A 288,358-nucleotide genomic window follows, 5' to 3' on the forward strand; every position below is an offset into this window, starting at 1 on the left:
ACTGTTTGTTTCTCTGGAGGCATTCCTTGCTTTGATCAGTAAGTTATAAATAAAAAAACACAGCAATTGCATAAAAGAGTCTTTTTCTTGGGAAGGAATAATGTATCCTAAAAACTCGGCAAGCCCATATCTCTGCAACGTGGTATGGCTCCAGGTCAAGGGCAATCCTTCCTGCTATTTCCTGGAGTATAGATAGTGTGGTTGAATGATTTGTGAGATGTTTTGTCTTCTAGGAACAGCCTACATAGCAATTTTGTTTGGGTTTGGGTATTTTTTTTCCCCCGACATCTTGCTTCAGCATAATAATGACAGTTTCAGTGTTCAAAGTCAATTATTTATATGGGATAAATAAAATACTGCATTTGATCTGCCCAAGAACAGTAAAATAAATGACAACAGTCCATATTGTTAAAGTGTTTGGAACCATATAAGTTGGGAAGTAGAGACAACCTCTTTTCACTAGTGCCTAAAATATAACACAGATAGACAAGAAGCTGTCTCACATATCTTTGAATTATGCAGAAGTATATTTTTCCACCATTGACCATACTATCTTTCCTTTACTGGAGAGAGTCAATTTTATCTCATGGATTATAATCTTTTGCATCTAGCACACCTAATGTGAGTTAAGCAACTTGAAGAATGTAAAAATGTGCAAGTATTTTAGTTTGTTGGGCTGCTAGGATGCTTGCTTCCTCTCTGCACGTTGCAAGGATCTCTTGCACCCTTTTGGACTCAGGGAAATACTGAACCTGTACTCATTAGAGAAGAAGGTTTTTAAGGTGCTGAAGGGGAGAGATCAAGTTAAAATTAGATCTTGCTCACTGGATTGCAATTTGCATTGTTCTTGGTCATTTGAGAAATTGAAGGATTTCCTCTATATTTTGTAGAATGAAAAAACCACTAATTAAAGTGCATATAGGTATACTTTGGGTTGGCTTGCAGTAGGGCAGGGCTTACATAAGCAAAAAAGAAAATAAATTTGAAGGAGAAGAATAATTCACAGTTTACATATCAACAACCTTAGTCTCCTATGGCACCAAGTAGTACAAGTTCTACAGGATGTGATCCACTATGCAGAGTAGAAATACAATTTCATTTTTCAATATAGTCCCACCCCCCAATAACTACGTTTTCTGCAAATATCAAACCACACTGTCTGTATACAGGAAAGTGACAGAAAGAATTGCTCAGCCACACCACAGAGGACACTGTGCTTCTTCCTTCAGATGTGAGAATTCCTACTACATAAAATATATGTAACATCTGGAAAGTGCTATACAGTACTTTGATTCTATATACGAATTTTTTTGTCATGGATATCCTGAGAGGGAAATAATTCTTTCCATTTATTTCTTGCTTTTATTTCCAAATATGCACAGTAGGTGAGATAAATTTGTTAATACAGGGTTATTTCAACATCATTGCCATTAGGCTTTCCAGGTACAGTGAACCAATGGCACTTCTGTGTTTTTTTACCTTCAATTGAAGAAAATGAACAAAGCAGAAACAAATAAATTTTTATTAATGAGATACTGTCATATATCTTTCAGTGTAAAATACAGAATTTTCTTAACAATTTGGGATTAAATTACATTGCTGCTGCAGTTATTTCATAGGCATTGCCTTAGTCCTCCACTAGTTTTAGTTATAGCTCCATTGAGATAAATGGTTAGACCCTCTTCATTTCACAATACCTGAAGATTGGAAACAAGTTGTTTAAACATAATTAAATTCCTTCAACATATTCTGTCAGTAGTTAGCCTTTGAGAACCAACATAATCACGCACTTGAAAAGACAAGCACCTTGATTAAAGATGTAGATGATTGTTCTTGAATCGCCACTTGAGATATGTTAAAGAAAGATACCTACAACAGTTCTCAACTGTATGACTTTCTCATACAGAAATTTAAATTGCTGAGAAACAGATGACTAATTAGAATAGTAGGCTATTCAAATGAGAAAAAAATTACAATAAATGCCAAACTCCTATTCTTGAAAATAGTTTGGATTTTGATTATTCCATTATGCTCCAGAAATAGTAATTTTTCAGACTTTTAATTAAAGTCTGAATTCACATGCTTTGTTTAACTCCATCAAGCAGAATAGCATACAAATAGACTACGGTTCTCATAATCAGTGAGTTTAATTTGTTAACTTCTTCAAAATAAATGGGAAGTAGGAATTGCCAGCAGCAACTCTGTCAGGACACCCCATTTATAAAATTGTGTCAAACAATTTAGAGTGATTTTGTATTTTCTTTGTAGAGAAGGCAAATTTTTTACCTGTATGTTAAATTAAATGGGGCTTTCTCTTTCCAGAAATTTTCTGAATTAATTTCAAATTCCTAGTTCTGTCAGGAATCAAAAATCATGAAGTTATCTTCTGGGAAATTGTTTGAACTAACAAATTCATTCTGAAAGGAAATCCCAAACTTCTGTGGTCGGTTGACTGTGGCTGGACACCAGGTTCCCCCCAAAGCTGCTCTATCATTCCTCTCCTCAACTGGACAGTGGAGAGAATATATAACCAAAGACTCATGGGTCAAGCTAAAGACAGGAAGAGATCATTCACCAGTTACCATTAAGGGCAAAACAGATTTGAATTAGGGTAATTAATTTAATTTATTACCCCAAAATCAGAGTAGGGTAACGAGAGATAAAACCAAATCTCAAAAAAACACCTTACCCCAACCCCTCTCTTCTTCCTGGGCTTAACTTTACTCCCAAATTCTCTGCCTCCTCCTCCCCAGAGGAGCAGGGGGATGGGAAATGCAGGATGCAGTCGTTTCATCACATTATTTCTTCTGCTCCTTCCTCCTCAGTGGGACTACTCCTCAATTCCCTGCTCCAGCATGCGGTCCCTTCCACAGGATGCCATCCTTCAGGAACAGACTGCTTCAGCATGGATACCCCACAGGATCACAAGTCCTACCAGCAAACCTGCTCCAGCATGGGCTCCTCTCAAAACAGCTCCACAGGGACTGCCAGGAGCCTGCTTCAGTGTGAGGTTCCCCCATGGTCACAGCCTCCTTCAGGCATGCCGCTGCTCCAGCATAATATCCTCCATGGGCTGCATGTGGATATCTGCTCCTCTGTGGACCTCCATAGGCTGCAGGGGCACAGCTGCCTCACCATGGGCTGCGAGGGAATCTGCTCTGGTGTCTGGAGTACCTTCTCCCCTCCTCCTGCACTGACCTTGGTGTCTGCAGAGCTGTTTCTGTTTGTAACGTTTGATACTTTTTAAAAACAAGGAAGAAAAATAAGGGATGGGGAGGAAAGAGAATTGGTAGCTGCAACAGAATTCTCTTGTGAAGCAGAGGTCTAGAAACAGGCAGCTGAGCACATAAAGACTGGTTGACAAAACAATTTAGAAAAACAACTATTTCAGCAAAACAGTAGAAGAAAAGCTGACTGCGTGTATTAAGGTTAATGAAGAGAAGCAGAAAACAGAGAATGCTGCTAAACTTAAGTATATACCAGTGAAAGACCAGGTAGGAGAACAGATATTTCAAAGACACTAGCAGAAGCTGAAAGGACTCTGAACCTTATTAGTTGTCCTATCTTCTCCAAAATGCCAAAGAATTTTCTGATTAATTTATCATTTTATCTTACTTTTTCATCAAAAATGCTTTTGCTTCTCAGACAGAGCTAACTGTCCTGCTATAGTTACCCTTGTCAAAAGGACAATCATGCACCATTTTATTTCTCATAATATATATACAAAAAGGAAAACATTTACATCAGAAAACATATACAATACAGAACTCACCTGTCTTTTTATTTTAAGCATAACCAAAATGGGTATTATTTCATACAAATATTTCAGACTTGCATTTTCTTTATTTTTTTTTCCTTTGACAGGTGCTTTTTTGTACTTTTTTTTTTTTTAATTAAGATAAAATTATTTTTTCATCTCAAAGACCATATCTTTAGGCTACTGTTTTGGAATACAGATAGTGAAAGTCTTATGTTTCTCTCTTTACCTTATACATGAAAATATATCTATGAAAATTCTACATATATTTCTAGGAAAATTTGCATGTACATTTAAAGAAGAAAATGCAATCAAGTGAAGCTCATGGTTCCATTGGGAATGTTAAAAATATTTCTGTAAATCTTTTTTATTTAATCAATTATTGAGATAGTTATTAATTTATTTGTACCAATTGCGAAGTGTTGAGTAAATAGAATCATAGAATCATAGAATCGTAAGGGTTGGAAAGGACCTTAAGATCATCTAGTTCCAACCCCCCTGCCATGGGCAGGGACACCTTGCCCTAAACCACGTGGTTCAAGGCTCTGTCCAACCTGGCCTTGAACCAACCGCCAGGGATGGAGCATCCACAACCTCCCTGGGCAACCCATTCCAGTGCTTCACCACCCTCACTGTAAAGAACTTCTTCCTTATATCTAATCTAAACTTCCCCTGTTTAAGTTTGAACCCATTACCCCTTGTCCTACCACTACAGTCCCTAGGGAAGAGTCCCTCCCCAGCATCCTTGTAGACCCCCTTCAGATACTGGAAGGCTGCTGTGAGGTCTCCACGCAGCCTTGTCTTCTCCAGGCTGAACAGCCCCAACTCTCTCAGCCTGGCTTCATACGGGAGATGCTCCAGCCCTCTTATCATCCTCATGGCCCTCCTCTGGACTCACTCCAACAGCTCCATGTCCTTTTTATGTTGAGGACACCAGAACTGTACACAGTACTCCAAGTGAGGTCTCACGAGAGCAGAGTAGAGGGGCAGGATCACCTCCTTTGACCTGCTGGTCACGCTTCTTTTGATGCAGCCCAGGATACGGTTGGCTTTCTGGGCTGCAAGCGCACACTGCCAGCTCATGTTAAGCTTCTCGTCAACCAACGCCCCCAAGTCCTTTTCTGCAGGGCTGCTCTGAATCTCTTCTCTGCCCAGCCTGTAGCAGTGCCTGGGATTGCCCCGACCCAGGTGTAGGACCTTACACTTGGCTTGGTTAAACTTCATAAGGTTGGCATTGGCCCACCTCACAAGCGTGTCAAGGTCCCTCTGGATGGCATAAATGAAAAACATAAATGAAAAACATCTGTAATTTATACCATTATGAAATCCTTTGAGGTTTAGAGTTCTTAGCCAATAGCCTGGTCATCTAGCATATGGCACCAAATAAGCGAAAAATAAGTTAAATATTTGGGTACTGAAGGCAGTTTATAAGAAAGAAACATCCCTCATTTTACTTGCTATTTTGTTGCTATTTTCTTGTTGTTGTTTTTTTAGTTTTTCTTTGCTTTGGTTGAAGTAAGACTAATAAAATTAGAAGAAATTATTTTTCAATTTGGAATTTATTTTTTTTTTCAGGAATTAAATATTTTTCTTGAACTCTTTCTGGAAGGAATAAAATAATCTTTCATGTTTTCATGGATCAGTAATAAAAGCAAGAGCTTACTCTGACAACAGCTTAATGCAGCACGCTGGAGGAATAAACAGTACATGAATGCAGTGATTTAATTGCGCTTAATTTCAGTGAAATAATCAACTTTTGCCAATATCCCATTCTCTTCTAAGCAACACTCATGATACTCTTCCACTTTTTCTTTGGACAACTATTTCCTCAGTTTTTCAACAAAGTAGTTGCAGCAGGACATCTACCATCCATGGAGAAATTCAAAGTGATTCACCCAGCTGAATAGAAGCTATTATTTTATGCTTGATAATGACCTTGCTTAATTACAACTGAAAGCACAACCTGACTTCACAGAGCAAGCTAGTAAAAAAGCTAAGTATCAGCTGTCTACCACACCACCTGGTATCCTCAATCCTTCTAAGGCAGTTCTTTAATCTGGGGAATAGTAGAGGGTGTTTGCTGCTTTGGCTTTCTAACCTCCTCCTATACAGAAACAGCCAAGTGTGTCATTTCTTATAATACTGAATTTCCCTGTGGTACTTGGTGCAGCAAAACATCTAACACTGCTGTCCTGCCTTCAAGAGATGACAAGGACAAATTAACATGCCCTTCTAGTCAAGCTGAACTCGCATAGCTGTTGCCAAGGAAATGTCCCCTTGTCGTTAGAACCTTCACGCGCAGAGGAAGATGGGGCACACTCGCACTTCCCATCTAGTCCAAAGCCATAGAAAGCTGGTGGGGGAAATGGGAAGGCCAGCAGGCAAGATGGAGCTTTGTATATCCATTATGCTAAGCGTAAATAGCACCACCCTGTGTTCTCAGCCGTGCCATTTGTAAGACTCCTGTAAATCATTCCTATACACTCTTTTCTGTAGTAATTAAAACATTGCTATTTGCTGTGCTCCTGGGTTAATACAATTTGTTTTACTCACAGCCTAAGTCATTTGCCTCCCTGCAGCATGCTGCAATGTTATGTCTACCCAGCAGTGTTGGAGGAACTGGTAGAGTACATTTCAAGGTGTACATAAATCCAGTTCAGGTTATTTCAAATGAAATAATAAGGTAAATAGTATGTGTTTGACTCCCATAGGGAAAACTCATAGGAGGATAAAGAAGAGTTCAGCAAAATCAAATCTTTGCCTCAGATTCCTTCATTTGAAAAAAAAAAAAAAATGGGAGGAAGAAATACAAAGACAGAGGATAAAGAACTGCGAACTCTGGAAATGACATAAAGGACAGAGCCATGGCTACCATGGGAATACCAACCCCTGTTGGGGTGGTACCAATGTCATACCCTTCTCTCCAAGTTGACTGAAGCCACAAAGTCCAGTGAAAATCAGAGGAAATTTTTAAAGAAGGACCTATCTTAGAAATCAAATATTACAGAGCAAGCCACAAGCCATCTGGTCCAATTCATCTAGAGAAGGATAAGAACAGGGCAAGTATAAATAATTCTCCCAGCTTCTGCCAGTTTTCCGTTTAGAGGTTATCTGTTTAATAATAGGGAGATAACAGAACTTGCAAATATTCTGAATAGTTTACAGATCTTCCTGTGGCAATTAACTCCACATGTTGGTTTTGGACTTGGCTTTCACTGGTTTAATTTGATGGCAATTTGCTCTTTTAGTGGAAGAGGCAGCAAGCAGTTACTCCCTATCATCCTCCTTCATGCTACTCATGATTTCTGTGGAATTTCTAATGACCTCTTTCCAAAGCTGAAAAGTCCCAGCCTATTTAATCAGCCACTGTAAAGAAGCTGTAGTTTCATCATCTTTGTTGATCATGAATTTATACGGCTGCTTAGTAATCTTTTCTGTGTTGTCCTCCTTCCTTTCCTAAAAATTTATAACCAATTTTTTTGAATGCTGCCTAGCACTGAGGTATTTTCATGCAGTCGTTTGTCATAAGACTCCACACACTATGTGTTTGTCAGCATAGAGTTCATTATTTTGTATAAGAAAATAAGACTGTTTCTTCCCATATCTATACCTTTACATATATTTACACTGAATTCCATCTGCCTTTTTATTATCAAGTCATTCAGTCTGTTAAGGTCTTGTGAAATTTTTCACAGGTGTCTCTCAACATTAGTACCTTGAGAAAACTTGTTTAATCAGGTTTAATTTGGTTAAAATAACATAAGTTTTCATGGGAACTTTTAAGCAATGGAGTTTAGAGCTGAGTAGACACTGAAGACAATAAGGAAACCAAGAACCAAATACAAATGTGATCTGTTGTGGCCATAAGCCACAGAAACTAGTGCAAAAGAGTCTTGAGAACTGAGAAGATGCAGCTTGTCCCTTTTGTTTGATTTGCTCTGTGTTCCTAGAAACTGGACTCTTCAGTTAACAAAATATATAAACGGTGTTCTATATCCTGGGAATGACTTGTTATGGTATAGTTTGAGTATTGCACAAGAGCTTAGTGACTGAGTTGCAACAGACTCATGATTTGCCTCAGGAAGACCAAGAGCCTCAGACCTTCGGTTAGAAAGAAGCAAAAAAATATATCCATCTCTAGCCTGAGATCCATTCTGAGGAAAAAAATATTAATAATTTTCTCAAGACTATATGTATTCTAACCATTACTCAAATTCTCTCAGTTACTTCATCTGAGCTATTTTGTGGTAAAACACTGTCCCATGATAAAATATCCTAAGAATAGGATCCCATGATTACAAGTAGTGGAAGACATCTCTGGATTATTCAATATCATCTCTCATTTTTATTTTTCTACTTTCAATCTGTGGATAGTCTTTGTAACCTTGGTCAGTTGTGAGCAGGCTAAAGATAGATAGTTATAAAATAATTTACTTTATGATGAAGTAGTATATTCCCTGTTGTTTCTTTATGAGGAACAGGACATCTAAGGAAGTAATTAAGCAGTTGTTTATTGACATGAATTTTGCCACTTTGGAGAAATGTAAATAATGAGGTTTAATTCAGAAGAGGATTCACTAACAGTAATAGAGAAAGATTAAGTTACATGTCTAAATCAACAGGGCCCTGGAAGCTTTAAGAACAAAAGTTTCATTGTACTTCCATAGTCTGCATTTATTTAGTGAAAAGATTTCTGTGTGAAAGTGACATTGTCACTTCACTGCCTTGGAAAAATAATGGAAAACAACCATAACTAACATCACGAAAATATTTCTTCCCAGGCAACGAAGAGAGAATTACCTGTCACAAATGACTCACCATTTCCTGTATCTTTTCAAACAGTGCCTCTTTGTTATTGACTAATTGGAAGAACAATAGTGAACATACAAAATATTCTGAGAAAGATAATGAAAACACCACATTCTGATTGATCTATTAAAAACGTAGCAATTCATCATTTAGCATCATTAGTGGCTGATAACTGGGACTGTGTCTATAATACCCGTTTGATGTTTTATTGTGTTTCAGTCAACATAAAGCATAGGTTGACTGTAATTGCTGTCTGTGTTAAAATTTAGATAGTGCCTGTTGAAAATGGATAGTAATTTGATGATTATTCATATTTTTAAACATTCTGCATTAGACTAATTTATTATGCAAAATTAAATTAGAGTACATGGAACATATGGATTTTTTGCCTTTTTTAGATTTATTTGTGGTGGTGATGAATGGTAGATAATTCATAACACTGAAGTTTAATAATTAAAATTACTTTTATTATTCTGTTTACTAGTTTCTCCTTTCTATGGTCTCTTGTAATTTTGACACATGATTAGCAAAAAATTTTGCAAAGCAGCACCTTCTAATAGAACACAGCATGGATAACTTTCCATGCAGATTCAATTTCCATCTATATTCCACTAATCCCTTGATTGTTCCTGGGGAAAACAATGGGACCCCTGTTGTGTTCCTGATGCACTGAACATTAATAAAGATAATAACAAGATTCAGTATACCCAGAAACTCAGGATATGCATCTGCTCTTTGGCCTAACTGAAAAGGGCCACACAAGAAGCCTAGTTGATCATTTACCAAGCTTTGTCATGATTAAAAGAGCTTCATTTAGATCTACTTTCAGTGGAAATATGGTGTTGTGTTGGGTTATCCTTGCCTGGCTTCCAGATGGCTACCAAGTCACTCTCCCATTTGCCCTCCTTAGCAGAACAGGTGCAGAAAATAAGAATAAAAAAATCTCATGTGTTGAGTTAAGGAGAGGGAGATTGCTCACCAGTTATGGTAAGTCATCATGGGCAAAACAGTCTTGACTTGAGAAAGATCAATTTAATTTATTGTCAATTAGTAACAAAGTAAGATAGTGAGAAATAAAAACAAAACTAAAAATATTTGCCCCCTACCTCACCTTATTCCCAGCATCAACTTCACTCTTGAATGTTTTACCTCCTCCCCACCAAGTTGTGCAGGGGATGGGGGTTGTGATCAGTTCATAATGCTTAGTCTTTGCTGCTCCTTCCTCCTCACACTGTTCCCCTGCTCCAACATGGGTCTCTCCCATGGGCTGCAGTTCTTCAAGGACTGCTCCAGCATGGGTCCTCTTCGCAGAGTACAGACCCTCAGGAATGGACTGCTCCAGTGTGGGTCTCTCCATGGACAGTAACCGCCAGAAAGCTTGCTCCATCATGAGATCGCCAAGGGCTGCAGCTTTCTTCAGGACACATCCACTTGCTCCGGCATGGGATCCTCCATGGAGCGGATATCTGCTCCAGCGTGGCCCACTGTGGTCTGCAGGGGCACAGCCTGCCTCTGCATGGTCTGTACCACAGGCTGGAGGGGAAAATCTGCTCTGGCACCTGGAGCATGTCCTGCCCTCCTTCTGCACTGACCTGGGTGTCTGCAGGGCAGTTTCACTCACATGTTCTCACCCCTCTCTTTACTCTTTCTTAAATATAGAGTTTTTACCCTTTCTTAAATATATTATCATAGAGACACCACAGGTGTCACTGATTGGCTCAGCTTTGGGCAGCAGCAGGTTCCTTTTGGAACGGTCAGGAACTGACTCTGTTCACACGGGGGCAGATCTTGGTCTCTTCTCCCAGAGGCCATCCCTCCTGCAGCCCTCCTGCTTCCAAAATCTTGCCACCTGCCAATACAGACATTAACTAGCCAGCCATCCAGCCGTTAGATTTGTCACCTGGGAAGATATGAATACCTTTTCACAGGCTGCTCACTTAACAGTCACTGGGACCCGTCTGACTTCCTAGAAGATATAGCTTCATAAAAATCTGGGGCAATGATGTCAAGTTTTTTATGAATAATACACAACACTGGTATGAAAGCTCTCCCCAAATTCAGATGGTTTGGTACAGTTCAAGTTTGTTGTTATTGATAGTTGTCATCATAGAAAACAAGGACTTGCCTAGGCATCTCCCATCTGCTTTGGCTGCCAAGTCAAACCAGATTACAGGGATTTATCTACTCACGTGGGAATAGCTACAGGCAGAAGTCCACAGCAAGGTGCACACTCCTTGGTCTTGTTCTAAAATGAAATATCTGAACTCACCTGTTTCAGTGACTTTCATGGAGATGAGCATAGCCTTAAAATTAAAAATATACTTTCTGATGCTTCTGAACTGTGTTTTACGGAGTAGTAATTTCAGATTGCATTGACCTAAAAATGTGGAGCCTCTGTGGATCAGAGTTTCATTTATCTTAGGCTTCCTTTTTACTGTACAATCTACATAGGGAAATAGAAGGAGAAGGGATTTAAAGAACTTGTAAATTATATTTGTATATTTAAAGGTCTTCTACATTGCTAGACTGATAGAAAGAGACCTTAACGTAAACAAGATTCTGCTTTGCTGTATTTTTATCTTATATACAACCTAGCTACAGGGTAGGTTTTGAAAAGTTTTTGGGATGGCTTCTTTCTCTTCTTGCTGATGGTAGAACTCACACTGACATCAGTAAAAAATAGATTAGGCCAGTGCAGAAGAGTATTGAAAATGCCTTCTAAATGCTAAAATATGCTGGTTTACATTTAGTTACACAAATGAGTCCCTTAAAATTCTTAAGTCTAGAATACTAGCTTCCCTTAGGGGAAAAGGAAAAAAGACTATTACATGTTTTCTTTAGTCACAGGACAGCAGAACCATGGATCAAGTGAAGAATTAAAAAATAATCATTGAATTGTTAGGAAGTCAAAATTTTCATTGATGTCAGCAAGCTTTTCTGCTTGAGGATAAGATGGACATCTATAGCTTGATTCAAGACCACTTAAAATCATTAGGTATATTTCGGTAGTTGCAGCAGGTGTTAATGAGGCCAATTATGAATCTAAACTTTATATATCTGAGTCTTGACTCCTGGAATGACCATTTGCTTTCAGTATTTTGAGAGGTATGAAAGCTAAGTAATTTGGCTCCTGACTCTAAAATTCAGCTAAACTTTCCACGGCTGTCTTCTGCCGCCTGCCCACTCTGAATGTATAATTAGGAGTAGATTTAGTGTTTCTTTTGCAGTGCAGCACCATGGTCTCGTTTACTCCATAACCAGTCCCATGTTGTCAATAATTTAAAGCAGTTCAAAGAAAGATTGAAAGATTTAAGCACTACATTTTAAATACTGTTTACCCTTGTGGCCCTATGTTTCTCCATCCCTGAATCCTGTACTCACAGGGATGTCATTAGCCAGCATCTCTCCTGGCATCAGTATAGCAGTAAAGCTTTAATTCTGTTGTGGGTAACAGCACATGCCAGACACATCCCATAGATACATGATGCTATTTCATTGTCTTCACCAAAAAGACAGCACTCTAACATGAGCACTCTTTCTGATCTCTCCATAGTATAAAAGGAATAATATTCCTAAGGAAAAGCTCTATTGGCCAAGAGGCATTTCACTCTGAACATCTCACTTCAGTCATCTGAAACAATTAACTTGAAACATAAAATCTATTTTATTTTTCCATCTTAAAAAATGAGCAGTTTCCTCTTTTAAGTGTTGCAAGTGGTACAGACATAAAAAAGATTGATGTATTACAGATTTGCACGATTCTGCTAAAGATATCTTACATATATCTGCTTGTTAAATTAAAAGTAAATTGCTCAGTGTTGAAATGTAGGATTTTCTTTTACAGTAAAATTAAACCCAGATATCAAATATTTGTAGGGAGGATATTAGAAACACAAGTAGAAATTGAAATATGTACCATTCCCTATAAAGACAAATGTTTTACCAAAATGTGCTTTGCAAATATAAGCATTTTAAATAACTGAAAATAAAGTTGTCTTTTTCTCTTCTGGAAGATTTGGTATTGTTCTGACATATGGTAAAAATAAATGGAAAATTCCAACACAACAACACAATAAAAGCAAATTACAAATAACTTTATCTTTTCCAAAAAAAGATAAAATAATATACTTCTTTACTGTGACAAGTTTTTTGTGCATTGAGATGCTAAATCACAATGATTAAAAAAATTATTCAGGAAATTAAAAAAAATTGGTTTACTGACTCTTTATGTAGACAAGCAATGTGTGCCAGTGATTTAAAATATAAATGCAGATAGATATACTAATATTTTTGTTCTGTATGTAAGTGTCTTACATGGAGGAGGGTACTGAAAATCTAAAATTTAAATTATCTTGTTACATACCCTCAGGAAAACCTTCCCTAATTTAGAAAGTCCTATGTTGCCTTAATTTCGTCCCTGTGCAAAAAAACAGCATATGAAATGTGTACTTGGAGAAACATTGTTAATGTCAGCATTTTGGTTTTCTTACAAATAGCAGTTCAGTAACAGCAGTAATATCATCTAGAAGTTGGAAGGGTTTTTTGAACAACTTTTTGTAATATTGAATTTTCATGAAAACTCTGACATTAGTAAGTAAAAGAAAGGTGACTTTGCATGCTATTTCTTGCATAAACTAGAATATCTATTATCTTTAGTTGGCTTAGTTGTGGATTCACTGAGAGTGTACATTACATTAAGTTTTGTTCACAAGACTTGTTTCTTAATGCAACTCCTTCCCCCAAAATTCAGGTTTTTAGTATATTAAAATAACTCCAGTAGAAATAAGGAATTCCTGGTGCACTTTAAAACCAAAATGCCAAATTTAAAATCGTTATGATTAGCTCCACTAAAACACATGTGGTTTAAGTCTTCCAAATATACATTAAAAAGGGCAAATTTCACACTATTTAGAGGTCTACTGCAAGAAATTTCCTGGTGTTCTAGTTGAGTATGATGAAGCCAACTAGTGTTGAAGCAATGAATCTGTACTGAGGTGAGCTGAAACACATAGTACATACAGAAAATATTGAAGGTAATGGAAGATAAATTCTTTGTCCAAAAAAATGAGCGTACCTAATACTGGAATATATGGAAGCTTTGTATGAAAATATTACACCAGAATATAGTGATACATCTACCAGTGACGTGGTTCAGTAGCACACTGAGTGCATCATACGCTGTACCATGGAATGGCCACTCATTCTACATAATTTCTCAAAAAAGCAATCCAGTTTACCATGGAAAACCATGTCTTCATCTCTTCTTAAATAATTTTTTTACTGGTTCAAAAACGCAGAGACTAAAACCTTCTCTTAGGTAACAGCTGTGAACCGTGGTTGTTCAGCAATTGGCACAGTGTTGGCTGCTCACACAGATATTTCTGCCATCCGGGCTTACAGCTTGAAAAGAAGAAAAGCAAGAACGTTCTGCTCTGCCATTCAAATTCTAAAAAGCAAAACTACTTTCATCATCAGTTGATTTTTGTATGTCTCTTATGAAAATATGCACAGGTATTTATCACACTAATGAATATAACTACAACCATGCCTGAAATTTTTCAATAATAGTGTTTTTTTTTTTTTTTTTTTTTTTTTTGACAAAAAAATCTCGGTGCTTACAACTATACAGATTCAGCACTGACTTCTGTAGGTTTCTTTTTTTCTTTATGATATTAAATTATCAGATGCTTGTGCAGAATCTCCTGTGTACTTCAAATAGTAATAAGGAAAAAGCACCTTAAACAGCAGATCTGTGTTGGGAACTACATAGAATGCATACTTACGAATATAAGTTTATTGATATGTTAAAACACTGAAATTAAGAGAGTATGAACGCATTAGGAACTTGGTAAATAAGATACATAGCTATTACACACAGACAAGATTCTAAAAAAAAAAAAGCATTAATTTTATGATTTAGTGATAGGAAATAGAGCATAAAATATACCAATATTAATAAACAATAGAACATTTGGATGATTATGGGACTGGTAAAATTGAGATCTGAGAGATGGTTTGAGATACCTTTTCCACATTAGTTTTACCATAAGGTCACATGTACGAAACATGTTTTATATGTGAGAGATGAGTAACTTTCTGTTGAAATGCACAATGTTTTGTCATTGAATAGTCCCAGAACACGCATAAGGAGACGGAATGTTGTTTCCTCCTTCTGAAAAGAAGCACTAGGAAAAGAAAAAAGAGGCAAACAAAAACGTAAATTATGATAACTTAGTAGAGGAAAATGGGAATTATACGACAGCAGTTTTCAATTAGCATGCAACCAGAATTCTATTTCTGTTCACTCTATTCCTTTGGGCTTAATTTTAAAAGTCTTGGTTGTGAAACACATTTTAAGCACTATATTGAGATATGTTTTTTTCAGATATGCAGTACTGAAAAATTCCCAGAATTCACAGTATAACACTGGGAAATAAAAGCAAAGACAGATAATTACAAGAATTTTCTGAGAAAATAATGACACACTATACAAACATTTTAGCTCTGCAGTAGCCTGAAGATCGGCTGTAAAGTACAGTAGGTATTATTGTACATACAGCAGTATGAGACAGGCAGCCATTCATTAGATGTGTGGCATATTCAATCTTCACTCCAAAAAGGGTTGTTCTTTAGGTCCTACGTGTAGTTATTGTTAACTTTAAAATAGCTGAACTCTCATGTGAGATGGTATATCAGCATTAAACCAAGAAACTTCTCCCTGTTTTGTAGGACGAAGAAAATATTTCTTGCCGAGAAAAGTAGACTGTCTTGTTCAGGAGCAACAATCACTATTGAAGAGGTTATAAACATAGTGGAGGTTGTTATTTCCTGATGGCTGGGTGTCTCAAATGTATTCATAAAATGACATTTTTGCTATTGCCTAAATTATCTGGGAGGTTCTGTGATAAAGTATAACGTCAGATATTTAACAAAAGAATGTTAATGAGTGTCAAGAAATTATTTATGTTCACTGGTCTCACAAATCAAATGCAGTATTTCTCACATTGTTAAAGTGCCACGGTACCTCCAGAGCAAGTATTCTGTCACAACTGGACAATTCAGGCTGAGCATATTAGGAGTCTAGGTTCTCATTGAGCTAGACAATCAACAAAGTGTACATGACAAGTGAGATACAACCTAAAAAGAAAAAAAAGGACATACCTTAAAAGAATAAATATTAATTTCTTCTTTTATGTGAAACTTTGCTGATTCTGAACTGTAAATTAAGGCATCACTGCTCATTTAATTTTCAAAATCTGAGGGTTTTGTAGTTGTTGTTTCTTTCTTGATTGTAATATCTAACTGAAGAGTGATCATTCTTTAGAGACTGGTAGAGACAGGTTACCCTCAAAATGAGAAACATAAATTCCCAGTTTTTACTTGAGTTTACAGTTTTTGTACTCTCCTAAAGGTGGCAAACATATTAGCCAAGGCAGGATTGCCTTTGTTGTGCGAATAATAAAGATAATATAAGATCACACAGTTTCACAAGGCTTAAATAAAAATAAGGTAGTGACTGTGTTTATATTGAAAATATTACTACCTTTTTTTCTATTGTGGACCCAAGAAAACAAGAGGCATGAGGCCAGTCAGAGAGCAAATATCTAAGCAGGCATTCAGGGAGAAGACTAGACAGGTCTGTTACTATTTTTTACCCAAGGACAGTCTAATAGATAAGTACTACACTGCAGAAGTCGTCTTTCAAAATTCTGTGTATTTGCTTGTACTAGTATCTGCTAGTTTGGGGACCTAAGAAAAGCTGAAGGTGACTGTCACATAACTGTAGAGGTGACCTGATTCTCAGATACATAAGACTTTGGGCAGTCACATACTGATTTAGAGACTATTCAGAAGGTTGTGTTGTATGCATTAAGCAAATAATTGCTGGACAATAGTAGATATTTTCTTTGATATACTTCACCTCTAAAGCTTAGCAGGTATATTCATATCATCGACCCTCCCCAAATAAGAATAGAATAATGTCAGATGATAAAGTCTACTTCTGAAAACTCCAAAGGAGACTGGTAATATTTTGCACCTACTCATATACCTATCTGAAGTCAGGTGACAAGTGCAGTCACAGTATAACATCAGAACAGACCAAGAATTTCTCATACAAGCTAAAGGAGGTCAATAGCTTCTCTTTCTGGAATACAGTCACTGCTTGAAGTGACCAAGAAGCAGTATGGGCTATTAAAAGTAATCGTGCTAGCTTCTGCCTAACCTGCTTTCCTAAGGAAAAACAATCCTGCCTTGTTGAAGCCTTTGTCTGCCTATCACTTCTTTCTTAGTAACATTTGAGCCTAGTTCAAGAGAAATACAGGATGCAGAGACAGTAACGTCCTACTGGAAGCCAAAAAAGGATCTTGCCTGGGAATTGCATCCTTTGCTTGGTCCTCCAGGCACCAGGATGCTACATGTTTTCCTTGTTTCACACAGAGGGCAAGAAGAAGCAACCAGACACTAATCTGCTCACGCATGTTTGCTGGCCACTCGTATGTATTTCCAAACAAACCATGGTTGACTTTATATCAGTAGGATTTCTAAATTGTTGTAGAAAAAGAAAATAACTGGGAATATCGCAGCGAAGGTGCTTGAAGTAGATTTGCAGTTTTAAGGTTTGTTATGTCAGCTATAGATTAGATGATGACAGGATGAAACTAAGTGTATGCTGCCTTCATGCAGACAAAAAGCCAGAGTGTCTGTTCTGCTGTTTTAGAAGTATGTAACTATTTTCATGGTTGTGATAGATGCTAGGTATGCACACCCTTGCCTAAAGCATGATCACAAAATATTCATCAGTAGCAGCTTTGCACAATAATCTGCATGGCAATCTCAGCCTTGATTATGAAAGAGAAGGGTTCCTCTACCAATTATCCCTCTGCGAAGAATCCCTTGAAGGCCCAGTTCAGAAACAGTCCCAAAGGAAGGACGTGTCTATGTAATAGCCACATCACACTTCAGAGAGTGTGTGTACAGCTGTGGCTCACAGGGCAATCCTGTAGAGGTTCAAAAATATGCCAGACACATCTTCAGCTCTAGGGAGGCACAGAATCAGCAGAAGGGCTTGAAGTTACCTCTCTGCTATCTTCTGATGTGGCTGCAATTTTTTTGCTGTGCATACTACAAAATCTCTGCCTCTGTACTAAGATTTATCTGTTTATTTGCAAGCTGGAGTCAGGACCCTGATCTAAATAATTCAAATACAGTAGTGATACTCAAGGTTATTTAAAATGTTGGGTACTGACTTGTTTCTTTTAGAATTAGCACAAAAGCATCCTACAGGAGTACACAGGCAGGGTTAGAGTACCTTGCAAGGAAATATCATGTCCAGTGGCTCTCACCTTTGAACAAAATGAAGGGAAATCATGCTGTTCAGAGGCCCTCCTTTCCCATTCCCCCACAACAGAGAGAGTAATACCAGAAAGGACAGGAGAGACTGAGCCTAGCAAATAGACAGATGGGTATCAGGCTGACATAAGGCCTAGAATACGCAAGTATTGTTCAGGCAGTCCCAGAGGATTTATAATGACACATTTTTTTGACATTGAGGAAGTTACAGTGAGCTCAGTGACTTATTTTTAATCTTCATTGCATACATCCCTCTGCTCTGCCTATGTTGTATTTATATTGTAATTTGAACCAGATCATCCCTTTTGGTAAGAAAATGGGGGGAAAACCACACAAAACAAAAAAACCAAACCAAACCAAACCAAAAAACCCCCAACAAAACAAAAAACCCAAAAGAAACCCCAAAACCAACCCACACCAACCCAAACAACCAACCAAAAAAAAAACCAGCGATGAGAGGATTTTGCTCACACTGGATATGTAGCTTTGCGATACAAGTTTATGTGTGGATGTTGGTATGAGAAGAAGCAAATCAGGAAGGTCAAAATGATTACAACATGGCTGAGAGGCTGAATTTAAGTGTCTCCTACAGACTTGGTTTAAGACTTAATGTAAGTACTTTTCTGTAGAGGGACTTTTTACAAGGGCATAGAAGCATAGAATCATAGGGTTGGAATAGTTAGGGTTGGCATAGTTAGGGTTGCAAAGGACCTTAAGATCAGCTAGTTCCAACCCCCTGCCATGGGCAGGGACGCCTCACACTAGACCATGTCACCCAAGGCCGTGTCCAGCCTGGCCTTGAACACTGCCAGGGATGGAGCATTTACCACTTCTTTGGGCAACCTGTTCCAGTGCCTCACCACCCTCACAGTAAAGAACTTCCTTCCTTCCTTATATCTAACCTGAACTTCCCCTGTTTAAGTTCAAAACCATTACTCCGTGTCCTATAGCTACAGTCCCTGACAAAGAGTCCCTCTCGGGCATGCTTGCATGTAGTTATAGGAAAAGGGAGAATGGTTTTAATCTGAAAGAGAGTGGATTTAGATTAGACATTAGGAAGAAATTCTTTACTGTGAGGATGTTGAGGCACTGGAACTGGTTGCCCAGAGAAGCTGTGGCTGCCCCATCACTGGAAGTGTTCAGGGCCAGGTTGGATGGAGCTTTGAGCAACCTGGTCAAGTGGAAGGTGTCCCTGCCCATGGCAGGAGGGTTGTAACCAAATGACCTTTAAGGTCCCTTCCAACCCAAACCATTCTATAATTCTGTGATTCTAAGAAAATACATCAACTACTGAAGAAAAATGGAAGCTTATATAAACCATATGAACACCTGAGCAAGACAAATAACTTTTCTATGAGTTGAATTTTAATCAGGATAGATAAAGCTTTCAGAAGTTATTTTGGTCAAATAGTAAAAAACCCCAAAACCTTACAGTTTGTTATAAGTTTTAAGATTGACAAAAAAGTGTTCGGCGAAATCTAGACTGGAAAAATAGATCAAACTTGCAGCCCAAGAGACATGCAATATCCATAGGTTTCCAACCTGAAATGAATATTAAAAATATTAATGTAACTCTTCAGGGTCTGCTTCCAAGTCCAAAATCCTTTCATTAACAAAATATTTATGAGATGTTTCAAATATTTTTTCATTAAAATATTTCTTCATTTAACTCCAAGTGTATTTAAAACATATTTCTAGTCTGACATAAAAGGACCAATACTATTTTCTGTTGTGCTATATTAATTTCCCACCCTTGTCATTGTAGATTTGTCCCAATATCTTCAGAGACCCTAGTACTTTTTGTACAAAATAGGTAAAGAATATGTTTTTCTAAAACAACAAAAAGGGTATTTTTTATTTGCAATCTCATTTGTGCATATTTCTAAGATTTTGTGTGTATTAATATAGCAACATATGTATTGAACAAAACCCCTCTGTATAAAACCTATTTCATTTTTTATAGAAAGGTTTCTTAATTTGTATCTTAAATTACAGATATATAATCAACTAGGTTCTGATTGCATTAACAGAGATGTAAATCTAAAGCACCTCCACTGAAGTCAGTGGAAATAAACTAAGGTAATATTGGTTATTAGGCAAGCTGAGATTCAAGCTATTAATACTGCTTAAACTCTTGTGCCCTTCACATACATCAAGATAGCATGAGGCGTGTTCTGTTTCTTTCTCCTTCCTCTTCTCCTTTTTCTCACTGTGCAGAGGGCAGCAAAATCTGTATGTTCCTTTCAGATGTCATTCCATATTAAGGGCCGGGTCGTGGCATCAATTTTTAAACACAACTACACACTGAGATCAATGCAGAGTGCTACTTAAAACTTGACAGTAAGGTGTGACCCTATAACACCAAGAAACATCTCTTTATTTGACTAAAAGCCTGATTCTAGTCACAGCCTGATTCTACTAGCATTAAACACTGCATTTGTAGCATTCCACTGCTGATGTGCTGTGTCCTACTGTGTTTCCAAATGTGATCATTGCTTATACTGTTTCAGCCACCCAAACTTCATTCTAGTTCCCATTTTTCTTAAATAAACAACTGCAGCAACACAGATTTTAACATTGGGTAAAGAACTATTGAGTGTGTAGGGCCAGACCAATAAATGCATCATGCACACATGCATCCTTGTGCTGCATAAAGTTTTATTGGTCTCTGTAGGACCAACAAGGTAGAGGGTAACTTACATCCTGTCCTTTAATCAAAGCTACAGGTCCTTAGTATAAAAAGATTGATGTTCATCTTTACCCACTCAGTAAATATTGTAACTAGTGTCAATAGGGGTTTTCAGAATTTGGAGCATGAAGAAAATGCACAAGGTCTTTGCAGAACTGGTCACACCACATGTTTTCAAAGTTTCACCCTCTTCTTTGCAGCTGTTATACATCAGAGACACTGATAGCTTGTTAGCGTTAGTAGTCTCCCTCATATTCCAGTGTAAGTGGTTTCAGGTAAGGTGAATGTTAGAGAGGTAGCACATGAAAACCAGGTAGAATGTAAGAGCTAAAACTGGAGCTAGACTATAACAGATAAGCTAGCCAAATCAGACACGCCAGCAACTGTGTTCATTTTACAAATTCATTTTGGTTTTGGCAAGCTAGTCGAAAGCATTAATGTACCTAACATCCATTCCATTCCTCTGCTTCGTCTTCACATATTTCCACATACACATCATACTGTATACAGGTGAAAATGTTTTGATTCATTTCTCTGGTACAGGCATGTCATTGCCTTTCCATGAAAGAACAGATGAAAAGCATTTGCTCAGATACTGCTTTAGCATGGAGAGAAAGAGCAAGGGAATATACCTCAGGCATGCATTGAAAGCTTCTAACTCCATAGTTAGAAGTATCCTTACAAGTGTGACATTTTCAAAAAGGATTTTAAACTAGCTTTTCCAAGGGGCCTAAAGATTGCTGTAAGTGCAAGATGTGATTTTCAAAAGGGCAGAAACAGATGACATGTAACTTCCAAGTTGCTTCCAAAGTAAGGTTGAGTTATTAAATGCTCTCTAAAATGTGATTTAGGCTGTTAAATCAGGTAATAACTTTTGAAAAATTTACCTGTGATTAATGGAAGGATAAGGTTCTAATGAAAGAGGAGGTTTTATGACACCATTTCATGGCTTCCAACACTTTTTGACAGAAGAAGACTTGGTCAGGGAACTATAATTTTTAGGGAATTAATAATACTTTTTAAATCCTCTTCTAGCAAAATTTAGCTTTGGGACCTTGTTTCACCAAAGAATGAGTGAAATCCCCCAACTTTAGGAACTCCCTAGAATTAATGCGTGAAAATCATATCCTGCAAAACATGGGATTAGGAATTTGGGGACTGCATTTTTGTTTTAAATGTGGAGGCTTTTAAAATATCTTCACTTTGATGCAGAGGAAAATTTGACAATCGCTATAAGTGGGGCATGCATTCCATAAAAACTAAATTCCTCCTGTAGCTAACCTCCAAAACTGGTTTCCTATTACTTTTTAAAAATCTAAGTAATTTTTTTTTGGTAGAAAATAATTACTTCGATATCAGATCTAAAATCTTTCTGTTCCAAGAAGCACAAATTTGCTGTCAAAATCCCCTCCTCTTGTGATGACAGGATCACAGGAAAATATATCTGTTCCAGTGACTTTAAGCATCTTCCATTAAGTCAAGTAAAAACTGCGTCTCTGACCTATCACCTTTGACCTATGATGGTGATTCTTCACAGTAAATTTCTTATAATATGAAAATGGGTGGGGTTTTTTCAGTATATACAAGACAGTAAAAAATTATGACATGGATGATGGTATTTCTGAAGCCAGGTGGTTGAGGGCAAAAATATTTATTTTGTTGTCATAGACAAAGATCAAGTCTGCCCTGATTTTCCTGGATGCAAAATAAATGTTTTTACAAAGTACCACAAGTGCTGCTATCTTTAATGTGACATAAATTGAGGCATATACATAGAAATAGTTGGATCATTCATTCAGCCTCTGCTGTATATTTTGGATGTTCCATTTACAACCCTGAAAATGACAAACCTGCCAACTAAAATGATATAAATAACAGCGTAGTAGAAGCTTGAGGAAGACATTATGCCAGCTGGCTTTCTGTACAACAGAAAGTGTATCACCTTTACATTCTACTTGGTGGCAGAACTGAGGTTTATAAAATATAAAAGAGATTATATCTTCTCTACTGCCTGTGACACTACTAAATACTTCCATCAGTTACTTTTAATGCATTGTAAGTTACTTAAATTATATATCAAGGTCAGAGCTCCACGGTACCACCTAGTATACAACTCAATTGCATAGTTTGGCTTTTTAAAGATACAAATGCTGCAGGAGCCAGACACCCGTAATTTACTGTGACATGAAATTAGATGAGGTGCAATTTGACACCATGCAATTACAAACTTGTGATCCAGCACTGTGGCTTCTGAGGCCACACCATATGCAACAAGGGAACTGTCTGCAGAATTAAGCCTAAAGCAGATCATTTGCATAGTAAAGATACTTCAAAGGAAGACCAATACATTAGAATTGTAGAATCATAGAATCATAAAACCATAGAATAGTTAGGGTTGGAAAGGACCCTAAGATCATCTAGTTCCAACCCCACTGTCATGGGCAGGGACACCTTGCACTAAACCATGTCGTCCAAGGCTCTGTCCAACCTGGCCTTGAACACCACCAGGGATGGAGCATTTGCAACTTCCTTGGGCAACCCATTCCAGTGCCTCACCACCCTCACTGTAAAGAACTTCTTCCTTATATCTAATCTAAATTTCCCCCGTTTAAGTTTGAAGCCATTACCCACTGTCCTACCACTACAGTCCCTAAGGAAGAGTCCCTCTCCAGCATCCTTATAGGCCCCCTTCAGATACTGGAAGGCTGCTATGAGGTGTCCACACAACCTTCTCTTCTCCAGGCTGAACAGCCCCAACTCTCTCAGTCCGTCTTCACACGGGAGATGCTCCAGCCCTCTTATCATCCTCGTGGCCCTCCTCTGGACTTGCTCCAACGGCTCCATGTCCTTTTTATGTTGAGGACACCAGAACTGTACACAGTACTCCAAGTGAGGTCTCACAAGAGCAGAGTAGAGGTGCAGGATCACCTCCTTTGACCTGCTGGTCACGCTTCTTTTGATGCAGCCCAGGATACGGTTGGCTTTCTGGGCTTTGAGCGCACACTGCCGGCTCATGTGAAGTTTCTCATCAACCAACACCCCCAAGTCCTTCTCTGCAGGGCTGCTCTGAATCTCTTCTCTGCCCAGCCTGTAGCAGTGCCTGGGATTGCCCCGACCCAGGTGTAGGACCTTACACTTGGCTTGGTTAAACTTCATGACATTGGCATTGGCCCACCTCACAAACGTGTCAAGGTTCCTGTGGATGGCATCCCTTCCCTCCAGCATATCAACCGAACCACACAGCTTGGTGTCGTCAGCAAACTTGCTGAGGGTGCCCTCAATCCCACTGTTCATGTCGCCGACAAAGATGTTGAACAGGACCGGTCCCAACACCAATCCCTGAGGGACACCACTCGTTACTGGTTTACAACTGGACATTGAGCCGTTTACCACAACTCTGCATGTGGCCATCGAGCCAGTTCTTTACCCACTGAGTGGTCCATCTATCAAATTGATGTCTCTCCAATTTAGAGACAAGGATGTCGTGCGGGACAGTGTCGAACGCTTTGCACAAGTCCAGGTAGATGACGTCAACTGCTCTGCCCTGTCCATCAGTTCCGTAGCCCCATCATAGCAGGCTGCCAAATTGGTCAGGCAGGATTTCCCCTTAGTAAAACCATGTTGGCTATCACCAACCACGTCATTGTTTTTCATGTGCCTTAGCATGCTTAGAAGAATCTGCTCCAAGATTTTGCCAGGCACAGAGGTGAGGCTGACTGGTCTGTAGTTCCCCAGGTCTTCCACCTTCCTCTTCTTGAAAATGGGGGTTATATTACCCTTCTTCCAGTCATCAGGAACTTCACCTGACTGCCATGATTTTTCAAATATGATGGACAGTGGCTTAGCAACTTCATTCGCCAGCTCCTTCAGGACCCGCAGATGGATTTCAGTAGGTCCCATGGTCTTGTACATGTTCAGGTTCTTAAGATGGTCTGGAACCTGATCCTCTCCTATAGTGGGCCTAAGGTCTTCATTCTCATAGTCCCTGCATCTGCCTTCCAAGACTTGGGTGGTGTGGTCAGAGCATTTGCTAGTAAAGATGGAGGCAAAGAAGTCATTAAGAACCTCAGCCTTCTCCAAATCCAGGGTAGCCAGTTCTCCCGATAGCTTCCGGAGAGGGCCCACGTTGTCCCTAGTCTGTCTTTTATTTGCTACGTACCTAAAGAAGCCCTTCCTGTTATCTTTCACGTCCCTTGCCAGATTTAATTCTACTTGGGCCTTAGCTTTCCTAACCTGGTCTCTAGCTTCCCCCACAACTTTCCTGTATATCATAGAATATCTCAAGTTGGAAAAGACCCATAAGGATCATCGAGTCCAACTCCCTGCTCCTCACAGTACTACCTAACACTAAACTGTATGGCTAAGAACACCATGCAGGTGATCCTTGAACTCTGACATGTGTAGTGCCATGACAACGAAGGATCACAGGCTCTACATTCTTTCATTGTATTGTTACTTGTGATATTGAATGTCATCCATCTATTTGTAAATGTATTCATCTATGATGTTGTCAGTGAAAGTGTGTGATTTCAGCTGAATTCTGTTTTGCCCATAATTCCATATTAAATTTTCCTTTATTCCCCTAGCATCAGAACTGATATACACTGACAGCTACAGTCAAAAGTTCGTCAGTGTAAACATACAAATGCTGAGGGGAAAAGAAACAGTGGGGACTTTCTTGTACAGTTTCAATGGCAAACGCTACAGAAAAGCCCGACACCGGGAGCATCAATAGTAACAAGCAGTCAAAAGGTGGCTGAACCAGTGTAGGGCAATGTAGATATTGAGCCTGTGTTTTAGTAGAAAAGATTAAATGTATCCTATTAGCAGGCTTTTTAACAGTCAGAGTTATGCTGAATAAATACTGAAAGCCAAATTTTTTGTAAAATTGTAGTCTTGTGAATGCACATCATCAGGGTAGATATTTGGATCACTCTGTGGCTGCTTGGTTTATCTGGGATCTTCACTAACATTGTTTCAGTTAGAGGCAATGTTTTAACATTGCTGATGATGGTAATAAGTGGGTCAGCAGACATGAAAAACATTAAATGGTTGATAGAATTCTAGTTTTTGGTAGAAGCAGATAACTTTAATTACTCTTTCTTGTTCTTGCTTACAACAGGGATAGCATAGCACAGAAAACAAACCTTCCCATGCTGAGAAGAGCAGGTATTTTGAAAGCTGACATTTCTTTCTTTTATAAAAAGCACAGCCTTGAATTCCTGCCTGGTTAAAGTGGTGACAAAAGATTCCACTTTTCTGGAAAGAAAAATAGGGCACTGATGTTCTTGGTTCTCTCTGAACTTCGTGAAGAAAAATCTTACAAAGATGCTACCAGAGCTCTTTTTTCTTATCATTGTTTTTTTCTAGGATGTGAATTAAATAATTATCTCAGCTTCTGGCTCATATAATAATGTCACCTGCCACGTTTATTCTCTGTGGCTGTACTGTGTTTGGAGAACATCTGAAATATGCACAGCAGCTGCAGAAACTTGCTAAGCTAAGAAATTATATCTGTACTTTTAAACTTGCTGCTGCTGTACTTAAAATTATTCAAGTGCTGGCACAGACAAAAGAAAACTGTTTTCAGAAAGATTGTCTTATGTGTGAATCAGACTTGATGGGAGCAAGTCTTCTGAAAATGCCTTTAGCTATCAACACTATCACATAATCCATCTTTAGAGCTAATGAGAAACTAATGTTACCAAGATAAACAGCATTTTTAGTCTGGCTGCATCATAGTCTGCATTTGAGGGAATGTATGTGGTGGCTATCATGAACACCACTGCAAGCAATGGGTGAAAGAATCTCAATTCAGTAGAAATACTTTTAATGTCTAAAAATGTAGCATTAGTGTGTGCCTTTGAGAAGTCAGAAACTTCATAGGCTTCAGAAGAGCACTTACACACACACACACAAAACCCCTTTGAAATTACAGAGTCTACTCCTATAAGTAATTACTCAAAGGTGGGATCATATCATTGCCCTTTGGGACCAGCTTTCATGAAAAGGCTACTGAGCATTTCAATAACATTAACATGTACAGTGTATGAAAAGCCTTGAATATGAGCTTACTTCAATTGCCTGGAGGTTTTTAGACATACACATGCTGCATAGCTAGACATTCCCCTCTCCTTGCTACTTCTTATCTTTTACTCTTTTTTCCTGCCATATGCCACTAATGTGATCAGAGGCCATTAGGGCAACTCACTCCCAGGCTCAGATATTGGAAAGTATAGTAAATGATCAAAGCTCAGGGTCAGTGTGAGCACCTGGTTTGCTTTGATCACCATCATTAGTTATGACAAGCAGGAATCCCTCTTGTCATCTCAGAAAAGTGTTCACGCTGGTGGTGTATTTATTTTGATCTCACACCGAGTATAAAAGTAGACTTGTGATTAAAACCTGCAGCATTCTGCTGGAAAGCAAAACTACCTCAAAGTGATGGGGATGGAGTGCGTGTACCTTAAAAATGAAAAATATAGTATGATGCTTTTAGCCCACAATGTCCTTGTCAAAAAAACCTATCCAGAACAAATATGTGTAGCTGTCTGCAAGAAGGATAAAATGCAAGAGCTTTAAACAGAAAGAAAATAGACAGCTCACAGTCTGTTTTTCAATCCTCTTGCCCTGTTAGCTTATAGTTCTTTTTGTGGTTAGAAACATCTTCTCATATTCTTTTATATCTCCTTTTCGTAATTGTAAAAATAAAGTAACACTCCGTTACAGACTGATTTTTCAAATGATTAATTTCTCCTGAGGTTTCACCTGTGATACATTGGCTTAGTCCCTGCAGACTAAGTATTTCATTTTCTTCCAAACATACTTTGAATTTCTGGTTATCCTTTGTGCTTTCCAAGTGAGTGCCTACATTAGTTTAGATTCCAAGCTTTTTTGTTTTAATGTAGCCTTCTATCAATTATTTCCATACGTTAATTATTACCATATGAGAAAAGTGGAAATCATTGAGCAGTTTTATTTTTTCTGCCTTCTATTTTTAATTTACTCTTTCTTGTTCTCTCAGAAGGGATGGGGAAGAAGTGCCTTATAGTTTTTGACATTTCACTTGCCCATTTGAATTTTTCTTCTTTGATTATAATATATTTTCTTCTCTTTAAAGTTTTATGTTCCAAATTCAACTATATGCAATTGCATGAAAATAAACAGTGTGGAAATCAGGAATAGTAGATAATAAAAGGAAAAATCACAACAAGCCTAAGTGGTAAATTATCCGTAAACAATAAAAACCCCAGACTGTTCCAGTCTAGTGATTTTCTATCAGTTGTCTGATATTCTGTGGAATACTTACATGATTTTAGAAACCCACTAAATAGAAGTTCTGAATTACACTTTACAAGAATCTTCCTCCCTATCCCTCTCTCCCTCCTCCCTTCTCTCTTTGCCTTTACACATACACACACATATATATGTATATGAATTTGCAGTAGCAGAAAAACACTAGCCTCCAGATTTAAACATTTACAAAATTGCTACTCTTGGTATTTAGGCATATTGTCTTTGTATTCCAGACTACAGTTTCAAATTGTTTAGATGGGGACTGTTTGCCAATACGTTATTTTCATTAAGAGTTTATCACACCTAAGTAAAATGTTTAATGGCTGTTCCCGCTGAAAATAGACTTAAATGCCCACAGAACTCTTGACCAGCTCCAAAAATGTTCGAAATTTACACTCCTAAGCATTCTCTTGTTATCTCCACATTATATTACACAAAACCATCTTGGTGTGAGTTAGCAATGGAAGGCCAGTCCAAACAGTCTGCTCAACCCTCTTTCACACAGTCCATTTGCTCTTTGGAGTTCTGTTCTGCTAGGACTGTGTTGAAAAAAATAATGTTTCCTCTTTGTATTCTTTTTCCATACAATAATTAAAAAGAGATTTGAGTTTCTTCCCCTGATAACCAGTTATACTTTTCTCTTTGTTCTTCCTATTGTGCTTTACAACCTTCTCCCTTCTAGCTAACTCATTCCCCTAAATCCTTCAAAAAACATGTTGTCCAATTTTGAAACTCGGCAGTTCTGCTTTTGTTTATCCATTGGCTCCTGAAAAAAAAAAAAAAAAAAAAAAGATGGAGAAGTACCTGAGTCAGCAAAAAAACACAAAAGAACCTTACTTTCCACCCAGGAATAGCTTACATATAAACTTAGGTAACACACATTTGTTATAACAATGGAGTGTTATGTTAAATATATCAAAGTTTATATATTTTGTATTTGTAAGAGATAATTTGAATAAGGCTATTTATTTCTGATTTAGCTCTTCATGTGTTGCAGCATGAATCATGGCAGAAAGTACCAGGCAGTAAATATATTTGAATTTAGGACCATTTATAATAACTTAGAGGTTAGTGGCTTTTATAGATTATCTTGAGCAGTAAGAGGGCTAGAGATACTTATTTCTGAATAAATTCCAGCTTTCTTTTATGTAATAGGTACCACTTTCATCTAGAATATATGACCCGTTTTAGTTCCTTGGAAATTTTTTTCCCGTCATAGTGTTTAAACTTTTCTTGGGTGTTATTTGATAGTTTTTATTTCTATAAGAAATAAAATGTAGACACTGAACAAACACATGGTAAGACCACCCTAGGTGAACACAGCCTAAACGGAAAAGACATTTTAAATATCAATGGGGAAATAAACGTGACTTTCTCACAGCCACCCCACAATGCAGAAGTAGAGCTGAAACCAGAATCTGGCTCAGATGCCCCCTACATCATTGCATTTACTGCTCAATCCCACCATCCACCTGAGCGAGCTGTGCTGTAGGCATTGCCAAAGTTGGTCATGTATTTGGGAACATTGTAGGTGGTCTGAATTTGTTAAAAGAGCTTTCCCAATGCCTATCTAGATTCTTAATAGGCATGCAGACTATAAACTGGTGCTTCTTGCATTTTACCAAACTGCTCTGAAAAAAACCTGCAGATAAAATGCCTGTTTTTTACAAACTGATCTGCTGCCACTTGAAGCTATACTTCTTATTTTCATTCTGTGTTTTGAGAGATCTCATTTAGTTGCAACAACAGGAGCCTAATGCCACAGACATATGGATGTTTAGGGCAGCATGTTATTGACAAATTCTCTAGACTGATGATTTATTATGTACATCAATGGACAACACTTTTTCTGTCTATGAAGCCTGTTTTCTCAAATCTGCTCATCTGGGAGAGACATGCTGTGCACAAATGGATACATGGTTTGTTTTAACCAACTGAGCCTTCGACATAGCCGTGTGTTTCATTCTGATTTATGTCTGGTTTAGCCCCTTTAGTCTGTTCTTTGACCTACAGGAATGCCATTCCAAACCGAATTGCACTTAAATACATAAGTGGTCCTCAAGGAGAAGGGGAATACTAGGAAGAAGAACTATTCCTTAAACAGGATGCTTGTTGAAAGACTGAGAATGTCACTTGAAAATGACATGTTGAGCCCTGCCAGTGGCGTTTTTAACGCAGATGAACAATGGCGACTTCAGAGGGGATGAATGTGTAAAAATGCACAGCAGGTGGCTCACCTGAACTTGTTTTCAAACTTGGTCACAAAGTTTACAAAAACTGTATACTGCTGGCATGCTGAATAGTGTTTTCCAAGAAGACTGGTATTTATAATCATCCCCAAAATTTCTGGTTCACCAGGTGCTATATGTCTTGAACTCCCAGAAAACAAAATACGCTGTCTTTGCCTGGAAAAATCAACTAATATTGTGATAGCAGCTCAAACAGATGTACTATACAGGTGCTCTAGCTAAAAGTGAAGTGCTTCATTCACTTTTTATAACGTATTTATTTTTGGAACTAGCAGTTTTCTTTGTTTTCTTCCACAGCTATTGTTTTCTATGTTTCAATGGAAAATAGTGAGATTCTAGAGGGACACAAATGAGATACAGATAGTCCTCAGGGATGCTTCTTGTGAAGTCATCTGAAATCATATGCTGGCAAGTACAAGACATACCACATAAGAAAAAGTGAAGTTACCCTTACTGCAAGAATGATTTGATATATTGAATGTACTACCTTGACAGCTGTCATTATGAATAATTAAATAATATAATATAATTACAGATTTCTCAGGTTGCACTGCACAACACTGCTTACAGTACAATCTTTTAGGTAAGTCCATAGCATAGTCTTGGCTGGATTTCTTATGTATGGTATTGCCCAATCTGATCTCCATGTGATTCCTCATGTGCAAAACAGGGTTTGTTGCTTTTTTTTTTTCAGTTTTTATTTTGTACACATTTGCACATCTGAAGATAAGAACTTTCATTTCAGCCAGAATCTATTTATTTTGGAACTGGGACATGAGACAAATTCACTAGTGCATTGCAAAGATTCCAGCCTCCCATAGGATTCATGCAACCAAGACAGTGAAAATGAGAGAATGTTGTTGCATATAAAAGAATTCCATATATTTCTTCCCAGAAATATATGTGTAAGTACAGGAGATAGTAAGGTCACATCATACCTTGTATCTGCAAATCAGAAATGTGATTAAAATCTTAATATTCAGGATTTTTTTATTCTGATTACAATTCTAGTAATTTCAAAAAATAGGGATTTTTTTAATATTTATTTTTACAGAGCACCTTTAGTTGCAAAGCTGTTACTTTTAGATTTTTGTAGATTTTTTTTCATTGTTAATATGTTTTCTGCTTTGTCTGTAACATTAGTAATCTATAGAATGAAAACAAGTGACTCATCAAAATACAAAATATTCAGTTCAAAGTGCTTTAGCACCAAAACTGTCAGTATTTAAAAAACTTTCAGCTATCTCCATTCTTGTTTCTGCAATAATAGGTGATGTGAAAAGTAAAATTTCTACTGGCAGTTCAAATCTCTCACCTTGCAACTGAAATAGTTGTTCACTCAGTTGGATAAAGGAGGCTTGAATTTAGTTGTAAATCCAATCATCAATGTCCAATCTGTGATTTATCAAAGGCACTCTCTTATGGTGGGATTTCTGCTACATAACTTTGGAAAGTAGGATATCCAAGACTATCATCAGTTCTGCATATCTATATTAGTCTTTACATTGGGATTCACCATGCTCTAAAACTGGTGAAATGAATTAAACTTCAGTGGATCCTTTCACCGTAAATTGACAGTATGCAGAACCAATTGCTTGGTCTAGTTGATTGACTTTTAGATTGCTCAAAATAAACGAAATGTGCCCGGCTTTAAAAGCCATCTCTGAGACTCTGCAAGGGAATAGGATAAAGATCTGATTACAGGACCAGGACCCAGAGATTACCATGACAATATCATTCTGCTATTTTTGTGACAACTATTGTATGAAAATTATGAAGTGACAGAAATAGAGGTCATTCTGTCAGCATCTTAAAATGTGAAAGCTGAAGGCCCTACTTGTTCTTTTTAGCTGTCATTTTAGGACTGGCTCACTTTACAGTGCGTTTCTCTTTTTATGAGAAGGTGTCAGCTACAAAAGGTGGTCTTAGATAGATACCAGTGCTTGTACTTTAGAGGACATTGGAGACATGCATACATATGCACACACATATATATGTGTATATGTGTATGCTTATATATGAAATTGACATACAGATGGAAGATATGAGTTACAACATAGTATAAAGTTTGCACCTGTATTTCAATATATAGTTTTCCATAATGAGTTTATAACTTCTGATGGAGTTCATGGTTTGAGTTAAACCCTCAATTTCCACAAAGGCAGGAGACAAGAAACACACAATAACTGAATACTGAATGAGTTAGGGGTGTTGTTACCCAGCAATTAAATGTATGTTCAATATCTTGCTCAAATCTATCATGCCTTCCACATATAAAAACAAAGAACTATTTCACAAAATCATTTTCCAATTTTTAATTTGGTTATATCTGCACAACTCCAAGATAAAGGTTTTATCACATATTAGAAGTCTGGATTCAAACTGAGATACACTTTAAAACACTTAATGATAAATACTATATTGATTGTCTTTTTTTTTTTTTTTTTAGAGAGTGAGCTTACTGTTTTTCACTAATTTTCTCACAATTTCACAGTAAATTAATTTTAATCTTAGTAAATTCAAATAATTCTGAGCAGTTTTATAAAAAAAAATTTTCATTTGTTTTAACATTCTGACCCTATTTGATATTTCATCCTTCCAGATTTTGCCTGAAAAATTGGGATGACTGAAAAATTAACCCTGTGAAAGTTGATCAGTGCTTTCTAGTTGGTTCTGTATTAATAGAATGTTCTGCTTCTTAAGAAAATATTTATAAAGACACAGTGATTTGCATGCATTGATATATCGTATATTTTTTTGAGAGGCATGGCTAATGTGTATCATTTTTGTATTTAAAGGCATAAAATTTTGAAAAGGACTAATTATATCCTGCATTATCTCTTGATGAGATAGTATCAACAATCTATTTTAAGTGACAAGCAATTTGTAGAAGAAGCTTTGCCACTTCTAAACGTCAGTTAAAAATAAAATCAATGTCGTTTAGGTTATGGATTTCAGGAAGACATGAAGATTGGTGCTAAAAAGCACTGAAAGAATAACTATGCATTTGAAGCTATGCAAAAACAATGTTCAGGTACAGTGAGCTCTAGTAAAACCTCAGTAAATGTGACTTCAAAATGGCACTCCAGCACATCATTTTTGAGGCAGTGGACAGACAATAGCAGACCCTGCCGATCCATGGAGTACTGGATATTGAATTTTTAACGATCCTCACTGTATTATTCTGTTCTGATTATCCACTCAGCAGCTGTAATATTGGTAGAGACCTTGATATCTCTGCACATTCCTGTTCTCCTACTCAATACTTCCTATGTTAGAAATCTTCTGTCCCAGAGTAATTTGTCTAACATTAGATCAACTATTTTCACTTATCAACTAAATCAGCAGTCAAACCTTTCCAACAACAAATACATTTTTATGTATCTTAATGTTTGTCTATTTATCTCAGACTAAAAAAATACTTTGGAAATTGTGTGGTTTTATTAGTAATAAAAGTATCAGCACTCCATGCTTATATCTTGGACATCTTGCATCATTTAAAATGGTTGTAGATGCTAATATTCGGACAACTGAATTGATCTCTCAATTTTCTTAGAAAAACTTAACTTTTAGAAATAAATTATAATATACAAAAGTTTTAACAAATTAATTCTGAATCTTCTAATGCTTTTGCTAACTTGTTCTTATTTATCTCTGATTACAATGAATGTAGTAGGTATATGATCCATAATATTCCTAAAGCACCATAAAACTATGAGTGAAGCATCCATTTTTGTAATAGAGGCACATGTGTACTTTCAGGTTGAATAATTAATTCATAGAATCATAGAATGGTTTGGGTTGGAAGGGACCTTAAAGATCATCCAGTTCCAACCCCCTTGCCATGGGCAGGGACACCTTCCACTAGACCAGGATGCTCAAAGTCTGATGAGGTTTCCCTTCTTGCCTTCAATCATGCAGCAATTTTATCTAGACAAGCAAGGTCTTTAATTTAGCACATTTAGCAACTGTTATGATACAGACCCACCTTAGACTTTCTTCAGGATAAGAGAACAAGCGTAGCAAAGACAAAAAAAAAAAGAATCCTCAGACACTCACTTTCAAGTATCCATTAAGTATAAGGTATGTCAGAAAACACAGTGATCGATAATGTAATTAGAACCTGAAGAGTAACACTACCTAATTCAGTGGAATTAGTATTTTTGTCCCACATTTATGAAAACTTAAAATATCCTCTGTTCTGAACCTTAAAATATGATGATAAATAATAGAGTACCCATTGATAAAGTTGAGCAACTTCACTCACTTCAGGTAAGGTAATGCAGGTATATATCTGCAAACAGATATATAAATCTGTATAGGTTTTGGCTTCATAAGTTTCTATTGCTGAAACAACATTCAAACTAAAATTATAAGCAATAACCCTAGTAAAGACGAATATGAATTTACTATTTAATCTGTTAATTTAACTTGTATTTCCAATATAGACTCTTTTTGTCTGTATTATTCACTGGTGCTCATTTAAGATTACTCTCTAAAATACCAGGAAGGATGAACTATTTGTAAAGGTGACTGTCTTGGTTCACTAACTAGAGATAGAAGGGCGTCTACATGATGAACTTGAACTAGACATGTAACTTCTATAAAACTAATGGTAGAGACAAGATACCTCCCATAAATAATTAGGCCATCAGACTTTTTTTCCCATTGGTACTTAAAACATTATGAAAAATTGTAAGTATAATTAATTTTTCTCATAATAAAAGGTTATATATCTATGTAGTATATATTTTAATGTGATATCACAATATTCTATTTATTTTGCTCCTTAACACTTACAGTAGGAAATACTATCATCACTATTTTAAGATAGGGGATAACAGAATTTTATGCATAAATAGTAAGTACAGGTACTCAGCTGCTGTTTAGGGCAAGTTTTTGATCATATGAACGTACCCATACAAAACTATGGGCCAAATCTTTATGCCTATGCTATTTAAGAGTCACAGATATTTAGAAACAATCAATTTTCTTAGTTGTTAAGTGGATTCAGGCACCTATACTCCCATATCCAACTTCTTGGTACTTTAGGTACTTACTGTATTTTGAGAAAGTTACACAAATCTTCCTTGTGACTCAGATTGATAGGAATTACTTGAATTCAGAAAAAAAAAAAAATAAAATTGCTGAATGGCATTAGCCAAGTTCAAAATGAAGGAAAAATTTCAAAAATTACTAAATAAGAGATTTCATTTGTAACAGGTTCAGAAAGGACCAAAATTTTATTCACATGATTGATGAGAAGAAAGCAATGTCACATCTAATACGCAGCAACTATAATGCTTCTCAGTGTTTTACCAAGGCAAAGGGTGAAAAACAATGGCACAAAAGCCAGCTGGAGGTCAGTCATTAGTGGTATATCACAGGGCTCAATATTAGGACCAATTCTGTTTCATGTCTTCATTAATGATTTGAATAAGTGACAAAGCGTACCCTCAGAAAGTCTGAAGGTGTTACAAATGGATAGTAGTTGCTGATAGACCAGAGGCTTGTGCTGCCATTCAGGGAGACCTGGGCACGCTGGAGAAATGGACTGAAAATTGTCTCATGGAGCTCAATAAGTGGAAATGCAAAGTCCTGCCCCTGGGTAGGGATAACCCAATGCAGAAGGGGAAAACATCTTGGAAAGCAGCTTAGCAGAAAGGACCTTGGGGTTCTGGCAACCTCAAGTGGAAAATGAGACAGAAATGCAGCCTTACAGCAAAGAAGGCCTACTAAGCCTCACAGCAAAGCAAGCATCCTAGATTACATTAGGAAAAACATTGCCAGCAGATCAAAAAGGTGATCTTTCCTCTCTACTCATCACTTGTGGGACACATCTGGAGTGCAGGGTCCAGTTCTGAGCTTCCCACTTATAAGAGAGACAGGGACATAATGGAAAGAGTCTAGCAAAGGGCCACAAAGACGTTTAAGGGATTAGACCATCTTCATATGTGGAAAGGCTATGAGAACAGGGATAGTTCATCATGAAAAAGAAAAGGCTCAGGAGGCTCTGGTCAATATGCATGAGGTCCTGATAGGACCAAATGATGGTGTCCACTGGCAGGACAAATGGTGATGCATTCAAATTAAAACCCATTGAATTCTATCTGTACATAAAAAAACATTTTTTTCCTGTGAAGGTGATCAAACACTGGAAAAGGTTTCCCACAGAGGCTGTAGAGGCAACCTACTGCAGGTGACCCTGCTTGAGTAGCAGGGTTAGACTAAATGACCTCAAGACGGCCCTTCCCACCTTAACCATGCTGAGAAATAAGGCTTTCTAGCTTCTTGAAAAAAATTCTGCTATGGCACAAACATGCCATTAGCCAGGACTGTTTTATAATCTGAAAAGTCATTGACTTCCATATTTGGATCTTTAAAAATGTATTTTGATCATTCCTTTAATATCAATTATTATAGGATTTCTAAATATGATTTTCAAATCTGAAATATAAAAGACATCCATAACAAATGATAAAATTAAAAACAAGTCCATAAGGTATTTAAAAGACCAAATACAGATAATTCTTAACACTGAAATAAAACCAAGTGGGATATAGAAAAGTCCTTTTTTGGAAATCTTTTTTTTTTCACCCTCTCAATGCCAAAATTCAGTTTTGTTTCATGATGGTAGATTTCCAAAGCATACTTTTTTGAGTTACTTTCCTGTCTTTGATTCCAAATATAGAATTATTTTCCCGATGGTGGGGTGAAGGAAATAAAACTAAAAAATATATTTAAAAGGTTATTCCATGGTGTGTCAGTTTTCCAGAAGAACTGATAAGTTTGAAAGGTTTATAGAACATCTAAGTTGTATAGTTATGGAATTGAATTGTATTAATAAGATTTATAGCAGTCAGCTTTTTTCTATAACGCTCAAAGTATTCTTCCTCATTTTTCTATCCTAGAAAAAACTAGAAACAGAAAAGAAGATCCTGATTCTTCTGAGACGAGAGAAAAAAACATCCTAAGGGGGTAGGATTTCCCCTAGAGGTTATCGCTTTCAGTTTGATTAGCTCTTTAGCCACTCCATGAATTTTTCTTAGAAGTGAGATGCTTTCAGAGCACTTTCACCCTAGCATAGATCCACTGAAACTCAGGAAGTTATATGACGAATATGCTTGGTATATTCTCTGAGAAATAAGGAGAAATTTCTGTAGCATTTAAAAATAATAAACAAAATCTGTAAGGTCAGTAGGAGATTAGGACACCTGAACTATAAAGAAACCCTGGCAAAAAAGGGTTTGCCTGACAACACAGAAAATATTCTGCATTGAAACTGCACTGAAGATATGCAAGGGGGGGAGAGGGCGTATGTAAGTTGATTTTGCTTTCCTTATGGGTGAAGCACTTTGACTGTTTTTTAAAAAACACTAATTTGTATAAAAGTATTCCTGTCACATCATGTTAGATTTGAAATGCGACATATGTGTGCGTACATATACACACCTGCCTATTTGGCTCTCATTTAGTATATCAGAATTCTAATTGAAATTCAGTATAAATTCTTTGTAACAATCTTCTTTACTGTTTCTACATGCTGTGGTGCACTTGCTCAAAAATACTCAAAAAGGCTTAATGTGATGTTTCACACTTAATATAGAAAAATTAATTCATTCCTTCTCAAAGATCTCTCAGAAACTGGGCAGGAAGAGTGGATGGAACAGTGCTTATAATGGTCTGTCTTCTGGGATATTTGTTACAGGTATTTTCTTATGAATATTATTTATATTTTAACTAAATATATTTTACATAAAAATATGTTTTATATACTTACATAGAAAATTTTAGATAATTATATTAAATATATATTTTATAACAAAATAGGTATTTATAAATAGGTATTGGTTTTCTAAAGTCTCCTTAGAGCATTAACTGAAGGAACTTTTGAAGTTATGCATTCTGAAATTAAGACATTGAATTTGCCTTCATAATAATGAAGAGATTAAATTTTTCTCTTTCATGATCCAGGGAAACAACTTGAACAATTTTAAAGGCAGTGTAGGGTTGTTCTTTAACAATTTTTTGATATATTTTTAAGTTGATGTATTTTAGCAACTGGGAAAATGAATATACAATTAAGAAAAATCATATTTTTGTCATTATGATTATCTTTAAAGACAGCAACAAAGCAACTGTGTTTCTATCTAACCTTTTAAAATTATAAAAAGACAAAGGGTCTTGGTTTATGTACTGAGAAGCATAAAAAGTAGAGATTTGATCATACGGGTTGATGTATAATACTGCAGGGGTTTTTTTTAAAGCTTGGATGCTTTTCTCTTCTGTTTCTTCTGTTGTTTCATTTGTATATTTGGTGGTTTCACAGCAATGGTGAGGATTATTAATAATCTGGGAAAATGTTTGAAGGCATGAAACATACTCCTATCACTGTTCACAAGTCAGTATCGTTCTATTTCAGTTTCTTCCAACTGTAAACTGAAGGTAATTATAAGGGCCCTTAATAACAATATAGAAACTTCGGATGATGAACAGTCTACCATGCTTTTAAGAACACTGTTCCAAAGATTTATTACACTTGAGAACAGTTGTCACCTTATTTACAGTCTAAATTTCTTTGTTTCCTCTTCCAGGATTAGGACTAGTCTTTGCCTTCTACTCATTTACATTTATGAATTGTCTTCTCAGTATTTTCTTTCTGGCCACAAAGTTACTTTTAAACCTTGTCTTTTATAAAATCACTAGCCTGAGATAAAGTGAAAATAAACCAAAACATAACAACATATTTAATTGCAGTAACAGTTTCCTAAACCTAAATCTTGGCAAAAGGTAATAAAACACTGAAATTAATAAAAATATTTAAAAAATGCTTGATACAGAGTCACCGAGTATCATTCATGCATAAGATACATTGATTTCATGCTGTCACGTTTTATTAAAAGAAAAAAGTCCACCCAATTTTAGCATGTAATGCTTGTATCTTCTGCATGTCACCTTCCCCCTCAAACTACTAAAAAATGTAATATGAAGTGCCTGATTTATCCTTTCCCCTTTCCCAAGAAAACATAAAGTCATGCAATTAGAATGCAATTGGCCTAAGGTGAGGGTCTTGCAAACAGGTCTGACTTATGTCTTCAAGACTCCACAGGCAGAGAACACTTAGCAAAATGATGGCTGGAAGATGTTATGGGCTTTAATGAGAGACAGGTTTTCAGGAAATTTACCATGTAATTACCTAAGCAGGAGGCAATACCATGCATATCAAATATGAAAATTATGATCTTAGAAGAGGTAGAAGGTGCTTACATAGAAGAAAACAAGAGATAGGTAGATCTAAAATTATCAGATAAATTTCATGTACTGTCACAGCTGTTTTTTAAAATATACACGAAACACAGGTATAACACATTACACAACAGGGCAGATCAAAACACTTTGTAAAGCAGCATAACTCTGCTTAATTGCATTTTATTTTGGAGTTGTGATTGCAAGTAAAGGAATGTTGACCTCAAACTTGGCAGGTTACTGCTAATACTGTTGCACGTTTTTTGACCATATTTGAAGCAAATTGGGTAAGGGCTCTGGAGGCATTCACAAGTATTCAGAAAGTTTTAAACACTTCTTTGGCACTTCACAAGGAAAAAGATAAAGAAATCATACTTAAATTGCTCTGTGCCTCTAGTTGACAACTAGGGTAAAGGGGAAAAGTGTAGATCGTTCTCTGCTTTTAAAGTGTAAGATTTAAAATGGAATGTCTCATTACCTCTAAAATACATTACATAGGGCATTCAAGGACTCAGAAGTCTAAACCGTCTGAACAGTCTAAACTGTTAATAATATTATATAACCACTTTACCATCAAACAATTACTCCTGTTTACAGAGGGCTTGCTTTATAAATTTGGTTGGGTGAACAGAGAGGTGAGAACAGAGTTAGAAACATAAAGAATGGATCCTATAGCTGGTATTTGTAAACAAATACCCTGTAAATTGACCAAAAAAAAAAAAAAAAGCAGGCATGAGAAGTCTAGTACTAGCTTTTCTAGGATTATGCTGTAATTGGGACAGAAATGAAAACCATTTTTTATTTTGCACTGTGAGTTTCAAACCAAAATACCATCACTTGCTCCAATTTAACTCTTCTGTATTCATTAATGTTTTTTTTATCTATACTGTACTGTGCTGAAAGCATTTGCCAAGGGAAAGGAGACTTTACAAGCTAATCAGATGAGTCATTTAGACATTTAAGCTATTAAAATGATGAAGAATGTTTCTATGAATTATCTAAATCTGTTGAATATGTAAATAGCTGAAAACTGAGAGAATGCATTTCCCACTGTGATTTCTGGTCTACTGAATTGCACTTACTTAGAAAAACCACAGGACATGAGAGTAGAAACTTCCTTTTTTAAAACTTTAGAGAGCAAAAATGAGAGAGATTGAAAGTTTATTTCCCTCAAATTCTTTATTAACTGCTCCTTGGGCCATGATCCTGCAAGCACTAGAATTTTCTGACAGCAAGCCCAGACTACACTTTTATACTTCCTTGTTTCACAGAAAACTAAAGCTAGGTTATACTGGAGACAAACTATTACTCTCAACTAATAGGAGTACATAGAAAATGCTGTTAGTATTGAATTTCTTTCTGTTTCCCACTTTAAGTTTCTTTTCTCCTATTTCCTTACATGAATAGTGGAAATCAAATTTAACTACTCATATTAAAGTTCCTTTTTTATCTTGACTTTTTATCTTGACTTTCTCCCCTTAGTCCTGTTTTCTGTATTAATTGCTAAGGAAAAAAGAACTTAATAGAAACCCTGCTTCAGATCATTCTCCCCAGGTTAAAGAACCACATATAATGAAAACAAGGTAAATAAGAAAGTGATACAGGCAAAAGATCCAGTTCTCATTTCCAGTGAATGAAAAAGTATGGGTGTCTGAACTGCGGAAACCTCTATGGTTAATGAACACGTCTCACAATTTGTCAGAAATTTATAAGTAGCAGCAAAATAATTTTCCAGTGTGGTGTAACTAGATTACACCTACTTTGTTTAACTGAATACTTGAAGAGTAAGTGCTATTGAATAAATGCTGAATATCAGATTATTTTGATTTTTTGAAGGAAAGGAAGAAGACAGATTTGTTATCCTCTAGTACATTAAAATCTCTTATTTTGAATTAGTGTTATTCGATGAGGTTTCAGAGTCTTTTCTTCAGTCAGAGTATCTTGTCTAGATATCAACATGCACGTTAAAAAAGAGAAAGCAAATAAAAGTTAGACATAGTAATTGACCAAAAAGTTTAAGAAAGGTGTAAAGACTAATATCACAAGGCAGATGAAGTAGTAACTCTACTCATGAAGCCACTGTCAAAAGACAATGCTGGTTTTGAACTTAGAAACCTGATTTGAGATAAAGGGAAAAAGTGTGACTGGAGAAAAACTTCATTCTGTCCCTGCATTTGCAACATTTGGTGCTCATAACCAGGAATGCCTATTAAACAAAAACAAACAAAAAAAAAAAGTTCAAATAAATGCCACAAATATCACACAACTTCAGCTCAGCAGTGTGTGGCCTTTGAAGAAACAGCAGGATTAACCATATTCTTTATCCTTCTCAAACCATAACAAATTTTAGCAGGGGATTTAGAGATTCCCTTTGTGCAAAAATATCTTGAATACAGAGAAGTCTACAGTCACTGGCAACTCATTAAGGGATGTAAATGCTCTGGAAGGAAATGTAATCTATATAAAAAATAAAACAAATTGGTGCCCACCCTTTTGCCCTGAGGGCAAGAACCAGCACATGGTGTGCGTCCTCAGCATGACACACTCTCAAATAAACTCTAAGGCCTCTTAATTCTAGGTTTCTCATCTGAATACCCCACACATTGTCATAAGTGGAGACGCAGGTCAACATTAGCTTTCAAAAGTATTTTAAATTACATATGATCACTAAGCCATTGATTTTGTAGTGACAAAATAAATTCATTGGGGAACATGAGCTGGGTAGTAACTAATATTAATATTTTGAATCAAATAAATGAGTTTACAGATAGAATCTTTTGTTCTGTGTTTTTATCTGCAATTTCCCTAAAAACAACAGGAGCTCATTAAAAAGTGGATGATTAGCATCTTCTATTACAGTAAGTGTGTGCATATTACCTTACACAGACCATGTACTAGTTGTATATTAACACATACAATCATAATGAAAAATGCAGATTTAGAGTATGCATCTTTTTTGCAGAACAGAAAATGAGACTATTTTTCCTTTCACAAGTTCACCCTTGCAAAATGCTTGTTTGTTTCATTAGGGTATAGCTTCAAGGGAAGAAAGCTGGAAAAAGAATCCTCCAAATGCTTTTTGTAACTTAATTCTCAGGATTAGGTGTTCATAGAGTAGGATTTGAAGATTTGCTCTTGGTTAAGCCCACAACATTCTCATCTAAATCTCTTCTGCTGCCATCATTAATTTCAAGGGAAATCAAGAGGGACTAATCTCAAGGACTTAAAAAAAAAATCCAAATCCTGACATCAGTATTCGACTTTTATTCAAGTTCCTGTTTGCCTGACTTTTGCTGCCTTGATAAATATCCTGGCAAGTTTCTGCCTTTGGAGGCAGAAAGAGTGTTTCATTTAGCTTTTGCTGAAGACCTTGAATTTGACACCTGAAGGCAGGTTGCAGGCAGTTTAATCAACATTTGAACTATTTCAGGGCAGAAAAGAGTTAGTTTCATCTAAAACATTTATTTAGTATTAAAAAAAATCAAAAAAAACCCAACCTCTCTTCAGGATATGACTATTAAAGCAATGGATCATGAAACAGAGGTACCTTAACCAAATAAAAAGCTATTTGCAAAAAAATCCAGCAAGACCCCTTACAAAAAGCTTCTTTGAGGCTTAACTCAAACCTGGAACTACTTGCCAGAAGAAAACCCATCCTAACACCAAACGAAATAAATGGATCTTTCTTTAGCCTTCACCTCTTGTGGGAGTTTCGCTTGGTCCCTGGTTTGAAAGCTCATGTTCTAAGTCTCTCTCGTATACCAAAGCAGTATGATCTGTATGCCACAGCTTGTTTCCCTAATTGCTTTGTCAGTAGCCTCCTGACATTTTCACTCATGTTCTACCTTAGGACATGCAGTTGTCTCTTTCACTGGCCCCATACAACTGCAAGTGCACACTTTGCATGAGGGAGAAAACTTTTCTTCTAAACTTGTGTAGTAATTTACTCTAACATTTTGAGCAGTCCTTTGACCCTATGACACACACTACTTGCCTTTCGTACACAATGGCTTCTTACCTGCTGGAGCTCATCCAATGTGCCGTGACTTTCACAGATGTAAGGGTAAATCTTTCAAACTGTTAACATTAACACCTGCAGCAACACTTATCTATCTCAGAATCCTTTGGAATGCTAATTAGGGTGTCACCATTTTGATTTCAGATGTTAAATTAGAAACAATTAATTAGACTTTTCAGTCAAATAAAGGTGTATCTATTTTTTGATATAATTTCAGTTTATCAATAATCCAGGTCAATAACAAATATTATTTCTTGACAGATTTTGTCCAATCTGATCCACAATATAATTTAGTGATGCTAATTTTGAGGATTCTGAGCATTTTAACCTGGAGGGAGGGCAAATGACTTTACTTGCTTAAGCTCCAATAAATACATAGAAAATACAGAATATATAGAATAAGACACAAAGCTTTTGCTTTGTATTGGCACTTTAGCAAAGACTTTTAAGTTCATCACCTTAACATGATGCTACAATCTATGCAGGGGTTTAGGTATTTCCAGGGCAAGAGTATATCTAAGCTCTCAGTGAACCTATGGGGAAATTCGTCTTGCTCCGCTGAAAAATCTCCACTGCAGAGTAAGCTTAGTGCAATTTAGGGCTCAGACATGCATGTTCCAGCAATGTGCCTCAAGTTAAACATTGTAAAATAGAAACAATGCAATGTGTATATCTTTGGAAAAAGAAGATCCATTACTGAACACGAAATATTAGCATTTGAAAACCTTATAAAGGACTCCATTTTTAAGCATGTCTCAGATTTTATTTTTCAAGATAAATTAAATAATTTAAAAAAACCCAAAACCTGAAGGGTAATGCAGTGGACTGAAGAGAAAATAGCAATTATCATGTGACTTCTCACCACACATAACTGTTCTGGAGAAAAGAATAAGCAGTTCGTTAAAGAAATATTCTTTCCTACATCAGTCAGCAAGATTTACTCCACATTTAGCATAAGATTTTAGGTGTGTTATATCATCAGAGAACAACCTTTTAATCAATTGAATATTCGATTATGATCTCTCAAGCCTTAACTGCAGGTGAACTGCTGGAGCTGAAGCAGGGTCTGAGGTTTAGCATGTATGTCAAAATCAATCCCAGAGATTCTGAAATTCTCTTTTCTGCCATTTATATGTTGTGTGAATGGGGATGCGTTGCCTTAATTTTCTCTATCTCAATTCCCCCCCCACACACTGCATGATAAATGCAAGGACCACTGGGTGGACGTATTCAATATCATTATAATGTCCACTCATTTGCATTTGACAGGTTTTTACCATGCAGCATTATGAGTGCTAAATAGTGTACTCCTAACTGGATCCAGGTGGGAATGAGGTGAGAAGAAAAAATTGGAAAGTTTTATTCCAAAGTTTTTTTCCTTCTAAATTTCATCTTTAACTCAATAGTAAAAGGAAAACTTGCAACTTTCATAGCTACAAAGAAAGTTAGAATTTTTCCTTTTTGAAACTGGACTATATCTATTTCTGGTTTAAAAAGAAGAAAGAAAAAAAATGTTAACTCTTCTAATAAGCTCTATAGAAAAGATGGCAGTAATTGTGTATGAATTTAATTTTCCTTGAAGTGCTACTTCGACACCTCTCTCTGCCAGATGGATGTTCACCACCTCTTCCTCATAAATTTAGTTAATTAATATGTTTACATTATTCTTGATTTTTAAGCATACCTGAGCCTGTGTGTCCCAGTATTGTTAGACAAAATACAATAAAAAGGAAGGGGGGGTGGGGATGAGGAGGAGTGGACACAAGGGATAACTGCTGTTCTATAAACTTAACACCTGTGCAAAGTTTGTCGTTTCTGTTTCAAGCCTGAAGCAAGGCTGGTGCAGTCTTTTGTTCTATACGTCAGTTGTTCTAAAGAAAAGATAGCTACCTATCCCTACAAATTTCTTCTCTTCTAAACAGTGGGCAGATGGGAAAGAAAGTGAAAGTCATGTTAGTGCTCAATGCTGTAAGAGAATAAATCCTAATTAAAACTACCCTGAACCTGTGAACACTTAAATCACTTAAACATGTGTGGAGTTTCATTGATGTCGATGGTATTATTCCTCTGCTGTATTTAAGCACGTGCTTAAAGGATTTCCTTGGTTGGGGCCTATGAGCAGAAGCTGACCTTGTATTTTTTTTTTAAAGTGTGCATAGACATATGCAAGAAGTGTGTAATATAAACCAGAGCACATAATACAGGCTTGCAATGGTACGGAAAAACACAGTTGCATCAACTGTCTTTTTGATATATCTTTCAATTGTCTCAATTAATTTTTTGAGAATAGCAACATTTTAAGGGAATTTACTTCTCACTATATTGAAAATTCTATAGCTGGAAGTTTAATACACGTCAATCTTTTGCAAAAATTATCAAGACTAAGATATATTTAACTTAGACACTTTAAATTGTCCTCTTAATCGCTAGTGTTTCTGAAAGATTCAATCATGTTTCTTTGGTGCCATTTAATAAAATTAAACAAATCAATCAGTAGCTTTCTCTTTCTTTTTTATATTAACTTTTTGAAACAAAGACTGCTTGTGTCTGCTCTATTGTGTCCAGGGAAAATGGTGAGAGTGTATATATCTTTCAGAATACATAACCTAACATCATAAACGGCCTATCTAGAAAGTGCAGAACAACCTTTCTGGGCACAGTCTGGAAATTAAATGTTCCCCACATGAATGGGAGTATAGCTGTTGTGAATCACTAAAACATATACATACTGATGATATTTTGGTTCACATGCACATTATATGGCCCCTTGCTAAAGGCGTAACTGAGCTTTGCGGTTGCCAAGCAAGAAACAGGGCAAAAGAAGTTGAAAAAGGTAGCTTCATTTTTGAGATGGAAGGAAAGAAGTGAATATTTTCCACATCTCCTTCTATAGAACAGAAACTGAGCTACATTTTTTGGGGTTGATTTTTTTTTTGTTAGCAAGCTTTTCTTTTCACTACAGAGCTTTTCAGTGTTTTACTTTACAGCTAAACTCTCTGAGACCTGACGTGGGATTTAGTAAGCTTTAGATAACATAATCTCCATCTAATGGGAATTTCTGAAGCCAGTCACTAAGTGTATGAATTATTGTAAGAGAAGAAAATCAAATTTTATATCAAAGAACTAACTTTAGAAGTTCAAGCAGCGGACGATATTCATTTTCCATTGACAGAATTGTTTAATAAGAATCTATCAGCAGCACAGGAAACACTAGGTACTGTGGCAATAAGTGAATCATGATGGCTTATTTCCTTTTAATTCTATGATCCCAGCTGGAACAAGGTGTGATTGGAGAATGGTTTAATTGTTCATAGACATCTGTCTTTGGGTTCAATTGAAAAATAATATCCTGGGCATAAAATGACCTACAGAATTTTTGACGTTTTTATATCTTTCACAATCAAGCCATTGTCAGAAAGTCAGGTAGTGGAGCTCCAAAAAACTTATGGATACATTTAAAGTAGAAAAGAATAAAACCCTGGTAATATATCAATATACACAGCTGGAAAGCAGATGTTCAATTGAGTGCACTCAGTTCTTAGAGAAAGCTATTAAAACTGTTACTTATCCAAATGAGAATTTTCTATAATTTATTGTTCTTGCATTTCTGATTTCCCCCTTTTCCTTCATTTTAAGCAGACTATAGGACTTTTTTTTTTTAATACATATATTGTTGGGGTCAATTACCCTAAAAGTCTGACTTGGTGCAGTACACTACATGATTGCTAAAGAATGCCTAAGGCTACTGTCAATCAAATTAGCTAGTGACTTATGAGTTGTTTACTGTGTTGTGAAATGAAGTGATAAATGTGTGTCAACCAGTAAAATGTGACATTTAGTATTGGATATACCCACTGAAATGGGTTTTGCGTCAGCTTTATTCATTTTTTACCAGACTGGCACATATTTTTAACTGAGATCTGATTGTCAAAGGAGACATATAATATTAAGTTTTATAAGGTATTGGTAATCAGGCAGCTCAAGCCTTGAAAGGTCTTGTGTGGTCCAGTAACTAAAGTGGCATGGCACCGAGCAGTCACGTTTTTCACCTGCTTGAAAAACAGGGACAAAATCAATACTTTTTTTTCTCTTGAGTGTTCTCCTCAATATAATTTAAATAATATTATTAAACAATATTAAGATTATTAATAATAATATAACAATAATAAATGATATTACATTATTAACAATATTATTAAATAATATTCAAAATAATTTTGAGGGAGAACCTCTGTTTCAAATCATTCATGAAATGATGATCTAGAACAAGGAAAGGATTGGGGTTGTTTTACCGCTTTCGAGTGTTGGTTTGTTGGTTTGTTGGTTTGTTTTTTTGTTTTTTAATGAAGTTTGAAATTAACATCAGCATGGGATATCATCATTTGATGTAATATCTTAAGAATAAGCTTGCATTGCATGATTTCCTAGACGATGACTTACTAAAGCACTCCTCTGAGGTCACACTAAATTGAAACTCGAGCCTTCTGGAGCTGTGAAAGCTTAATTAGTAGTTTCTAAAAGAAAATCAGAACACTGGAAGTCCAAACCAAATAAAAGCATTTATATTTCCTCCAGAGGGAGATGACTTGCCATTCCCACCAAATGTTTTATTAAAAATTAGATTTAAATGCTGTAAAATTCCTCTTCCCATGACACAGAAGAGAGATCACAGACACAGAAGACCTCTTGGCCTGCTCATAATATCTAATCACTTCTGTAAAAAGTATGTTAAAAATGCAAAGAGGGATAAGCTACTGATAACTTTTGTCTTTTCTAAGTATTTAACTTCTTGCTATAGTTCCAGAGAAAACTTTTCCCAAAGACAATAATACTTTGAAATGCCTGGCTTCAGAGTTTTATTGTCCATGATGAATGACCATGGTTTACTTCTGCAATATTATTTTCACTTTAGAAATAGTTATTATGATAGAGACCCTTTTACACACATTTACTATTTGAAAAACAAAAATAAATCCACCAAATCCTTAAAAATTTTAAATATTAAGGCAGTATCAAATAAGGTGTCTTGATTTATAAACACAACTCCTAGGCAACTATCACACTGTACTAAGTATGTAAATAGAAGAATGGAAATCAATAGCATTCTTGGGCCCAAATCAACTCTTACATTTATCATTGCTCATTGGATACTTGGTCATCAAATTCAACAGGAGTGTTAAATTAGCCCTTTTCTATTACATCGAAGGTATTGTAATTTTATACTGGAGGCAGTACTGTACTATATACAAGCTTTTTCTTTGTGAAGAAGCTGAGCAGTATATTCAAATCCTACCTGTCTTTCAGGAAAAGTATTTTTGTCCAACTTTTTGAAGACTGATTGTTAGGTTGACATAACATACGTTCAAATTAATATCTTCTTAAAAAGGATTAATTCCATTATTAAATGGCTATAATGTTATATGGTAAGATTTTTTATTTTTTTCTTATCTAATGGAAAACAGATGTGCAAGTAAGAGGTAGATGAGATATCTGGGGAGTTGATTCAGGTTTCATTTTCTGTTGCTCATCCATATTTAATGCCAATTCTTTCCATAGTCCAATATCATTGTTTTAAAATCAGCAATGATGTTTTTAGAAGGACATTTGTAGTGACTGCCAGAACTGTGACACCAATCCATTTAATTTTATATTTTGTTTTTTCTTAGATCTTATTCAGTGCAGAGCAACTTGATAAAAGATTTCTTGTTTTAAATGCATGTGCACTAGCTGAGTTTGCAAATACCTTGCATTTATGAAAGTAAAACCAAGCAAGCTTAGAGATGGATTGAAATCATCAACACATAATTTTCCCCATTGATTTGTACATGTCTTAATTTAATTTTTCAGTCCTACCCTTTTGCAAGTTATATGACATCTGGTCCTCATGGGATAATGCCTGAGTAAGGAATTCTCTTGGGAATCCAGCTGAGTCCTTAAGAGCAGACTCCCCAGCTCTTAATTTTTGGGACCCTCAGGATGGTGCAGATGAGAGCACGCAAGTCTTCTGGTACTCCTAACATAATCACTAAGCTGACACAGAAGTGTAAGAGCAACTATGTCGTCTTTTCCAAGGTTTTCCTTTGTTTGCACCTCAAGGGAAATCTTGAATGGGCAACCACAGCCAGGTTCCAGTTTCTTTTCAGACCTGTCCAACAATTCAAAGAAGCTAAACACAGCAGGAGGAATCTGTTCCAATACATTTAGCTTTCCTGAGTGGAAACAATAAAAATAAATAATCGTCATCATGGAATGTAATGTACCGAAATGATATAGTCACACTAAGAAGAAAATTTTGAATATCTTTTACAACTCTTGCTTTAAAAAATATTGTTTAACTCCCTCTGTTCTTTTTGAAGATATACTGTGTACATATCTGTATGTGTTAGGGACAGCATTTTCAATCTTTTCCAGGTGGATCTAGGCATGCATGCTTTCTCAGGCCTCTAATAATCTGTAATCTTTCCTTTTCCCAATGCCAAAGCTTAGTTTTTCTAGGCCACTTAACCTGGAAAAATAAAATCCTCTGCTGGGCTGCCTGTGCTGGGCCAAAGCATTATACTTACAATATAGTTCTGTATTTTTTCATTCCTGCACCTTGTAAAAGATGTGAAAAACATGTTTACATCACTGTCTTTACATCATTTCACAAATGCTGTTTTGACTTATTTCATTTCCCCTTCAGGCTTGTAAGTCTGAAAATCTCCTTCAACTTATCCATCATTCTTTCTATTCTCGTCTACTTTTGCTTTTAGGTACAGTGTGGGTCTTTCTGCCAAATGAGTATGCAGTGTGTTGTCAGATGTCTGGCCAAAGAAGTTGCTCATTGACCCAGATTTAAAAGCAATGGCAATGCAGCATCTCAGAGGCGTGGTTGTCATGCCCGTAAATGGAAGAAAACCTAAAGCATTGATTTCAGTTTTTCAGGACCTTTTCCTAGGAGGAAGGTTTGAGGGCTTCCTTCTTACAGCAAACTCTGCTATTTTCTGTGTATGAACTAAAAAGAGATTAGGAAGTTGCATAGTAAATAATCACAGAATCAGACAATGCAAGTATGTCCGTGCATTGCAAGTGTTTGGAGACAGACACAATACTGCACTCAGAGGATTTAATCCCATGGGAAAAGTTTAACTCCATCAATCACATCTTGATCAAGCAGAAAATCAGAGACCTGGCCAAGGAGTGCAATGGCTCTAAATGTAGAATCTATTTAAAATAAAGGAAAGCTAAGAAAGGAGGGGCTGGTAGCACTCCTGTCTTTCCCTTGCTGGGAAAAACAGTCAGCATATGGCCAGCACACGGCCAGCACAAACAGCTCCACCTGGCACAAGGAAGTATGCCTTGGTCACACAATTTAGAGAAAGACACTGAAATCAATAGTTGAACTTCTGTTGCTTGCAACAGGGCAGAATTTTTCCTAGCATGTTTGAAACTAGAGAACACAAGTGACTCCCTGCAGCAACAGTATGTGAGCTGGTAGGGCTGACAACAAAAGCAGCAGAGTAACATTCCCTTCATGAGGGACACAACAGAGCATCCATTTTTCCAGTTTCATCACCACTCATATGGCTGAGCTGTACTGCTGTACTTTGTATTTTGACGTATTTTGGCACAGTTTAAAAAATATGCATAAGTTAAACATCCAGACATGCTAAGGCCAGGCTTTAGCAGCTCAGCTCACTGCTTGATTTTCAGCGTGTTCTTCACACCAACTGCAGACAGCGAAGTGGAGATCCAGCACTCTGGGGAACATTTGTTGTGACGTTACCTTGCTGTTGTATCTGCACTCTCAAAAAACATTTCGGTTAGCAGTTTTCAAATGTAATCAGATACTATTCTTCCTTTGGGTTTTCAGTGTGAATTTTCTTATCTCTTGAAAAAATCACTTTCTGTCGAGTGTCCATGCAAACTTCAGGCACAGCCTTTTCTCTTCTTTAGCCATGACTCCTGTGGAGATCTTGCATTGATAACTCATACCTTCTGTGATACAAAATTGTAAAAAATGTTTAACTGCTCCCTACACCTGGGCTCAGGAACATGTGTTATTTCCAAGTCACTTCTGTTTTACTCATAATTTGCTGACAATATCTGCCCACTTGCATAACAATTTATACTGAAATCCTGATGCCAATGGCATACTTCCCCTCACTCTGCTACAGTGCATCTTACACTTAGCTGGTTAGGGTCTGCTGTAGATAGCAATGCTCTCATCTGACCACTCTCCTCCAGATAAACTGGAGGGAGGAGTATTACTGCTCCAGTAATTGACCTTAGCAGATCCCTCTGGAATACTTCTACTAAATTAGTCTACCTTATTGCACTAGATCTCACTTGCTCCTCTACAAACATGTTCTGCTGCTTGTTCTTTTTTACTCTTTTTATGTTTTGCCAATGTTATATTCATAATAAGTCACTTTCAAACATACAATCACACATGTATTCATATATTTTTGGAATGTGAGATAACAAGAACCAAAATATCATCAAGAAAGCATTATTCGCCTACTCATTTTCACAGTAAATATAAACACAAATGTAAGCCTAACCTTTTCATGATAAGTTTCATAGAATCATAGAATAATATAATGCTTTGGGTTGGAAGAGACCTTAAAAATCATCTAGTTCCAACCCACCAGCCATGAGTAGGGACACATTCCACTAGACCAGGTTGCTCCAAACCCCATCCAACCTGGCCTTGAACACTTCCAGGGATGGGGCAGCCACAACTTCTCTGGGCAACCTGTTCCACTGCCTCACCACTTTTACAGTAAAGATTTTTTTTCTAATATTAAATCTAAATCTACCCTCTGTTATTTTAAAGCCATGACTCCTTGTCCTGCCACTACATACACTTGTAAAAAGTCCCTCTCCACAATTCTTGTAGGCTCTGTTTAGATACTGGAAGGCTGTTATAAAGTCTCCCTTGAGCTTTCTCTTCTCCAGGCTGAACAACCCCCCGTTCTCTCAGCCTGTCTTCATAGGAGGGGTGCTCCAGCCCTTTAATTATCTTCATGGCCCTCCTCTTGACTTGCTCCAACAGGACAATGTTCTTCTTATGTTGGGGGGCCCAGAGATGAATGCAGTACTGCAGGTGCAGTCTCCCTTAACCTGCTGGCCATGCTCCTTTTGGTGCAGCCCAGCATATATTTGGCTTTCTGGGCTGCAAGTGTACGCTTACAGGTCATGTTGAGCTTCTTCTCAATAAACACCCCCAAGTGCTTCCTCTCAGGGCTGCTTTCAATACATTCTCTGCCCAGCCTGTAGTTGTGCTTGGGATTGCCCCAGCCCAGGTGCAGGACCTTGCACTTCGCCTTGACCTTCATGAGGTTTGCACCAGCCCAGCTCTCTCCTAGTGTGGTAACCAGTTAAGGTGAACAAAAATCTATGTAAGTGTTTGCAAATAAAGGGGAGTAGTGGAAAGGAAAATGAGATATGTAGCTGTGATGTAGCCTATGCATGGTAATGTTTGTGTAAATGACGGCCATATGGCACTTTATTGTTCCTCCTTTATGGCAGACAGGTTGCAGGGATATGAGGAGAAGGAGAGTAAGAGACAGCAAAAGCATACACAGAAATTTCCTGGTGAACTGCAATAAATTTAACAAAAGCTAAAAATAAAGGCCATGACTAGAATGTTTAACCTGCTGTTTACAACCATAGTTACCATGTTTGCAGATGCAATTATAAAGAGTACATGGAAGGAAAAAAAAAGAGCCACCTAAATATGTACATTTTTCTAGACACCGTGAAGAGGATGTTCTCTCTGAATATGTTAAGTAGCAAGCAAACAAAATGATACAAATATGAAAAAAATTGTGAATGTTTAATATATTCTCTGAAACTGTTGTAATGATGATGATGTAAATTTTTTCCTATTTAAGCAAAATTGTTTGTAAACTACTGGAACTGTTAGTTAGGTATATACACTAAACTATGTGTTAATTAGTATATTCTCTTCTTTAGTGTACTAGCTAATTTGGGTTTTTTTTCCTATATTAGCACTTACAAATGAGCTAGTGAAATGTTTCTGTCTGTTCTGAAAAGTGAGTCCCCTGCTGTGGCTAATAGTTTGTGTTCAAATTCGTCTTCACCCAGAAGTCAGGCACCAAGTTGAAGGAAGCCATCAAGCTTTCATTTATACCCACTGGAGAGAAATTTCTACCTGCTAACAGTTTAGGGTACAATTTCTCTGATCAAACATACATTTCTGAAGACGAAATGAGTTGCGTGCTAAATTTATGCAAGAGCATTGGTTAGATTCCTATTGACTACATAGAAAGGCTGTATCACCTATCTCTAATTTAGATACCTCTACTGTAAATAGATAACATTAAGTGAGATTTAGCTAACTAATTTCCAGATGGATAAAGTTAGATAAAATCAATTACATCTGGTGTATTATCCAGGTAGATGGATGAAACTGGTAAAAAAGCATCAAATTTTCCCATCTTAATCAATTATCTATGTTCAAATTTCTGAGCTCTTATTTCTGCTGCTTTTCTGGAAGGTATACAAACAAAATACTACAGTCATCCAAAATCAACACTATGTGCCTTGTATTCTTTCCAGAAACATTTCCACAGAACAAGTGTTAATGCCATCTCCAGCTGCATGAGACCATCCACAAAATTATTATTTTTTTATTTTCAGTGAATCATTTAATGAAATAAGACTTTTGAAATGACCTGTACATATTTGTGTTTTGGGGTTTTTTTCCTGCTAGAAACATAATCAACAGTGAAAAGTTTCTTGCTGTGAAGTCTAAACAATAATGTTTTCTTCATGAAGAAAGTACACAATAAGCAGTTCGCCCTCAAAATGTTTAAGATAAAATAAACCATAAATTGTTAACTAATATGATAGAGATTTTTCTATTGACCCATATTACTTTCCTTTCAAAGATCATTACCCAATACAGCAGTCTTTTTAACTAAAGCATTAGTAGTGATTTGTTTGCTAAATGAGTTTAGAGATCTACTTAGACATAATTTAAATACTATTTAAAACTCCATTAGGTATGTTTATTGCCAAAATTTAAATAGTATTCTCTTAGTTCTTCTTCACTGCTTTGAAAAAACAATAAATGAACAAATGTCTGGCAAAGCTAATTAACCCTCTACTTGTCAGTCTTCTAAGGTAAAAGTTTAACACCAGCATGATCCTTTGACCACTGACATTATACACTAATAAGTCTCTACTGAAATGGCCACAAAAAAAGAGTTAAGAGAAATAAGTAGAATGGATCATTCTGTGTTTTGTTGATGTTTGCAGACCCAAAAAGCATCAAGAAATCACAGGAATTTTTAAGACATCTGTCACACCTAAAGAAGTGCTGAAATTTCTCAGGCAAAATATCATCATCAAAAGGAAGATAAAGATTTTATATCATACTTAGCCTTATCAAATAATAGGAGTTTCAGAACTTTTTATAGTAAAGTGTTGTTTCAGACAAATATTTGAATCAATTGTTTTACAACACAGTTCACAGCTCAGGATGACAGGACATATAAGAACTGTTCAAAACTTTGTAGGAAGCCAGAGAAATCTTGGTTTGTTTGCGGAATAAAAATAGGTTTGGGTTTGGTGGTTTGTTGTTTGTTTTATTTTGTTTTGTTTTTGATTTCGGTTTTGGGTTTTTTTTTAAAAACTCCTGTTTTTTTGACTTCCATCAGCACCAAAATAGGAGATTGGGAAACTGAAAACAAAGAAACAAACCCCTTAAAACCTAAACAAAATCAGTCTATCCTCTCTACTTGCATTAAACTTGATACACTAGTCAGAAATGATCCAAGCTTTGGGGTTTCAATCCCCTTCAGATCAGGCTTATAATTCATGACAATTTACATGTTGAAGTACAAGGAAAGATGCAAATAAGATGGGCTGCTAAATGCATGAATAAACCCCATGTAAAAAGTAAAATAAGTGGCAGTGTGAAATCATTTTGCACATGCACAGTCTTCCAATAAAATATCATTGCTCACAATAGCCTGCTAGAAAATTACCATATAAAGTGATCTTTCCAGGAAAAAGTCTTGAAGTGTTTTTCCTGCTTTTCAAATAGCTCATTATTTGTCAAACTTACTGGTTTTTTATATATTACAATAATAGAATTATTCTTTAATATAAGCACTGATAAATATGTTATTGTATGTCCTATATTTGCTGTCAAGATAAGCTGATTTACTGAACATTCAAGAACTGAATATTTATTTTGTTTACTATTAAATATTTCTTCAAGAAAACGGTTTATACATGATTCAGGTAGAGATATGTTTGCCATAGGAAAGAATTACTTTAAAAGACATTTTTCCTTTGACAATTTTAATAACCAGCTTCTGTTTCCAAAACACTATTTTTCTGTCTAGAATAAAAGTAAAAGTATATTTCTAAGTGTTAAAAGTTTATTTCTGGAAAGCACTAAGAAATAAGGAGTTCTGTTAATTAGATCTGAAATTCTCCTAACTCTCTGTCTAAAATGAGGAAAAATGTAGTTTCTAGAAAAATCTATATTCCCCATGAGGTTTGAAATTCTGGTTCACTCAGCTATAAAATCAGTCAAAAGTAGGAAAAGGTGGATATTTTCCCTCTAAAATAATTTGATTATTTCAAGTGCAGTCATGTTATCTGAATAAATGAAAATGTTTACAGAAAGATTCTGTGGCTCTGAGTAATTTCTACCTCCCTTTCACTCTTTCTCTATATATATATATGTACACATATGTATGTAGCTAAGGTACTGTGAGGCAAAAACAACTTTTGATTTTCAGGAAATATCAATTTTTATTTTTTTTTTTCTCCATTATCAGTGGTTGTTATAAATTAGAACTATTTAAGGTCTATATTATATGTTATGAAGTGTATATTCTGCATATGTGCGTATGTGATTAGATTCTACATACAGAACATACTCTGAAACTAGGGACAGTTGAAGAATGAGGTGAGAAACTGCTAACCAAGGCCTATAAAATCAGATCATTTGCACAATAGCTCCTGCTAGTGCATAAAGAAAGATAAGATTCCTCTCCCTTCTACCCTGTTTGCATACTTTGTCATTAACTGCAATTTCAACAGACTTGACCTTCTCCTTGCTTATATAAGGAATTCCACAGAAAAAAGTTACCAAATTAAAATACACTTTTGGTCAAAAGATAACAGATAACATGCATATCTATAAATGTCTAGCACATATGACTACTTGAAGAATTTTACAAATAAATGTCTGCACATGGAGAGGATAGTGGTGGCTGAATTAATCACTGGGAAATGCTCCTGCTCCATGTACCTTTTTTTACCTGGACAGTTACAGCTGCAGCACGAAGCTCACCTTCTGTCTGGGTCAGCTCCAGAATCTCCTCACCCCAGCACAAAACATAAATCAGATATTGAATTGAGCAGACCTTTTGGACTCTATTCTGGCCATTTATAGTTACACAAGGCTGAATTATACCATGTGCCCTTTATGTGGCCCATGGGATGATTTCTCTGCCAAAAATTCTACCTTTCAGACCAATAAAACGTATGGCAGTATAGCAGCCTGGAGTGAATAGGCGGCTTTCATTATTATTTTATTTTATTAAACAGTATATCGCAGCATACCGAGGTATTTATTTTTTTACCCAAGGATACACAGTCTACTTGAGTTAAAATGTTTGTCTAGAGATATTATATATAGACTAATATATACTAATGTGATTTCATATATTTTCTTAGAAATCAGAAGCTCAAGGTCAGCAGCCGCAATATGAGAGACAGCATACACATGTTCTTGAAGGAATATAGTCAAGATGTATATGTATACTGAAAAATAACTGAAAATGTTACTGAAAATGACTCAACATAAGTGAAAAAACCTCCAATTTCTCAGATACAGACATTTGCAACTCCCTGTAAAACTAGTTAAAAATTCCTAACCTATGAGAAAAAAAGTAGAAGCAGGATATTGTTCTTAGTTGACTTCTTGCCACAAAATTTTAAAGATAACATTTGTGTAATATTGTGATGTGCTGAGGTATTATGTTAATACAGGCCAGATGGATTGAATTAATTGATGGATAAATAGATAGGACATGTTTGACCAAGTAATATTAATACACTCTCAACTTAAAATAAGAAATCAAAGAATGTGAGATTAAAACCAGATCCAAGAGAAGCTGATGAAAAGGGGAGGTTGGAACTGGATGATCTTAAGGTCCTTTACAACCCTAACAATTCTATGATTCTATGATTCTACGAACTTTAAGGAGGTTAAGTCTACCAGACACCTATTAAGCACATTGTGTTACATATGAAATATCATGTCTGTATTATATTAAGAGATAGAAAAACTGCTTGGCATTTTTGACAATAGAAATAATATTAGGGCACTCTTAAATGATAGCATACTAGATTGTGGTATTGCTGTAATCCCCAAATGTTAACCATTAACTTCAACAGGAGCTAAAATGAGTCCATAATAAATCTCTGTCACCTGGAGAAGGCTTAAAAAAAGCAAATTAGAATTATCTAGAATTATGAGAATTTTATTATATTTGTCTGGATCTGTTACCGTTATATAACCAAAGCAACAAATCCCTTGCACACTGTTGATTATTAAGCTATCAGGAAAATGTTATCAGGAGAGTTTGATTCAGTTTGCCGGTTTTTGGGGGGATTGGTTTTTTTTCCCCAACAAGATGAATATTATATAATTCAAAACACATAGCTTTTCATTAATTAATGTACTTAATGGTCCCTTTGTCTTCCTGCCTGCCTGCCTGCCTGCCTGCCTGTTTTCATCAGAGGGAACCTCCTGTGCCCATTTGTGCCCGTTGCCTCTTGCCCTGTCACTGGGCACCTCTAAAAAGAGGCTGGCCCTCTCATCTTTGCCCCCTCCCTTCAGGTATTTCTGTACATTGGTAAGATCCTCCCGAGCTTTCTCTTCTCCAGGCTGAATAGTCCCAGCTCTCTTATCCTTTCCTCACAGGAGAGATGCTCCAGTCCCTTAATCATCATAGCTGCCTTTAGCTGGTCTCCCTCCAGTATGTCCATGTCTCTTTTATACTGGGGAGCCCAGAAATGGACACACTGCTCCAACTATGGCTATACCAGTGCTGAGTAGGTACTATTGCTGAGCAGCACTATTGCTGACCACTGATTATGCAGACTCAAGGCTTTCTGGTTTTCTCTGCCCCCTCAACAAATCTGCTGGGAGAGAAGCTGGGAGGGGAAAGAGCCAGGACAGCTGATCCAAATTGCCCAACGCGCTACTCCATATCTTATGGCATCATGCCCAGCAACAAAAACTGAGATAAGAGTGGGGGATGTCTTCTAAATTAGCAGTTGCTAGAGAATGACTGGGCATTGATCTGCTTGTAGAAGATGGCGATTGTTGCTGCATCACTTCTTTTTTTTTTAATCTGCTTCAGTTATTAAACTGTCTTTATCTCAACCCACACACTTTCTCACTTTTGCTCTTCATTTTCTCTCACCTGTGTCATCAGGGATGGGAAGTAAGCCAGCGGCTGTGTGGGTGCTTAGCTGTTGACCAGGGTCAACCCACTTCAAATGCCTAAGAACAGAACAGGAAGAAAAGTCTCATATTTTCAAAATAGATCATGTCAGTATTAGACATTGAGTAATCTGCTTTATCGTGACTTCATTGTACAACCCATATGAAAGTGATAATTTTAATACGTGTGCAGTCTTGCATCTGATCTATGGATGTGCAGAATATTTGAAGATCTGTGAAACCGGTCACTTAAATACCTAAGGAAGTATCTCTTGTGTGTTATACTCTTTCAGTGAGTTCTTCATCCTGCATTGGCAGGAGCCTTTAGTGCTACAGTGCCATGTCTAGAATGGCAATTAATATTAATTTTTTATTACTGTAATTAGTGCTTTCTTTTGGGGCAACAACTTAAAAATGAATAGTTTGCCAGGCAAGAGTTAAATTAGTCTTGTATTCCGTCCTTCCTGTTTAAATTAGACCAAAATTAGTCAAGTGGGACACTTCAGAAAGGGATACTAAAGGGCCTCTAATGTTTATTGCTCCCATTGAAATGAACTGAATTAAAGCATCCTAATGTTTATTGATCCCTCTGAAATGAACACAATTAAAAGAGACAGCACACCTGATGGTATTATCATGCCTTGTCAGTACATTACCTAATGCTAAAGGGACTCAGTTCGAACAGAGGCACACATTTCCTACTGAAATTAATAAGAAAATTCTTTTACTCGACTTTCCTAAATCCAGACAAACAATTTAACCATATTCCATACAAATGCATGCTTTTCTGTTTCAGAATCTTACACACATTCTGTTATATTATTGTTCCTAATGAGAACGAATTAAAACCCAGCAGGGACATGACCCAGAATCTTTTGCTTCCTCTTAACTGTCAGTTTGACTTTCTGTAACACTGTGATCAACTGCGCCCTCAGTGGGAGTTGACACTGCCTCAACTTTCTGCAAATGCAGGTAAAATGGAATGTGAACTGCCTGAAATTCAATGCTGATGTAACCTGGTTCTGCACCATTACACACAATTGGTATCTTCAGTTATGTATAGCTGCAATTTCATTTCTTTAATAGCATGGACTTTGATAAGAATTGCATTGTGTGCCTTATTTTTTTGCTGGTTTGGGTGGGATTTTCTTTTTTTTCTCTGCTCTCTTTTGGTATCACAGCTAACTTCTTGCACAATGCAAACTTAATTCCTGAAAGAAATCCTGTCATTGATCTTTAATAGTAGGTTAATGGACTGTGAAATCTCAAATTTTCAAGACTGATTTTGTTACAAGAAGTGTTCCCTATGTCTTTTTTTTGTGTGGACAGTAAAGATCTCTTCCTTTAAAAGACCGTAATACTCAGCACGAGAGGAATTCTATCACTAATCATATCTAACAATGAGATTTTCTTAATTTTCTTCTGATATCAATGACATTTTGGAAGAACTGCTGCCTCAGGTAGAATTTGCTATTCCTCTGTGAATCAATAAAACTTTCTGCAATAGACTAGAGGATGTGCCTGCTGTGAACTTACAAATATTAGATGAAAGGATTCATATATTACACATCATCCATAAGTTGACAGTATAAGCTACTGTTACCTGCTTCATGATTTCTTTCATTATTTGACATATTTGCTCTTTTTTTGCCATTCTTGTCAGGACTTTTCATTGAGCATCTTCCATATGTATGATACATATGTGTCTGTGTATATACACATACACACACACATACACATATATACACACATATACATACGTGTATATATATACATGTGCATACATATAAATGCACATAATACCTATGTAAACATATGTATAAAGACTGTAAGAAAGAGAATAAGAAAGACTGCAAATAAGGAAGACCATTCCCCTAATTTTAAAGACATTCAGACCATAGCCATTTACAACAGTGTGATACTGAACACAAAGAACTTCAGTAGCATTTTACTTTGTAGATCCTCAGTATGATTCCTGTTGGAAATATTAAGACAACATTTTACAAAAACTGCACAGAAATAGTTGCGCAGCTGATTTATATCTACATGTGCAATTGTCAGCCTTGGGAAATAGATTGCTTGCTTTTTTTTCTGAAACTTGGCAAAGTAACATCATTCTCTTTCTAGTGTTACTTTTTCCTGATGTAATATTGAGCAGTCTATTCAAATTAGAGTAATTTCTAAACATGAATACTATGTATGTCACCATAGCTTTCCAAAACACGTTTCACTCAGATTAATTTTTTTTTCTTTTACGTAATATCTCTGTACCAAATATGTGTGAAAGACATCAAATAAAACATGACCACATTTGAAAACAAAGCTCAAATTTTCAGAATTTAAATAATAAAAATAATGTTTATCAACCGGCCCACTATGGCTGCCTGCACCATAACCAGAAAGTCACTATCAGGGAAAGAATGAAAGTGTTCTTTAAAGAAAGAATCCCTTTTAAAGGTATTGGACTATTAAATCCCACCAGTGCGTTCTCAGAACCTTCTCAACACAGGCAGTGTTACTGGGCAGCAAGTGCAAAAGGCAAGGCTCTTGCTGTTTCCTACCCAGCTCACTCTTTTGTTCATTCAGAGCATGTCCCTACTTTCATGTCCCCATATTCTAAATGGCCTGCAGTGTTTAACTGGGAATGCTATTTGCCTCAAATTCTCAAGTAGGTATTTAGTCCAGTTCAAAGTCTGACCGTATGTGTCCAGATTCAAGATTGAAGCCATGCAGTCAGCTACAGTGTCACTTTCAGTTGTTACGCTTTAGGGGATAGATATGCTATGTTAACACCAGCCAGAGAGGATAAGATCAGAATGAATAAGACCAAATAAATTCAGGATCTTTTGCCCTTGCTTTCTCATTTTGAATCTTTAAGTTACATCCAGGTCTTCTGGTCTTCAGGCTCTGTTCTGCAGCCTCAAGGTCAGAAAAAAAATTTGAAGGGGTTCTGACCTGAGCAGCTGTCTGCAAGAGGAAAGTTTTATATCAAATGCCAAATAATTATGAAGCTGTGAGTTTTACTGTGAGAATAGCCAGCTTGTCTTTGAATTATAAGTAGTTTTTACTTTCTTACTCCATGTGAGTAAGTTTCAAGCAACTGTTTCCAGCTTTCCTCATCAGACACATTTTTTTGTAAAGGGGTGATACATGAATGGAAATTACTTAGCAAAAAAATTAAAGAACAAATATTCATCATCCTTTGGAGAAAAATAAACCTCCGTTCTATTTCAATTTTAAATACATCCACCACTTTCTGAAGTGCTAATTAGACATACTTATCATATTTTATTTTGCAAAACTGTTTACTAGTAATAGCATTGGATATGTATTAGTATCCTTATTAAGCACTCACATTACAAGAAACATTAAGTTATCATAAAACTTGGAAGACTTGCCATTCTTTAATATACTTGAATTCCTGAGACAACATTATTCATCTGATGCATTTTGTAAACATTACAGCTTTGCCACGTTACACATCAGAGATGAGAAAGACCCTGCAGGCTTGCTTAGGACTCATGAGCTTACTGCCATTCGCCTTCATTAGGTATGGGATAAAAAAAAAAAAAAGACTCCCCAAATTGTCAATATTTATACATTTATATTTAGATATTCTGACATTTCCTGTATGAGTGAGATCGATTCAAGAGAGACGAATGAAAGTGTTGACATTTTTCTGCTGAAAAGTTTTCTGCTGGCATTAATTAAGATTCCTTAAAGTCATGAACTTTGAGAGCATTAAATACTTAATTTGATATTTTCACTAAAGAGTTATTAGAGAAGACAAGTATGAAGACTGCCTTTTCTTTAATTTTTGACATCCATCACTAGGAGTAGGATGTCCTAAGAAAAAAACCTGTCTTCTTTAGTAACATCTTTTTTTTCAGCAAATGTTCTCATAGTCCTTCAGATGTAGTAGGTTTCTAAGTATGAATCTCCCTGCAGGCCTTTAAATATTCTTCCCTAAATATTCAGGAGTACAATTGTCTTCTGGAAATCCTGTTCATAGTGTTTACCCAATCTAATTTTAGGAATCTAATTTAATAGGTGATTCAGAGTTAAGACTAGCTCAGGTATACTGAATCCCTTCTAAACACATCTTTAATGATTAAAGGTTTACGAGCATATATAAAATAAGCATATATAATAAGCAGGCTTAGCCATCTGTGCAGAACACATCCATACTCCCCAGTATGATGCAGATTATATTACTGTGCAGGTGTCAAAGAGATGTCAACCCAGATGCTGGACACTGGTATTCTTATGTGACAGAGCCCAAGTGAAGCGGCTATAGCATGAGTATTGAATAAATACATGCTTGTGGAAAGTTACTAGAAAGGACTGACCTTTGTTATCAGCAGTATTCACTGCTATTTTGCATAATTTATTCTTAAAGATATAATGTGAATATGTTAGAGAGTACCTAGAAAGATAAAGAGTTCTGAGGATTGAAACTCAAGTAGGGAAATATGACTGTTTCGTATTTAACAGCATTTTAGAAGCTTAAGCTGATGCCAAAATCTTCTAATTAGCATGTTGTTAATTGGATAAAGATATAGGAAAAAAACCCCTAAATGTAGTGATAAAAGGAGTTAGGATAAGACAGAAATAAATATGCAGTTTTGGTTAACTAGAGATGGGGGTTAAGGAAATGCAATCTATGATAGCAAAAGGACTGCAAAAAACAGCGCAAATGAGAGAATGATGGAAGAATTTAAAATTGGTCTATAAAAGTGATAGAAGAACATGAGATGTATCAATACAACAGAGAACTAGTGTTCTGACTAATCTGCGAATGTGTCTAAATAAGCAAAGGCATGGAGAGTTGAGATGCTATCTTGCAAAGCCAGATACAGGAGTAAAAACAGGGACACCAAAAATAAACTGAAACATCTAGACTTTTTGGAGATTCATCAACAAAGATCAAAAAAGCTGGTGAACACCTGAAGTGTCTGACAATAAGTCTGACAGCAAGGAGCTAACATTTTTTGAAAAGGTTGTTAGGTGGAACAAACCAGAAGGAGGCACTTGGAAAGATTTGTGCAACCAGGAAAGGAGAAAAATGTGGAAAGAAAAGAGAGTGCAGACTGGTAGGGAATAATGCATGAAGGAGGAAGGAACTATGACTCTGAGAGATGGATAAGGTATACATGTGTAAGGAGGAGTGTATTTTCCTACTTTCGAGTTGGGGGCACGGCATATTCATGATTAATATGAACTGAGAACCCGGTCACCAACAAAAACATGCAATGGCAGGTTGTGTAGAATGTGTTATTAACTAAATAAATGATTCCAGAGAGACATGAAGAAACATAGGTATGAATGGAGAAACAGAATGAAAAGTGGCAGTGGGAATTCAAGAAACCTAGGTATGAATGGAGAAATAGAACGAAAAGTGGGAGTGGGAATTGAAGAAATGGGACAATTAATAGGGAAAGATGCAGGTAGTGAGGTGGAGATGCAGAAAACATTAGTTTTATGGGAAGTATGACAAGAATACAAAGGTCCTAGGATAATGTTGAGTTTAGACATAAATGGTGAGAAAGAGAGACAAAGAGAAAAAAAGGTATTTGTCTGCTGAACAGAGGGAGAAGGCGAGGGGGAAAGAGAAATTAAAACGTAAATGTGTATGTGGGTTTTCTGAATTCATGGACAATGGAGAGGCAGACAGAAGCTAATCAGTTTAATAAGGATTGAGTTACATGTCTAATCCAAATGAGCCATGAATCCACTAACTTTATGGAGAAATGTGTCCACAAAGTCCTCAATTGAAGCAGGTCATGCATAGTCAGTGTATTATCTACACATTTCCATTAGTAGAGATTGATCTTCTACAATGTGCTGATGGTGTAGATCATGGATGTCCTGACCAAGGAACCATTGCCAGACAAGTCACATGCGTGACAGACTGTATAAATGAAATATAACAGAAAAACAGAAATCACAGTGCTTCTTGCCTTTCCTGGTTTGGTGGTAATTGTAAGAATCAGTGAAAAATTCCACAGACAACTAAGGACGTTCAGAGAAACATTCAGTCGTATTTATTTAGCGAGCTGTGTTTTCTCTTGTTTTATCCCTGAAATCAGTCAGCTGGACTGCATGAATAGTAGAGAAACACTGGAGGAGTGATTTTATTAATCTAGTCCTCAACGGATCAGAAAAACCACCAGATTACGAGGATTTATTTAGTCAGTGCAAAAGAAGTCACAATCACTATTTTGATAAAGCATCTACACAGCATGAAGTGTCAGCTTATGCATTAAAAAAAATGGGATTGCTGACTTTACTATATATTCTACTCTGCTACAAAGTTCCATGTTTTTCACACCCGTTAAGATATATTGCATTGAACTCTGAGCATTTTGATGGCCTGTGACTATTGCATTAGTTTTCTATTTCTTACGAACCTTTGTCTCTTAATAATCTTATGGAAATTCAGGAGACATATAAATAACCAATAAATTGTAAGCTATTTTTACTCAAGTTGCATACTTGTAACCATAGTTTTCCACCAAAGAAATTATGGGACTTTTTTTTGAAGTCTTCGTGGGAAAACTAATTTAAATTGGCCCAGTCCTGCAGGACTTTATCACAATACATCCTTAGACATAGATCAGGAATCAGCTTCAAACTCCTCCCCTGTCCAGTCTGCGTCTCTTCCTGTGGAGCCTGGTGTACAGAAAATAGAATGAGGGTGGGGCGATCAGTGCGTATCTTTTCTCATTCTAAGGACATATGCGGGTACAGAGGCCCAGGGCTTGGAAATTAATGTAGTTCTGGGAATATACACGCTATCTGTTCAGCCACATTCTCCTCCCACAGCTGAAGCACCATCAGAGGAAATAACCTACTGCAAAGGAATTTGCAACCAGATCTTAATAACAGAAGACCTACTGCTTCTGCCTCAGGCCTGCTCCCAAATTTAAGATGTTCTATATTTAGGAAATCTCCAACAAAGCTGGGTTCCAGTAACACACTGGGTGTCTTTGTAAACATTCTACACTTATTTAATCCTTTGTGGAAGGCAAAGTCCATGGCTCAGTTCAACTCAAGCAATAACATTTTATTGGTGTGGCAAAATCTGCCAAAGTATAAATGAAAGAGCCAAGATCCTCAGGGGTTCTGCACAAGGTAAAAAAGACCTATCCCTGGTGTTGCTGCTCCTTTCTGTAAGTCCTAGAAGGGCAGAAGTTTTTTATCCCAGTTTAGTGGCTTTCATTTGGAAATTACTTCCTCAGGAGGATGTGACATCACATTCTTCTAAGCTACCAAATCCCAAATACAGTTCAGTGGTTCCTTCTATGCATTTACCCAAGAAACCCTTAATTTTAATTTGTCTTTTATTAAAGAAATGTTCGAGGATCTTAATTATATAAAGCTTTTCCTCATGTTATGATACCTATAGATTATTTATTCGTTCAACTGACAAGCAAGGACCATTAAGGAATTAAAAAATGTTGTTTGTCTTGGGTTTTTTACTAGAGCAATGAGGCTAGAACTTGGACCATGTATTCTAAAAAATGAACTAAATTTCTTCCCCAGCATTGTGAATCTCAGACTGTCAAAAAAGCTATAATTACTAATTATGAGATATGTAAACATACCTCAGCTATTTTTGCTTGCCATTTGTGTTTTAATCTTTTGTGTCAGAGTATTCGTGTATTTTGGCACGACTAAAAAGTAGAAGAAAAGTAGAAAAGGTTAGTCATATGCAGTAACTGCAGTAGTTACTGCTATTAGAAATGCCCTCACCATACCTACCAAAATTATTCATCTAAAGAGGGTCATAGTAGTAGGGGACTCTACTTTGAAAGGCACAGAGGCGCTCATCTGCCGGCCTGATCCAGTCTCGAGGGAGGTGTGTTGCCTGCCGGGGGCTCGGATCAGGGATGTTGCTGAGAGGCTGCCTGCTCTAGTAAGTCCTGCTGACTATTACCCCCTTCTAGTCATCCATGTGGGTGCTAGAGATATAGACAGCAGTTGCCTGGAGGACATTAAGAAGGACTACAGAGCCCTGGGAGAGGTGGTTAAGGGCTCTGGAGCTCAGATAGTTTTTTCATCGATTCTCCAGGGCAAAGGGGAGGACCTTAAAAAAGCTAGGCGTGTCTGGCAGGTTAATAAATGGTTAGAAAGCTGGTGCCATAGTCAGGGGTTTGGCTATTTAGAACATGGGGCTCCATTTGGGAGGCCAGATCTACTGGAGGCTGGTGGAGCTGGTCTGACAAAGAAGGGGAAGAGCTGTTTTGGTAGGAGGCTTGCCAGGCTGGTCAGGAAAGCTTTAAACTAGATGTGTTGGGGGAGGGGAGCATTGATCCATCCCAACATTCCTGGTCAGTTGCCAGCACCTGTAATAAGTGCTTGGAGAGATGTAGAGATGTTCCAGCTGTCCCAGCCATTGAGTCGGCTTCATTTGGAGCTCGGCTAAGGTGCCTCTATACAAACGCCCGTAGTATGGGGAACAAGCAAGAGGAATTAGAGATGTGTGCAAGGTTACGGGAATATGATGTCATTGGTATCACAGAAACATGGTGGGATGGCTCCTATGACTGGAATGTCGGAATGGAAGGTTACAGGCTGTTTAGAAAAGACAGGCCAGGCAGACGGGGAGGGGGCGTTGCTATCTATGTCAGTGATAGGCTAGAGAGTATGGAACTCTGTCTGGGGATGGGTGATGAGGTAACAGAGTGTTTGTGGGTCAGGATCAAAGGGAAAACAGCAACGGGGGACATTACGGTGGGGATCTGTTACAGGCCGCCTGATCAAGAGGACTCTGTGGATGAAGCGCTCTACAGACAGATAGGAGCAGCCTCACGCTCACAGGCCCTTGTCCTCATGGGGGACTTCAACCATCCTGACATCTGTTGGAGGGACGGTACGGCCCGGCACAAGCAATCCAGGAGGTTCCTTAATTGTGTGGAAGACAACTTCCTCTTTCAAGCAGTAGAGGAGCCGACGAGGAGAGGTGCCATGCTGGACCTTGTGCTCACCAACAGGGAGGGACTGGTTGGAAATGTAACGCTCCAGGGCAGCCTTGGCTCTAGTGATCACGAGATGGTTGAGTTTGAGATCCTCAGGATAGTGAGAAGAGCATGCAGCAAGCTCACTGCCCTGGACTTCAAGAAAGCAGACTTTGACCTCTTCAGGAACCTCCTTAGTAAGGTTTCATGGGATACAGTCCTAGAGGGCAGGGGGGCCCAAGACTGCTGGCTGATATTCAAGGATCACCTGCTACGTGCTCAAGAGTGTTGCATCCCGACTAGAAGAAAGTGCAGCAGGAGGGCCAGGAGACCTCCATGGATGGACAAGGAGCTGCTGAGGAAACTTAGAGGGAAAAAAGAAGCTTATAGAAGGTGGAAGCAAGGACAGGCGGCCTGGGAAGAATACAGGAGCATTGCCCGAGAAGCTAGGGACCAGGTTAGGAAAGCTAAGGCCCAGCTAGAATTAAGTTTGGCAAGGGATGTAAAAGATAACAGGAAAGGATTCTATAGATACGTCGCAAATAAAAGACAGACTAGGGACAATGTAGGCCCTCTCCAGAAGCTATCAGGAGAACTGGCTACCATGGATTTGGAGAAGGCTGAGGTTCTTAATGACTTCTTTGCCTCAGTCTTCACCAGCAAATGCTCTGACCACACAACCCAAGTCTTGGAAAGAAAATGCAGGGACTGTGAGAACGAAGACCTTAGGCCCACTGTAGGAGAGGATCAGGTTCGAGACCATCTTAAGAACCTGAACGTGCACAAGTCCATGGGACCTGATGAAATCCATCCACGGGTCCTGAAGGAGCTGGCGAATGAAGTTGCTAAGCCACTGTCCATCATATTCGAAAAATCCTGGCAGTCAGGTGAAGTTCCCGATGACTGGAAGAAGGGAAATATAACCCCCATTTTCAAGAAGGGGAAGGTGGAAGACCCGGGGAACTACAGATCAGTCAGCCTCACCTCTGTGCCTGGCAAAATCTTGGAACAGTTTCTCCTGGAAAACATGCTAAGGCACATGAAAAACAACGAGGTGGTTGGTGATAGCCAACATGGCTTCACTAAGGGGAAATCCTGCCTGACCAATTTGGTGGCCTTCTATGATGGAGCCACGGAACTGATGGACAGCGGCAGAGCAGTCGGTGTCATCTACCTGGACTTGTGCAAAGCATTCGACACTGTCCCACATGACATCCTTGTCTCTAAATTGGAGAGACATCAATTTGATAGATGGACGACTCGGTGGATAAAAAACTGGCTCGATGGCCGCACGCAAAGAGTTGTGGTAAATGGCTCGATGTCCAGTTGGAAACCTGTAACGAGTGGTGTCCCTCAGGGATCGGTGTTGGGACCGGTCCTGTTCAACATCTTTGTCGGTGACATGGACAGTGGGATTGAGTGCGCCCTCAGCAAGTTTGCCGATGACACCAAGCTGTGTGGTTCGGTTGATACGCTGGAGGGAAGGGATGCCATCCAGAGGGACCTTGACACGCTTGTGAGGTGGGCCGATGCCAACCTTATGAAGTTTAACCAAGCCAAGTGTAAGGTCCTACACCTGGGTCGGGGCAACCCCAGGCACTGCTACAGGCTGGGCAGAGAAGAGATTCAGAGCAGCCCTGCAGAAAAGGACTTGGGGGTGTTGGTTGACGAAAAGCTTAACATGAGCCGGCAGTGTGCACTTGCAGCCCAGAAAGCCAACCGTATCCTGGGCTGCATCAAAAGAAGCGTGACCAGCAGGTCGAAGGAGGTGATCCTGCCCCTCTAGTCTGCTCTTGTGAGACCCCACTTGGAGTACTACGTACAGTTCTGGTGTCCTCAACATAAAAAGGACATGGAGCTGTTGGAGCGAGTCCAGAGGAGGGCCACGAGGATGATAAGAGGGCTGGAGCAACTCCCATATGAAGACAGGCTGAGGAAGTTGGGGCTGTTCAGCCTGGAGAAGAGAAGGCTGCGTGGTGACCTCATAGCAGCCTTCCAGTATCTGAAGGGGGTCTACAAGGATGCTGGGGAGGGACTCTTCCTTAGGGACTGTAGTGGTAGGACAAGGGGTAATGGGTTCAAACTTAAACTGAGGAAGTTTAGATTAGATATAAGGAAGAAGTTCTTTACAGTGAGGGTGGTGAAGCACTGGAATGGGTTGCCCAGGGAGGTTGTGGATGCTTCATCCCTGGCAGTGTTCAAGGCCAGGTTGGACAGAGCCTTGAGCCACATGGTTTAGGGCAAGGTGTCCCTGCCCATGGCAGGGGGGTTGGAACTAGATGATCTTAAGGTCCTTTCCAACCCTTACGATTCTATGATTCTATGATTCTATGAAAGACAAAATGCATGTATGAATGTGGAAAATTTTCTATAAAATGGAAAAATTAATTCTAGATCTCTCCATCTTTTCTTGTAGGTCACCTTTTTGAGACTGTTGGTCATTTTCAGTCTCTGGATCTTCTTCTAATGAGTCTTCTGTGGTGAGGTAGCAGTAGTGGTTTTCTATTATACCTTAGTTACTGGGCTGCTCTTATCTCAACCCATGGGAGTTACATTCTTTCGATTCTCCTCCCCATCCCTCTGGGAGCAGGGAGAGAAAGAAGGGGGGGAGTGAGTGTGAGGCTGCGTGGTTCTGAGTTACCGGCTGGGCTCAAACCACAACAGTTCTTTGTGGCGCCCAACGTGGGGCACGAAGGGTTGAGATAATGACAGATCTGACCAGAGTGTGTTTAATCATATTTGTGATAAACATTCATAGTTACTACTCATCACAATGGTGATTATTTGGCTCTCAGACTTGTTGTGCTTGATCTCAGAGTTTCAGCATGGTGTACCTTACTTACAGCCACTATTTGCTGGTTTAGTGCTTATTGGCTGGGGGGCCTGGGCTAAGGTTCTTGTTTCACTGTACTTCATGGTAATGACTTGTAATACAATAGACTCATTGATCATGAAACTGGTCCGGTTTGTGCTTCCAGTGTGGCCACCACCTCTATACTTTGGGAGGTATATAATGAAATATTTTAGCAATTGCATATCTTTTTTTTTCTCCTTGGGGGGTCAACCTATGAAGGAGGCATTCCCTTACACCCCCCGTTCCTCCACCAGCCTATTTGCAACAGCAGTTGAGAGTTCTGAAGGTTTTGGACGGCCTTTGAATACCCTTGAGACCTGCCTGCTGATTGTGCTGGGGATCAGCATGTTGGCAAACATACGGAGTGTGTTTTACCCATGGCCATCCCGCCCTGGGAACACCCTATTTCGTCTGATCTCAAAATCTGATCGGGTTCAAATCTGGTCTAGGGTTAGACGACGATATAGGAGGACCACAAAGAGATTTTCCCTGAGGCTGGACAGTCATGAGTGGCAGGATGTGTGGGATAGTATGGGCAAGTATCTAGGCCAGTGGGCCCCTCCAGTGCTTTGGAACTTCACCACTGAACAAGTGCAACATCCGGAGAAACTAGTGAAACGCTTAAATGAGGTGTGCTGTCATCCTGGTTATACCAGAGAGGGAGAAATCATAGCAACGTGCTGGGGCTTGGCCTATGCCTACAGAGCCCTGCTCAACACTATCCAGCACCTTCAAAGGGAAAAAAATGTCTCTGGACCTGATGGCAAAGCAACAGACAACGCAGCTACTCCAACTACAAGCACAGCAGCTACTCAAACCCTGACCGCAACAGACAACACAGCTAGTCCAAGTACAGCAGCTACATCAACCCCAGTGACAAGTACAACAGCTACTCAAACCCTGACAGCAACAGACAATGCAGCTGTTGGTGTTACTCAACTCCCAAGCACAACAGCTGCACCAACCCTGACAACAGACAGTGCAGCCACTCCAACCCTAATGGCAGACGCTGCAGCCACTCCAATCCTAGTGGCAGACACTGCAGCCACTCCAACCACAGTGACAAACACTGCAGCTAAAACAAATGGCCAGTTTGTGACAATATCTGTTGCCCCTGTAAGCAAAAGCAAACGAGAGGCACAAAGAGCAACCCGTGAAGTGAAGAAAGATGAAGACCCAATGCCATTACTACACGGAACATGATCTGAACAAGAGTTACTGCTACATGGATCAGAGGAAGAGGAAGAAGAAGAAGAAGTGACTTCTCGACCCTGGACCTCAACAGAGCTGCGGAATATGCGAAAAGATTTCACCCATCTTCCAGGGGAGCACATTGTCACCTGGTTGCTCCGATGCTGGGACAATGGGACCGACGGTCATGAACTAGAAGGTAGGGAAGCCAAGCAGCTGGGATTGCTTTCTAGGGAAGGAGGAATTGTCAAAGCGATTGCAAGAGAGAAGCGAGCCCTCAGCCTTTGGAGGCGGCTCCTAGCAGCTGTAAAGGAAAGGTTTCCCTACAAAGACGATATTATGAGTTGCTCAACCACGATAGAGAAAGGCATCCAGTCCCTGAGGGAATCAGCCATTCTAGAGATGATCTATCATAGGCCGGATTCCAGGAACACATTCGTAGATCCAGATGAAGTCGAATGTACACGACCCATGTGGCGGAAACTTACATGGAGTGCACCATCATCATATGCCCACACATTGGCATCAATGACCTGGAATGACAGAGTATCACCAACAGTGGATTACCTGATTCGTCAACTCCGAGAGTTCGAAGACAATCTCACCCCTTCCATCATTTCAGCTGTGGAAAAACTGTCCCAGGAGTTCAAACAATTGAGAGACGATTTATCCGATTTATCCAGCTCACCACGTGTACCAACCCATGTCTCGACTTTTTACAGAAGACGCCCTACTGCTCAAGAAAGAAAATATAGGAGGTACATGCCACGGGCCACCCTATGGTTTTACCTGCGGGATCACGGAGAAGACATGAGAAAGTGGGATGGAAAACCTACCTCAGTTCTGGAGCAACGGGTGCGTGAACTGAAGAGGAGAACAATGGTCAAGGATGATCCTCCCATGAAAGCTACTGTTCCAGTCTCTGGTGAGCAGTTTCACAGATGGAGTGGGAGAGCTGATTTTACTCCATCTCCTGTGATAAGGAATACTAATCCCTTTCTACAAGATGAAGAGGACAATCTTGTGATTACTATTAGAGGGGCCCTGCCTCCAGCCAGGTGGAGGAGAGGGATAATTGGGTTTACTGGACTGTGTGGATCAGATGGCCTGGCACATCAGTCCCACAGAAGTATAAGGCTCTAGTAGATACCAGTGCACAGTGTACCCTGATGCCATCAAGGTAACAAGGGGTGGAACCCATTTATATTTCTGGAGTGACAGGAGGATCCCAAGCGTTAACTATGCTGGAAGCTGAAATCAGCCTGACTGGGAGGAAGTGGCAAAAGCATCCCATTGTGACTGGTCCAGGGGCTCCATGCATCCTTGGCATAGACTATCTCAGGAGAGGGTACTTCAAAGACCCAAAAGGGTATAGATGGGCTTTTGGTATCGCTGCCTTGGAAACAGAGGAATTTAAGCAGCTGTCCACCTTACCCGGTCTCTCAGAGGATCCTTCTGTTGTGGGGTTGCTGAAGGTCGAAGAACAACAAGTGCCAATTGCGACCACAACAGTGCACCGGCGGCAATATCGCACCAACTGAGACTCCTTGATTCCCATCCATAAGCTGATCCGTAGACTGGAGAGCCAAGGAGTGATCAGCAGGACCTGCTCACCCTTTAATAGCCCCATATGGCCAGTGCAAAAGTCTAATGAAGAGTGAAGACTGTCGTGGCCTGAATGAAGTCACACCACCATTGAGTGCTGCCATACTGGACATGCTGGAACTTCAATATGAACTGGAGTCAAAGGCAGCCAAGTGGTATGCCACTATTGATATTGCCAATGCGTTTTTCTCAATCCCTTTGGCAGCAGAGTGCAGGCCACAGTTTGCTTTCATTTGGAGGGGCATCCAGTACACTTGGAACTGACTGCCCCACGGGGGGAAACACAGCCCTACCATCTGTCATGGATTGATCCAGACTGCACTGGAACAGGGGCAAGCTCCAGAACACCTGCAATACATTGATGACATCATCATGTGGGGTGATCAGCAGAGGAAGTTTTTGAGAAAGGGAGGAAGATAATCCAAATCCTGCTGAAGGCTGGTTTTGCCATAAAACAGAGTAAGGTCAAGGGACCTGCAGATTGGAGATTCAATTTTTAGGAATAAAATGGCAAGGTGGACGTCGCCAGATCGCCACAGATGTGATCAACAAGATAACAGCAATGTCTCCACTAACTAACAAGAAAGAAACACAAGCTTTCTTGGGTGTTGTGGGGTTCTGGGGAATGCACATCCCAAATTACAGTTCGATTGTAAGCCCTCTCTATCATGTGACCCAGAAGAAGAATGATTTCAAATGAGGTCCTGAGCAACAACAAGCCTTTGAACAAATTAAATGAGAAATAGTTCATGCAGTAGCCCTTGGACCAGTCTGGGCCGGGCCACATGTGAAAAATGTGCTCTATACTGCAGCTGGGGAGAATGGTCCTACCCGGAGCCTCTGGCAGAAAGCTCCAGAGGAGACTCAAGGTCGACCCCTCGGCTTTTGGAGTCGGGGATATAAAGAATCTGAGGCCAGCTATACTCCCACTGAAAAAGAGATACTGGTAGCCTATGAAGGGGTTCGAGCTGCCTCAGAAGTGATTGGAACTGAAGCGCAGCTCCCCTTGGCACCCCGGTTGCCTGTGCTGGGCTGGATGTTCAAAGGCAGGGTCTCCTCTACACATCATGCAACTGATGCTACATGGAGTAAGTGGGCCGCACTAATTACACAATGAGCTCGAACAGGAAATCCCAGTCGTCCAGGAATTCTAGAAGTCATCATGGACTGGCCAGAGGGGAAAGATTTTGGGATGTCACCAGAAGAGGAGGTGATGCGTGCTGAAGAGGCCCCACCATATAATGAACTGTCAGAGAGTGAAAAGCAATATGCCTTGTTTACTGATGGGTCCTGCAGTATTGTGGGAAAGCATCGGAAATGGAAGGCAGCTGTGTGGAGTCCCCTGCGACAAGTTGCAGAAACTGCTGAGGGAGAGGGTGAATCGAGTCAGTTTGCAGAGGCGAAAGCCATCCAGCTGGCCTTGGACATTGCTGAATGAGAAAAATGGCCAGTACTTTTTCTCTATACTGACTCATGGATGGTGGCAAATGCCCCGTGGGGGTGGTTGCAGCAATGGAAGCAGAGCAACCAGCAATGCAGAAGTAAACCCATCTGGGCTGCTGCATTGTGGCAAGATATCGCTGCTCGGGTGCAGAACCTGGTGGTGAAGGTACGCCACGTAGATGCTCATGTACCCAAGAGTCGGGCCACTGAGGAACACCAGAACAACCAGCAAGTGGATAAAGCTGCTAAGATTGAAGTGGCTCAGATGGACTTAGATTGGCAACATAAGAGTGAATTGTTTTTAGCCCGGTGGGCCCATGACACCTCAGGCCATCAAGGCAGAGATGCAACATATAGATGGGCTCGTGATTGAGGGGTGGACTTAATGGACACTATTGCCCAGGTTATTCACGAATGTGAAACGTGCTGCAATTAAGCAAGCCAAGAGGTTAAAGCCTCTCTGGTATGGAGGACGATGGCTGAAGTACAAATATGGGGAGGCCTGGCAGATTGACTATATTACACTCCCACCGACCCGCCAAGGCAAGTGCTATGTGCTTACCATGGTGGAAGCAACCACCGGCTGGCTGGAAACATACGCTGTGTCCTATGCCACTGCCCAGAACACTATCCTGGGCCTTGAGAAACAAGTCTTGTGGCGATACAGCACCCCAGAGAGAATTGAGTCAGACAATGGGACTCATTTCTGGAACAACCTCATAGACACTTGGGCCAAAGAGCATGGCATTGAGTGGGTATATCACATCCCCTACCACGCACCAGCCTCTGGGAAAATCAAATGGTACAATGGGCTGTTAAAAACTACACTGAGAGCAATGGGTGGTGGGACTTTCAAACACTGGGATACACATTTACCAAAAGCCACCTGGTTGGTCAACAGTAGGGGATCTGCCAACAGGGCTGGCCCAGCCCGATTAGAACTTTTACGTACTGTAGAGGGGGATAAAGCTCCTGTGGTGCACATAAAGAATTTGTTGGGGAAGACAGTCTGGGTTATTCCTGCTTCAGGTAAAGGCAAACCCACTCGTGGGGTTGCTTTTGCTCAGGGACCTGGATATACTTGGTGGGTAATGCGGGAAGATGGGGAAGTCCGATGTGTACCTCAAGGGGATTTGATTTTGGGGGAAAACAGCCAATGACCTCAATTGTACGCTGTTGCCTGCTCTAGAACACTTTTATAGCCCACCAGCTAGATATCTTCAGGTCTTCAGCAACTGACCCTGACTTCTCTCCGATCATCACCCCAACAAAGAATGAATTTTGAGGAAACCAGACGAGCTCAGCAGTGACCAGACGAGTTCGGCTGTGTCATCAGCAGGCAACAACCCAACACTACACACTGTCCCTCCTGCTCTGAAAGACTGTTACAAGAGGTGGAGCCTGACATCATGGACTGGATGAATTCAGCAATTTTATAGGGATTGGTCCATGGACTAAGGAATTATATCTTTCTCTTTGTGTGTGGGTGTATGTATATGTGTATATATGGGATAGGGGCAATGGTGTGTTGAGAGATGTGGGTTCTGAGCATGACATAAGTGGTATGGAATAAGGGGTGGATACTGTCCTGGGTTCAGCAGCCATTTTTCTCCTTCTTAGTAGCTGGTGCAGTGCTGTGTTGTTTTTTTTTTTACTTTCCGCCTGGGAACAGCGCTGATAACACTGATGTTTTTAGTTGTTGCTAAGTAATGTTTACTCCAACCAAGGACTTTCTCAGTCTCATGCTCTGGCAGGGAGGAGGGGAAGCCAGGAGGAAGAAGAGACAGAACACCTGACCCAAACTAGCCAAAGGGGTATTCTATACCACAGCACATCATGCCCAGTATATAAACCAGGCGGAGTTACCTGGAAGGCCCAGATCACTGCTCGGGTCAGGCTGGGTATCGGTCAGCAGATCGTGAGCAATTGTATCCTCTCCCCTTGTTATTTCCATTATCGTTATTATCGTTGGTGGTAGCAGTAGTGGTTTTCTATTATACCTTAGTTACTGGACTGCTCTTCTCTCAACCCATGGGAGTCACATTCTTTCGATTCTCCTCCCCATCCCTCTGGGAGCAGGGGGAGGAAGAAGGAGGGGAGTGAGCGAGCGGCTGTGTGGTTCTGCGTTACCGGCTGGTCTCAAACCACGACAAGCTCTTAGTACAGGTTTCTACTCTGTTTTCTGCTTCTATTATTTAATCCATGTTTTCACAGTCAGCTTGTAAAATGTTTTCCAAAGCAGTGTCAAAAGCCTTTCTGAAGTCAAAATTATGTATTACAGTTTTTCTTCTGTCTATAAGGCCTGTTACTCTTTCCTGCAAGGAAAGCAGAGAGGCTCGACATGACTTATTCTTGAAAAATTGATTTTGAAAATTACTTGCAATGTTTTCATCTACGCTTTTCTTATTATTATTATTATTTTTCCCTGTTTTGTGAAGATTTAAAATTAAGCTGCCTAGGTCTTTCCTTTTCTCTATTTTTAAGGTAAGACTATAACTCTCCTTTTTCTTCCAGAATTCACCCATTGCCCATGAACTCTCTGAGTGATTCACTGATATTAAGAAACACAAAAATTTGATACTTTTTCGCTTGTTTTGAGAACTACATTTTTTTCTCTCTCTCTCTTTGGTGTCGACACCTGACAATCAAGTTCTGGCTTTAGCAGTGTAAGTGAAAATCAGGGGATACATCTAAACCACACCTCACTACATCAGAGTTAATCCCAGTTCCACTGGACAGGAAGAGTGTCAAAGCTAGGATATGTATTTTTAAAAGTACTCATGTGTAGTTTACAGAGAAACACTGTAGGTAGTTAAGGTCTGGCGGCCGGAAGATATCGCGATGTACGGAAAGAGAGAGCCCCTCCCCGGATACTCTCACAAGCCCCATAGCATGGAGAGGGGAATTGTGGGGCGAGGCTCAGCAATACCATAAAAGGTAAAAATTGTTCACCTGCCTTCTGATTGGGTCAGCATAGGTACTTCCGTGTGGCCGAAAGGCATATAATGCCTGCTGTTGTTTAATAAAACGCTATTTGGTCATCCTCCCTATTGGTGTCTGTGATCTTCTAGCCCTAAGCCAGGGGTTGGCTTAGTTCTGCAAGTCTTGGCTGCAGCAACGCAGCAACAAGTGGTGATCCCGACGTGATTCGTTCGGAGGGCAGAGGTGTAGCTCGCGAGCATGGATGTAACGATTAAGGTACTGAAAACGTTGGCAAAGGATTTTAAGATTTGTATCAAATCTGGCAGCATTAAGGCGTGCCTGGAATCTTTGATTCACAGTGGGGTGCTTGGTCACCCTGCTCAGATATTTAATTTAAAAAATTGGCCACAACTTAAGCAGACACTGATTGAGCAGGCACTGGCGGGAAAGCCAGACGCCCTCATCACTCTGGGAAAGTTATTGGCCTTATTGCAATTGGCTCAGCAAGATCGGGAGGCATGGGGCGCGGCGCAGTTATACTTACGGGGAGCCGCGCTTGAAACTGCGCCTCACACTACAACAACGGCAGTGCAGACTGGCTAGCCTGGTGGGGAGGATGGGGTGGAGGACAAGTCTATGGAGGAGCAGCCTGAGACGCAGGCATTTCTTGTTACTGAGCCTGAAGAGGAGCCCCCTGCGACCGGTGCGCAGGGAGGGGCCGCGCGGACGGAGCCCCCCGCGCCACCAGCATATCCGTGGGGGGAGTTAGAGGATGTTGTGGCCCATCTTAACGAGGAATGTCTTAAAGAGGACGCTGCAGTCAGGGGCGGCAAGTCTGTAGCCCGTCTTAACAAGGAGTGTCTTAAAGGGGACGCCGCAGTTAGGGGCGGCAAGTCTGGGCCGGGTGAATCAAAAAATCAGAATGTGGACCCCCTAGATGCGCTCCCAGGCATGGTACTGAGGCATCTAGACGACGATGAATTGTTAGACATGGGATTGAGACGTGTGGGTGGCGGTGACGTAGGACCCTTTGGGGCGCGGAAGAAGGAGCGCAGTACCCCAAAGGAACAAACGGCGTGGCGGGAATGGCGGGGAGGTGGGCGTGAAATGTGTTCTGACTCTGAGTCAGAAAATTAGGAAGCTACGACGAGTGGCGCTGGACCCCCTCAGGGCTCGGGTGCCGGGGAAAAGAAGCATAAAACACCGGGGGACCTTGTGGAGGAACCTGCCCCGGGGGAACTTATGGAGGAACTTAACAAAACAATGAATATGCTAAAGGCACAGACAAAGATACAGAGACGCACCTTGGAGCGGCTGGGCGAAACCCCGCCCCCTGTGGCGCAGCCAAATTGGAACTTGATTGCGAAAGACTGTGTGCTAAGTGGCGTAACCTTAGAAGCTGTACCTGCGGCCGCACCTCCATAGGCGTTCCCTGTTCAGGTTGGGCCACAAGGAGGAGCTATGTGGACGCCCCTAGACGCTAAGTTGGTTCAGGCCCTTCACAAGGCAAAAAAAGAGGAAGGTTTGTCGAGCGAAACCACACCTATGCTGCTCGACTCCGCCCACGTCCAGCCACTAGCCCCTGCCGACGCTAGGCAGCTGGCAAGGGCAGTGCTAGCTGGCCCGCTATTCCTTCTCTGGAAGGAGGTGTGGTATCTCGACCTGCAAGCCCGCATACAAGCTGCAACGACAGATCCCACTCTAATATTTTAAATCAAGCCCTGTTAGCTTTAAATCACTATGTTAGAGGATACGAACAGTACGCGCCAATGGAAAAACAGTATCTAAAACAACAAGTAGCTACCTTTCCCCAGGTGCGTGTTAAATTTCCAGGGGAACTACAGTGGGAATCCGGGTGGAGGCTGCGTACAATTGGAAGAGGGTATGCAGCGGTAGAAAAGGAGGGATTACTGAGATGGGTGCCTAGCAGATGTATTAGGGCGGAATTAAAGGAGGCAGATAACTGATAATCATGCAATCAGAATAAAACTAATGAAAATTGTGAGTTCTTGTCCGCAGGACTGGATTGTCGGACGCCCTCGCAACCCGTACGTCTCAGTGACGAATGAAGATGACAAGTAAGAGGATCAGACCTGATGCTTCTACAGCAAGGGGGAGTGTGCGCTGCACTAGAGGAAGAGTGTTGTGTATATGCAAACCACACCGGAATAGTAAGAGACACTATGGCTAAATTGAGGAAAGGTTTGGAAAAACGAAAGAGGGAACGAGAGGCACAGCAAGGTTGGTTTACGTCATGGTTTAACCATTCACCATGGCTGACCACCCTGATGTCTACCTAATGGGACCAATCACAATGATTGTAATAGCAGTGATTTTTGGACCCTGTCAAGCTCGTTTCATTTGTTAAAAGTCGACTAGAGAGTGTTAGCATTATGTTAATAGCACATTAGCGATTGCTCTAAGACTGTTTCCGTTTGAAATTCCTTTTAGCTATCCCTAGTTATACACCACTACTCTCAGTTGTCCCCCAGTTATCCTGTTTAGCGTGCCTTATATTTTCTATCTAAACTTATGATGTATATTTCTAGATTTTTGTAAAAAATAGAGTAGAAACAGCACACATTTGCTAGGTTTGCACCAAGTTTTATGATATGTATTTTTAGGATTGTTTTATCTTAATCACCTTATTTGTGCATGGGGAGGGGGAAATGTAGGTAGTTAAGGTCTGGCGGCCGGAAGATATCGCGATGTACGGAAAGAGAGAGCCCCTCCCCAGATACTCTCACAAGCCCCATAGCATGGAGAGGGGAATTGTGGGGCGAGGCTCGGCAATACCATAAAAGGTAAAAATTGTTCACCTGCCTTCTGATTGGGTCAGCATAGGTACTTCCGTGTGGCCGAAAGGCATATAATGCCTGCTGTTGTTTAATAAAACGCTATTTGGTCATCCTCCATATTGGTGTCTGTGATCTTCTAGCCCTAAGCCAGGGGTTGGCTTAGTTCTGCAAGTCTTGGCTGCAGCAACGCAGCAACAAAACACCTTAATGCTCCAGAAATTAAAAAAAACCCAACAAATCCCCAAAACCAAAAACCTAGAACTAGTAAAATTGTGCTTTATTAATGGCACTGGTAACATTTCTATCAAGACTATAAAAACCTTCTTGTTCTGTATTCTCAGCTTACAGGTTTGCTAAAAGTCAGCTGTTTAAGATGAAATTTGGACATATTTTCAAACTTTAAAAATTGTTTTTTTCATTTTGCCCAAACCAGTCTTAGTAGTTCCAGCCTATGGAATTACAATTTAGTTAGCCATGTAAAACATTCTAGCAAATTTTTCTGATGATAGCACACTCAAACTTGAAATTTAGGCAGGGATATTTTTAGGGTCATGGATATGCCTTTTGCCATCTACCTGAAAATGTCTATTTACAAATTGATATCTTAGAATTCTCATATGCTCAGTAAAGATTTAACTGATTTTTGGTTTTCTACTGACCTTTTTCAAAGATTTCCTATTCATTGAAACATGCATACCACTTTAAGGACCAATCTGCGAATCCCTTTAGGTGACTATCCATGTTCTATTGCACGCCCTGTAAGTGCTGGCCTGACTTTTTAGTACCAAAGACATACTGGGAAAGCTTCTTCTTATCCTAAGCTTCAAAAAGAAATCAAGGTTTTTTTTGCAGTTTTGTTGAAAATTTGAATTGGGGCTGAGTACTGAAGCAGTTTTTGTTTAGCAATCCATTTCAAGTCCTATACCTTTTCTATAGATATGTGTCTATACATTGGTTCCTTACCCTCTCTTCTGTTTAGTTATACCTAAAAAAAGAATTTTGTACGTGATCCTTTTTCATAACATCATATTTTCAAAAGTGGTTCATCTACCATACTGTAGGCATCTTCTTTAGATGATGGAAAGTTGTGAAAAGAACCATACCCAATAGAAATTATCTTTTTTATTGTGTCTCTTCAGTGACTATAAAAGAAGTCAAGGAAGTTTAGCTTATATTAAAAACCTATAGTCCAGATATACGTAACTAGGTGTCTCATTCCCTGAGGGGCTAATTAGGGAAAAAATATATTAAAAATATGAAAGTAATATTTTAATCTTATAGACAAAGGCATACAGAATTAAGATAGTCAAAATATTTATTTGGTTTATTTAGGATAAATTGACATTTTGCTTGGCAGTGGTGGGCCTTAGTCACATGAAAAAAAGCTCTCTGTACATGTCAGAGAGAACAATTATCAAACAGCTTTAGCACTGAGACCATTTTTTTTCTGAATGTGCCACAGGTTGGAGGGGTTTGGGGGGTTTTGTTATATTTCTAATAATGCCATCATATTTATCATTAAAATTTTGAAGGTATGGTAAGTATAAGCAATGCTTTAAAGAAGCACTAATGGTTGTGAATTCTCTGCCAGCACTCCAGAATGCTCTAGATCTATCACATTGCATGCAGCCAAAGGTGTTACTGATAAAACATAGTCAGGACCCAAATGAATAAATGAATAATTGCTATTGCAGAATAAAAGTAGTTTCTGACTCTGCAGACATTGGCTTTGATAAATACAGCTGCCTTTCAATGTGTGGCCTGCTTAAATAGAGATCTTGCTACAGGTCTTATTATAGCACATGGGATATATTTGATTAGTTACTAAAATAATTCAAGATGCGCTAGTTTTCTTTTATTTAGAGGTGTAGGCTGGGAGCTCTTTTTTTTTTTCCCACAATGACCTCCTGATTTCAAATGGCTATTTGACGTACATTGTTCATTAACATTTCATATATTCATTGATAAGGAAGATAAATAGCTCCTTGGGTTAGTAATTGCCTATGGAGTTCAATGCCTTCAGATTAAAGAGTCCAGTACAGTACTGATTGAGCAGATTAGAAGCTCTTTTAAGGATTTTAGATTAGAAGGGATCCCTAAATGATATGAACCTAAGGTTAGCTCTACAAAGGGGTTTCGTGCTAGTCTTTGCAATGTAAGCCTCTGGCTTTCTGGCACTCAAGGTGGCATCCAGGCTTTGCACTAGATGCTTTTGTTACTTGGGTTATGCCTGAAGAAAGTTTGGTGCATTATACCGGGAATCATAAGAGGCAGCAAATTGAGGCACTCATTACTTGCTCCTGAAAGGTAGTTAGTATAAAAGGCGGAAAAGGAGTGCCTGCATTACACAGAGCAAAGGAGAACCTTCCTTTTCTGACCCTGTTGGCCATAGTCCAAAACCTTCCCCAGTGGAGTTTCTTCCTCACTTCTTTTAAACCTGGAGAAGCAGGGCGTGGCTGTTTCTTTGTTCAATTGACAATTGACTGAACAGCATCAACAAACAGCCTGAACCTGGAAGACCCGAGTTCGCTGTCTCCCTCTGTCTACAATTTTTCAAATCTGCTTCCTCCATCTTCCTGGAAAGTGTTCTAGGCACCAGACCATAACTCTCAGTTTATGAAAGCATTACATTCTGTACACCGTGTATCCTCCTGGTAAAGAGCAGAAAGCACTGCAGAAGCAGCTTCCTAGGCCACAGGAGAGGTTAGCGCACAGCCACTGAGACAGCTGGATCCTAGATGAACTTTGGCTACCTACCAGAGTAGGTGACACAGCCATCAAATTTTGCAAAAACAGTAAATATTTGGGTCTTATGGGAGAAGGTTGCAAGAAGATCAGCTACCTAATAGTTCTCCCATCAACAAAAGAGAGTGCTGTCTCATTTAGCAAAGATAGCCAACTCTTGTCTGCTGTGCTGTTTATATGTCTGTTTTCCTCTTTTTCACTCCTTTCAACGTCTTACTATTTCATTAAGCCAGTTGATTCATCATTTGAGAGCAGAGAAATACAGCTCACTGAGCACCCAGACAGTTTAATTTAATTTTCTCAGGTTTTTAGATGGGGGCTCAATTTGATGTGACCCCTTGAAATTGAACCCAGGCCTTGCTGTTGCTAATCAAATCCTGGCAGACTGTTACATCAGCAAGAAGAGTTTTAAATTGTAGCAGCATCAGTTTGTAGAAAAGTTTATTTTCTTAGAGCTGATGCGATAATGAACCTTCTCTTTATCCATTTCAGCAGACACAAAATTTGATCTTGGATATAAACAGCTTTGTAGTGAGAAACAAAAAATGAGTCTACTTTTTCATTTATTTATAACAAGGTAATTTCAGTACAAGAAAGATAAAAGATGGAACATCTGACTTTCGGATGTTAGGGTTTTGCCTGCACTTTCTAATTTTTGTTTGGTTTAATATGTTTATTTAGTGCTAGTTTGCACTTGAAAAATTACATATTTATTTTCTCTTACTTAGGTACTCTTCTCTGTTTCTGTGTGGAAAAGCCTTTGTCTTCATTTTAATCATTTGGATAGGAAGGTTATGAGTTATCCCTTATGACTTTTTCTCAGCATTCTACTGCATTCATCAAGGTGTGCATAATTTTGATTGCAATAAATGTAATGTAAATACTTTGTAGGAAGGTAGGGTTCAGATCTGGTTAGTTGGGCAGAACTTGTGCTACACAATTAAAAGAGCTGAACAATCAGGGAACAAATCTTTCTTTCAAATACATATATTTAACCCATGGGATTGATATTTCACCAAGTCACAAGCACTATATGTACGATGGATGATAATTCAATATATATGATTTTCTTTAAAATATTTGGTATTGATTTTAATGATATAAAATATGTATCTTTGTGAAGTGAGTTGATATAATAATCATTAGCATTCAAGTAAAAGTCTGGGAAAGTAAAAATTTTGCACTGCCTTCCCAAATTGTTTTCTGTTCTTCCACATTTTCTCAAATGGCAAAATGTACTTTAAAGGTTTCATTTTTCTCTGAACTATGAATCTGCTGCCCAAGGCAAGAACAAATAGATATGTGGTCAAATCCAGTATAGCAAGTCTTATTTTCTTTGATAATGGCAACTTTGATCTGCCCAAGAAACCTATTCTGGGAAATGTTCCCTGTGATTCTCACTGAAGCTTAAATTGATTAAACCAAAAACAGAAACAGAAAAATGTTTCTCATTGATTTACTATTTACAGTCCTGAGAATTACAGTATCAGACATTGTTCAAAGGTGACTAGATACAGCATAAACTCAGTGGAGAAAATATGCTACAACCAGGATTTAATATAAATTTCAGTTAGGCTCAAGCCAGCAGCTCTCTGAACAGAACTCAAGAACTTGTTCTGTAAAAAAATTCAATGTTTCTTTAGAAGATGACTCCATATCAATGATGATCCAATATCAATAGCAAAATTAATGACAAAACTTAATATCACCAGGGTTTTTCTACCTCAGAGCTCAATTTCTGTTTCCAGAGATTTCCACTGGGAAATCTTGCTGTTTCTGTTATTTTATTTTGTTTGTTTTTTAAATATGTTTCATTGAAAATATAAAACAAAGACAATTTTATGTTAAAATGTATTAAAGAATGTATTCTAACACCACATACACGAGGAAAAAGAACAGCCAGGACAACGTCAACTGCTTTGGCAGTTCTTTTTTATTTTAAGCTCTCTGTCACTACTCTTAATTATTAGTTGTATTACTACTCTATGAACAATGTGCTGTATTCATATATTTGTTCCACTTAAAACAATTTCTGATACTGTATTAACTTCAAATTAAATGCAAGTAATACTAATATCTTTAAGTAATAACAAAATATGGTTACTTCAATAAATTAACATCTGTTATCAAAATCTTCGGGTTATTAACACTTTAGTAATGGAAAAAGAGAACACGTTGGTCTCCAAGCATGTTTGGAAGGGGACATTCATTAATATTACTATACTTAAAAATAAAATTAGTGAGAGACAGGAAAGCCTTAATGACCTCCAAATGGGTCTATGCGTAAGGCATAAGGTAAGATGGAAAGGGCAAAGAACGATGTGGAACACGAACTTCCAGCTTCTGTAGCAACTGTTTCCCTTTGAACCTGTTTTCATTATGAAGAAATTTGAGATTTTGACATTTGGCCCACTATTTCAATATTCTTATTTTGCAAATCATGTATCAAATGAAGGTCTAGGTGGTTTTAATTCATAAAGAAACTTTTTTCAAGGCAAAAAAAAGAGTATAGAATAAAATACTCTGTTAAAAAAAAAAAATGTTTTAGTGTAATGTTTTATAAAATGACAATTAGGGGAAAAAGTCTGAAAAAAAATTCACCTTTACTTTTCATACAATATTATCTTTTCTGATGACCAAAAGCCATCTTCATTACATCCATTAACACCAAAGACATTCTGCACGTCTTTCAGAACTACACATCTTAAGTCTGTGGCAGAGAAAGAACAGAATTTTCACTTCTAGGAAAAAAAAATGTCATGAATAACTATGTTTGCATTGTTTGTACATCAAACATTAGAAAAGAGAGTAAATTCTGAAATTTAGGAAATGAGATGAGCTGCCCAGTGATCTGCTGTGGATTGCCCCCTGTATTTGCTTAATATATTATGGTTTGATACCAATTTACGTGCTGCAACTACATCTCTTATATGGCTTTCTGATTAAGAAGAAAAACTAAAACGAGGTCTAGACTGCATATGCAGCTCAGGTTGAGCCAAATGTAGCTACAAGACTGTTTCCACAATCAATGTCCCCAGATGAGGCTACTACTTTCCTTGCCCCAGTTCTAAAAAGCCTCTATGGAGTCCAAGTGTGATCAGATTGCTGGGATGAATCAGACTGTGGGTCTTGGTATTCTTCAGGTGGATTACTGGATACATGTGACTGGTTTAGACTCTTAATTGCCTGTGCAAGATCTCTGTTGTGCCTTAATAGACTTAGGCTAATATCTGAGTTTCCCACAGTGGAACTAAGAGGCACATTCAAAAAAACAGGTGCCAGCCCACTGGGAGGTGGCCAATAGTGGACATTGTCACACACACACATGCACATGTACACATACATGACTGTGACTGATATTTCCCAGCTGAAACTGACAGCTTGTTGTGCGAGCATTTCTCTCCGACACCATATTCCTGGTGGTGTCTGTGTTCAATTTCCTGCCAGCAAAGCAGAAGGTGAGAGACATTCACATCGTCCGGCTCCAGTGCTCACTGTAGTCTGATGGTGTCCTGCTGTTTGCAGACTCCTATGCTTTTCCTCGCTTCCAGTTCAATGGTTAGCAACCTAGTTTATGACATCTCTTGTCTGAGAACAGACCTTTAGACTGGTGTGGATCATCCAACGAGCCTCGCACCAAACCTCATCAAAAGAGATGGTAACTTTCTTTCTCCAGTGACAAGAGCTCACAGTGGCTAGGGTTCCAGCTGAACACATCTCAGCTATTTGCCTTAGGTTCTATAAATCCAGGCCTGCCACAAACTTTTAACTTAACTTGTGCTGAGTATTCATAGAATTTTTTAGAAGAACAAAAAAGAGAGATTACTGCTACAGACAATTGCGTATCTCCTCTCTGCTACCACAGTTGTAGAACCTCATGTCTATTATGCAAATGAGTTCTGACAACAGGGTATCTGTTACCATTTTGTGCTCCAGTAAGAAAAATTGTCTCTAATATTATCCACAACCACTCCACGTTCATTGCATGCATAGAACATTACACGTTTATTCATTCATTTTTTTGTGTAACAGCTAGAAATTCTGCTCACCTGGAAAATACATTAAAGCCATTCTCTGACATCATAGAGAGATACGTAGTTTGTGCAACCTTATTTTTCAATCAATGAGAATTAAGAGTAGAACATTCATCCTGCTTAAAATACATAAAGATTGTGAACACTCTGTTTCTAGGCTGATGGTGCACTTTAATACCCATGCAACATACATTCAACAAAGTTCTAGATCTAAGATAAAATTATCTAGATTATAATGTTGAGAAAGGACTCTTAGGGCTATAAAGGAATGGAATAATAATTTAACTTGCACTTGAAGAATGACTTCCAATGTTCAGAATTCCTCTATTTCTGTACAAAATACAGTACACCATTTTCAGCTAATAGAGTAGCCCAGTGTGGTAGAGGGATAGATACACTAAAAGATGGCGAGCATAGATGATCAGTAATTTGATACTGATTCTTTTCCAACCCCAAATCTGTTATGAAGTTTACTGTTTCTAAGCATCTCTACTTGCTAGAAAAGAAATCAGTGTTTTCAGGTTTGTTTTACTTTTGTGTTTTATATAAAATGATTTTAAAAATAACATTAGAATATTGGGCTGATCTTTGCACTAAAAATATATTCCACAACTTGTTGTGAAAAAGGACTTAAATAATTCTTTAATTGCATCTGAAGAATTTTTATTTTTTTTTAAACTTCTAAGATGATCTCTTAAAAGATACTACAAATTAACTATTTTGTCTTTCACACATTCTGAAGTGAGGTAGTTTACCTGGTATAAAAAAAGTTTAGAAAGGAACAAGAAACTCCATTTGCATTGCCAGTAAACACACAGTATGTTTTCTGGTTCCTTTAGGAGATTAACAAGACTGTTTCAGAAGACGACAAGATTCACCAAACCAACCAGCCACCTTTTCACAGTATCCAGATGCTTTCTGACACTACTCAACAGTAAATGCTTAGGAAAGAATATACGAACATTCCAAGGATCATAGTGAACTTTCTACAGAATATTCTGTCAGCCTCCAGCAAATTCATTACTCAGGAATTTCCTCAGGAAGAGGGGAGATGTTCCTCATGTCATAAAAACATAATTTAATTTTCTGAGGATATTGTTTTTGGACACATAAAAGGTTTTGGCATCCACGTACCCTATGTCAAGAAATTTTAAAGTTGAACTGCATGGTGTGTGAAGAATTAGGTATCACATTTTGTTTATTATACACCTGGTAACCCTACTTTATTTGCAAGGTCATTTATCACTGCAAACATCTCTAGTACATCATTCTTTGATAACTAGTTCTAGTTCCCTAGAATGAGTGGTCCTCATCTATTTGATCATTCCTTGTAAGGAAACCACTTCGTGCATTTGATTTCTTTGGTCACCTTCCATTGATCTCTTTTCATTTCTACCATATTCCTCAGCAATGGGGGTTTAGAACTGTAAAGCATTCAGGATATGGAAGAACTATGGTTTTATGCAATTAGACAGAGATATTTTATGCTTTATTCATTATTTCTTTTCCAGTAGTTCCTAACATTTTATTAGCTTTATTAGTGCTGCTGAACACTGAGCTAGCATTTTTATAGAACAGTCTAGTTCTTAAGCTCATAGGGTATGCAGAATTTAAAGACTTTTTATTCCCATGCTTATCAACTTAAACCTGTCTACACTGAATTTTATTTGCCATTTTCTGCTTACCTGCTTACCCTCTACTTCTACTATGCTAATGCCAAAGATGCTTCTTTGTTGAGTCTACTTAATTGCCTCAGTTGTGCAAGAAAGACATGCAGTTGCTAAGGAGAATGGTAACCTAAAAGGAAGACTGATATAAAATGAAAAGTCGGCATCTCAGAAACATGTCTGATTTTATTAAATAAGTATAGACATTATATTCATATATCTGACCTGTTGTTTATCTTACTACTCATCTAGTTTCCAGTTTTTATTTCTTTTAAATATCCACAGATATCACAAGTACAAAACAAAGACATAAAAATGATGTTTCATGTATCAAACAAATATAAAACTGAGAAAGAGGTGCTTGCTCTTCATACCACTACCAGTCTTGGACATTTATCCTACAGTTTCACAGATTTACTAAGAAGTTGCATCTGGCTTAATTTTTCCTCTGTGTGACATCTCATTTCTATGGCTCAGAGCTTATGTGTAGAGATTATCAAATGTCAAATGCAAATGCAAAATGCAACCACTCTGTACAAAATAGTCTCTTACTGATATTGAACTGACTATTCCCTTTAAATGTTAATGAAACTGTTGTAATTACTGAAATACCAAAACAGCCTAAGAGCTGGAGATCACAGCTGTAGCCCATTACTCATAAATTTCTTGCACAGGCACTATCTTGGCAGAAAGAGTTGTACAAGAACTTGTTTATCATGCTTCCTTTTTAAGTAATGGATGGAGACCCTGTGTCCAAAGAGCACAGAGAGAAAACTGAGGGACTTTCTTGTTCTACTAGAGAGGTATAAACACTACCCTCAACCAGAATCCCTATCTCCCCTCTCCCCCACTAACCCCACCTTTTTTTCCTGAGACATGAAATCCGAATTACACCATGACAACTACTGAATATACAATAAAAGAAAATAAGCCTCTCTAAATTTTTTTTTTAAATAAAGACATTCTTATTACATTTTAATCTAAAATTTATAATACTTGCTTTTCCCTTTCCTTCACCCCTCCTCCCCCTTTTTTTTTTTTTTTAGCAGGAAAGCTGACTATGTTCAAAAGCAAGACAGGCAGGATGGGAGGAAAATGAGTTAAATACTAGAGGGGGAGGAGGGTACTGTTGCATTTTTTGTGTGATTTTTTTTTAAGGCAGCCCGTGGCACAGATGCAGTGAAAAGGAAAATAGAGTACTTGAGTGGAGTAAGTAACCTCAAGACAAAAAATGTCTAAGGGCTGTGCAAGCATAACTAGGCAGTAAAGAACCAGTGATATCTATACTAAAGAAGGCTGGTGACACCTTGATTCTTTGATCTGTGAACTGTGTGACAGGCTTGCAAACGGATAGTTTATTATCTGGGAGGTGAATAGCAAAGTCCTACAGCGTTTCACAGGGTTAATATGTATAAAACAGCCATTTAGATGTGCGCCAGGAATAGAGCGTGGGAGGAGTTTGCTTCAGCATGCAAGGAAGTTGTACTTGCGTCTGTATCTATATGTATGTCTATGTGTATGTGCTTGTGTGGAGCACTACACGGTACCCAGCTGGTCACAACAGCTGCAACCGGGAAGATCCGTACCGAAGCTGACCATGGAATTGCCAAATCCTCTTAATTCACCTTCTGATGACATTGAAGGTGGCCCAAGCCGATCGGGACCTTGATCTTATTTTCGCGGAGGATCGCTATCGTTACACTCCATTTAAATTCAGGAATAAGCATCTCATGATGCCATGCTCCACTGCATCGGAACTGTATGAACAAGGCAGTCTTGCAGCGAAAGGGAGAGACAGAGAGAGAGAGAGACTTCCCAGGCTGAGAAGAAAAAGAGACACTATCTGGTTTTGTTGTCTGTGGGTTGATTTTTATTTTTAAGAAATCTGCAGCTCGAAGGTATTGGAATAATATTTTTGTAAGCCTTGTCGCAGTGGCAATAAATTTATTTATATCAACAGCAGAGCCAGATAATTCTGCTGTTGTTCTTACAGGGATCTGTTGTTTCATGCATCACATAGGGAATTCCAAAGAGCACCAATCTTCGTGTTACCTGACATTATATGAGCTTAGTCAGCCAAGGCAAATAACCCATCTTTGAAAAGAGCTTACATCTCACCTAAGCTTATTAAAGTGGGCAGTCTTCCCTCAGGTGCAGACACTTGATTTCTTTTATTTCAGTCATATTTGAAAGTATGTTTAGCATGCAATGTACTATTGATGTGTTTTCTGGTTGGTTTTTTTTTAAGAGGTGTCTTTTTATTGCACACAAGTAAATGTGAAACTGCAAAATAGTAATTATTGAGATAGGAAAGAGCTTTGAAAGCATGCTGGTATGAGATGAGTACAGACAGACTACCTGGATTTTTCCATTACTCCACATTCATGTAACTGTGGAAGAGTCAATAGCCAGTCACGGTAATATTTGGAAATAAAAGTGACAAAAATCTTGCTCAGATAAATTAACATTAGCATGATAAAGCATTAGGGACTTGTTTTTTTCCAGATTATATTCTTGAAGCAAAAAAGAAAGAGTTAATTGAAGTGAACAGTTACAACTGTCTACAAAGATATTTTGTAAAAAAAAAATACATCTAAAATGGAAATCCAGGGAAAAAAGATAATATACCTTAGCTGCATGAAAATAAAACTTTGAAATACTAAACTTACATTACTGAAAATAATTCAGTGATTAAAAATCTGAAATGAGAAAAAAAGTAGAATGACAACTTTGCTTGCCTGAAATAGTAATTGGGTAATAAGATATATTTTACTGCAAATCAATTTCCTCTTTCCACTTCAGAAGTACAATATAGCTCTGACAAAGTAGCATCTTTACGGTCCTATGGATTGACATCACAAAGCTGTAGTCTTCTTTGAAATCTATGGAGCTGTGATAAATCTTCATGGCTCTGTATTCTAAAAGAAGAAAGGATTGAAGAAAGGATTAAAGAAAGATTTTCAGGAGCGGATATTACTACACTATCTGGAGATGAAAGGATTGCATTATGGTGGTCTAGCGGTTATCAGTTTTTCTTGGGATTAATAATTAAATAGAATTTATAGCAACGGGAAAATAGTGTTACAGTATAAAGATTTAAACAATAGGAAACTGTTTAAACCATTGGGCTTAAAGATGGAATTATTGTTTATGAATATTTACGGTATGTATAGAAAATCTTCCCTTAAGATGTGTTTTCTTAATTGTATCCCATGTCACCAAGGGAGATAACCATAGAAACACAACCATCCTAAATAGAACTACCTTTGTTTCTTGATAAATATGTGAAATGGGTTATAAAAAACAGCAACTGTCATTCACAGATGCTGATCATGGCTTCTCTGGCTGAGTTGCCATTCTTTAAGAAGAGGGTCTATGATTAGTACTGCTTTCCTCATAGCTATAGGAGTCTTCAAGTGGATTCTCACCTAGCAAATTTTGGAATAAGTGGTCTCTGGGAACAACAGAAAAAAATCAGAAATAACTAGGGACTGAGTTTTCTTGATGCAAACCAGTATGTTTCAGGTTACATGGACTGGTGGATGAAAATCTGTCTTGTTTCTGTGAGAAAATTGGGCAGGTCTGGGTTCTCACTCGCTTGTTCTCTAGTTTTTCAAGTTAACTGACAAATATTTTGTACATGCAGGCTTTTGGGATCATTCTACAAGGGGACAGATACTACATGACTTCTGTGGATGTGAATGTTGACCCCCATCATATCATCTGGCAAGGAGTTCTGCTACTCATTTGATTTCCAAGGTCCAGCTCAGCAATATATGAGGTCCTTATGTATTCTTGGACCCCTAGGCTTAACACAATATTTTGTCTCAAGGTCTGAAGGTAAAAATTCAGAATGAGGAAATAGGTTCATCATCACTATAAATATTTAAAATCTAGCCTTTCTTCATATTCTACTCCTGCTTAGCTTTGTAAAAGGCTGTATTTAATGTGTTTCAGCAGCAAAATTTTATGAAATGTTTTGATGAAACTAAGGCAAGAGTTTTTAATATTGTTTCATTTTCCTCTTTTTTTTTTTTTTTTTGTTTCATTTTTGGTTTTGTTTTTGGTTTGGGTTTTTGGTTTCTGGGGTTTTTTTTTTTTCAAAATTCGTAATTCAGTCTAATTCTTCTAATTTTGCACAAAGAGCGGATGTCAGGAGCTATCATCCTCCGTATTATCAGTGCATCAGATGATACTAAAATGTGAAGCAGAAACAAGAAGTTTTTCACGGTAGCCCCAAATCTTTTGCATAGCAGAATACATTGGCTCCATTACCAAGGGATACTTTATATCTTCAGAAGTAGGCTAAAGTTAATCCATGTTGAAGTATGACAGGGATCAATAAAGCTGCATCAAAGTTGTATGCCAAATTCCTTTTGGAATAAAGCCATTCCTTTCAATAAAGTCACTGAAAGTTAACATGAATTTTTATGAGGTACTATTGCTCCCATAAAAAATAAACTAACAAATATGAAGCAGAATTTAATTACCACATGTAGATATGTATGGAGGTATAACAATTACAATACATTGATTATAATATGTTTAAATAACAGTCTATTATTAATGTTCCATATAAAGAAAAGTGAAAATTACAGTACACGGCGCTAAGAAGGCAGTTGTCAAAGATTCAACTAACAGTTTTAAGGTATTTTAAATAGCTGTATAAACTTGATGTCTTTCAGATTTAGGCTTGCAAATAGAGGGTCATATAACAAAGCATTCTCTCACATAAGGCTATTGCTTCACTGTTGTTTTTCTTCCTAAGCTGGTCACATCAGCCTCAGAAAAATAGGTTTACAGGGAGTTCAAAGGATTCCAAGTAAGCATGAAGAAAATATCTCAAGAGACTTCTGTGTCAGGCCATGGAAATGAACAGATATCCCTTGATCTAAAAGTAAAGCCAAAACCATCCGAATACACTTAGTATTAACACTCTGGTTCTTTATTATGCTTGTGAAATAACCACACATAGGACAAAGTTGAGATTTTTACCCAGATAGTCAATTGGTTCAAGTCCACATCTTTATTTCAGCTGAAGAAACCTATTATTAGCTCAAACAGCAACTTTCCCAGTTGAAAACACATGTAACATTTTAGCAAGCTAGATTTATGTCAGGTAGGTCATGAACTTTTATTGTATTCCTGTGGTAAATAACATAAACAAGCGGGAAAGCTGTTGACCACTTGTAGTGAACTGGCTCCTGTATTTCAGTTTGAAGACAGTTTAAATGAAGCAAGCGGAGAAAAGCTTGCATAAAGCTGTAGAAGCTACAACAAATTGATTTTTTCCACTGCTTTTGCTACCTCATGGAATTTCCACAATGTGAGCCAAACATAGTTCCAGTTGAGATTTTTCTTTCTATTTTAAGAAGAAACTATACACTTACCACAAAATATCTTGCACATATCCAAAGTCTAAAGAATTAACTGGGTAAACACTTCACTAAAGAAACAAAATAAATATTTTTCTGCTTATATTTGTTGTTCATTTGCAGTAGCATTTTGCCATTTTCCAACTCACTGAGTAGGCATCGCATATCGAGTTCTCTTGAACAGAGTGCACTTCTCAAAGGGTTATCTGTTTCATACCTGAAAGTATTACACAAAGGCTTATAATTAAGGGCATGATTTGTGAAGCTAGGCCAGCAAAAAGCTTTTAAATCCCTGGCAACTGCAATCCTATGCGTCATACTTTACGCAGTGGTGTGACCAATGTTTCCAATCTAGCTTTCCTCCTTGGACTTTTTTTGGAGCATTTAGAGCTATCTCAGATGTCTAGATCTTGCTTTGCCACGTGCAGTACAGTCATATTCTCGGGACATACCCATATTGCAATCAGGAGTGTGACACCTATATGCATAAGCACAGCTGTGCTAGCTTTTCTCTAGTTGGCTCAAATACCAAGAGACATGTTGCAGCATTTCAGAAGTTACTGTATTTGCTCTGAGCCGGTGCGTATTTATATGACTGGTTCACCTTTTTTTAACTACTACTACTATTTGGCTTGAAATGGCTGAATGTATGTGGATTTTGAATATATACCATATAGCTGGACTTGCACCCTTAGGATGGTTTAATCTGAGCTAAATAATCACTTGCTATATGCACCTTCACCTGTCAGTTCATCCCATTCTGAAATATAGGAGACAAAGAGCGAAACACTATCTGCAAGGTTTTTTCTCCTCCAGTGACCGTAAGGTGAAGATGATTAGCACAGATAATTAGCCTGGACTAACTGTCTTACTTTCAGTTGGAAAAAGTTAGGTAAGGTGGATTTCATCCTGAATGATTAGTTTATTTCTTTGCTGAGCTGAATATTGAAGATGATAAGGCTATTTAGAAAAAATCTGATTTCTACTGGACAGGTGGAGATAGTCTTGCTTTCATCACCAGTGTCCCCAGCTGCTCACCGCCTCAAGAGGAGCCACAACTTCAGTTCATGAATCCAACACAGAAAAAAAAAACAAAACAAAACAAAATAAAATAACAACAACAACAAAAATTTTGTTTCCATCTGTATCAGTTCCTTCCTCTGGTCATACACTTACTTGTGCTTCTAGAATAAAAAAAGATTGAGCAACTTTAGAAGGACATGAAGAAAAGGGGAATTGCTTCTGTTTACAACTGCACAGATGTATGCTAGAACAAAGGGACTGTAAAACCATGCTCTCAAAAATACTGGCATTCCCTCTTGGCCGGTTTAAGTGTTCTAACAGCGAGTTTGCTGTTTGCTGTGAATCCCAGCTGAGCAGCCTGGCTCTCCTCCATTTAATACCGAGGAAACATTAGGGCATGAAGTCAGGTTTGTGAAGTCCAAGTCTAGAGAAGGCGCTTGGCTTTCAGGCACTGCTGCACAGAGCATCACAATTCCACTGCACCTTTCCTGAACCTGAGCCCTGTAGCAACCACGCCTTTCCTCCTGAGTTGTTGCTGATGTAGGATTGGATCCAGCCTTGGCACAGTTGTGCTGCTAAACTTCACAAACAAGGATTCAAAATCATCACTGCTCCTAGTTTTACATTGTTCAAATCAAGATCCAGATGCTGATTTCCTCTTGGCAGCAAAATCCCTGGAAGACCCTTCTGGACCCCAAAGTAGTTCCTCCAAGCTCTCCCACAGCTGCATATGAACATTCCCCACCAGTCTCCCACCTCTCCATGTTAGCTCTTTGGACTGCAGTTTCACTTTTTAAGAAGGGGCAGTTAGGCACCCACACAGAAAGGCTCCCCGAGTGCAAAAAGGCATCAAGGCTGTATAAAGAAATGCATTTGTCCTACCATTCACCACCACCCCCAAGCACACACACACACAATACCCCCAAAAAAGAACAAAAATTTGATGGTACAGGAAATGCTGTTGTAGAATTTTATTTTCTTTTTTCTTTTAATTTTCTTTCCTCCACCCCTTCTCCACTGAGAAAGTGTTTCTGGAATTCAGGGGGCAGGGGCATATGTTCTCTACTCTTTCTTTGGAATGACATTATGTTACGAAAAAAATGCGAATTCTGGAATTTTATTCATGTGAGATTTTATTTAACACATTCCCATCTGCTAATTTTTTATTATGAAAAATATTACTTTGTCTTAGTAAGTCAGGTATGACCCCCCGCCCATAACAATTATTTTTAACTATTTACAGAAGCTGTGTTAAAAAAGTAATTTGTAATTAGAGTAGTGAAATAGTTAAACAGACTAAGCATATATTGAATAACTGAACAGACACATTTAATCTGGAATGATTTACAGGGAGACCCACATTTATTTTTTTCTTCCAACGCAATGTTCCACACTCTTAATCTTTGTACTTGCATACGTCAAAATAATAGAAATTAGTCTTTAAAATGCATAGAACAGCATAAAAATCCACATTCCTTCTCTGAATATTCTTAGATATGCTTGTGTCTTATATGTGTGCATGTTTATGCATGTGATTATGTCTACCTGTGCCAATGAATATAAATGTTTCTGATGGTGGAAGTTTGCAAGGAACGTGATTCATACATGTGAAATGTTGATTATGTGTATGTTTGTTAGCATCCATTTGTATGAGCCACAACGCATGAATCAAAGCACTTTAATCTACAAAGATATTCCACACTGCACAGCTTGGTTGCCATAGCATTTATCACACAAAGTCTAGCCCCAGCTCATTGCTGAATTAAAGAATACATCTCCAGGCAGCTAGATATACAGCACAAATTCTATAATATATTCTCTGGCAGAGAAGCTATGTCAATATAGCAGCCATTCCCACCCCACAAAACATGGATTTTTTTTTTTTTTTTTTTTTAAAGTATTCAGTCATGTCTGGATGCAGAGAGAAGCAGATCTTCTGCCTCTTATGTATACGCATTTCTGAGTTTTTGGCTCCTTTTTGCTTAATTTAGAGCTTAACTGAAATTGCTTTTTCTGTTGCTCCCTCATCTTCCTAGTAGCTATATAATGGGAGTAATCTTTATCATTCTGTTACATAATGTGTGTTCTCTTCAAGTCAGAATCCACACTGAAATTTTATTGGGCCATCAAATGTTAAAGGTCAGCCAGCTCTCCTATGACACTTCTATCATCAGGAAAACCTGCTAAGTGGGATTACCGCCCTGGTTGTAGGCAGTCTAGGTTCAAGTTGTTGTTATACCTCAGATTCCTTGCATGGCCTTTGGCCTAGCCATTAATAGTATCTGAACATCAGTGCACGGTACTCATCTTCTGTAATAAAGGGCAGAGATGTACCACACAACACCACTGGAAAGAAGAGTGTTAAAAACTGCCCTTCCCTAGAATTGAGGCCTCATGTCTTAAAAGGCCTTATGTCTACATAAGAAAATGAAGCACAATCCAAAAGCAGTCAGGAATGGTGCTAACACAATCTCTAGGTCTTCATGCACATTTTAAGAGAAAACTGTAAACACCATGAAGGTTTGGACTGGAATTCAATTCTGAAAAAGCTTGAGCCATGTTCTGTGTCATGCAAGAAACCTGGTAATAAACTTCAGCAAAGAATGGCTAATATCCAGACCCAAGTGAAGGGTAGACATGCTATAGGTCTGAACTACTGGCACTGATCAAGTCAGAAACATCTGGTGTTTCAAGCAGGAAGTGGTTCTTGGGCTGCAGAAGTGCTTCTGGCTTTCACCTCCTAAATTCTGCCACTCTGCCACGTCAGGCATCTGAATCATTTTTCAGACAGCTGTAGTTTTTAATACTTGTGTCTGACAGTACCAACTGAAATATGGCAAAATATCTGTATTGGTGCTTTGTACCACATTATGACACAGATGACATAATTTAGTTTTAAATGGGGAGTTTATCTTAAAAGTGGTTTCTCAGTATGAGATGAATAACCCACCTGCTGGAAGATTTGGTTGGGAAGAAGAAGCAACCACAAAAAAAGTATGCAAATAACATTGCAAAAGAATGCTCCTTGGACATATAAAGGTTTATTACACAGATTAAAGGATTGTTATTGTCTAGCAGCAACACATGTGCTTTGCCAGAGGTTTAGAAAACTTTTTTTGCCTGATAGCATGGAATAGGATTTATGAGAGGGGAGCAGCATCTCCTGATTATACCAGATGGAACAGCAACAGACATCAGTTTAGAACATTAATTCTGACAGGCACAGTGGCTGAGTGATACTTGGAGCTGTTGCACTGAACTAGGTTGTGTTCCCAGAGGAAACCTCATGTGACCTCAGTTAATATATTCCAAAAAAATGCAAGAAATTTTGCTTTCTTCTCTTCTGTAACAGAGTAACAGTTTTGAAGTGGACAAGAGGTAAGACAGACACTCATTTAGACCTTATAGTCTACTTGCTCAGTATGTTCTCCTATAAGCTATTTGGTATCATGAGGAAAATTGTGCTCAATCTCCTATTAGTACCAGTAAACTGATACTGAAGAAGAAGAGGTCAAATTCACGTGTGCTGCAAAATGTGTCACTTGGGAATATTGAGAGGCAGGAATATCAATCATTTCTGCATACTCTCTACCTTTTATAACATATTTGGACAGGGAGTATGGACAAAAAGAACAACTCAGGAGTCTGATTTCTAGGTTATGGAAGTATCTAGTAAATCAACAGGGGTGATGGAAGTCAGGAAAAGAGCAGCAAATAAAGGAACAGCAATACTATTGATGACTTCTTATTTAATTTATATTTTAAGATTTTGTCTACATTAAAAGTTTATTCTTACTACCCATAATTTCATCAAAATTACCTCCAATTCTAAATAAATTGTGCTCTTAAAGTGTGAAACTGTTGATCTATCTGTATAATTTGCTAAGAAATTTGTCTGCCTTCTTTGAAAAGACACTCATTTGTCAAAACTTAATTCTCTATTGCTTTTATTTACCCTAGCTGTTGTCTGTAAAACCAGACCATACTGATTTATATGAGAGCCAGCTAACAGTGATATACCCCATCAACTTTAAATTAAAAAGGAGCACAGTATGAAAGAAATTCAGTTAATTGCATCAGATCATACCATTGGGCCAAGCAGTTCAGGTTCAGACATTGCTCTGCACACAGAAGGGAAGAAATGAAAATGCTAGATAAGTGAAAAAAACAGGACAGAAATAAGATTTAAAATAATGTTGATGGCACAGCCATTTAATAAAGTTTAGATTAATTTGTATTCCTCCTTGTGTTTCATTATAAACGTTCCTTCTTTTAACTTCGTGTCATTTAAACGGCAGCACTCCAGTAGTCCAAAGACAGCACCTTAAAATAGTCATGCAAATGTGGTGACAGGAACAAAGCAGCAGATCTGAAATTTTTAGTGCCAATCATTTGCATTCCAGCAGCGCAGTGCCTAAAACTTTGTAAACATTTGTTTAGAAACATTTGCATGTGATAAACATAAACAATAAAACCAAAATTGTTCTTTAAATAAGCCCACTTGCTGAACTGTTTAAAAACCAGTGGGGAAAAAATTGTGGTAGTTTAAAATAAGAAATTTTTAGAAGAGTCAATTTATCAAAGCTTCTGAAAGAATAAAAGAAAAAAAATCTGCATTCACACTGCACTCAGATAAAAGTCTTAGTTAAGTCTTTTGCTCCTCCTTTCAAATCACAAGGAAATTAGAACTAAAGTTTTATTCTCACATACAAAGCTAAAATCAAGAGCATCTAAGAATTGGTCAATTAGTTTTACTAGGAAAGAGTGTAAACTGTACTGATATGCATGCTAGTTTTGTTTTGATTTTTGCATATTTTTTGAATTTTACAAAAAGATAGAAAAAATCATTTTCTCCAATAAATCTTCATTCTAACTAGTTACATAAAACAAACAAGAAGAGCATCTCTTTGATGCATTGCTGATGATGAGTAGCCTCTAAATTTCCCTTTCAAAACCTCATAAAGGTTGTGTGGAATAAAATGTCTTTTGTTTGTACTACCATAGGTGAATCCCAAGCTCATTTTGCTAGCCCATAAAAGTTAATCTGTAGCATTTGTAGGATTACTGAAGCTTTTAATCTCCCAATGTTTAAAAAAAAAACCCAGAAATTCAGATTTATGTAAGCTCAATGTCCTGCAAACACGCTTCCCATTTTATAATCAGCCTTAATCAGACCAAAAAGTTTTGATGTCTGTTTTCTAAACACATCTGTATTATTCTTATTTTTGTCTTGAAATAGTGAGTGTTTCTCATACCACAACCAGGCAAACAAGCTTATTCTGGCCTGGAGTCTTTAATGGTAACATGCCTTTGTTAAATTGAGTTAAATTAAATAATAATTGCTTCTTAATTTAAAAGATTTAAAAGCAATAAAAAACCACATACTGTGAGACGTATTCCTTTCTTGCATTTTACAGTGAAATTTTTCTGAAGTCTCCTTTACATATATATTGAGTTTGGGTGTGGGGATTATACTGGTACGGTTTGTCTCTCAGGCTATAATCAAAACTTTCATTGCTTCTATACAAATCTATTGGTGAGGAAATAAACAACGAAAGTTTTAGCTACATGAGGAGCTAATGACTCAAGGCTTAGTAGACAGGTGACAGATTTTCAAAAAAATCAACATACACAATGATATTTTTTGTCTGTAGGAGATATGGGCAGCAGGAATTAGTAATTTATATGTCATCTATCAACACAGCAGTTGAGTCCGTCAAAAGGAATGAGCAAGTATAATATTAGATGCCCACTAGTGTGAGTTATAGGGAACCTACCTTAGATGGTGTAGGGTCTAGTATGAGGTAAGGATGAATAGAAGAACTATCAAACAGAGCAGTTTTACTTATTTATCTCAGGGAAAATGTCAAAAGTTAAATCAATAAATAATATTTATTTTTATATATATAATATTATATATATAAAATTACCTAATTTTAGTGTGCTAAATACTAATTTTACGTATGCTAAAAATCTTAAGACAGTGTTTCCAATTGAGGGCCTAAGCTATGTATCCCTTGATACAGAAGGAAGAGTTTGAGATGCAGTAATATGTTTCCATTCATGACACAGGAATATAATTATTTTCCTTGGACGGCAGGGGTTAAGAATGAGGGAGTTCAAAAAGTATGTCAGGGTTAGTACATGTAGGGGAGAATGGATTTTGAGTTTTGATCATGTATATTGTATGCAGCAAAGGCATTTTTATGATATTTCTGCATAACTTTTGCAATAATTTTGCACTCACTGTATATTTCTGAAGTAAAAATTAAATGGTTAAAAATCTCTACAATTTTTTTAATTTAGCGCATTTTTTATAATAGATTTTTATGTGCATACAGTAATAATAAATTATTCTTTTTTGTTTTAAAATAAAAAGTTGAGCTAAACCTTGGAAATATTGTCTTCTTTTTGTCCTTTTTTTTTTCCACTGGAGAAAATATAAGGACCTATATTCACTTTCAAAATCTATAACAAAAATGTTATAACAGACATTTAGCACAACCACTCTGAAGGCCATCTTCCTGACATAAATAGTTCATATGCAGATTTTCTTTTATTTTTACAAACTATGTGACTAAAATAATTTGCAGTGATCCAAACCAGCACCCGAGTTTCTCCCATCTCATAACACGCCAATAATTTTTTTTCGATGTTTTGATTTACTAAGACATAGTAGCTGATTCAAATGATTCTAACAAAGGTAGTAGACTGTAAAACAAAAGTATGTTATAGAGCTTTTCATCATACACAAAAAGCTATTTTATTGACTTTATTAAACTTTTGCTTACAGTCAAGTGTTTTTTCTTAAAATACAATTTATACTAAAACAAAACCTGAAATATCCTGTTATTCTTCAGAGGACGATCTTCCATTGAGCCTCTATTCTTGGCCTAGCACGAGTGAAATAAGGTTCTTCTAGAGTTTCACCTCTACGTGGAAAGCCCTGCAATCCTTACAGAGGCATATGGTTGCAGTTACCTTAAAGGTCTCGTTATTGCCCATGATTATGAGGCAGCACCTCTACTGTCTCTTTCTTCTGTACTTTAGTTTACTATTTTGGTTTTAGTACATCATGCTCTTTCTTCCCCTCTCCGCCTTCCACCTGGCCACCCACCCTCTCGATGTGTCCCTTTGACTTTTGATTTAAGACAGTTTAATCAAAGCAGATTATGCAATTTATTTAATTCTTGGTATTGGTTAGTTCTGCAACACAAGACCCTCTTTTCATCTGTTTAGAGGCCTAAACCAACTGTTACTTGATCTGCTGAAATCTGTTCAGCCATGTTAAAAGGGGAAGAAACACTCTCTCAACCTACAACAGACAGAGATTTCTAAAAGCTATTCAACACACAGCTTCTTCTCAAAACAGCACTGTAAGAAAGCAGAAGCTGGAGAGCATTTGCATCTCCTCAGTATGTCAGCAGGGGCTTTATCAGATCAGGCAAGTGGTTGTAGAGACTGCCTCTTGATTGAATTATTTATTTAGTGCTCTGGTTTCCCAAAAACTCACCAGCCAATTTAAAGTTCTGTCCTAACTCTAAGAACACAGAATGCAAGGAATGTGTTATATCAAGGCTTGTATATGGTCTGCCTGTTCAAGAGGAAGAAGCCTTCCAGTAAAGTAAGGAATCAAAGCAATTTACTAAGACATCTATAGTCAAACTGAAATTTATATTGATAACCCCTTCATAAGTGCAAGTCTGTATTCACTCTGATACCAGTTCTCAACTGACCTTATCTACAACATTTTATATCCTAGTCTTGCATAGCTTTACGTTTATTGCTATGACAGTGAAAAAACCTGTGCCATTTTCCAGGAGACAATTAGTATTTACTACAGCAATTAATTCATCACTTCTTTCCTAACCTTCAGCAACTCCTGGCACCAATTAAATAACCTGTGAAACCAAAATTTGCATCATAGTTAGGGTAAAAGATAAGGATGGGTTCATTTAAAAAAAATGGAAGAGAAAAATATGCAAACACTCTCCACCAGCACTGTTGAGTACGTGTACTTCCGGTTACACAAGAAGAAAAAAACAACCCTGCCACAGAAATCTGCTATCTACACATCCAACCATGGAAGAAGCCACAAGCAAATCTGATCCTTATTGCAACACCTTGACACCTGTCATTGATTTTCCTGCACTGAGAGTGCTTAATTGGTTTGTTTGCTGTATTGAAAATAACGTTTTTTAGGCTCTTCAAAAGAATACAACAATCTTTACCTGACTGCTATCTCTCCACAGCTATAGCAGATTGAGAATCTGAGGAGGGATGTGTTGCAGTCATCTATAGATCTTTGGTATCATACAGCTAAGGTCTTGGCTTCTTACCTTCTGATGAACCTTGCCACTTTTCATTTATCCTTATTAGCAGTGGACCCCGGCAACTCTATGAATGATGAGTAAAAATTAACTTCAACAAATTCCAGAGCAACAAATATTCATGAGTGGTTTTTCCATTTCAAATTCGATGTTGGAAAGGGAGCAAGATGTGCTTAGATATGATCTCTTTCCTGATAAGGATTTCAAATTAATGCTTTTTCTACATGCTCCCATCAAAGATTCTGGCCTGAAATGTTTTGTGAGTGCAGCAATGAGTCTGTATTTCCACTTGGGTAATTATTTGATTGATACATGCTCTTCTCACATGCAGAAGAATATTTCTTCTTCCTTTGGACATTAGACCAGAAATGTTTCCTATTTATCCTCACGATCCCGAGGCTTTTGAGAATGTTGAAATGAAATTCAGCAAATATCGTGACAGCAGTATGACCAAGATTCTTGATGCTTAGACTTGATGAAGCTGTCTTCCTGGTGGATTTCGCTCGCCTACAACTTCAGAACAATGGCTAGGTGGCTTCCATGGAGAAAAACTGCTTTGAAGATGTTTGTACTATTCATTTAAAAAAACCAAAAAAACTCCAAACAACCAAAAAAGCCCATCCTCCCCAAAACCTTCAGTGATAGGAGTTTACAAGTGTTTGAGTACCTTGTACTACCCATTACCTCTGCAAACACCAGCACCATCAGTTTCTAACCATGGTAATCAGTGGTAGTGAGTCTAGATTACATGTGGTTGTGATTTGTGTCACTTTCTGATGCAAGCTGTCTGGAATTCTTTTCCCTATTGTGATGAAATTTCTAAAAGTGATTCTCATAGTTTTCCACCATTCAGACAACATGTATTTCCTGAGGAAATAATTTTCACTTTAGCAGTGCTACTGTTGGCCCACACAAACCTTCTTTTGCTAAGATATCATTGTTCTTAATGGCTGTTAGATGAGCCTAAAAATCAACAGAAACCATCCAATTTTTTTAAAATCATCTACTATTACCCTGAATTTCTTCTGCATCAACCTTTTATGTTGATCAGTTTCTGAATCCTCTCTTTGAACATTCTGGTCCTCAAGCCCGAACATAGTTCTGACCTAACCATGTTCTTTTACTCAAGATGGCAGAAGTAAACAGAAAAGTGTTCTGACCCTGTAATTTGAACCACTAGAGAACACATAACTTCTGGTATGTACCTGTTGTTAATGGTACCACATATGTCCATTCTTGTGAACAGCAATGTGATTATACTTCCACTACTGCAGTAGCATTCTAATACATCTGCACAAGTTTTCCTTTATAAATCAGAAATCCATTGATGAGTTAGAAGTCCTTTTTTCTCCAAAAGTTTAGACTAAATCTTTATAAAGCAGTCACAATTCAATAAATGGTCTAGACACAAGTTACATTACCACTCCTGGTTTGTAATTTACCTGATATAATGATACCTAGTTCAGAGGTGAGCATCATGGAACAATGGTTTCAGTTTTGGAAAACATCCTGAACATATTTAATGGCAAATATTTTGTGTAGTTTTTATATATTTTTATTACAACTGTCCTATTGTAGAGATACAGCTGAAGGGAAACTACGCCTAATGAACACTTTTTTGCACTGGGAATTGAGACTACTTCAAACCTATGGAACTTCAAAATTTATAGACTTTTTCTTTTCTCATTTTGCCATAACTACGTATCATTACTTGGTCCAAATATTTAAATAACTGCAAATCTTCTGACTTTTTTTCTTTCCAGACTGTGAATACAGCTATAGATTGATAGACTGGTTCTCAGGCTTGATGTCTGATCCAAAACCATTAACTCCAATGGCCTTAGGATCAGACCCTTAGAGATCTTGGTTGCAATATCCACTTTCCAGTAATATGTGCCGCATAATTACATGCAGTCTTAAAACTGATTCCTGCAATCTCTGCTCATTATTCATTTCCAATTTAATATGTTTCCATGCATGGCTACATTTTGTCACTTACTTTTTATCTTGTTTTCTATCTAGCGCCTTGTCTTATCTGTGACTCTTTACCTCGTTAGTAATCTCTGATGTGTAATCTTGCCAAATGCTTCTTGAAAATCCAAGTGTAATATATCTGAAAAATCTCACTTATTTGTGATGTCAGTGTTATCTTCAAAGAATTCTAACAGGTTATTTAGGCATGACCCTCCTTGACTGAAGTTATTCTGGCCAGCTTCAATGAACTATACTTTAGCAGGTATTCTCCTACTGACCTTTATGAATACTTTTTCCCTAAAGCTCATGTTAAACTACATGGCGTACACTTTTTTGGTTTATCTCTTAAGACCCTTTTTTCTAATAATGGACTTATATTTGTTGCTTCTCAGTCGTCAGAAATCTCTTCCATAACTAGTGAACTTCAAAAGCATACCATTTCAAGAGTCACCAACACCATACTTTGTTTTTCATGAAATATATTTATATGTGAAAGACATCCAAATCTGTGGATAGCTTTGGTTCCTCTTGACTGTGTTACTAAAGAAAAATTTATAAAAACACTATGTTAGTAACTACACAAACGTAAGCATACAATAAACATTTGCAACTTCTATAAATCATCAAGGAAGGTTTGGGAGGAGAGGGAAAGGACATCCAAATCACAACTTGCAGCTGTCATAGATGAGTAACAGGTTTGGGGATTCTCCTATACATGGCAATTAGTTCTAACCAGCTATAATGCTCCCATATATTAAAAAATTAAAAATCATTGTCTCTACCTGCTTTAGCTCCTCCTTGAATAAATAATCTTTTCTTAAACAGCTCCTTGTCCTTTTAATGTATAAACCTCAAAATCTATAACTGTGTACATATTCTGGCATTTCTTTATCTCCATAATGTTCACCGACACTATTTTAAGAGTTTGGAATATTTTATATTTTAACTAGGTTGGTTGCAGAGGATAGTTAGAAATTCCATTCTCATTTAAAATTCTTTTCCCTATAAAAGGAAATTTAGCCAGGATAAAAATTGGCACAAGATATTTTCACTTGGCTCATGGAATATTTTTGAGTTTACATTTTTATAATATACTGGAAGTTATTGTCTAGCCTTATTTCAGTGAACATTTGAGCATAGCCCCAGCAGCAGGAAGCAAAAAAGTCACAGGAAAAAAGAAATTACATTTTTCCAGGTCAGCCTACCACTGGACTGTTGCAACAGGAATTTGTCTTTCTGCTTTTTTAATCATAAATTCCATTCTGGAGTTTGCAAACTTCTGCCTTGTAAAATGTTACCTCAAAAAGAGTATGCAACCTTTCTTCCTATGTTTTCTCCAAAACATAGAATCATAGAATGGTTAGGGTTGGAAAGGACCTTAATATCATCTAGTTCCAATCCCACTGTCATGGGCAGGGACACCTCACACTAGGTTGCTCTAGGCCCCGTCCAACCTGGCCTTGCACACTGCCAGGGATGGAACATTCACAGCTTCCTTAGGCAACCTGTTCCAGTGCCTCATCACTTTCGCAATAAAGAACTTCCTTATATCTAACCTGAACTTCCCTTGTTTCAGTTTAAACCCATTACCCCTTGTCCTGTCACTACTGTCCCTAATGAAGAGTCCCTCTCCAGCATGCTTGTAGGCTCCCTTCAGATATTGGAAGGCTGTTATGAGGTCTCTGTGCAGCCTTCTCTTCTCCAGGCTAAATGGCCCCAATTTTCTCAGTCTGTCTTTGTATGGGAGGTGCTCCAGCCCCCTTATCATCCTTGTGGCCCTCCTCTGGACTTGCTCCAACACCTTTGTGTCCTTCTTATGTTGGGGACACCAGAACTGAGTGCACCCTAGGTGGGAGTTCATGAGAGCAAGGGTAGAGGATCACCTCCTTTGACCTGCTGGTCACACTTCTTTTGGTGCAGCCTAGTATACGGTTGGCTGGGCTGGAGCACACAATGCCAGGTCAGGTTCTGTTTCTCATTGACCAACACCCCCAATTAAATGGTCTGAGAAACAGAAAATGTTTCTGTGGTTGAATAAAAAAGTTCATTCCTTAAAGCCAGAGTGGGAGAAATCAGCAGTTTTATTGACATTTCCATCTTCAAGTAAACTTTAAATAAATGGTATCATCAAAAGATGATCAAATTCTATAAAGCTGATGAGGAAACTGGATGCGGCAGAGCTAACTGGCTAGTGAAACCTGTGACCTAGCAGTGTCTGAGTAGATAAAGATATTCCACCAGCTTCAAACCTGAACCTGCTGCAGTAAGATGAGAAAGCAATAAGGAGTATTGGATCTGATAGCTAGTTTCACTAGATGTGTTTTGAGTAAGAGAAGCATTGGTAAAATCCAATCCAACAGCCGTTAAAGTCAAAGACAGTAAGGATTTGGGAAAGCCATGGATATACGAAATACGAAACTAGGGGGCAGGGCTGCGAAAAGGAGCAAAAGTCAAACAAAAAAACCTAACAACTATAAAAAGGTAGTATAAAGTTTCCCGCACAGAGGACCTCTTGGATGACAGGATTCTCCAAAATTAGACTCGAAAAGGCAACGGAATCCTTATGACTCAACTGTGAGGAAATGCATATGGTAATACACTGACAGCGTGGGTAAAAGGCAAATTGTCAACAGACTATCATACACAAAAGGAGGAGAAGGCCTTGATTAGTAAGATATAAATCTTTCTCTCCAAGAAACAGGAAAAAGGAACCAAGAGACTGGGAAGTCTACTTGCACATAGGCTAGGTATGTCTCTGAACAGTGCTCAGCTGGGCACTCAGAATGGGGCACTTTACACGTCTTGACCATTACCCATTTGCTCACATTCTGCCCATGAAAATTGCAGGTACTGAAATGCACACACAGGAAGGAAAATGCAATGGAATTGCCTTATTATGGTCACAGATAAGAGCTAGAACATAGTGCAATTGTAGTGCCACAAAGGTTTGATTTGAGTTTTTAAAAACAAACAGCATAGTGTCCAAAACAGACAAACCCATTCAAACTCATGTGGTTATCGCCTCAGATCAGTATTATCATGCAGTGGAAGCCAGGGTCCCTGAGGGAAGAACATGTAGTAACTGTTGGCAACTGTTGACTATTTAACAGAAACCCTTGTCTGGAAATAATCAACTGTAGAAGAGAGAGCAGAGAAGCCTGGCTGGTGACAAGTAGTTTTAAAAGTTAATGGTTGCCTGGAATTATTAGTGAGGAAAGATAATTTGACTACCTGTCCTCTTAGCAAGAGATCCTGCTAAGACCATGTGAAGTAGATACTCGTGTTTCAGTAAACAATTTTTGACAGTCAGAGTATTTCAGTTCAACACCTTGCTTTTCTTGCATTACTTTAAAGGTATAGTAGTCATTTGATTAATTACAGACATATGTGTCTCTCTTTGCCACTGATGGCTGTATTTTGTATGCTCTGACATCAAGCTTTTAATGTATAAATAAGTAGACTTTAAATGTCATTTGCACCATCTGTAATGTCACTGTGTATCTTTTCTCCGTTTTCTTAGAGTGCAATAATTCAGTGTTTGAAATTACAGAGATTCAGGTTAACGCTACAGGTAGTGCAAGGTTTGAGAGATATTTTACTCCTATTCTTTTTTCTGCTCCGTACATCTTGCAGCCTTTACTATTTAAATAGTGATCTGTTCCCACGCAAACAAGTGGGAAGTTGTTATAAAGATGATGCTATTTTAACATTTATGTAAATCTCCAGTGATACTCTATGGAAAAAATGAAATAAAAAAAAAATAAATCCATTTCCTCAGTGTTTCTCCCTATTTGCAAGGTTGCTACAGTATGTTTCATTGCCAACTGAATTCTTGAGTTTCTATATGACAGATTTGGATATTCTCAGCTATTTAATTTTTGAGTAGACCCAGTTATCAAGCTATTTTTCATGACAAGTTAGTGAAATAAACAACACATTAAACAGAACAGGAGAAAATAAAAGCAGACAGTTCATCGTCTCTCTCACAAAGAAAATATATCTGCAAAATCATCCTGTTACCTGTGCAAATGTATGCCACCATCATCACCATCACCTGGGTATTCAACCCATTTCAGCCTTAAGTCCTTTTAAATGTTTCTGGCCAAGTCATATTTCATGGCAATAATATATTTTTCAAATGCTAGTACTTTAAGCAGTTACACCACTTATTCCATAACAAATTGTTTCTTGGAAAATGCTATTTACAAGCTGAGTTTCTTTGCTCTGGGCTGACTGCCACCTCATTTTGGCTTGCTTCATAGGGCTCTGAATTTAGATATGGCTATAAATTGGTATGAACCTCCTGTAAGAGTCTCCTACAGCTCTTCACCCAGAAATATAATCTATTTGCCCTCTTCAGCTTCTGAGAAACAACACACCACTCAAATACTCATAGAATGCATCCTTCATTCAACAGAGATAATTAGTTTCAGTTATTTAAACTGAACGACTATTTCCCTTCAAAGAGGATATTATATTTGCTTAATTGCATTTAAGTGCTAAACATTGTAAAGGATAATGTTTCTTGAGAACGGCTTTTTTTGAGGTCTTTGCTAGTAGAAGACTAGCTGCCTTTTACAAGGGTCAATAGAAAACTACAGATAGTTTGAGTAACGTATGAAAATTCACAGATCACTGAGCACATTTTTTTCCCAAGTGACTCACAGTGAATCTTTGCCGTGCGATTCATACCCTTATCACATGCGCTAAGTAAGCATGAAAGGTAATCTGTTGACTCTGTTACGTTAAGAAACAAGATTGAGCTGAGCTGAGAAAGATACTGGTCTGCAGATTTCTGCAAAAGACCTGCTGAGACATCAACCCCACTAGCCTTTTTGTGTGTGTGTTTCCCTGTCTTAATTAAAGAGTTCTTTCCACTAGTTTGTTCCAGTAAGACATTCACAGTACAGATGCTGTGGTTTCATTCCAGTCAGAATAGAGACACGCTACACAACTTTGACTTTAATTTTTGTCTAAACAAACAGGCAAACAAACAGTAGATGAAACTAATGGAGAGCTTAATTATATCTATCCATCAAACCCTAAATTTGCTTCTTTTCAGAATAGCAGGCACTGTCTTTAAATCTAAAAGGACTGATGGTAAGGTATCAAGTTTAAAATTCTTCCACTGTCATAGGCTGTTTTACTAATTACCCAGATTCCAATGCAATCATACAACCGTAATCATTCACCTCACGCCTGGAAACATAAGTCTTGTTCTTTTGATGAATATTTATAAGACAGTGTAAAGCAGTCTACTTTCTTTTCCCTTCAGGCAAGACAATTTGGAGTTCATTAATATGTATTACCAAGGACTTTTATAAAGGCACTTCAAAGGAAATTCATCAGGCATTCCTTTTGTCTTGATTTCTGTTAGACTGATACTTCCTTTTGACAAGTATCAATAAATTATCCTCTGACGGCTAGAAACTCGATGTCTTATTCAGAAACTTCCTCACACGGCAAAGTCTGGTCCTTAAGTTTCCGACGAAATTTTTAGCATCTAGCTTCTAATTTAAGGACAAAGGAGGACAGAGGAAGCAAATGAAGGACAAAATAATCAATATTTATACAGTGGTTCTATGACATATTTTACTTTCACAGAAGACAGGAATTTGCCAGTTAAGAATTTCCATGACCTACATTCCTTGTAACTTTTTCCACTTGACTTTTGACCATATTTGGAATTCCTTAAAAGAAAAATTGAGACTCTTAGTCCCCAGTGCTCAGGATGAACAATAAGCAAATTAAAACCAGATTAATGTAGATACATAATGCCGAATGACAGAATGTCTCTGTCTCAGTTGGTTATTACTTTTCTCTTTTGGATGATGGCACAAGGGCTCATGTTTCTGGGAAAGGAAAGTGGGATCTCACAGTGAAAAAAAAAAAAAAAAAAAAAAAAGAAAGCTTCTCTGATTAATATCCAATAAAAAAAACTTTAATGCTGCATGTTGTTTTCTTTTCCCATTTAAAAGTAAATATCACCTTTTTGATTATTTCTTTGATAATTTTGATAAATATGTGTACATAGGCAAACTATCATGGAACACACAGAATAATTTATGAACAAGTATGTGCTGATAAAGTAAGTACCACCCTGTGCAGTAATGGGAAAAATAATGGCAAAAAAAATCATAGTTCACCACTTTCCTTTTTACTATTTTAAATAAAAAATTGAATTATTATAAGAACACTTTATGGATGTGTGCATGTGAATTGCAATTTTAGCTTTAAAAGGAAGGCAGGCATTTCCACAAGTAAAAGTGAACTCTTCAGTCATGTTGCACCATGAGTCCACATACCGCGATCCAGCTGGCCTCAGCTCTTTGGCAGCAGGAGCAGCAGCCTGAAGGGTTGGCCTTTCAGTCTTTAGTAAAGCACACATATCTAGTGCCCACTTCTGCCATGCCTGGAGCTATGTTTGTATCAGTAATGAAATCATTTTGAAACATAATTTCTTGTCAGAACACAATCCACAACTGAGGGTATAATTTGTGTGCACTGAGGGGAGGTGAAGGGTGATGGTCTTTGTTCTCCTTCTAAAACACATATACTGTGATGTGCATTTCAAAAGGTTGTGTCTTTCTGAAAATTTCTAAAGAAACCAGGGGAAAATTAATTCCCCTTTATGGCTGTTGACCATAAAGATGCAGTAAAATTAACCTGAGTACTGACAAAGATTAATATATCATTTAGACATAATTTATCAGGATCAAGGTGCAAACTGCACAAGGGAGTTTTTGAACTCTCCCCCCAAAACAGACCTAAAAAAACAGCCAACTTCCCTTGGCAATACAAAAAGGCACAAACAGAAGACCTGAGGAAGGAAGTGCAGAGACCAGCAAGTATATGGAGATGTCCTGAAAATGAACTGACAGACTTTTCACCACTGGATTTAATTTGTGCTTAAAACTTTCCCTTTAGCTTCTGAGGGTACAGAGAGACCTTGTAAATCCACAGTAGGTAATAAGAACCTTAAATAACTGAATATGAACAAAAAAACCCATGGACCCTATTTGCTGTCATGAGTAATATATGAGGTACAACTAACTTCCATGTATCTAGAAAGTAAAGTAACTTGATAGAAGAAGGTAACAGAAACTCTGATGGCTGATACTTGTCAATTACATAGTACTTAAACTGAAAAAAGTAACATGCCATGGCAGATGAACAAGGTTTACTATCCCACATTGGCGGGCTGCTGTGCCTTGATCTCAGCTAAATTGGCTTGTTTACTAATGGAAATAGGGGTAAATCAATTTTTTTCAGTCTTTCTCTGGAAAAAAAAAAAAAAAAGGCCCCTGATTTTCCTCGTAAATACATTCTTTGTGCCACATGAAGTGCTTAACGTTTAGATTTGAAAAGCTGGTTACTGTGGACATCTAATTAGAATAACTCACTGTCTAAATTATTGTGCTTACTGTGTTACTCTAAATAAATATTTAGTACGCTACCTCAGGTGTACCTGACTTAGGATTTTGATATTTATTTCCTAATTACAGCAGAGCAGTTGTAATACTGAAGCTTATGCCACGGCCACTAGAATTTCTAAAGAGAAGTTCAACATGCATTTTAAAATATTCATGCAAGGTTAAACTGTTAAGACTTGTGAAAATTCAGGATGAAAACAGGTAACTATCACCTCATGCTACTTCTAAGTAAATGCATGCTAATAGATGGATGAAACTTCCCCAGGGTTTAGCTTATGACAGGCAACATTTCTTTTAAGCCTTGATTAGAAAAAAATACCAAACCAAGCAATATAAGTGGGGGGAATGACATATGACAGTCAGCCTCCTAGGATATTATCTTCCTGAACTTCTGATGCTCCTGGCATCATGTCTTCAACTCAATACAAAGTCAGCAGCAAGAAATAACATCCTTCAACGACCCTTGGATGAAAAAACATATTAAGTCCTATGTCTTGGAGCTCTCTTTCTCATGCAGTTCTCTGTCTTGCCTTCTCTTTCTTTAGCATCATGGTTTTTGCAATCAATTTGACATACTCAGCTTCAAACATCAGTGCAGAAGTTTTCTGCCTCCTCCTGGTTTGTTGTCTATTAGGCAGGACATGCTTCAGCGCTTGAATCCAGGAGCTGTACCACTTCAGCCTGAGCAACATTTTAAACCTAGCTTGGCATTTACTTAATCAAATATTCATTTAGTTAATGAAATATTTTGGGGTTGTGAAGGCAATGGGCACAAACTGGAACACAGGTTCCTTTTGAATTTCAGACAAAAAAGGAAAAAAAAAAAGAAAAAGGAAAAAAAATCACACAAAAACTCCAAAACTTTAAGGGTAGTGTAGCACTGGTAATGGTTGCCCAAAGAAGTTGTAGAGTCTCCATCCTTAGAGATACTAAAATGGTCTAGGCATAGTCCTGGGCAACTGGGCATACGTGACCCTGCTGGAGCAGGGGGTTGGACCAGGTGATCTTCAGAGATCCCTGCCAACCTCAGCCAGTCTGTGAGTCTGTGAAGGAAAATACATAAGAGAACAAAGAAACAAAGGCAGCTTTAGAATTAAAGTTTTTCTGTGCTATCACTAAATGTTAGTGAACCTGACATGAAAGGCATTTTGTCAAATGAGCAGTCAAGATCAAGAAGCATTAATCTTTACTATGTATGGTCCTACAGAGCAATTTTGTAAATAATTTTTTACATTTTTGTGTATGTAAAAATACAGTGAAGTATTCATGTGAAAAAGGAATCGGCCTGCTCAACACAAATAAGTTATGTGAGACCTCAAGAGGAGAAGAGTTGAAAACCATTCTATGGAGTATTAGATGCTTTTATTTCTCTAGGATCTACAGATCTCAAGGAATGAACTCCAAAACTATATTCCACCATGCACTGTTTCATTGAATTTATTTTTTATATTATGGTTATTTCATAGAATTACCCAATAGGTCATTAAGCAATGGTCATTATCTGTTTGTTTCTTCCTCTTTCAATTGAGTTTTAGGTGTTTAGATTGCTTTTCATTTTTTTAATTCCTTCCTCCCCTCCAATTCACATAGACATGTGTCTAGGATATAATATCAGAAGAATAATGGTCAAAAAAACATTCCTTGCATTTGCAACAAATGATGAAATCTGCAATGGCCTCTTGGTTATTTAGGGACCTCATTCTATTATATGAAGCCAGCATATAGAAAAGTTTTGTTTGCCAAAGGGCTGCCCTCTTTGCCCTAGTTGCTGCATCAATAAAGCAGATTTGTACATTATGACCTTTCTTTTTGTGTTCCAGTTGGAGCGGTAGATATTTTAAATCCTGAACTGCAAAGTGGGTTAGGGAGCTGAATAAAGAGCAAAGATATATCTGTCATCTCTCATGCTGCTGAAGAGAGAAGCTGTAGTATTCTTTACTAGTGGCTGCCCAGCTCAGAGGTAGTCAAGGGAAGAATAAATAATGAGCTCATCTTCTGTGTCTGTTCGAATGGGACAGAGTGTCCCAAAGAACCAGAGAGGTGAGCTGTTGTTAGTAGCAGCTACTGCTGCAGATCTGGTATTTGGACTCAATTCTTCACAGTAAATCTAAGCTTATGGTCTGGTATAAGATAATACAGAAAGTAGCATGTGAATAAACATTAAAAATAGAATAATATGCAATTTAATATGTACAAGTAACCAAAAGTATGTGTTATTGTAATTATAGGAGGTCAAATAGGAAGATGGATCTAAGACAGTAAGATTCAGAAAACAGAAAGAAGCCAAGTTTGCCATAAGTAAGACATTAGAAATCCAGATTAACTGCAAATAAGCCTTTCGATTTCTAATGACACTCCACATGGTCCTTCATGGTGTTATTATGTTACCATGCTTGGGATTGTCATAATCATACTTGTGTATTTGTATGAAGTGCATCTGGGTTATGTGCTATCTACCAACTGCATGCAAATGCATCCCACAGCAAATATTTAACTCTACAGCAGTTTATGTTAAACATAATGATCATCTAACTACCTCCAACAAGGCAAATATCTAGAGATCCCGAGGTACCTTTAACATTAGTAGAAGGCTTGTTGACTCTCAAGAGTAAGAATCTACAGTTCAATGAATGCATCAACACACAGATCCACAATATCAGTGAATCATATCGTTATTAGCTGCAGAAGACAGAATGTATAATACTGCTATGTAAACTCTGTCTTAGTTCTGAAAACTGCAGAAGAGCTGAAGAAATCCTTGCTCCCTTCATGTCCATGGTCTAGTTACACTTTGTACTTAAGCAAAAAAGCACTTTATTTCTTGATGTATCAAATACCTTCCTACACCTTTTTTAAAAATGGCTGGAAAAAAAATATCCAGTAAAGCATTCTAACTTTTCATATATAGATTAGCAAGTTTCAAAGTACAGCAAGACAGAGGTTGAATGGTTTGTGACCAATGTGAACTTATAGGTGGAAAGCAATACCACTATTGACTGTCAAGCCCTTGTTTTTTGACTCTGACATTTTGCGGAAAAAAGAGACATGGGAGAAAGCAACCTTCTCTTGTGGAAGAAAAAGCAAGTGGTCATGGGATGTATACTCTGATTCTGACCTGCAGATCAAAGATATCATGAAGCCTATTTTAATATTTGCATTTAGGACTTCTTGCTTTTTTGACTAGACTTACTTGTAGACTCTAGATATGTGTTTCCTAGCAGATTAGCCATAATCCAAATTTTTTAGGGACCCTCAAAAGCAACTTCTTAGAATTTTCTTTTCCTAGTCTTTCACCTTGCCTTCTGCATATACGCAATATTTGTGCTCATCTTGGATACTTTTGGGCCTGCTAGGTTCTCCTCTGCAGAGCTGGAATAGCGTAAAATTTATCTACTTCTCCACACTTTTATCCTTTGGACCTCTAATAATTAACAGCACGGTATAAAACAAGTGGACCCATGTATACACCTGAAACTAAGAGTAAAGCAAAGTTACTGTTACCCTAAATTGTATGTATGTTCTTTTATTCCTGGGGGGAGTGGGTTAGTTTTTTGGGGTTTTTTTTTGTTAACTTTTCTTCATTATAGATATATCAGGTAGACACTAGGACTGCTGAGCTACCTTGAAAATACACTTAAGCTTTCCGAAAAGGAAAATTACTATGTGATATACCTGGTGTATTAATCATATGCTAGTCCAATGATTGATTACACTGTGGAGTGGGAATTGCTTTCAACCCTCTCCCCCTTGAGATTCTGCCACAAACTTATCATTAGAGCACCTGCATCCTCACACCGGCATTCAATGATACCATCATTGGTTTTAATCTTCCTGTAATTTTGGGAATGTGCTGTATGCTCTCCAAGGTGCAAGAAGGACATGTTGTACTCATTAACCTTTCGGCAAGGAGTGTTTGTTGCATCCAGCAGTCTGAGAGTCCCAGTCAACTACTGGATAGGATCAAGCAACAAAACGCACATGTTTTGTACAGCATATGCTATCAACCAACAACTTGAAAGTCATCTTCCACACAGAGTGAACTTAGAGCAAATAAATTAAAGCTCATGTAGTAAATAAATCATCACGATAATGTCTTCTTGTGTTTGCTAAAGGAATATGGGAAGCCAGTAGAGTAAAATATGAGGATTTTAAGGGCTGTCTCAGTGACAAACTGTATGAAGTAGACAGATACAAGGAAAATATCTTGTAGTGGTGAATTTTTCATTAGAAGTCAATAGACACTGTAAAGCTGTCAAATGTTAACTAGCTTACCTTCTGCTCTTTGCAAAAAGGTTAATGGATACAGCACATTTGCCCGTGTGACACCAAAAAACAAAGCATGACAAATGGTATGCTCTTGTATTTGTTTTGCACTCTTTTTTAATTTTTTTTTTAGGCCTACTATATGTAAAAGTGGCTAGAGTATGCAAAGATATTAGGGCTGCTTGAAAAGCCTTACCAAAGTACAAAATATGACATATAGCCATTATGAGGGCCTAGGAGACAAGTTGTGGCCCAACAAGGCCCAAGATTAGTTGTGGATGTAGTGCTGAACGCTCCTGCTCACTGTCCATTCAGCCTTTCTGAACTTGTGCAGATCATGCTGTTTCTCTTTCACCTTGTCTATTTACACTGGGGGCTTGCAGCTCAGAGACTGTCTGTAGCAGTTTTTTGCACAAGTAGCACAATGAAGCTTTGATTTTTGTTGAGGCTTCTAAGCTCCACTATAATGCAAATCATTATTAGTAATTATATCAGTGTTGTGAGAAAAGTATGCATGCATGTTTAGCATATATCATTTCAGTGTAGGTGGGGAGAGAAAATGAAAGACTTCAGCAGCCATCCTTTTCCTTAATTACATCAATTCTGTTTACTATGTTAATCCTTTACCAAGGTGTTAGGCTCAAATTCTGCTGTCACACACTTACTCTGGGAACACTTTTTTTGAAATCCTACCAGACTGTTCAGTACAAGCTTTGTCAGGCATGAGTAGAACTAAGTTTTTAACACATGGCTTTCAATTTTTTTTCTTCACTCTTTACCACTACTGTAAATCCATGAATGCCACTGGACCTATGACTTCTAAGTGACTAATTTTAAGGACTGGATATTAGCTGGTATCTTTTACCAGCTGAGTGATCTCATTCAAGAAGAGGATGAATTGTTCTACAACACATACCAAACATGCAAGCAACAAGATTGTAATCAAAGAAAAAACACCAGTGTCCAAGGAAACCAGACTAGCAAACATGTGGCTACTATAAAACTCCAACAGATTTTATGAAAAATCACTGACGATTGGTGGATGAGGTCACTCTACCATTTGAGCATCTATCACTTGCCCAAAACATGCAGAAGTACTATTTAATTACAGAACTTATATCTCACCTGTTGTCTATTTGGCAAGTGATGCACTCCAGTCAAACTAAAATCTTTGTATTTTTTATAGGAATATCTTGAGAACAAAATTAATGACCTGTATCTTCAGAAGATCAGAGTAGATCAGGTGTTTTATGGCCTGAAACTCTATCAGATTGTTAACAAGGTCACTCATCTTTTGCACCTTTTAATTTTGTGATTTAAGGAACTAGATGATCTTAAGGTTCTTTCCAACCCTAACTATTCTATGATTCTATAAGATGTATATGAACAATGCTTCCAACTGGAAAACCATCAGGTCAGACTCTCAAGTCATCAACAGAAGAATTCACACAAAAAAGTAAGAGTCATAGCCATGCAAAATATGGTTTGGATTGTTTTTTCTCTCTTTTCACAGCACAAGAACCTTCATCAGGCACTATGTGGCTGTTTGCTCAAACTGTAGAAATCTTTACAATCAATCAGGCTCGATTTTACAAAAGGACGTCCTGAGGTTATACAAACTTCAAAAAATTCTTACAGACAGTATTCTATGTTCCATTAATTTAGCTGCAAGTTTTCATAACAGTTTTTAATGGAAACCAGAAACTGCTTGTTAGAAAGGTTTAGAAATTGTGGTTAATGGAAACCTGTATTTGATGAAATATTTGGAAGTGCTGCTTTGTGTCCTTTTCAGCAAAATGAATTTACTAACCCACTAACAGTTTCAATCTTGACTGAGGAGGAACCCAACATTTTATATGTCTAACTCATGAAATACACTGTAGGGTTTAAAGAAAAGCAATACTAAAAGAAACTAAATGCTTTGAAGAGTCTAAATGCAGCTATGAATCCACCTGCATCTGGGAAGGATTTTGATGAGCTTTGGCAATGCAATTGTATGTTGGAATTTCTTGTTTTCTTAATTCAAGAAATAGGAATTTCTAAGAGTCTGCTATTATACTGAATCCATTCCGTGAATAATCCACTGATTATAGGTAGAAATCATCAAACAATACCAGCTGAGAGCATTGGAGATAAGCCGTAGGACCATATACTATTAATTGAATTTTCTGTTATTGTTTACCTTAAGAAGAAAATGAGGAGATTCCTCTGCTGGCAAGAGATAAAGCTGAAAGTGGAAACCCAAGAACTGCAGAGACAGAGAAATTGTGATGGAAAACCTGAAAGTGTTGCACTGCTTGGCTATCCCTGGCGAAAACAGGATTGAATTACTAGTACAGGAATGACCATTGCAACGGATTTATGCAATACTAGCATGGAAATGAATTCCAGAGAATCTCTAAAATCTATCCATTTCAGACTGTCATTGATACTTTCCATGTTAAGAAAATGTACTGCAACAAGCAACTTTCAACAAGCCTATGTATGACAATATGCTAAACTTCAAAGTCCTGAACCAGCATGGAGCCCAGCCACCTGGAGCTTCACGGCACACCCTGGGACAACTGCAACAGTAATTTAATTTTTAATTTCCTAAGACAACAGAAATGGAGAGCTCAAACAACTGCCATAAAAGGTACATACAAAATAGAGGTTACAGATACTTGTTTGTTCGTCTTTACCTAGCAGCTTTAGACAGGCTTAAGCAGTGTTTCTCATTTGCTAAAAGTAGCCAGTACAAGCATTTTAGATCACTTAGTATCTCTTAAGCTTTGTCTGCACCCAAAGCTTGCTAACATATCGCCAGAACCTACTTACAAATTTACATTTGTTAAGAAGTGTGCACACCATGTTAGATTATAGTGTGAAAGAAATTATTCTACAGTGTAGTTATACATCCTGGGATAAGAAATGAAGGGCAGTGCAGCTTTTAGAGCAAAGACACCTGCCACCTTCTCCTACTCTCCAAATTAAAGAAGTTTCTGTATATATCTATAGTTTTAAACACTTTAAAATTCACAAATACTGAAACTTTTTGGCATTTCTAGGACTATTCTTCCTTCTTGGTTCAGCCTTCTTCCTTTTGAGTGTCTTTTCCTTGTGTCTCCCCACTGCAGTCCTGTTTTCTGAGAAATGCAGTCATATTTGCCTCTCTTTCCACCCTACATCTTTCCTACCTTAAACTGGCCACTTTGATAATTACCCAAGCTATACAGTAAACAAGGAATCATAGAACCATAGAATCACAGAATGGTTTGGGTTAGAAGGGACATTAAAGATCATCTAGTTTCATGCCCCCTGCCACAAGCAGGGATACCTTCCACTAGACCAGGTTACTCAAAGCCCCATCTAACCTGGCCTTGAACACTTCCAGGCATGGGGCATCCACAGCTTCCTTGGGCAGCCTGTTCCAGTGTCTCACCACCCTCACAGTAAAAATTTTCTTCCTAGTATCTAATCTAAATCTACTGTCTTACAACTAAATTAAAAAAAAAAAAAAAAAAAGTAGAAAATTATCTCTTTGTGTATCCATACTTCAGGGCCTATTGTGTTTGCAGTGAGACTAAAGACAACAGTAAGCTGACTTCTCATTCTTCTCATATGATGTAGTTTCTGTGCATTAGATGCTTGCATGCTCTTGAACACTTCTCATTATAAGGGCAGCAAATAAAAGATCAGTAGAAAGGAATTTTTGCAGAAATAGGCGTTATCCCAGGAGCTAGTTTGAGGCTTAGAGGAAAATAGGGATAAAATATAAAGGCTGTGACCTTCATTCTTCTTCTCCTTACAACAATCTTCAATTAAATCCTTTTGGCTAAAAAGGTAACAATATCAACAACAAAAAAAAAAAAGGAAAGTGATTATTTTCAAGGCAACCCATAGAACAGGTCTCAGAGTTAAATATAGAATAACAGCTTTTCTTCAAAAGTAAAATTTATCTTGTCTGATTTATTCTCAAAAACTTTCATAATGTACCAGCTCATGAAACCAGTTCATTAAGCAGTAAAAGCATAATAGAAACAGTGTGACCTGAAGAATAGGACCACAAAGAGATGTAACATATAGCTAATAGCTATCCTTGTCTGTAGTTTGCTTTTTTCCTGTGTTTTCTAACAAACATCAAATACTGTTTCTGAAATGAATAGTTGAGTGCTTAAACTGAAGTAAATGTTTCATTAGGACAAAAACAAGAACATGGAGAAAACATGGGAATCTGCATAGAAAACAATATAGGATGTGTCTCTGTTTCAAATAATAGAGATTTCCTTGCGTCTAATTTACCTAAGTAAAATTCTGCAGTTGGGGATATTTTATTACCTTTTCTTTTCCCCCTCCGCCCTTCTAAAGCAAGACACAATCTGAAAATTACACAGGAGAGACTTCATGTGAATACACTCATCCTGAGCAATGTACAAAGGCAAGACAAGCTGCAAACCTGCCTTATGGTAGAACATAATTTGATGGGCATGGACACAGTATAAAACTTTTTCTCTTTTACTGTTTTACTCCACAAGCTTAAAACTGTTCATCCTTTGAGCAAATTAGGTAAGGCTATTGGGATATTTGAGCATCATTCAAACCTATATCACTGTTCTGCATGTCTGCCCACTGAGATTTTCACTAGTGCAATTTTGGCCTTATTTAGAAAAGCAATATTGACTTGAAATTGAGTAATAGCTTTTTACTGCTTTTATTGGTTTGTTTGGTTTGTTGGTTTTTTGGTGGCTTTTTTTTTCTGTTTGATTGGTTGGGGTTTTTTTGCTTAAATCAGGAACAAAAGCTTCCTGGTTTTGTGCAATTGGTGGATATAATTGCATTTGTTCTGGTTTTTTGTTTGTTTGGATTTTTTTTTTTTTTACTGTGAAAAAGAAACCTGTGTTTCCTTTTGAAGTTAATATTTCTAAATTGAAGTGTAAATAATTTGAACTATTTTAATTTTCATCTCATTAAAATACGGAAAACACATTGCTAAGGATGAAAAAATCTCATTATTTTATCAGATTGATAAAACAGCTAATTGTGATTGCCTTTAAAACATAAAAAAAAGTTTTCTTGCTCCTCTTCAAATCACCCCTGTTTTCACAAGTACTATCTGTCCCCACCTAACATCATCATCTATGTATTTATTATAGTAATAAGTGATAAAAAATATAATTTTAAATTGTTAACCGAAGATTTTGCTTCTCTGCTTCCAAAAGGATTGTAGCCTTATAATCTCCATTTTAAATGGAATTTCTGACAGTCACCATTTGCATGCCACCTTCTATAAGCCTGCATTCCTACTTTTCCAGCATTGTCCAGAGACCACAAAATATAAAAATTATAAGTTAGAATGAGGAAATGAAGTTCTGCTGAAGCTATCCTTCGTACATGGGAAATGGTGTTCCTCAAAGTTTTACATAATGAAAAAATATGGCCTGGTTTTCATGGAGACCATATCTCTGCTTAATTTCAAATCCCCGCTCTGGAGTGTGGTGTCTTAAATAGAAGTCTCCAGATTTTTTCATGTGGAGAAACAAACACCTCTTTCTCCTTCCCCTCTCACATCCCAGGAAACATCTGGCCCAAATTTTTGTTGAAATGTTCTGAAGAATGCTCACCTTGATGTACAGCTCACCAGAAAAACCACTACTGTAGTTCTTAAAGTTCATTGAAGTAACAGGTTATTAAAAACAGAACAGTCTAGAAAAGTACAAATCCCACAATGAGGAGAGCAACCTTTGTTAACAGTCTTTGATAATGGCATATTATCTGTATTTGAATCTCTTGAAAAAAATCAGAAGAGTATTCTTCATTAAGAAAATTTTGGTACTTAGAAGAAAAGGAAGATTGGTACCACAAGAAATGTTTTACTACATGTGCTAAAGTTGATTTCAGTCAATTTAATGTGTTTAAGACTTGTTCTGTAACTAATGACACTCATGACACCAACTCCCTTTGATGATCTCTGTCCTTGATGTTACGGTATCATGGCCTTTCTCATCTGAAGAAGTAGACAAGAAACTGCAGAGCATGGAAGAGTCTTTTGTCTTAATTATGAATGAACACTCTACTAGACTATTTCAAGCCATTTCAAGTAAATCTTTCCTTTATTCTTGCCCATGTCTCTTCTCTCTTTTTAATTTCATATTTTTTATTTCTCATTAGTGCCTGAAAACTTTGCTATCAGTATGAATAATTTCAGATAAGCTCTTTTCTTTTGACTGGTTAATATATTCATTTCTAACTTGATTGTAGATCTAACTACAGTAGTCCCTTTAGAACCAAAAAAACCAAAAAAAAAAACCCCAAAAAATACCAGCTTTGTCTGCCTAATTCAACATACCAAGCTGAAAACATTTGGTTCAGTTATTATAATAACTAATTTATTAAAAAAACCCAAATGTACTCAGATAAAACATATCCATTTTCCAGCATGTAGACATTGATGTTTCATTGAAATGGAAACTCTTGTGTTCTACAGCCTGATGACATTGTTAACAGGTATTGTATAATGTTATTGAAAAGAATAGTGTTGTTTATATAAGCAGAATCACTGTGTGCAAAATAGTCTCATATCTATGTGTGCTTGCTGATGCAGTATGAGCCTACTTACTGCAGACTACAGTATTAGATCCACAGCTATCAGCATTCAGCTGCCAATTTGATTTAAAAAATATAGCCTGAAAATAGCTTCGTTTCACATATATTACTTTCTGACTTCTGCTGCGATTGCTCAGCCAGAGTCCAGCTGTGGAAATGTTAAAACTATTCATCAGGCATGAATATTCATCAGAGTGGCATTCTTATTTTCCTACACATCACTGGGATGCCAGACACAACCATTAGGTGAGAGGTGTGAATAACCCCTCTAACTCTCTAAAAAGGTAAAATCCCCCATGCATACCCTCAGGTACATCAGGAAGCTCGGTGAATTATGCCTGTGCAGCTGAAAGGCAATACCTTCTGGATTCTCCTAATGCAGCTGTGTTCAATGTGAAATTTGTCCTACCAGTGGAACGGTCTGAAAGAAAATGGCAATCCCAAATAATTACAGAATCACTATTCAAGCTTCCCAGCTCCTGAGCATAGTTTAAAATGACGAAGGCTTTTTAAAAGGAATTATTTATACTTGCTTCTGTAGACTCAACTCTTTAGGGACTACATGACAAATTAAAACATGCTGGTTTTAAATAGATGTTGAGACTGATGAGTAATCAGAGGATCTGGAGCTTCAAAAAAAGCCAATAAAACACAAAGACTTGTAAAACTGAAGCTAAAACGGTGAAACAGCTTTGCTATAAATGTTCATTGACTTCAGCAGGAATGGGATTTGGATCCAATCACAAAGAAAGGCATATTATCTCAAAAACTAATTCTGTAACCCTTACTAATTTCATGCCACATGTCCTGTTGAGTTCAAAAGATGACATAGGGTGAAAACTGTGTATCTTGCATTCTGAATAAAAAAAATGCAGGGTGAGGCTTACTGCTTCCAGCAGTGCAGTTCCTGGCACTGCATCACGCATGATGTTCCTCAAGGCTGACTCCTGGTACCAGATCCACAGTTGGCATAAGCCAGTACAACTGTACCGATTTTGGTGGAGCTACAGTCTTTGACATCAGCTAAAGATAAGGTCCATTAACTTCCTATTGTCTCTAGAGCATCTGCCAACAGCTTTCCCCTGATACATAGTCATATGGTAATGGGGTTAATAAAGAAGTCATTAGACTACAACTGAAATATTTCAAAGTTTGTCTAGCACTTTTCAACACAAAATCCATTCTGTGGCAGAAGTGCTGCGCACAGCCTATATGCCATTGATGTCCTAAGCATTTCTTCTACACATGTTTTGCCTAAGACTTTTCTTTAGGACAAAATTCAACTCCTATTGAATATTTGTCTGAGGAGAAACATAAAAAACCAAGCAAGCATACAACCAAATCAGACCTAAAGCATTTTCCTTTTGTTACCTGGAATGAATGAAACAAAAAGTACTGCTTTAACAACTATGGGTTTAATGTAATTCTTTATCACTCATATTTTTTTTTGTTCAGATACATGAATCTGCTATCGGAGGGAAAAGATATGTGCCCGGTTCCATAAGCATGAGTTTGCAGATTTCACCAAGTTGGGCAGGAGTGTTGATCTGCTTGAGGGTAAGAAGTCTTTACAGAGGGATCTGAATAGGCTGGATCAATTGGTCTGAGGCCAATTGTGTGAGGTTCAACAAGGCAAAATGCTGGATCCTGCACTTGGGTTACAACAACTTCATGTAACACTGCAAGTTTGGGGAATAGTGACTGGAAAGCTGCCTGGAAAAAAAAAGACCTGGAAGTATTGGTTGAACATGAGCCAACAGTGTGCCCAGGTGGCCAAGAAGGCCAAGGGCATCCTGGCTTGTGTCAGAAATAATGTGGCCAGCAGGACTAGGGAAGTGATTGCCCTGCTGTACTCATTCCTGGTGATGCCGCACCTTGAATACTGTGTTCAGTTTTGGGCCCCTCTCTGCAAGAAAGATATTGAGGTGCTGGAGCATGTCCAAAGAAGGGCAGTGGGTGAAGGACCTAAAGCACAAGTCTTGTGAAGAGCAGCTGAGGGAACTGAGGTTGATCAGCCTGGAGAAAAGGAGGCTGAGAGGAGACCTTACTGCTCTCTACAACTACCTGAAAAAATGATGGAGCAAGGTGAGTGTTGGTTTCCCAAGTAACAAGCAATAAGGCAAGAGGAAGTGATCTCAATGTGCCAGGGGAGGTTTAGATTGGATCTTTGGAAAAATTCCTTTACTGAAAGGGTTGGCAAGCATTGAAACAGGCTGCCCAGGGAAGTGGTCAAGTCACCATCCCTGGAGGTTTTAAATGATGTGTAGATGTGGCACTTAGGGACATGGTTTAGTGGTGGACTTGGCAGTGTTAGGTTAATGGTTGAACTCAATGATCTTAAAGGTTTTTTCCAACCTAAATGATTCTATGATTCTGTGATGATATGATTATATGAAAAGGGTTTAAAAGTAAAATACCAAAAACAGGCTTACTGTTTTTCAAAAGAATACCAAATAGAGTCCTAAAATCACCAAGCTTTTCTTGGTCTTTCCTTAACAGGATAGCTTTGTTTGTTCTGTAACTCCTCAGCTACCCTTACAGACATTTATTTTTTGGCATTATTGTACTTTTCCAAAATATCTCAGAAAGCTCAATGCCACTTTAAAGAGTTCACAGTATTATCTTAAATAATTAATGTATCCTGCTTAAAATATGAGTCTTACCCATCCTGAAATGATCAGGGTAAAACACCTACATGTATAAACAAGAAATATTTACTTTCTGCATGTTTGTCAATGGTTTTCTTTTTGTGTTTGTTTTTTTGTTTGGGGTTTGTGTTTTTGGTTTGGTTTGGGGTTTTTTTTCCCCCTAAGATTGTTATTCCTTACTCATTAATCTGTTTTCCATTTCCATGGACCAGGAACTGGTAACCAGAGCTACGAGAATGATTGTTTCTTGAATTATTATTTTATTCTAGTCAGTATAGCAAACAAAAGAAGAGAAAAAAAATAGATCATTCTGTTCCTTATTTTTCTTTCCTCACTTAAAAGGATCAAAAAACCACACCTCCCAATTAACACAAAAAACTTCACTTGGGCATCTATTAAAAAAAAGAAAAAATCAAGGAGCATCTGACTACTTAAGTGTTGTGACATAATTTTTCACGATCACTCCCAATGAAGCTGTATCAATTTTTATAAATTATTAAACTGACATGGGAATCCAGAAGTTCATTTCTGAATTAAATTTGCTAACTATTCATTGTCTGTCTTTCCTTTCATGACTGTTTAAATATCTAGAGTTAAGCAGATGCCACACCAACAATGGTTTGGGGAGAACCCTGTTTCAGCACATCCAGAGAGTCACATCTGGCATTGACCTGCATTTCTCTTCATGGAAATGATGTGTTTCAGATGTCAGGAGGTTACAAGATGAAGAGACAAAGGGTACCACTGGCTTTTAGCTTGAGCTTCCAACACCTAGCTACTGCACAATGAAGAAATAATTAAGCCCTGATTTATGTCAGCTGTTTTGGACATATATATCCATGATATATATGCATATACATGTGATATGTATACACATGTGCATGTATGTAAACATAAATATACATGATCAAGTCTAGTGGGATGAATTTCAGGTCACATGGCCTGAATCCCATCTGCATATCCTCAGGGTAATCATTGGCAGGGCTATGAATGTGTGAGAAGAAGGCGCCGTTCAGGAAGATGGAGAGGACAGTCAACTGTATATTTAAGAGATGTCACCTAGACAGGACCTGCTTATATTCAGTTTATATTCCTCCCAATAAATCTACACCAGTCTGGAAGAAAAAAGAAAATGGTGTGGGCTTCAACTTGAATCTGTCACATAACAGTTTTTTAAATGCCAGAGTATAGTGATTTCAAAAACATTTTTCTGTCACTTCCTCTTGTTCTACCATGTACCAAGTGCCTGGCAATAAAATTGTATGTTAGTGATCCTCTAGTTTGCTAGGACATGTGGTGAAATTGAAACCCATGTACTCAGATGCTCTCAAGAAAGGAAAGGACACAAGCCTGGCTGACCATGTTTCTAACCTGTGAGCTACGGGCTAAGCTACATGCAGTAATATTGGTTTCTTGCGAACTGAGCCCTAACTCAATTTGATTCAAACAGATGAACAGTCTGGAGAGGACTGAAACTGTATCTGGCTAATCTGGATAAGAAGCTATCAAATAATTGTATATATCAAACAAGCTAAAAACTGTACACTAAAATAATAGCACTGTAGTTTAGGGAGCACCAGTAAGATTTTTGAAAACATAGAAGGCCCATTTCCAGAAGAATTTTACATACAGACAATCATTAATTCTACTGAAAGCCAAAGGGACTCAGGCTGGATTGACTTCAGTGGGAGTTAGTCACTTTGAAAATCTCATTAGGGTACCTGTCCACATCTTTACACTCCCAACATAAATGCTTTTAACATTTGGCTGCTAAGTCCCTTTTCAAAATGAAGGCTTAGTCTCTGAAACTACATAGACTTAGATTGTTAAAGATATTTATTATCTTCCAGTGATTTCAGTGGAAATGAGGTACCTAGATACCTTTCAAAATGCTAACTACTATCGAAGCTAAACTTAAAAGCATGGTTAGGTAACAAAAAGGATTTGTAACATCTGAGATTATATAACATGTTCCCCTGACCATCATTTTTCCCACTTTGCAATAAAAGCGGTATTCTGTTCTAAATTAAGCCATTCTTCCCTTTGTTTGTGTACCAAACACACATACTGTGCTAATGCAGGAAGGACAAAAAGAAATTTTCTAACTGGAAGAAATGCATGGTGACTCAGAGTAGTAGGCTTTGCCATCTCATCTGACATGTCTAATGGCTCAGAAGCACGCTGCAAATCCAAAATGCAGTGACTATAATGGCTCGGAATCAGCATGCAGTGCCACTGCATGACACACTGAGCAGCTCAGAGCAATAGGCTGTGCTATCACATTCCAGGGGTTCACACACATATAGACATTTCTCTCAATTTTTCTTTACTGTGGGAGGGAAAAAAAAAAAAAGAAGAATGGATCAGGGTTCAATGTCAACTTTCAAACAGAATTCCAGGTCATGGTACACATTTTGCATGTGACCTGATCACTCAAGGGCTGCACTAATTTGTGGAGAATTTGAGATTGCTTGTTTATGCTGATTTGGGGAAGATTTATTTTTAATGTAGGATTTCTGCAAAATGCTTCGTGGTTGCCTCAGTTTCTTTTGGAAAATAATAACTAGATTGAATGAAGCACTTTAGAAGGTATTTCATTTCTTGGCTTTTAAAATCAATATTTTTTACACTGTCATGAATATTTTTGTAGAAGCCTTGGCAGCTATTTTTGTTCGTTACAATTGTGGCTACAGGTGAAGATGGAGTACCTTTCTCTCATTATTAAGAGCTTAGTAGCCCTGAGCTAAAGGCTGCAATTCTTCATGTCACCGCTGTGGTGGCAAATAAGATTTTCCATTTAGTTTCTAGTAACCTCATTTGTCAAAGAGACTGTATTTCAAGTTTATATAGATTTAAAGCAAACAAAACTGGACAGTTAAATGTTTCTTTTGTCATAAATTGAATTAATCCATTAGCAAAGAATGTAACTAACAGAACATTAACATTACTGATATGCTGTCTTATTTCAGACTTTGTGTAAAGGTTTTGTGAAGTTAATATAAAAGCTAAATCATCTTTTTACTAATGACAGTTTCAGCATGCTGTGAGAACACTCTCATGCACTGACATGAGTTTCATCCAAAATTATGGTTATATTTTTCTCCATGGAATTTTTCCCCTTTCTTTACATTTTATGTTTCTAAGTGTGTGTGTGTGCATGTACCCAACAATCAGAAGAGTGGATCATATGAAATCTGGCACAGATGCTTAAAACACTTTAACAGAAGAGTTCTTTTAAAAACAGACATCTGTTCTCAAGGTTTTCTTGTGGGTTTTTTGCGGATTGTTTTGTTGGTTTTTTTCCCTCCTTCATTTCCCTTTTTTTTTCCCAGTAGTAGTTGAGATAGAAAAGGTCATGTTAACAGATAAGAAATTCTAACAACTCCCTCTCAATCTTCATATGATATGCCTTCTTTGCTCAGTGACTAACTCTTTCTTCAATGGATAGTACACACTAAGGGGCTCTGACTGAAGCTTCTAATCAATTCAAGTGTAGAAATCTGACTGAGGCACTTTCGTACACACTATCTTCGCCAATGCCATTTTCCGTCTGCTTTAGATTGTCCCGACTGAAACCCTAAACTGCTGATTTTAGCTGCAGGTTGGTGATTTGATGGAATTTAAAATTCAGTGAAAGCATGAAATTTCAAATTACTCACAAAATGAAATTAACATGGCCTGCGTATCATCCAGTGTACTGCGCTTTCTTTCCCCCTTCTCTCACATCCATTTCTCCTCCTTTGGGATTCTTGAGAAGCATTGGAAAACTTGGGGTAGGACAGTACTTTCCATATCACAGTGCAAACACTTTGGGTTCCCCAGAGTCTACTGTGGATTTGGCATGCTAGAAAAGGACATGATACTATACAGTGACTTTATTCTATTATGCTCTTGTTGAGTGCAAACAGTGAAAAAGGCCCAAAATTTATAGTGGTGTTTACACTTCTGAATAAAACTGTATCAAGTCCCATCATGGAAAAGGCTACAGTAAGAACCATTTCTTATGTCATATCAGAGTGGGGAAGTCCATGACCTTTGATGTTCTTTTTGAACACTTTCTGGTGGTGCTTTGTAGAAAAGTTTTCATCAACTTCAAATTTATTCCTCCTTTTCCTGATCATACTGCTTTCAGTCTTTCAATATGCTTATTGATTCAAATTCAGGAAAAAAAAAGAAATTTAATGACACCTTTTAGTTTGTGTATATCTTGTTAATTCCTCATTATCTTGATGACAGAAAAAAAAAAAAACTCTGAGATGTTTGCATTTTATGTTTTACATTAGTTCTGCACATTTATTCAAAAAATATTTATTAAGTGTCCTATGATAGACTGATTATTTTTGTACTTTCATTTTTGTTTCTTCTCAAGAACTGAAACATTAATGACTAAGCTTGAAAATCCACTCTGTCACTTACTAAGCATTCACAAAATTATTAGATTTCTGTAATAGAATGATATTTGATTTTGCTCATTATTATTAAAAATAATATTTTCTTGGCAACAGTAGTCCAAAAAATGAGTCATAGATGAAGAAAGTATTTTGTTTTCAGGGTTTGAATTCTGATTCGAAAAATGTATCTAACTTTCTATCATTTCTATAAGGCTGTTTGACCTGAGAGGGTTAACATTTCTTTTCCCAATGCATAACAAATAAAATAAAAAGAAGAAATCAAATTTTTCACATCCCTTTAGCAATCCATTTTTAAAATATTTTTTAAACCTGAACAAGTTCCCTAGATATTTTCTGGTAGCAAAACTTGCTGGTATTCTATAATATCAGTAAAATATTGCCTTTTTCCACTACTCCATTTCTAACTTTCTATCAGATTATTTACAAACTCAAATACTTTAAAGCCAAGAATAATCTCTGAAGGGCATCAAAAATCTTACCTAAACTCATTTTGTTATTACAAAAATGTATGGAGAAATGTGTTCCAATCAAAACAAAATAAAGTGAACATTGATTTATCAATAGATGTTTTTTATTTATACATATTACAGTTATTATTTTGATTTGGTTACTAAGGTTACATTCTTATAAAGATATTCACAGTGGCCATCTGTACTTCATGTGAAATTCCACAGATTTAATCAGTTTTGTGTGTGCTGAAGAACCATTATTATTATTTTTATCGATAGTAGAAATAGATGGACTGTGACTTTGAAAGTACCTTTTTATAGACAAAAAGAATATGTGCACAATTTCCATAACTTTTAACCAGAGAAGGAATTAATCTGGTCATATTCATACTCCTTTTCTTTTCATGACTTAAAAATCTCTCTGAGAATCAAAGGTTTCAGGCTTGTTCTCTGCTAGCTAACTGAATACCAGATTTTCCCCAGTGCTCACTGGGCACATCTTCCTTTCCTGAGCCCCGTGATGCCCAAGTATAGAGGAGAGTATGCAGCTGGTAGGGAAGCAGACCTTCCCACCTTCCAGGGCTTTGCACAGCAGAGTGCTAAGACCTGGTACCTCTCACACCACCCACAAAAGCTTCATTCACTGTGGATAAGGAAAGCATTGTCTTCCCTACTGAACATGGATAAAATCATAAATTTCAAAGAGGAAGAAAACTTACAGTAGATAAGATAATCAAATACATTCCTAAGCTTGTATTTAAGCAGTAAGAATATTCTCTACCAGCTTAGTTTCTTGGTTATCTTTTACTTCTCTTCAGATTAAAAACTTGACTCTCCACTTATTAAGATACAATTTCATTGTGAAAGAGGCTGGCTCCACATTTGTCAATGCTACCAACTCTTGTCTGCAAACATTAGCCTGCTGCTCCATCAGATTTGCTGGCACAAGCATTTGTACAGCCACACCATAAAAATCATATTTCATTGGCAGACAAATAAGATATTCTCTGACAGAAATGCAGATCTTGCCCGCTAACAAGTAAGGAGAGGAATCCTTATATAACGCATAATTTTTTAATTCAACAAAATCCTTCAGCACAGTCATATGCTTATAAATATTACTGTTCTTAGGGGAAAAAAAAAAGTATTGGCCAAGTATTGTCCCATCTATTTCAGTTGACATGACACACACACCTGAAATTAGATGAGTGTTGAAGTTTACTAAATTATGTTTCATTTTCTGAATTTTCCTCATGATGCAACATCAACATGAAAGATGTATTTTGAGTAGAGAATTTAACTGTGGCTCTGAGTATTCCACTCAATCTGATCCAGAATACTAAACCACCAATAGCTACAACTCTTTTGAACATTTAGCTGTTCACAAAAGACAGAGGAAAATTTTACTGTTATAGTAGTTTTTAAAATCATTTTGTCACCACAAAATTCTGCATATTCTAATAGTCTATTTTTTGTGAGCTGTGTTAGAGTTGCAACAGCTCTGGAAGTTTTCTTGATGAATTCTCAGTGGTCGGTTCCATTAAGCAAAGATTGGTTTGCTTGACTGGAATAAAACCAACATTGGGTTCAATGTGTTTTATACATATTCTTGGTTGGAAATATATTATTATTATAATGTGTCATTTGTACTATTTTGAAAGAGTACATCAGTTATCTAGTCTGCGTACTGAACAATTCAAAGAAGTGTTCTCTATTAAACATTTAATCTATTCAAAATTGTAAGGTCCCAATATGTATCAGTTAAATGCATACATTTATGGAAGCCCACTTTTATTAAACCAAATTAAATATTGAATCAAATTTAATAATTAAACTAAATTACTTAGTGGATCAATTCAGCACATAACTTCAATTTATGTCACTATACTCAAATAACAGGAATAAATATTGAATGGGTTAAAAGTAACCATAATTATCTGCTGCTAGAAATATTTCTTCTAAACTCAAGGATTAAGAGGTCTGTGCCTGTGAATATGAACACACACATACCTCATTCTTCTTTTGGTCTTCTTAAACTAGGGAAGAGAAAGTGTCTGCCACTACATAGGCAAAAAAAGACATTAAGAACAAAATGCGATGTACATACACTCAGGTTTTAGAAACTTATTCATGAATTATCTAAATTTAGTAACAAAGGACTGGTGAGGAGTGTCCTTTTTCAAGACTCTCTTCCATTTCTTATTTCCAACCTGAGCTGTAGACCATTTTACATTAACCAAAACATTATTGATTATAGTAATCTATTACTATTGATGATATATATCTGTTATTTCTTTGGATTTGGTTAAAGGCAGCACAGAAAATCTTGCATATTTACTATCAATCACAGATGTTAGCAGCCCGTGTGCACCTGGACTTCATTCAGCAAAAATGCACTGTGATGTGCCGCAAGCCAAAAAAGTAGTCATCAGAACTGAGCACCCGAAAGCCTATGACTACTTTCATATAAAACTATTTCTCCATCTTCTGTATGTAATAGGTCTTTCTAGGCCATTTCAAATTGCAGTTCAGCAAGAAATTGACCTTTTATTATTTACAAGCAGTGACAATTATGTGCATATAACAAGTATAAGAACCAGTTGCTTCACAGAAATACAGGATCAGTCAAAAACAGAAGTGGACAGCCACACAGATCACCAGTACTTGGACTTTAATAGATAAAGGCAAACCGACTTGTTATAAATCATCATTTAGACGACAATGCAAAATACCTTACTCTAAGTAAAACCGACGAAAATTGCAAGGAATAAACAGCATCACGGGGAAGAAAGATTGAGCTAAAATTGAACTATCTGAGCAACAGGAACATGTAAGAAAATTAATATTGTTATCATTCCTCTGCAGCAAAAAGATAGAAGAGAAGAGAATAAAGGAAAGAACTTTCTTGCTTCAATCAGCAACTGCTGATCCAAAGTAATATATGGAAATCAATGTGGAAAGAAAAGATTGGGTTTGGCATCACTAAGTTTAATGACCAAACAGCACAGAATTCTCCAAAGGTAGGAAGCTCTTACAAGTATATTCATGATCCATATTCTTCTAAGTTCTATGCACAGGGAAGTTCTATGTGTACTATATTTCCTGAAGCTGATATTTTGCAGCTTTTCTGCAGCAAGAAAAATCAAAGAAGAAAGTCCTGGAGAGAAGACCTGTAGCCTAGCAATTGATCATATTTCTTTAAAATAAGCTGCTTGGTCTATATTAGTAGTGAGAAAAGAAAGAAGACAATCATCAATTTGACAACTGTGACATTCCCTGACATTTTCAGTCTGGTTTATTTTTGGAATCCCAAAAGACAATTTTATTAATTGGGAGTGCATGTTCGGAAAAAAATTCCAGAAAACAAATTGTTTCAGTTATTAATTATAGTTTATATTAATTTAAAGGTTTTCTGACTAGTCTTTCTTGTACTCTCTGATCATTTTAGTTTCATTAGACAGATTATAAATTTCTTAATTTAATCAAGAAAGGAGGAAATGCTTCCTTAGTCTTGGAACTATCGGCATCTCAACTGCACACTGGAGCGATATAGGACCCTTTGACTCACAGTCCATCAAAAGAAAAATGGAGCAAGCAGCTGACTTTTGAATCTCTTTAAGGGATTTTCAGTCGGTGAAAAAGGGTCCAAGGAATAAAACAGCATACCCTGGAAAACAAAACAGCAACTGTGCACAGCAACATTTTAAAAAGTATGTAATAAAATTTTTTTCAACTTCGTAATTTTCTGAATGTAACGAATCAGAAGCACACATCTGCAGGCTTCAGCAAATATTTGCTTTTAATATCTGAAGTCCATAAGTGAAACCAAATCAGCAGAATTCTGTGATGTGCCATCCTCAGTGCATCTTCATCTCTCTTTCCTCTTAAGCTGTACAAACCAGGAGGAAGAGACAACCGACATTATTTTTTTTTTTTGTAAATAAAGTTACAGTACAGTAATAGCTGTACTGATATTTCTCACTTTAGATTTTGAAAACAAACCAACTTTCTCTACATATTTTCTTAGTGATACAACAGGACAAGAAAAAACTCAATTTTTTAACTGCGTACTGTTTTTATTCATACTTTCAGACTCTGACAATATAAACCACTTGTTCACCTAAGTCACGGTCCAGAGAGATTTTTAACAATTTTTGGATGGTGTGAGTGCCTCCATCTCCCATAACTCTGAGCTCTTGAAGAGTTCAAGCTGAAGGAGGAGTTCTTTTTCTGCATATAACTTGCAAGTATACAACAAGCTTCACACTTGCACTTTAAAATAAATTTTTAAACACTGTGTAGAAGCAGCAGAATTTTGAGTCTTCAAGTTTGAAAATTAGAACAAGCCCAAATGCTGGAAAGAGCCATAAGATAACAGTGGTAGCCCTTAAAATACCAGTTCCTCACATTCTTTCTCTTTGCATTCTGACACAGCAACACACAGCTTTCAAAATGTACAAAATTTGACATGCTGCTACATCATGTCAGTTTTGCTCAGAGGTAACATCATGCTAGGGCTCTGAATCCTTTCAATCCCTTCCCTGCCTTGGGAACTTCTCCTCCTGCTCCAGAGTCTAAGATGGCATAGAAAGAATGTTATCAAAGGATTCAAGCATCTCATCTTGCATAGCTTGATCTCAGTAGTTTACTCAGGAATGTAAGTAACTCCTTTTTCTTCCTCCATATGGGGTGTGCATTACAATCAAGTCCCTGTAGAATTGAGAGAACAGCATGTGCTGCTCAAATCAGAGGAATCAAAATGGTTAAAATAGCAGAATCAGAACTCTAAAGGGTATATCTGCATTTTATGTACATATTGTTTTAAAGTGAGTGAATGTAGATAAATGTGTGCAGTCCTTTAGTGGAATGGATGAGAGTTGAAAATGAAAATACAGTAACACGAAATTGTATTTCAATATATTGTTTTCACAGTAATAGGGAAATAAAAATGTGAAAATATTAAAATTACCAAAAACCAACTCCCCTTCCAAACCCCTGAATTTCCCAGTATTGCTTAACTTTGGAAGATTTGTCTTAGTCCCACAAGAAGCTGGGATGTAAAAATATGTGTTAGTGGGATCCTGCAGACCTACACTAGCTGCTGAACTCACAATACTACACCGTTGTGAGTGCAGGTGCTAAACTTCTTTAGAACAAGTCCTTTTTATTTCCTCTGTGTCTTTCTTTCCTCTTTCCACTAAAGCCAGCACTTTCTCACTTCTCTTGTCTAGATGACTGTACAGCTTGGGTGTTCAAGCCAAATAGGAAACTACAGCATGTAATTTTGAAAAAGCAATTGGCAGGATGATTATCAAAGGTTATCTGGGAAATGAAACATAAAGAAATAGATTTCTGCCAACTTCTAAGCTTGTTTGCAGGTGCACAGAGACATGAATAGCTCCCTCATGCAAACCTCAGCGCTGTTCTGAGCCACTGCCGATTCCTTTTATCTACCTCTGAGATTTCTTGAGTGTGTGAGATGCCTAAGAAGAGGCTGGCTGGAAAAAAGGTAGTAAGAACAGCTCCATCTTTTATCTTTGCATCTGCCACATTGCTGAGAAGTATACTCCACTTAGCTGAAGAGAGATGAACTAATCTACCAATATATTCTTTTTATCTTTTGAGTGGCTATGAGTACATGACTCACATTCGACTATTTTAATGCCGACAACAATTCGATACTAGCAACCTTTACTCAGGCTGGTATTCATTTGTCTACTTCTCCAGGTTTAAGCCAAGTCTAGAAGTCAGATTTAGAGCCTGATTAAGACACCTACCTATAGATTAAGACAACTGCTAGTTGTAGTGCAAAATATCTTAGCTCACAATATAGTCAGTGGAGATAAAGTCAGTGCAGAAAGTAGAGATAAAAGAACAATTCAGCACACCCTAAAGTGAAATCAAATACTTCCTTTATGATGGTACTTAGCTGTCTAAACATAAGTTTCTAGTGTCACTTTAGATGCGTTCAGTTCCCCCAACCTACACAGATCCCAGCTTACAACTGCAGTTTTTTGAGTGTGAGCCTTTGCATTACAAGGGACATTCACTGGCCCTTGGGTCACAACAACCAGCCTGTGCAGACATATTGTGTAACACTGTGTACCTGAAATGCTACTAGACATTTGTGTTTAGACAGTTCATGTCAGTCAGCCTAATCACTCCTTAAGTTTAATACATAGGAGGCGCTAAAACTCCTTAGGTTATAATAGGAAAATTTTAGACCTATGACCATAATGGTATTCAGTATTGATTGAGAAGCCCTAGAGCATCTAAAACACATGTAAAAGTCTGGAGGTGTGACAAAGACTTGTGGAAGATCTTCTCTTTTCAAGCCAGGTAGAAAATCCCAAACATCTAGAAGGCAGTAGATGCCTATGTGCAGACAACCAAATCAAGCTCTCACTCACGTGCACATCTGCATGCTGACTCCTCAGTTCAGATGCCTTAGACTGCCATCCATTGGCTGCTTCATTGAATAAAAAGACTTTCAGGTTGAAAATCACATTATTTAACCTTCAAAGTTTAGTCCATGTCTTATGTCACAGCCTATGTCCTAAAGTCTGCATAAGTCTAAGTAGTAGTTTGCCATTTATAATCCAAATGTCTCTCCATTACAAAGAAATTCTGTTGATCTGATTTCATTACCATTCATTCTTAGTAGACAAAATTAGTTCCTTTGGCAGGGTCCCAAAAAAGAGGCACTTCTCATTACATGCTTCCTGCCTCAACTAAAGAGTACTGCTTAGTTTGTTGATTACCTTTGCAGTCTTACTGTGAGATCACAATGTAATCTCAGTCAAGTGAAGAAAGGGGTTTTGAAAAATTATCACTGTCCCCATAAACAGCTGTTGCTTGTTCATCATCCTGAAAACATTACATCTTTCACAGGCTTGCCAGACAGGTCTTCCCTAAACATTGTAAAATGATCAACTTAAGAAATTGAAACTTATTAAATTATAGTTTTCCTGTGATTATCTTCCTTTTCATTTTGAGCCTGTGATAGGAAGAAGGAAATGCATCTTTCAGAGTTCAAATTTGTATTTGTGCTGCTGCATATCGAAAGATAGGATATTTTGGTACTTATAATTTCAAAAGTTTAAACTTGATGTTCCAACCAAGTGAGAGAAATTTTTGCAGTATGAGAAGCCCACAAACTGGGGTATCATGCTTGTTACCCACAGAGGCACCATCATAAGATTTGGCTTCACTAAACTTTGACTTGTGTGGAAAACCAAATTAAATTATGACATTAAACACATATATTTGCAACCTTCATGGTTTAGTTCATTAACACATGATTCGAAGGGTTATTTCATAAAACTAGCCAAATTACAGAGGAGAAAGTAATTCAAGTGTTTCTCAGAAAGGCTGAGAGAAGTTTGTGTTTGGAAAAAGACAATAAGTTTGTGAAATACATCTAAGGGACAGACACCCCAAGCAGCTCTTGGGAAGTACCTCTAAAGGCAATCTACTTCTACGCTATTTGGGGTTTGTTGTTTTGCACGGTTTTTTGTTGTGGGGTTTTTTTTCTTTTTTTTGTATGAAGGGAAGGTGTTTTTGTTTGGTTTTTTGGTTTGGCTTTTGTTTGTTTTGTTGGGGGTTTTTTGGTTTTGTTGTTTATTTTTTTTCTCCCCCACAAAAAACAGCTGTTGGGAAAGGGAGTCTGTGAATAGGGAACAGATAGGAGTGATGTTTTGAGATGTCTGTGTTTGTTTCTAACCAACACAGATGATCTTATGCTCAAATGGATGTGGAGATTCCTGTCTCCCTGGGAGATGTGCTGTCACGGCTGAGGGTCACAGAGTTCATGCTGCTATGCCCTGCTGCTAGCAAGGCCATACAGCAGCTCTGGGGATTCAAAAGCTACTCTGTGGCAACAACACCCACAACACCTTCCCTCTGATGCTTTCTCCAGAATTAACATGGAGCAGAAAACACCTCAGATAATCTGGTCCAATTTAAAGATACTTCCAAGGATCAAAAAGGCTCCCAGGTTCTCCTGTTCAGTCCAGATAATCATTTCTTGTGTTGCCATAATTTTCATTTTCCTGTTCTCCCAGAGAAATAATCAGATACTCTCACTGGAAACAGGTGTCAGCCATCTACTGATTTAATTTCACAAAATCGGTTGCTGTTCTCTCTTCCTCTGCTGAGCTGCTGTACATAGAGATGAAAAAACCAAGAGTTAAATCTACAGTTCTCAGTCTGGAGGATGGGGCTGTACCCTGGTGCCCTCTCAAGGAAATTGTCTGAGAACAAGTAATCCTAGAAAATAAAGACACTGTCATCCAACTTCCATGCAACTCACAGCAAGGTCCCCAGGTTGCTACTGGAGTGATGAGGCCAGGTATAAGGGTCAAGCTTAGTCTCACCTTTAAACCAGTACACTTATACATCTTAATCATACATCAGATTAAGCCTCTGACAAATGGAGTAGCTTTTTAAAAAAAAAAAAAAAAAAAAAAGCTCAGTTTTTGTGTCTTTATTAACTACATTTAAAGCAATACTTCATACTATACAATATTATTTAAACCATTTGTCCTGGAAGCTGAAAAGGTGGATTACTTTCCCTCCCAGGTTCAGAAGCTTAGATGCACAGCTCTTTGTCATGAAAAATTGAAATGCGCTTCACAGAGAATGACCTGGAAATTTCTTTTTTAGTTTAGGGTGAAATACTCAAATTTCATCATACAGAATCTTCAATTACAGAAAGGAATAAAATGGCTATTCACATAGAGGATAATAGAGAGCACTGTATGTTCTGTGGGTAACAAAGACTTTCTCATGCATCTCCATTTGTAAGCGTTACTTCATTAACACCTTTGTCCCCAAGACATTCATCTTGTTTAACTTTAGCCTCCTAAATATTGTCTACTATGTGTAGTCAATCAGAGGGTCTGGCATTTCCAAAGTATGATTAATCTGCTTAATGATTCTGCAGGTGGCGTTTTCTCCCTTTTGACTACATAGTTCAACACCTAGCTTGGGCTGGCCTTGGAGGGATGGGATTCAGTGGTTTTAAAAAAAAAAAAAAAAAAAGCATGTAGTGCCTGTCACTTACAACTCCTGAAGTATTGCAGAAATTTGCAACACAGATGAAAAATATTATACAGGATGTAGGAGAGATTGCAGACAGGGGGAAGATCAGGCAGGATACTCCACCTGACACTAGATGCCCAGCTGGGTGACTTAGACCAATTTCTAATTTCAAGACAGCTAAAGACAGGTGAGTCAAAATCCACTCTAAAGATCTAAATCAGCTTTCCAACACTGTACCAACAGTAAGCTAACTTTACTCAATTACAGCAGAATCAGCAAGGCAACAGGACTAAAAAACTGTGCTGTCTTTCAAGAACAGTGTTTAATGGAGATTTACTTTAAAACCGAAAGTTTAAAGATGTCTTACATTTATAGCTTCCCACATGGGTTTTGTAGCCTGACTTTCACTTCAATGCTTCCAGTTCATGGAGGAAACAGGCAGGACTGTACTCTTAACTTACCACGCAATATGTGCTTTCCAAATCTAATATCACAAGCACTGCAAACAACTGTGCAGAAATTCAGGTTAGTGAGACCCATTGACATTCTGGTTCTGGCTTACGTAATGGTGTTTCTAACGTTTCCAGATGTATGCTTTGTATGAGGAGTAGCGTTCATTCTGTGGTGACATTGTTTAGTTATCTAAAGCAAAAATCAATTTATTTCATTTCCTAATAATGACCATTGCACTAGAAGAGCTTTTGCCACGCAAGATCTGCTACTGAACCTCAACTGGCAGTTTAGAGATAACTAAAAGCAGCCAGAAATAATTCCACAGGTCTCAAATGTGATGCTGAATATGGAACTGCTTTCCTTCAATGTGATCATTTCAGCCTCTTATCCATGCTACTATTCATACTCTGACGTTTAGCCATGTGCTTTACTTTTCCTTTTACTAGGGAACTGATGAATCCATCTATGTGTTGTTGGATTTGTTAGCCATGAAGTCTAAGCAGTAAACTTCATTGCTTACCCACTAAAAATTCAAATAATAATATGTACATTTAAAAAAAAAACAAAAAATAAACTAAGGCATATTTATTCCAGATATCGTTTAAAAGCCTAATCAATAAAACTGCAATACATAGTGTATCTATAGTTTGCAATGTAGGAGGAAAAGTGCACCCAAGATAGGTAGCATAATAGAAGTACAAACAATCAACATGTAAAACCTATAAAAAACTAAGTGAAATAGTAGTGTGATGCTAAGTAACAGCTAACAGTAAACCAAAAAATGGTCACAGTAATAGAAATCACATTTCTAAAGGTCGAAGTTTTCTTTGAGACTAATTCATAGCCCTATTCTTCAGTCTTTTCTCATCTAAGAACTCATGAACTCCAGTTGGGAATACACCTTAATCAAGACTAAACAATACTGTCCTAATATTTGAGAATTATCACAGACAAATCCTATGGACATAATTGGTCTTCACAAGGCAAGAGGATAGGCATTCAAGTCCTTATCAGAACTGATTTTCTACAGTTTTATGAATTCAGCTATTAAAAAGACTAGGCTTTGCCAATTAACTGGAAATACAGTGGTTTCCAATATTCTGATATAAATCTACTGTTAGGCAGGACTTTTTCTAAGGGAGAGTCTAGAGTCTGCGCACATTCATTTCCCAATAGATAGCAGGTTTGCACAATGGATATGATGAGCTGTGGCAACAAAGATATCTTCAGTCTTACATAAAGCTAGAAACTGGGAATGTGTCACACTTTTGTCATGTATGCATTTCAGACATCCTCATCACATTTACATGAACTAGAATTGAGATACTAAAGACAAGGTTTTCTTTAGCTTTTTTCTTTATTCTAAGCTTCTTCAGTTTAAGTTGCCTCTTACAGATAGTAAATTTTGAATATATTTTTAAGAAGGAAGCTAACAAAATATGCAATTATATACCCCAAATTGACTTGTGACGGCAAATTTAAAGAATGTGAATCTTCTGGTAGTACGTTTGCCTGAATAATTTATCTAGTATTCCAGTATTCACTTTCAACAATAGAGATCACCAGTGAGACATTAAAGATTATTATGCGGACTATTTTGCCACGAGATGCTTCTGCAACAAAGCAAATTTAAGAGGAATAAGTCTGGTTCAGAATCCAACTCAAGCACTTTAGAAATGTGCCCTCTGGCAAGCATCATCAAGCCTCAGGTGTTGCAGGCCCCCAAATGTATCTGAATACGCTTCGTAAACATATTGTTAGAATGTTCAGTATCCTTGTGAATTTACAACTAATTAAGTCTTCGTGACAATTGTACAAAGGCTTATGTAATTAAACAAGAGAGAACTGCAGGAAACACCTTCAGTTCTTTTCTTTAGTTGTCTCAAAAATACCCATAATAGTTCTTACAATTGAATCAGGTTTCTGAACAGACATATGGTCATAACAGAGAAGTCATTCTAGTCAGTAAAGCCCTAAGCTAAGACCAAAATCATTTGATCATTTGTAAATCATTGTCACTTGAATGTTTTCTCAATATGGCTTAATTATAATTCAACACAATGTTAAGCTTCTGGGAAAAGACCTCCATTAAAAGGTACTTCCTGAGAAAAGCGGGAAACTGAGAGCTCTCAGCTAGCATTGCCCTTCATTATTCATGTATAATTCTTCTGCACCACTGAACATCTGCTAATAAATTTGATTCAGATTTTCATGATGGCTTTTGCCCTCATCATTCAATCTCTGCATGAGCTTTGTATCTGATGAGATCTGATGTTATTTACTTATTGCTGAGAATTCTTATCCTATTAAGAATTTAGCCCATAAAGCCATCAGGTGTATTAAAGATGTTTATAAAGAACACCCCTCCCCCAGTTTAAAAATAAAATAATCATCTTGATTTAGAAGAGAATTTCTGTAGATTCTCTGGAAGCTAACTGACAGATGGTCACCTTGGCAGTTTGCTGCAGTAGTGCAACCAAATATTTATTAAGTTTTTGATGCAGAAGGTGATCGAGAGCATCAGAAGCTATTACTTCTAACTCTGAGTTTTGTCAATCTTCTTTTCCTTTGTACCTCCACATTTATAGATAAGCTTAAATCCAGATCAAATATGAAAGTTTCTTTGAACAACTAAAGATCGGTCATACTGATTTGGAGTATGACTTTGTTCTATGTGATATACTTATTTTCCATGTGGTTAGACCATGGAACTGAGGGTTCAGGTTTCCTAAGTCCATTTTGAGATCTTCTGCTGAGTCACTGTCTGGCTTTTCAGAATTCACTAAGATCAAGCTTATCAGAAATACTTACCAATGGTTCTATTTAAGCCAAGCATTTATTTGTGCCAAGCTTGAAACATCCATAATGAGTGAATCCTCCTAATATTCCCAGCTTTAACCTCCATATGTATCTCTTCTTTATATGCAACTACCTTAATGCTATAAGACTAACTTATGTTGTACAGTTATATGCCATAACTTTGATTCCCTCAGAAATGCTTAGTAGAAAGGTTTGAGTATAAAATCAGACTTCCAGGATTATACACAATAAAAGAGTCTATTACTAAACCAGAAGTAGTGAACTAACAGCAAATGTTAAGTTTGTCTGCAAATATTAATGGTGCAGAGCATCTGCAGACATTAGGAAAAGGCATGCAGTGGCAAATGAGTTCTGCTTGTCTGAAAGTGCATCAGGAATGGTCAGGCAGGGGTACTATTGGGCTAGCTGAAGTGGTCATACAGCAATCAGCAACTCACCAAGCAGGGAAATTCCCAACCAAGAAGAGAGAGGAAGTTTTCTTTCCCTTTGCAGCTTCTCTTCCCTTTCCCCAAGGGAAACAATTGTGCAAGAATTGCAGACAGACCTTTACTTTCATCCTGAACAATTTACTTTATGGATCCTGTAGCTTTCATTGTAAAACTTCATCCAAAAACCTGAATATATTACATAAAATAATCATGTAACATTGTTGCAGCTGCAGTACTTACTTTTGTCATGAAGCAGGAAATGTTCATTATTGACCTGTACCACTGTCACAAATTTTATTATCTGAAGTAGTGCTGAAAAGGTAATGCATGAATTGCAGTATGATTTAGCATATTTCAGGGTTTATTACATTTCTCTATTTTCATTTTCAATTGCTCAGGCTTTCTTTTGAAAAGCTCGTTTATTCTCTTTTCAGATTACTTTGCAAAACTTATACTTTTGAAACACACACAAAAAAAGTAAATCATATTGGTAATGAGTCTATCCCCTACTGTCCCTGAAGCAGGCCATTCAGCCATTCTGTCCAGTATAAGTCTCTACATGTGCATTTTTTTCCCTAGCAGCATATTGCAATAGTTATTATATTATATCCTCCCTTGCAATTACATTGCTACAGCAATATTAAGCTCATTTGATTGGATGGCTTGAACCTTCAGTGTTCTAGTCTTCAAGATTACTACTAGGAGAAAAGTTCTGCGATCATTTGAGATTTTTCACCACTGCTGATTTTCCATTTAATTCTATATTTGAGATCAAAGCACATTTTACTTCCGAGTAACTAGCCAGATGAGAAATTAGGATAGGAGTGTAGGCTCATTTATTTCTGCATCTATTTGTTCTTCGTAGTGTCCACAGCAGCCCCACTGATCCTGGAGTCAGCTTTTATATGCAGACTGTAAGCACTAGAAGACCTTTTGTATATTGCGAGCATTGTTGCAGATACAGCATAAGATGTCTGGACATAGTCTTTTCATGAGCTTTCTTCATATGTTACTTAAACTATTTCACTTTCTATACCATACTGTGCCTTTCTGGTGCATGAATACTTCATACTGGTTTGATATCCTGTAAATTAAGCATCAAGTTAGTTAACCACTTCACATTCAATGTTGGCTTCATCAGTTTTTACAATTAGAGGATGTCTACAGAGCTTACCCATCCAAATTTTTTTTTTTCCCAATATCTGGGGCAATTCACAAGGTTTCATAGTTGGACTTCATCAAATGAAACTGCATCTAGAAGGACAGATCTCTCTACTGGACTTGATTTCCTACTGCCTTACTCTTACAGGCAATTACATTTATGCAAAGCACAAGCATTACTAAATCAGAATGTTAGTCTTCTATACCCAGTTTGAACCTGGGTACATTTTTATCTATGCAAAGTAATGAGTATTCAGATTCTTTCTTCTTTCCTTGGTACAGTTAAAAAAAATAGGGTGAGAAGACTGATTTTCATAACAGTGGCTTTATAACATCTTTAAACTCAGCAACGCACTCAGCAAAATTAAATTCTGCTTCATCATGTCAAAACAGAGGAAAATCTTTCCATATGAAAGATTTTTTACGTATTTAGCATCAGAAAGTTTTCCTCCAAGATTGAGAGGATGATGTTTACAGCCAATTTCTGTCCATCTTGCACTCTTTCAGTGACACAGGGCATTGAATTGCTGGAAACTGTGTTATAATTTGTTCTAGCTAGTGCAAAGAATTACACATTTTCTAGAATGACCCTTTTCTCAAATACAGACAGTGTTGTATTTAAATTAGTCAGAAAGTGATAATGGAGGACTTCTGAGGGAAGAGTCCTTTTTTATTTACACATCTGGCATTCTGGAAATCGGTTACTTGTAACTACAAACAATTATAATAAAAATGCAATTTAGGAAAGTTACTAGCAGTAATGATAATGAAGCAGTGATATAGACTGTCTGGGGACATTGTGGATTCTCCACTACTAGAGGTCTGTAAGACTAGGTTAGACAAACATCTGTCTAGAATATCATCACACAGCCGCATCTTTAGCTGAGAAGGAAAATCATAACGCAGTGCCTTTGGTTAAGGTCACAGCCTGCCCCAACACAATGGTCCTAAGCCAGTGGTCCAAAAATAGAGATTGTAGTTCCACTGTACAAAATGGGACCAGCTGCTTGGACTCTTACTCTACAGGTTGCTGACTATTATCTCCATATGCAACTATTTTTCTGACACGTAGAATGGTTAAGCAACACCACTAGCACCATGGGTATGCATTTTATCTAGTGCGAAGCTTTTTTTTGCAACATACTATAGTCCTTGACCTGCACAGGTATATGTGGAGGCACATTACTGCCACTCTGATGTAAGGGAACACTTCTCTGCCCCATCTTTAGAAGCACAGCCCAGCTTGTTGCCCTGGTAGTCAGACTGAATACCGCTTACAGGTTTTAGTACTAAAAGTCATCACTTCTATAAAATATGCAAAACCAGATTTATAACAGCAATATTCCAGCAAAGTATTCATATGAATAATTAAACTGAAACTACAGTTGCCAGAAACGCTAGCAAAGTATGTGTTGTTCACAATTACCTATGTCTTTTCTGCTCACCTCTTGAGGTGCTCTCTGTAAGCTTTTTAATCACTAATTAAATCGTCTTGGTCAAATGCCTGTAATTGAAACTCATTACATCAGACCAAGAATCTTAATTCTCATCAGCCAGTGAATCACAGTACCACTGAAATTTCAGTGAAACCATTGCAGCAGTAAAAAAGATGTGAGAGCAGAATTTAGCTCTGTCCTAAACTACTGATTCATTTACTGTGTATAAACTTTAAGACATCTCTTATTTATAGATACAGACATGCAAAATATCCTCTTTCTGTTTATTTGGGCGGAAATTGGGATTATGTTGTTATTTGCTCATTCAAATATGATCTGTGTTTGCATTCAACAAATAACACAAGCAAGATCATTTAGAACTTTTTCTGACCAGTGCTTTGCAAGCATTTTCTCTAATCTTATCTGATACCTTTTATTTGAGAAAGGTCACTGAAAGAACATCACGTTAGTTGCATGCTTCTGTTAAAAAAAAAATAAATAAAAAAAAAAGTAAGACTATGCAAAACAAAGGAAAAACAACATCAAAAGACAAACACAGAAGCAAACCCAGTAAATACATTTGAGTGGCCAGACAGAACAAAGGCACATGAATATCTACAATAAAAAGTTGTAACCATCAGGTGACCTGTAGATGATCTAATTTGAAAAAATTAAATAAAGGTGGTTTGAGAGGGGGGTAGAATAAATGAAAGATGGAAGGAAAAAAAGAAGGAGGTGTTCTAACTACTACAGGATTATTCATGACAAAATATTTTTACATCACCTTTAATCTCAATAATTTTTAAGTTTTATAGTTAAAATGGCTTGTGGACTTAGTGGAAGGAACACCACTGAAGAGGATGTAAAACACCTGCTGAAATCTATTTCTGTATCATTCATGCTTAAAAAAAAAAACAAAACAAAAAAAACAACAACAAAAGACAAGCAAACAAACCTCAACACCTTTACTTTTAAGTGTTTGTTACAAATTATGGTATAGAACAGGAAAAAAAAAATCTCAGAGGAATCAGTGGGGGGTCATCCCATTGCCTGTGCTGTCCACAGGCAATGGATTGACCCTCTAAGCTTGAAGCCACTGGAAGGTCTCTCTTTGTGTTTACTCATCAGCAAAGTTACATCCTTCAAATCCTCAAAGTTAATGCCAACAGTGATCTCTGCTGTGCTGTCACCTGTACAGGCCAGTAGCTCTTCCTGGAGGGAGAAGAAAGAACTGCTTAGATTTGATTAAAGACAAGATGCAAAGGAATTGGTATGAGCAACTTCGAGATACACAAGCCTTTATCTGCCTTTGTAAACTACAGGACATTTGAATGGCCTTTGGTAGTTGAATAGTGAGCCGGAAAACAGACATACCGATTTTCTTTTTGTGCAGATGACTAAGAAAAGGCTTTTCCCATCAAAACAGAAGCACACGAAAAGATGTAGTTTGTATGTCATCTATATATACAATTTTTCCTCCCATCTTCAGTGTTGTATGAAAAGGGAAATGTGACCATTCTGTGAGCACAGTGTAAACAGCCAACATGATTTCTCTCAGTTATAAAAACATCTTTTCATTAAAACGACTAAGGCCAAGAGTCTAGGAAGCTAAACCCCACTGAAATCCAAGGTACAGTTCTCATCGAGAAACTGGAAGAAAAGAATAACATGAAACAAATTTTCTGACCTAAAATAAGCCTTGAATGACAGAAAACAAGGAAGCTTCCTTAACCATCTTACTGTGTTTACTCTTTGTAATTGGTCTCCCTGGAACCATGTCAGGTTATTGCTATAAATGGTAATTGTACATAGGGATAGGTAGAACAAATACTTTAGCTATGTTTAAAAGAAAAATCAGTGAACTTTTCAAATTCAAAACTTTTTCTTTCATTTAATTCCATTTCTAAGATTATAACGTTATACTAAAACCCCTCTTTTTTTATTAGTAAGACTCCAACAGTAAACATACTTTGTTGATCTGAGTAAAGCAAGACTTGAGGTCCCAAGGCAGGAAAAGATTTCCCACTGTTCGGTTTTTTTTTATTATGACATCATTATCTCCATTAAGGACAGGGTCTTCGTCCTTGAGCAGGCCATGGAAGGGTTAAGGAAGTGGCAGTATTTCTACATTGTGCACACATTGTAGCCTCTCGCAGGTTTGACACCCTTTCATGACCTAGGACATATTGTACAGCAGATATCCAGCAAAAGGGCAGACATATATCCCCAGAGAGAAATATACCCTTGGTCATTTTGCTAAGCTGGTTGTTGACAGCAGCAACAGAGACCCAGAAGAAAAATGGTCACATCAAATGATCATTTCCAGAAACATTTCAGAGTGCAGTGATGACTAGTTCTCTGCCTGGATTCTGCCTGGTTGCATATACAAGGTCAGGTAGTCACCGTAAGTTCTGCTAGCAAATGTTGTGCAATAACTCAGGCAGATTACAGAAGCACAGAGAAACAGAAGCTTTCAGAGAGCGCAACAAAATCATTAACAAATTTTCCTGAAGATAGAAGAAAATATTTCATTATTATCTTGTGTTTACTCACTTCTACCCTGCTTTTATATATATTTCTTTTGCTTGAAAGAAATAATCTCTTCAATTGCTTTTCTCAAATGTCAATAGAATTTGTAGATTTTTCAACCACTAAAAGCTATTATTTTTATTAGTCTTCTGCTATTATCTATATTCTACTTAGGATGCCAGTTCTGAGAAGCCTTGACAGGCAAGACAGAGAACAACTTCACCATCTATAAACTGCATTTAATTATTTGTCTTTACACAATATTGTAAGCTTCAGTAAAGCACCAGATTTTGCTGTTGCCTAGTTTGCTGACTATCACAGTGGTTCAGCTGTTCTTCTATCACGTGGTCCAAAGTATAGTGGCCATAAACCAACATTAAAAACAGGACAAGTGACACCATTTTTAGTATTTCTCCTCTGCCTTATCCCAGCAAGATTGACCTGTTGCAATGCAATGTAAAGTTTCCTTCCAGTCATCTTGTTCTTATTATTGATGAATAGCTTCTTACTATACAAGTGACCCATTGAAATCCAGTGTGAAAAAATTAGTCATGCACATGCACATGCATATTTATTAGTCTTGATAACACTATATAAAGTCCTTTGTTTATCTTTAGGTGATAAGGACTGAATTTTCAGAAGCTGACTGATATCACACTGAAACTTCCACAACATGAAGTGCTGTCCCTAAACCCCTTGCATATGGAAAGTGTGTGGTTTAGGGCAAAATATATATCTGAAATATTTTAGATTACTTGCTTAGGATGAAATGAACTGCACCTCAGGAGCATCTCCTTTTCATTGGCTGGAAGAGAAACCTAAGGAGACTAACTCAAGTGCTAGCCTTTGCTGTCTAGAGGAGGTCATGTGGATCCCACCACCGACTTCTGAAGTGGCAGGTGCATAGTCTAAAATAAAGTCTCAACCCAACATCCATATCTTTTACATAAGTCAGAGTGAAATGATTTGCTTTCTGGAGATGCTAAGCTCTTTTTATTGATTTTCAACTCACATAACTTCAGCCTTCTAAACAAAAAATCATCTAGTATATAGAATTTTCTAAGCTACTTTATAGTCTCAAAATAGGGACACACAAAGAAGATTCAGAACATCCTAAACATCTCAGTAGTCCAGAGGTAAGTCAATTTCTACAGGTGACACTCTCTCTTCCTTAATCAGCCTTGGACAAGTAGCCAAAATGAGTATGCCAAAACTAGGTACAAAATTTTAGATGCCTGAAGCTAGATCAGTGATCTAGGTGTACAGGTTCCACACAAATTAAACTACTCCTAATTTACTTAAGTACTTTCATAAACTCTTTTAAGAGGAACCTACTGCTTAGACCACTTCTTCCGTGGCCCATTACTCAGGCTGATTATTAACCATTTGAGCGAATTGTATTCCAATTTTACACCACTTTCAGATTTGATCAAGGCTCCTAGCATTTCCTTGGCCTTATAGAATAAATCGGAAGAATGTCATACTTTTTAGATTGAAGGTTCTATAGACTAAGAATGTGCATGTATGTGTATATAGGCATATGCACTTAAGCACTGCTAAGAGTCTTTTGTGTCAGAACTCATGGAGCCGTGACGTTACACTGATCATCATAGTAATGGTGACATCAAATATTTGTTCACACTATATCCTTCCCATGAAAAGGAGACAGCACATGCAACTTGGCATGTTCTCAGCGCAACAATTAGTCCACTCAAGGGTGTTATTAGAAACATGAAAACAATCATCCATCATCCTAAGTGGTACATGTTTACCATTAGCTCTAAGTAGCTGTGCCTGGGAGTAGAGGTTAGACAGTTTCCCCTTTTGATTTCTGTTATCATACTGTCATGCTGCTTCTTCTGATCAGACAGTGCATAGTTATTTTCTTTTGTCAGTTTACTCCCTTTTTAATTTCAAGCTTTAATTTACCAGTCCACCCATATTTCTTCAAAAATCTCTCATAAGCTGCTTCAAAAGCTTCTTTTCACAGAAAGGCAGTTCTTTCCTATTCTGTTCTTTCTGCATCTATTAATAATAAATCTATGTTCTAAACATGTAGTCCATGACTGATGAACTCTTTCCCACTCTGCATTGTTTAAGCATATTATACTGATATTACTTATGTATCTATGGAACTTTTTAATTTTGCTTAATTTACCTGTCTGGGGTTCTATATATGTGTTCAAGCCTGACCCGAAAGCAGAACTGTTATTGATATGTCATGGGTTCAGCTATAGCAGTCATTTTTCTCCTTCTTAGTAGCTGGTGCAGTGCTGTGTTTTTGACTTTCAGGCTGATAACACCGATGTTTTTAGTTGTTGTTAAGTAATGTGTACTCCGACCAAGGACTTTCTCAGTCTCATGCTTTGCCAGGGAGGAGGGGAAGCCAGGAGGAAGCAGAGTCAGGACATCTAACCCAAACTGGCCAAAGAGGTATTCCATACCATGGCACGTCATGCCTAGTATACAAACCAGGGGGAGTTACCTGGAAGGCCTAGATCACTGCTCGGGTTGGGCTGGTTATTGGTCGATGAGTGATGAGCAATTGTATCCTCTCCCCTCGTTATTTCCCTAATCATTATTATTATTAGTGGTGGTAGTAGTGGTTTGTGTTATACCTTAGTTACTGGACTGCTCTTATCTCAACCCGTGCAAGTTACATTCTTCCAATTCTCCTCCCCGTCCCTCCGGGAGCGGGGAGAGGAGGAAGAGGGGGAGTGAGTGAGCGACTGTGCGATTCCGAGTTACCGGCTGGGCTTAAACCACAGCATGGCATCATTACATTTCAGAACACTTCGACCAAAAACATGCAGTAGTGCATATGCATGCTAGGTACTATCTGCGTCAACAAATGGCATGGCCCAGTATGTTATGTACTAGTCTAATGGGATAGTTGGTGACAAAGATCCAACATCCATGTTTCATGGCATGGCAGAGAGATTACTTCAGACTAGCTTTCATATGGCTAGTATGGGGTTATGTCCATTTGTGTCTGCAGTGTATTAACTTGATCCATAACTCCATTACATCTTGCAGTTTAGCTTCAGATGAAAGAAAACCAGTTCATGCACTCTAAAATCACTCTACAATAAACGAAGTTGACTGGAGAACATCCTAATCTTAAATGTCAGCAGCAAACACATGCCTGCAGTGTCAGAAGATCCTTCTTATTTTAGCATTTTTGTTCATTTTAGTAGTGGAAGAGAAAGCTTTCTAAAGGCTACTGCATGTGCTACTTCAGAACCACAGAAACGCCTGCAAAGGCACTAGCAAGATGTTTCAAAATTCAAAATAATTTTTCATGTTACATGGCCAGAGAAGTTGTTGCAAAAAACAGAGGGATTCCTGTAATGGGCAATTGAAGATTTTTTCAAAATTCAGCCTGCAACAAAATCATCTTTCTATCCATTTGAATCTTATTACATCTCATGCATTTAAGTATCTGGAAGGGGAACACTAAAAATCAAGATGGTATCAGATTACTATTAGGAATCAGCAGTGGTCCTAATGGTCAAGAAGAGTATCAGAGAACCGAGGAATGGATATTTTACTTTTTCAGGGTTTGTACCTACATGAATTAACCTGTATATTTTATAAGATTTCAGGCCCTTAGTCAGCAACAATTTGCTTATACATTCTACTCTACACTTCAAATATTCCCACAAGACTACTTCAGATGATTCACAGCTATTAAATATAAATATATCAGAATATATTTTCTCCCTTCATTTTCTAGTATGCTTTCTTCAAGTTAGCTCAACAGATTATTTCTTGGAAAATATACCATAATCAAAACAGAGGAAAATCTCTTAATAAAGGGTTCCTAATATAGCTAACATCCAGCATTCAACACAAAGCAAATAGGTAACTAGCAACACTAAGAAGTAGACAGCAATCATAAGCCGTATGCAGAAAGTATGGGGACTTCAAGCAGTATAAAGAAAGAGAATAAGATACAACACCTGATAATTTTCACCACTAACAGAATTTCCACCACTGACAGAACAGTGAACTGGTAATTAAATAGGGTAATAAGAACCATTGCGATATTTTTGAATTTTATGATTAAAAAAATCCAAGTGTAAATAATAAGATGGGACTAATTTCAGAGAGCTTCTGTTTTAATTCTGTATACTGCAACATCAGAGTGAATACTTAACACTCTTTCCTGAAAAAAAAAGCTAAACATCAACCTTGTACTTCTTTCTATTTGTCTTCCCATTGTATGGGGGTTATAATCTGCACTGCTATAAAAGTGGATGATTCACAATAATCCTGCGACAAGTTTCATCAGAACAACCATCAGTAATCATGTTTTGTGAATAATGCAGCCACAGATTGATTTGATGCGAATTCACATGTACATTTCCACATGCTTGATCAAAAAGAATCAATGCTTTGATTCTTTGTAATATAGAATATCTTCATTTTCTACAAACTAACCCTATTCAGGACAATACTATTCAATGCACACACACCCCCCATCAATAGCATCAAAACATTTTACATCAGTACAAGGCTCAAAAATCCTCTTATGCCACAAAGCTATGACATTTGAAGTCTTACAAGGAATAACCATTTATTACAGCATCTGAGAGCGACCTTGCCACACATACTGACTGTTTTCATCAGGTCAGGGCATGGTGGTTTCTGTATAACCACCATGCTCTGGTTTATGTGTGTTTATGTGTGTGCATGCAATGTACACTTATGCATATATACCTTATGTATATGTATAGTTAAATTGTAGCTTGAGATTAGTACTGCACAACAGTCACTGAGAACAGAGCAAAAAATCATGTAACAGTTAAGAAACAAGTGTTACAGAGATCTTCATATGTGGAATCGCTGGCTATTGTTTCAGCCTCTTTTACGATATATATTGACAAGACAAAGTCCTTGAGGTTAAAAATATACCAAGAAGGAAGTCAAACCATGCTGGCTACAGCTCAGTTACCAGGAAATTCTCCCTAGGAGGAGAGTCTTACTCCTCAAACGTCTGAACAATGGGTTTAAGCAGTCAGATAAGACCAAATGGCAACAATGCTTGAAAATAACATAAGAAAACAATTAAGTGGTCCTTCAATGTCACAAAATTGTTCTTCGTTTGGAATCATAGCATTGTGGTGAGGTCCTAGCTCAGAATGACATCTGTAAGCCCAAGGTGTTTGAATCTGACGTCTGCAATAGTTAAGTATTTTCCAGATTCACAGACAAGAAACCAGCTATACCAACGTTTAGCTATCAATGGTTGCTGCTTAACACACATATCACTAGGCATGTGTGTCCTTAGGTACCTTCACTTCAATGAACAGAGGTTTAAAGAACCAACTTAACATTGTACTGCATGTATTGAGTCATTTTGTAGTCTATGAGGATTTATAGAGCAGGTAACATTCCTTTAGCCAAAATTCCTCATCTGATAGCCATGCTTAACCCAAATATAACTCACCTCCCAATAAATATTTTAATAATACATATCTAAAAGTTGAATGCTGCAATACTGAACACTGTAATACGTAAGATCTCGTACAGCATCTCTTGCTGAAGACCTACCTGGTGTCTATACCTTAAATACCTTTCAGCTAACCCAGCAGATTCCAGGAAAAAAAATTGAAAACATCCTATCCAGTTGTCCTTTTTTACTATGGCGGCAAAAGCCTTTGGAGTCTGCAATGAAAAGAAATACTTCTAGACATGGCAAGGGTTAACCTTGATTCCAAAGATGAGATCAGAATATTGGCTAACAAGGCTTAATAGATTAGGTAAATTCCAAATTGTCTGAGCTATAGTTAGGGATAGGAAAGAGAAAGGCTGATGATTCAGAATAAAGTAGAAGAATACTTAGGGATTTGGGCATAATGGTTAAATATAGCAAAGGCTGACAACACTTTACTGGGTTTTTTGTTATTTTGAATCTGATTCAGCTAGACAGAGTCAACCCTACCAAATTCAGGCAGGGTTTAGAGTTCAGGCTAGGAAAAGTCACTAAAATAAGACTAGTAATGAAGTACATGGCTTTTGACTTTGCTAATGTGAGAAACTATGGACTAGGATATTGTTTATTAAGATTTATGTTAAGCTCAATGTAAAGGTTAGGCAACAAAGATGTGAAATCGCTTATGCAAACAGAAACCCAGACACTGCTTGAGTAAGATGAGATAACCACAATCGCGAGATAATCGCCAGACTTCCAGGAACCGACAGAAACAGGACAAACAACCCCAGATAAGGACATGTGAATGAGGGGTCAACTATGGGATAAAGGAGAAAGACTTCTTATTTCGGCCTCAACGACCACCAGGAGGTAGAAAACGATCCCCTAACAACAACTGAAGCATGCGCAGAGTACCTCCACTACTTCATGAACACGGAAGTAAAGATGTATAAAAAGGGACTGTTTGAACTGCTCAGCACGGCAGTGGCGGAGCGCAGACTCCCCTGTCGTCCAGCGCTGTTTTTGCTCATATTCTACTTGCTATAATTAATAAAATTTTAATTGGATTATGATCCGTTGTGGTCACAATTTATGACAATTTCTGGTGCCGTGACTCGGATAAGGAACGGTGGGCTTTGGTCCTCCGGGGAGGCGCCCCGCGACATTTCGCGGCCCCGCGACCAACAGCTCACTCCAACCTTACCGACGAACCTAAATTCTAGGATATTGAGCAAAAAAGGACCGGTAAAATCCCATAAAATTCTGTGCACGGAAGTCCGGACGAAGACGCAGGACGCGTAAGTATACTGCGAAGTTGTTCGCGGGTTCGCCGTTCGGGCGGGATTGGGTATCCTGGATTATAACGAACGAGAGGTTCGATATACTGAACCAAGCGAGTGTGGACCCTTTAGTACTGCGTTTCCCACCTCCCGCGAGGGACTGGGCCAGGAATAAGGGGAGCGAGTGAGTGTGTGTTTGTGGATAATCCAGAAGATGGGGGCGAAGGGCAGCAAGCCTTCGACTCCCATGGGGAGGGTACACACTGTACCTAAGAATACCCCTCTGGCATATATCTTAGACAATTGGAGATATTCCCCTGGAACCCTAGGGAAAGATAAGCAAAAAATGATAGAATATTGTACTAAGATATGGGGAGGGAAGAAGATTTCTAAAAATGTCTTTTGGCCAGTCTATGGGTCAGAAGAAGATTGGGTAAGACAGCAATTAAACCTCTGGGTTAATAATAAAAAACCCCTTAACCCGGAGGAGAGTCAATATGCGGAAGTGTGGCTAGAAAGACCGAGAGCTAGACTTTATCCGCTGAATGAAATAAAAACTAAACAAAAGAAAAAGAAGGAAGAGTTAGACGAAACCCTTCTAACCCCCCCTCCTTACATTCCTCCTTCTGCTCCCGCAGAAGTCCCCAGAGCGCCCACTCCCCCACCAGAGTCGGAACAAGGGTCTCCCCCTCTTCCTAGACGCGTAACTAGAAGTCAAAAAGGGGCAGCTCAGATGTACCCCCTAAGGGAAATACCCATGGGGGGACCTCAACCTGTGATCGGATATATTTCCGTACCCCTAAACTCGGCTGACCTACGAGATTTTAAAAGAACCGAAATGGGAAACTTAATTGAGACCCCACTGGAAAGTAATCAGTACTCCAGGTGACACCAAGATAACCCTGAAAAGATAACGTAATGATAAAGACTTTATTTGATTATTTTGCCGCATTACCTTTCGGTATAAAGTGTGTATTGCTGTTTATATTTGCTATAATTATTTCTCTTTTTTTCTATTATATATGGAAGCGTACAAAGTGTGTTGAAGGAAATTGCTAAACTTATGCAACCTCACAATATTAAATATAGAAGATATGTTGATGTAAATAATATATGCACTCTAGATATACGAATTAGGTGGGTGTAATGATTTGAACTGCAATTGTTATCCATTTGCTTGTTTTAGGTGTAAGGTATGCCAGGATAAATGGTAGACACATTGTGAATGTGGATACCCTCCAATAGGAGTTTGCACACAGTGTTGGAAAATCCAAAGAACTCTCACTGAGTGGAAATTAAAACAATTAGAGTCTAAACAAGAAATTATTCGGGAATCCCATGAGTGGTGGGAAATTTTTGCCAAAGGAATAAACCCTCAATATTATTGCTACCACTCCAACGAACCAGTCCCCTTTGTTGCTGAAATTTTGGTTATAAAATGCAGAAGGGAAGTACTGACCGTGTCTTACTTTGCCCCATTAGTTAAAGCTGCAAAGTGGGAAGCCTATATAAACAGGCAGAAAGCCCGAAACAACTGTTCTCCTGAAGAATTCCCTTGCTGCCGAGAAGATGGTACACCCCGTGGCTCGAAGCAACCGAGTCGACGGGCGAGGCAGAGGAGGAGCAAACTGTGGAGAAAAGAACCAGAACGATGGGACACAAAAGCAGCAATGGCCGAACTTCCCCAGGACTGGTAAAAATATACTTAAATTGGCAAAATTAACAGACACCCTTTTTTCTGGTATACCGTTAGTTTTGTTATTGATAATAACCCAAGCAAATGGAAACCCTCATAAACCTATGAACTAGACAATAACAAACATAAAATACACTTTATTAAAGAATGGTTTGACATAGCTAAACTGCTTATTTTAACTACGAGGTCTGGGGCAAAATGTAAGAGTGTATCTATTAATGAAGATGAAGATTGCTGTGAATACATTATGCCACATGAGAACTATGCCTTTTGTAATTGTGAGGTATTACCTTGTGAGTGTTATGATAAATATTGGGATTGTGGAAAAAGGTTTGTTCGCAGTGCCGAAAATGAAAGTAACGTCTAATAAACAATAATAGGATAAAAAGAAAAAGGGGGGATTGTGAGAAACTATGGACTAGGATATTGTTTATTAAGATTTATGTTAAGCTCAATGTAAAGGTTAGGCAACAAAGATGTGAAATCGCTTATGCAAACAGAAACCCAGACACTGCTTGAGTAAGATAAGATAACCACAATCGCGAGATAACCGCCAGACTTCCAGGAACCGACAGAAACAGGACAAACAACCCCAGATAAGGACATGTGAATGAGGGGTCAACTATGGGATAAAGGAGAAAGACTTCTTATTTCGGCCTCAACGACCACCAGGAGGTAGAAAACGATCCCCTAACAACAACTGAAGCATGCGCAGAGTACCTCCACTACTTCATGAACACGGAAGTAAAGATGTATAAAAAGGGACTGTTTGAACTGCTCAGCACGGCAGTGGCGGAGCGCAGACTCCCCTGTCGTCCAGCGCTGTTTTTGCTCATATTCTACTTGCTATAATTAATAAAATTTTAATTGGATTATGATCCGTTGTGGTCACAATTTATGACACTAACTACACTGAAGAGGCACTAGCTAGAAGGACTTCCAGTAGTTAAATTTAATGTCGCCATACTAAGAAAGCAATTTAGAGATAGAGGACCTACCAGGGGTGTAGTTTAAGTTTAAAACTAGGCTTATCATAAAATCATTTAGATTGGAAAAAGCCTTTAAGATCATCGAGTCCAACCATGAAGCTCACTGCCAAATCCACCACTAAACCATGTCCCTAAGCGCCGCAGAAAAGCTCTGTCTGTCTGGGTCCTATGATTATAGCTGGTTTACCATTAGGTTAGCCCCTGGCCAGTGCAGAGGAAAAAAAAAAAAAACCCAGAAAAACTGTTAGAGACTGATGAGATCGTCTGATGGCATTGCTCAGTTAAATACAAGACTCAGCATGACACTGGTCCAGGTTTTGAGCTCCGCATTTCAGAGGTTTTGGATGAGATGTAGTTCCTAAAGTGGGGTAGGCACCAGAAGACCTAATGAGCTACTTGTAAGTTGCCCCCTCCCGCTCGGCAGACCCTAGGGAAGGTGATCTTCTATCATACTCTGTGCGGTTCACAGGAGAAACCACAGCACCTCCAGAGGTTGAGCAGTGAAACAACAGCTAATTTTATTGTAAACTTCACTGAAACTGTGTCAGGAGGAACAAAAGTCTCAACAAACTCTAATTCTTATATAAGACCCTAAGTGGAAGAAGAAAAGGAGAAAGGAAAGAAAACAAAAATAGACTCCCCACCCTACGGATCCAGCGACACCTTCTCCATCAACGAGTTGAAACTCTTTCAGTTGTAGTCCCTTTCACTTGAAATCCTTATAGAGCGTGAACCCGCTAAGGTCCAGGGCGGAGCAGCACACATCACACAGGTGAAAGACGTTTGCCTTTTTATAGGGTCAGGCTCTCTAGGAACATTTCCACAGGCGGAAACTCATTCTCAGGGGATCTAGTGAGTCCCAGACCCAGTTCACGTTGTGCCCTGGCAGGCGCCGCAGTGTCCGTCGGTGTCTCCTGGCAGTTTGTTGCCTGGGCAATTGATCTTTGCAGCCTCAGGGCAGACAACACAGGAAAAATATGCCCCACCTTCGTGAGCATCATCCTTGCTCTGCCCCCGGCCACTTACCCAAGCGAGAACAAACTGTGAGTTCCTTCTATCTATCTTTTGAGTTGTTTTGAGACAAACACAAAAAGGGTTTCTTGACCATCGCATAAGTCTAGGTTAAGTGGGACATGATGAGCCAGGGTTAGTGTGACCAATAGCAACAGAGTGACAGCCTCTGCTTTGAGAACTGAGGTTAGCAGCAGTTTGGGTAGCGTGTTTAAAGCCAGCTAGGGAGTGACTTGATCAAGACTATCACATTGTAAATACTGTAGAAAATTTGTACCGAAGTATCATAACCTGCTAAGGATAAAATTTTATGATTGCAAGTCCTATGGAGAGGTTTCTATCAGTATTAGTAATAATTTAGATAAGAGCTTGGAGATTTCAGAAATTAGAAATGGAATATTAAAAATGCATGAAATTAATTATTTCCTGTTCTTGTCATAGGGATTGTTAAAAAGATGAGGTTTAAATCTAACTTTTATTTTCTTATTATTGTCTGGTTTTCTGTGTAGTTTCCCATTTTGGCTAGGCATGGACCAAAGACCTATCAAAGTATAATTCTTCCCCTCACACACACAATAATAAACAAATAATAATTAAAAAAAAAAAAAAAACCACCCCAAAAAAACCAAAACCACAACAACAACAACAACAAAAAAAAAAAAAAGAAACACACCTCGTAAACCATCACATCCTAAAAGAAAAGAGAATAAGCAGGTCAGAAAACAAATCAGTTGCAGAGCTGTGAACAGAAGTAATTTTCAAGACTCCCAATTCAGCATCATGGCCTTTGCTTTCTGCTGATCTTTTAACAGTCCTAGAAGCAAAGAAAGAAAAATTACGGATTTGCAGCTGTCTAGGATGTCCAAAGATAGCATATGGGTGGTTACCTTAAGAACAAGTCCACACCTCCCCACAGACATAATCTGAGCAAAGGCCACTGACTAATGCTTGGTACTCTGAGCATCAGACAAGAAAGGCATCCTATGGGAAAAAATAGCATGTGATCACTTTAATTACAGTGATAGGAAATTAATGGATCTTAATTAAAGTTACAAAGGCAACCAGATTTCCTTAACGTTGAAGAGTTTGCTTTTGCAAACTTAGTAGTACTTTTTTGCCAGAAGATTTTCTGAGGATGTATTCTAGGACAATATCTTTTTCTTCAAGTGTTTTACATTTAAAATTGCAATTTGGAAAAACAGTATCTCTCTGAGCATCAGTTCATAAACGCTTTTTGTGTTATCTCAGTTAAAACAAGTGTCTATTTGATTATTATTCTGCTCTTATGTTCTCATCTAGCTTCCATAGTAAAGCATAATCAACTGTATGTTTCATGAATTTAAGATCTGTTATCCATGTGCATAACAGGTCAGTGTATACCAACTGAGAAAGTGGAAGAAGAGGGAGAAGAGTAAAATGGAGAAAATTACTGACGTAATATCAGTCAAGTTATTTGATTTTACTTTTCTTCCATCTTCAGTGTGCTCGAGAGACTGTGGATGAAATAATGTGTGGTCTCCACTTGCTTTTCATCCTTCTTCCCAGAGTAGCTTTTAATGACAGTAACAAGAGGAATGAATCGTAATCAGAAAGCTGCAAGTTCAAGAAATATCCCTCAGGTGCAAGTTTGCCTCTTCAGTTTCAGCAGTGTTCAAATAAGCTCTATGTATATTTGCAACCAACGCTGTTTTCCTGTCTTCAAACTAAATCCGAAATCCACAGAAAACAGGGAAGCATGAGGGAGAGGGAATGAGCAGAATATACACACAGGATTCTTTGGAAGGATATAGGCATTCATTCTGACCTTCTTGGTAGCGTATCTGAGGAACTACCATTTCAACGGAACAATCTTCAGCAGGCTTTTACATCCAAAAGCTTTATCATTCTTCACGAAATAGTTTTATTTAGTTCAAAAACTTTGTTCACTAAATAATACCATGATTACTACATACTTAAATAAGCTAACCTATCTAAACCAAATTCTCTGCTATTCCAGGTCAGGTGAATCGGTCGTAACTGATTTTTCCATTCATTCACTGAGCAGTTCTAGGGACTTACTTCAGAAATGCAGCCTTAATCCCTACTTTTTGTCTACAGACTAGCTAACCTGGATATTTCCCTTGAAACCAGTGGAATATTTAAAGTGGATATGGTGGATGTATTCAGCTGTAGAATTAAACTGTTTGGGGCATGCTTAAACATGTCTCATCTCATCTAAGACATTCTACAATATTCAAAACACATATGTGCACCTGGTGGGTTTGCACAGGAATTAGCGGTCATTTGTGCTCTTCAAATATAGCAGCTGCAAAAGCAGGTGACATAATCTAGGTGGGGATGTGTGAGCAACTGAATCGTTAGCAGGAGCTTCTATATGAATCATTATATTCATATGGAATATAGAAGGATGCATTTAGAATACACCTGCAAAGAAAATTATAATTAATTACTATAATAAGCATCAAAGTTATATTTTTTTTCTTCCAATTGTGTAAGAATAGAAGCTTTTAAATTTTATTTTAAAAAATGTGACCCTTGAGAGTTCTTAGTCCATTTGTTAAGGTACTGGCATAAATAATAGCAAGTCGGCATTCCACCTTTTCTGATTTAGAATGAAACTGTTTCCCCTAAATTACTCCAAATAAGATAAAGTAAGGATCTAAAGCTGGATCTCTGATGCCTTAGTTGTCTTTGTCTTTGACTTCCTCTGAAAATGACATGGATCCAGCTATATCTTCATAAAATATATCAGCTTTGGTAAAACAGAATTTTGACTGATACATGACTTTTGTGCTTAGTTTTTAATATACCAAAACTTTCCATATCTGATCAAAGAAATGCTCAAGAAGTTAATAGAAATTTCACAATATTTCTTAAAGCTTTAAGAGTTATAGAAGCTATTTCTTCCAAATGCATGTAATTGTGGCTATATCAATTAGTTAAAATTAAACAAGATTTAAAATATAAGAGTTAGAATGTATTCAGATTTCTATCATTATCCCTGGACCTTCCAAGACTCTTTCTAACTCTATCATTGTGCTTTGGCTTGTTCTGTTTTAAATTGAATACAAATAGCAACATACTTTCAACTTGAGTTTGGAGTTGCTTGCCTTGAGATAATTCATATCACAAACTTAACATTATATAAATACAGGTTTTGATATTATTTGTTGCTATCAATTTAAATATGTAAAATATATTCAATAAAATTTTTACTGAAAGGTTAATAAACATTTAAATCAAGCGTTATTTAAATATAGATTTTTTTTCTATGAATGTAATTAAACTTTGACCATTTAAAAGGGACTTCCGGGAAAAAAGAGATTACAGATCTTCACATTGTGACTAAGCAGAAAGAATTTGAATCCATCGATTTCTTTCCTTTATAAACAATTTAGAAGCTTTAGTTTGATCATATCTGTTAAAATATAATTGCATTAAGCACCTAGATGAACAAATTAAAGTAATTTAATTTTGTGGTTTAAACTGTGATTCAATTGAAATCAGAAGGAAAATTCTGAGGAAAACATTTCTGTCAGCCATATCATAGGAGACGCACTGATGAGAAAAAGTGAAAGAAGTACAAAAATTCTGCTTTCTTCCAGGTAAAATACATACATAAATAAAACTAAGGGTGCAAGGAAGAGCTAGGTCCTTTCTTTAACAGCACAGGTCTCATTTGAAAAGCTGTTGCCTCAAGATAGAATACTCCCTGCAAAAAGAAATAAAGGCTGCATATGGATGAAGAACTCCAAGGGATGGAGGGAAACTAGTTGCCATGCGTAGTATTTTTGCTGTTCTTTTCACTTGAACTGCACAAAATCAGTGAGTTATCATTACAAAGCAGAGTTTTACTCTTGTGCTGTGATAAAATGGTGCAGAGATGCTTTGACAGGGTGCTAAGATATTCCCTGCTGAGTTCTTCTTCTGTCAAGGTTGATACTACCTTCCTATAATTCTGCACTAGAAAGACTTCTTAAACAGACTAGGGACAACACCTCAGTGACATGCCAGAAGATTTTCTGAGGTCATGAATCATTTCAGAAAATATCTCCAAAATAGCATTTAATCAGACATAAATTAGGAATAGTTAGGGCTGAATTTCAATCTGAGGTCTCCCCATACTCCTCAGTGTCATTTTCTCTGAATCATAATCACAGTGTAGCACTTCAGGATTGCCCAGCCATCAGATAATTCTGTCAAAGTGCAGAACCATGAGCCTTCACAATTAGTCCAAGCTCACTCCACCAACTGCCAGCTACAAACATGCTGCACATGATCCTGTCACTAAAAGCTCAGCCTAACACTATTGTTTGTACCAGCCCTCCCCTCCCCCCCCCAGCCTGGCATCCTGTGATAAAATACCCCTTCTATTGCCCACTGAAAAAAAAAAAAAAAACCCAGACTCCATAATCACAAAATCATAGAATACCAGTTTGGAAGGGGATGTCAAGGGTCACCTGGTGCAACCTTTCTTGGTGAAAACACCAAGTCTTGACAAGTCTTGGTCTAGACAAGATGTCCCAGCACCCTATTCAGCTGAATCTTACGAGTGTTCAGTGTTGCGGAATCCACTGCTTCCCTGGGAAGATTATTCCAATGACTGTTCTCATTGTGAAAAATTCTCCTCCTGTGTCCAACTGGAATCTCCCGGGCAGTAACTTGTGCCCATTACTCCTCATCATTTCCATGTGACTCCTTGTAAAAAGGGAGTCTCCATCTTCTTTGAGCCACCCTTTAAATATGGAACATTGTAATAAGGTCTCCCCTTGAGCCTTCTTTTCTCTAGGCTGAACAAACCCAGTTTTCTCAGCCATTTCTTATATAGCAGAGAGGCTTCCCACTCCTTTGAGTAGCTTCGTGGTCCTTCTCTGGACCCTCTCCAGCCTATCCACACCTTTTTCTTGTAGCAGGGACCAAAACTGAACACAGTATTCCAGGTATGGCCTGACCAGAGCTCAGTAGAGTGGGATAATGACATCTTTATCTCTGCTGGTGATGCCCTTGCTGATGCAACCAGCAACCTGTTGGCTTTTTTTGCCACAGTAGCACACTGTTAACTCAGATTGAGATTGTTGTCCATCAAGCTCCCTTTCCACAGAGCTGTTCCCCAGCCAAGTAGATCCCAGCCTGTGCTGCATACTTGGATTATGTTTTTCCAGGTGCAAGTCCTCACATTTGTCCTTGTTGAACTTCATAAGGTTCTTGTTAGCCCACGCTTCCAGCCTAACCAGGTCTTCCTGCAGGGTGGCTTTCCCTTCCAAAGTGTCCACTTCCCTACTCAGTTTGGTATCGTCAGCAAACTTGGTCAGGATACATGTGCTCCCCTCATCCAGATCACTTACGAAGACACTGAACAACACTGGGCCCAAAAATGATCCCTGGGGGCCCCCAGTGGTGACAGGTCATCTGTTTGAAAAGGAGCTATTTATCACCATCAGGGTGCTAAATGGCAGTGTGCAGCCCGTCAGCCAGTTCCCCACCCACCCACCGCAGAGAGCACTTGTCTATACTGTAGTGTATCAGTTTCTCCAGGAGGAGGCTGTGGGAAACCATACCGAAGCCCTTGGGGAAATCCAGATAGACAATGTCCACTGCTGGCCTCACATCAACTGAGCAGATTACTTAGAAGACTATCAGGACAGTCAAGCTTGATTAGCCCTTGGTGAATCTGTGCTGGCTTTTCTGTGCTTGATTTGACTTGTAATAGCCCCCAGGAGGATTTGTTCCATAACTTTCCTAGGGACTGAGGTAAGACTGATGGGCCTGTAATTTACTGGATCCTCCTTTGAGGACTTCTCATAGGCAGGGGTGACATTAGCCTTCTCCAGTCTTCTGGGATTCCCCCAGTCTCCACAACTTCTCAAAGATTATGGCCTCACAACAAAGTCAGTCAGTTCTCTTAACACCTTCAGGTGGATATTGCCAGGACCCATTGACTCGTAGGGGTCAAGCTCCTGTAACAGTTCATATACCAACTCTTCCTTCACTGATCATGGGTCTGCATTTGCATCAACCTGGATTTTTGTTCCCAAGGCCTGGGGCTCAACAGTGCTGGTAAAAACAGAAGTGAAGTGTTGAGAATCTGCTTTTCCAGTATTGTTGGTGAATAGTTCACCTGTTCTGTTTAACAGAGGGCCAATATTTTCCTTCTGTTCCTGCTTGTTGTTTACATACCTGAAGAACCCTTTCTTGTAGTTTTCGACATCTCCGTCCATGTTCAATTGAGGCTGAGCTTTTGCTTTTCCAACTGCATTTCTGCACATCCTGGTAGTGCCCCTGTAGTTCTCTGTAGCTGTTCATCTGCTTTTCCATCTCTCTACTCTTTTAGTTTCGAGCAGACTAAGAAGTTCACAGCCAAGCCCAGTAGGTCTCTTTCTCCACCTACTTTCTTTATCTTTAAAGAGAAAAACTGGTTTTGTGCTTTCAGGAGAGCATTCTTGAAAATCTCCCACCACTTGCCAGCTTCTTTATCCTTCACGGAAGTTTCCCATTGAATCCCTCCTAAATGAGCTCTGAGTGAGCTGAAGATTGCTCTTCTAAAATCTAAAACCTTTGTCTTAGTACAAACCTTTAGCATGCTCAGCCAGATCCCAAACTCCACAATATTGTGATTGCTGTATCCAGGGCTATCAATAACCGAGATATTACAAAGCAGATTTTCTTGGCTTGTGAGTAACAAGTCCAGCAGAGCATGATTCCTGGTTGGCACATCTAACATTTGTATGAGGAAGCAATCCTCTATACATTCCAGGAACTTGATGAATGACATGTGAGCTGCTGCATTGTTCTTCCAACAAATATCTGGGTACTTGAAGTCACTCACAAGAACTAGGTTCTGCTGACCTGATGCTTGCTCAAGTGATCCAAATACTGCTTTGTTGGCCTTATCATTTTGTTTTGGAGGTCAGTAGTAGATGCCTAGTGTAAGATCCCCCTTGGAAATGACCCTTCTGATCTTGACCCAGGGGCATTCAATAGGGCTTTACAATCTGCATAGTTGATTTCTAGACATTCAAGGTTCTTCTTAACACAGAGCATGAATCCTCCTCTTCTCTGCCTGTCTATATGAAAAAACCTATAGCCATTCACTGTGGTGTCAAGTCATGTGATTTGTCCCACTGTGTTTCTGTTGATTCTATGATCATAACTTTCTGACTGGGCATGGGGCTCCAGTTCCTTCTGTTTGCTCCCCAGGCTGTATGCATTTGTATACATATACTTGAAGATGATATGCCTGTTTGTGCCTACTTCTGCTTTGATAAGACTGACAAATACTGGCCTCTACTCTTGTACAGGGTGGATAATGCCAAATGGAGCTCAACAGGCTTGAGAGTAAGAAAGATATCAGTCTAACTGGAAGCCAGAGTCTTCAAGTATAAGACTATGCCCACACAGCTTTGAGTTTGATTCCTTTGAGTTGCATAAAAGCAGATAGGAACATTTTTATAAGAATAAGCCAGTATTATTATTCTCTGACATATAATTATGCTTCTTTGGAAATAAAAAAATTATAGAGTTTTAATGAGGCATTCAAAAATTAAAGTGCAATTTAGAAAAGCAACCAGGAGCAAAAACACTGAAGGAAAAACAAGGAGAAGGAATGAAAAATGGTACTTTAGTGTGAAACAAAACTAAAAGGGAGCAAAAAAATATAAAAGAACTATACTCATTAGAAGGTTAGCAACTCTCAAAATAAAAGCTAGATACAGAAACAGGCAGAAAATTCAGGAATAGGTAGTCTTTCAGGCAGGTAAGTTTGTGTAGTGTATAGTATGTATAAAAACTATTGATAGATTTAGGGAGCTGACCAGCTAGGACACCATTTTATCATCCTGATAGAAATACTGCTTCTGGCTAACACGATATGGTGATAAGCACTCTGGATTATAAAGAAAGAAAGAGATAAAGAAAGATTAGCTCAGAATTTCAAGAAATTCTGAATATGCTTCTATTTAAAATGGGGAGTAAAGCTGTTCAGATTTCATCTTACAGCATTTTACAAAACTCTTGCCTTTCTCCAGTAGCTATTTTCTATATGGTCATCTATCTTTTTGATATTTTTTCTTATTCTTGGTAGGTAGGTCAAACATTTTAAACACAAGAAGCAAAATGTATAAACATAAAATAGTAGTAACACTAACCTATAACATAGAAATAAAGTTATTTCATAATTAAGAAGACACTATCCTTAGCCATGACAGATAAAATAGCTTCTGTGGATGCAAAAATGCACTTATACCTGTTTTAGGGAAAGCACATTATCAGAAAAACAGAGCAGATGTAAAGAAAATAAGATTTTTGTGTAAAAAGATCTCTCTGTACTGCTGTGTTTTTAACCAGCAAGTAAGATATATGTAATAAGGCAAAGCACTTTGATCTGTTCAGATTATAGTTCCTCTTGCCAGAGACAGTTTCTATCATAAGTGACATCTTTAGAGAGTTCTGATGTGATTTAACCTCCATATAGAGTTTGCTTTTTCCCATCTGTAAAAAAACACATTAAAAATAAAACAAACCAAAACACATCAGTTCTGCAGCTGCACACTAAATAACAGGCTAAATGGCTTTAATTTAGGTGACAAATTGGTATAATAATGTAACGTCACCCTCAGAGACTGTCTTAACGAACAACTGACCCGTTGAAAAAGAGAAGTTACAATACCTTTTTTTTCTTTGGAAATCTCTCAAAACTTGCCTTGAACTTTATTCCTTTTTCTTCTTTGCTGTTAACATCTCAGTAGAGTAACAATAAGCCCAAAATCACATCTCTGACTGCTAACAGAGCTTTGACATTATTTACGTCAGTGCAAAAAAAAAGTCTCAACATACGAATCTGCGGTTGTTTCTGAACCTCAAATGTTTTGTAATGTGGTGAAGGCAATTAGAAGCAAATGGTTTCTGGTGCTCCTCATTCTGCCAACTACTACCTGAATATGCATTTTACCCCTGACACTCATTTTAATTGCAATTAAAAAAAAAAATAAAAATCAGTGAATGATACATATGTGAATTAGAAAAGAATGCAATGGGATTAGATGAAGCTGGCTTAACCCAGAACACCTTCCCAAGAGGACTCGGCCGACTACCTCTTTTGTAACATCTTTAACAGGTTGTTCTTGCTTTTGGCTGCAGCGGCCAAGGCATAATGAGAATAAAGAATATCCTATAAAAATGGAAGCAAGATCCCATCTGAATTACAAGCTACTATGTCAAATGCTAATATTAGGGGCTACTACTTTTCTTTTAGAGGAGTGAAATTTAAGAATTAACTGTGAATAAAGGCATGCATATTACTTTCTAAATTGGATGTGATTTAATTACATTCTATCCAATTTTCAATTGTCTGTCATTAGTTTTAGGTAAAAGGCTTTGAATTTCTATTCTTACATGGCAGCTCTTTGTCACCTAAATGATTATGATTTCAAGTAAGTATGGATGAGCACAAAAAGAGGAAAAGTGAAAAATAATTTGCCCAGCACCTCAGTACCCTCTGACATACCTATGGAGAAATTATCTTTGGAGATGAACACTGATGATACCAGTATTCATTTTGAAAGGAATGCTGACCATTGATGTATCTCAATGCTTTGTCATGTCATTCCTTTCTAGACAGTGTTTTTAAGATGTGGTTATGAGAAGAATCAGGCCATGAAGGAGAAGTTACTCCACCAGTGTTGATAGAACAGGACAGCCAGGAAACGTTCAGTCCCAGTATGAGTGCTTCTGTCAATCCCACTAATGCACAGGGTGTCTGACGTGCCTGCAGGTTCATGACTTGCAAGAAACAGTTCTTAGGCAGGCAATTTATGGAGATCTGCCTCATTTAGTATCTATACCTCTTGCAAAGAACTACATGCCGTGATTGATAGTCTGATTAATTTTGGGCATCACACTGCCTTTTTATTTTGTATTTGTAAATGGGTGATGTGATGTGGCCCATGAAATTAAGCAGAGCTTGCAAGAATAAATCCCAGTGTATCCTCTTCTGTTATAAAATCTACTCACATAAACCAATAAAGGCTGATCCTCCACTTTTTTTCTTCCCTACTTGGCTGTACTAGGCAAAAGTTGAACCGAGGTTGGTAAAGGAGAAATTATGTTACCACAAAGTCTTAGCTAGTTTTTTAAAAGGCAAATTTATAAGAAGTAAATACATGTTGCTTGCAGACTTCTGAAGCCTTACTTGAGCACAATGTGTGTTACAGATTTTTGTTTTGGTTGGATCATTTTTCGTCTTCACTTATGACTTTGAACTAGAAAGAGAAATCTTCTAAGTAAATAGTAAGAAAAAAATGCTTAAGGCAAATTTTTTTATTGGCAATTTTTTTTTTCTTAAGTCTTTGTTAGGTGTCTTCCTTGTGAATAGTGTATACAAGTCTGCTTTCGGGATATAATGTCTTTACTTTGGCTAAATCACTAGTTTTAAAGGAAAAAAACCCAAGGATTATTTTACCTTTAATGTTGGCATTGGGAAAAAAATTAATAGGCGGATAGAGATTACTATTTTTAATATGTTTTCCCTTTGGTGTCAATTATTTCAAATCCAGGTTTCAGCTATTTCTATAAAAGTGTGGTAGTCATTTAGACCATGAATACCCTTAAAGAGATCAAAGACTACCAGAAGATTGATACATGCTGCAAAAATACATTCTTTTGCTTTCACTTACTCTTCACAGACTCTTAAAGCAAAAGTCAGCAGAGCACACTCCTGACATAAAAAATGATCACTTTTGTCTCTTTAACCCTTTGGATTTTAGATTAGAGCAAACCTTACCACAGCAAGGTAAGATAAACTGCCTACAGGTAAGAAGTCTGAGAACATAAGTATCAATCCTATTTTTAGACAAGAAATGTAAACCTAATATTATACTGAAATGATATTTGGGTCACCAGTGGAGATAAAAGAGGTTGTTTAAGCTCTGGGCTCTGCTGAGATCTGATATTTGGTCCCGAGCCTTCAGAAAACCTAAGTCCTTAGAGATTTGTTTTTTTATGACAAAAATCTCTCCTGTTTTAGTGCAGAATAAGCACAGCAATGGTCAGAACTCCAGCAAGTTAGCATTGTCATCATTAGCACTGATAGTTTTCAAGCTCATACATTTTAGTGGTGATGCTTCTCTGTTTCTGAAGTCTATTAATTGTGTGTTTGAATGCTTAAAAATTTGTAGTCATAAAGACCTGATTGACTTTTGTACAGATCAGCTGCATGTGGGCTGCATGCATCTGATGCTGCATGTAAATAAAAGTTGTCTCTGTATCAAGGACTTTATGACTCAGTTCAAAGGTAAAACAGTGTTTGGTACATAATATGCCAAATACATTTATAGGATACAGAAATTTTTCTGAGAGAGAAGCAGAAGAGAAAGCTAGCTGGCAAGAAATGTGCTCATAGAGGATTAAACAGCTGAGAAAAGGTTGCTTGTTAGAGGAGGAAGGAGAACAAATCTAGTAAGTCTCAAGATGTACTGCATAGGGAAAAGAAGCCACTAACTGCTGCAAACGTATGAACATGCAGATCTTAGAGAGAACTTTGGATTCTTGTAAATCCTATTTTCTGAGGAAATTTTAAATATGGGTTATAAACAGCAAAAATTGCTGGCAAAAATATTTCATTTAGTAGCTAAAAATATATTTCACAGGTCAGTGGTAGGTTTAAGGTTTTCTTTTTATTTGAACATATCACTGCGACTGTCAGATGAAACAGCTGACATTTAATCTTACCCCATAACTGCACATTACTTCCAATACAGTATATTACATTTCCATCCTTCATAAACATTTTTAATACATGTAATTTTTACTGCAGTTACTGAAAGAGTCAAGAATCTGTGTTGTGAGAACATCCTTCCCTTCTGGCATACTGGACCATCTGCTATATATTGCTGCACTCAGCGTTGCAAAATCCTCTTAACTCAGCATTTCTAGCAGTCTGCTCATCTACAGAATTGCTGTTCCACAAGAAATCCCAGCATTTTAAAACATTATCTGATTGAGGAGAGGAAAATTAACTATGAATTTTCCCAGGATCTCCAGGTATTCAAGGAAAAAGGAGAAATAGCCTTCTCATGCTCCTTAATAATGCGAATACACCTGCAGACTCCGAGGTGACCTTTCTAAAGGATCATCCTTAAGATGATGGTTGTGTTTCAGAATTAGCATTTGTTTTGAAAAGCCCTCGCTTAAGAGGTTTGAGGTAAAAAACAGACGTGTCAGCAAGTTTGTTCTCAGACTGAGACCTGATTTTCTAATTCTAGATGAAGGAAAGCAAGTGTGCATCCGAACACAGCTGGTTGACTGGGAAACTTAGATGAGCTAAGAGAGGATCAGATTTTATTTAATCACTTTAGGCCACCACAGCACCAAGCAGAACCTTAATCATATACACCACAAAACAGTGCTCAGTCCCCAGGGTGTCTCACTCTGCCAAGTGATACATCTTTATGTACTACTTTGCTTGACATATCTGAATTTGTCTTTTCACCAACTTTGCCTAATCTCACTAGAACTTCTTTAAAAAAACTCATTTAGAAAGTTTAGTTGTTTATGAAGAAAGGTATAGGGGAAAAAAAAAATAACCAACCAAAACCCAGGTAGCTTTTTGCTGCATATAGCTTGCAAATTCAAAGTAAGTAATTTTATAAGAGTACATGAGAAAGTCCTACTCTCTCAGCATGCCTCTATTCAGAACAATGGCTTCCTACAGGATCTGCCATCTGGAAAGCAAAAAGATGAAGATAATGTAAGAAAGATAGGACAAGAGGAAATGACCTCAAGCTGTGCAAGGGAAGGTTTGGACTGGGTATTAGGGAAAAAAATCTTTACCAAAAGGGCAGTCAGGCACTGGAACAGGCTTCCCAGGGAAGTGGTGGAGTCACCGTCCCTGGAAGTGTTCCAAAACCATATAGATGAGGCCTTCAGTGACATGGTTTAGAGGTGAACTTGGCAGTCCTGAGGTAATGGTTGGGCTTGATGATCTTAAAGGTCTTTTCCAACCTAGTTGATTCTATGATTCTATGCAAGATCTCAGTCCACTACACTAGAAGATGCTGGAGATTAGATTTGTTTTTAACAGTTTCATTCATCTGGGAACGAATATCTAAACAAAGGCACTATCTGGGCTTGCTCTATAATCTATAATCTAATTTGGTGAGATGTGTGCAGTCTTATACTGAGTAGATTTTCTGCATGCAACAAAAAATCTATAAGGAAGACCGTGACTGCTAAGGCATACTTGTCTCTTCACTCTTCTGAAAATAATGAAGCTCAGCACCACTTCTGAAAAGAATAGCAGCTTATACTATCAGTTTATATACTGTCCAAACCCCAAGATATGATTCTCCAGTGTGTGAAGATTCTCCAGTGAGAATCTAATGATTCTCACACAAATCTAATGGACATGTATTTGTAAATGCATCTGACTTTTCTTTTTAAATTGCTTCCTGGGTTGTCCATGTACATAATTAACCATAAAAATATATCCTGGGGAAAATAAATTAGTAATAAAGCCAGCTGAACATAAACATATTTACATAATATAAAGACATTCACTGCTAACTCCAACAGGTATCTAGGAATCTTATGAAAGCTAAGGAGAACTCTTTACAGTTTCTACCTAGAGTCACAATGGAGAGAAAATTCAGCTATCCAGATGGCTGAGGGTAATGACTTTCTGAAGAATCACATCACTCTGGTTTTTGCTAATCACTGTGTCATTGGGCACAATTCATTTCATAATCAGGCTGAACATCTTCTTTATGATGTCATAAGCATTAAGGTCTTTCCCCTTCCACTAGGGAACTGAAGCAAGTGCTTCTACATTGCTTTCACCATGCTTTTGAAACACTCATTAAATTAGAGAAGAGGACATTCAATACCCTGGAGGAAATAATGTGCCTTGAAGCACTGACTCATTAAGTAATCTTTATGTATAAATGTCATTAGTTTCCATATCTTCCAGATGTTCCCCATAGCCAACAGAGCAAGTAAAGTTATCAATTTCCTAACATCACTCAGAAACATTAATTCACCCTTTTTCCCCACTATGCACATACAATCATAATATATGTATAGTTTCATGATGGTTGAATTCAAAGGCTTAGAGCTGCTGTTTTCACCAACTAACTAGGTGTTAGTTTCACCAACTAAATAGGTGTTTTCAATAATTACACAGTTTATGGCAGGAGTAAAGAACAAGTGACGAACTAGCATACTACTATCTCCACCTTCCACATTTCCTGTGACTGGCTAAACTAGCTTCAGATAAGCACTTTGGTGTCTAGTAAACTCCATTTAAACTCCTATTTAAAAATAAAATCCATCAAATGTGGAAACTTTGAGGTATATTTACCACTTGGCCACTTGGTTTTTCAGGTGTAAGAAAGATGGATTATTTCCTTTTATCATGTACTTTTAGGCTCCAAATTAAATGGGTCGCAGACCAAGTCCTTCTGTAGATATATAATCCCAGTAAAATGTTTTCTGTTGCTGTGTTTTTAGCACAGATGTCTACTTGTCAGTCTCAGTCCCCATTGCTATGTTATCAGAGCTACCCCATTTCAAATGGTTCATCATCTTTGCCATTGTAAGGGTTGATAGTGCATAACTGCTAGGGTAGTACACGTATTGGGCCTGGCTCTGGTGGAGTTAACTTTCTTCACAGCAGCCTATATGGTGCTAATTATTGGGTTTGTGGCTTAAACATCGTTGATTATGTGGCTAAAACAGTGTTTTGGTTACCACAGAACAGTGCTTGCACTGCAATCAAGACTTTTTCGTACTCTGTGCGCCAGAGAGTCGACAAAGGTTGGACGTGAAGCTGAGAGTGGGCACAACTTGGACAGCTGCTTTGAACTAGCCAAAGGGATATTCCTTACTAAATAACATTATGCATAGTGATAAAAATGGGAAATGAGAGGAGAGGGGAGAGGGTGGGAAGGGTGGAGGAGATTCTTTTGCAAGTTAGTAGTTGCCTGAAGGCTGTATGGGTATCAGTCTGTTTGTGGGAGGTAGTGAATAATTGCCTTTACATCGTGTGTTTTTTTGTGGGTTTGTTTTGTTTGTTTATTTGTTTGGTTTTTGTTTGGTTTTTTTTGTGTGTGTGTGTGCAGCTTTTTTCTTTCTTTCTTTCACTTATTAAATTGTATTTCTCTTTATCCATAAGTTTTATTGATTTTGTTCTTCCTATTCTCTCCCCCATCCCTCTGTGAGGAGGGGGAGAGAGTGAGTAGCTGCGTGGGTGCTTAGCAGTTCTAGCTAGTGTTCACCCACCACAACAGGTCATTCAAAGTTAGCATGATACAGCTGTTCATAGAGCTTTCCATGATCTAAAGCAAAAAAGCATCATGTTGGGTGTGGCTTGCTATATAACACCAAAGTGTCAAAGTCTGCAAGGTACCCACTATTCGATCTGACCAAGTTCTGGTGCCTTCCTGGCTGTGCCAAAATTCTTCCAAGCTGAAAGCTGTTGTCCAACAAGAACTAAAATAAAGTTGACTTCCAGTGCCGAAGATTTATGTATAGGTAATTCAAGGGAGTATTTTTGCCAAATACAGACACTTGCTCTTTTAAGAACCTGCAAAGAAGGTGCCGAATGCCTTCCTCATCCAAATCAGTGGGAAACATCTGAAATCTTGCTTTTGTAGCACTGCAGTCATTCAGATCCTGCTTCTGTTCTTATCTGAAACCTTTTTGCTGTCACCTTGTGAAAAGACTCTCACTAGAGGGTCAGAGGCTGGCAGCTTTACAGAGGATTCAGTAGTGACAGGATTAGGCCATGAGTAATTTCTACAGGATATGGGTCAAGCCTTGGATAAAGACTAAGAAATGGGTCTGTGTTTGTTCTATAAATCTAGCATCCTGCAACTCAGACTTCTTACTGCCATGGACATACTACTGATTCATGTTTTCTTCCCAGTTAGCTAAAAGTCTTCTGCATCACATGTTAGTATGGACATTCAAATACATTAATACAGATAAGAAAACTGTAGGTGCAAGCAGCTACATTATCAGGTACCTATCAACTTCTGAGCACTCTGAGATAAGGTGTTTCATTATATATAGATATGTTCATATTTTATCCTTGTACTGGATGTTCAAAGACATTTTCTCTATTTAAATCTGCACTTGAAAAATAAACTGAAAATGGTGAGTTGGAAAGATTACTACCATAACCTGTTTTACCTCAGCCAGATGTACAGACTCAGGTAAATTACTTGCCTCCTTAGATTTGTCAGTGTGCCTGACAGCTTGCTCATATATCCAGTTATGATTATGCATTGATTTTAATGATGAATAAACTATATAAATGTTAAGATAAGCATAGAAAACTTACTGTTTCAACATTCTTCCTTATAATAGATTGCATATACATATCATACTTGCTGGAGCTGAAATTCTAATGGATAGGACAGGTTAATAATGCAAAACATGAGTCTAAACAATAAGACTTTTCTCTAAGTACTGAAGAAGATGAGATCCTGAAAAACAGCACACAACAGAATGCAGAGGAAGTATTTGTATGAATCTTTGTTGTTAGAGCTTATGTAACTTTCCCCATTTCTAAAAGTGAACATGTCTGTTTCTTAATATCTACGGAGAATGCAGCTACCAAACCCAAGCCTCAGCATAGCTACTAGGACTAGCTTCTGACCACAAAAGAACACACATAAAGAAAGGAAAATGATCGATTGGGTGGAATACCTTAAATAAAACATATGGGTGTATTAGCTAGTGACCATTTTCTTTCCTTAAAATTACCGAAATTTACAGCCAAATTTTTGCATGTGTGTGTAGTAAAATAAACTAAACACAAGAAATTTACATTTTCCCAACTCTATAGGTCTTCCTCAGTGCTGTCATGTCACTCTTATTCCTATTCTCTAATATGCTTAAGCAGAAGTTATCACTTACAAGTAAGTTTGATCAAACTGAAGTTCATGAGCTTCCAGCTGACTCTTACATAGTTGGGAAATCTCAATTGAAGCACTGGTTTTGTTGCAGCAACATGATAAAAAAAGACAAAACTATCAAATTAATCTTCACTGCTGACCTTTGACTTGTCTAACTGATTTAAAATACCTATTTAGTATTCGTAATAGAACTGCCAGTCTGGAAGAATTTGCTCTAGTACAGATCTAAGTTATAGTTTGGTATTGATGACAGCCGTGTTCCCCACATTGCTGGTCTAGCAGCTTGTGGCAGTGCATACTATTGCAGTAGGCAGGCATATCTATTTTATATATTATTCATTCTTTCTGTGAATCGAGACCATGAACCTCATCTCTTGTTTTCCAAAATACAGGGCACTTCTAAAAAGCTTGTTTAGCAAGTAATATTAGCACTTTCTGTTTGCCAGTCCCTGGAAGGAAACATTCTCCAGTCACATGTACCCACAAAGCCAATGCTAAAAAAATGTTAAGAGATCACTTCAGGTACCATATTTTGTCAGCCCTTGGCATTTATAATAAGGCTGTCAACAAAGGTGCTATGGTGGTGCTGAGATTTTTTCCTTTTAACAAGCTGAAATGAACCCAAGAGCTTATTTCATGTAGTCATCAAACCACCTTGAGGTGCCAATAAAACCTGTCTTCTGAGCAGACAATATACCATGCCTGACAGAGGGATGAAAGTTTCCTATAGTGCTTTTTCAAACTGCAGGGACCACGTAGTGCTTCAATTGACTCTAAAAAAAAACCCAAATAAATCTAATAATCTCAGATTTATTCTTGCTGCCACTAAAAAGAATAACAATGGGAGAATGGCCATCTTACACATCTTCACTATTTAATTACTATTTTTTTTCTCTAGATGTAGCAACAGCAAACTTTGCTTCCAAATCAGAAACTTAGAAAGAAACAGCAGCCCCAAAAATTCATTCTTGAAATTCCCCAGGTTAAACTATCTGATACCTAAAGCTGTTTGAAATTGTTTGCCAGAGATGAGAGCTGGGGCGGTGTTGATGATCGCTGCCTTTGAAAGCTTTTCAAGATAACAGTCAAGTTCAACTTTTTCAAAGTCTGTCTGTGAACTTTGGGTATAATCTCTTTAAAGCTCCAGCTAAGCTCACCAAGGCTTGCTGGGTTTTCCTTCCCACAATATTTTTTTTCTTACATTTGAAAAGCTTCAACAGCCTGTCAAGGAGCCTGTGAAGAGCCCTTTTCTCTCCTCTGTCAGAGAAGAGAGCCAGAGAGCTCCATAAACAATTAAAAAAAAGCAGCTTGAAAAATGTTTTGAACATTTTCCCACTGCAAGCTTCAGCTGTGCCATCTTGGCAGATTTTGCTCAATTTTGCCAGGCTTAGGTCCTAATGGGCTGACCCATGAGGGCATGAGTATTCCACTTAAACAAGGAAATTCAAACCTAGATCAGTGTTTTGAATCATCTCTTGCATCTAAGTCCAATACTATGATTTTAAATCACTTTCACATTTTAGGTGATTACCTCACAGCAGGCTGCAGTAAGAAACAGATCTATGTCTTCTCTGTAGCGATATGATTTTAAAGAATACTTCTAGCCAGAAAAAAAGTCTAGTTCTATGTGGATAGTGGCAAATAACCTGCTCCTATTGGGATGCTGGTGTGTTATTCCAAACAGTCCTGCAGACGGTGCTTGAGCCGCAGCATAGATGTCCCAAGAGAGACAAAACTGTGAAGTCTAATTTGAATGTACTTGGACACCACTAGTATTATTTCTCTTGTATGAACTATGGATAAAGATATCAATTCAATTTTAAAAGTGCTAAGGTTCTTACTAACGACAGAAGAGTTTTGGGAGAAAGGTCTTACAGCTCATGTGAACTGCTATGTAAGCAGCTGGCAAGGCAAATTTGGAAATTTGCCTTTTCTGTGCTTTTGTCCCAGCTATTAATACCAGTAAAAGTCTGATTTTTTCCTAAGTTGAATTAAAGTTTGGAAACTGAAAGATAGGCAATATGTAAATGACACAGGTGAATTCAAGATACATTTTTATATCTAACTGGAATAGATTAAACAGGTCAAGTGGGAAAAGCTTTTGGTATAGAATGAAGTAGAATTTTTGTATGTGCTTGCAATATGGTTACTGCAGTGGGTCTTTAAAAGTCATTTTCAGTTATATTTGTCAGGATCCTTGACCAAATGATGAAAAACATATGAATGCATTTGGACTTTCTCAGCTACAGTCCAGGTTTTACTCTGTACAGCCGAATTGCCGAAAGCATGTCATGAATTCTATATAGAAAGCAGATTTTCAGTCATGAAAACATGACTGAAATGTTTAAGGTGTTTCAATGATGAAACACTCAGATTTTTTTCTAGATAACATGGATCATAAAACTGTATTAAAACATTTAATTTGTGTTTTAGTAAAAGATTTTTCATCCATATCATAATGATGCACATTCCTTACAGTTGTTTTTTCATATTAACCTTATCTATTTTTCAAAGTGTAATGAGAGTTCATGATATTCATCAGTGTTCTAGAGGAACAACAAATGTCTTTAAAAAAATCTTATATATACTTCAAAAAGGATAATTCAATAAAACTAGCCCTGCTTTCCTAAGATCTTCAGAAAGGTCAGAGCTGAGGCTTATAAATAGAAAATTTTATTTTTCCTAAACAATATACTTACAGGGTACTATCAAGAAAATTGTTAAGATTCAGCAGGGAATTTGAAGGATATACCCAGTCAGAATTAAAAAAGGAAGATATTTCTGATAATTTAATCCACAGTGGACTAACATTTTGACTTTTTTTCTGTTTTTCTGTTCAACCATTGTCTGTTCATTAAGGCCAAGACCTGAAATAGATATTGAGGCAAAATGCTAGTTCATTGCTGCACTGAGAGGTAGTTCACTGATTTATGGATATAAGTTGTGAAATTTGACTTTTCAACATGAGAGGAAGACAGCACATATCTATTTTCTTCTGAGGCCCTGTGTGCAATCAAAAGGAATTGTAATTATAGTCATTCCAGTAGAATTATAGTAACAAACCACTACGCTAGAGACATAGCTCAGCTTGGAAGCATAGTTCACACACACAAGAATATTATTTGCTGATACAACTGGATCTATTCAAATGTTTTTTACCAATAGGACTATATCACCAAGTGCTAACAGGAAAAAACATACTAGGGGACATATATTGGAAAATCTCTGTTATGGACCAAGCCTGATGTGAGACATTATATTTTAGGCCTTGCTACAAGTGTAAAAATTTTTTAGTGAGGATAATTCAAAGTATCCAACGAAGCTTACACTGTAACTGGAGAGGTAACTCACACTTAAAGAAACATGGCTCTGCTATTTAATTCACCTGGGTTCTCTAATAATTATCAGGTTTACTGGCAAAAAGTTCTTTCTTTCGTTTATTTTGTTGGCTTAATTTCATCTTCCTTACGATATCGTTTCAATCATAAGATTAGTAAATGTAATAAATGTTTCCATAAGAAAAGAAGCCCTTAATTTTTTATATGTTGAGTAGAAACCTTAGAAATGTTAGTAAATGCTGTTTTACAACATCATTTTGATTTCTTTTTTATTGGGTAGCACATTCATTTCCTTATTAGTGTGATTTTTTTTGTAATTTTTTTAAACTCAAACAAGAATATTTAGATTAGAAATACTGATAGAAATAAAGACAAGTGCAACATGGTTTATTGCTAATCTCTTACAAAATAAATAGTTTTATTTAAGAAAACAAACCAAACAAACAAAATAACTAGTTACATTTTAAGTTATAAATATACTACATTGTTTGTCCTGAAGGAGATTTTACAGTCCCAGAAAGGAATATTTCAGACTAATTTGTTAATGCAGGAAGCCTGACACACAATAACTCTAAGACACATACATTTGTACATCAATGCGTGCCTATGAAAATATTATTTTCCTTTCCTAAAATTCTAGTTCATAGAACTAGGAGTGAGATTTTCTATGAAAGATAAAGAGGAGCATTAAATTAATAACATTGAAATTCATATCTGTTTAATTCTATTATTAATTCTTCCTGTATAATAAATTTAGATTTTGAAATTACTTACTACAAAATCAATAATCAAGCAAAATTCAGAAATAATTGTAATCTTGTCTAAGAATAATATATAATGCTAACAGAAAGTCTAGAAGGTAAAAGCCTGCATCAGTAATTCAGTCTTCCTCTATCTTTAACATTAAACTGAGACAAAATCATAGTGTAAGGAGTCTTCCCTAGTCCATCCAAAATTGTATTAACAAGAGTAAGAAGACATTTAAATGAAAAGCATTCAAGGAAGAGAACAAAATCCTACTATACAAGATTCAGCTATAAAGCATTCCTGAAACACACCTCAAAATTCAGTCAAAGATTGTAGTTAAGGGCTGAGAAGTGCTGGGTGACTCTGCTGGTAATGTGATTATTGATAAAAGTGACTTTGATGCAAAAGGAGCCCTAAAAATGATACTGCATAGATTTTAAATTCTTAAGTCTGTCTACGTACTCCTTTGAAATATCATTTCCAAGCTCACAGTAGTGCTTGAATGTTTCCCATGCTAGGCGTAAGTTTTCATACATGGATAAAAGCATATTTGGTTTATTCAGTAGCAGCAGTAATCATGTTGCTCACAGAAAACACTTCAATGAAAGAGAAATGAACTATATGTCAAAATAGATTATTATGCTATGGAAACCAGAGAAAAGCTACAAGTTCTGACTGGGCCATATCTAATGGTACTTAACCAGAAAATCAACACAGAAGTATGAGGACCAAACATGCAGAAGAAAATAAATACCTGACGAAAATTAATAACTTGTTCCAAGACGTGTGACTGAAACACAAGGGCAAACTAAATTCAACAATGACCAATTACATGTCCAGAAAAAAAAAAAAAAAAAAGAATAATGTTAGTCATCTCTCTGGCAAATGTCACAAACCAGCCCAAACACATTCATTTTCAGTGTTGCAAGAAGGGCTAATCTGTAATTAAAGCTTTCCAAAAATTAGGACTGTCTATGCAGAAGAATGTGGAGCTTGAAAGCCTTGACAAAATAATGCAAGGTCAAAGTAAGAGAGACTAGTGGTTCGATTAACACAACAAAAGAGCAAATATCAAAGCAATCTCTGGAACAATTGCAGCAACTAAGTTGCTACATGTCAAAAATGAACAGCCATGCAAAGCAGAGAAAAAGAGATGAGGTTTATGCAGAAGAGAAAACCTAAAATTTCCCTATCACATTGCTGATCAGCAGTGTAGCTGATACATGCTCAGCAACTGAATGGAATTCATTTCTGAAAAGAAATTTTCTATTAGTGCTGAATGCATGATGTAGAGGGGAAAAAAAAAATAAAAAAAAAAAAAGGACTTCAAAGGCAAATGACATTCCATGGATCAAATCTGTATCTGCCTATGTATGATACTGACTAAAGCTAAATGGAAATGGGGTGATTTGATATGCCGCTGTGGGATTAGTTCTGGTGGCACCACTATGCTGTCTTGTAACATTAACTGTGTTGCAGCATGATCCAGCTCCCATGCAGTCTGCAGGGGTCTTTCCTTTCACTGAAATGGGAAATTAATCGCCTTCTCAGTAAGAAAGGAAGGGTGGGGGAAAATGACAAACTAAATAATGGAGGGTATTCATTACCACTGCTTTCAGCCTAGCCCAGTGCACACAGCAGTTGCATTTTTCCAATATCAACCTGAGATGGAAACTGTGACTTAGAGGATCACAGACTCTTCACCTCCAAGCTTCTCCAAAGAGAACAAGCTTCAGTCTGCACCAAAGCACTATAACCCCTCTGTCATATTTTAGGTCATAAACTATGCTGAAGGTGAAAGAGACTCAATATTTCCCATTCCTGGACTCCCTGGTCACCAGAGTGAAGAAATATATCTCCATGGAGCCTCCTCTTTGTTAAATGCAGTTGGCTGTGGCATACCATGCCAAAAGGTTAGCAGCACAGTTCTCTGCAGGCTGAATAAGCTATGGCCTGGCCCCTACTCTTTTCTGTGTATGCACATGAGAGAGAAATAATGCTAAGAAAAATATGACAGAAGCAAATTCGTAGCCATAAAGGCAGGGGGCTACCCTAACTAACATACAGCCCAGGTTCTTCTAAGAAAATAATGTCTCGTTGTAGCCTTTCATTTTTTTTATGCCATATTCCTGCTGGCTTCCCAAAACATCTCATTTATCTAGCGAAAAAGAGAGGCTGCTGACCTTACCATTTCCAATAACTATTGAGCAGGATTCATCTCACCTAAGCTTGGCTCCATAAAGAATAGCCATCTACCTCAACATCATCATGTAGGCACCCTTCTTAGAGAATACTGCTTGTATTGGACACTTCTTTCAGGATGTCTTAAATCATCTTACTGAAGAACCAAATGTATATGTTGCCAACATAAATCAGTCTCCTTACATTTTTGTGTTCTTCATGAAAATACTACTTGTAAGATGCTGTCTTGATATACTTTTTTTCTTCCTAAGGCTTATCATGGTTTGATTATAATGAAATCCATGTTAATTGACCACTCAAAACTGGATCTATACTTCAGTCACAAACTTACACATCTCAGCTATTTTTAAAATAGCTGGTCTAGTATAGTAGCAGTTTAATCAAGACAGTATGGAGCTTAGTGCAGACTAAGCATTTCTATCTGTACAGACAGTACTGTTCTTATTCTCACAGCAAAAATAACATCTAGAAGCTATCCTTTCAGATATGTTATTGTAATTGGAACTCATTTCAAGGACATAGTAAGAGGGATAAAAAGCTAAACATGTGAAAAGAAAAATATTTATAAAATGATGCGTAGTCTCAGGATGTCACTAAACCCCATAAAATAAAAATGGCAAGATACCTTTCTTGCAAAGCTGTTAGGAATGCCCATTTATATCTAATATTTTGCACTGCCAGTCTTCATGATAGTACAGGAACATACAGTTATAGAAGATAGGAACAAAAGAGATATCTAGACATTTTCTAGTCCATTCCCCCAATTTTAGCACCTATCAGTATTTTAGAATGGCAATATTAAAGTCCTCAAGGAGATTTCTAGTGGTCCTCTTTCTTCTCCGAAGACAATGCTGTTTAGCACAGGATCTGTTATCTGTAGTCTAGAAGAAAAGGAATAATAACAATTGTCATATTCCATGAAAGCTATTGTTTTAAAAATATTTGTCCAGTGTAAACAGGTGAAAAAACATTTGAATTCTTTTAAGATACCTGAGAAACTAATTCTTCAACACATCGAAATTTTATAAAATACCCAAAACACTGCTTCACAGTAAAAACTGTTTGCTAGCATCCAGAAGGTGAAGCTTCACCTGGCTTCACTTAGCCAAGCCATTAATCTATCTATCATTTTATTAAATAAAAACAAAGCCTTCACATTCACTGTATTTACTGGAGTCTCGTATTTCTATTTACTCAAAATAGAGCTATCTACATGACTATGCAAAGTGGAGAGCTCAGGAGTATGTATGAATTGGTACTAGAATTCAAAGCATTATAGCCAATTTTCTAAAGATAGGTGTTACTGTCTCTGGACCCGGTCTAAAGATTTAACGCTGGAAATGTGATTTTGCTCTGAAAAGGTTTCTGATGTCCTTTTAAAGCAAATGGTCATTTCATGGAGATAGCCTTTAGACACTTGCTTTCCTGTAATTACTTTTTTTCTTTATTTTGAATAAAGTTTATTAAAAAAAGATTGGAATGAATGATCACACTTTCCATGGCCATTTGTTTGCCTGCAGCACTTTTTAGAATATTCTTAACGTGATTAGAAATGTGATTAGAATAATTTACTGTTCTTAATGAATAATAAATTATAGAATAATTTCTTATTCACACATCTCTTACAGAATAAATTTGTTTGGATATGTTGCTTGTCATGTTATTATGAAGCTATTATCACTTTTATGGGTTAAAAGTAAGGAATCCCTGAGTTTGTTTCAGTACATTTGGACACATTTCATACAAGTTTAGTTTAGTATGTCGTTATGTTTAGCACATGTTTAGTTTAGTACATGTTTAGTTAGTTTGGATCTGGATCCTGCTGGATTCCTGGCAGTAGTTCCATTGTGTTCTTGGAGAGTCTCATATATGTCTTATCTAAACTCCTTTAGCTTTTATGTTAATTTTCTTCTTCATTTGCTAACATTAAGTCCTGTTTAAAATGCCTTATAGCAATGGAATTTTTTCTTCTCTGTTGGAATGTAACTTCAAGTCCAAGTTGAAGCACCCAAGTTCCTAAAATTCATTAAGAACCCAGCTGCTCTCCAAGTTGCGTTTTCTACCAGAATATCATCCACTGATGGTCATCAGTTAATACACCTTGTGAAATTATTTATCATTCTTCTCCAGCAGGTGGGCTCCTCTCCCCTCTTCTACTGTATGTTTTTACAAATTCTGTATTGTTTTCTGTTCCACTCCAACAGCCAAAGCATGCTGTGTCCAGCTGCCTCTTATTGCCTATCTCTCATCACTGGCACAGCAATGACTGAAGTAAAATGAGCTTCCTCTAGCAGTGAAGTGAAAGAATTGATACTAGATAAGAATCAGGACCACCTGTCTTCTCTCTCATGGTTTCTTTCAGTGGTAGCCTTCAAGCTGCTTTTCCAGGGACCTCTTAACAGTAGGACAGTGGACTTGTTAAAGACTTAACAAGGCTGTTAAATGCAAAAATATCAGTTGTTCTATTGCATTGAGTGGTTCCCAAGTTCTTCCCATTCTTCCCACTGTCGTGGTTTGAGCCCAGCCGGTAACTCAGAACCACACAGCCGCTCGCTCACTCCCCTCCCCCCTTCTTCCTCCCCCCGCTCCCGGAGGGATGGGGAGGAGAATGGGAAGAATGTAACTCCCACGGGTTGAGATAAGAGCAGTCCCGCAACTAAGGTATAACACAAAACCGCTACTGCTACCACCAATGATAATAACAATTAGTGAAATAACAAGGGGAGAGGATACAATTGCTCACCACCTGCCGACCGATACCCAGCCCGACCCGAGCAGTGATCTGGGCCTTCCGGGTAACTCCCCCCGGTTTATATACTGGGCATGACGTGCTGTGGTATGGAATACCCCTTTGGCTAGTTTGGGTCAGGTGTCCTGTCTCTGCTTCCTCCCGGCTTCCCCTCCTCCCTGGCAAAGCATGAGACTGAGAAAGTCCTTGGTTGGAATAAACATTACTTAGCAACAACTAAAAACATCAGTGTTATCAGCGTTGTTCCCAGGCTGAAAGTTAAAAAGCACAGCACTGCACCAGCTACTAAGCAGGAGAAAAATGACTGCTATAGCTGAACCCAGGACAGTATCCACCCCTTATTCCATACCATTCACGTCATGCTCAGATCCCACATCTCTCAGCACACCATCACCCCTGTCCCATATATACACATATATATACACCCACACCCACACACAGAGAAAGATATCATTCCCTAGTCCATGGACGAATCCCTGTAAAATTGCTGAACTCATCCAGTCCATGATGTCAGGCTCCATCTCTTGTAATAGTCTTTCAGGGCAGGAGGGACGGTACGTAGTGTGGGGTTGTTGCCTGCTGCTGATACCGCCAAACTCATCTGGTCACTGCTGAGCTCGTCTGGTTTCCTCAAAATTCATTCTTTGTTGAGGTGATGATCGGAGGGAAGTCAGGGTCAATGGCTGGTGACCTGAAGATATCTAGCTGGTGGGCTATAAAAGTGTTATAGAGCAGGCAACAGCGTACAATTGAGTTCATTGGCTGTTTTCCCCCAAAATCAAATCCCCTTGAGGTACACATCGGACTTCCCCATCTTCCCGCATTACCCACCAAGTATATCCAGGTCCCTGAGCAAAAGCAACCCCACGAGTGGGTTTGCCTTTACCTGAAGCAGGAATAACCCAGACTGTCTTCCCCAACAAATTCTTTATGTGCACCACAGGAACTTTATCCCCCTCTACAGTACGTAAAAGTTCTGATTGGGCTGGGCCAGCCCTGTTGGCAGATCCCCTACTGTTGACCAACCAGGTGGCTTTTGGTAAATGTGTATCCCAGTGTTTGAAAGTCCCACCACCCATTGCTCTCAGTGTAGTTTTTAACAGCCCATTGTACCGTTCGATTTTCCCAGAGGCTGGTGCATGGTAGGGGATGTGGTATACCCACTCAATGGCATGCTCTTTGGCCCAAGTGTCTATGAGGTTGTTCCGGAAATGAGTCCCATTGTCTGACTCAATTCTCTCTGGGGTGCCGTGTCGCCACAAGACTTGTTTCTCAAGGCCCAGGATAGTGTTCCGGGCAGTGGCATGGGACACAGCGTATGTTTCCAGCCAGCCGGTGGTTGCTTCCACCATGGTAAGCACATAGCGCTTGCCCTGGCGGGTTGGTGGGAGTGTGATATAGTCAATCTGCCAGGCCTCCCCATATTTGTACTTCAGCCATCGTCCTCCATACCAGAGAGGCTTTAACCGCTTGGCTTGCTTAATTGCAGCACATGTTTCACATTCGTGAATAACCTGGGCAATAGTGTCCATTGTTAAGTCCACCCCTCGATCACGAGCCCATCTATATGTTGCATCTCTGCCTTGATGGCCTGAGGTGTCATGGGCCCACCGGGCTAAAAATAATTCACCCTTATGTTGCCAATCCAAGTCCATCTGAGCCACTTTAATCTTAGCAGCTTTATCCACTTGCTGGTTATTCTGGTGTTCCTCAGTGGCCCGACTCTTGGGTACATGAGCATCTACGTGGCGTACCTTCACCACCAGGTTCTGCACCCGAGCAGCGATATCTTGCCACAATGCAGCAGCCCAGATGGGTTTACTTCTGCGTTGCCAGTTGCTCTGCTTCCATTGCTGCAACCACCCCCACGGGGCATTTGCCACCATCCATGAGTCAGTATAGAGATAGAGTACTGGCCATTTTTCTCATTCAGCAATGTCCAAGGCCAGCTGGATGGCTTTCACCTCTGCAAACTGACTCGATTCACCCTCTCCCTCAGCAGTTTCTGCAACTTGTCGCAGGGGACTCCACACAGCTGCCTTCCATTTCCGATGCTTTCCCACAATACTGCAGGACCCATCAGTAAACAAGGCATATTGCTTTTCACTCTCTGACAGTTCATTATATGGTGGGGCCTCTTCAGCACGCGTCACCTCCTCTTCTGGTGACATCCCAAAATCTTTGCCCTCTGGCCAGTCCATGATGACTTCTAGAATTCCTGGACGACTGGGATTTCCTATTCGAGCTCGTTGTGTAATTAGTGCGGCCCACTTACTCCATGTAGCATCAGTTGCATGATGTGTAGAGGAGATCCTGCCTTTGAACATCCAGCCCAGCACAGGCAACCGGGGTGCCAGGAGGAGCTGCGCTTCAGTTCCAATCACTTCTGAGGCAGCTCAACCCCCTTCATAGGCTGCCAGTATCTCTTTTTCAGTGGGAGTGTAGCTGGCCTCGGATCCTTTATATCCCCGACTCCAAAAGCCAAGGGGTCGACCTCGAGTCTCCCCTGGAGCTTTCTGCCAGAGGCTCCAGGTAGGACCATTCTCCCCAGCTGCGGTATAGAGCACATTTTTCACATCTGGCCCGGCCCGGACTGGTCCAAGGGCTACTGCATGAACTATTTCTCGTTTAATTTGTTCAAAGGCTTGTTGTTGCTCAGGGCCCCATTTGAAATCATTCTTCTTCCGGGTCACATGGTAGAGAGGGCTTACAATCAGACTGTAATTTGGGATGTGCATTCTCCAGAACCCCACAACACCTAAGAAAGCTTGTGTTTCTTTCTTGTTAGTTGGTGGAGACATTGCTGTTATCTTGTTGATCACGTCTGTGGGGATCTGGCGGCGTCCATCTTGCCATTTTATTCCCAAAAATTGAATCTCCTGTGCAGGTCCCTTGACCTTATTCCGTTTTATGGCAAAACCGGCCTTCAGCAGGATTTGGATTATCTTCCTCCCTTTCTCAAAAACTTCTTCTGCTGTATCACCCCACACGATGATGTCATCAACGTATTGCAGGTGTTCTGGAGCTTGCCCCTGTTCCAGTGCAGTCTGGATCAATCCATGACAGATGGTAGGGCTGTGTTTCCACCCCTGGGGCAGTCGGTTCCAAGTGTACTGGACGCCCCTCCAAGTGAAAGCAAACTGTGGCCTGCATTCTGCTGCCAAAGGGATTGAGAAAAATGCATTGGCAATGTCAATTGTGGCGTACCACTTGGCTGCCTTTGACTCCAGTTCATACTGAAGTTCTAACATGTCCGGTACGGCAGCACTCAATGGTGGTGTGACTTCGTTCAGGCCACGATAGTCTACTGTTAATCTCCACTCTCCATTAGACTTTTGCACTGGCCATATGGGGCTATTAAAGGGTGAGCGGGTCCTGCTGATCACTCCTTGGCTCTCCAGTCTGCGGATCAGCTTATGGATGGGAATCAAGGAGTCTCGGTTGGTGCGATATTGCCGCCGGTGCACTGTTGTGGTCGCAATTGGCACTTGTTGTTCTTCGACCTTCAGCAACCCCACAACAGAAGGATCCTCTGAGAGACCGGGTAAGGTGGACAGCTGCTTAATTTCCTCTGTCTCCAAGGCAGCGATACCAAAAGCCCATCTATACCCTTTTGGGTCTTTGAAATACCCTCTCCTGAGATAGTCTATGCCAAGGATGCATGGAGCCCCTGGACCAGTTACAATGGGGTGCTTTTGCCACTTCCTCCCAGTCAGGCTGATTTCAGCTTCCAGCATAGTTAACGCTTGGGATCCTCCTGTCACTCCAGAAATAGAAATGGGTTTCACCCCTTGATACCTTGATGGCATCAGAGTACACTGTGCACCGGTATCTACTAGAGCCTTATACTTCTGTGGGACTGATGTGCCAGGCCATCTGATCCACACAGTCCAGTAAACCCGATTATCCCTCTCCTCCACCTGGCTGGAGGCAGGGCCCCTCTAATAGTGATCACAAAATTCTCCACTTCTGTCTTGGAGAAAGGGATTAGTATTCCTTATCACAGGAGCTGGAGTAAAATCAGCTCTTTCGCTCCATCTGGGAAACTGCTCACCAGAGACTGGAGCAGCAGCTTTCCTGGGAGGATCATCCTTGACCATTGTTCTCCTCTTCAGTTCACGCACCCGTTGCTCCAGAGCTGAAGTAGGTTTTCCATCCCACTTTCTCATGTCTTCTCCATGATCCCGCAGGTAAAACCATAGGGTGGCCCGTGGCATGTACCTCGTATATTTTCTTTCTCGAGCAGTAGGGCGCCTTCTGTTAATAGCTGAGACATGGGTTGGTACGCGTGGAGAGCTGGATAGATCGGATAAATCGTCTCTCAATTGTTTGAACTCCTGGGACAGTTTTTCCACAGCTGAAATGATGGAAGGGGTGAGATTGTCTTCGAACTCTCGGAGTTGACGAATCAGGAAATCCACTGTTGGTGATACTCCATCATTCCAGGTCATTGATGCCAATGTGTGGGCATATGATGATGGCGCACTCCGTGTAAGTTTCCGCCACATGGGTCGTGTACATTCGACTTCATCTGGGTCTACGGATGTGTTCCTGGAATCCGGCCTACGATAGATCATCTCTATAATGGCTGATTCCCTCAGGGACTGGATGCCTTTCTCTATCGTGGTCCAGTTGGCTGAGCGATTCGTAATATCGTCTTTGTAGGGAAACCTTTCCTTCACAGCTGCCAGGAGCCGCCTCCAAAGACTGAGGGCTCGCTTCTCTCTTGCAATCGCTTTGTCAATTCCTCCTTCCTTAGCAAGTGATCCCAGCTGGTTGGCTTCCCTACCTTCTAGTTCATGACCGTCGGCCCCATTGTCCCAGCACCGGAGCAACCAGGTGACAATGTGCTCCCCTGGAAGATGGGTGAAATCTTTTCGCATATTCCGTAGTTCGGTTGAGGTCCGGGGTCGAGAAGTGACCTCTTCTTCTTCTTCCTCTTCCTCTGACCCACGTAGTAGTAACTCTTGTTCAGGTGCTGTTGCATATAGTAATGGCACTGGGTCTTCATCTTTCTTCGCTTCGCGGGTTGCTCTTTGTGCCTTTCGTCTGCTTTTGCTTACAGGGGCAACAGACATTGTCACAAACTGGACATTTGGTTTAGCTGCAGTGTTTGTCACTGTGGTTGGAGTGGCTGCAGTGTCTGCCACTAGGATTGGAGTGGTTGCAATGTCTATTGCTGGGGTTGGTGCAGCTGTTGTGCTTGGGAATTGAGTAACACCAACAGCTGCATTATCTGTTGCTGTCGGGGTTTGAGTAGCTACTGTGCTTGTCACTGGGGTTGGTGTAGCTGCAGTGCTTGGAGTAGCCATATTGTCTGTTGCTGTCGGGGTTTGAATAGCTACTGTGCATGTCACTGGGGTTGGTGTAGCTGTGGTGCTTGGAGTAGCTATATTGTCTGTTGCTGTCGGGGTTTGAGTAGCTACTGTGCTTGTCACTGGGGTTGGTGTGGCTGCGGTGCTTGGAGTAGCCACATTGTCTGTTGCTGTCGGGGTTTGAGTAGCTGTTGTGCTTGTCACTGGGGTTGGTGTAACTGCTGTATTTGAAGTTGGAGTAGTTGCGTTGTCTGTTGTGGTCAGGGTTTGAGTAGCTGCTGTGCTTGTAGTTGGCATAGCTGCGTTGTCTGTTGCTTTGCCATCAGATCCAGAGACATTTTTTTCCCTTTGAAGGTGCTGGATAGTGTTGAGCAGGGCTCTGTAGGCATAGGCCAAGCCCCAGCACGTTGCCAAAATTTGTCCCTCTCTGGTATAACCAGGACGACAGCACACCTCGTTTAAGTGTTTTACTAGTTTTTCCGGATGTTGCACTTGTTCAGTGGTGAAGTTCCAAAGCACTGGAGGGGCCCACTGGCCTAGGTACTTGCCCATACTATCCCACACACCCTGCCACTCATAACTGTCCAGCCTCAGGGAAAATCTCCTGGTGGTCCTCCTATATCGTCGTCTAACCCTAGACCAGATTCGAACCTGATACTGCTGAATTTTTGACATTAAACGAAATAGGATGTTCCTACGACGGGATGGCCGTGGGTAAAACACACTCCGTATGTTTGTCAACATGCTGATCCCCAGCACAATCAGCAGGCAGGTCTCAAGGGTACTCAAAGGCCATCTAAAACCTTCAGAACTCTCAACTGCTGTTGCAAATAGGCTGGTGGGGGAACGGGGGGTGAAAGAGAATGCTTCCTTCGTAAGTTTACCCCCCGAGGAGAAAAAAAAAGATATGCAATTGCTAAAATATTTCATTATATACCTCCCAATGTATAGTGGTGATGGCCACGCTGGAAGCACAAACCAGACCAGTTTCATGATCAATGAGTCTATTGTATTACAAGTCATTACCATGAAGTACAGTGAAACAAGAACCTTAGCCCAGGCCCCCCAGCCGATAAACGCTAAAACAGCAAATAGTGGCTGTAAGTAAGGTACAACATGCTGAAACTCTGAGATCAAGCGCAACAAGTCTGAGAGCCAAATAATCACCATTGTGACGAGTAGTAACAATGAATGCTTATCACAAATATGATTAAACACACTCTGGTCAGATCTGTCGTTATCTCAACCTTTCGTGCCCCACGTTGGGCGCCAAAAAGAACTGTCGTGGTTTGAGCCCAGCCGGTAACTCAGAACCACACAGCCGCTCGCTCACTCCCCCCCCCCCCTTCTTCCTCCCCCCGCTCCCGGAGGGATGGGGAGGAGAATGGGAAGAATGTAACTCCCACGGGTTGAGATAAGAGCAGTCCCGCAACTAAGGTATAACACAAAACCACTACTGCTACCACCAATGATAATAACAATTAGTGAAATAACAAGGGGAGAGGATACAATTGCTCACCACCTGCCGACCGATACCCAGCCCAACCCGAGCAGTGATCTGGGCCTTCCGGGTAACTTCCCCCGGTTTATATACTGGGCATGACGTGCTGTGGTATGGAATACCCCTTTGGCTAGTTTGGGTCAGGTGTCCTGTCTCTGCTTCCTCCCGGCTTCCCCTCCTCCCTGGCAAAGCATGAGACTGAGAAAGTCCTTGGTTGGAATAAACATTACTTAGCAACAACTAAAAACATTGGTGTTATCAGCGTTGTTCCCAGGCTGAAAGTTAAAAAACATAGCACTGCACCAGCTACTAAGCAGGAGAAAAATGACTGCTATAGCTGAACCCAGGACAATAGTCTATTCATTTCTCTTTATAATTATCTCTCTATTAAAGCAGTTTGGCAGCAGGAAAATGGATAGAAGATTCTGTGAAACATACATATGTGGATAGTGGTAAGCAATGTATTAAAGAAAATTCACCCTAGATTTCCCACAGCAGAGTCTCGGATGTCTGATCTTAGAAAAACAGTCTAATAATTGAGTAGTACAGGAATAGGAGCAGCTTGAGCTGGGTGCCTCCAGGGACAGACACAGAACAAAGAAATTCCTGGGGTTTTATACACTTACATTTTATGCACCCGACCATCACATACTCTTCATGTGTCTTGCACGCATCTTTTGGTCCAATGGTGTATTTTGGTCAGAGTCTCCTTGTCCATCATTGGATTCATTTATCTCTCCAGTTGCTGCTCCTTGCTAATACATCGAATCTTTTATCTTCCAATTCGCATTGGTCTCAAGGCTTTCACTTACTTAACTAAGCACAGGTTGTAAAGTTCGACTTTCTCCACTTGTGGCCTAAGGCTCCAACAACTTCAGCTACCCATGCTAAGCCACCACTACCATGCTAAGCAAAACTACCCAGTCAGAAGAACTCAATTGAATGAATTCAGCTAACTAAATAATTCACAACACAGTGTCTATGTGCAATGACTACTGCAACACACCATCCAGTGGATCTCTAGAGCTAATGAATTGCTGATGAAGATCCAGCATCTATACTGTTCACAGTTTAGTTTGGAGAGGACAATACGGAATTCAGTAACTCCTGGGTCATTTTGGTCTCTGGCTAGAGGGAAGAGGAGAGTTCCTGTAAGTGCATAGTGGAGGTCTACAAGGATTCTGTGAGCACCTGCATGCCATTCCTAGGCAACATGCTTCTTTCTCCCTTAAAGGAGGCAGTTGTGCCTAGCCGTGTAGCTGGAAAGATTACGATAAAAAGTTTCACCAAATCTTTACTTATTGTTATCCAAACTGTGGCAATTTAAGAGCAAAACACATAATAGTTTTGTGTTGTACTGTAATAATCATCTGTCTGGCAAGTATGTTCTTGCTGACAGAAAGTACTGCCTAATAGAAATCTCCAGTGATTGCTTGAAGAAAACAGAATTTCCTAGTTTGTTTTTCTAAGCGCCTTTCTTTAGTGTTGACATCTCACCATGTCTTGTATTATTAGATGCAAGATTTTTCCTACAGTATTTTTTTTCTTATGTGAGCTTCAGATATAATGGAAATTGTATGATTCAATCAATTTATCTTAGCAGGACAACTGAGCCAACCAAGCTTCTTCGAAAGGAGGAAAGATACCTAAAATGAGGTTCTCTTTTTTGTTTCTCCATCTGTTGGCCTGTTGGCCAGAGTAATTATAGTCATTCTTTCGGGCTGGAAATAGCCAATTAATATAGGAAAAATATATCTTGTATGAATTTGGAAATAATTGCATAAGAATTCCCTAAGACGATTTTTTTTTTTTTTTTTTACTGACACAGTCTGCAAACTTGCAAAATTCTCTGCAGTCAGGTGTGTAGTCTGCTGAAAAATATTTACCTAAGTCTTCAGAAAGTGATTCTTCTATACTGGAGGAAAGAAAATTGGAGAAGGAATATGGCCTGGACACAATGGCAGAGTGAAAAGGATCCAATAATCAAAAGATCAGTGCATCATATTCCATCAGACAATTTCAAAATGTTAAAATTTCCATACAAGGGGTAAGATTATTAAACATAAATATAGAGCTTTGATTGACATAACAAACTCTTAGCCAAGGACTTCTGTTAGTATGAAAGAGTCGTATGACTGTATCCCCATGCATTAAATGAAGAAATCTGCTGTTCTCCATGATACAATACCTGATGGTTTTATTGTATTTCTGATAATTAGGCCTATCTATACCTTAAGCCTCAAAATATTCTCTCTGCGTAGTATGGATGTAGTAAGTATTATATTTATTGTAGATGAAGGTATAGATATGGATATGGCAGGCTCTATATCAAGAAGAGCACACGAATATTCATGAAAAATATTACATTTAGATACATTCAAATCTCTGCAGTGTTAAAGGAAATGAGATTGCTGAATCACGTCTCTTAAAACATATTCTTTTGTATGAACTTATTTTACAACCTTTGCCATGCCAAAACTCCCCCTCAAAATATTGTAACATTTTAAAATGTGATTCGCAGTGCAATTACTTTGTGGCACAACATATGACTCCCAGGAATGCTTAGCCATCACAGCTGCAGCAGCCACTAGAACTTAGCTTGTATGACAGGCAGGATACTACATGAGTCCATGCGGCCCCTCTGCTATCACATTTTGGAGCTCACCTGCTCCATGTCAGACAGCTCAGCAGGTTCCAGAAAGGGACTGGATCTCTAGCAGTCACACCCTGGGAAGAAGATACAAAGATACAGAAGATACCCTGATACAAAATTCACAAATAAATAAAAAATTTGAAATAATCCAGCATAAACCCCAAAATATACGTTGGTTGATCTCAAGAGCAGCAGTCCATAAGTGAAGAAAAGCTGCAGATTGTGGGACTAACAGGCAGACCATGGGCAGATTTGTCATGAAAGTTTCATTATATTCTTCTCTAGCTATCAATAATAATTTGTTCCTTAGCTCTTCTCTCTTTGTTCCTTCGGAAGCTAATTACTGAGGTCTTAATATACTGAGATTTTAATCTTGTAAGAATAGTTGAGATTAAATGGTCACAAGCAGAATACCAGAACAGTTGTATCCATCCACAGAAGCACACACACTTGCGTGCCTTATTTCCATTTTTCCTGCCCTTTATCAATGGAGATAAATGAGCTTCATTTCTCACAGAAAGAAACCCCGACCTTCACCACCTTTGCCGCATATTCCATTTCAGGGTTTTCTTCTGATTTCTTATTTGTTGCTCACTAATTTAGCAGGACAATTGCCCCTCAGTGCAATATCCACATCCTTTCATTAAGGAGCTTGGGTTGAAGTTTAGGTTGGGGAAAACACCACATGACTAGGGAATGGATTAGCTGATATCATACTGCTAGTATGATGATTGCAGATTAACTTAATTTTTTAAGTGAAAATGACATGTTACTTAAAAATGTGTTTTGTTCTAATAACAATTTTAAATGTGATCACCATTTTCATACCATTTCAGATGTTGGACCTTTTTTAGTTAATTTTATTAGACTTCAGATTTTTTTGTTTTCTTCCTTTTTTAATTTCTTTATTGAATCTGCATGATCAACTAGATTTGCTTTTAGTGTTCAATCTTGATGACTTATTCAAAATTCCACTTTCAAACTGTTTTCACAGATGTTGCAAACCAGCTGGCTCCAGCCAAGTCTTCTTCAATTAGCATCAGGGTCAACCTTTCCTTTGCACTAGCACTAGATCATACAGCTGATTGATAGAAAAACACAGAGAAAGCAGGGAAGGCGGGAAAGGAGGGATTGGCTGTTTTACAATGAGAAATTTTGATTGTACAGCACTTTGACCTGTTTTGATTTAACTCAGTAGGAGTTTTGCTACTGATTTCAGTGCCTATTGGTCTAGACTTTATTAAATAGATTTTTATGGGATTTTTTTTTTTTGTTAAACTCCCTATAATATTATTATTCAGAAGGGAAACCAATCTACCAAAGGCAGTCACTTTAGTAGTAAATACAGCAGTGAGCTGTGAAAATGCACGTTTAGTCTTTGAAATCTCTCTGAGAAACATTATTTTCTTTTCCCCAGTATAACCATCAAAGGGCTCACTGTAATACGAGCACTCTCTACTTCTTTTGATTTCAGTGGGAATTGAAGAAATCTGTTCTATTAAAAGGAGACTTCAGTTATGGTACTAAAGGAACTATAGGATTTCTGACTGTTTGATAAGAAGTTAAATAGGAACTGTATACAAGCCTCAGATTAACACTAGACAATCATTTCCACATGCAGTGTGGGAATCCTTCAAGCCCTTTTATCCAGTTCTCTAGGTGCTTGCGATGAGTTCTCATAAGAAAAACAAATTGTTTCTCCCTGTTTTAATCAATACTGAAATCAAAGGCACTCAGTCACTAATTCTGCTGTTTAAAATCCAAATCAAAAATTAAACATTCATTAAGTGTACAACATAACAGCTTATGTGATCTAAATGTATGTGATCTTATTGTCTGCATTATATATAAAAATACAAATATACAGCATGTGTATAATACATATGTGTACATGATTCATAGAATCATAGAATCATAGAATAGATAGGGTTGGAAAGGACCTTAAGATCATCTAGTTCAAAACCCCCTGCCACGGGCAGGGACACCTCGCAATAAACCACGTCACCCAAGATTCTGTCCAACCTGGCCTTGAACACCACCAGGGGTGGAGCATTCACAACTTCCTTGGGCAACCCATTCCAGTGCTTCACCACCCTCACTGTAAAGAACTTCTTCCTTATACCTAACCTAAACTTCCCCTGTTTAAGTTTGAAGCCATTGCCCCTTGTCCTACCACTACAGTCCCTAAGGAAGAGTCCCTCCCCAGCATCCTTATAGACACCCTTCAGACACTGGAAGGCTGCTGAGGTGTCCACACAACCTTCTCTTCTCCAGGCTGAACAGCCCCAACTCTCTCAGCCTGGCTTCATACAGGAGGTGTTCCAGCACCCTGATCATCCTCGTGGCTCTCCTCTGGACTTGTTCCAATGGCTCCATGTCCTTTTTATGTTGAGGACACCAGAACTGTACACAGTACTCCAAGTGAGGTCTCACGAGAGCAGAGTAGAGGGGCAGGATCACCTCCTTTGGCCTGCTGGTCATGCTTCTTTTGATGCAGCCTAGGATACGGTTGGCTTTCTGGGCTTTGAGCGCACACTGCTGGCTCATGTGAAGTTTCTCATCAACCAACACCCCCAAGTCCTTCTCTGCAGGGCTGCTCCGAATTTCTTCTCCACCCAGCCTGTAGCAGTGCGGGCAATTGCCCCCACCCAGGTGTAGGACCTTGCACTTGGCTTGGTTAAACTTCATAAGGTTGACATCGGCCCACCTCACAAGCGTGCGAAGCTCCCTCTGGATGGCATCCCTTCCCTCCAGTGTATCAACCGAACTACACAGCTTGGTGTCATCAGCAAACTTGCTGAGGGCGCACTCAATCCCACTGTCCATGTCGCCGACAAAGATGTTGAACAGGACAGGTCCCAACACCGATCCCTGATGGACACCACTCATTACTGGTTTACAACTGAACATTGAGCTGTTTATCACAACTCTTTGCATGCAGCCATCGAGCCAGTTCTTTATCCATTGAGTGGTCCATCCATCAAATTGATGTCTCTCCAATTTAGAGACAAGGATGTTGTGCGGGACACTGGCGAATGCTTTGCACAAGTCCAGGTAGATGATGTCAACTTCTCTGCTGCTGTCCATCAGTTCCGTAGCCCCGTCATAGAAGGCCGCCAGATTGGTCAGGCAGGATTTCCCCTTAGTGAAGCCGTGTTGGCTGTTGCCAACCACCTCGTTCTTTTTCATGTGCCTTAGCATATTTTCCAGGAGAATCTGTTTCAAGATTTTGCCAGGCACAGAGGTGAGGCTGACTGGTCTGTAGTTCCCTGAGTCTTCCACCTTCCTCCTCTTGAAAATGGGGGTTATACTACCCTTTTTCCAGTCTTTGGGAACTTCACCTAGCTGCCATGATTTTTCAAATATAATGGGCAAATCATTTACCATGCACGTACATACGTAACTTGTCTATGCAGTAGTGGTATACACAGTTGTTTCCATCACTTATTTAGGGATTCACCACACAGTCCTCTGAAAGGACCAAGCACAAGTGCAGCTTGGTTTATTTATCTACTTTAATTTAAGTGATTTATCTACTGTAAATCCAACCACCCCACAAACATCAGCCATTGGCTGCGCTGCTCAGCAGAGCAGGTGTGGAGTCTCATCTTCAGACAGGAAATATGGTGGTTGATCCTGATCTTTTATTTTTCTTACAAGTACTGACACATTTCAGGGTTTAATCAAAACAAAACTTGTACACCAATGAGGTTGCACAGCTTCTGTGAAACAACCTGATCTCTTGTTTCATCGTATTCCATCATTACCTAGTGGGAGGATGTAGGTAAGATAGAGTAAAACTCTTTCCATCCATTCACAGTGAAAGGATGAGAAGCAGTGGACACTTGGTATGAGGAAAAAAGATTACACTGGACCAGAGATATGTCTAGATCTTGCAACTTATTCACATAAAACGGCATAATGATAAAAAGCAGAGGCGATTGATCAAGCAGTTCTGAATTTCCGTACCATAGTGTTTAAGAATAATTTGGGAAGTATCTCTGCAGATCCCTCATATTTTCAGAAATAACTAGGTCATTAAATCCCTCAGGATATAATTCCACCTTCCTTTTATTTCCAGTAGTTGTCTGCCAAATTCAGTATTATATGGCAAAACTCGAGTACATAGCAAACAGCTTGGATTGCACAAGCACTGCCTGCCTTTCTCTCCAATGGAATAACAAGAACATACCTCTAAGAAATGAGCTGTTTCCTTTCATCCAATTGAACTGCAAGACACTGAATGTGTGCTGAACTGCGCACTATATCTTCTAGTATGCATGTTATACATTCAAATGAATTAACCATGCACATCTAGAGATACCTAGATTTAGGAGACGGAGGAGTGGAAGTAGAATTCAGCTCAAAACCCATGGGTATCCATCTTGTGACTTTCCTTCAAGAGGATCCTCAGGCCACAGTCCTGTGGAACCTGAGTTACCTCGCCTACCGTTAACTTCAAAGGGATTCAAGGGCACTCTGTGCCTCACAGAACAGAGCTTTACCCTGTTGACATGTTTAAACACCAGACATTTATTTTTAATGAATAAAATAACATTCCCTTCTATGCTTTCCCCTTTCACTAGCACTTTTCTCCTTTCAGACCTGATTTAGAAAAGTGCTAAGGACAATGAACACTTACACCTTTCTTTTTCCTATACCAATTATTTCTGACAGGCTCAGGTTTAGAGGACTTCTTTGTCACATGGGTGGTCTTTGGGTACAGTACTGAAACATAGTAGTGAATTCAGCAGTGTGGAACATCATGCACAAAAGCAAAAGAAGAGGGAGTGTAGAGTTATTTTTTCATATTTTTCTAAATCAGATGGAGAGTATGTTTCTGCTCAGGAACCCAGTTCTTGCTTTATAAAATATGGCATCTATCTCATTATCCTGCAAGCAGGACTTACTAATTACTGCACTTCTATGGTTGGGTGAAAGCAATACCACAGCTAAATTACTCAACCCTTACCACTACCCAAGCTGATAGAAATATACAACATTAAATCCAACAGGAGAAGTTGGTGAGATTTCCAGCTCAGGTCTTCTGACCAAGGAACAGTCTCCTATCCAAGGAACAGTACAGCAACTGTTGAAAAAGCAGTATAGAGTCTTTTTTTCTGTTCTACTTTAATTTACCTGAAAAGTTATTGTATAACAAAACAGGACAAAACATGATAGAGCACACTCTGCCCTGGCAGTGAAAGCTAGCAGACCCCATGTCACTTTGCAGTTAATGTGCCAAGTTGGCATATCTTACCTTAACTTGTGGGGTTTATGTTCTTTCAATTTTTCTCCCCATCCCACCCAGAGATGGGGCAGGGGGTGGTGAGTGAACGGCTGCATGGTGCTGAGTTACCGGCTGGGCTTAAACTGTGACAATCCTGTACTCCTCTAGAAGAAACATTTGTTCAGCTTTGTATTCCCTTGCTTTGTTTGAGGTGAATTTTCCAAGTCTGCTACATTATCCCATATCAAAGCATTTATTTTTTCCCCAACCACTTGAGCATGAGTCAGTTCTCTAATCCAACCATACGGCCATTCCAATCCTTGCACTGGCAAAAGGAAAGAGAAAAGAAGCAGCAGAGGGCAGTATCGACTGTTTCATCAGCAAAACAGCTTATGTTGACTTAAGCCATAAACCACATTATGACCCTAGATGAGTGGTGAGACTATGTACTTTGAATAGAGGGTAAATAAAACATCAACTAAAGAGAACTGCATATACAATTATGCTGCTTGCGTCAGGCTAGTTATTTGATGTTGAATTAGTCATTAAAATTAGCTTTTGTAAAGGACTTCAGACTTACTTCTTTTGACTTTTCTACTGAGTAGTGACAAAGGCACTCATTGGCATAGAAGATGATGTGGTGATGTGATCTCCATCAGGATCAAGAAGAGCAGGATTAGAAAACAGAGTCACAAATGAGGGCCTTCCAGTTCTAGAGTGTTACACAAAAGTATGACACAAGCCACTTAGACTGCCTTCTTTCAGGAGAAGACTTTGAACCTAAGTAAAGCCATGAGCCAAACCACAAGAGGTGGCATGCAATCAGTTTTGTTGTGTACACTTGTGCTTAGTGTTTGGTATTGACTAGCACTAGTTCTGTTCAGCAGGCATCAGTGTAGGGTGTTTTGCTATTTAAGATCTGGTATTTAAGACCTTGAGACATTTAATGCTTCCTGTGCCTTACACACAGTGCAGAGAAACTTTACTGCACTATCACTATAGGGTGTCATGAACATGTATATTCAGGTACAGTAACAATTATTTTATGATTCCAAGAGTCCTTTGTTTGTTGTAGCCCTGTGACTTCTCTGCCTGTGCATACTGTACAGTGGATTCAATAACACTCTCTGTTATCTGTGTTCCGGACAGATAGTGAGATAATCTGGGACAGGAATTGGCTTCTATGGTGTGTCTGTGCAGAAAAAAAGCAGGGAAACACATATATGTACATTCTCCAATTAATAAATACAAATGTCAAGCATCTAGGGAACAGGGTGGTGAGAAACAATAAATAAAACCAGTTTTAATTTTGGAAATGTTCTTTATATAAGGGAGAAAAATTTGTTATTGCAATAAGTATGTCAGCTGCTTTGATGGCATTACTTTTTAGTAACAACATGTTGTAGGGTACAGCATTACATTTAAAAAGTTATGGTTGTATTAGAATTAGGTAGTCACAGGGGCTGAGTGGATGGGGAAAAGAGAGTGTTCTTATATTTAAAAAGTTCCCTATCACATCACTTGTGCGTTAGCAGCAGGAGCAGGGGCGGGGGGAGCCCGTTGCTTACAAAAGGCTGAGAACAGTTACAACATTCCCACTGCCAGAATACTTTATTAGTATTCCTTGTCTCACAGCCTGGCAAGTGAAAAACTAGAGACCTCTCATCAATTAGAATGGTGATGATGAGCCAGCCTAAAATAGGCCAGTGAACACGGTAAGTGTCCCTGTGGTTTGCCAATTACCTAAATTATTTGCGGTAGTTTTAGTGTCATCTGCAACGAATACAGATAGAAAGCATATGACGTCTGGAAAGCAGCATGTTTAAGTTCAGCTTTGGTGTTAAGAGAGGAGGGGAAACAACTGACATGTTTTAATGGAAATATTTCAGAAGAGGAGCTCTTACTCACATCTTCTCTCTCCCCACCTTCATACATGTAAAATAGACTCCATTCTGACTGGCAGCCCTGTGCTTTCTATCTAGGGTGAACCTGGTGGAAGGAAGGGTGGCTCTGCCAATCCTGCAGCCAGTGTCACAATGTCACTGGCCAATTTCATCAGTCCTTGGCGTTGACTCACCCAGAGTGACCAGGGAAGCAGGCTGGCAGGACTGATGGTGGAGGTAGTATTAGAGGACCTCAGCTCACTCTTCCGCGAAAAATCTGTTGTAGACAGAAAATGACAATGAGCGGAAGAATAGAAGGGAGTTAGGCAGCCCAGTATTCCTGAATTCAACCAAATTATAAAGAATAATTAAAAAAAGAAAAAAAAAAGAAAAAAGATATCTTTTACCGTGTGTTTGTTCAAAAGCTTTTTAGAAGATTTTGCAATACTTTTCCATCAGAAATCTTTTACCTTGACTCCGAAAAGATTATACTCTTGTAATAATGGACTTTTATTATTTATAGGGAAAATAGTCAGGCTACCACTGGTTTAGTGAATATGTAGACTGATCACTCTTTTATCCTGGTCTTCCTTTTACACTTTACCTTTTCTTTATATCCTTCCACACTTCTCCTTTGCTGTATATCCTTCCCTCCCTCTTCTCTTTTAACTGCTTCAGAAATCGTTAGGTAATTGCAATGCCTTGAGATTCATAATTCTTGTATCTAGACACATTGACTTTTTTGTTATTTAAAATGTCACATGAGTAGCTATTGGCATCTCTTCCAGTTGTCTGCTGTTCCTAGAAGATATTTTGAAACATACATTTTATGTGGCTCATAAACATCTATCTGCATTTTAAGTAAAAAACACTGAAAAGAGTAAAGATTTGGAGCACTACAAAGGGACTTATAACTATAACCTTCTCCCTTCCTCTTGATTTTCATATATCCTGGGAAGCTAAATCTACTACAAATATACATTCTTGGTTAAGAAATTAAAAATGTAGATGCTTGGAATCCTCTTACTTAACATGGCTGGCCTCACCACTTTAGAAACAGACAGAGCAGGATGGAAGAAAAAGGTAGTTTTCTAATTTTTCTCTATATACTTAGGTAATACATATTATGCACCAGTAGAACTGGACTCCCTACAAAAAGCAGATAATTTAGGAGAATTAACACAGAAGCTCAATTCACCTACAGGAAAAACACAAATATTAGTCTCCACAGGGCAAGTATCACAAACACAATCCAGGAAGTACTGACCACTGGAATGAAGCAAGTTCTGAGGCACAAAATGTGAGCAGAGGCCATTGTTTTGAAAGGAGCTCTCTAAGACAGTGCTAAAATATCAACTGACCTTATTCTGCTTACCAATAACAGCGACTGCAGCTTCTAAAAGGAAGAAAATGTTTAAAGAATGAAGATCTTACAAATTTCTTACAACTTTAGAGTGTACAAAACATTCAAAAGGAGTTCACCATGATTGCAAACATACCCTACCCCCCAAAAAAAAATAACAAAAAAATTAATTCATGTATAGTGATACTAGAGAAGTGTGGAGTAGAATTTTGGCTACTTTATACTGCACATACTGTTGTCATGCTACTAACATTAAATTGTCTGATTCACTTCACAGAATATCCAGTATTGTTACTAAATTCCACAGTGGCTCTTTTATTATGCTAACTGATAATCTAGTGTGCTCCAAAGATTAAAGAAAAATGAAATTAAAGCTTCAAAATCAAAGGGTAACAACTTTATAATGCCTCTTTAATTTAGTGAAATACAATTAAAGTCACACAGAGATAGAATTGACTATGAATACCAAAATGAATGTAACTGACAGAGTAAATGTTACAGAACAGGGCTGCGTAAGAGCAAAAAGAAATGTCAATAAACTTCAGTGCCACTGAGCTGTGCCACTGGGCAGGTACATTGAACAGCACAAGTCTTAAAGTCCTCGGGGATAGCCAACAGCAAAGAAAGCTACGATGAATGTTTATGAAATCACAAGTAGATAGTATTGGAAAGGGCTGATTTTATAGGCATGCAAAAAGCACTAGAAATGCAGTGTGGACTGTAATTACAATAGAAGCTTGATAGTGCATAAGAAAAATGCTCTATTGATTGGAATGATGTGAGCTGAACACACTGAAATTTGTAAAACCTTCGGTGCTGGCAACATGCATTTTAAAAATGTCTTTTAATAGGCTGTAATTTATGGAGAAGTTGCTTTGGTATTTACATTAAGTTTGCTGATGTTTGTAGAGACATTGTTGTGTAACCTTCTAAGTCATACTGTTGTAGACCAGTAACTCAATAGTTCTTCTATGTTAGGATACTTATTAAAATAACATCTTCTCATATACCAGTTCCCCTGAAATCTCCTTACTGGTTACATCCTGTCTGGGAGATCTGCACCACTCCTATTTGTTTGTGTATCAATAACGGTGCATAAGGCCTTTTCAGTGGAGAGCGGTCAAGGCCAATCCAATTTTGTTAGAAATGTGAAGGTGTTACCTTCTAAACGCCCTGTGGCTATGGTAATAAATGAGTCAGTCATGGTCTATAAATCACAAAATTCATTAGTATAACTGAAAATGAATTGCATTCCTGTTGACTATGTAGTGTAAGAGTGTAGATTTATAGAAGCTACATTTTTATATTTCTATTTCATTATCCCTAGAAGTAACATGTATGGGTCCAGAAAAAAAGTCCTTACAGTATCTTCACTAAACCTATTCTGTGAAGAGAAAGTAGGAGTCCAGTCCCTCTGGCTGTCAAAACAACATATTTTCAAAATGACAAATTCCCAGAAAAAGAACTTGAAAAGTTGCCTGTATATAGCAGACTGGAGTTTACATAAACATAATCAGATTTTACATAGTCAGGTTTTCACAATCTGATTATTTTTACACTGGGTAGTAAAAACTGAATAAACCTGCACTAGGAGATTCATCTTAGCTTTTTAAACATCTATAATGCAGATTTCAACATATGAACTATACATCTAAACAACCTCTATAAATGGAAGGAAAAATAGTAGCTTCTAGAAGATTACTCATTTCATCTAAGGAAGATGCTTACAATAAGTTAAAAGAATCAGGGCCAGTATGTGTCTAAAAAGCTTAAATGTAGCAATCGATCATCTACACTGTAAATTTAGATAGTAAATAAAAATAATCATTTTTTCCTGGTCAGGTAAGTGGAGGTTATAGTCATGTGTTCTCTAGAAAATAAGTCCTGCTTATGAACAACTGAATTAATCAAATTTATTTACATTGCACATCAGTATCATTTTTTTTTTCATTGAAAATTGGATAGAGAGAAGGAGACAAAGCGAGGGAGAAGTTCTGTGAAAGAAAAAAATAACTGCATCCTGCCTCAAATATGGGGAATCTACATTGAAGTCCTACTCTGAACAAAAATCTTTTACTTATTTAAATAAGTCTTGCATCATAAACTAGTATTTTCCCCATTAATTGCAGTTCCTGCAAATGTTTCATTAATTGAGTTCATCTTACAGGAAAATTACAGACTCCATGATGATACATAGACCAGTAAATTAAGCATTCCCAGACTGGTTTTGGCACTGAGATTCACTAGCGCATAATGACCTACTTCCATGCTACTATATCTTCTTATTCAACAAAACATAGGGACTGCAAGCTATATGCTGGAAATAACACCTGTTTCAATTTAATTCCTGAATTGTGTCTGGTAGTTGTTTGGGACTGCTCTTTGGTCTGGGTTCAAAATAATACCAGGTGCTACGGTAACAATTTGAAGTATACAATTAAGTTATACAATCAAGACAATCAAGGCCAGTGATGGCCTCAATACTTTTGGATTTTCTAGTGGAAACCATTGTGTTGTAAAATGCCAATTTTTTTTTTTTTTAGCTTTCACATGTAAATAAAAAATGTGGGTTTTAGATAGGTAAATCAAAATCAAGACACAGTTAAACTGCAAGATAAATCCAGTGCCCTAGATGATGGTTTACTTCACTCTGCTAAAATACATCCAATTCCTCTGCAATTTCCAGAAGGCAGCTGGTCTGATCATTGATTTATTTTAATTATTTTTTAATATTTGGAATATTTTGGAAGTCCACAGGCTCTACCAGCCAGATCAGTTTTTCTTTTTTTTTTTCAGGAATTAACATCTTAAAATTTTGATTTACCCTACATTACTGTGAATTGAAGCCCATTTCAGGACCCTTCAGAGAACACTGCTACATGACAGAGACATAGTTGTCCAGATCCCACCTGACAAGTCAGGGCCAGTATGTATTCATATGCCTCAAGGGTCTCAGTGGTGTAGACAACATTGTTAAGTTTTGGTACGCAGGATGAAGTCAAATAAATAACTTTCTAGCATACGTAAATCCTCACCATGCACTGCACCAAAAAGTCTTCAGTCTTCATTGCACAAAGCTAAAGATTGTGAATCTAATGCTGAATTAACACAGAGCAATGCAGGTCCAAGCAAAGACAACTAACTTGGTTCAGAGCACGTCTCAGTAAAGTTACTTGATATAGAAAGGGTTAACATGACCCTACATATGAGTGGTATAGGCAGCAGACCTCCCTTGTCTGTGTCACATCACATAAAACCTTCTTCCACTTCAAGTTACATAGTGCATGGGTCGCTACCTGCTGAGACAAGATGTGGAAACTCCTGGTAAAGAATCTGTTGTTTTGTATCACTGACATGGGTGATACTGCAGATGTGTGATGTGTGTCATGACAGGGAGTGGGAGACACAGAGTAATAAGGGCTGCTTTTAGAAAGCCCTGAAGTTCATGCCTAATATGGACTTTTGCTGTCATGACAGGTTGTATTCTGGTCTACTTCCATAATACTTATGTGCTGTAGATGTAGCATAGAGAACACAGCCTCAAAACTCAAAATTCGGTGTACACAGTATAATCATGCCGCCTTTCTACTCTCAAGACTGGCTTGGATTGTGAATGTTTTTTAAAGTTTATTCCATTGTCACTCAGCATTACACTTGGGCAGATTTTAAGGACAAGTAAGAAGGAAGTGTGTAAACATGCTAAGTTTTGGCACCACTATATTCACTTTAATATTTGATTTTGGCTGGGGTTCTTTTGTTTGTTTGTTTTTGGTTTGTGGGGGTTTTTTTTCCCCCAGAATTATAAATAGATATATTCATCCAGTGCATTATAGTCATTGAATTAGCTAGAAGCAAAAGGAGAGTCGTTTCATGCAAGAGGAATATTTACAGTGTACATTCAACATTTCTGCGAATTTATGACGGACACATTTATTTGAGGTTGTTAAGGAGGTCTTGCTCTGATTAATAAGTCCTCAGAGAGCCATAATTTAAGCCTGATGGATTGATTACTGTAGATAATTCCTTGTTTCCCAAGCATTTTGTTAAAAATTCCTTTTACTCTTCCTACTCAGTTGTTTATAAAATATCTTGGTTTCATCTTTGTAAAAATGTTAAACTAAACGTGCCTTTATATATGTGTTACATTTTCACAAAATATTGTCTAGAGTAAGTCTCCCATATCTACAATTTCGTTTAAAGCAATTTTTTACGGAAGTACAAGTGCTGATTTAACTGGCCATAAAAAGAGAACATGTATTCACAGCATCTGGCTTATATGTTATGTACAGAGTGGCAAACATTTTTGATCAAAACGGCATTGGTTCTTCTAGACCATCCCTCTGTCTATGTTACTGCAGTTCATATTGCATCATTTAATTGAAAACTAAGCAGCCAAATGAATACTATTTTGCTGCATCCAGCATTCCTCCCAAATGAATAGTGATAAAATATATTGTAAGAACTGGTACCACCTGACAACGCACATCTAGTTAATCACATTTCAAAGAAGTAAAAGAAAAAGGATTTCAACCATGTTATAAATTACAAAACTCATGTTTGCTGGAAGTTCTGATGGTCAGATCTCTTTCTTTTACTGTCTCCTTCCAACCCTTCCTCTTCCTGCATCAAACATTTATTTTCTCAAAATTTTAATGGCAATTTTAGTGTATTGGATTGCAAGTGAGAGAACTTCATTGGTACAACTGGCAGTGTGAACATCATTTCGTTTTTTACAAGCCCAGTTTTCAATTTGGTATAATTCCCAATTTTATAATTAGTGTAGTTAACATAAAAAGAATTCACATGTATAAATATTACCTTTTATATGTCTAAAAATGTATTCTCTGATTTGTTGTTCTCTTGGACAGGTATCAGAATCTTGTCATAGTGTGAAGATAGTTCATAATAGTTTAAATATCAGAAAAAATGCAAATTAGTATAGAAATAAACAATTGTTTGTCTTTATTATTATAATGTTTTATTTCTTTATTATAAACTATTTTTGGACCATACTGCACATTCATCTTCCCAGCAAAGCAGACAAAACTTAGTTTAACTTTCAGGTCATTATCAGGACTTTAAAAATTACACAGAGAGTTTAATTATTTATTCATTTTCCCTTTTGATTTAAACACTTCACATCGAAGAGTATCTATCTACATCTTTGCATAACATTGACCTAAGCTTTAAAGCACAATGAAGCAAGGTTATGTAATCAATTCAAATAGCAGCGGCATCCTTTCTCCAATTGTGATCACATCTCGGGCAAATCAGGAACTGGCAGACTTAACATAGATTATAATTCTACTCCACAATGTATTTTCCTCTAAACAACATTCCAACTCCCAAAAGACAAGTTTCGCAGTAAGCTCCATAATGAATTACCGGACACCAGAGGAGGGAAAGAATGCTTTCTCATGAAACAGACTTTAAATTCATCCAGTCCCTTTTTCATAGTCAGTAAAAAGTGCATGTAAGTGTCACCTTTAAACTCCCATCTTCTGCTAAGCATCACAACTCTGGTGAACAAAAAGTGCCAACATAGAAGAGCAATCTAATGTGATTTTCAATTAATCATTAGCCAATAAAACTCCTACTTTTCTCAAAGACCTGAGTAAATAGCTTGATCCTAGAGTAGTAATTTCATGATTTCCTATCAGGAAAATGCTAATATATTAGACTCAATATAAAAAATAAAAACTGAGAAGAATGTTGAAATTTGAAAGAAAGGGGCTCAGTAGAACACAAATTTATAGACAAACATGAGAGATGACTCCAGTGTAGCAGAAAAAGGCAATGGTTATTATATATGGTTACTCGTTTCAGACAATTATGTATGGTGAAATGAAAACCTAGGAAGAAGTCACAGTAAAAGTGAACGTGTCAAGGATCTATTCCTCTAAATGAAGTCTCGTGACACAGGAATTGAATTAAGGCTGGAACCACAATACAGTAGTGATTCCAAGGCCATATCTGTCACTGTTAATGTTTGTTTTCAACGTTACCACATCAGAGGGCCTATCCCTGAGTTACTGTTCTAGACTGAGAAGACCTGGGGTGAAAATGCTGCAGACTATATTGATTATGATGTACTCTATTATATCTCAATATAGCCATTAAGAATATAGCTGGAAAAATGTAGGCAAAATCTGCAGTGATACAGTAAAGGAAGAGAGCAGAAAACATTGATTAAAATGGGAAATGCTTTGATAAAATACCATATATAACAAGCATCTTGCTATTTTTATTGTCCTATACTTACCAGAAAATGAATTTGTTCATTCTTGGTTGAATTTGGAGCCCCTATATAACATCATGTTTAAGTTAAACAAGATAGAGTATTCAAAGCCTGGGACCCAAAGCCCTCCAAGACAATTGAAAAACCATTCCTAAGCTTTAGGTCTAGAAATAAGGTTTTCATTTAGGAATGGAATTCATTAATTCCTTCAATTGATTGTACACATGTCTTTTTACTGATTGAAAAGGTAGAAAAGAACAAATTTAGTCATAAATATTCACATTGCTAATTTTACAAGTATCATGTCTAGTTACCAGCAGATTCATCATAGCAAATCGAATGGACACGTATAAAATACACCAGAATCATTAAAATATTTCTGAACTATTTATAGTTTCATAGACAGAAAAACTCCCACAGAAATTCTCACAGTGTTTGCATAAAAACAAATGCCTAAACAAAAAAAAATCAAGAAGCTACTGTTCCTTGAGTTCACAAAATTATTGTTTTCATCCTACAGAAATATAAGAAACATTTAAAAATTTTTTCCCCTCAGTTCCATGATGACAGTTCTTATTTGTCATTGTGTACTAAAGTGGTCACCTGTAAAAACAGGTAATGTATAACTTGAAGCTTACATTTGCAGTCCTGGATCTTTGGTGAATATGATGGATATGAAAGAACATGAGTTTAACAACATGCGCATGCAGCTTTGGGAAATAAAATTCATGGCCTCAATAACCGCCCTGAAACAGGGCTTAGAAAAAAATGTTGTGCTCCACCTTCTGAAACCATAAAGAGGAATGTTTGTTCCTGCATTTGTTCAAACAGAACTATAAAACGATGTGCATTTTTTAACACAGCTTTGAGTGTTAGTGTATGTTTTAGAGGACATGAAGCTCATAGCACACTTCACAGTCACTACTGCAGCAAATGTTTCCACTGTAGGTCTTCAATGGCATGCAGTGTTGAAGATCACCTTCAGACATCCTGACATCAGGGGTAGACTCATTAGCTTGTTGTCTTCCTTTGTAACACTTCTGTCTCATCATCCATCTCTTCAGTTCACTTGGTCTTTGAACCTTCCCTTCTCTGTAATAGATCATGCCACATTTTTCAAACTGCAGTATATGTTAAAAAAAACCCCAAACCAAAACAAAAAACAAAAAAAAACCCAAAAAAACCCCCAAACAAACAAGCAAGCAAGCAGAAGATGCTGGATGGTACTCTATTTCCAAGCTCTTGGATAGTGGAGAATTCTCTGCTGTTCCAAAATACTTCCCAGCCTTCTCCTCTGGTCTTTATTTTTTTTCATGACTACAGAAAAGTTTCTTTACACATTTCAGTAATTTAATTTTCCTGCTACCTGAAGAAAATGCTATAGCACTGACCTCATGGGCCCTCAGAAATCTGTCCATATGTACTATCTGACCAAGCTTCTACTAAATAATCAGAATTTCATACAGGGTAGTAAAGGAAATTAAACTTTCTCCACATAGAAACACACTATCTTCCATTTCCTACAGGAAGCTTTCTTACTAGAAGATTTCAGTTGAACGATCAGCCTTTCTAATAGTCTGGGGAGAGATTTTTGAAAATAGAAGCCTAAAATTAACCACCTAAATCCGTATTTATGTCTCTACTTGATTAAAAGCTGAGCTCCTGTTAATTTCTTTCAGATTGTTTCAGGATCAAAGACTGCATCGGCAGGAGAGACAGAGAACACACAGCACTACTGAAAGCCAGACAGTTGTCTGAATAGGGCCTTATATTTATCTATTGCTGAACTTTGAAGAGTTTGGCCTAGCATTCAAACAAAAAAAACCCTTCAATTCTAAAAGTCTCTAACTACCCTTTCTGATGTGCATCTCGCTGCTGGCTGGGAAGGGAATGAGATTGCATAATGAATAATAAACTCTGCTGAAGCTAATATCTGTTATGCAAATAAACATATTAAATGAATGCATTTTCCATGCAGCATAGCTTCTGCCAGGAAATTTGTTGAAAACATTGTTTTGCCTTTGACAAAGGAAATGTGCCAAATTCAAACCTGGTGTGAGTGGGCATCTCTCAACTGGTGTCAGTGGCATTGTGCCCATTCACACCAGGTCTGTAATTTGCCTATTGTGCTTCAAAGGCTTTCGTTATCCGAGATGTACCGAAGTGCAGATAAACAAATTCGCTAACTACAGAAGAGCTTTTTCAGGGTCAACACTAATTTTCCGTTCACTTAGCAGGCATAAATTCCTTCTAGCTAAGTTCAGTCTGTGGCTGTATCAACTTTCTAGCCTACAGAATGAAAATCCTTAGGTATTCTCAACTCTCCTCTCATCTGCAGAACTGCTAAAATGAGCCATCCTAGAAGGCAGCAGCTTCAGAAAGTGTATCTCAGTAAAGGATGGGAAACTAGACTGATTCAATAAAAATTGGCCTGATATTCCTGTTCTGACTTCATCCCAGGCAAAATCTCTTTCAAGTTTCAGAAATGTTTTATTTGCTCTCTCTCTTCCCAAGTTATGTGAAATGTCAAACCAAAAGGCTAAGCATAAAAAAAAAAAAAAATTATAGAAAGGACTGTTTCTGTGAGATCTTATGATTCGAAATTATGTAAATAAACATCTTAATTTTGTGTTGTGCACACAGATTAAGTCATACCCCAGAATCATTTGAAGCATACCCATGGAATTTCAGAGAGAAGATGTAATGTTTCTGAACTCAGCATATCGGGAGAACTGGCTACCATGGATTTGGAGAAAGCTGAGGTTCTTAATGACTTCTTTGCCTCAGTCTTCACTAGTAAATGCTCTGACCACACCACCCAAGCCTTGGAAGGCAGATGCAGGGACTCTGAGAATGAAGACCTTAGGCCCACCATAGGCGAGGATCAGGTTCGAGACCATCTTAAAAACCTGAACATGCACAAGTCCCTTGGACGTGATGAAATCCATCCATGGGTCCTGAAGGAGCTGGCGAATGAAGTTGCCATCATATTTGAAAAATCGTGGCAGTCAGGTGATGTTCCCGATGACTGGAAAAAGGGTAATATAACCCCCATTTTCAAGAAGGGGAAGGTGGAAGACTCAGGGAACTACAGACCAGTCAGTCTCACCTCTGTGCCTGGCAAAATCTTGGAACAGATTCTCCTGGAAAGCATGCTAAGGCACATGAAAAACAACGAGGTGGTTGGTGACAGCCAACATGGCTTCACTAAGGGGAAATCCTGCCTGACCAATTTGGCGGCCTTCTATGATGGGGCTACGGAACTGATGGACAGCAGCAGAGAAGTTGATGTCATCTACCTGGACTTGTGCAAAGTGTTCGACACTGTCCCACACAACATCCTTGTCTCTAAATTGGAGAGACATCAATTTGATAGATGGACCACTCGGTGGACAAAGAACTGGCTTGATAGCCGCAAGCAAAGAGTTGTGATAAACAGGTTGATGTCCAGTTGTAAACCAGTAACGAGTGGTGTCCCTCAGGGATCGGTGTTGGGACCGGTCCTGTTCAACATCTTTGTCGGTGACATGGACAGTGGGATTGAGTGCGCCCTCAGCAAGTTTGCCGACGACACCAAGCTGTGTGGTTCGGTTGATACGCTGGAGGGAAGGGATGCCATCCAGAGGGACCTTGACACGCTTGTGAGGTGGGCTGATGTCAACCTCATGAAGTTTAACCAAGCCAAGTGCAAGGTCCTACACCTGGGTGGGGGCAATCCCAGGCACTGCTACAGGTTGGGCAGAGAAGAGACTCAGAGGAGCCCTGCAGAAAAGGACTTGGGGGTGTTGGTTGATGAGAAACTTCACATGAGCCAGCAGTGTGTGCTCAAAGCCCAGAAAGCCAACCATATCCTGGGCTGCATCAAAAGAAGCATGACCAGCAGGTCAAAGGAGGTGATCCTGCCCTTCTACTCTGCTCTTGTGAGACCTCACTTGGAGTATTGCGTACAGTTCTGGTGTCCTCAACATAAAAAAGACATGGAGCTGTTGGAACAAGTCCAGAGGAGGGCCACGAGGATGATAAGAGGGCTGGAGCACCTCCCGTATGAAGCCAGGCTGAGAGAGTTGGGGCTGTTCAGCCTGGAGAAGACAAGGCTGCATGGAGACCTCATAGCAGCCTTCCAGTGTCTGAAGGGTGTCTATAAGGATGCTGGGGAGGGACTCTTCCTTAGGGACTCTAGTGGTAGGACAAGGGGTAATGGCTTCAAACTTAAACAGGGGAAGTTTAGATTAGATATAAGGAAGAAGTTCTTTACAGTGAGGGTGGTGAAGCACTGGAATGGGTTGCCCAAGGAAGTTGTGAATTCCCCACCCCTGGTGTTGTTCAAGGCCAGGTTGGATGGAGACTTGGGTGACATGGTTTATTGCGAGGTGTCCCTGCCGATGGCAGGGGGGTTGGAACTAGATGATCTTAAGGTCCTTTCCAACCCTAACTTTTCTATGATACTATGATTCTATGATTTCCTTTATCTCAGATACACCAAATACTGAGGACTATCCTGATAACTGCCATACAAATTCGTGCTAGCAAATGCCAAATTTGGCAAAAAATTACTAAAGTGAGCAGTACAGTATTTTCCCTGAGACAGGTCACGACTCTGTTACATTCTATAACCATTAGAGTAATATGGGTATCTAATGGTTAAAATAATTGTGACCATGAGATCTAGATCCTTTGGAGACACAAAGATTAATGTGAGACTTTGCGAGAATTAACAGAGCTGTATGCAGTATAAGAATAATAAATTTGCTATGATAAAATTTCTTATTCAAGCTGACTTCTTTAACTTTTTGGGGATAGAAGCAGACATGAAGGTGGCTGCATACGACCAGGTCACCTATTGTCTGGGGGAAAGCAGACTGAATTTCATTGTCTTGATTTGGGTTTACATCCCAATCTGTCTTCATCCAGGTACACAAAATGACTTACATACAAATTACTGACTTTCATAATGTTTTCATTATAATTTGAGTTTGGTTTCACCTACCATTTTTACATTAGAAGTGCACCTGTTACATATATGAGCAGCTTCTATAGCACAAAGCTTAAAAATAAGCTTTTTTGCTCTAAGTATGGCATAACAACAAAGAGTGCAATTAAATCAAAGCTGCAATAATCTGCAGTCCCACTGACAGATATCTGCACACAACTTCAATGTGACTTATGTGCAAAGATAATGAATTCTATAATGCAAATTTGCACGAGGGTCAAATAGGGAACTTCTCTGTATTTGACAGTACATTGGGTATTATGTATTTGTCACAAAATAAATAATTCATCTCGCATAGCCACTTGCTATGTAAATGGTAGTCCATGTATATTAAAGCATTTAGCACTTAGAATAAAATGGACAGCTGGGGCCAAATTAATATCTCTTAGGACACATTACCATTACAGTTCCCCTGTGAGTTTTTAACTCTTTTCACTTCTGAGGGCTGTCGTGAGGACATTGATTGAATAAGACACAGAGTTTGTTGTAATGCGGGCAGAGCCACAAAAAAGAAGGAAAATAGTGTAAAGCATTATATTAATTTCAGATTCTACTTTCCCCCATTTTTAATGTTTCTTAAATCCCTTGTGTAATTTGGATCTGATTTAATTTAGGAAAAAATAAAGCTTAAGTATTTTCAAAATATCAAGCAGATGACAACCATCTCATAATTAAAAAATGTTCACCATAAGTTGGGATTTGGGCAGAATTTGGGCCCAAACCTACCTCTAAATTCTACATGAATTTAGGAGTCCCACTGAACACATCCTCTCATTCCAGCCCTCTGATAAATTATTTTTCTATTCACTCGGACCCAAAGCGAACTTTTAACAGAACATGAAGATTCACACACCTAAGAGTGGCCCTGCAAGTGGATGGGTTAAGGGTATCTCTCCAGATCCTATGGAGAGGTTAAATTGGAGTGCATGCTTGCAGCCCTGCCCAGCATTGCAGAAATTTCCTTTAAAGATAAAAGAAACAAAAGCTGTTTTAACTTTCTGTGCCCTGCTCCTGCAGTTGGAAACACCATGAGAATCAAATTGGCTCTCACATTTGTAACTGTGAATGCAAGGAAACTCCACTTGACTCAGTAGAGTTGCTTGAGGCTTATACCCCAGTTTAAACTCAGCACCTTCTCTTCACTGGAACTGCACTGATATAAACATGACTTCTAGTATTTAGTGGTTACATTGAACATTATATAAACCAAACTGGACCTGATTTACTGATCTAGCTATTACACGTATTTCAATTATCTTTTCCTCAGTGGTTTCAGAATGCTTATGTGATACCCCTGCCAACAACCTAGGCTTCTCTAGGGCTAGTTTAACAGCCAGAGATCAGATTATACAGAAATATGATCTAATAATCAAAGAAGTAATTTAAAGAATAAAGTCTTAGCATCTGTGATCATCATTGTTGTATCAATGCAAAATCTAAGCTACGTCAGAATAGATTATAAAGCTGAACAGTGAAGAAAGACAGGTAAAGATTCTGATGTTTTAATCATTTGCAAAATGCGTCTGTTCCCAAGTTAACCTCCTAACCTCCAAGCCAGCATGAGCTGTTATTTTTAATACCACATACCAACATTTATTTCAACTTCAGTTCATGTTATCATGATACCAGTTATCATAAAATGAGATCCTTGCTGAATTCAGGTTTGACTTAAGGCAATGAAATTGTAAGAGTTACTCCTATATGTGTCCTGGATTTTCAGTGTCCTGGTTCAGCAGAAAAATTGTTAACATAACCTGAATTTGACCTTAACACACTCTCATCCAATTCTGTAAAACAAAAGAAAGAGGAAGATAGTGTTAGATTAGCAAAGATAGCTAAATCTTTTTGTGTGTCTCTAGACTAAAAAGTCCAGTTGTAAAAAACTTAAAGCTTAGGCTATAAATGTAAAGAAAAGCCTTTGTCTTTCTAAGTCCTGGCCGGTCGAGCTTTCAAGCATAGATGAAAGACACCTAAGGCAGCATTACTGTGGTTGACAAATCCATCTAGTATAGTGCAAACTTTGGCAAACTGGAGTTTGGACCTTAGGTAGCAATATTTGGATAATAATGAGCAGCACCAGCTCTGCCCAGGAATCAGGACTTTGCTACTCAGGTCAGGCAGAAACCAAGTTTCTGGGGTGCTCTTTATTCTGCAGCTAACACGGGATTCAGTGCTCCACTGCAGTGTTAATATGCTCTTAGCTACCTGGTTGGTTTGTTTTATTCAGGGATGTAAATAATTTGCCACATTTTAAGCCAGAAAGGAAACCTGTCAGTGGCTGTGAGGCTGTAGGGAGGAATCGGGGTTCTCTTTGGGGCTGGTTAGGATCATCTGAACATAATTTACTTGATTATTTCAATATTATAGCTTTCTTCTCTGCTTTAAAAATGTCTGTCTCCAATCTGATAATGCCTCCACAGTCAGCAGTGTAGAAAGAAGACCTTAGACCTTTTCTGCAATAACCCTAGTCCTGGTGGATTCAAACTCTCATCGGTTTTGCTCTCCAAGTCACATTTTTAATATGGTGACAGCTGGCTCAGTTCTTTTTTCTGTCATTACAATCCAATATCTTAAAAGACTAAGTTCTAAGAAGCCAAGACACCATTTCAAATGCAGAAAACAAAAAGTGTACTAAAATCTCAGTTGGATGTTTTTTCTTTGTGAGATAACCTTTCCTTCACAGCAATAATTAAAGGATACTATGGGGCATGAAGTGGGCATGCTGCTGCCACGTGCAAGATAGTTTGGAACTCCAGCTGTGGAAATTGGTAAAGGCCCGGAATTTTTCAGTGTGACTAGTCCCACTTGAACTTGATGGTTTTTTGAAATTGATGGAGCACAAAGGAGACCATGGATCCCCTTTGAGACCACCAGCTGTGGCATACAAATGCAGTGCTCCTTCCAGTGATACATGGTTCACAATGTCCCTCCTTGCATATGAGAACTGTTTCTGGCTTTCCTGATGGCATGGGAAGGCACAAGGAACAGATCAAAACTGAGTTGAGACAGTTGAAAAGAATGCCCTGACCACTGGGTTAATGAGAGATTGGTAAAATGCTAATATTTCTCTTTCTGTCCTGTGCTTCTTCAATAGCAGAATGTACAACTTATTTGCAGATGGAAAGCTACATCATCTTGCTCATTAGCTACTGTCTTCCCTGCCTGTCTCTCTCTGAGATTGCCCTTTCTTTGTGTTCTCTTGTCACATCCTCAAGGTCAAAAAGTTTGGAAGAAACAGAATGTTTTTCCAGGTGTTTTTCCTAAGAAATTTATTCTCTAAAGATGCCATTGCTAAAGACTGTGCAATAATAGGGGTAGTTATGTGCAGTGAATGAGTATTTTATGCAGCATACTGAGTTTTCAAATCTATACTTCAATTTGGGAGATAGATATTGATTGATGAAAGAAAATTCTGAAATGAAAAACTGGAAATTGATTTTGATCAATCAAAACATTTAATTTATATTAAATTAGTCTTACAACATGATTTTGAATTATCTCAAAAAACAGTGGAATAATAATACACATAATAATAGAATATAAGCTTAGTCATTTCAAAGGAGAAATTAAACCATCTTGTTCTAAGAATGTCAAAAAATGGTTTTTGGTTTTGCCAAAATAAATTTTCAATTGCATGTTCTTACTCCTACAAACAATTTAAATTTCAGAGAAACTGTATTTGCAAGTGGAAAGTTCTTCCATCTCTTTTTTCCACCAATGCTAAACAGACGCTGCTTTCACAGAAAAATGGAACAAAACCAGCATCCATAAAAAGTAAATATATGGTTTCCATTTGTTCATTCATGTGTGCATTTTATCTCTTCCTGATCTAAAGACCATTGAAGTTAGTGGAGATATTGCCTTGAATACTCACCATGCCCTTAATTTTTGAGCAAAAGTTGAGATGAGCACAAAGCAGCTTAGGTGCTTCACCATATTGCACTCCTTCCATGAATCTGCATGTTAATCCACAGGTAAGCAACTCTGAGGTCTTTCTTGATGAATAATTCGTGCAGCAAACTGTGAGGTGTTTATTTGTGATGTGCAAAACTTCCACAAAAATATTCTCTAACCCATTTCAACTATGAAAAGAATTCAAGTTGTTGATCCCAAGAGCACACAGCACTAATCTGCTTCTTGTATAACACACTCTTCTGCTTTCTTTCTCACTTTGATTACTTCTGAAATCTAGTTTGATATTGTTGATTATTCGTTATTGTTTTATTATTTGTTATTAATTTCTTAGTTTGCTCTTGTTATTTGTCTTTCTTCTTTGCTATTACTTTATTTGTTTGCATTCTGTTTCTACAGTATTTTTTCTTTTGCTATTATTTTTCTTCATTAGTAGCAGTGAAATTCTATCTCTGCATATCATGTGGCTTGTTTTTATTTCATTATTTTCCATGTTTGTTTTGCACAGCCACCACTGCTCAGCCTTACAAAGTCTTCTAAAGGCAACTTTTATCAATAGAGCACCACTGAACTCCACAGATAATGCTTTATTAAAATGTTACAGTGAAGTTGAAATCTTACACAGTAGGCAGCATAAAACCATTACGAGCTTGAATATTTTTGAGGATCAAGATGATAATGATAAGAGCAATGTCCCAACAGGCGATTCGCCACTTATGACTTAATCTACAAGCCCCCTACAGGTGTGTTTTGGTGGCATTGAATGCTCACCCAAGGGTTATAGGACAGCCTAAAGCTAAGGCACATAAATGGTTCTATAAGCTCATGTAACACAGCCTAAGCTCTCAGGTTTTTAGGGACTCTGTGTTATTAATAAAAAGTCAATGGGAAGTAAAAGTATTGCATGGGAAATGCATGCATAAAAGCCTTACTTTCTTTGTGGTTCTTTCCTGTAAAACCACTCAGGAAACATCGTCCCACACTGTCTTTTTATTTTTAAAAGTATATGTAAGTGGTCTCTCATCTCTGTTTTATCTGTGGAATATTTAGATATGTAATATTAAAAGGATTTGTAAAACAATAGTGGTCCCCACACTCTGGATTTCTCCAGTGAGAGCAAATGCAATGTTATTCATTTCATAATCTGGACTATATTTCAGATATGAAAGGCCAAAGTAAGTCAATATTTTCCTGATCAAAGTTATCAGGCAGACAAACACTACAAAAATGTTATATGGCCTTCCCTTCTCATCGTGGTAGTGTAGATCTTTGATCCTCAGATCTGTAGTTTTAGAGTCTTAAAGGTCTGAGAGGATCTACCATTTCTTTAATAATATTGGACATTTTCATGAACTGTATAATGTCCTCTACCCCAATGGTCAAGATTTTCAGGCTGATAAAGGTCTCTCTTCTGAATTATTAATAATGTTTTTAAAGGTCTGTGCTCTGCTACAAGTTTGCATTTCCCTCTAAATCTCTTAGAAAATCTGTTTAGGAATTATCTATTGGAACAGTTAGGGGACAGCGTTTGGGTTTTTCTCCTTATGGACCCCTACATGAACAGGTCAAGACCAACGCTTTCCAACCAGATCAGTGTTACAGGAGCATGGACTTTGTGTGTTGTATCTGCTGTTCAGGGAAGAGATCCCCACAGTGAAATTGATATCTATAAAATATCAGGTCTCCTCACTGTCTGTCACTATTATCATGGACACGCAAATGACAAAGCCCTCAAGTCAAGGCTGTACTACATCACCTTAAGAAGCAGAGGTTGAATCCTAGCCCTAACTGAATTCTCATAACTCTTAGGGGAACCAGGCTTTTAGCCACTGATATACAGAAGGTGTTACATATCAGGGACTGAAACAGCTCACAAGATGTACTTTTGTACAGGTGACTGTGTTGCACAATTCTGTAAAATATAGTTAACATAAAGACCTTATTTAAGATCATAGAATCATAGAATAGTTAGGGTTGGAAACAACCTTAAGATCATTTAGTTCCAATCCCCCTGCCATGGGCAGGGACACCTCGCACTAAACCGTGTTGCCCAGAGCTCCATACAACTGGCCTTGAGCACCGCCTTGAACACAGCTTCCTTGGGCAACCCATTCCAGTGCTTCACCACCCTCACTGTAAAGAACTTCTTCCTTATATCCAATCCAAACCTCCCCTGTTTAAGTTTGAAGCCATTACCCCTTGTCCTATCACTAGAGTCCCTAAGGAAGAGTCCCTCCCCAGCATCCTTATAGACACCCTTCAGACACTGGAAGGCTGCTATGAGGTCTCCACGCAGCCTTGTCTTCTCCAGGCTGAACAGCCCCAACTCTCTCAGCCTGGCTTCATACGGGAGGTGCTCCAGCCCTCTTATCATCCTCGTGGCTCTCCTCTGGACTTGTTCCAACAGCTCCATGTCTTTTTTATGTTGAGGATACCAGAACTGTACACAGTACTCCAAGTGGGGTCTCACAAGAGCAGAGGGGCAGGATCACCTCCTTTGACCTGCTGGTCACGCTTCTTTTGATGCAGCCCAGGATATGGTTGGCTTTCTGGGCTGCAAGCGCACACTGCCGGCTCATGCTAAGTTTCTCATCAACCAACACCCCCAAGTCCTTCTCTGCAGGGCTGCTCTGAATCACTTCTCTGTCCAACCAGTAGTTGTGAAAGATACTTCAGACACTGTGAATTAGTGTGTCTGATAAGACCAAATCTTTAAATCTGACATATCTTTCCCCTCCAACACAAACAGGTCACTTGCAGTCTGCAGCATGAAGCTTCTGTCTAGCTTGGTTTGCCTAAATGTTGTAGAACTTCCCTTCATGGAACCCACAGGGAAATGCACCAAATACATTATAAAAGAATAGCACTTAATATATTTTACTAGGTCTGAAGCCTAGAGAACTATATTGATGCCTAACAGTCCTACAGTGAGACCCCACCAGTTTCAGATTACAGTTCCGTGACTTTCTCTATGTAACTGCTTTTGTTCCCCATTCTCTTTAATGTTAAATTCTGCGGTTCTTGCAAGTGGTTGAATATTATGCACCCACATTGGTGCAAAACCAATGCAAAAAGGATTCTATTTACTTTTGGCTAAACAATTTTCCTTAAAATATATATATATACTTACATTCACTGGGTGCCTTAGAAAACTGAGAGGGGGAGTAGTAGATATACAAACCCTTCTCTTTCCTTCCAGTAGCATGAGGTAAATTGCACAATAAATCATTTTTTATGGATGCTGTTGACTTGCAACATGTGCTGCTTTTAAAAATTAATAGCTGAAATAATGAACATTCTCAAAAACTCTGAACAGCCAGCTTGATTAATTCCCTGAAACAAAAAGCAGTTGACAGGTGTAATATTATCAGCTGAAATTTTCTGTAACCTGATCAGACTACAATCTAAATGTATTCCAGTAACACAAGTTTGCATATTTTGGTTTTAATTTTTGGGAAAATAAACAAATTTAAGTCCCATATTGTGCTTTGTCTAGACATACATAAGCAAACATCTATAAAATATTCCTTCCTGTAAAATTAAATGAAGTTTAATTTTGTGTAAATATTATTTTGAAGGCATAATAGCTCTGTCATCACTTGATATTAATATTGCATTATTCTCAAAGTGATAAGAAATTCCTGGGTATAAGGAAATGTGCACTGCATTTTGAGCATTTTCTAGGTAGTGGTCCACATCCCAAAGTGCTGCAGCCAGGAATACCTCCTCTGAAAGCAGATACACAGCTTCACACCAGTATTTACATTTACCACCCTTTCTGGATCTCGTTATTCATGGACCCTTAACATATGAGCAGGAATTACATGCAAAAAAAGTGTTAACCATTTCGCTTTCTGACTTTGCATTTTTTTCCTTGAGCAGGAATTAAATAAAGCTTTTGTCTACAATGGGAAATATTTGTGATATATTTCAGGTTAGGATAAAAAATAAGAAATTAAGATTTTGGTTTAGCATTAAGGCATTTTTAAAATTTTTAAAATGTACATAATATTTAAAATATCTTAAATTCAATGCCATTCTATGTTCTTTATTGCCGTGCTTTTTATTGCTTAGATATTGGTCTGAAATAATCAAAACAGATGCCTGAAGTCATGATTAATGAGGCTGCCTGAGATACTCAGATAATCCAAGTAACTCCATCCTGCACCACAAGAAGTGGATGGACTTAAAAGCCTCACTTTTGATAAAGGTCATCAGGTGTTCAGCCATATACATTCTCTTCTATCTACAGATCCTTCAACATCAGCATTTGAGAGGAACTTCTGAATGAAAAAATAAGTGAAAGAAATAAGTTTTCAGTCCGAATGTTATCAATTTCATGTTCTTTTTTATTTTTCATGTCATTAAGGTCCACAGTCTCTCTCTTTTCACCAATGGAAGTTTTCATTTCATTATTCTGTTGAATAACAGTTTCATTGTTACTGTGAAAGGAAACTGTAGAAGCAACTGTGTTCCATGTCCCATTCAGGCATTCAAGTAAATGAAGCTATATATGACTGTGTGAGTCAGATTGTGAAGAAAACCTTTGTGAAAATTTCAGTAGGCAGATGGGGACATCATCTATGTTGCTGTTGAAGTCTTCCAAGATAATAAATATTACTGTCTCAATAATCATGTTAGATAACTTCTCTATCAGCAGCTCTTGCAACTGTTAGATGTCTTGGGGGTTTATAGATTAACAAGATGTCAAGGATGGTCTTTTCTGTAGTCTTATAAAATAAAGACAAAGACTCGAGGGAATCTGCTTCAGCTGAATTCATCGTATTTCTTAAGTATGCGGTGGAAATACAGATAGTTAATAAGACCATGCAATCAGTTTGTCAGATATGTCAAAAAGAAATTACTTTACAAAACATAAGCATTTCAACTGCAACATACAGACCATTTTTAGGATAAGACTTTCAAATACATACACAACCCATGAAAATCAAAGGGCAGAGGAACATGAAGCAGGGCAAAATGGACTTAGAAATATGACTCTGAAGGAAAATCCTAAGCTTATGAGGATTAAAGAAGCATTAAAAGAAACTTCTATATAACAGTGTAGACAAAGTGAGAAATGTGAAAGTTTGCTTTTAGCTCAGCTCTAATCAAGGCATGACTCTGTTCAGCTAGAATTACATTGTATCCCTGGAGGACTAGCTCATCTTTCCGAAAGCAGAGAAACACCAAGGTCTTTAGCATCTGTCAGTATATTCTTGCTAAGTGCTAAATTCTGGCTCTGTTTAGGCAAGGATGACCACTGAGGGATTATCAAGTTCTCAGAGATATCCTGCTTGCAAACAGCAAAAGGCGTCACTGAGTAGGGTGTTTTCAGTGCTGCTTGGCTTGACTGAAGAAAGGAACAGCTTATATCATCTACGGTAACTTGCTCCCAGATGTAAACTACTAGAGTTTGAACTCCAAGGTCATAGATGGTGTCATGCTCATCTCAGGAACCTCCACAGCTGTGATTGTTCTCTTCTCTTACATCTCCATTGTGTTTGAGTAACATAGCTGAAACTTAGCCTCATGCTATGTGTACATATATAAAGCCATGTAATTAGTTCATCTTGAGTACACTGAAGCTGTATTAATTATGTACATTTACTACCCAGAATTAGTCTGAGCATTTGCTTAGGTTATGAAACATTGATTTCCATGTTCCTGGGTGGGGAAGGGGGAGAAACTGAGATCTCCAAATCAGACCAACACGCAAAGCAGTGAAAGTGGCATTGTATAAATGAAAGTATATCAGCAGCAGTGCTAGGAAAACATGTCACTGAGCAGAATAATAGTATATTACAAGTTAAATAACAATGCCAATAGGAAGATAGGAGGACAGAGTCAAATAAAAGACACATACTCATTCGCGATTCAATCTTAAATTTTTGTACTCTGACTCAGAAAAAGCCCACTTGCATCTGTAAAATGTTAACTCCAAATTTATTGAAAACTCAAGATGGATGGGCAGTTCACCTTCTTATGATTAATTATGGACAGATCTGAGCATCAGGAATCTGCTCCAGTAAGCTGCTTGGGCCATGAGGAAAGAGGATATACCCAGAAAACCCCAGCTGTCATTTACTCCAGGGAACCAACTTAAGGCAAAGCAACATGAGGATGGAAGTAACATTAAGGAGACTAAAAGACTTCTGTTTCACATCTTAATTGCACGAGCTATTAAACAAACACATCTGTTGTTGATGTCTCTTTACTGTACTTTTTATGTATCACGTATGCCTCTGTGTTAATGCTTTTATGACCTGTTCACTTTGGGCTTGGAGTTAGGCTGCTAGCTTTTATTATTATTATTATTATTATTATTATTATTTTAATCTTCTAATGCAAAATTTATTTATCTATTTGGTGATTTCATTTTACTTGTTTTTACCCTTAGCCTTTTGGTTTTTGCATATTGCATTGTCTATGCATTCACCTTCCGCCATGTCTTCTTCCACTGTTTTTTCAACAGAAATTAGCAAAATTAAATAAAGGAAAATTCCACTGCTGACAGGCATGAATTTGTTAGAGTGAGTTAAAGGAGATGAGTTTGCAAAATTTCATTATGGAGCCAAGCAATTGTTAAAAGAGATGCTGCTTCTTATTTGTTCAATAATGCTTTCATCATTTCCAGCTTTGTGACGGATTGATTTGATAAAAATATCCTTGAAGGATTGTGACCCTGAGTTGCCCTTTGTGGAGGAATTTCCTGGGTCTAACCTAAAAAGAAATTGAAATGGAGGTTATGGAGGATTTGTATTTGAAAGAGGATAAATTTGTGCAGACGTGCAGAATAAGCGTTATTGATAAATTTATTTCTAAGTGTTACAGGCTACAAAAGGCATTTCCACTTGGCTTCTTGAAAATTTTCTTCATTCCTTAACCTTTAAAGATGTAAAGTAAGTATAAAAATTACCTGTACTGTATAGGGGCTGAGATTGTTAATTATTTAGAGGTCAAGGAAATTGTAAAGGCACAGTTCCATGTGCTTTTACACATGACAAGATAAAAATTCCAAACTGCAGAAGGTATTTTGGCTAATAAAGCTAAATTTTCCCTATCACTTCATGTGAAGTAACCCATAAAGAACCGTCATTCCCTAAAGAATGGCTAGCTGTTATTCCGTATGAATGGGAAACATTTCTTGTTTTCCCATGAAAATATGGTGCATTATCCTGACTCTATCCAAATTGCATCTGGTCCATAGGCAAAGATGAGTAGAGAGTAGACTGCCTCATCCTCTTCATATATACCAATTATATTCTTTCAACAATATCGTCTGACATGTTTTCTCTGAAATGCAGAATGTTTACCTGTGTAAATGTGTCTATATATAACTTATGTATCTTTTGTTCCACTTTTCAGTGGTAGTTACTCAAAATTCTTGAGAATAAATGTTACACGTTCCTGCACTCTGAATATATTTATTGGAAATATATTTAATGGGATTATTCAGTTATTTTTCCTTCTTCAAAGTAGCTATAAAAGCAACATCATAAGAACGTTATTGTAGCTGTAATGTTTTGTGGTGACTTTTCCAAAACATTATTTCTAGTATGGTTAAACTATGGATTATTTATTATGATATTAATCGTTACATTCATGCTAGTAACCTAAATTTCAGGGTACTGAGATTTCAGAGTGGAATGATTTACCTCAACTACCATTAGAGCTTTCCTGACCTTTAGTATACACTGGCAATGTTTGCAACGTTCAAAGTCTGATTGTATTTTTATCGATGAAAAGTAGATTTTAGCCTTGTTTAAATAGAAAATAAAGTTCAGATGGCAATGAATATAATTTACCCTGCTGGGTTCAGTCTATCATGTTCATTCATTCAGTGGCATTCGGTAACATTTGCATCATTTGCAATGGGGTTATGTCAGTGCTAATGAAAAGCAAAAGCAAATATTTAGTCCTTTATTAGTTTGAAAGCTAACATACAGAATAAAAATCTAAGTCTAAATTTCTAGAATTATTCTATAACAAGGTGTTTTTATCAGTTATCCCTGTCCCTAAGGCTCCTAAGAAGAGTGCCTGAGTATGACTGTATTTCTTGTTTATAGAAAGGAGCTAGCAAAAAATAAGAGAAAAAGTTATCATAACGCAAATGACTGGTTATTATATCACTACAGTTTGTGCATGTACAAACACTGCAGTCTAACAGAATTAGTAATGTCAGTTACCTGTGTACACTCTTTTCAGCATCTGGAGATATGAAAATGCATGGGACTAACAGCTCAATTTTTTTCTCCTATAAGCACCTGCTTTAATGAACTTACTGTCTCTGATGTGCAGTTATGGGAATTATCTGAAAGTACACTATTTGAATACTTGATGAGTGGATACTCATTCCTGTGTTTTGGCACCATTTTCAGAGGAACAACAGTGAAACAAGGCTTGCTGTAAACTGCATTTTTCTTCTCCAAATCAGTGGCATTCTTCATGATTTTCCTCCTAAAATCTACACAACTGATGAAAAAAGATCTCAAATTTTATAAAATTAATATAGCCCAATCACTTATAAATTTCACTTCAACAGGTATTCTGAAGGCTAACAAAAACATATCCAATTCTTATGCTGTACTAATTTTCATTTGTTGAAAGAATTCAGAAAACACTGAATTTCTGAAGTGAAAGTAAAGATAGAAATGGGCAATAGAAATAATTCTGGCCATTATATCTTGCCTAATTAAGGGCCAATAGATAATACTTACCCTGTCAATTCCAGTGGTACTAGTTTAGCCTTTTTTGAATAAAAAACTGTTTAGTTCAGATTATTTATATACCATACACAACAAAACTCTCAGAAAATATTGCTGGTACACAGCACAATGTGCTTGTGAGGAGTGCAAAATTTATGTAATATAATATGATGTGTGTAAATTGTAACAGTAAGTGAACTGAAAGAAAAAAAGAGCATAGAATAGCATATTCCAAGAATATCTGTTGTCAGCAATACACACACAGGTGAAATGTAGTCACAGAAAACGCAACAGGACTGACTAACTGGAAGTGACGTGGTTCATTAACTTAGTCTAGCCTAAGTAGATGCTTAGTGATAGGATCAAAATCATGCCTAGCCTGTTTTTCAAAAACTACCTGTGAGAAGGATTTCTACTTACCGCTCTACTCTGTGCTGGGGAGATTACTTACATACAGCAACAGGCCACTGCTGCTTTTATCATCGCTTTCAATATGTTTGAAGCCATCTTTCTCCTCTTACAGAAGACACGATCTTTTCTTTCAGTCATTTCTCATTTTCTGAGTCTCTGCCCATTTCTGGTTTTTTGTGGGTTTTTTTTTTTTTAAGAGCTTCAGTTTTACTGATGTTATTCTCTTAAAATTAACTTGTATGTATTATATCTATATTATATGATATGCTTTAGTAAATAAATACCTGCATGAAGTTTACCTATCTTTATAACAAGGTCATAACATCAACTGCCTATGTACTTCATTGCACTGTACATTTTATGCAGGGTAATTTTGCAATTTTGCAATAGAGTGGCTCTTAAATGAACTACCTCAAACTGGTCTTCAGTTAATTTCTTTTGATATACTTTGGATGGTTCTCTTTCCATTACAAACATCTCCAATTTAATTTCCATCCTTAAAAATCTTTATTAAATCTTCATCCAAATGCAATTATTTGTGATCCACAAAGAAATATATTCCCTACTTTGCTGACATAGTTGGTAAACAAAAATCCTGAATAGCATCACCTTGGAATAAACTCCTACAAATAAGATTCTCTCCTACTTCACTTACGAACCATTGCCCTCTTCAGGAATGAAGGTGGTGGGTAGGGTTTGAGCACATTTGTTCTTAGCAAAATCAGGTCTGCGTTCTCTGGGCTTTCATAAAATAATTGTTTAAAAATGTGTTATCATATCTTTGTGGGTGCCAATGTTAGGCTGGCTTGTCTATAGCTCAAGCTTTTTCCTTTCTGACTTATTTATCCCTAATTTTTCATAAAAAGAGTACTGTATTTGCCCTTCTCTGGTCTTGTAGGATGCTACTTGTCCTCCTAGAGTTCTCAAGGAATTACTAATGGTTCAAAGACAGTTCTGTCTTAGATAATTTTATCAGATCCTAACAACTTTGCTACATCTAAGTTATTTAATATTCTTTAAACTGTCCTTTCTCCGTTCTGACCTATTCCCCTACTTTTTGTTAAAATTAATTTTTTTAAAAATTAACTGACAAAACGTAATATGCAAAAATCACCTCTGTCTTCATGCAAATACTGCATGAAGGAAAGCTAGACTTTGAAAAACAGGGGGTTTAAGCTAATTCAATTCAACAAAAAAGTCATACTGACAACTGCAGCAACCTAAAACCAATTCCAATAAGGATACAGATAATGCAAGCTTCCTCATATTTCCCCATCCACCTTTTAGTTCAATATATAGTGAGAGAATGAGCTTAAAAGGGCCATTCAGTCTTATGGGCATCTAAGATCTTTGATTTCTGCAGAACATTGCCAAAGTGCACTGGAAGAGTTATTGCTTTTTTCAGTATGGATATTCTGTCCTAAAAAATTGATTTAGAATCATCAATTAACTTGATATTTGCTTCCCAAAGTGATGACAAATATTAACTGACACCAAAGGTTGTATTTAAAATAGTACTTTGAATATAAAAAACATTGTAGAAGAATGAGCAATTTGACAGGAATATATTAACTTTCACAATCATCTTCTTACAGAAAGCCCCCAAATAAATGCAGTTATGTTGCTTGATCTCTCTTCTTTCTTTTGACCATGTGGTTTCTGGTGTCTGGCTGTATGGAATCATGCAGCTGGGGAAAGCCAACATGATTCTCCCTTTTAGTATGGTCCTTTATAGAAGTTATTACTTTGCTATTAGACCAGGAGCAGTACTATTCTAATGAACCCAGCAGTACACTGCAACCTAACCCCAAACCCATGTCAGTATTTATATTCAGTGTTTTTTCTGTTAAGCCCTGCCATTAAAAGTCAGTCTTCACTGCTAGGGACTTAACCATGATATAATAGATATTTGTCCTGCTCTGAGTAGGATCTAATCAACTGCATCAGAAATGGATGTTGCTGGACAGCACACAAAACAATCTGTTATTTTGGGAGTAAGAAAGCACCCAATGCACTTTTTGATCTAGTTCTCTGGTGGGGGGGAGGCTCTGTTAAAGTTAATGGCATCTCTACTTTATCTTTGCATGGTCATCTACAATTTGTCGTTACCAAATCAAATCTTTTGGGAGCACCATCATTAACCTCCACTAGGTTAGGTACACCCATTAAGTCCTCAATCTGTTTATCATTATTATCAGAGAAGTCACCACTCTTCAGACCACTGTGATTATTAATTTCCTATACATTAGGACATAAAACCTATATTATCCATAAAACTCAGAAGTGCTGCAACATCTACATGTTACATGAATTATATAAATGAGTACCTTGTGATTTTGCACTGTTTTGAAATATCATCTACGGCAATATATTTAGTATGTTGAGATAAGGAATCTGCACTAGATAAATGCCAAACTCCTTTGGATAAAAGTACTAGCTTCTCTTCTATGTTCTCAATTCTTCCCTTCTTTAAAGAGCATTTAAATGAAATTTTATGCATTTGAAAGACATGATGAGTAACTTATTCAGCAACCATGTCATCTGTTCTCCACTCAGTGAGTGCTAGTAACTCTTTTTAATGGCAGTAAATGTTATGTACATGCATCTGTAATAGAATGTACTCCCTCAGTACAGATTAAAGGATTTCATAGAAACTGTAGGTCTATATACTAATTTTCAGTAATTAATATTCCTTAAGATAGGATAAACAACTTCAACAGCCTGGATGTTGACAAATAATGTTAACAAAACTGACTCAGTCAAAAAATAAAGGAAAAAGAAAAGGTAAAAAGACTATAATCTTTTGACTAAATTGCTTAATCTCATTTCTTCTATATTTCAGCATTCACATTAATTTATTTTCAAACAATGAACTGTTAAAGTGGCTGCTGTTTAAAGGTCAAGATTTGCCATGTCATACAATCTGTTACACCACTATAATTTGCTAGCTTAAACACTGCAGATATAATGGAGTGGCAATTTAATATTAGATGCAAACAGTGACTATAAACTATAGGTAAGCACAAAGCACACAAGAAATAAATAAAGCAAAGTCCAAGATATTCATGATTGGAACCACATAGATCCAGTCATTTAATTCATTGATTTCCCTGTAATGGTTTGAGCCTACCTCTGTGCTCCTTCCTCTGGGGATGCATTATAGTTTCTGCCCTATCACCCGGTTTGGGGATAGCTTAAGAAAGGTTCATTCCCAGGAGGGAATGGAGGAGAGTTGCTCCCATACAGTATATGTTGGAAGGCACAAGCGGCAGAAGCTGCTGAGCTGTTGGCACACAGCACAGCAGTGGCTGATATTGTAGAAAGTATTAATGAGATGTTTGATGTTGCAGTTACTACTTCAGTAGATCCATAAAGGTGAATACATAACCAAGCAAAAGTCTGCGGGAAAAACTTTTCTATGTCCCATTGATTTGTGTAAGATGATCCACTTTGATTTTATTGAAATAAAGCAAAATTACATGAAAAATAGGTAAAAAATATTTGCTTAGGGACATTTTAAAATAAAAAATTCCTTTCCAAATCACATCTTTATCTTTTATGTCATTTTCCCTCACCCTAAAATGCACAGTTCAATAGTTATAAGCTTCCATTGAAATATTTTTTGCTTCTTAAAAATAAATTTATAATTGTTTAGCTGGAATTAACTTGAAAAGCTGTTAAAACAAACAAAAAAAACCCCAACGAAAACAACAAAACACCAAACTTTTTCTCTTAGCTTTGGGGTTTTATACGAACTGTCTGTCTACATATATAACAAGAAAAACGCCAGTTGCACTATTATGTTCTAGGTAGAAATTCTTTTAAAAAACCCATGGGCTCTGAGAAATTTGGAGAACGTGTTTCTGACGGTAGTTTTATGCCAATTCCTAATAAGAAATTCTTGAAAATCATAAACAAATTGTATTGTGTCTGTGACTAATATTTTCCAAGCAAGCATTTCCCACCCAATCTTTAAAAAAAAGTAATCCTTTATAACACTAAATAAGTAATTTTCTTTTTTCGTGGTAAAGTGACTTAAATGGAGGGGTTTTGTTCATTGAAATCAAAATATCAAGCTGGATAATAACACTACAGTACATCCTTTTCCATTTTCTTTAGTTTTGCCATAATATATTTTTAGCTGGGAGTTACATGTGAGGACAAAAAATTTACTATAAATTCCTTGTTGTCACTTCTGTTTCTGTTAATGGATTATGACATTAACTTCTGTTTATATCATGTCCAGTTGTCTTAATTTTAAATGTAATCATTTTTCTTACACTGATGTAATATGTAAGTAGGACTTAACCAAAGAAAGTATCTCCATATTCTTCCATTTCAAGAAAAAATTAAGAAACTTCATAAAACTTGTGGAATGTTTGCAACTTCAAAATTGTAGAAACTATTTTCTAATAGTCAAAAAAACATTGAAAGAACCCTCAACTTAACTTACTTTAGTAAGAAACTATCTATCTTGTGAGGATGTATTTTAATTTGCCCATCTATTCAAGAATAATGAATTGTGCTTTATAATTTTGATTTTTCTTCTAGTGGGTGAAGCGAAATAATAACTAATACATTTTCAAGCACACCAAATAAGTAAATGAACTACACATTAGCTCCAAAATTTGTTTTTTTATTTTTATTTTTATTTTTGCATTTAGGCAAAGAAATGCTGCCTGAAGTATGCACTACCAAATAATGATTTATCTATCAGAATTCAAATTACTCTTTTTTTTTTCAAACTTTCACAGATCAGATGCCAGGTACTTTGGAAATGATGAAGACAAGAATGTTCTACTATTTCAATGGTGTAGGAACAAAAAACATTCAGACGTTACATTTCCACATTCTGAGGCATCATTGGACACAGAGATAAATATGTCCCTTTCAGTCAGGTGTGTAGGGAAGCCTCCATTTCTAGCAACTTCATAACCACCATTAATTGCCACCCTACTCCTCTTTCTGGCATCTGCTCTTTTTCCCGGCCTTATCGCATTTTCCTCTCTACAGCAGGCAAAGAAGCACAGGAAAGAAATATGGACTTCCAGGTGGGAGGGGACTTTCTTTTAACTCAGGAACAGAAATAGATAACTGCCTGGGGATGAGGTGAATCTCATTTCAGGAAAGAGGGGGTACGAAGAAAAGAATATTTCAGCTGTTATTAATACGTCTTCCCCTCTCCTGGAGCAAGCTGGTCCCCTCTCATTTCTGTTTTTCTTAGTCTAAAAGAAGCTGTTGTGCCACCGATGCAAAATTAAATTTTGTCTTCCTCACTACATGGCAAAGAAGGTTTGAGACAGCTCTGACCCGTTTGGCTGACACCTAGAGAACCTCTATTAACTTATATTACCAGTAAAAGAGTTTCAGAAAGTTTGTTCTTAGAATTACTGTTTATGGTCAACTCCTCTTGCATGATGGATCGTCCACCATGAAGTCCATCACAAAGAATGGATGCTTTTTCTGCAATAACAATGGAATGGCTTATGGCAACTGTTGCTTATTTCTGGTCTAGAAAATAATCTTTATTCATGGGTTTAACATGGTAATTATAATAAGTGTCTATAATGACAGAATCATAGAATCATAGAATCAAAGAATCATAGAATCATAAAATCATAGAATCGCAGAATCAGAGAATCAGAGAATCAGAGAATCAGAGAATCAGAGAATCATAGAACAGTTTGGCTTGGAATAGACCTTCAAATGATCTATTGTCTTCTCAATCTCAAAACTGCTGAGCATAGTCTTCTTTTAGGGAGGTATATCTAGACTTGCTGATGAGATGTTACCACTCTAACCACTATTGCAGTCACAGTCTAGTCAAAGACATTATTTCACCAAGTAAAGGTACATAAATAGCACCATTACTCTGGTCTAGGTCACGAGGAGGCTGCCTCCTTATGACCTAATCGCCTAATTCTGTAGGCTGTGTGTACTCTCCATAGTCTGCTTTTTTTTTCATTACAAATATATAACATAAAATAATCCCAAGGCACTGAAAGACTAAGTATACAAGACTGACTGCTGTTCTTTAAAGTAGACAGGAAATAAATTTAGAACTTCTCTTTTATCTCTTCCATTGTGTCTCACTCTTTTTCCTCCCTTTCTTGTATTATAGGTCAAGTCTGGATTCAAGATCACAAATACAATGAGTTTTTATTAGTTAACACAGGGATGAAAAAACATTATAGAAAATCATTTGTAAGGGAAAAGAAGAATCTATATCCATTTGAGTCCATTAGCATTATCTCAATCAAAGTGTTTAATTTTAGCCCAAACTTCAATTTAAAGAGCCCATCTCACTTCCAGTTATATTCAGAATGCTGAAAGTGTTCCAATGCCAGAGACTGTAACAAAATATACCGTGTTGCTGGAAAAGCCAGTTCTTAAGAGTCAGCCAGTGTTCTGAACTCATTGTGTAAAAGGCACTGAAACTATAGTCAAATTACTCAGATAAAATGATAGGGGGAAATATTTAAATACAAAGAAAAGAATATCTTGCCCTCATTTCATATAACACTTGGTAGGCTACACTTAAACTAAAATGTGGTGAAATAAACATGAAGCCAAAAGAATTTGAGTTATTGCCTTAGAAAGGGTACTCTATATCTTTTAAGACTAACAGGTTTAAATAACTCAATTGACAGTGTGAGGCTAAAAAACTGGTCTTTTTCTCCAAACTTTTCTTAAAAGAGAGCAGATTGGAAGGTCAGGACTTAGACATTATAGTAATGTGTACCATAGAAAAACTAAAACTAGAGAAGTTTCTGAAACGATAAAAGATGGATTGACCTGGAATGCAGGGGGAGATGGGTGAAAGGGAACAGTGAACCAGAAGAGACCCAAACTCATTCTTATCACACTAGTGTTGATGGAAAAACCCCATGCAGTTAGTGTTTTCAATTTCCTTAATGTGCAGTGTTATGCTGTATTAAGTAACACAGGAGGTTTTTACTATTAAATAAAGATTTATTCTTTAGAATTTGTGCTATGTTCCTAAGAACTTGGTAAATTCAACTCATGGGACACTGTACTGGTGTAAATTTCCAGTGATATAATTTTCTAGTTGCAGCCTGAGTTTTTCATAGCATTTTATACTGAAAGAGTTTTCCATTACCTTTCCTTCTCCTAAAACACATACCTTTGCAGTTTATAAAAAATTGAAGTGATGGAAGTCCCTAATTTTTAAATTTCAACCTCTAGTTACAAAATTTCTGTACCCAACCTGGAAACATAAAAACAATAAAAACAAGAAGCCTTATCAATCTTATTATTGACATTGTTTGATTTTCTTTTGCATTGAGTTTTCCAGGTAATCAGAAATAATTGTATTCTATTTACAGAGCTGTGTTTCCCTGAATGCCAGCCTAGTTCCAGCATCATGACAGGTATTTTTTAGATATATAGATTTGGTTATGGATTCATAGAATCATAGAAATATAGAATAGTAAGGGTTGGAAAGGACCTTAAGATCATCTAGTTCCAACCCCCCTGCCATCGGCAGGGACACCTTGCCCTAAACCATGTGGTCCAAGGCTCTGTCTAACCTGGCCTTGAACACCGCCAGGGATGGAGCATCCACAACCTCCCTGGGCAACCCATTCCAGTGCTTCACCACCCCCACTGTAAAGAACTTCTTCCTTATATCTAATCTAAACTTCCTCTGTTTAAGTTTGAAGTCATTACCCTTGTCCTACCACTACAGCCCCTAGGGAAGAGTCCCTCCCCAGCATCCTTATAGGCCCCCTTCAGATACTGGAAGGCTGCTATGAGGTCTCCACACAGCCTTGTCTTCTCCAGGCTGAACAGCCCCAACTCTCTCAGCCTGGCTTCGTATGGGAGGAGCTCCAGCCCTCTTATCATCCTCGTGGCTCTCCTCTGGACTCGCTCCAACAGCTCCATGTCCTTTTTATGTTGAGGACACCAGAACTGTATGCAATACTCCAAGTGAGGTCTCACAAGAGCAGAGTAGAAGGGCAGGATCACCTCCTTTGACCTGCTGGTCATGCTTCTTTTGATGCAGCCTAGAGTACGGTTGGCTTTCTGGGCTGCAAGCATGTTAAGCTTCTTGTCAACCAACACCCCCAAGTCCTTCTCTGCAGGGCTGCTCTGAATCTCTTCTCTGCCCAGCCTGTAGCAGTGCCTGGGATTGCCCCCACCCAGGTGTAGGATCTTGCACTTGCCTTGGTTAAACTTCATAAGCTTGGCATCGGCCCACCTCACAAGCGTGTCAAGGTTCCTCTGGATGGCATCCCTTCCCTCCAACGTATCAACCGAACCACACAGCTTGGTGTCGTCGGCAAACTTGCTGAGGGCGCACTCAATCCCACTGTCCAGGTCGCCGACAAAGATGTTGAATAGGACCGGTCTCAACACCGATCCCTGATGCACACCACTCATTACAGGTTTCCAACGGGACATCGAGCCATTTACCACAACTCTTTGCGTGAAGCCATTGAGCCAGTTCTTTATCCATCGAGTGGTCCATCTATCAAATTGATGTCTCTCCAATTTAGAGACAAGGATGTCGTGCGGGACAGTGTCGAACGCTTTGCACAAGTCCAGGTAGATGACGTCAACTTCTCTGCCGCTGTCCATCAGTTCCGTGGCTCCATCATAGAAGGCCACCAAATTGGTCAGGCAGGATTTCCCCTTAGTGAAGCCATGTTGGCTGTCACCAACCACCTCGTGGTTTTTCATGTGCCTTAGCATGTTTTCCAGGAGAATCGGCTCCAAGATTTTGCCAGGCACAGAGGTGAGGCTGACTGATCTGTAGTTCCCTGGGTCTTCCACCTTCCCCTTCTTGAAAATGGGGGTTATATTACCCTTTTTCCAGTCATCGCGAACTTCACCTGACTGCCACAATTTTTCAAATATGACGGCAACTTCATTCGCCAGCTCCTTCAGGACCCATGGATGGATTTCATCAGGTCCCATGGACTTGTGCACGTTCAGGTTCTTGAGATGGTCTCGAACCTGATCCTCTCCTACAGTGGGCCTAAGGTCTTCGTTCTCACAGTCCCTGCATTTGCTTTCCAAGACCTTTGTGGTGTGGTCAGAGCATTTGCTAGTGAAGACTGAGGCAAAGAAGTCATTAAGAACCTCAGCTTTCTCCAAATCCATGGTATCCATTTCTCCCGATAGCTTCCGGAGAGGGCCCATGTTGTCCCTAGTCTGTCTTTTATTTGCTACGTATCTATAGAATCCTTTCCTGCTATCTTTTACATTCCTTGCCAGATTTAATTCTAGCTGGGCCTTTAGCTTTCCTAACCCGGTCCTTAGCTTCTAGGACAATGCTCCTATATTCTTCCCAGGCTGCCTGTCCTCGCTTCCACCTTCTATAAGCTTCTTTGTTCCCTCTAAGTTTCCTCAGCAGCTCCTTGTCCATCCATGGACGTCTCCTGGCCCCCCTGCTGCACTTTCTTCTAGTTGGGATGCAACACTCTTGAGCACGTAGCAGGTGATCCTTGAATATCGACCAGCAGTCTTGGGCCCCCCTGCCCTCTAGGACTATATCCCATGGAACCTTACTAAGCAGGTTCCTGAAGAGGCCAAAATCTGCTTTCTCGAAGTCCAGGGCAGTGAGCTTGCTGCATGCTCTTCTCACTGTCCTGAGGATCTCAAACTCAACCATCTCGTGATCACTAGAGCCAAGGCTGCCCTGGAGCATCACATTTCCACCCAGTCCCTCCCCGTTGGTGAGCACGAGGTCAAGCATGGCACCTCTCCTTGTCGGCTCCTCTATTACTTGAAAGAGGAAGTTGTCTTCCACACAATTAAGGAACCTCCTGGATTGCTTGTGCCGGGCCGTACCGTCCCTCCAACAGATGTCAGGATGGTTGAAGTCTCCCATGAGGACAAGGGCCTGTGAGCGTGAGGCTGCTCCTAGCTGTTCCAAGGCCTCTAAGCCCTCCAGCCAAGCCCGTATTCATCAGAACCCAAGCCTGTGATTTATGTAAAACTCTCCACTGTTGGATCCCTCCCAAGCTAACCATGTCCAGCTGCTTTCCATCCCTTTTGAATCACTCATAAAACCCAAATATACCAGAACATTTGAAAATCTTATTTTTAATGTCAAAGTTTTGTCCTGTTGCTGCTATCAATATTGGCTTCTGTGTTAACTTATGCCAGTGAATTCCATTAGTTGCACATTACTGTATGTTTTATTTTATCACTTCTCTTGTTGTTGCTGTTCTTTCTAGAGTTGAGACTAGATTCAGTTCCTCAGGTTGTTGGTGAGTTTTATGTCAAAACAAACCACTGAGCTATCTCTTCCCTCTTCTTTTACTTGTGCTTTTCTGTTGTGACTTTTGGTCTTTTAGTTCAGGTCTTAGTTTGCTATAAGTTCTTGGCAAGTGTTTCATGGGATGTAGCTGGAGCATGGCATGCATTGCACACGTACTGTCATCACATATAAACTTGTGCTGGTGCTTAAGAAAAATAAAAAATATTTAAAAAATTACTTCCATTCTCTCAGTACTACTCTTTCTGAGCTAAGCAACAAGAAGCAAGCTTTTAGCTCAGCTAATACAACTAAATATTCAAACACGTATTTAATTTGATTATTAGGAATCCATACCAAAGACCATCAGGTATTAGTAACTCTTGATGACAAGTGATCCAGGGTGGATTCAGACCCATAAGTTATAGTCAAAAATCTCACCACCATAATATTGCTTTTTACTTAAGTATTCAAGCCACCCATAATGTGTTCCACTATTTCATTTAAAAGAAAAAAAAAAAGTTTTTGTAGCACATAAAGTTTTTCAATAAAAACCTCATATAATGATATCATGCAACAGATTCCACAGTCCTTAAGCAGTCCTGTGATGAGGTCCAATATGAGGTTTACACATGACTGCATACCCATAATCAAAAGCCCGGCTTGCCTGGGAGAGTTGGGGAGAATGACATTTCGATTGTATGAGGGCTCTAATTTTCCATAAACTTGACAGATAAGAGAAGGGAGATACGAGAAATGCAACTTAGTCTGATATGACAACATCTGGAATACAGAGAGAGTCAGCATCCTTTGGATGAGATTTCCACCTCAAATAAAAGTAAGAAGGATCAATAAATCAAACATGCACTGTTTAGAACTAGCAGGGGCACTGTAATCTTTTCCTCCCATAGCTTACTTGTCCTTTATGGATGTGAATTAAACTACCTAAAGCAATATGAAGCAGCTGTTTGAGATAACTCCCCAAAAATCCCCTAACCTTTTCAGATTCAGTAAAGTAGTTTTTGATAAGGGCTCTCCAGCTAGGTATAGACAAACAAGCAGCAAATATTGCCTCCAGCACTATATAATTGTTCTGGCTAGCTGTACACTTACTCATTCTTCACAACTCCAGGGCCTTCTTTTATATGTGAAATTTAGCACAATAAGCTTTAATGCTGTTCAGAACTTCAGAAGCCAAGGAACAAACTTTTCTAATCAAGAAATTATGCTTTCAAATCGAGGGCAAGAGTCTATGGTAGGAACACAAACGAACACAAGTTTACTGATGCCATGGAGAATGTGAACTGATTTGGTCGTGCTTGTGCATGGAAGCCAGAAATTAAGGTTCAAGGTTTTTATATGAAAATCAACCACCCTCTGATCCCAGATTAGAGCTGAACATCACCAAGGTAAAATACCACATAAGAACAGCAATCTCAAAATCATTTCACCATATCTACCCAGTTGTCTTCGCTGTGTAACCTTTCCATCCTTTTTCTTTGAACACTTGCATGGAGGAATGCTCTTTCAAGTATTTCCTTAAAAAAATAATTACATCCCTCCTAACCTTTTCACATTCAGAATTAACTACACTGCACAGTAATTACAAAGGTGAGAACTGGTGCAGGATCTATTTTCTTCGATGGCTGTCTACACCATAGTCCTAAATAAGAGGTTGAGGTCTCTAAGCAGCAGAGATCAGCATACAGCCTAGAATCTACCTATATGGATTTACCATCTTGTACCTGAAGCAGGATATCTGCCTCTTGACAAGGCTTACTCCCACCAGAGCAAAACCAGTCATTTTCAGCTTCTATGTGTTGCACTTCTGAACATTTCTGTTAGCACAAATGAAAACAGTTCATACCTGTTTGCAGGTGAAATTCATATCAAAATGTAAATGTGTCCTTAACCTAGCTGGTATCCATAGAGATTAAATGCAGAAGGAACTGTTTAGTCAGCTAGTCTGGTAAGCTCTTGTATTTCACCCAGTTACCCTTTGCATATCTGAGGGATAGCAGCTAACCCATACTGCCAAGAAACACAATGTAACTAAACTGATTACACGCATATGTGCCTGCACTTATATACACTACAGCAGAATCAGATAGGAACAGAACTAGAAAGCAATTTTGCAAATCCTTTTTTTCCTGAACTCTGAGGCGAGTTCACCTAAAATTGTCATATGAAAATTTCAAAACAATTTTAATTTCTTGCACACCAAAAATGTGGTAGATCACATTTTCTCATGCTGACAATCATAATCAAAAATCCTGGAACTTTTTGGCCTGATTAGCAAAGCAATTACTTAGCCTCTGAAGGAAGGAGAATACAGTAGGGCAACCTAATGTTGCTACTGTTCTTAGACATGTTTTTTGCTGAATTTCTTTCCTAATAAGGAAGAGAGCCACAGTTTAAAATAATCTGAACATTTGAGTAGGATTAATGGCTTTTTCTACTAGTAGCATTTTATGGTAGCAACCTGTATTTTATAATAAATATTATTTTGTGATTTCTCTTTAGATTCATGTAATTCCAGAATAATTTTTTTTACTTGGCAGAAAAGCTCCAGATATATTTTCATTTAACTGTGACTAAAACCCTTAAAAGTCTTAAAGGGTAAATATAGCTTGCTTTCTTCCAATTTACACACCAGGAATCAATCAAATAAAGGCCAGATCCTTACTGTCTTGAAAAGAATTTTTTTTTTTTTTTTTTTGTATGTGTATGTGGGATTGAGGATCTGAGGGTGAGTTTAACTGAAATATTTCACATCATCACTCAATAATGCGCACTTTTCCTTTAGGGATCTTGGGAAAAAAAATTAAAGCAATGGAATTACTTCATTTAGAAAAGCACCTGCTGTGCAAAAAATAATTTTCATCAAAAATTTAATAATGCAGTACCTAGGCATTGCAGTCTTATTGGCATGATACACTATGGTGGCTCCAAAGGTTCATGCATTGGTTACAGCTTATCACGTCAGAATTGTTCATGCTAGGAAACAGCTACGGACGCTTTGACATGCAAGCAAAATAGCTGTGGGGGGCTCAGGGGATTGTTAATGGGCTATAATTCTTCTGCCATCCATACTGTGATTGTTAACCAGCCCAAAGTGATAACTACGGAAAGGTGTTGCCGCCTACTGACTCTCCAATACCGTGCATGAAGGAGTTTGGTCTTCCCAGACCAGATGCAGCTGTGCGGCTACCTCTGTAGCAAACAGGAATACTGCCACCTTCAGCCGTGTCAGAAAGGCCAAGATCTGTATTGCAGGCTGCTGTCACCCCAGAACAGGCACCTGCAGCAGCAGGCTGATAGGATGTCCGTACTCTGGCTGCTTGGGCTGACTTCTGACATCCCAGAGGCAGATCAAAATTTCCCTTCTTTCAAAATGTGAATGAGCACTCATGTCAGGAAGGAGGGAAAGAAGGGAGGAGTAAACAATAATCAGTATAATGGAAACAAAGATGTCATATTTGAGGTTTGTTGAGAACAGTAAATCAAGAAGTGCCAGGGCACAGTCCCAGGCATCATGACTTAGTTATCTATATGATTCTATGATAGTTAAATTGCTAGAACAGACCCTGGCATACTTTTGGCTGGTAGCCAGGAGCTTTCTCTCAGTAGGCACTGTTCAGCAGTTAGTACAATCCAGAGCCCACAACAGTTTGGATATAAACACCTGATTTTATGTTCTGACAGAGTATTTATTGATATTGACACATTCAACCTGTTCCTTTTGGTGTAAGGGCAAGAATGTACCATGGTATTCTCTAACCTTGCAGGACAGCAATACTCTTCGAATCCCCATAGATATTAATAGTAACATAATCAATATCTGCAGCAAATTAGTGTAAACTTCTGTAGATTCCATTATATCCATCATAATGTTATACAGACTAAAAGTCTCAAATATGTTTAAGTGATAATAAGAATTCTGAAGGTGTTTGTGTGGTTGTCTGGATAAGAAGTATGTGTTCCAAAAGCTTTCAGAATATCAATGCAAGTCAAGCTTTGTTAAAATAAAAAATTAAAAAAAAAAAAAAAAAAAAGTCCCAGAAGGGCTTGCTCACATTTCATGTGACATTTTTCACTTCTTTTCTGATTTTAGTACACATGCTCACATAAAATATATTTCAAAAGCATATTTATTATGAAATGGAAAGGTTAATTCTTCATGAATTTCCACAGAGGAATGCCTTCATATTTATGTCAAAGATATGTAGGACCTAATTATTAAATAATCTTCTAGGGGGTAGAAGGGATGAATACAAGGAACAACTATGTATTTATGGATACCTCACAGGGTTGTAATGTGAGCAAAAAAATGAAGCTATAATCTTAAATTACATGATTCACTGCACATCATCTGCCCTGTCTCCAACACATAATATATAAGTGTTCATGAAGTATAACTTCTGTTACTGCAGTTCTCTAAGAGATTTCTGTCTAGTCGTCTTTCTAAAATAACCCTAACAGAAAAGGAAATGAATTGCGAAAAGAGTTCATTTGTGCTGACACTAGCTACCAAAACCATTAAGCTCTGAATATCAAAATTAATTGAACTTGAATATTATTTGTGTATGAACTGGACTATCTAAATAATGAGACCATGGTGAAACTACCAGGCATGTGCGTTTGCTCAGTTCAGGAATTGTAGCTTAATCAGTGTGCCTAATTAAGACCTCAGTGCTTTGCATATATTGTGTAATATAATTTTCCTTCCAACTGCAATTTGAAAATAAACATTACCTCTGTGATAGTGATCTCATCTGTAGTTTGGAAAGAAGCATAGGAACACTGGCTTGTGATGTAAGACCTTGATGTCCACAGAGAAACAGATGTTATCAGAGGCTGATTTACCTTAAGATGGGATGGTCTTTAATGCATGTCGAACTGTCTTCTGGAGGTGTCTGTCTGCCCCCACCATCTGATCCATCACAGAATCAGACGCACCTAGGGATATAGTCACTTACTCGATGTAGGCATTTGAAGCCCAAATCAATTGCTCAGTCACGTCTGATATCTAGTGCAACTGCACCACAAGCGTCCTATTTGCTCTAGTGTTTGTTCCTCAGGAAAGGCACAGATGTGCCTATACTGTATGTGACCACCCTGGAAGGACATCCTAGACATCCAAAGGCATTTTCAGATGACAACTGAGGTCTGTGTGTACACAAAGACCTACTCCAATCCAGCTGATCAAACAGCTGCTTATTTTAGGATAAGCTGAATAGCTTTCTGCATCTACTGACTGAGCTGATTATGGACTTACTTCACTACCCTAAATGTGGACTTTAATCTTCCTAAGAAAAGAATGTGAATCTAGTGCTCTTTCTTCCTTTGCATTCATTCCAACCTCCTAGATAAAGCAACCACCATCTTTTTCACCTCCTCAGGATAGCGCATTTACATGAAACTTTTAAGCCCTTTTGAGTGCTTTGGAAGAGAAGCTATATGTGCTGTTCTTGGAAGGACCAGCTCCTCAGCACTGGTTGAACTGAGGGAAATCTCAGGCTATCATGGTCAGGGTATCAGGGGTTGCAGGCAGAAATATCTCCATGCTCAATGTTTCACATGGGCAGGCTCCCCATGGCAGTATGCAGATCATTAAGCCACTACTCTAAAACACCTAATTCTTCTCTCAAACTGCACAGCAAGTCTAAAAGACTAGCTTTGGGCTTTGGATTCCTTTCTCGGACACTGGCACCTTGAATGTCTTGTAGATACCTCACTTTCAGATTCAAATAGAAGAGGCAGCTTCCTGATTTTTTTGGTTTTAACTGCAGAATAGTGTAGAAAATAGTATTAACTCTTCTTGCCAAAATGATACAGCTACAATAGCAGTATTAGACTCGTATTTTTTTTTTCATAATAATTTACAATTGGGGTGGAAGAAATGATCCATTCTGAAAAAAAACATAATAAAAATTAGACACCCTTGATCTATAACTAGCAAATATTCCTAAATACATGATCGATTATGATTTTAGTTGTCATGATATCCTTTGCATGCTTTTACCAATGTGAAACATTTTTTCACCTCAAATTCCAAGTAGACTTTTAAGAAATTGTCTGTGTCTAATACAATGTTGAAAATGGATGTGGTGATGCACTGGATTGTCTGAAATATTTAAAACTTAGCTAGATAAAGAACATGAAGTTCTCAAGCATGATTTAACTTTGGCTTATTTTTTTCACAGATGTTTTTATATTTTCAAGTGAAGAAACACTGTAGATACAAAGGGTTTGTTTAATAAAAATGGTACTGGAAATGACCTAACTCCTGGCGAAATCTGAAGTAAGATCTTCAGAGCAAGACAGATTCAGCAATGGATGGCAAGAAAAGAAATTTATCTTCTTTTGATTCTGAAGTGGCTGCAAATGGATTGCTTGCCTCATTATGCTCAGAAAACTGTTCTGGTTTTTAATTAGCAATATATTTCCCCATTACTCCTTCATTCAGTGAAAAACTGGAAAAGTGGACAAAAGTTACTATGACCAATATATTAATGAAGCATCCAGTGATTTCACATAGTTCATAATTTAATAATAATCGGGTTTTCATAACTTTTAAAGTAGTTCAAGCTTCAAGCCTTGCTACTTTTTTATAACTTTTTTGTTAGGCATGATGATGTGGCAGATATGTATGCTCTCTGTTGTATATACTGATACATCTATTCTGATACATATGCTGTGGCTCCATAAGAATCATGCCTCTCCTGACATGGTTAGCTGCCTTTGAAATATAGTCTCTGCAACTGTGTCTGTAATGTTACATAAAATGTAACAGCTCATCCAGCTGACATGGCGCAGGTCACATCCATACAGCTAAACGCTTTCAACTTCCCTAGAGAAGCTGGCTACATACAACTTGCTTACTAAGATCGACCCTGGCCCATGGTTAGTCATAGTAGCCAGTAGCTTAACAGTAAGGAAATTTAAGTCCTGTTAGCCAGGTGCCAGGCCCTGGTATTGTTTAATTTACTGGGTCAGGCATTCCAGACGAACAGTGGAACTGGAATCAGAGGTGCCTTGCTGCATCAGACTGTGGTCCATGAGTGCTACCTCTCCACCAGTGACAGCAGGAGATGTTATTGTAGGGATGCGCAAAGCATTGGCCAGTTTCTGTAGCCTAAACCCCTTACATTCTCCAATATCCGCAGTTGTTTTGTTTGCTTTTATTACCATTTTTCAACAGCTTCTAGAGTGTTTGTAGATTTTTTTATTTTTTTTTTGTAGACATGGAGAGGAACTTTTTACAAGGGCATGTAGGGATAGGACAAGGGGGTTAAAATGGCTTTAAACTGAAAAAGTGTAGATTTAGATTAGACATTAAGAAGAAGTTCTTTAGTGTGAAGATGGTGAGGCACTGGAACAGATTGACCAGAGACATTGTGGTTGCCTCATCCCTGGCAGTGTTCAAGGCCAGGCTGGACAGGCTTTGAGCAACCTGGTCTAGCGGGACATGTCACTGCCTGTGGCAGAGGGTTGGAACTAGATGGTCTTAAAAGGTCCTTTCCAACCTAACCCATCCTATGATTATATGATCTTCCTTTTCAGAACACTGCTTTCTGTTGTTATGTTGCTTTGCTTTTTGTTAATTGCCTCATTTTTATGTAGTTCCCTGTCTTGAATACTCAGGAGCCTTGTCAATATTTGTCTGCTAATTTTATTTGGGCCCCTCTGTCCTACGACAATGTTGAATCAAATTGCTTAGCAATCACTAAGATCTACTGCTCTGTAAAGCAGCTCTCTCATTTATGCTCAAACCAGGTCCTGTGCCTCAAGATGCAGAACAGCACATTATGGGGGGTTCCTGTTCCAGGAAGCAGAAATTTATTTCCTTTAGTAACTTAATCTCTGCATTTTGCCCTCATTAGGCATTGATCTAGTCAATATGCAGGTAGTTTAAATCACTGACTATCACCACCTATGCTAAAGCTGCAGCTTCTCTAATCTTATTTAACATGTCCTGATCACTATCACCCCAAGTACAGGAACAGCACTACATTTTTATTGTTGGAGTATGGGATTTCCATCTGCAAGTATTTTTCTATTTTCCTATAATATTTTATGCTGTAATACTTTACACTTTACACAATACTTTACACACTGTGCCTGTACATTTCACTCTGTCATCCCTGGAAAGTTAGCACCAGCATCTCCTACAAAGTTCCACAAGGTCCCTGAGATACTTAAATCAGTATTGTCATTTGATGTCAAGCACTCATTTCCCTATCTTATTCTTAGGATTCCAGACTGGTGTAGAAGCACTTACAAGTTTTGCCCTTGCACTGTCACTCAATACCACATGTGCCAGTCAACTGGCACTGTAGGAAGTCTCATTTGCCTTCCCTATGCATTATGATTGTGCTGTTTATTTCCCTCCTCGCCCTTTTAGAGAACATTGAACATTACTATGTCCTCCTCATCCCTGTTTTACTGAAATAAAAACAAATAAATAAACTTAACCTTGAACTGTGTGTTTATACACAGGTTTTCCACGCTGGATTTACAGATTTTGTACCTAGGTAGTGCATTGGAAGGAAAATCTTAAGCCATCCTGCTAAATCCAATTTACTAATTAAACCAATGTCCTGCTCAGAGATATTTACAAATAATTTTTTCAGATTTTACTTTGCGAACCAATCACCTTTTCTATTGCGGATTTTGGGTGGAGAATAAGATTTATCCCTGATGTTTTCCAAGAAAGTAAAAGTTACTTTATTTAGCTTGAGCATTATTTTAAAATCCTTAATAAAGAAAAAAAAATTAAAAAATCACAGAAAGCACTGTAGTTCAATATTATTTTTATCTCCTAAATTAAAAAAACAAAACCCCAAGCAAACCAACAAACCCTTTCCCAATCACCCAGAAATTCAATTTTTCAGCTTCAATTGAATTTGAATCAAAAGAGAACAGCAAGATTGATGAATACCTGAATTCTGCCATTCCTGTTGAATGAGCTTTTCTGTTTATTACTTATGTTGAAATCAGTAAGTCTACTCCCCCCCAAATATTGAAATTACAAATATTCAAATTACATACATATTTTTTGTGTAATTTGGTGCTAGATAAGGAAAAACATGAAAAATAGGGGCTGAAGGGAGAAATTTTCAATAACAGCTACACAGTTTGGTGGCAGAGAGTATAGTTCTTCAATTAGAATCTCCCTTTTGTCTAAAACTTTTTCCCAAGTTCTCCAGCATATTAAGTACACTGGTCTCAGAACCTTTTAAAATTTTGAGTAGTGATCTCCAATAAGCAATGCGAGGGGAGTTGAAAATGGACTATTTAATGTTCAAAGACCTAAGAAAATTGGCATGGATGAACATTAGTTCTTGCGTGCACAGAAAGAGTTGCAATTTCTTTGTTTTCACTATTTTCCATAGTGACAGACATTTAGCCCTTGGGGTCCACTATTACGTGCAGAGTGAGCAGTTTAGCTTTGTTTCCATTAACATGAGAGACAAGAGAGTGACACTTTGCAGAAAAGCAAGGCAATACTGAGGTGAATGTCCAAAACACATCCAGTTTCAAAGACCTATGCTGCTCAAATAGAAAAGCCTCTATGTGTGTGTGTGTGCACGCCAGCAAATGTGTGTTCCATTGCAATATGAACTAAAAGCCATTTCAAGTGCTCCCTGAATGACAATGAAGTATTGGAAAGCAATGACATTCTAATCATTGCTGCAAATGTCAGCACAAGGAGCCTGTGGGTTCTGGGTCCCCAGTGCACAAGTTAACAGCTTTACAGTAAAATCACCAGGGAGCAATTAAAAAGAAACTATTACTAACCTTCATACATCCTATTGCTGAAATGTCTAGAAAAAAGGTCTAATTATAGTCCTAACCTTTCCCAATGGGCTATGAATGAGCTTCCAAATATGGCATGGAAAAAGGAAAAAAAAGAGCCATGGTGTGCTATTTTCACATGTTTTGAGTTTCTTATGCAAGGCACTCAATAACACAGCCAGTGATCAGGTACACTGAGCTTTACGCTGAAAATCAATACACTGTAATGTTGACTATTGAGTTAGGAAGAGCTTCGAAATAAAAATAAAACCAAAAATGGAGTGAGATAGGAATTCAGTCTTATTAATGCACAGAGACAGAAATCAAAGTCAACCTGAAAAGCAAGGTCAAGCGTCAGAAGTAAAAGCACCAATCACATAGAACTATTGTGCTAATAAAGTTTATGGGACTTTCTGCATATTAAATTTAATTGGTTTCATGTTTAATTTTGGCAACATCCAGAGCCACTGTGAAAAAAAGGAGGAGGGGAGTGATTGAAGACTTTTCTAGCAAATGAGGATATTACTGGATTTTCACCCAGTGAAGTGTCTGGACAAGTGCAAATAAAGATTTCTCTAATTTGCTTTCAGCTGTTCACAGCCACAAAAAAATTTTGCAGTCTTGAGAGATCACAGAAAAGGAAGGGCCTAGTGAGGAGAACCTCTTTCCTTTAGCCAAATGTGGCAAAATCTTTTCATGCAAACTAAGCTTTTTCCATTCCAGAGGGATGCATGTGGCTGGATCTATCAGCCTTGCAAAACCAAGTGAAAATGGACTGATGCAAAGCAGACACAGCAATGAAATATATAATGACAATAAACCACTAAGTGCTGGCAACTTATAAGAACTACCTTAATTGTCCTTCAGTTATGTCTTTTCCTCTGCCTTGGCCAAACCCTGGAGTATCTCTTTCCTATCTGAGTGCAAAAAAAACCTGCAAGCAGTGCAAGTTTACAAGAGGGACAAGTTTCTAACTCTTCGTTCAAGGAGGGCTGGGAGTTGAGAAGAGCAACTTCCACATGTAGGTCTAAGCTCCAGTCCTTCTCTATTATCATCATGAGACAATGTGCAGATATGAGAGGGGAGAGGGTAAAAAAAAAAAAGAGAGTACTATATGCTCTTAGGATCTCAAAGACTTTTACCTCAGGTGTTCGCACATTGACTTGTTTTTGTGAAGCTATGAGCTTATTCTTAAACAATATCGACAGGAAACAGCAGATGGCCAAATTGCTTGCAAATGCTTTTATATTACAGCTTATATTCACCAAGACACTTCCATGCTGACATGAGCAATGTCATTTTCTAGTAATGTTTGGAATTAGTCCCTTGGGTTGCCAATTCCCAGGCATTATCAGATGATAACTCTGAAACTGTGATTACTTAAATATTTTTCAAACCCTGAAGTACTTTTAAAAGGATGCAATTTGCAGCCATGGGAGCCTTGTTACAGTGTTGCTATCCATACAAATATCACTATAGTTGTGTTTTGAGTCTCCATCGTATATCCCCTGCTAAAAGAGTTGATAACTGGAAAGCAAAAAGATTGCTTTAGGTTGAAGCATGTTTCATAAGATCTTCATCAAATGTGGTTTCTCATTTTCCTTTAAAAGAAAAAGACACTTACTTTTTAAAAGAAATTAGGTATATTTAAACTAAAGCAGATCAACAGATAGATTAATTTATTTTCAATTGTTTTAAAATATTTTTGGCCTTGCAAAATGAAAGAATACACCATTTGACACTACATGATTATCAAAATATACGTAAGGGAATTAGATATTCAAAACTTGCTACCATTCAATTGTCTTCAGATCTTCCATAAGACTTCCTGGCAGTTAATTCCACAGATTGTATAGATTCATGCTGAGTATTTTATTCACAAATCACAAACTATTTTCACTTGTTTTCCTATGTAACTCTTAACTAAATCTGAATATTATCCTATTCATACTTGTCTGAAAATATATAACTTCAGTAAGTCCTGACTGTGCAAGGCAACATGCAAATAAAAAAACCACAAGTATATACTAGTTTGTAAGATTTTGCCTTAAACATTTTATATTAATGATAGTATTAATTCTCCAGTTTTGGCGCATTTATTAGTTTGGGTTATTTTTAAGTAAGTATTGCAAGCATGTTTTAATCTGTTAGAAGAAAAAAATATATTAGATGGAAAAATGTATATTTATTTTTATGCATTTTATTAAGAACACAGAAAAAATTAAAATCAGCTATATTTTAAAAGGTTTTTATAGGTGATCTTGAGATCTATTCAGTAATTTTTTTTAAATCCTTCAATGTGCTTTGTACCTATATGTACAGAGTGATAAAGCTACTGAATCAAGGCCCAAATCAGAACATTTCAAGTAAACAGACGGAAGACGAGTATGTAATGACAAAAAGAATCATACATTAAGTAAGCTGCATAGTAGCAGTAATAGCATATATAGGGCTATCAGAATATATGATAGAGTATTTTGGACACCAAAATGTCAAAGTCTGAACATGGAAAACATCTATAAACAAAAATTAAAACCATTAAAACCTCCTTATAATATACATTTATAAAATAACAAAAAAATAAAAGCCAGACAGAATGGCATCACCGAAAAAGGTATTTAAAAGCATTCCTAACTTCCTGCTATAAAATTCTGGTGTGTTGCCAACAGCTATATAAATAAACTAGCTGTGATGTATTAAATAGCATCTAAACATTAAACTGGAGTAGCTATTCATCACATTTTCTGTAGAAATGCCAGTGCTGATGCATCTGAAAAGTTTCTAGATTACACATGGTAATAATGTTCTCCTAAGAGTTTATCAGTTTAATTCCAGCTAAATGAGATATTGTCATAATAGCTCATTTTAACTAGGCCAAAACACTGCATGTTTCGTTTTCAACAACCATTTCACTAGGAGATTTTTTTGAGTATGTCTTCTATGGTGGGCTTAAAAGTAGCATTCCTTGTCTACACTTCTTATCAAGTCTTCCTGTGCCATCCTCTGTACCATGATACAACATAAACAAACCATAACCTATAGGGAAGGATCTAGCTAAGTAACATTAAACTTAAAAGAAATTTCAGCATAACTCCCTCCTGATACAGGATGTCCTTGACTGTATTTATCTGTTCTGGAAATGAGCAGTACAGAAAATAATACATTAAAAAGTGATAAAGTGCATTATCCTTCAGCAGCTGATAAATTCCATGACTCCCAGCTGATTGTAGTATATCTATAATGGAGTGTGGTTGGCGTGGGCTGTGAATATCTTTGTTATTCATTCTGAGGTTTATAAAATGCCTACAGCCACAATAGTGAGGCTTTATACACAAAAATTAAAGACATAAATTTCATACACAGCCCACAGTGAGATGTGCTGTGTAAAATGACTGCTGTTACTGCTACTAGAAATTCATAGACAATCCAAGCAGGGGTGTACTGGAAGCTGGAAAGGGACCAATTGACTAAAAAACAGAATCAAGTGTCTAAATTTCCTCTCAAAGAGAGTTATCCATGGTAGCATAGTTTTGATTCTGCACCAGGCTATGGAGCTGGGTGAGCTGAAGCCCTGGTTTAGGATGACAGAAGTAGATTGGGGTGACTAAACATGGCTCCAGCTGGTTCTGTACATGGGAAGTTTATACTAGCCATACTCTGCCACTGATTAATTGCTTCATCACATGAAACATTACTCCATAGTTTCTACCATCAAAGAATAGATCAGATACACATGGAGGCCTCAGGTAGTGGTGGATCAGGAAGGAAAATAGGACAGCAGGAGTATAAAATGTTACAGGTGACAAGTAAGAACATCCATAAAAAGAGAACCTTGTAAAGTGTGCGGGAGAAGTGAGGAAGGGCATGATGAGAAACTGAGTGTCAGTTAAAATATAGAAGAGACACAGATGGGAAATGGGTGGCATAAATGCACTGAGTGATGAGCAGGCAAACTTACATGAATTCTCCTTGTCCTTCCCCCAGTGAGGATCACTGGAAAGAAAAGAGTCAAAAACAAACATAAGAGGAGGTGAGGATTGGAATGGAGAAACACTAAGATGAATCTATAAGATTTCCTGTGAATGTAATGACAAGGAGAAGTAGGTATCAAAAAGGAATTTCCTCCTACCTTTGATAATGAAGGAAGCCTATTGTTTTCAGGAGAGACCTCTAGAAAATGTAAGAATCTATATATGTAAAAGGCCTAACAACCCATAGATGCCTCATGAACATAATTGAGGGCATTTCATCTGGGTGGATTTTATTTTAGTTTCTTATCCTGATATTTTAAGGCCTCTACAGGTAACTTTGGCCAGCTAATAATCTCATCTGAGAAACTGACACCTGCTTAGGGACAATGGACAAGTACAGAAACACCAAATAAATTTGTTACAGTGTTGCAAACTATTTAATTTTCCTTAGATAAAATTTTAAAGTTTTCATGGAAGTGTAATAACTTGCACATTATATGTTCGGGAGAATCACCTTATAGGAACAAGACCTCCCCAAAGCCTTTTGGATTCAAAATAAGCTATATGGTCTTAATGCTAAAAAATAAAAGAAGACAAAAGAAGTTGACTTAGGCATGAACTCACTGCACAAACTCATGTCTTGATAGGAGTAATATGTCTAGTATATTCCTACATGCTTGTCACCTGGCTCAAAGTGAACAATTGGCAGTACCCCTCTGAAAGAAGAAAGTAACATTTAAAACTAAAGAATTCACATCCTTCTTTATAGAAATGATAACTATCCAAATTTAAATTTTATAACAAAGCATGTTATAAAATGCATTGTCTGTGAACCAAGGAGTCAATGAAACCATATTTCCAACTGATTTATGTCATGCATTTCATGTGTCACCTATTCCTTATTGCAAACCACATCCTATGTAACACCCTGATTGCATTACTTCCAGATCCTTCTCATATCACCAGGCAATATCTTCTGTTGTCTCCTATGCCCTCTCCCATTTTACCCCCCTGAACTACTTTCCCTGTTTCCCCCCTCGTGCATTACCTATGATTTTGTCTTCTATTTGGAGAAGAGAAAACATGCACTGCAACTAATCAGGAACTATGTATTTCACAAAAGATGAGCTAATGTATGGATGCTAACTGGCAAGGGATTTACTGAGGTATGATGGACAATGGTTGAGTTCACCCTGTCTTTCCCACAGAGAGGTATATTAAAAGAATCTAATATTTTTTTCAGGTGCTTAACACAGGATTCGCTTTCATAAAAAGACATCTAAATTTAGATATCCACATTTAGGTATGTAAGGAAACACTACACCCCTCAGCCCCAATTTCAGTCAATGGAGAAACTGTCAAAACAGTCAGCTTAGCCTAGAGAAAAATCCATCTGATAAATTTACATCTGGGGCCACCAACCCTCTCTTTGGGCTTCATCAACTAAATTGCCTAGAAGCATGATTCTGTGGTCAGGAGTCCACCACTTTTCAGATGCATTTGGTCACCATGTGGGTCAGGAAACTTGGACACAGAACCTATAAAAGACTCTTCATTAGTGGCAGGAGGAAATCATGCAGGATATGAATTTGTATCAAATGGCACTGGACAGTTTTGCAAGAAATTGAATTGAGACTAGGTCTCCACTGACTGTATCAGGAATTTAGATACCTACTCTTAAGATAGTAGATACTTACTATCTTAAGACAGCTACATTTACATACTTGACCTCAAACTGAATGTTCCCTCTAGTGTCCTTGAAATTTTGCTGGGTATGGGTGAAACTGGTGAAAGAGAACAAAATTTCCTGTGGAGAATGTATGATGGCACAAACCAGCCGAAAGTTTTGGTTTCTGTGGCCTGCCTGCAAAACAATTTGCATAGAAAACACTTAAAATTAGAAAATGTTAGAATTCGAGTTGCCTTAATCTGGCTCCCTCATGTGAAAACATAATGATATATATTTTCAATTACATAGTCACATACTTTTTTTTCCCAGAGGACCTCTACTTCATTCAGTGCACAGAAAAGACAGTGCTCATTTAATGAGCAGCAGTTCAGTATTTTGTTTTCTCCTTATTCTTCACTGTGAAGCTCTAGGCCTTATTTATTGCACACAATTATAACACTGCTTGGAAGACAGAATTATTAATTTCTTCATGGGCTTTTCTGTGTAACTCATTTCTATCATGCATTCATTTTCACAGAACCCTTTTGAAACATTTCCTCTATTTGCAGCTGAGATGTTAAGGCTTGGAGAGATTAAAGTCCACAGTATCCATAAATTTGAAGTGGCCAATTTAAATCACTGAGGAAATTATTTTTTCAAGGACTTAACATTGCTTCACACTTTATGAGCTCTGCACATAGCCCCCGTTGGTATCATTCTTGCACAGAGTGCTCATCATTCCTGCAAATCAGATGCCAGGAGTTAGCTAGGTACTTGAAAAAAATAATTAGTGAACCATCATAAAAAGAGTTGGCTTATGTGCTTTGATTAGCATTATAGGCTTCTTGACAAACCTGTCTCCATTTTCCATTGATCTTCTTCACCTACTTGCTTATCCTCTGTTCCAGCTCCCTTTTGGAGTTCATCTTGGTTTTCCTCCCTACTTTCCATTGAAATTCAGCCTTCTATTCTACATTTAGTCTCTTAAGGGAAACACGCAGCATCAGAAGTCACTAAAGACTTCTCAGTAAGACTCAATTTCGTCATGCTCAATGCCTAGCAGAGGCTGATTGACCCCTCTGCCAGTGGCAGAACTGGGACACAAAGCCAGGAGAGTCCTCAGAAATTCAGGGTTACTAATGCTGTTTCTGAGACATCGAAGGGGCAGTGTGTGTATATGAGTGTGGACAGAGATGAAGAACTACTAGTTCTTTCCCCCTCCATTCTTTAAGCCTTCGCATCAGCCCCAATAGATGCCATATGAATTTGGCAAAGAAAAGAAAGTGGCAATAACTTTGCTGTCTCCAGCTATGTAATTCCCTAAACAAATGTGTATTTTGTCTATGCACATAGATGGCCTCGAGTAGCCCTATCCAACCTTTCTCTTCGTCAGCTCTCCCACTTCTTTTTGTCTTTTCCACTTTCCTCATAGAAGGATAGCTCTATTGCTGTCACCAAGGTAACCAAACACAAGCCCTGCCTCTGTACAGTACAGCCCGCATCTATCATGTGTCTCCCATGGCATTTCAACTGAGTGATATTTAAATGATGCTAAGAAATCAAGAACCATTTGGTGTCATTCCCATGAAGCTGGTGTAAAAGGATATTGATTTTGCAATTTGATACTGATAACCCTCAGCATTTTCCATCCCTACCAGCCATGGCTATCTGCCCTGCATCTTGAACAGCTGCCTCTCATTTCAAGCTACTTCACAAAGAACTGTCTGTTTCCTTTGGCACCATCCTTTCTCCAGATTTGGCAACATCCGTTAAATACAGAGTTTAATATTATGAACATAGCAATGATTCATATCAATGGCAGCTCACTTAGGCCTCCTACAACATAATAGGAATATACTCAAAAAATACAAATCCTGCCAGTCTTCTATAAAGTATCTCTAGGGACACTTACAAACAGTTGAGCAATTGGTCAATTTTTCTTGAAGCAAAAAAAAAGGAAGGTTTTTCTTTAAAGAGGCAATGCTGACAGGATTGCAAACATAGCACTTCAGCATAGTAATCATTGCTGAAATGCAGAAAATATTGTAAATGATAACACGAAACAAAATTTTAGTAGAAGTGAAAATGAATAGCAGTTTCCATGACTCTGTGCTGGCTAAAGCCTAGTAGATAAAGTCTCAAAAGTAAGAAGTCTCAAACTGAGAGGATCTTCCATTGGAAGGAAACTTTCACATAGTGAATATAAATAATGGATGGTTATTAATGAAAGTACTAAAAATAATGAGCAAATGTAAAAGAAGAGGTCAGTTAGATCAGTCATGAGAAACATTTAATTTGGAAGTTCAGAAGCTTATGCAATCAGTACAAAAGGTTACAGTATGAGACTTAAATAAAAGCTCTGGAAGAACAAATATCTATTGACACAGGAGTTACCAAGTTCATTTCATCCCAGTGGTGTTCATTTCATACTGCTGGTGTTGAGCTGTGTTAATACCTTGCTGGAAAAAAAAATAGAAAAGCCTGATTGAGTTAACAACTGAAAGATAACGTCTATAGTCTAAAAGAAAAAGGAGCAGAGAGGAAGGGAAAAGGAGAAAAGGGTAAAAAGAGAAGGGAAGGGAAGGGAAGGGAAGGGAAGGGAAGGGAAGGGAAGGGAAGGGAAGGGAAAGAATAATAATGAAAAAACGAAAAGAAAAGCTGGAAAAAGGAAAAATGAAAACAAAAGAGAAAGAAGGAAAGAAGATCTAGCCCTCAAAATGTATATAACAAAGAAAAACACTGTAACAACATAATTAGCAAATGGACTCCAGTCCAATAGTCATTGAAATCAGCAGAAAAACTTTTATTGTTTGTCCCAGCTTGTCCCAGGGCTTGGACCAGTCCTGAGGAGAACAGTCTGAAGAGCTACAAAACACTAGAAGTAAAGGTCCTAGGAAGGGAACTGGAAGGCAATTGAGTTGCACTTGGTGGAGTACACCCTCTAAAAGGATTTCCCAGTTGGGTGTCCATTGTTTATTAAAGGATTGAGATTCCATAAGTAAAATATTTACAGAAGAGGACTTAAACCCTCTGGGCTCTATGACCAAGCATGTGGCAACAGACTCACAAGTTTGGATTTGAATAGGGTTGTTTTCTCACCCAGCTGTGCATAGAGTCAGTATGATGCAGACTTCCAGTTCTGATTACACCAGCTCAGCCTTTTGTGAGATGCAGGGATTATTTTCTAGGTGGTCTGCACCACCTTTTCAAAAAGGCCAGCAGTCAATGAATCGCCCATTACAAGAGAATAAAGGAAGCTTAATGTCTTCAACAAATTGCTTTATACAGTTGAAGAATACTGACACTGAAACTGAATCGTTTGGCTGTCTACCAAGCATCCTCACTGTTGATAACAGCAAAGACATGGTTACCTTCTCTATGCTTTATTTTGCCTGCTCTTTTAAAGCATTTTGACCTTGATTGATTCTGCGCTGCTATTGGAAAAAGGTACTCCAATTTGAGCATTAATTTCATAATGCAAATTTTCAAGCAGCACTGAAGTTATTTGTTAATTTGCATAATGCTTTTAGTGTGCTGCTGAAAGAAGATAACTTAAGAGAGTGTCTGAAAATGCCACCACTCTACCCAGCTGTTGTAAAATGCATTAGCTTAGCACAGAAGGCAGGGAGCAGTTGTCCTTTCTGCTTGTTATAGAATCTAGTTATTGTCTTCACCACTGGTGGCACACGCAATACCACAAAATTGTTAGGGAAAGGCAAATTGGTTGGGATAAATTGCAAGCTTGTCTGCTACTTGTGTCTTTAAAATTTCAATGTGTCAAAAATATATTGGAAAAGAAGACAAATCAAATAATTTTATCTCACCATATGTTCTGCTGGGAAGTCCAGAGGAACCCAGAATGGATATAATAATGTAAATAATAATAATATACCTCATATAACTTCTGTTGTGCTTGAAGATATTTAACACCTCTAGGGCCCTCGCACTTTATAGTATATCTGGACCAAACTATCATAATCTCATATATCTGATTAAAAAATTGGTAATTTATCACAATGATTCATGCCAACTAAGAAAATGAAAATGAACCCAAGCAGTTCTACAGAATCAGAAAAGCACTAATTAGCTTACTATGACCCGAGCCACAGCCTCACAGAAAGGTGAAGATGTCCTGAATTCTGACATGTGTGAGAAACTATGGACTAGGATATTGTTTATTAAGATTTATGTTAAGCTCAATGTAAAGGTTAGGCAACAAAGATGTGAAATCGCTTATGCAAACAGAAACCCGGACACTGCTTGAGTAAGATAAGATAACCACAATCGCGAGATAACCGCCAGACTTCCAGGAACCGACAGAAACAGGACAAACAACCCCAGATAAGGACATGTGAATGAGGGGTCAACTATGGGATAAAGGAGAAAGACTTCTTATTTCGGCCTCAACGACCACCAGGAGGTAGAAAACGACCCCCTAACAACAACTGAAGCATGCGCAGAGTACCTCCACTACTTCATGAACACGGAAGTAAAGATGTATAAAAAGGGACTGTTTGAACTGCTCAGCACGGCAGTGGCGGAGCGCAGACTCCCCTGTCGTCCAGCGCTGTTTTTGCTCATATTCTACTTGCTATAATTAATAAAATTTTAATTGGATTATGATCCGTTGTGGTCACAATTTATGACAATTTCTGGTGCCGTGACTCGGATAAGGAACAGTGGGCTTTGGTCCTCCGGGGAGGCGCCCCGCGACATTTCGCGGCCCCGCGACCAACAGCTCACTCCAACCTTACCGACGAACCTAAATTCTAGGATATTGAGCAAAAAAGGACCGGTAAAATCCCATAAAATTCTGTGCACGGGAGTCCGGACGAAGACGCAGGACGCGTAAGTATACTGCGAAGTTGTTTGCGGGTTCGCCGTTCAGGCGGGATTGGGTATCCTGGATTATAACGAACGAGAGGTTCGATATACTGAACCAAGCGAGTGTGGACCCTTTAGTACTGCGTTTCCCACCTCCCGCGAGGGACTGGGCCAGGAATAAGGGGAGCGAGTGAGTGTGTGTTTGTGGATAATCCAGAAGATGGGGGCGAAGGGCAGCAAGCCTTCGACTCCCATGGGGAGGGTACACACTGTACCTAAGAATACCCCTCTGGCATATATCTTAGACAATTGGAGATATTCCCCTGGAACCCTAGGGAAAGATAAGCAAAAAATGATAGAATATTGTACTAAGATATGGGGAGGGAAGAAGATTTCTAAAAATGTCTTTTGGCCAGTCTATGGGTCAGAAGAAGATTGGGTAAGACAGCAATTAAACCTCTGGGTTAATAATAAAAATCCCCTTAACCCGGAGGAGAGTCAATATGCGGAAGTGTGGCTAGAAAGACCGAGAGCTAGACTTTATCCGCTGAATGAAATAAAAACTAAACAAAAGAAAAAGAAGGAAGAGTTAGACGAAACCCTTCTAACCCCCCCTCCTTACATTCCTCCTTCTGCTCCCACAGAAGTCCCCAGAGCGCCCACTCCCCCACCAGAGTCGGAACAAGGGTCTCCCCCTCTTCCTAGACGCGTAACTAGAAGTCAAAAAGGGGCAGCTCAGATGTACCCCCTAAGGGAAATACCCATGGGGGGACCTCAACCTGTGATCGGATATATTTCCGTACCCCTAAACTCGGCTGACCTACGAGATTTTAAAAGAACCGAAATGGGAAACTTAATTGAGACCCCACTGGAAAGTAATCAGTACTCCAGGTGACACCAAGATAACCCTGAAAAGATAACGTAATGATAAAGACTTTATTTGATTATTTTGCCGCATTACCTTTCGGTATAAAGTGTGTATTGCTGTTTATATTTGCTATAATTATTTCTCTTTTTTTCTATTATATATGGAAGCGTACAAAGTGTGTTGAAGGAAATTGCTAAACTTATGCAACCTCACAATATTAAATATAGAAGATATGTTGATGTAAATAATATATGCACTCTAGATATACGAATTAGGTGGGTGTAATGATTTGAACTGCAATTGTTATCCATTTGCTTGTTTTAGGTGTAAGGTATGCCAGGATAAATGGTAGACACATTGTGAATGTGGATACCCTCCAATAGGAGTTTGCACACAGTGTTGGAAAATCCAAAGAACTCTCACTGAGTGGAAATTAAAACAATTAGAGTCTAAACAAGAAATTATTCGGGAATCCCATGAGTGGTGGGAAATTTTTGCCAAAGGAATAAACCCTCAATATTATTGCTACCACTCCAACGAACCAGTCCCCTTTGTAGCTGAAATTTTGGTTATAAAATGCAGAAGGGAAGTACTGACCGTGTCTTACTTTGCCCCATTAGTTAAAGCTGCAAAGTGGGAAGCCTATATAAACAGGCAGAAAGCCCGAAACAACTGTTCTCCTGAAGAATTCCCTTGCTGCCGAGAAGATGGTACACCCCGTGGCTCGAAGCAACCGAGTCGACGGGCGAGGCAGAGGAGGAACAAACTGTGGAGAAAAGAACCAGAACGATGGGACACAAAAGCAGCAATGGCCGAACTTCCCCAGGACTGGTAAAAATATACTTAAATTGGCAAAATTAACAGACACCCTTTTTTCTGGTATACCGTTAGTTTTGTTATTGATAATAACCCAAGCAAATGGAAACCCTCATAAACCTATGAACTAGACAATAACAAACATAAAATACACTTTATTAAAGAACGGTTTGACATAGCTAAACTGCTTATTTTAACTACGAGGTCTGGGGCAAAATATAAGAGTGTATCTATTAATGAAGATGAAGATTGCTGTGAATACATTATGCCATGTGAGAACTATGCCTTTTGTAATTGTGAGGTATTACCTTGTGAGTGTTATGATAAATATTGGGATTGTGGAAAAAGGTTTGTTCGCAGTGCCGAAAATGAAAGTAACGTCTAATAAACAATAATAGGATAAAAAGAAAAAGGGGGGATTGTGAGAAACTATGGACTAGGATATTGTTTATTAAGATTTATGTTAAGCTCAATGTAAAGGTTAGGCAACAAAGATGTGAAATCGCTTATGCAAACAGAAACCCGGACACTGCTTGAGTAAGATAAGATAACCACAATCGCGAGATAACCGCCAGACTTCCAGGAACCGACAGAAACAGGACAAACAACCCCAGATAAGGACATGTGAATGAGGGGTCAACTATGGGATAAAGGAGAAAGACTTCTTATTTCGGCCTCAACGACCACCAGGAGGTAGAAAACGACCCCCTAACAACAACTGAAGCATGCGCAGAGTACCTCCACTACTTCATGAACACGGAAGTAAAGATGTATAAAAAGGGACTGTTTGAACTGCTCAGCACGGCAGTGGCGGAGCGCAGACTCCCCTGTCGTCCAGCGCTGTTTTTGCTCATATTCTACTTGCTATAGTTAATAAAATTTTAATTGGATTATGATCCGTTGTGGTCACAATTTATGAGACATGGATTCTTGGTGTGGCCTAGGATATTTCCTTTCCTTTTGCTTCCTCATGTTCGCGTTTTCATGATTTAAAGAAAACAACATTTAATCAACGATCTCGCCAGTGTATGTTAATGTTTAACCAATCAACTATGAAGCACAAGATTTTTCTGAGCTTTTGGAAGAGCCTCTGCCCTAGTGATACCATGATTCCTTAGCCTTCTTACAACTGATTTTAAAAGGAAAAAGACATGGGACTGTTGTAGATTCAGTCATACCGTCTGAATGTACCTATTTTTGTCTTGAAATCAAGGGCCTGTTTAGCACTTGGATCAGAGACCACTCAGAAATCCCACAGGCACAAATCAATGAGCCATGTTAAATTACAGAAACTGAAATAGTTCGAACTCTATTAGGTTCTGCCTTCATGACTGAGCTGTTGAAAAACAGGAGGAGGAGAGCAGTTGGATGGCTAACTATCATCTCTGCCTTTGAAAAACTGCTGATATTTAACTCCTTCCTTTCCCGTTCTTTCCTCTCCACCATCCCTTTGCTGGTTCCTGATAGCTTGTGAGCACCTGCACTTGCTCTGAGAAGGAGCGGCAGGGAGTCAGCAGCAGTCTCTGTATGCCATGACACACAGGTGAGGGGGGGAGAGTGGAAAGGAGCTCCTGCTGTCCTACTCCTCAGCCCAGTGAAATGTTCAAAAGCCTGTAATTTTATCAGGCAAGCTGGAAATTTTAAAAGTCAGGTGGGTTAGTGGAAGGAGCCCCTGTCAGTAGAAAGAAGATAAATAGTGTCTCCTTGTCTACATTTCCTTGCTTCACAGTAACTTACTTAAAACTAAGTAAGCATTAGTTTTCTTTAGGGGCAGTGCTCCAAATCTCACTTCAATATCATGCTTAAACGTTCCAGTAAAATTCTCAGTCTTTCAGCAGTTCCCTCTCATGATACCATATTACTGATGGATTTTGGCAGTGACAAATGACAAAGAATGTCTGTCTCTGAAGCCATTTTCATTTGCATTCTTTCCAGCTCCTAATCTGTCCCATTGGAATAAAAAATTAAAATTAAAAGATAACGTTTCTGAAAATAATATTTAAGTAACACAAACTGTAGCAGTGTTAGCATGACATTAAATTCAGTACAAACTAATTTCTAATTCCTCTGGATAAACAGATATCTAGCTTAGACAGAGCTGAAAGTGGTTTTGATTAAAACCATTGCTTTCTCTGAATAAAAATAATTTTTAAGGCAAACAGTGTGGCCTACAGAATATGAAAACAATGGACAAAATATTCCTTTAATTTTTTTGGTTTTATTTGACTGGTTTAGTGTTTTGAGACAAATGTAAAAAGGATAGTATTTGATATGAAGACAAATTAGTGTACTGTTTTAATAAAACTCTTAAGCTTGTTTCACTCAAACTCTTCAGCAGAACAATGAAAGTTGAGCAGGTTTGCTCGATTTACCAAATTCAGGCTTGCTTTTGCTTTTGATATACCCACAAAAGAGGTATGAGGAATCATCCTTTGACTAAAGAAAGCTTTAAACTAGATATGTTGGGGGAGGGGAGCATTGATCCATCCCAACACTCCTGGTCAGTTGCCAGCACCTGTAATAAGTGCTTGGAGCTATGTAGAGATGTTCCAGCTGCTCCAGCCATTGATTTGGCTTCATTTGGAGCTCGGCTCAGATGCCTCTATACAAACGCCTGTAGTATGGGAAACAAGCAAGAGGAATTAGAGATGTGTGCAAGGCTACGGGGATATGATGTCATTGGTATCACAGAAACATGGTGGGATGGCTCCTATGACTGGAGTGTCGGAATGGAAGGTTACAGACTGTTTAGAAAAGACAGGACAGGCAGACAGGGAGGGGGAGCTGCTATTTATGTCAGTGATAGGCTGGAGAGTATGGAACTCTGTCTGGGGACGCGTGATGAGTTAACAGAGTGCTTGTGGGTCAGGATCAAAGGGAGAGCAGCAATGGGGGACATTACGGTGGGGATCTGTTACAGGCCACCTGATCAAGGGAACTCTGTGGATGAAGCGCTCTACAGACAGATAGGAGCAGCCTCACGCTCACAGGCCCTTGTCCTCATGGGGGACTTCAACCATCCTGACATCTGTTGGAGGGACGGTACGGCCCGGCACAAGCAATCCAGGAGGTTCCTCGATTGTGTGAAAGACAACTTCCTTTTTCAAGTAAAAGAGGAGCTGATAAGGAGAGGTGCCATGCTGGACCTCGTGCTCACCAACGGGGAGAGACTGGTTGGAAATGTGATGCTCCAGGGCAGCCTTGGCTCTAGTGATCACGAGATGGTTGAGTTTGAGATCCTCAGGACAGTGAGAAGAGCATGCAGCAAGCTCACTGCCCTGGACTTCGAGAAAGCAGATTTTGGCCTCTTCAGGAACCTGCTTAGTAAGGTTCCATGGGATATAGTCCTAGAGGGCAGGGGGGCCCAAGGCTGCTGGTCGATATTCAAGGATCACCTGCTACGTGCTCAAGAGTGTTGCATCCCAACTAGAAGAAAGTGCAGCAGGAGGGCCAGAAGACGTCCATGGATGGACAAGGAGCTGCTGAGGAAACTTAGAGGGAACAAAGAAGCTTATAGAAGGTGGAAGCGAGGACAGGCAGCCTGGGAAGAATATAGGAGCATTGTCCTAGAAGCTAAGGACCAGGTTAGGAAAGATAAGACCCAGTTAGAATTAAGTTTGGCAAAGGGATGTGAAAGATAAGAGGAAAGGATTCTATAGATACGTAGCAAATAAAAGACAGACTAGGGACAACGTGGGCCCTCTCCGGAAGCTATCGGGAGAACTGGATACCATGGATTTGGAGAAAGCTGAGGTTCTTAATGACTTCTTTGCCTCAGTCTTCACCAGCAAATGCTCTGACCACGCCACAAAGGTCTTGGAAAGCAGATGCAGGGACTGTGAAAATGAAGACCTTAGGCCCACTGTAGGAGAGGATCAGGTTCGAGACCATCTCAAGAACCTGAACGTGCACAAGTCCATGGGACCTGATGAAATCCATCCATGGGTCCTGAAGGAGCTGGCGAATGAAGTTGCTAAACCACTGTCCATCATATTCAAAAAATCATGGCAGTCAGGTGAAGTTCCTGATGACTGGAAAAAGGGTAATATAACCCCCATTTTCAAGAAGGGGAAGGTGGAAGACCCAGGGAACTACAGATCAGCCAGCCTCACCTCTGTGCCTGGCAAAATCTTAGAGCAGTTTCTCCTGGAAAACATGCTAAGGCACATGAAAAACAACGAGGTGGTTGGTGACAGCCAACATGGCTTCACTAAGGGGAAATCCTGCCTGACCAATTTGGTGGCCTTCTATGATGGAGCCACGGAACTGATGGACAGCGGCAGAGCAGTTGACGTCATCTACCTGGACTTGTGCAAAGCGTTCTACACTGTCCCGCACGACATCCTTGTCTCTAAATTGGAGAGACATCAATTTGATGGATGGACCACTCAATGGATAAGGAACTGGCTCGATGGCTGCATGCAAAGAGTTGTAAATGGCTTGATGTCCAGTTGGAAAACTGTAACAAGTGGTGTCCATCAGGGATCGGTGTTGAGACCTGTCCTGTTCAACATCTTTGTTGGCGACATGAACAGTGGGATTGAGTGCGCCCTCAGCAAGTTTGCTGATGACACCAAGCTGTGTGGTTCGGTTGATACGCTGGAGGGAAGGGATGCCATCCAGAGGGACCTTGACACGCTTGTGAGGTGGGCCGATGCCAAGCTTATGAAGTTTAACCAAGCCAAGTGCAAGGTCCTGCACCTGGGTGGGGGCAATCCCAGGTACTGCTACAGGTTGGGCAGCGAAGAGATTCAGAGCAGCCCTGCAGAGAAGGACTGGGGGTGTTGGTTGATGAGAAACTTCACATGAGCCAGCAGTGTGTGCTCAAAGCCCAGAAAGCCAACCGTATCCTGGGCTGCATCAAAAGAAGCATGACCAGCAGGTTAAAGGAGGTGATCCTGCCCCTCTACTCTGCTCTCGTGAGACCTCACTTGGAGTACTACGTACAGTTCTGGTGTCCTCAACATAAAAAGGACATGGAGCTGTTGGAGCGAGTCCAGAGGAGGGCCACGAGGATGATAAGAGGGCTGGAGCACCTCCCATACAAAGCCAGGCTGAGAGAGTTGGGGCTGTTCAGCCTGGAGAAGAGAAGGCTGCGAGGAGACCTCATAGCAGCCTTCCAGTATCTGAAGGGTGTCTATAAGGATGCTGGGGAGGGACTCTTCCTTAGGGACTCTAGTGGTAGGACAGTGGGTAATGGCTTCAAACTTAAACAGGGGAAGTTTAGATTAGATGTAAGGAAGAAGTTCTTTACAGTGAGGGTGGTGAAGCACTGGAATGGGTTGCCCAGGGAGGTTGTGGATGCTCCATCCCCGGCAGTGTTCAAGGCCAGGCTGGACAGAGCCTTGGGCGACATGGTTTATCTCGAGGTGTCCCTGCCAATGGCAGGGGGGTTGGAACTAGGTGATCTTAAGGTCCTTTCCAACCCTTACTATTCTATAATTCTATGATTCTATGATTCTAGAATTCTATGACTTAGGAAAAGGTATCTAAAGCCTTTCCTTTTTTATTGTTAACATAATTGCATACAAAATACTAGCAATGATAATATTTTTTGATATTTTTTGCAGGAGATATTGTACATTCCTTGCACATTTTGCAAGAATGAAGCATTTTCTTATTTCATTTCATCCAAACATTTTCTTAAATTCAAACTATTTTTCTGTATCTTTTCCCCCTGTCTAACTGTTATCCTTAACAAACTCTTTTCAGGTTCTTCTATTCACCACTTCTGTTGTGTTGATGCTCTGCTAATGCATACCTAATCACGCGTATACCTGTATTTGTGAACTGAATCCATTAGTAAGTATGACAGTGGACATGACAAATTGCTTAGGAAAGATTAAGCAGAACCATGCTTAAACACATGTGAACCCAATATTTCATAAAAGTTTTCCATTTTCCAGGTGTGCAAAGTGACAAATAAAGAAGGTGAGAGTAAGAATGAAGATGGTACTTTCAATGAGCAAATTCAAATAAAATCTGAGAGTGCATGATGGGCTTTGGGCAGGACCTTAGGGCAAGGCCTGGAAAAGCACAATGAAGAGTTTAAAATTAATACATGTAGATGAGAAATGTTCTCTAAGGTAAGGCATATAGATATTGTAGAAGCCTTGGAAAAAGATGAATAGAGATCTAGGAGCCTTGAGGATCTATACCTGAAGTAATTAAGAGAAGCCTGTTGGGACTTGGGCCTTTGCTAGTGTGAAAATGAAGATAGAACAAAGTAGTTCAAGGTCATTATGTGAGAAAAATGCACAGCACTGACTAACAGAGCGCAGGAAAAATAAAATAAATGGGTTGCTGATATGAAGAAGAATTAAAAGTTCACAACAGAGATGAAATAAAGTTTTCATGGAGGGAACTAGATGTGGAGTAGGAGGAGAGTTAGAAAGACATATAGTAGAATCTATGTGATTTTGTTAGGTATAGAACAGAAAGTTTTAAGGAACAGTAGCAAAATATGGGAAAGGAGAAGGTGTAGTTACTAGCAGTAGCTGAGCTGTAACAAAAGACCTCAGATACCACAGTGTCAAAGCTGATGCAAATGATACCCTAGACTGGAAATCACTGTCAATGAGAGTGAATGGTGGAAAAAGAAGAGGGTGAAGAAGACTTGTAGGCTGGCCGAGGAAACATAAGTGGTGGCTTTGTCAAGGACAGATCAGGAACACAGTAGACCAGATGCTAACAATAAGTGGTAAGGAAAAAGATATAGAAAGAAATTGCTGAATATGGTGAGCTTTTTTTCTGTAGTAAAGATCATTTTAACCAGAAATAGTCTACTATATGTATATATATATTTTTTTTACAGGTGATTTTCTCAATTAAAAAATCCTTACATTTTCTTTGCTAAGAGTTCTTTAAGTAGGAAATCCCTTAGGAGCATCATTTCTTAGTATCCTTTCAACAGGTACATGTGTAAAAGAATGGAAAAATGCTGAATATTTTATGTTTTCCATAGCAGATGTCTATTATTTATGCTGATCAACAAATCCTTTATACAGTTGAGACACCATCAAGGAAGAATATTTGATTTCAAATATTTTCAAAAGAATGTAACTTAAGGGTCATAGAAATGCATTATGCAAAGGAATATGTAGATGAAAAAAAACAATAAATCATCCTATTGACAGTAAGCTATATTAAACTGTTGAAAAGTCTTCTAGAGGAAGTGTAGAAGCCCTATCCTCTGACGCTTTTAAAATTAGACTGAATAAAGAGTAGAAAGCTAGAGTGTGGGATATAATCTTGCAATGCTAGTGTGATAACCTACTTGATCTCTTCCAGCTCTATCTTTTACAATTCAAAACCCACAGCTTGGGTGTTTTGCTGCCTCAGCTCATTGTGGGAATACGATTGTGGGTTTGAAAGAGTGGTCAGCAGGAAAAGAGAAAAAGAGTTAATGAAATAAAGAAAAGTGCCTCCCACTAGAGAGGTAACTGGCAGTGCTAACAAATACCTCAGCAAGTATGATTTCCCATGAGGCCACCTCTGATATCTAGACCCGGGCAGCCAAACCTGAATGGAAGGTAATAATAATTAGATTCTGATGAGTGAAGGACTCACAGGAGGATCAGCTTTTCAGAAGGAGTAAATGAAAGGAGAAGGAAATACCCAAATTTTTCAAAAGATTTAAAAGGGAATTTAACTATGGAATAGTATTTTAAGTGGTTAGATCTTCCTCACCAACCTATGGAGGTATACTCCTATAAGGAAAGGGAGAGAAAGAGTCAGAGATGAAGAAAATGCTTTGGACCTTAACAAAATTGATCACATCTGGGGGGTGCTAATATATGTGCATTTCCAGTACAGTAAGATTCAGGGAGACCCATAACTATTATTCAAAGTCAGTATTAGACCATTTAATTTTCTGCTTCAGTTCCTTTCCTGTTCCTCTCTCCAACCTGAGTGTTATGGCTGCTCACCGTCTTCTCTTCTGCTATTCTTCCTCCTCATTTGCTTGTGTTCTTAATGGTGTTTTAGGAGACTAAAGTCCCCCAGTGCAAAATCCATCTTCTTGAACTAATCTGAACTTGGATCAAGTGCTAATAGTTCAATAAACAGTTTATGACCTATCTCCATGAACAAAACTTGCCACTGATGTGAATGTATTCACTGCTCAAAATTGCTGAATGCTGAACAGGATTAATATTTGTGCTGCCTGTGTGGTGTCTCTGTATTGGGCCTGAGCCACCAAATGAACATTTAGAGAAACACTCAACATCCATTTTAGGAGAGGAAAAATATCAAGTCACCATTAAATTATTTTTAAGAAACTGCATTTGTGTTGGAAAAATGCTCATCCACTAAAATGTAATGATTTGTTTATTTAGGAACACACATTTTCAGTCCATGTTGTTTCTTTCTCTGCTTCTTCATATCATGAAGCTTTTCTTTAACAACCGTAAAACAAATGTTGCATTTAGTTTGTATATACCCTGCAAGGTACTGTCTCTCATATTTCAGTTCCTGAATGTGAGTTTGTCTCCAGGCTCTACCTGTGCATCCACAGGTATGGCTGCCATACTAATCACTGTTATGCCAGTAACTCACTACTATACTGTTCTATACATTACTGTAAGTGACTGATTCATCCATTGTCCTGGACAGGCTGGCTTATCCCTCCAAGAAGCAGAACTCATAGATTTGAACAGCAAAGGTAATTCAAAATATATACACATTAAAGAAAAAAAAAAAAAGATAAAACTGCTTCTGCAATATGAGGAAGAAATTCTGAATGAAAATATTGTCTTTATCAACTGAATATCCTTTAATTTATTAAGCAAAAGTTAATTATGTTACTTATGCAGAATCTTAGCACTGAGCTACATGAGTTCAGTACCTGGACAGTTGATAAATAAGTTGCATGCGAGGTAGTAGCAGTAATACATTTGCAGTTCCAGAAAATAAGTCTCCACACTGTAGTGGTTTTTGCGCAGCCGGTAACTCAGAACCACGCAGCGCTGGCTCAGTCCCCCCATTTCTTCCTCCCCCCACTCCCGGAGGGATGGGGAGGAGAATCGAAAGAATGTAACTCCCATGGGTTGAGATAAGAGCAGTCCCGCAACTAAGGTATAATACAAAACCACTACTGCTACCACCAATAATAATAATGATTAGTGAAATAACAAGGAGAGAGGATATAATTGCTCACCACCCGCCGACCGATACCCAGCCCGACCCGAGCAGTGATCTGGGCCTTCCGGGTAACTCTGCCTGGTTTATATACTGGGCATGACATGCTGTGGTATGGAATACCAGTTTGGCTAGTTTGGGTCAGGCGTCCTGTCTCTGCTTCCTCCCGGCTTCCCCTCCTCCCTGGCAAAGCATGAAACTGAGAAAGTCCTTGGTCAGAGTAAACATTACTTAGCAACAACTAAAAACATCGGTGTTATCAGCGTTGTTCCCAGGCTGAAAGTTAAAAAACACAGCACTGCACCAGCTACTAAGAAGGAGAAAAATGGCTGCTATAGCTGAACCCAGGACACACACAAATATTTAATGTGGCATTTCTCTTTGTTGGTGACGGAATATTGCTCATGAAACAGAAACTAATTGTTGTCGTGCCAGCATGATGACTTCAAACATTGAAACAAACTGATTTTTATTGCTAGCTCACATAACCAAGGTTGAAAAATCTTTTGTGGCATCTGAGTTTCACTTTATACCCTCCTTACCACTGACCATGTTCTTTCCTGCTCATGGTATTCCCTTCTTCCACAGTATCCTTCGGCAGATATATTGCCTACTATTAAAGTCTGGAGGATCTAGTCTCTTGATATAAGGGCGAGCTACCAGCTCTAATTGTTATGTTCCCACTGTAGAAGATACTAAATCAAATAGTATTTCCCATTATCCCCTAAAAACTGAACCCATCTGGTACCCTGTGTTTTTGTGGGTTGGTTCTGAAATCTTTCCACCAGTTCCTCAGAATAACTCTTCCCCTATGTTTCAAAGGTAGAAGTTTATCCTCCTTTCTCCCTTTACTGTTCATCTTACCCAAATACATGATTTGATGCAGATTTCCAGTTCTTACTGGATCTTAAGTCATCCCTTGCACTGATCAGTCCATGAATAAGATGGGTTGGTTTATTGCATGTTTCTTTATTTTGAAGTTGAACCCTATGAAAAAGCTTCTGTGCTGTACAGAATCCATCAATGGGGCTTAAAAATCTGAATTTACTTGCAAGTTATTTTATTTACCCACAAATAGTGAGGTAACAAAATGTCAGGCATCATTCACACCTGTAGGATAAAATACTGTTTATAGCCTTATACAACCTCATACTAAAAGCCATATAATTTATGGTGAATTTACAATGCTGTAAAGGCCATATTTGTTCTTCATATGACATAATTCACATTTCTTGGCTCCTGGGGCTGTGAAGGGATTTATTGTGTCATCTCAAGTGTAGTTTCCTAGGAAGAATGAACAGCTCAGGCCACTAGATTTACCATTTACATCTGTCCTGTGTGGAGCTGATGTACAAACTGCAATATCGCATTAGGATCGATAAGATAATACCACAGGCTGCTATTTCTATATGGTAAAAGTGACACCAGCGTCTTTTACTACAGCTTTAACTTAGAAACATAAAACTTGAGGCAGATCTTGGAGCGGCCAGGCCTAGGCCAATAGAAATACAGAAATTAAACACAGGAAAGCTTTATTCAGAAATTATAATTAAGCCCTTTTTCCTGGTAGACCAGAACAGTTCAAAAGAATGTATTTTTGACCCATATTGTTTTCATATGGTTGGATGTTTATGTTTTCCCATCGGAATTTAAGAATTTTCTCCTATAAGATCTTTACATTCATACTGAATACTAGCTTTTTAAAATGGAATAGTACTATTTCAAGGCACTTAACAAGTTTAGTCATGAATAAAAACAGGACTTGGGAAATATCCTTGAGCAGAATGTGTTGTTTTACTGTACCAGTGCCTGAAGGAGGACATAAGCAAAGGCTCGAAATGTGAGAACCATTTAAAATGGTTCTGATGGTGATAATAATTTTTGCGTGTAATTTGTATTACAGCAGAGCAGGATTCATGCCATCACAATGTAGGTATTTAAAATTCAAGAATGAGGTTCAGTTGCAAAAGTGCGGACAACTAAATGTCTTAGAAAATCCTGCTTGATCTCTGGTTGTGTGTGTCTCATGACACATTTCAGGTGTGTGTCTCATGTGACACATTTCAGGTATCAGTAGTTACACATCTTTGGGTAGCTAAATCTGTAGCCTAAGAAAATCCTCTAGATTCCCTCTGTCATCAGGGATATTTAAAAATCTATAACATTTACTGTCCTCTGGTGATACTTACTGGTTCATATATCAGAGGGAGTTTAAAAACCAAGCTAGTTTAGATACCAAAGGCAGCGAGGATGAGGCTCAGTCTGAGATTGAGACACCTCATAATCATTTCTGCGTGACTGTACATTGGAGAGAAAGACTCAGGAATCATCTTTACCTGCTAAAAGAATCCTTTGCAGCCATGTTGCATTCACAACCATATAGAGGAGACTGCCAGAATACAACTGTACTTTTCCAAAGAAGAATCCTCCCGAACTACATAGGAATGATTTAAAAGTGTAGCTTAATGCTCCCTCTTCCTCATTCTTACACATTATACATATGAATGAGTATATCATTATCTTCAAAAAGGAATTACAGATTTTCTCTCGGAAAGCTCGTCAAACTCCAAGGGCATTTTTTATCTCTCTGGTTTCGCATACTTCCTAAACAGTTGCTTATACCATGAGGATGACGCTTTGTACCCTTGCCAAAATAAGTATTGTAACTACTTACAAAGCTTAGCCATATGCAGTTTCTTTCAATGAGTTTTATGATTCAGTAGCCTTTATCTCAAATAGCTGCAATGTCAAAACTAGGCAATAGTAAGTGTGAGAGATTTAGGTCTTGGCTATTTGGTCCCCATTTGTAAGAAGCAACTGGAAGGAAAGCACAAATCAAATGACAACAAACTTCACTCTTGACATGTCTGCAGAGTGCTACATGACAAGACCAGAGCATTAGGACTACTGGATTTTTCACTGTAATGATACATAAAATGTTCTAGTTTTGCCTCTACAAGGCAACTGGGAGAAGCGTTTACAGGTGGTGACGAGCTTATAAATGAATAATTTATTAGAACTATCACAATTAATTCAATAATTTATTTTTTTTCAAAGTGCTTTATGAAGCAACTGCTAAATTAAATGGGCCCCAGAAGTGCAGTAAAGTTAGCAATGTCATTTTTAACAGAAAGACCGTAAATCTTGTAGGAGATTACAGACGTTTTTATTTAATTTCTCTAATCCAAAAGATCTGACAAGATGAGGCCAATCCAGTGTTCTTCAATGGCAAAGCCCCTAGGGCTTCTACACTTTGCAACAAGTAGAAAATCCTTATTACTCTCTTTAGTATTTGTTGTAATGACATTAATCATGATGAACTCTTCCAGTATTAATTCAGATGTCACATAATTCCAAAAGAATCCCACTGACATTTGAACAGAGCAAACCTCAACTAATTGGAGTAGGAATCATAAAATAACTCAGAGTTTCAATTTTACTGGAAAAAAACCAACCCTACCCACAACTGCTTTTTAAAGCCTAGCCAAGTTAAGGGAATCTGTTAGCCTTTGTAATAGCATTGATTACATACAGTTTATTTGTGGAAGTCATTTATGTGGGCCATATTTTGCCATGCAATTCAGCATCTGTTAATGGATTTAAAGACATGAAGTGACTGAGAAGTTAATCACTGACTTGAACTTGTTATTTTATATACGAGACTTCATGTCATTATGCATTATGTTTACTGCATGTGTAAAATGTCTTAATGCGTTATCAAAAACAGCTCCATAAAGCCTATTTATGCTATTCCATCTCTGCATAGGGATAGTTCAAGGTTTTCAGAACTCTGCAGAACCTTAGCGCTGACTTCCATCTTCTGTTGTGCCTTTTTTTGCAAAACGTGCTAAAGAAACCTTTCCATGTGTTCCTCACCCACAAACATTATATACTTCTAGTGCACTCATACCAAAAAGTTCAGAAGTTAAATTCAGATGCTTTAAATTAAATACACAAGAGAACAGAATGTTAGTAAAATACAGTAGCAAGTAACAGTGCTACGCATGTTCCCACCAGAGCACCACGTGTCAGTAGGAGGTTCGGTCTATACCCTACTTGGTTAGCATTTGAGCTATCAATGGCTAGCAGTGGGAGAAATAGGTAATATATATCCCTTCATTTCTGTTTAAAGTTGGCAGCTTTGCTGAGGAATGAGTGCCATGGTAGCCAACCAAGGGAAAGGAGTCTTGCTCTGGAGAACAGGAATTCTTCAGTGAGAAGAAAAAATTAGGGAAGATTTGTTCTTCCTTAAAATTACACTCAGGACAGCATATAGCTTTTATAGAATGGTCTTGAACTGCTGGCCTCAAATCATTTGTTTCATTAGATGCAGATCAGATCACCAATTAGATACAGAGCCTAGAGTAGACCAGGCTCTTTCTTGCAAGACAAAATCGTATTTCGTTTCTGTAGCATATGAACATGTATTTTGCTGTTTGAGAATAACATTTAATGGGTCCTGAACATTTTACAAGGACATTTAACTTAATAAAGTTACTTTTTATTGATATAAAAAGAAATGAATGTTAGGCTAATTATTAGGTTCAATGGGTTTTCCACTTTACTGCAAACTTTCCTGGTAATCCTGGGCAAAAAATTTATTACTCATGCTTTGAGATATTTCATGTGTTAGAGTGCAGAGCATGAGGGTTTATAGCTTGAGGATGTGACTGTTATGGACAAGAGGGTACCCACACATAACCACTGTGGAATGGCCCTTTGGAAACCAGCTGAATGAGGTTGCAAACAAAGTCAGAAAAAATATGTATGTAAAAGAGTTGGGAATTATGTGTATAAGTACTGGCTTGATCACACTCAGGTTCTCTATCAAGAAAGTAGTCTCTGTACCTCCAAACCATCTGACAAGATCCTTATATTGATACTAGAATCATAGAATCATAGAATAGTTAGGGTTGGAAAGGACCTTAAGATCAGCTAGCTCCAACTCCCCTGCCATGGGCAGGGACATCTCACGCTAAACCATGTCACCCAAGACTCCATTCAGCCTAGCCTTGAACACCACCAGAGATGGAACATTCACAGCTTCTTTGGGCAACCCACTGAGTGCCTCACCACCCTCACTGTAAAGAACTTCTTCCTTACATCTAATCTAAACTTCCCCTGTTTAAGTTTGAAGCCATTACCCCTTGTCCTACCACTACAGTCCCTAAGGAAGAGTCCCTCCCCAGCATCCTTATAGACACCCTTCAGATACTGGAAGGCTGCTGTGAGGTCTCCACACAACCTTCTCTTCTCCAGACTGAACAGCCCCAACTCTCTCAGCCTGGCTTCATACGGGAGGTGCTCCAGCCCTCTTATCATCCTCGTGGCCCTCCTCTGGACTCGCTCCAACAGCTCCATGTCCTTTTTATGTTGAGGACACCAGAACTGTAGACAGTACTCCAAGTGAGGTCTCACAAGAGCAGAGTAGAGGGGCAGGATCACCTCCTTTAACCTGCTGGTCACGCTTCTTTTGATGCAGCCCAGGATACGGTTGGCTTTCTGGGCTGCAAGCGCACACTGCTGGCTCATGTGAAGTTTCTCATCAACCAACACCCCCAAGTCCTTCTTTGCAGGGCTGCTCTGAATTTCTTCTCCGCCCAACCTGTAGCTGGGCCTGGGATTGCCCCCACCCAGGTGTAGGACCTTGCACTTGGCTTGGTTGAAATTCATGAAGGTGGCATTGGCACCTCACAAGCGTGTCAAAGTCCCTCTGGATGGCACCCCTTCCCTCCAGTGTACCAACCGAACCACACAGCTTGGTGTCGTCGGCAAACTTGCTGAGGGCACGCTCAATCCCACTAAGTCACTGACAAAGATGTTGAACAGGACAGGTCCCAACACCGATCCCTGAGGGACACCACTAGTTACAGGTTTACAACTGGACATTGAGCCGTTGACCACAAATCTTTGCATGCTGCCATTAAGCCAATACTTTATCCACTGGGTGGTCCACCCATTAAATTGATGTCTCTCCAATTTAGAGGCCAAGATGCTTCAAAGCTGCTGATGACCCTGGAAACACCATACAGGAGCACGCAGCAGTTGAAAATGTAACTACTGTTCCTGCACCATGCCCAGTGGAGATGAGATCTCATGGCCAGCACAGATCTGGGTCAACACCACGAAGGTGGAGTTATCTCGGCACCATCTTCTAGGTAATGCTCCCAAAAGGGGAAACAAATCTGTGGCAAGGTTGCATCCAACAATATCCTGGGTGTAAAACAAAAGCCACCACCAGTGGTTGCTTTGGTCCCTCATGGTAACATCCGATGAAAAAAAGCCAACAAGCATGTCTTGTGCGCCAATTATTTTGCAGAAAGAGTTTGTTGTAAATACGAGGTTCAGCTTGCGGTGTCTCAGGAGCTGGCAAATGCATCTCAGTTGCCAAAGTCTGCCTCCTGAACACCAGGCTAAAAAGTACTTGTTTGCCTATCCTGAACTTCAAAAATTAAAACCCTAACATGGGGACGGAGAAAGCAAGAAAGGCAATGAAGTATCAATTTTAAACCTGTGATGTTTATGACAGTGTCAAACGCTTTGCACAAGTCCAGGCAGACGACGTCAAATGCTCAGCTGCTGTATATCAGTTCCGTAGCCCCATCACAGAAGGCCACTGAATTGGTCAGACAGGTGAATAAGCCTTCATTTCTCCAAAAAAAAAAAAAAGAAAGAGACATCATAATACTCAGGAAAGTGTTCTCACTTGAGAGAAAAGAATTAGAGCATTGATCTGGGGCATAGAATTCTCAGGTTTATATTGTTGCACTGCTTGCTTCAGCAGAAGAAAAGGCTGCTCTTTGAGCAAGGAAAGTGGACCACACACCTTCAGGGTGTCATCTAAACACTCACCTCAGTTTTCAAGTGCCCACTGCTCAGTACTCACGTCCTGGTTTACAAAACTGTCAATCTTCTACAGTTCCTTCTGACTTCTCATTGTTAACGGCAGTAGGAGCAATGCAAGATGAGTCACTTCACAGTCATGAGATGAAAAGCTCTTTGGAGGCTACTTTTCATTTGCACTAACAGCCTTTACATTGCTGTGGAAGTATGAGAGAGACTTAATGTGGGTGTAAATGACATTTTTACTTACCTGTAAATCTTTCATTATCAGTGCCTTTGATAAATGAAAATATTTGTACATACAGAATAACATCTCTTTTTATTAGTACACAGTCCTCTGTATAATTGTGTTATTCCCATTGAATAGCCTTTCTCAGATCATTTCTTGCTCATGGAAAAAGCCTGTGATAATCACGAATCATAGGCATAACGACATCTTGAACAGAATGATTAGAGACCGAATTCCTCAGGATGATTCTCTCTTCTACCTTCTCTCACCATAAAGTATATGGAATTGGAGTAATTTCCACTTAGTTTATACAACTGAAAAGCTAGGTGACTGGATTAGCCTTTCTTCCTCACCAGTCCACACCACCAGGGGTAATCCCAGAAGGAGATTCATCTGACTGTGTTAAGATATTTGGGATAAATTGCTTTCTAGAAATTTCTAGCCCAGACAACTAGCTAAAACTGCTGTTTAAATTTAACAGTAAAGGTTATTTACCTGCAACTCATACAATAAGCACAAAAAGTATTTTTGGAAGTAGGCAGTGACAAAGTTCTTTGGTATATGTGATTTAATGAACTAGCTTCAGAAAAGTTCCTTAAAAACTTTGGAAAATGCTATTTGCTTTATAAGGAAAACTAGCCATTTTCCTATCTGGCCACAGTTCTGTGTCAAAGTTATTGACAGCAAAGACTAGCATTTGTGAGTGAAATTAATTGTAACCTTTACCAAGAAAAGCTTCAGTTTGAACACTGTGAGACTGCAAGTTTACAAACCATTTGATTAGGAAGAAAGAAATGAGAATAAACAAAATACCTACCCCTCTCGTTCCATGAAATAGAAGAGATAGAGAACATTAAAACTGACAAGTATAAAATCTTTAAATACCACAAAGAATTCTACCAGAGAATTTTCTTACAAAGATTGTAGAATGGAAATTGAAAAACAGATCAGAACCAAACATTTTTCACACAGGAAATGTATGAAAGAAGATTGCTGGTGCAAGCATACTGACTTAACTGAAGAAACAAATTCCATTCTAAGTCAGGAATACTAATATGTTTGTATACTTTTGGTGTGCTACATACTCAAAGAACAGTCTGGGCATCTAAATGAAAAAGATATTCTCTTAGAAAGTTTAATATCTGGCAAGCAAATCTAGGAATTTCATCATCTTCCAGGAGTCTAGAACATTTTTTTTTTTTTTGTAAATAATGCTGTTTGCAAATTCTTATGCTTTATAGAATCCTCATAGATTCTTTTTCTGAATCTAAGCTTTCAGAAAGTCACTTTCCACTCTATTGGTTACAGACAATTCAATGACCCAAAATAGAAAAAAAAAAAAAAATTATAAATACACCAAAAAGAACTTTTATAAAACAGCAGCTGCTCATGACTGCTTTTCCAGTGTTGTTGTTATAAATATGGCTGCATGGTCTTTTGTTGTTTCATATTTAACAGTTTCACAAAAGCAATCATAGGCACTCAGAAACATAACAGATCAGAACTGTAAATGCTATGAAGTTGGAATTCCCCGTAAAAAGAGTTTCTAAAATTCTACTAGGACTTGAGAAAATCTGCTTTATAATCATTTGCTGTGAAGCAAAATCTAAGAGCACACATTGCAGTTCTCACTGAGTCAGTATTCTATTTGGTACTCTACTGATAGACAATAGTCTAACGATAGTTTCAAAGTAGTGGACCATGTCCTACAGATGTCATTTTGCAGTCCTACAGTACCTTAAGCCTGTCACCTTACCAATTTCATTCTTTTAAAATAAAGCAATATAGAAGAACAGAATGAGCACTGAGTAACTCTAACATTTATGTAATGTACAAGATGGATAAAACAGTGTATTGGAAAGTATATGTATTTTGTGTTTGCTGCTGTAGATACATACCTTCTTACAGGGAAGATATTTTTTAAATGCAGTTCTGCATACTCTATCCTGTACATCGTACACCTAAAATACAAGTGCTTAATAGTATATGTTACACTTCACAAAACATTTTATTTTGCATATGAAATGTCATGTGCAGTTGTCCAAAGACTGTGCTTCTAATCAATTCATATTTTATCATGATTGTAGTAAAATCAGGTGAAGACTAAAGGAAGGAGAAGGGAATATTCACATCGTCAATTTTAGGCAGTTAGAAGCATAGGAAACTAGGAACCTACATTCTGTAAACAGTCAATGGGTAGTGACAGAGTGCCTGATGTTAGGCAGTGTTGAATAGTTAGACTGACCATATATGCCCTAGAGACTCTCAGTGTCCTTTGCAATCCTGTAAGCAGCAGTTGTTCCCAGGTTTGTGAAATATAAATGGAAGAGCTTACACAGCCTTACCTTCTATATGCACTTCTGTGAAACATCAAGACTATATTGCAACTGTACAGTGTTTCCACAGACACCAGAAACAGAAAAAGTAAATTCGTAATTTTCTTTAATAATCTCTAGAACTTTTTGATTGAGATAAACAGCAGAATGGCTGAATGGGCTTTAATATGTACTTTTCTAGAACCCCAAGTGCTTGATTCATATTGCCATATAGAATTACTTGATATTCTGTATGAAACATTATTTCTTTCTTTTTTTTATCTTTTCACACAACCAGACACTGGGAAATTATTGTCAGAGTCTTAAAATGATTTCTTAATGATTGCTTGTAAGGAAAATAAAACATCTTTCTTGGCCGCTTTTTCCTCTTTCTCTCTCTTTTGGGGATGGATGAATCCTCATACTCTTGTAACATTGGCTGTCCATGCCATAACACAGTAAGCCATAACATTGTATAGATTATTTTCTCCCTCTCAGGATCAGTAGTGTCATCATCTAGTAGGGAATGACTGAGTTTATTTCAGGAATGTTGTCGGGAAGAAAAAGAGCTTTGAAAGCTAAATAGGCGCTGGAAGAAACAAGTATATGGGAGAAAAATCTGGCTGCACAAATAAGCAGTGAAGAAGAGACCTAAGTAAAATCAGGGGAGAAGAAAGATGAAAGATAGAATATAAAAGGGAGAACAGAAATAAAGAAGAATCAGACTGAAAAATGAAGACCACAAAGACTGTTAAAGAAATGAACTTTGGGAAATAATCCTAAGAAGATACTGAGTTTTGTTTGTTTCCCCTTCCATACTACTTTTCGTATGTACTTTTTGTATGTACTTTTTGTATGTCTCTTAGTATCAAGAAACAAAAAATATTGTTTAGTGATAATTTCTAAGGTTCTACCTTCATTGGGAATGAGTTAGAATCAAGTTACTACATTCAAATAAAACCCCAGATTACAAAAATGTTCAATGTAATACATCCGACCTACCCAAAAAAAGATCAGTAGATTGGATAGTATAATTTCGTAACCCAAAGGGATTTTAAAATTTGCTTTTGGCTTTGGAAATCTCATCAAGCTTTCATTGTATCATCTTTAAGTACTGAAGTATTACAGAACAAATAAACATTATTCCTCCCCTTGCCAGCTATATGCTACCAAATTTCTTCTTTTACTGTAACTGTTGTTCAGTTAACTCTCTTTTCAAAATAAACTGAGATCACCAGTGTTCCTCACAGAAAACAGGTCAGTATACAGCCTCTTGAGAGTAACCTATTCCATTTACCAGTGATTGACATTATGACTTAACAAATAAGACGCTCCAGTTCTATCATGATATTCCATTTTTCAAAGCACTGAGAATTGTCTTAATTCTAAATTCATCACGCGAGAACTTTACCTGACAAAATCTGTCTGGGGACTCCAATGGAGAGGCGCTGGTTCCTGCTACCTCAGGACCCCAAGCAGATGGGGTTTAGATATTTAAGTCCACACAATGGCATTACTATAACAAAATGTAGCTTTGACTTGCCTGTAAAGTTCAGTGATTTGAAAAAAACAATCATTTTCAGAAGTTATTAAAACATATATGTGATTATTTATGTTAAACTAATATGTCAGATGTATCTATATTCAAACATAAAGGCATGTTAGACAAACACAGACACATGCAAATACACATACATATATATGAAAATAACAAAAAACTGAAAATAATACATATATATACTATATGTACACATATACTATTTTATATTTGTTTGGTTGAATTATCATGTAGAAAACTATTTACTGTATAAAATTGCTCTTATTCCTGATGACATGGCCTGTTAAATGGCTTCTAGATGAGTGTGAGAGAAAAAAGTGTCAAAAAGAAAAGCTTGTGATTCATTTTTCTTACTTGTGTGTTGTTGCCAGATTCATACCAGGTGAAGTGTGTTTTAAATAGTTTGCCCTAAGCACTGGCATATGAGCTAGGAAGAAAGATTACTGTCCAAAAGACAAATTCATTTATTACTAGTCCTGGTAGTATTTGTCACTTTATTCACCTGGGTAGCAAATATGTCACCCAGACTTTCATAGAGAATTAAGCCATTGTGCAACCTGGCAATAACAAGAATATTTTTAGCAACACTGACAGGTATCAGGTATTTCTGTGTCTACACATCTTTAGTCACAATTACCTTAACAGGTATTTTGGAAATAATCCCTTGAGAACACTTCTATAAGACCTTCTTACTACTTGATGGACAAACAGTTCTACACAGTGATAGTTACACACTGCTCTACTCTTCCTGTTATGCTACAATAGCATTACAGCAAACTGCTGCAGCAAATTGTTATAATAACTTGCCATAAGAAGAGCACTCTACAGTAATCTACTTGTAGAGTGACAACCTCATGTATTGTTCATGTCATATCTGAAAGAAGATGTTGCAATCTCTTGGTCAAATGTAAGTGATGGAAAAGAGTTCTCTGTCATCATGATGATAGAGCACCTATAGATCCAATAACTGCCTAAATTTTTGATTCAAGTAATAGAAGTGAAGGGAAGATCTGCAAATGATATTCTCTTCTGTATTTCTTTTTCCCAGCATGCAACTTTGATTTTTCTCAGGGTTAGTAGTGCAAATAAATAAAACTTCAGTTTTTCTGAGTTAACAAACAACCAACCTCTTTTAACATTTAAAAAGCTGGACCAAGTAAAACCAGAAACATTAAGTTAAAATTGCAAACATTTTTGTTGGGGTTTTTTTAATAGAAAAAAAATAAGCAAATTCATTTACACTTCAACATTTTTACAGATGCAACTTTCATCAAGGCACTTTCTCATCAGTTCGTTTTGAAATATCTGAAGAGTTTCCTATAGGCTTTGATTTACTGGCTGTTGTATGGGTCATTACCTTCAGACAACATGAGGTGAAATATATCATTTGCTTCTTCTGTCCACCCGCTGGAGCATCCTCAAGTTTCAGCTGGGATTCTAAACAGGGATACCCCTAGTTCACTTAATGCTTCGGGATACACATGCATGCCACAAGGATTGCATGCCACAGCAACTTTAACCTATTCCTATGGCAGTGTCACCTGACAAGTGCTGAGCAGGCAGGACAGCCCAAAATACATGTTAGAATAGCTTCTACATGTCCTGAATTAAAGGTAAAAAGACTGGAGTTCAAGGTGCCTACAAAGCAAACATGCAGTTCTAGGTCTTTAGAGAACTGAGGGTTTCAGGACACTCTTGGCATCCCAGAACACCAATAAGCAATTCGTCCGATAGTGAAGAAGCTTGAAATAGTCCCAAGTAAATGTGTAATTATTAATGAAGACCCAAATTAAGAGAGGCAGAAAGATATATACCAATCACAGACTGCAGACAAAGCTGCCATTGGAGAGAGGAAGCAGGCAAAGATCACAGGAACCTCCCAGAAGGAACTTACTGAGTAAATATCCAAGTGTCCTCAAGAGAAAAAATATCCTAAGGCTAGAAGCGTCAATGTCAGCTAATGATCCAGAAATGCTGACAGATACGTGAGTGTTACCTTTCACAGAGGATCAGAACAATTAGTTCAGTGTCCACATCAAATTCAGAATGGTGGAAAATCAAAGATGCTTCTGGACTTCAGGCAATTTTAAAACTGCATTAAAGGTCTCTTCTTTGTGACCTTCTACCAGAACGGGTACTACAGCCTTTGAGGACTGAGGCCCTGGGTGTCAATCAATGCACATAGATTTGCATCCTCTACAAATCTAATCCTTTGTAAAAGATCAGTGCTTCTCTTCTCATGTATCTACATATTCTGCAGCATTTTACATAAACTGCTAAATTAAATACCACGAAACTCATACGAAATAGGCACACCCTATCTCTTGTCTTGTATTCCCAGGATTAGAAAATTTGTTGCTCTTAGATGTACGTGGGAAGGGTAGTCTGTAAGAGGATTGCTGTCTGTTTATTTCCTTGAGTTAGCTGGCCTTGCTAAAGCAGTACAGGGTTCATGGCAGGCTAACATCTAATATTTACTCCAGTTTTGCAGGAGAATTTTGCAGCCCACAACAAGTTCCAGGCTGTTGCAAACATGCTGCTGTTTGTGAAGCAAGAAAGTTATGCTGACATGATCTGTACCTGCACCTCTGCATGTGCTGTAGGTATGTCACTGGGCTCTTAGACTCAAAACCTGGCCTCAGTAATGTCAATGGACTTTTTTCCTTCAGACTTCAATTTTGATGTGGATTGAGATTTCACCACCAGAATCCAAATCCCACTGACTTCAAAGAGGCTTAAGTTCCTATGTGTGGTTCTTAGCTTTTGATGTGTATAAATTCATCTTCAGAACCTCAGCCAGTCACTCCAGACAGCAGCTTGTCCTATCCCTCTCCTGGAGTGAGAGTAACTGCCCTCTGCCTATGCCTTTTTATTGGCTAAAAAAGGAATCCTAGGGTTATCAGTTTAGGTTTTCTTAACTAGGGCAACAATTAACCATTTCAATAGTCAAGTTGGGTGAGGTTCATTCTGCCCTGCAGGTGTAGGTGCCCAAGAAGGATTTAAGGTACATATGCAAAAACACTGCCTCAGCTGAGCAGTACCAAGTGTACCAGAGGGCTTACAGGTCCACGAGTTTGTTTATGCCCACAGTTATGTTTCTGTTACTGTAAATTACCATAGCTCCACACATCTCACATATGAGTATGTTGGGGCAAGAATGAGAGACACCTGAAAAGAAAGCAATATCTAAAGAAAGTCAGGCTATTCAGACTGATGAAGGACAGGCATAAGGCTGACAGTCTAATGTTAATTGAAAGTCCCTTCTTAATCTCAGAAGGTTTCACACACTGAGCTGGCCAATGCAATTCTGTCCTGAATCTGCCTTTTCCGTGCACAGAAAGTTGTGAAAACCTGCTTAGGCACTTGTATCTTCCTGCACCTTGAAGAGCACTATGATTTGAATGAGAACCTACACATTAGCAAACTAAGCTTTTCAATTAATAAAATTTTTGTTGTATATTTAGTTGTTGGCACCTAAACTTTTGAATGTGCATATTAACTCATGAGTAATGTTGGTCCTTTAGAAATCCAGATGGTTTTCAAGGACTTTACTTAGAAGGAGAAAGAAATACAAGTACTGTAGTCTAGATAGTGTGAAGCATTTGTATTCGTGTATCTTTTGTATGTGTATGTATGTGTATCTTTTGTATTCGTAAGTATTGTAAACTGTATCCTATTTAATAAGAACTGATGAAGCATATACATGAGGAATATTCATGCTTGTGAGATGAAGATGACTAATAAAGAGCTTCTAGATTTTCTGTCATTTTCTAATGTAAGCTGCAGTGATATACTAGTGTTTCCAGAATTTATAAAATTACTCCAAATGGAGAAAATGGGCATCTGCTCTCCAAACGGAGAAAATGGGTAATCCGCATTACCTATCCGCTGGGTAATCCACCAGGTTACTGGCCTCATTCAGTGAAACAGTGGGTTTATGCAGTGTGCTTGTGGCTATACTGTGGTAAGCAGGTGTAATGCCATCAAAAAATTAGACGTCGACATTCCCCTTCAAAATCAGCCTGATGATTGTTTTCTCTGATGGATTGCAGCTAAGTGCTCTATACACCACTGAATCTTGCCCAGGCCAGGATTTCATTTTGAGTAAGGTTATAAATACCTGTTATTAATTCCCTCATATATATCTCACTGGGTTTTTTGGACACAGGACTTTTTTCTGGTACACTGACAAAGTCTGCCCAGCAATCCAGCCAGTTTTTAGTGTATGCCAGAGTTTCTGCATTTTATCTCACTTCCATTTGGCAGAGGTCAGAGGTCCCAATGCTAAAATGCTTTTCTATCTATGACAGCTCTTAAATAATAGGCACAGGCTTGATTTAATTTGCTGCTAGTGCTGCTTCGTAGCTCCATAAATGTTAAAATTTGATCCAATTTTTTATTATAAATACAGGCGATATATTGACACACAAACATGCATCTTTGAATGAACTTTTCACAATGTTTAGTTGCCTTTTAAACTCTTAATACATATTATTCTGTTGGAAAATATTAGAAGACTAACAGTACTGGACATAGCACAGGGCATTTAGAAAGAAAATCAAGCAAGCAACAACTACAGAATGGAACTGACAAGCAAATAATTCCTAATGCATTTTAACTGATTAAAAGTACATAGAATATTTCAAAGAGGGGAAGGGGAGGGGGAATGAGAAAAAGAGGAGAGAAGAGAGGACAGGAGAGGACAGGACAGGAGAGCTTTTTGCAGAGCAACTTCTTACACAAAGCAACTACATCTTTGGGCAATAAAGGTCAGGATACCATTATCTGGGACCATTCTGCTAAAGTACTAAATAGCATATGCATTTTCTTAAATTTAGAACCTGTTATTGTGTGGTGGTATTTACTTGTTCTTAAAGCAAATACCCATTGCACCTGTGAATATCAAAAATTTGTGTGTGGATGTGGCTTCTCTGAAAGTCATGGGCACAAGGCAAAATGCATATTCATGCTCAGCTATACTTAGTTTACTTTACTAATACTAGTTGTTTTTATAGTGGACCAAGCTTTTATTTCCACAAACTACACTCCAAGATATCCCTTAATAAAAGCCTGCATTTCTAAAAGTGCTTGACATAATATTTGGAAACTATAGGAGGCTTGTTAATGCAATATGCCCTGCAAAGAAAATACGAATCTGACTAGTAAAATTCTGCATGTCTTTTTTTCAATGAAATTTTCAACTGAAAAATAAGTTATTTGCTTTCTCTTGTAAGAAAATAGATGAATGGGTGTTTTCAGAGAAGAACTCATATATTAACCGTAAAATTTGATTTTGCTTTCATGCTTCTGAATATCATGTCTATGTATCCAACAGGTCTTTCTGGAATTGCTAAAAAATATTCCAGACCATTCTTGCTTTTTACAGGGACCACTTTCTTACTTTGCAATTTAGCAAGGAACATAAATGTGGCGTAATGAGAAAACGACAAAATGGAAAAAGGAACAATAAACACAAACACAAACTTCTAACTAAAATCCAGTGTTTTATTGAAAAAGCATTTCCAAAAGGCTGTAGCACCCCTTTCCTCTATTTCTCAGTATCTAATCACATGGCACACATTGAAAATTACATCACTAAGTGAAAGATCCTCTCACAGGTGAGCAAAGACAAAGCTGTAAAACAGAAGCATAAGAAGTTGGTGTTCACTAACATTATGCAAATATCAGAAAAAGTGCCTGAAGAAGAGAACAATGACACAAACAACAGCAGCAGCCAAATAAACTGCATGTGCCAGCTCTATGAGGTACAGTCGGGTGCGATGATTTCACTTTGCAATTGTCAACAGACACAGCCTATGTTTTTTCCTAAGTAGTTCAAGAAACACAAAATACTTTTTTTTTTTCTTTCGCCCTTCATCGCTTGAAATCAGAAGAGGCCTGACCTAAAACACAGAATAAAATGTTTTCAGACCAATTCGCCATTCCAGCTAGGCATGTTTCATGACTCCTTAACTCGCTAGTACATTTCTGGAGTGACTTGGAACATCCTTTCATGTATCAATCTCCTTAAAGTAGTCCTTAGGGTTTAGAAGTGGTACCCAGGGCCAAATACAATGTGCTCAAGCAAGACTTGGTTAAGAGGAGTTTATTCAGAAAGTAAGAAGCAGCAGCAATTGAACTGAAATATACCAAACAGTAGGCAGATTGCCAAATGCCAGGATATACAGAGGTCTTCCCCTCCCTCCCAGTTGAGGAGAGAATAATGTAGTTAGATGGGCCATAGTGATTCGTTGAACAAGACACTAAAAAATATTAATGTGCTGTTTTTCCCACAATATATTTGCCCAAAAGTAGGATGGCAGCTAAAGTCCATCTTACAAATTACAAGGAAGAAAAGGGTTGCTTTGTTGCAAGTTCAAACAGTTTAGCCAAATCTAAGATGAGACAGAAGGCAATTTTCACCTCTCAAAGAAAGTTAATTGCATTTGCCAAGGCACAGATCATGGATAGGACTTTGTCATGCAGTATGACTTTCCCCCAGAACAGGAGACAATCGTGCTTTTTAAGAAAATCTGCAAAGACCAGAGACCAAAAATGTCAGCTTTCAAACACATCTTTGTCTGAGAAAACAGCATTTGCAAAATGAGTATTGTGCTAAACAATGTAGCATAGAATGACTCTAGAAACTAGTCTGAAGAATCCCAGTTTTGTGCAGCCTAAGAACTACACGAGATCCCTACCACATCTAGTAGTCCAAACCAGCAACTCCCAGGGTTTTTTCAGTTCAACAGATTTCTTTTTCTCATCATTTAGGTAGCAAAAAGGGAGAATAAATTGAGTAGAAAACACTTAGAAGAAAAAGAAAAAACAGAAATACTGTATCAGATTCATATTGCCCTTCATAATGCAGGGGAAAAGAATTTGCCAGGAAAAAAAAAGAAAAAGAAAAAGAAGTTTGCAGAGAAACCTCAACTATTCAGAGGCTCTAGCCACTGTTAGATGTGTAATGGACCCCCAGCAGGGCTGTTGCAACTGACTTAAATGAAAGAAATTGGCAACTGGTGGACTAGTCCTTATCAGAGCTGAAAATGTGGAAAGTGAGGAAATAACTTCAAGGGATCCTTTTCCCCTCCCCCGCCTTCTAAATATGTCCATTTTCTCTACCAAGAACAGGCACTAGAAATGGGAAGTTGCACTATATTTTAAACAACACATTTTAATTTCTTGCACCCAATTTTATGTGCGTATTTCTACTCATTTTTTTGGAACTTCATAACCAAGAAGAAGGTTTATTTTTCTTGGAAAAAGAGACTTTATAATTTAAGAAAAAGCTAAGAAAACTCTCTCTTATTCTTTGATAAAACCAGCTTGCTGTAGGAGGGTACATATTCCCCACTTTACACAAGGAAAAATATAGCTGACTTAATCCATTAAGCTCTGTATCTTCTTAGTGCTATTTGTAAAACTATGCCTTCATTACACAATGAACTCTTCATTAAATGAAGCCACCACTGTATTATCAATCAGACTTTAAAGTGAGTTTGGGCAACTATGTCTATGTTTTCCCTGAAGTGTTAGAAACCGTCAGTTTGTGATATTAATCCAATTCACTTCACCCCAGATCCCCAATCCAATGTTTCGTTCAATAGAAACAAATTGAAGCCTTAGAGATGGGGCCACTTCAGCTGAGAAATTGCAAAAGTGTGACCTCAAAAATCTGCAGCTCCAAGGGACTGCCTAGAATCAATGGTAAATCTTATGTCAACAGCTGGGAACCGAAGGTCACCTAAGGACAGAAACAACCAAGTCTTACTTTGGTACAAGGTATGAAAGGGGTTCAAGATATGAGGGGTTAGGCAAAGAGGTCACAATACAGAAAAAAGCCCATCAGATCAAGCTGATACAATGAAGTAAGTAAATAAAAAACTGAACAAGAGGAATAAACCCACAGATGACTGTAGGAAGCCTGCTGATGGCACTGCTGATGCTGTGAGTAGGAAGCAGTGAAGGACAGGATGGTGAGCGATGAAAGGTGGGGAGGGAAAAATGGGAACACAACAGAGAGGGTTCCTGACCTTAAGCTTGAGGAAATTTTTACAGC

This window comes from Strigops habroptila, chromosome 6, assembly GCF_004027225.2.
Source record: "Strigops habroptila isolate Jane chromosome 6, bStrHab1.2.pri, whole genome shotgun sequence".
Classification (NCBI taxonomy): Eukaryota; Metazoa; Chordata; class Aves; order Psittaciformes; family Psittacidae; genus Strigops; species Strigops habroptila.